At 38.8% G+C, this 254,380-nt stretch overlaps 8 protein-coding genes across 15 annotated transcripts; 2 read left to right on the forward strand and 6 right to left on the reverse strand.

Moving 5' to 3' along the window:
* Positions 1-4,559: 4,559 nt before the first annotated feature.
* Positions 4,560-50,166, reverse strand: pex14 (peroxisomal biogenesis factor 14). The gene is made up of 9 exons (XM_072366238.1): positions 50,077-50,166; positions 47,842-47,892; positions 30,762-30,846; positions 23,823-23,948; positions 21,718-21,803; positions 19,855-19,957; positions 15,590-15,687; positions 9,775-9,866; positions 4,560-6,738 (listed from the first exon to the last, which is right to left on the reverse strand). Exons 1-9 carry the CDS (start codon positions 50,110-50,112, stop codon positions 6,264-6,266), a joined length of 1,152 nt encoding a protein of 383 aa, XP_072222339.1. The 5' UTR covers positions 50,113-50,166; the 3' UTR covers positions 4,560-6,263.
* Positions 50,167-51,089: 923 nt separating this feature from the next.
* Positions 51,090-56,202, forward strand: dffa (DNA fragmentation factor, alpha polypeptide). The gene is made up of 6 exons (XM_072367351.1): positions 51,090-51,324; positions 52,253-52,411; positions 52,512-52,666; positions 53,103-53,298; positions 54,025-54,152; positions 55,043-56,202. The coding sequence occupies exons 1-6, from the start codon at positions 51,231-51,233 to the stop codon at positions 55,262-55,264; spliced, it is 954 nt and encodes a 317-aa protein (XP_072223452.1). The 5' UTR covers positions 51,090-51,230; the 3' UTR covers positions 55,265-56,202.
* Positions 56,203-57,832: 1,630 nt separating this feature from the next.
* On the reverse strand, positions 57,833-62,426 carry masp2 (MBL associated serine protease 2). The gene is made up of 6 exons (XM_072367695.1): positions 62,339-62,426; positions 62,048-62,270; positions 61,792-61,969; positions 60,542-60,673; positions 58,407-58,603; positions 57,833-58,189 (listed from the first exon to the last, which is right to left on the reverse strand). The coding sequence occupies exons 1-6, from the start codon at positions 62,368-62,370 to the stop codon at positions 58,016-58,018; spliced, it is 936 nt and encodes a 311-aa protein (XP_072223796.1). The 5' UTR covers positions 62,371-62,426; the 3' UTR covers positions 57,833-58,015.
* Positions 62,427-81,045: 18,619 nt separating this feature from the next.
* On the reverse strand, positions 81,046-82,612 carry LOC140271844 (somatostatin-1B-like). The gene is made up of 2 exons (XM_072367152.1): positions 82,086-82,612; positions 81,046-81,791 (listed from the first exon to the last, which is right to left on the reverse strand). Exons 1-2 carry the CDS (start codon positions 82,188-82,190, stop codon positions 81,564-81,566), a joined length of 333 nt encoding a protein of 110 aa, XP_072223253.1. The 5' UTR covers positions 82,191-82,612; the 3' UTR covers positions 81,046-81,563.
* Positions 82,613-85,083: 2,471 nt separating this feature from the next.
* On the reverse strand, positions 85,084-88,364 carry srm (spermidine synthase). Its single transcript, XM_072366239.1, has 8 exons — positions 88,098-88,364; positions 87,690-87,810; positions 87,489-87,581; positions 87,013-87,166; positions 86,838-86,921; positions 86,535-86,680; positions 86,231-86,353; positions 85,084-86,126 (listed from the first exon to the last, which is right to left on the reverse strand). The coding sequence occupies exons 1-8, from the start codon at positions 88,226-88,228 to the stop codon at positions 86,109-86,111; spliced, it is 870 nt and encodes a 289-aa protein (XP_072222340.1). The 5' UTR covers positions 88,229-88,364; the 3' UTR covers positions 85,084-86,108.
* A 1,265-nt stretch (positions 88,365-89,629) lies between these two features.
* Positions 89,630-148,502, reverse strand: exosc10 (exosome component 10). The gene is made up of 26 exons (XM_072367510.1): positions 148,490-148,502; positions 97,500-97,634; positions 96,821-96,957; positions 96,420-96,543; positions 96,230-96,334; positions 95,879-96,038; positions 95,664-95,772; positions 95,502-95,577; positions 95,311-95,421; positions 95,000-95,143; positions 94,303-94,493; positions 93,978-94,134; positions 93,504-93,652; positions 93,286-93,336; positions 93,081-93,192; positions 92,944-92,991; positions 92,785-92,860; positions 92,611-92,720; positions 92,430-92,522; positions 92,272-92,340; positions 92,068-92,173; positions 91,914-91,987; positions 90,305-90,485; positions 90,126-90,190; positions 89,956-90,032; positions 89,630-89,865 (listed from the first exon to the last, which is right to left on the reverse strand). Exons 2-26 carry the CDS (start codon positions 97,620-97,622, stop codon positions 89,835-89,837), a joined length of 2,679 nt encoding a protein of 892 aa, XP_072223611.1. The 5' UTR covers positions 97,623-97,634; positions 148,490-148,502; the 3' UTR covers positions 89,630-89,834.
* cntn3a.2 (contactin 3a, tandem duplicate 2) lies at positions 99,713-138,127 on the reverse strand. Its single transcript, XM_072367660.1, has 23 exons — positions 137,915-138,127; positions 135,228-135,364; positions 134,591-134,726; positions 129,856-130,031; positions 127,517-127,612; positions 127,127-127,330; positions 126,231-126,333; positions 125,750-125,934; positions 123,995-124,131; positions 120,550-120,679; positions 119,903-120,053; positions 119,563-119,690; positions 118,291-118,460; positions 117,007-117,124; positions 111,819-111,977; positions 109,506-109,655; positions 109,352-109,422; positions 108,486-108,720; positions 107,908-108,017; positions 106,464-106,650; positions 106,067-106,179; positions 105,773-105,941; positions 99,713-104,795 (listed from the first exon to the last, which is right to left on the reverse strand). Exons 2-23 carry the CDS (start codon positions 135,280-135,282, stop codon positions 104,698-104,700), a joined length of 3,081 nt encoding a protein of 1,026 aa, XP_072223761.1. The 5' UTR covers positions 135,283-135,364; positions 137,915-138,127; the 3' UTR covers positions 99,713-104,697.
* Positions 148,503-155,824: 7,322 nt separating the features above from the next.
* chl1a (cell adhesion molecule L1-like a) lies at positions 155,825-202,418 on the forward strand. 8 transcript variants are annotated; one of them, XM_072367504.1, is made up of 28 exons: positions 155,825-156,160; positions 173,362-173,469; positions 173,924-174,032; positions 174,160-174,347; positions 174,453-174,575; positions 177,008-177,178; positions 177,509-177,547; positions 177,720-177,831; positions 177,916-178,097; positions 178,196-178,330; positions 178,964-179,104; positions 179,571-179,682; positions 180,370-180,533; positions 181,089-181,254; positions 181,680-181,804; positions 181,914-182,018; positions 184,894-185,091; positions 185,441-185,511; positions 185,626-185,848; positions 186,696-186,811; positions 188,609-188,813; positions 189,920-190,042; positions 191,749-191,931; positions 194,549-194,587; positions 195,022-195,084; positions 196,393-196,569; positions 197,561-197,633; positions 201,345-202,418. In XM_072367504.1, the coding sequence occupies exons 1-28, from the start codon at positions 156,157-156,159 to the stop codon at positions 201,550-201,552; spliced, it is 3,663 nt and encodes a 1,220-aa protein (XP_072223605.1). In that variant the 5' UTR covers positions 155,825-156,156; the 3' UTR covers positions 201,553-202,418. The 8 variants fall into 8 exon arrangements, with proteins under 8 accessions (XP_072223605.1, XP_072223603.1, XP_072223607.1 ...); XM_072367502.1 differs by having other exon boundaries at positions 155,826-156,160; positions 173,300-173,469; XM_072367506.1 differs by having other exon boundaries at positions 155,827-156,160; positions 173,300-173,469; positions 196,393-196,524.
* Positions 202,419-254,380: the final 51,962 nt, after the last annotated feature.

Consider the following 254,380-nt stretch of genomic DNA (forward strand, 5'->3'; position numbering starts at 1 on the left):
AGCTGTATTCTTTTAACGAGTACAAAACAATGTCACGAAAGCAGTTCTAAACATGAATAGATTTATTAAAAAAAAAAAAAAGTCGTGGCTAAAGGTGCTAAAAAAATGAAATGTACATAAAAAAGAAGGTAACTGTCTCCAATAGTCTAGAGAACAATGAAAAAGTGGTCCAAATGCATTTAATAATTTGAGGGCACAGGATTATATTTGTACACAGGACAATTATGTTGAGAAAGTAAAATGGGGGGGTAAAAAAATCACTAGTGACGATGTTATATTAATATTTGAAATAAAATTTCAACCACTTTTATGCTGGAACAAACACAAACCCACAAATGGACAATGCCTTTGAGATTTACACAACGGCCCCAAAGATAAGGAAGGTGTGTTTCATCTTATTAACTAATGGTTGGAGAAAAACTGTCTAAAGCTAAAGCTAACTGTTCCAACACAAGGCTCATTGTGAATGTAAAAAAAAAAAAAAAACTATATTAAAAAAAAAAGAAAAAAGATGGAGCTGCAGCCTGCCCCTTTATTTTGTCCCCCTTTCCCATCTACCTCTCTCCTGCCTGCTTGACCACTACCATGCTTCAGATGCTCCAAAGACAGGCCTTGTTATTAGTCTAATTTGCACCAGAAAGCGCCACACCTGTTGCCCCTGCGCCGCCTGCAGCCGCGCTCCCTCAGCAGGCTGACAGCCCTTTCTTCAGATAATCCAATCTTTCCACCTGCGCAACACAACCTTTGCCTTCCCTTATGTTCGCATGGCCACCATGCACTTGATAACTCAGTCTTGAACCATTCATAAATACTGCCAACCAGTACCCAGCACCCTGTTCTTTTAGCAGCCAGCTGCTGTTTTGTCTCATCACGTCTTACCAGCACCTTCCTTTACCTGTCAGTAAGGTGAGTAAAGCATCGCCTAAGGTTCAAAAGGGGTCCCACAGTCATTCATATGACAGCCTTCCACCATCTACACCCTCCATTTGGATTTGAAACAGCGCCAAGAGAAAATCAAGTGACACAGGCCACACAGAGTGGGAGGGAGGGGAATGTGATCCCACTTGATTGTTGAGAGTTTATATAGCGAGTGATGACAAAGTGCTTTATGACTTTGCAGTGTTCTCTAGGCCCTGCGATTGAAGCCTTATACAGTCAAAGCCCCCTGGTGACCTTGGCTTGTCAAATGTTCTCATTTTCACCAGGAAGGAGCCGGTGTTCAGCAGCCGCTCAGAGCTGGTAAGCTGCTTTTAGAGAGACAGCCACGGAGAGCTTTTGGAGGTGACCCATGCTTCCTTATTTTTACTGCTGAAACACTAGTGATCAAATGCATCAGTCAAAGAGAGAGAGAGAGTGAGTGAGTAAGAGAGAGAAAACATAGCTCAAATAGAATACACAACCATGAATATTTTAATATAAGAGTCCACAGCCATGCAGGCAGCTCTTTGAACCTGAACTTAGGGCAGCACTTTGAACCAAATGCTAATGCAAAAACGCTTACAAAGATAATGTGAGGATGTTTACCAGCTGCAATGTTTCCAACTAAGTTTGCTCACCAATGTAAGATGTTGCAGACATTTACTGAATCAGCATCTTAAATTAATCATTCACCTCGCCAGCTCTGGATCAAGCTCTGCAGAAGCCTGATAAATATTCATAATTTTGGATCAGGTATGCAGGAACGAGGAAACATGAAAAAGGCTGAAGAAAATTACTGGGAAGCTTATTATTGGGAAATCATTAAACAAGTAAAACTATAACCATTCTAATGGAATCTTGAAAATGTCCAAACCTTACATTAAGCCATCAGAAAATGTAGTTTTTTGCCAATCCATCAAGTTCATATTTCACTGGATGAATGGAAACTTTTATATAATGACCAATAACACTGTGGGAGAAATAAATTTCATACCAATCTACACCCCCATGGAGCCACTCTGCTCTTCTTATTCAAAACTCCAAATAAAGCACTGTGATTAAAGAAAAGGATGGACATCTTTACTATGATAATGGTAATAAATAAATTAATTAATTAATTTAAAAAATGGGGATTCTCATAGGGGTCACACAACAAGTGGGGTTTCCACAGGCCTGATCAGACATACATATAAAAAAATTTAAAAAAAGAAATCCAACTGATTGCTTCCAGATACACACCTTATCTTATAAGGAAGTGGAAATATTTCAACCCCAGACCTTTGTTTCCTGCATTGTCTGTGACCTTTCCAATGCAAATTGCAGGACACTTCCCTTACAGCTATCTGGAAGTCTGGTAAACCATGATGCCTCAGGAAGCCCCTTGTAGCTACAATGTAAATCATTCCCATTCATTGTAGTGTGAAAACAATGAACCAGGATCAACACTCAAGGGCTCAAAGAGTTGTTTAAACTGAACAGAAATAATATCAGTGAGGTGCAGACAGAGCCACAGATGTCCTCTGACTGCTCCTGCCGCTGCTATGGGCTAACAACTCTTACATTGATCCAAGGAGACACTCAGCCCTCTAACCTGCTGAGTGCTCAGTTCCAGTGAACAATGGAGTTCAGAGCGTGTCGATACACCATCCTATTGAGTGCTCTCCGTTTAGCAGCAAGATTGATGAGGTTAAGGCTCCCAACCGGGGAGCCAAATGGTGTCAAAACCAAGGTGTTGCTTTGGTCAAACAATCCTTCCTCGCAATGCCACACTGAGAGGCGCTAGTTATTGGGTTATACGCCAGGAAACACGTTCAAATAACGAACAAGATTTAGGGAAAGGGTATGCAAACTGTGGTGGATGTTGCTGGGACACCAAATAAATGTATAAGATAGTACGAGTGTAGCATAGGTGACACTTTTTGGACATGAATACACTGCAAATCGCCCAAGACAGTAAATGATGTACAAGTGGATTTATTACTGTAGGTCCCTATAAATCTAAGGCTGGCCTGAACTCCAGGGAGAGGTTAATGGATTACAAAGGGATGCAGTATCGAACCTCAGAGAAGTTTATACACTTCATCAATATGTGAAACGCTATTGATCACTTAAACCTTGATAAATTAAATTCATACGCTTGACATGCATGGCAATATTCAGAATGCCCCACATGAGGGGCATTCTGAATGTGGCCCAGACATGGAGGACTAAATGCTTATGGAGTTCTGCATTGTGCGTGCATTAAAGTTACTATAAATGACTAAAACTGTGATTCTGGAAAGTGTTGCTACTTAAAGGTATAATCAAGAACACATAAACTTTACCTGGAGACAATCTGTCCACTGGTGAGATGTTTAAGCAGCTTCATTTAACATTCCCGGAGGGTGCCACTCAGGCCAGGTGCATTTTAACAAGGCAAACGAAACGTGAACTTTCAGATCAGTCTGATTCACAGGTTGTTATTTTGTGTCATTCAAACAATTAACAGTTGCTCAGCTACTTTCATTTGGTCCAGAGAAAATGATGGCTGTTGGACTGGCTTATAATGACAGGAATCTCCACCATAATCTCTTTACAAGGCTTAGTGAATTTCAAGTTTTGAGTTCTGTAACACCTGATGAGAGAGCGGTGGGTCACGAGTACATTAACCTCAACCAAGTCAAGTTTTGTCAACCTAAAGTCATACCTAATCTGTAGAGTATCCTTACATTAGCATCATTGTAAGAAAGTAGAATAAACACAATACCTCTTTTATTGTTTGTTACTATTTTCATATTAATATCTGTTGTTATTATTGTTATCTTCTCATTTTTCAATGATAAATTCCCTCTCTGGAGGGCTAATAAAGGATTCTTATGCCGAAACATAACTATTGTTCTGAGCATGCTTCCCACTTTAACAAAACATCTGTCTGTCCCTCCCAAATAAACTTGGGTTAAAGCAGGAATTATTCTAACTAACAAAGGTTCAGCATGCGAGATGTAATAACATGTGGTTTCTGCACAAACTAAAACTCCTCAACTCACCCTCATCTTCTACGGTGGCGACAAAAAAAATGCAAAAAGGCCCGCTTAAGAGGTTGAGTTTGGTTTGTTGTTACCACAATAGAATATTATCTTGCATTTCTCTTAATGGATCAAATATCACACAATTGAACTTTGACTCTATTTTCAAAGACGACAATCAAGCTACAGAAATAATTTTTTTTAAAAAAAAAAACAGCCAAGAACCGATGATCCACTTGCAGAAATAAATAAAAAGTTCACACGTTTAAGCAAGTCACTTAGTCATTTCCAGAGCGACAGCTAAAATAAAATGCCCTGTCATGCTTTCTGACTACTCAGCAGAGCGTGATTCTTTACACAAAGTGTACACAAATAGTGCTCGCTGGGAAACATCTTTTTCTTCAATTCAATCCTTTTTCCACATACAGAAAACAATCCTACAGACTGTTGATCTATAATGTGTCAGGAAACCTTCTTCTGTCTGAAAATACACAATCGCATTCACACAAGCATCTAAAGGGAATTTAAAGTGCAAAGCTCTCAACTCACTTTAAGTAAAGTGCTGCGTGTTTGGACAAACAGTCGACTGCACCGTGTGTTGCGTCTGGTTGGTTTGCAATGAGTAAGAGATTCCTCTTGAGATAAAACAGATTTATTACAGTTATGGCTGAAATTCAGACAGTGTTTAGCAAGTTACAGAGGACCAATCAGTCAAACTACAGTGGTTATGAAGCATATTGATTTTGAGCTTCTCATTGTTTTTCATCCACAAAAAAAACATTTTTATACAAAGAAAAAAAACTTTACAGCATACTGAAAGGATGACTCATAAAACAAAACTTAATCTCAATCAACATAACAAAAAGTAACCTGTAACTCAAAACCTGCGTCTCAGATATGTGCGGTGATCCTCAACCTTCTCTGTGCTTCGAAGAAGGCCACGAGATAGAGGTGGAAATGGCACAAGGGCAGATATCCCTTCTTCTCACTCATGGACTCTTCTTGTTAGTTCGAGGCACAGTGAGTAATTCAATAAGTCAAGTATTCATTTATTACTTTCCTTTTCAATCATGGGGTAATTTTTTTTTCTACTTCCCCCATCCACCTCCACACTGAGAAAAAAGAAAGTAATACAAGTTCTGCAACTTCCATCTGTGGCGGCGCTCGTGTCTTACTGCAGCTTAATTACAAAATATCGGTGCCGTTTTCTGTAAAGATTATTCACCGTAGGAGGCCCTACGTAATTTGGACCGGAGGGTTTGTCACAGAAAATAATACAATGCAACTGGGCTTTCTGTATTAGATTTCCGCTTTTAGCCTCCTTGACATTTCAAGCTGCATGAACTAATACATCTGTTATTTGTTGATCATTTGATTATTAACATACTTCACAAACCAAATCAGCTGCCCTGCTGGAGACACAGATACAGCTCTGCAGACTGTCTGGGTTTTTCTCGCCTGCCGCGCACAAACACACTCGCAAAGATGCACAATTCAGCCCTCAGTGAAAAAGGAAAGCAGGGAAAAAACATTTATCTTCCCCTCCTCTGAGCGTATGAGCGCTCTGACACCGGCATGGAACAAAGCCCGTCATCACATTCTAATCTCGAATTTCAGGGCTTTTATTTCACCCAAATGCCACCCTGCTGGCCTTGTGAATTATTGACAGACTGACACCAATGCGAAAGGACACATAAAAGAGGCTAAAAGCTCCAGCCCTGGAAGAGTTGTCCTCTCCTATTGCCATCAACAGGGAGAAAAACTCTGCTTCAGTGGAAGCTCACGGTAACTTTCAGACTGAAGTAACATATGATCGCTGACCCACAGCTGCACTATACAGCAGAGATATACTGTGCAGCACCACCTCTTTGGTCTATATAGCAGCCTTAGTATAATTACAAAGATACCAAGGCAAAGGTTTGAATTATCTGATCAAATCATGAAAATTAAAAGTAGTAACTCACACATGATTAGTACTGCATACAGGCTTTTAAAGTCATTCTCATTTGACTATTACTCACCATTTCTCCTTTTAAAGAGATGTCACTACGTGGCATTTGGATGGCATGCAGTTGTTTTGTTTGCATGATTAAAAGTAAATCCTGGTAAGCCATAGGTCACCGGACACTCAGATAATCAGTCAGTTGTGGACTTTTTTTTTCCACCCATGCCAACTTCTCATTTTGCTCAACATGAAAATGGTACAGAAACAAGTGGACACACAGAGAAGATGGAAGAAAAGAAATGAAACTAAACAGAGCATATGAGCAGAGAGAAACAAAGCATCAGCAGGGCTGAGAGGTGGTGTATTGCAGAGTGTGTTGTGATTTCTACTGCCGTCTAATCAACCTCGCTCTCGTTGCTGGCACCCTCGGGTCTCCTCAGTTTGTCCACCTGTTCGTTAATCTGTCCATCTCCACCTCGCCGATCCTCTGTCTGCATGCTTAGACCCTCCACCTCCTCCTCTTCCTCCTCCTCCTCCTCCTCCTCAACATGACTGGCATCCTCCTCCTTCTTCTCCTCTTCCCCCTGCACCTCCATGCGGACCTGGTCCAGGGGCAGTGTTGCACCCAGGCCCACAGTGCAGGTATCCCCATTGATATCAATGGCTCCATCTGGCCCTCCCAGAGGATCCTGGGGGCTGTGGTGTCCATCCTTGATTGGAGAGGAGCTGGCGGACTCGTTACTGACAGGGGAGATGTCGCTGCTGCTGTTGGTGTGGTTAATGGACGGCGAGCCGGGTACTGAAGGCGGCTTCAGGGGAATCTGCCATGAGGGGATCTTGGGAATCGCAGGAGTAGAAGGGAACTGTCTCCTGTGGGGTGTGGGGGGATGGGGTGGCACACAAGAATGTTGAATAAAATTAGGCCTGATCACAAATTTTTATCAGAAACCTTAGTGTGATCAAAATGTGTGAAATGAGCTTTCCCACGATGTTCTCATACAAAGGTAAGCACAGTGCAAACACAAAACCAAATATAGCTTTCTTAACCATGTGTTGACTAAGAACACAACCTCAGCACACCTTCACATTTTAGCATGCAACTACACATAGATGTAGTAATGTATTTCTCATAATCAAAGCAGAGAAAATGTTCTTTCTCCCCCAAACAGCCAGATGTTCAGCGCACCTGGTAAAGTTGCTCAAAGATTTTATTTTTTTTTTTTCTGTCTTTAATCACATCCACTTCAGCTTTTAAGATCAAAAAGACCACATTAGATGTGTTCAGCACTTTTAGATGCATGGAAATGGTTTGGAGATGATTTGGATCAGTTTAACAAAATGGAAACAAGTTTGGAGACAGATGGTAAGAAGACAGTCTTATTTGTGATTCAAGCCGTTCTCAGAAAACTCATTGCGAGTGTTATGATGAAGTCAAGAAAGCAAATGACAAAAGGATTATTACTGATTAGAATGTATGAGGGAAACAAAACACACTCAACTAGACAGTTCTGAGGTAATTCATGTCCTTGCCGGTTTTCTGATGTACACCCTTACTTCATTATAGACACTGATACATAATCATGCATGCTAATGGGCCTGACTGAGCTGGGCTGTGTCTGATTAGATAGAAACGAGAGGACGTCAAAGAGCACATAGTGAGGCCTCACGACAACAGCAACACAACAGCAAAGCCAAGTGACATAAAAGCATGTGCAATCAAATTTTACAAAAAAAAGCGTTTTTACTTGTTGTGAACCTAAAAAACTGTCCTTTCTTTTTTTTTTTTTTGTCATTTCTCATAAAGTTACAGTGTAGCTATTGTGCACATTTTGTATGTGGTTTCATTGCTTACCAAGAATCAAATCACACACGTGATCCCGTTAGTGGCGGTCGCACGCTCATTGGCTGAGCTGTAAGGTCGAAAAATAAACAAACGGTGCAGTTTGCAAAAGCAACATCCTGTGTTCTTTTGGTTTGTGTATCCACACTAAACCTTCTGCAGACCCACGGCAGCTCAGTACTGTAGAACAGTATGCAAGGGGAGTGTTTTGTGTTGGACATTATTCCTGCCATTTAAAGTCAAAACTCCAAGGACAAAAAGACAGATTTGCAGATAAGAGGGTGGGAGGGGTTTAATTTGCAATATTATCTACTTTTCAGAGGAATGTTTTTTTTTCTCATGCTGACAACTCGAAAGTTATCAAAATGCGAGTAAGAAATCAATCAGAGCTCTTTATAACTCTGAGATAGAGGATCCCACAAGTTGGTTTCATACAACAGCAAATCGCTCACAATTTTAATCATCATGGCAATATAATTTGTTTCTGTAAGAAAACTTATTTTTATACCTGGCGAGGTAACAATGCTAGTTCTGACACCCCGAATGGCACGTTTAACTAAACCTGAACATAAATTTGGTTGCAAATGAATAAGAAGGTTTTAATGCAAAATGTCTCCTGTCTGAAAAGGGCTTTCAACTGCACTCCATGGGCCTTGTTTAGTCATCTATGTCAATTTGTCAAAGCTGAAACATTATTGCAAGCGTTATTTAGCTTTATAGAAGAGAGCAAATGGAACTGTGTCTTCGTGTCTGACGGTGACATGTGGTGAAGTCTGTAGTTTGAACCAGTTTGAAACATCTCTTAAAACCCGAGGGCTTTCTGGAAAACTTAAAATTCTAAATAAAACTATAAATATGAAGTAAAAATGGACTGAAGGGTCATCAATTTCACCGTTGTGTTTGTGACAAAAAAATAAATAAATCAATGAAACAAACAGAAAGGAGGAAAATGTTGTTGAGGTGATCCTGACATTTGCAGCAAAGGAAAAAGCACTAAATAGAATATATGCAATGAATTAAAAAAAGTCACCACCTCGATTTTAATAAGCAAATGATCTGGGGTTGCTTTAGTTCGTCAGGTCTAGATTCAGCGACATTACGAGCACGGAATTTGATATCAGCTGAATACACTAGATGACCAGGTTTTTCCATCAATACATTATGTGTTCTCTGATGGCGTGGGCATATTCCAAGCTGACAATGCCAGAAGTCATCAAGTTCAAACTGTGACAGGGTGGTTCAAGGAGCACGAGGCATCATTTTCACATAAGGGAAATTATTCGATATCACATATGTGCGAGGGGCAAAAAGCACATGAAGCCCTAAGATTAGCAGTTAATGCGAAGGTGAAGTTTTCTATCAATGGGATGACAGTTACGCTCCAGCTAAAATAGGGCAGTTTGGAGGCATATGTAGAGCAAAGAATTCTGAATACTACCTGCGACTTTTAACAAAATAAAATAAAACCAGGATCTAGTAACCATAGATCTATTAACTGATTCTGAAGTATTTTGGGGTGTTAAAGTTAAAGCCGGAACCTCCTCTCTTTGGACCAGAGGTAAGCTGTCCACATGAGGAGACCCACAGACATCCCAAAGCTGAAGATTCTTGGCACATCTGACTGGGCTTATAATGGGCTTATATTCCTCTAAAATGATGTGCAGGACAGATAAACAGTTTACTTTCAGTCACAAGGTCACTAAATACTGACCGTAAATGTTTACATACATACACTCATGTCACAGTTTATCATTTCACTCAGTAACTAAACAAGTTTAATATTTTTCTCTAGTTTTTTTTATCTGGGCTGCCTTTGTCGAATTTTGGGACTGAATGAAAGTCTGATGGCATTGTATGATATTTACGAACAAATACGATAAATCACTACAGAACTTTCACGTACCAGAGTGTCAAGCTTTGCTCCTGTTTTATTACTGTCAGAGAGTTGAAATGGAATGGATTAAGGAAATCAAAAGTACCAAAAACAACATGTCCCAAGCCTCTCAGCACACACACACACACACCTGGACTGTTTCATGTGACGGGGGTCTGGAAAACTTTGTTACCTGCTGAGCAGTAAGCCCTTCAAAGAGACAATCTCAGCCTTCAGCTCTCCAACTGTTTGGTTGTCCAGCATGCGGTTGGTTGAGGACGATGCCTGTTGAAAAAACACAAGCGAGACAAACACACAACAATTAAAGACACACACAAGCACTATTCCGGTCACATGCAGGGTCACAGCACAAAGTCTGTACACCGTAGGTCTTTCAACAGTTCCTCTATACTGGTCTCAATTATACAGAATATCAAAACCTTATTTAAAGGAAGGACATGGAAAGTAAACCAATATGGTAAATGCAAATACCAAACGCCACACGTTTTTGTGTAGTCAAGTCATCTGTCACCATAACAACCTCACAACTGTGGGTGATGACTGAGGGGAGGGCAAACAATCTCACTGCAGCCACCTTTATGATGTCAGGAAGTCCGGTGAGTGTGAATCACGCTGTTTTTACATAATTTTCCATACTATCTAAAAAGATTAGGTCAGTGTGTAGTGTTTTGGATAATGATTATCTTAAACAATGGCCACATTCATAAAGGCAGACCAAAGCTTTGCAATTTGTTTTTTTCTTTTCGTCTTTTATCAAAGGCTTGCGTTATCATGCACACACACACACACACACGCACACACGCGCATGCGCACACACACACACACACACGCACACACACACACACACACACACGTGCACACACACACACACACACACACGCACACACACGCACACACTAGTTCAGCATGAAATGCTACAGGGTATAATGGGAAAGTATTTGAATGGCAAATTGCTGCCGAAAATCAGTCTCTGCTTCACTTTTTTTTAGGGATAGGCTTGAGTTACAACTATAAAAACAACAAGTTTAGACAAAGGTCTGGAGAGAAAAGCGTCACGGGTAAAATACAATACAGAAAGTTAACTGCAGATGCTATGAAATCTGTAAAATGAAAGACTATCATAATGGATAAGAAAGCCAAGCTTTGCACACTCTTAAATTGATGTTTTATGTCAGAAAAGTGGAGCACTTTAAATGAGGGAACACACAGCAAGTGCCAGACAGGTGGACAATACTACTACAAAGAAGAGAAGTGTTCTTTTTCCCCCCTGAATGAGTATTCAAGTATTCCCAGAAAACATTCCAATAAGACAATGAATCTGAAAATTTGACCTTCCTCTTTTCATGGCCTGCTCTTACACTTCTGCAGCCTGTGAGAAAGCACACTGAGAAGGCATTATGTGGTCATGACAGCAAAATATTTTGGTTCCAGAGATGTGCATGACTGCTTCCTGTTCTTAGTCTATTCCCAAATAAAAAGCTCAGACTTGTGTGAGAGCCAGAGTACAGACCAACAAGACCTGAGGGATTAGAAGGGGAAGACAAGGGAAAAAGTGGGATGAAAGAAAAGTAAAAGCTGTAATTAAGACTCTCCTGACTCACCAGAGGAAGCTTGTTAGGAAGTGTGGACCCCCAATTGAGGGGAGAGGGATAACTTGGACTCTTTCGCTTGTAATTAAATCTAAGAGAAATTAATTGAATCACATCTGAAAGGGATCAGACTCATTTACAGTGGATGGAGGGAGGCAGAGGAGGAGAAGTGAAGGGAGACAGAAAAAGAGACGAAGGGGAAGGAGAATTCTTCTTTTTTTGGCTCTTATCGGCTCTTAAACCTCCCTGATAAGGAGCCCTGTTTTAGAGGTGGTGCACTGGAGTCCCGCTGAAGACACTCTTATTACAGCCGTCACCTCATTAGAACCATCTTAATCCCTCGCCTCCCTAAGGCACCCATATAATAAGGCTCGATTCTGCTTCTCTCTCATTTTAGGTTGGAAAAAAAATTAATTGCTGTAAAGGTTGAGCTAAAAGACTTCCAAGGCACAGAATCACTTGAAGAAAAGGGTTGATTTCTTAAAATCACTGAAATGTGATAATCTATATTTACTTATGTCACCTAATGTAGGAAAAGAAGGCTTTCGAGAAGACATGTTAACCACCAGCTACATTCATAATATGCATTATCTACAGAGCAGCACCATATAATATCTCACATCAAGGCTTGTCACACAACACTAACTCTGACATATGTCTTATTAAGTCTGAAGAAACCTAATTAAATGTTGGGCCAAGACTGAGTTTCAGCTCTGAGATACATTATGTCAGTGTGTATACACACACATTGTGTGAGAGCTGTGTGTTAAGTGCACTGGGTTCTCGGGTAAGGGTTGAGTGGAGGGGGTATCAGTGACTGCAAAGAATTGAACAATGCCGACTTTAAAAGCCCCACCTGAAGTGTTGACACACATCCAACAGACCACACAAGCGTGTAGGCTGTTTTAAGAGCTGCTGACAAAAATATTCAACCCCCGCAATTATTTAGCTGATCACAAAAAAGCATCCTTGGCTAATAAAGTGCATTGTGTGTTTTTTATTCATTTAGCTAATTTCATTAACTTTAAATGTTAAATATATTTTCAAGATCTTTGAATATATTTTCAGTGTGTGGCTTTATGTATTCACATCCATTAGAGTTTGGATCGGGTGAAATATCCATTACTACAAATAACATTCTGCACGTGTTGCAATTACTTATTCTTTCATATTTAAACCAAATTCAGAATCTTTGCCAACTGCTGTTGCTCCAGTCCAATGGACAAAAAAAGGAAAATAGTTTAAGAAGTAAAAAACAATCAAAATTTACATCCTGACATGTAGGTACAGGGCTGTAAGGGTTCTGTGCTCCGTAAAGAGTGGAATGCATTACTTCCATTTCCAACTCGCACGTTGTAAAAGGGATTATGCATGAACAGGCAACCACCAGACAAATGAGCCAACAAGCCAAAACAAAATACCCCAAACAAAGTAGTGCCAGCTATTAAATCATCAACCACCAACATGTGGTCTGGCTGTTGATTTTTACCAAGTAAAGATTTCCCCTAGCTGGTTAAACTCATATAGTTTGGATCCCTAATTAGGGTTGGCATGTTTCTGCTGGTTAACTAGGTGCTTCAGAAAAAAGAAAAAAAAGAAGAAAAATATAAATTACAGACAAAAGGGGAAGAAAGAAAAAAAGAGCATCAACTCCAGCAGCACCCAAGGATGGCAGCGCATCTGGCTAAATGAAGATAAATGCCTTTGGACCATTAGCAACAAGATAAGATCTTTAACAAGCCTTGTTTAAGAGTGTCTGAACGCAAATTAATTCACAGTTATTCTGCCGGCAGACAGTGTGTTTTCGTGGAACACATGTATATTTATGATGGAATTAGTTTCAAAAGGAAGTCCCCAGAGGAGTCTTTTTTTGAGTAGAAACCCTGGTACAGTGGAATTGATTTCACTCTATTTATGCACTTTCCCACTGGCACTTTATCTTGTGCAAGCAAAGGGGGTGGTTTCTAATCTTCTATGTAGTATCCACTAATAAAGAGAGCGATCAGCGAGTTGAGACAGTGGGGCAAACACAGTTAACAGGCAGATTTGTAATGATAATGGCGCAGAAATAGACTCGGGTGTTCAACATCAGGGATGAATCTTCCTGAGGAAAATCTATCTAAAACACCAGTGATAGTACACAGCATGCATGTCCTTTCAGAATCATAAGTGAGAAAACAGTGAAGTCTGGAAATGTGCTGCATCAGCTCGTGTGTGTGTGTGTGTGTGTGTGTGTGTGTGTGTGTGGACATGAGTCAGTCTGCCTAAACTCACATCCATAATGAGGTCCCCACTTTAGGGACAGCAGACGCACTCCGCAATTGAGTGGTTTCAAACTATGAGAAATGTTTTCTTAGCAGCCGAGGAAACAGAAGTCTCCATGTGTTTTGGGTTAAAGGCACATTTCCGCGTTGAGAGGTATAATTGCTAAGCGTGGCGCGTTCGAGCAGCGTGGTGCAGCAAACCCTGAAAGCCGCAAACGGTGAATGATAAGTAGCTCCCCAGCTCCAACATGTGTTTCTCATCAAACATCCCGGACCTGAAAACAATTTCTCAATTTCCCTCATGGCCTGAGACAACAGAAGGCCTCGCACCGGCTCACAAGGAAAATTTAAGATCAACACTATAACTATAAAGCAGGGTTTATGATTTGTTTAATGGGTGTTTTGATGGGAAATATACTTTTTATACACTACCACTGTCCAACAAGGCACTCATGGCAAATGAAGTAGACTTTCTAATCCAATTTGTGATTTAGTGATGACAAATGAAAAGAAACACTGTCACTTCTTCCTTAATGCTGGAGGGAACTCATTGTTTAAATTGGACCTCATGTCTGACTGAAGGACAACCTTGAATAGTTTTGTTTCAGACCGGCGTTGGATCGTGTCGGAGCATCGCTCCCACGTACTAACACGTGGTAATTTGGGCCACCAGTTCTCTATATTATACAGAGAGAACACGGGGCTCAGAGCCTGAAACAGGACAAAAGGAGCTGTGCGTTGTCACTTTTTGATGAACCTCGTCCAAGGAAGAGATCCATATTTTTCTTCCTCGTTTGTGCCGAAGCAGATGTGTCCACATATGTTTTCCTGCGATATCCAGATGCTACAGTAACACAACCATGTGCTCAACAAGCTGTGGACATAAAACATTGTCTAAGATTGTCTCATCCAAGGCAATTTCTAGAGCCCAGAGATCATAAAGCGATTTATGGGCAGTGTTATAAAAATCAAGCAACATTTCATCCCTGCAAATAAGTTTTTAAAACAATCGCTCAGCAGGATTCATCTAAACACAATTCTGAGTAGATTATGAACACTGTCTATAAAAAAAATCAAGGCGAAGGCGGTGTGGTTAAAGATTATGGTCCCATGATATGATGCACCTTACTTTTTTGTAGCTGGTGTTCTGATGATATACAGTATCATAAGGCTGTCTGTCTCAGGTAGTTATGACTCAGGCAGAATAAAAGATTTTAGTACACGGAGGCTTCGAGAAGCCTCGCCTCTCTCCTCATCAATCTGGAGATTTTAACCTGCAACTCTATGTTTACTTGGCTCTGCTGCAAGTACAAAGTTAGTGCCTGTCCAGCTTTCCTCAGAAACACTGATCACAAAATAACAAACCTTAAAAGTGCAACCCACAGCTCCTGTGTCAAAACTACAGCAAAGCTCTGTGAGGACGTTTCATGTCACTGTACTTAGTTTAGTTTTTCGATCATTTAGCGAGATGATCATGTTTAGATTATTTTGTCCCACTACACCAATGGGCCAGAACATCAAAATTACAGTGAAAGGTACATTAAAACAACACGGCACTGCTTTTCTGGGAAAAACTACATCCTGCTATTTACATGTTGTTACTGTAGACATTTAAAGTCGACGTAAACATTTCAGCAGACCTGTCTCACGTGGCATAGGCTCATAGTAGCAGCTTCCCCAGCAGCACAGCTGTGGGCCATGAAAAAAAATTAAAATCTTAGGAGGAGCTCAAAGAACACGACGGAGTCTGAGGTGTTCACTCAACCTCCAAACTCCCCAGATACCAATCTGATGGCATCTGTGGGAAGCAAGCCCCATACCCCAAAACCCCGCCCCACAACCCACATGGCCCAACGGATCTATTGCTGACTTCCTGGGACCAAACAGCCTCTTTCATGGGTCAGAGTTCTTTTGGTGGCAAAAGAAAGACTTAATATTAGGTGGGTGGTCAAAATGCGATGGCTGACTGTTGTACATACTGAATTACAGAAGAGTCCTATTACAAGTTGATCAGTAATACCCGAAGAGGGAAAGTGATCTGAAGATTTTCAACTCAGCGACAATCTCCAAACCAGCTGCCGTTGGTGGTTAAACGATTGATGTCGAGCTACTGATGAGGTGATGGCTACTGTACCTCTGATGCAGCCAGTTCCTGCGAGAGCTCCTGGATTCTCTTTTGCTGCTGGATCAGGAGCTCCTGGACAGAAACCAGGGTTTGCTGGAGCTGGCTCACTGTGGAAAACAAGCAGAATAACCGATAGTAAATTCAGAAAAAAAAAGAAAAGCAAGTAAGAAGTAACAAGGTCATTTTACAAACTGATTATTTTCTTTTCCGAAAATGATGAGAGAACTGATGAGGATAAACTTGTGTCACTGATCAAAGCTGTCCTCTAGAATTGTAATCAAAGCTAATTCCCGGTAACTTAAGTCGCAGTGTTTTGGTCCGAGGCATTGGGGGTAGAGGGTGGGAGGAGGCGGGGGGTGCGCATAGGATGGAAGTATTAATCTCTAGTGTCTGAACTTAAATTAAATAACAGTCTCTAACCTTCCATTATCCACCCAGACACTGGCTTCTAATGCATCTTAAATCCTCAAACGATCAACAAAGGAAAAAACAGGGCTCTCATTTGGGAGGAGGCTGCCAGACAAAATGTCCCTCCTAATCCTAATAAATATTGTTCTTTTTCCATTGACTTTGAAGATTGAATTAGTTCAAGTGTTGGTGTTGGACGAAGGTGTATGATTTCAAATAACACTGAGCACAGTTTGTTGCCCCCTGCTTCCAGTCACGCGTGTATTACCAAACAATGCATTAAGTTTCCCCGAGCTGATTATATTACAGAAAACCAATAAACATTCATATAAATCATGGGCGTGTAAAGTGTTAAATCAAGCCTAATAGGATTAACATCAACAGATATTGTGGCGGTCCACTGCTGAGGTTGTCAGGCCAATGGTTAAAAGCCTGAGCTGCAGCCGGCTGGACTGGGCGTAAAGAACCCTCCTCTCGCACTAACCCCGACCAGAACAAAAGACGGAGCCTAGCTTGGGAGCTGAGTTTCTTTTGAAAAACCAATGCAGACAAAATATTTGATCTTTCAAAGACACTAATATCTTGTAGTGACACCTGTGTTTAAATGGGTGGGGCTGTATCAATATAGGTGGGGCGCTGAAATGTTTGATGTTTTCATGTTTGCAGAATCCAACGGAATACGGGTTTGAGCAGGATTATTGGTTGGAGCCAAATAGTTTGAGTTTGTTGTTGCACGGTTTGTGATCCAGAGTGTGACCATCATCACTGAGGAGGAGAATAAAACAAAATACTGGCTGTTCCTGCTTAAAAAGGTGTTACTGTGACAGGGTGCGCACTCTAAACTAAGAGCTGTCCAGTTAGTCTTTGAATCCACCATCACCACAAAGCAGCTTATCCAGATGTGTGGATCACTCTGCCAGCCTGTGGTGCTGTGCCTGCGAATTACCACTGGCACTGCTTTTTCAGCCACTTCAGCGAAACAGTTCACAGCTCAACTCTTTTCATCTCTCTCCACAAAGTTGACTCCTTTGTACTGCTCAGACACTTGACAAAAATGCATAACTTCTTCCTTCAAGTTATCACAGATATGAAGCCAAGAATATTAATAAAGTCAATGGATTTGGCCAGCCATGAATCAGAAGGAGGCAGTAGTTCCTATGTGTGTGTGAGTGCGCGCGCGTGTGAGAGACAATCAGAGACAAGATGATGTGTGAGGCCTGCAGCTGCTGCGAGGAGGGTGCACACATTGTGCATTCAGTAAATTATTCAGTAAATACCTCGCTATAATGTACACTACATATGTCCAGGCCTGTCTCTGTCTTTAATGGCCAGCTGGTCACCAATATGGCTCCCACCAACAAAGAGTGCCCAAACAGCCACGCAATTCCATTACAGCCTGGGTGCGCTGAAGTAGTTCCAAGATCCATTCATTAATTGTCTGTGTGAAGTTGTAGGCAAATCATAATGGGAGTCAAGGCCCTTACTCTTGAGCCGGAGCTGGTGAAAAAGACTAATGTAGTCCCCATTCAAAAGAATACATCACCTCATTGCGCCTGGCACTAGAGAAATACATGAACTTTAACAAAAGGGGGTTCAAGCAATTGGCAGCAGCGAGGCAGTCAGTCGCTATTACTCAGTGCAGAGAGGAGAGTGGAAGTGAGAGGGAGAGGAAGACAAAGGGAAAGCAAGGGGAGAAAACTCTCAGTGTAATTGCAACCCCTCTCCCCAACTGTTAACTACAACAGTCATTAACTACAATAGCAGCTTGGCTACTGCAGTCATAGCAAATTAGTTCTACACACTGGTTGAAGAAAAGACCAGTTTTTTTCCCCCTCATTGGAGTCTCACCTTCACACTGACAAAACACGAGAGGACTCTCCCTCTGAAATCCTGTCCATGCTGACAAACAGAACAGGGTTTGCAAGTTGGCGGATCTCCAAAAAGTGATAAGTGGAGCAAGTATTGCCAGTAAATAGCCTGGGGAAATGTGTTTGCATAGTTGGGAGAAAATGACCATAAAAGAGCATTTATTTGTTAATCAGATTCAGTGTGGCACACCTCGCACGCCATCTCACAGAACTGCCCTCCACCTGCCTCTGTAAGCCAGGAAACAACAGCATGGGTGTGACCTGATGAAATGATATGCCCTATTTTCATCTGTGGGCACTTGATTGAATTCACTCTTCTTTAGTTGAAGGGGATATGAAACAAAGGATGTTCGTCTCTAAAGGTTTGGCTGATCTTTGCCTCTGCAACGCTAAAAGAAAACACAGGTCTCCTGCAAGTTTGTACGTTTTTTCTCCAGAAACTGGAAAAAAGCACAACTGAGAAGGAGACAAGTTCCTTACTAACAAACTATTTAATATCTCACACACACAAGGACAAGGAGCTCATTTACAAATGACTGTGACCTTCTGAAATTACAAAAGGAATTAATTTGGTTATAAGACATTAGGATTTTAAAAATTCACATTTCCAACAACAACAACAACAACAAAAAAGATAGTCATTGACCTTGATTATCTGTGTATCAGCCAGGGAACTGAGCATTAGTCTGATTGCAGTTTATAATAATAATGATGATAATAAAGCTAAAAAGAAGCTAAATCTGCCACCAGACAACAGCTGGTGGTTTCAAAGTTCCATTTCAGCGAATGTGTCCTACGTCTTCTGCTCTCCACATGCAACTGTTGCCTGTTCGGAACATCTCACAACCACTGCAGAAACAACCAAAAAACAGAAATCTATCGGTACCAAAAGTCCTCCCTGTTGCCAGCAGACTCTACAAGCTCTATGCACGTATCTTCAAAAATCACTTCAGAAATTCTGTCATTCTGTTGATTTGAGTTGTTCGATAACGGTGTCTGCTGGACAGCTGCTTGTTCCAGATGGTATTTTCTTTCCCTTTCCTCTATCTCTGTGTTAAAGTTTTTAAACTCTCAACCTCTTGAATGACAATGTAGCAGGCCTGCTTGCTTTTTTTTTTTTTAATAATAAGGAGGTGCAATGCCAACACGACACTGACCTTAAAGAGCCTTTGAGTATCCAGAAAAACGCTGCATAAAAAAGACGTTTTATCAACATTATCATTAAAATACAAAAACACAACTGTTTGCCTGAGCCCGTTTTTTCCTACCACGCCACCCGTCTCAGACGGCGATTGGTACCTTTCATGTGAAAACACACTCCAGTTCAACACTACTGCTAACGAGATCTAAGTTTCTCGGAGAGCCTCTCTCATTTACGCCTCCCTGGATTTTTAATTATACTGACGAAGAGCTAGGAAAGCATCTCTCTCTCCCCGTCTGACAGCCAGGTTGAGATTCCTCACCTGTCCAACATGGGAGCCGCACCTGTCACCGTGCACTTAATCACACTCGGGCCAGTGCTGAGCCCAGACACCACACAGCGCCACGCTGCACACACAAACACCAAAACACACGTGCATGCACACAAAATTAAAATGAACTTTCTGCCCACCTACGGGGAAGAGGGCGGCTGACGATGATGGCGACAGAGGTTTGGATGGGGGTGAGGTTGGTGTGTGTGTGTGTGGGGGGGGGGGGGGGGGGGGGGGGGGGGGGGGTTGAGATGGATGGAAGGGGGGGAGTGAGAGGGAATGGGTGGGTGGGGGGTTGAGAAAAGTTGTCATTTCCCAACTCCTCATTAATATTCCGAGGTTAAGAGCTTTTCAGCGAAACGTAATTAATTGAGCCCGAGCCTGACAGTAAACAAGCAATTTCAAATTAAAGCGAAATGACAGCGGCGTCATTTGTTAAAAACGTGCGGGGCCCCCCGATTTTGGCGACAGATAAATGAGGGAAAATGTTAAGGAGGGAGAAAGTGATGAAGATATTAATCTTCACCTGTCTGTGTCAGCGTGCCACTCATTGCCGCAATGTTGCTTTCCATCCTCTGCAGATGCTTCTTGTCCTCTCGGCTTCCAATAATGAGGGGAAGGATGTATTTCTGCAATTAAAAACATGGCACAATATTACGCCTCTATCTGGTGGAAAGGGGCAGAAAGATGAGGAAAAGACAGGGCCACCTAGACTTGGCAGCGCAAGGTCAAAAGCACTGTTGATTGGACACTGGCCTCACTGTCATAACAGCATGGTTAAGCATGTGAAGAGTCAAAGCACTTGATGCTAAATGTGTGTAGACACATCAAGTTTTCAAACCATTAGTGGGTTCGAAAATTAATCAACCATTTTGTTAAATGAATAGTCATTTAAAAAAAGGTTGTCAAGCAGATATTTCCTGGTTTAAATTGCGTACCACTGCAACTTCATTTAGAATGAAAGACAAATCTAATGGAAATAAGTCTTGTTGCAGCCCTGAAAACATATTTCACACAATATAAATCAACAGAATCTGCATAAGGACAGTGAAAGCAGGAGACAGGAAAAAACATGGTGAACAGTAAAAATGAGTTTTTCAAAACCAAAAACACATCGCCATGTTTTATATCACTGAGAGTTTGTTATCCAGTGTGAGACAAACTCAGTTTGTGTGTATCTCATGAAGCCCTTTAAATGTGGAAAGCTGTGTTAACTGAATAAAGTCAACGTTCATGCTGACACACACACAGTCAAATCATTTCAAAATGCTTAATGTTTCCTGTTCTTTCCTTTTTTCCTTCTAAAGATGGACAACTTAATCCCTCGCTGCCAGTTGCCAGGTCTCTGCCAGGTTTTCTCTCCAGCTCAGGAGGCAAGCAGGCACACCGGTGCAAGTAATAAACACTTTTTAGAGAAAAAGATTAAATGGGTGTCAACACGTGGTAATTAATAAGTGGGTTGCTGGGAAGGTAGTGTTTACAAGGTGCACCATAACATAAATAAAGTATGGGCAGAAGCCTGGACATATGGTGCGACTGGCGCTACGCTCTGGTGACATGACAACAACCTGTGCCGTCCCACCAGGGAATCCCACCTCCCAGGTGACTGGTGGAACGCAAACACTGCTGCATGTAGGAAACAGTGGGCTGGTAAAGCGTGCTTTTGTCTGCTGCAGCAGAAGATCCTGTGTGTGTATGGGCGGCTTTATAAAAAGCTCTGCAAGACAAATGAATATCAGGATATAAAACAATTCAAAGAGAAGGGGTCAGGAAGGTATATGAACGTACATGTAATGCGCTGCCTTTCTCTCTCTAACACACACGAAGAAGAGAGGCCTGTCATCTGGGCCAAGAGCTACTGCTAGAGCTCCTGTCCTCCTCTAAAACGAGAGTAATGGCTTCCACATGCCATTCAGACTTCTTCTAACAACCACTATGGGATTAATGTCATTGGGGACAAGGGGCCTCATGAGCTCATGTTCAAGGGCTGCTAAGCCCGATAAAAACCAGGGTGATTATTTTTAGACTGTAGGACATCCAAAAAAATTGGTGTGTGCTGAGCTGGCAAATTTATTTTTTAAAGGGAAAAAAATATCTATTTGAGAGGAGGGCAAGTTAAAAAGAAGGGGTTCAAATGAGATCATGCTTTGACGTAAAGCAGGGTAGGTTTAATAACAAGACCAGAGTGATGTTATGTACTGCAGAGGCGCCTTCAATTCTAGCACCGCAATTCATCATAAACTAATACCTACCATTTTCTATGTAATACAAGGGAGAGGCAGTACAAACAGATCTTAGGACACAGTACGAAGAATAATGTCTTTATCAAACATTCACTGTGAATAGAAAATCTGCGAGGACACAGTCAAAATGCAGTTGTGAAACTTACCTTGTACAGTTGATGAAAGCCAAAAGCGATGCCCACCATGATGATGGTGAGAGCCCCATAGTCTCTCCATCTGTAGCCTGCTGGTCCTGGGGAAGGCAAAGGACTGTGGTAAACCATGGCCACAGACTAAAAACTACATCTTTTTTATTATATTACCATGAGAGACAACACAAGCAACTAGCAGAAAACTGAGTTTCATACAGTAAAACAAAAGGAAATAAATGGAGGCCAAAACATGCCAGACTTAACAGATCAACATATTCATCACACATTGAAAAAAGAAAGTGACACAACTTGCAGAATTATTACTTGTGGTATTACATGAATACAATCTGCAGCGCTTGATTGACATTCTCGATCCTCCTTTTACCTAAAGGACAATATTGCCTTCCGCTAACTTTTTTAAGTGGGGCAAACATGAAATTTGTATATAAAGCTCCTAAGTGGAACAGAAAGGTAAGACGGAGTGTATTTGTGTATTTAGAAGCCGACTGTCTGACTGAGCGACAGATAATGTGAAAGTGTGTCACTGTGCAAGCTGTCGTCTGGGTAGGCCAACTGTCTGTCAAAGTGGAAATTCCCCACTTAAGAGAGGCATTCAACTGAAAATGTCACTAAACAACAAACATGCCTGCAGGAAATGCGTATGTTTTTCTTTTATTTGCTCTGGTGGGGCCACAATGAATAGGAAATTATCAGAGGTTAAGCCCCTAAAGTACACCATTGATATTCTATTACAGGTCTGATTTCACCTAATGGGTTATGTGGTACATGTTTACTGGCTTGAAAGAAGTAAACCACATTGATCTTGAGCCTTAGCACTTGTGATTTTACATGCAAATAAAATGAGAGACCAATTCATACTGGACTACATGGTATGGTTCCAAGGTAAATGTCATTTTACTTTCTTTACTCAAGGACATGTTTCACTGAGCAGCAGCAGCATTCAGCGATAAACCTGCAACCTTTCCTATCAAAAATTTTGAATTGTTCTCCAACGTCGACATGATAACCACATAAATTTGGATCTTCATCAACATTACAGCTGGGGAAGGCAGTCCCTTATCCTAAAATACCACGCATCTGAAAGACCTGGGAGTCCTTGGGATAGGTGGTTGACCCCGAAAAAGCCTGACTGCATCAACGGGGGTCTTCACTTGCTCTTTTTTCTCCCTCCTTTAGGACCTTTCATTCTTCCTCTGCCTTTCCCTTTTTCTATACCACTTCCACACTGCCATCTTCCTTTTTTTATTTGGTCACTTAAGCTGTGGAACTCTGGTCTCCATTCCCCGTTTTTCCAATCTCGTCTCAAATTTATTGGGTTCAGTGGAGGCCTTGCTGTCCTTCTACCGTGTGGAAATAGAGATCAGAGTATCCATTACTGCGACAGAGATGGATGCGGGTCCCTTTGCAGCGTCCCCATAAGAAGGACATCAAGGGGAAGTAGCCCCCTCTTTTCGGCATGACCCCCGATACAAGACTCCCCGCTCTCACCTCATTATGCAGCTCCCTTATAGCCGTTTTGATATAAAACCCCCCACGATGGACAGAGAGCTGCGAGTCTCCCTAACTACATGGCCATCCCATCAACATCACTTTCATTACAAAACATGAGATGCCGGGGGAGTCAAGGACAGTGTGGTAATAAATGAGGGTGGAATACATCTGGAGTCATTGTCATATGGGTTAAGCATTACGCGGACTTCATTCTGCATTGGTAAATCAGTGGACAGCACTCACAACCTTCTGAGGTAATAAAGATACAGGTTGTGGTGTGGGGTCTTGTCAGAGTGGAACCTCTAGAAAACAGAATGGCAGGAGAGTTCACAAGCTTCTTCTGTGCCTGACTTCACAATCAAGGCAGGAGTATGGTAGACATGGCTGTTCTGCTGGAATTGGAGAGTTCAGGTATTTGTGGCTGTGTAATGTGTTTTCATTAAAATTAGTAAGGGAGGAGATCTGCAAGAGCAAATCTGCATTTGACAAGGAACTAAATTTCACTCTAAGTTCAAATATAATCTTTATTATTTTTTTTAGGCATACAAATTATCGGGATCAATACAGCACATGACAAAAGGAGGTAAAGGGCGGGCGTATGTACTCACTGAGTGGTGCAGGAGCGAGCTGAGCTGCATAAGGTGGATATGGGATCCCTACGGGGGTCAGAGGCAGGACTTCCTCTGTGCTTCCAGAGCGCTGGATGGCTAACTCGACCTCCTCATCCGTCAGTCCTGGAAACAACACACGCACCTTAAAGGCATTCCAATCATGAGCAGAGCCGGAGCATTAAGGTGAAAATCCAAATGGCTCCTTGGCTCTAATAATGTAATTTTAAATACTTCCCAAGCTTCCAACAAATCTTTTAAGTATAATTCAGAGAGTATGCCAAATCACATTCAATTTTACCAAGCCTCTTCTAAAAAATGTATTTTCATTTCATAATTTAGAAATACCATTGAGACTTTCAGGGACATCCATCAAAGGAAGTGCAGAAAGGTTCACACAATGAAATTTGAAACTCTGCGAGCCTATTAACTGCCACCAAAGGCAAGGAAAATAAGAGTCTGTCCACTTCTCCAGTTATATTTCCCATGTGGAGATTTCATACACCCCAGACAGCGAAAATGCATTATTTTAATTTCTTCATTGTAATGTAAATGTATTACATAATTTTGCAAATGCCAATATAATTTAATCTTCAGATCTTTTTAATGATTTTAGTGATGATTAAATTGCAAAGGGCTCCCTGATGGAGAATCAGAGGGGAGGAGAAAAAAAATCTCATATGAACATCTCCTTTTGTGGCAAGAAAGGATTTTATTTCAGGCGCCATATGCTGCCATTGCTGTGGGTCTCGTTGTTTAATGAGTATCTCGGTCTAAACAAAGAAAAATAATTACAACTTTTGATGAACTATATTAAAACACATAATTAACCCTCAATACCCAAACAGTTAAGAGAAAACTCTAGACAATGAGCATAAACTGGAATATTGTGTGTTTCTTAGATATTGATGTGGTTTACCTCGTAATAAAATCAAGAAAGTTTTCATCAAATGTTGTCGTCTTCTCGCTTAACAACATGCCATTAAGTCATCTCCCCGACTCAATAAAGGAAAATTACCTCTGCAAGTGAGTCTTTTACCTCAACTATTCCCTCGGGATTAAGAAAATTTACATATGCATAAGGATAAATCTTTCTCCCTCATGTGAGAAACACTAACAACTAATAAGGGTCAGAAGCAATGTTTCAAATGTCAGCTAAGTTTTCATAACTGCTCAGAGCCAGATCATAATATTCCGGTTCCGTCTTTCTTTCACAAGGTAGATTGTTGAACTAAGTGAACATGTAAGGCTGCAATTCCCATTTCTCAAGGGTAATAATAGAGTTGAATTCAACAATACCTTTGTAATCCCCGAAGGGAAATTATATTGCTGCAGCATTAATTATTATTATTATTATTTACAATATGCTATTGTTATAGGTAGATGACAAAATAAACACAATAAAAAACATCTTAGAAACATTTCTAAAGTGTGGCAAAGAGAGGCGTGGTAGAAATAATCAGACATCCCCATGAAGACATCGGAGTCCTCTTTTTTGTAGCTTGGCAACAGCTGAGGTGATGAGGACACACACAGTGTTGGCAGGTAACACAGGTAAGCTACAGCCATGTCCCGGCGAAAAAAGCAACAACCTTTCCTTCTCAACATTCCCACCGAGTCCTCATCCGTGCTTCAAGCTCATCCATTTCATCCGATCAAGGGAGGCAATGGTTTAAACTTCCCTCTCCTTTTTCTAAGTTTCGTTCCTGCTCCGCATCCCAGACATCTCCTCTTCAACTCTAAGATCTTTTATCAGGCATTACTTGGGCTTTTGGAAAGCCCTCCCCGTTGCCACGGTTATGCATCATAACAGGTGGGACACAGCACATAACTGGCACAGCATATAAAAACCAGCATCAAAGAATGTTTTAAAAAAATCTGCAAGTTTTCGAAAGACAAATAAAATAAGATCACACGAGCAAATATGCTTTTTTGTAAAATGATTTTGAACGTTTTTAGTTTCTGTATGAGATTTAATCCGGAGTCCAGTCTGAGTGGGAGGTTGAACCTTAATCAGAAATCCCATTTTAAACTGCTCAGGCAGTATCAGCGACCAAAGAGGACACAGACAGGTTCTCTTATAATTGAGCACACAGCATTTGTGAAGAGGAAGTAGCCCCCTATCTGAATGCAAAGAGGAACGAGTGTGAAAACAGTTGAATAATTGAATTAAAACATTGGCCAGTCTGTAGTATTCAGCACGTCCCGAATGCCAGGAAGTGGTGGGAGCCATGTGCTGAGTTTCTGTTGTCAGACTACACTGTCAAATAAGCAATAGTGTGTCCCAGGACTCCTGATTCATCTGACCACAGCAGACTTTATGGTGACAGACTATTGAGTGAGACTTGCTGTGATCTCAGTTTCGCCAAATAAAGGAAAGTAGTAACGGAAAAAAAAAAAAAAAAAAAATTCCCTTTCACCTTGAAATGTAAAGTCTTTTTGTAAGACTACACTTAAGCTGCTTTTGAGATTAATATATGTACATCCCAATAGCTGTTGACAACTTTGATGTTGTTTATGGAGTAAAGGAAATATTTATTTATTCATTTATTTTACCCAAGATGAAAATTCCTTATTTCTGGTCAAAGTACAGCTTGCTGAGCTGTGCTGTAGGCTCTGATCTGTTTATTGTTGTGGGGAAAGACAACGGCAAAAATAAAAGAAACCTTAGATCAACAAGAAAAAAAAAAGAACAAGGTGAAAGTGAGTTTTACATATAAAAGGAAAAGACAAAAAAGGGACAGCAAATTTATTATGGGTTCCAAAACCTGTGGAATGACCCTTGGACCCCCATTTCAGATCGACCTGTGGGGAGATGAATTTTTAAGACATAAATTACACCTAATGACGACACCATAAAAAAGAACAATAATGGAAAGCTATTCTGTATTTCATTATACTGTATTATTTGGTGCACCTGATACACGTACTGCCTGTTTATGAGTCACCGTATTAGCAGATGCTCTGCCAAAGCATTTGCTTTGACCTTGCCATTCTCATTGGGGCATGAAATTACGGTGCTGGCACCTCGATATTACAGCTATAAATACTGTAAACTGCATATCTGGGCTACGTTTTCTATTGTCTTTCAACATAAACCTGATCGGTATTTATTTAAAGGAAAACCCATTGCTCGTCGGGTTATTTACAGCTCTATTTTCAGAGGCTCATATTCTCTGGGCATTTTTTAAGGGCAAAGAGGCAGCAAGGCTCCTACGATAAATCTTTTTCTCCAATTCTGGCACTTCTAGACTTTATGGGTCAGGACCCAGCTCGGACAGCCAATTATAAAAATTGCTTCCGAAAATATTTTTGGTGGTAAGAGGTGGATGCCTTTTTTTGCTGTCCTCCACGGCTTGAATTATGAAGTTGCCCTTGAGTGAAAATAACTCACATTTTGAATATCATGTTTAGGAAAAAAATGCATTACAGGGGTCATAAATAAATGGAGGTCAATGGGTGTGTCAGAAGAAGTTCACCCTGTTTCTCATGCTGTCGTGGCGAGGGGGATTCTACATGTCATTTGGTTCCGTACAACTGCTTGAAAATGGCACGCCCTAAATAATGACTACTCTCATAGAGTATTCATTTATGTATTAAAAAGGGGACTCTGCTCTCATTTCCCTGCTTTATCGCCTTGTACTGATGACAAACTAGGCAAGGCCTCGGCTAGGTGGCGCCGTGGAGTAATTTATAACCACATCAATCCCTTTACCTTCCACACAGGCCTTGGTCATTGTCATTTTTGTCCGAGAGGTGAGTCACATAACCCCACTTACAAACAGCATCCTATCAATATCTGGGATGATGAACCTTACCCTTACCTTCAAACCAGGTATGTTAATAGACAAAAAGTCTACCTGTGTCCCCCTGACCCTTGATCACAGTCCTTTTAGTCAGGGTGAAATCTATTAGCATCACTTATTCAGCTCGGTAACAACCAGGACGGCATAAAAAACAAATAAGTAAAGCCATCATTTATGTCTCACTGACAGGGAAGGCGCTGTGACTCTTTCACATGCTTTATTCACCTGTACTGCAACAATGAATGAGCACTCTGCACTTTACTTTCCCCAAACAAAGTACATTCAGTTTGGTAATCAAGGAGCTGCTGAGTGATGTCAGTGTCGGAGTCCACGGTCAAAGTGACACGTTGAAAGCTGGAAAATGCTGTTGACTTTGTCCTCAGAATTTGATTTTTGTGGTGATTATGTGTGTGTAACTGCTTATTGTCTGGGCTGAATGGTGGAGCCAAAATGGGGCCCTCAGCTCTTTAGTTGTTACATCTGTTAATTGTAGAAGACACAGACAGCACAATTCTCTAGATTAGACTGTAGTGCAGTATATTTCACTGAAACCCAATAAAATTTACTTATGCTTGGTGAGGAACAAGTGAAGCAAAATTGCTTCAAGATTGCTGTATGACAGTTTAAAATGCAATTCATTTCCCCACTCCTCTGTTACAGAACAAAAAAACATCTCTGGGTTTAAATCTTGATTTATATTACATCAAAGTGACAAAGTTTCCATATTTCAGCCAGTTTATTCAACCTCAAGGACTCGAGAAGGGCAGCCAGAAATACTGGACTACATAATTGCCAATTCATATTCTGAAATTGACAGTTAAAGGAAAACAGAAAATCACATTTTTCAATGAATATTGAAATAAACCAAACTATTATGATCTCTTTGGGGAAAAAAAGGAGATGTAACCAGAGAAGCTTCCTCCAGTGCAGATTAGGGCACAAACGCGCAGGGAAATAATATGCACGACTGAGATTATTGTGTAAAGATTCTGCAACATGCAATCAAAGCGGGCCCTATTTTCCCCTTCATCAGCTGTCCAGCATAAGCACTGGCAGCAAGAGGAATCCAATTTAAATTCCACTCTACCGGGAGATGGTATTGTTTCATTTTATGTGTGCTTTGACATTTCTGGCTGTTAATATAGAGTAAAATCAAGAAGTATTTACATAAATATGACATTAAACTGTATTAGAAATTAAGACTGACACATTTTTTGTGGTGACTGTGGGATGAGGAGAATGATTGAGTTTCCATGTCAAAAGGTGGAGGGGATGATACATGCGGGGTGCAGAAACAGGAAGAGTATTGGCCTGCTGCTGCCTGTGCAAAGCTTTCTGTGCTTCAGTTCAGACAGAAGAGGAAGCAAGCAGTTAGCAATGGTCAAAATAAATATTCTACGGCTAATTTGATTCAATATCTGCATCTTATTTTTTTATGGATGAGAAGTGTTCAATTCCAAATGGTCAATATAAAAATGTCAACAAGGCATACTGCACCTTTGAGTACACGAACATGCACTAAAATGCATCTTGCACTGATGCTTTGTTCTGGATGCAACCAGTAAATATAAGCTATAATAAAGTACAACTCATAATGAGGGCATTCGTCTCATTATGAAAAGAGAAAAACCTCAAATCATTTAAAGCGATACTGCATAATGATCTATCTGAACCATCTAAATCTAATTTCACGCTTCCTTTTCAACTTTTAACGACAGATTTTGAGACAGATAAGTCAGTTTTAAGTGACATAGCTTAAAACGGTCTTACTATGAGACAACTTCCAGTAACGCTCACATTCAGAAATGTGGCTGTAATTTCGAAATGATCGTGCTGAAGTGAAAAAAAAGACAATTAAATGGCATATGAGGTTATGGTAAAGCTTAAAAGACTTCCAGGTGCACTGCTGAATGACTGTACAGCAAAAGTTTGAGCTACCCAAGAATGCTGCACAGAGCTAGTCAAACATACTTTGTGCTAAGTGTTTCATTGCGCATATCTATGCTCACTCACCCTATGATCAATGTCCTCATGCAAATCGAGGGTTCTTGCTTAGATCTACAGTGGAACTGCTTTTCCAAAATAAATCAGCATTAAAGAGTCATACATATTTCATGGAGTTAAAGTGCTGTAAGAGCAAACCATTTTGGATAGTGGAGCTCCACAAATGTTGCGACAAAGCTGAAAGTAAGAAGAAGAAAATGAGGTGCAGCATGACATCATTTGCTGGTGATGAGGAACTGGAAATACCCAACGGTAGATTAGGAACAAGTTGCCACTAATGAGGCTAAAAGATTAAGACATTTTTAAAGATATCAGGAATCATTACAGCCATGCGAGATGTGCATAGTAGCAGCCGGCAAACATGGATTTGGTTTCAGGTTACCTTCCCCAGTCACAGAGCTTTTAGGCTCACTTTTCACCGTTTGGCTACTCAAATGCTGGAGGCAAAGTCCCTCAGCAGTGTAGAGGTACAGTCCCTTAAGTAGTGAACTGTTTCACAACCAACAAAAATAAAAACTCTCACCACAAAGAGTTTATTTGAGGTGAAGACACACGCTAAGCCATAGATCTACAATCTCTGAGCGCTGAGTTCAGAGTAAATAAGCTTTCTGCAAGTTTAATGGTTGAAACAATATGCCACAATGAGTTCGAAATATCTGAATAAACTGCAGAAATAAAGTGAGGAGGCAGCAAACATTTCAACTATCCCTGCCTCCAAAACCTTCCTGTGTTGTGTCTCAAATTTACGATAACCGTTAAATTAAGTAAAAGGGTTAAAATGCTAGAAGGCAATATTGATAATTCCATTGAAAACTCAGAGGGAGTTTGTCAATATTAATTTTCCTGAACCCAAAGGAGCATCCCAACTGGTGTGTCATTTATTCACAGGGCCAGAATCACGTTCTCTGAAGCCAAATCGACCCCTTATCAGACCCCCACCCCAGGGCAAAGCGCTATAGCAACCACCTTTGACCCTTACAGAGCAGTTTTATCAGGGAGGGGACAGTGTATTAGTGGCCAGCAAAATGCTGCAAAGAAACACAAATGCATGATCATTTTTTGATAAGCACGCGTGGTTCAAGGCTTTACTCGCATTCGTACGCTGTGTAATGAAGCAGAAGTTTCTCACCTTTTTTCTTCAAGAAGGCTTTTCTGGTGGCCAGAGGGCTCTGACGTACTTTGGGGTTCTGAAGAAATTTTACAGCAGTGGTAATCTGGGAAGAGACAAATCTGATTTTATTCCTCTTAATGACATAATGTGAGTGGAAGAAGATAAGCTGTGCAGGAAACTGATGCTTTTAACAGTGCGCACAAAGACTCTACACCTTCCTTAAGAAAAAGGTTCATTATAAATCCAACCATGCCTTAAAAAAAGAAGAAAAAAAAAACTTAAATGGATTGCTTTCATGCCCCCCCACACCCAGCAGTGAGGAAAAAGACCACCTGACCACTTTCCAGCTAAATGTGGGGAATGACCAAATCAGCAGTTATAAAATTAGCCCATCAGGAGTGCCGGACAAATGGAGTATGGAGCTTAATTTGCTATTACCCTCTTAAAGACAAACTTCCATTCTTAAGTGTGCAGAGGAAGAAAATCTATACTTAATGCAGAGGTGATCATTTGTATCTAATAACTTGAGAATCCTAGGCTGAAAACTTCTGTAATTCTTCCAGTTAAAAACCTGCCATGATCAAATCACCCAGCCTGACTGTTGTAATGACTTGAAACGTTAATGCACCAGAACATTAAATAGCATCAGAACATCAGTAGTTTTAAGTGCACCGCGTTCATCGATTCTATTATGTTTTCCTTCGAGATGCACCTTAATTTTCCAGCCAGTATGTATTTCCAAGAATTGGATGAAGAAAAAGAAGAAAAAAAAAAACTTCCTCAAATGGCATTAAAACATAAATTTGAAGTGGGCGCCACTTCATGGCGCCGCCTAAAACAGATAAATATGTAAGAACACAGAGAAAGGAGAAACACACTGGAGGGGAGGTTTCGATGACTTATTATCGCACCTGTGGTCCCCGTGATTCAATTGTAAAAGTCATCCCTCTAATAGCTTGAAAGGTTTTGATTACTCTTCTTTTCTCTTAGTGTTGAAAGATACAAAGTGATTGAGCGCCCTGCCAGTGGTAATTCATTTTGGGTAATGCATTGCATATACTATGAACCCCTTTCAATCTGAAAGAATTGCAGTTTAAACTTGTCCAAGGGGCAGGAGTGGCAGGAAAGCTGTTTAAATAAAAAAAAAGCTTGGTTTCTGTGACGAACACAGAGCAGAGAAGGATAATGGCACAGGATTCCTTACAAATACCTGAAAAATTATTTAGCTCTCCTGTAGTAGACCAGAAATACACCAAAAAAAGTAACCAAGTAACACGTGCTGCATCAGAAACACATCCTGCTCACCTAGAAAACTGTACATTGTCAATCCCCTGTTCGGTTTATAAAGTAATTTTATCAAAAACTACCAGATTCATCCCATGAGACACTGCCACAATTTATTTAGACACTAATCTAACATTTCACAGAGACATTACCGTGACCTTGATGTACACAAGGGTTAAGCAAGAGGTATGGAATTTCCTGCATCTCTATATGCTGAGAGCTTATTAAAGTCAGCCGCCCGGAACCTTCATTGTGACAACCAGATTAAACCATTTGCATGGTGAACCCCCAACTGGTGTTCTGGGCCAAAAGATACAGTCAAAACACAGAGGAAAATATCCTTCTGATAACAAGGCTAAATCATTCTGCTCTTGACAAAACTCTCGCCGCATTCGAGCCAAAGACACAACTTGTGGTGAAGACAGAAACCAGAGATAATGAACACGCCAAAATCTAATATTCTAATTTTCATTCCAGTAAACAACAAAGTGATGTGGGCGCTGTGAGAGGTAATGACCTAATAGAGCAAGAATCTGCTGAATGAGCAGTCTTTGTTTACATTCCCTTAAAATTTCAGGAGCACAATATTGACAAGAAAATTGTATCAATGTTAACAGGCATAAGTATGATACCTTAGTGAGGACCGCAGCTTGCTCAGCGGCAAACTAATGAGGCAAATGTCCATTTGGTTAAAACTCTAGTGGTGGATCTTCGGGGAGAGGAAAAGTGCACTTCTTAGCAGATGACATAAATGCCTTGCACAAGTTCCATCCAGACATCTCAATCAATTATAACCACATTGCACGGATTTCACTCTTGTTATTGACTTATGGATCACCCCAGTTACAGTGTTGGGTAGCACACAACCGGGCTTTTAGGGGGGTAAGATGGATAACACTACAAGGTGCATTTGGGCCGGCAGCACGGATAACTTAATAAATAAGAAAATGAGATAAATATCCTTCTCTCGTAAAAAGAAACTGGTGACTTTTGGCTTTTAACAATAATTTGTCTCTTTTGTAAAGCTTCATGCAAAGCTTTGACGACTAATGCACCGTGGTGCTCCGGGTAAAGAGCAATAATCTTTGCAAACTAGATAACCAATAAAGTGTCAGGTAAAGCCGAAAAAGAGGCGAAAACTCAATCACAGGAAGAGATAACATTAACCAACACACTTAAAGAGAGTGAACTTGATGAACAGACAAGATTACAGAAATGTTATTGAGTTTGAATTGGACCAGACTTTGCGCTGCACTTGTCTGAAAATTACAACTGCGATACCTCGAATTGTGAGAAATGAGGGTGAAATCCAATTATGTTCGAACCGCATGGATGGACGCCTGAGGGAATCCGTGTAACCAGTTGTATATTTTAGCCCCAACTAGTAACAGTGCTTAACTATAACATTACCGCAAGACGTATGGATATTTTGCAGGTGTGCATTGTGGGTATTTAGGAGAAGGTGGTGTGAGCAGGCAGGAATTGAACATTTCTAACAGCAAGGCTGAAAATATATATAATACATGTGTCTTACTTTGACTGGTTCCTGTAGCCAGTTTCAGTTTTTGAAATGACAGCGAATGAAAAGCACGACGGAGCTTTTCAGTTTGAAGAGGTGCGATCCGGGCCGCTAGTCTTCAAATCTCTTTCAAATAAACTTCTGCATTAGACCACAACAGACACACAGTATATAGGACTTATCGAAGACTGCTCTGCAAAGTTTGCGTCAATCCTAGTACAAACAGACTTATCCGCGACACGCTCACCTCTTCATTGTCTAAACGAAGAAGGACATTACATGTACAAGGCAAATTTGTGGGATCAGTTTCACAGCAAACATGTACACATTTTGTGTTAAACAATACCCGAGATTTCGATGGCAGGATGGAACGAAAAGTTGGGTTGGGGATACAATGAAGGGGCTAAAAGGAAATCATTAGCAAGTATAGGATTCAGTCTCAGTGTGAATCAATTCATTCCAAATTGCCCTGGCCTGTACATTTGTGGAGAAGTGCCCCTGATATAATAACAGACTGATAGACATGAACAAAAATTGTGTTAGGCTAGTCTCAAATTTCCCCCCCAAACACACGTTTGGAGGACCAAAAGCGAGAGAATGTGAGAGACGGCAAAAAATGAAGCTCTATATTAATTTGGTGCTTTCATGGATGATCTGCTATCAGGGGCAGGCGTCTTAAATGACTTAACCCAATACCTCCCTGATATCAGAGCCCTGCCAGAAAGGAATTAAGTTTTAATGCAATTATTGTATTTCCTTTGGTCGCCTGACTGCTTGATGTGGCCAACAGTGCTTTTTAATCTTTTTAAAAGAGCAGCTTTAAATGCCCTTCTAATTGTGACATCTTTCCCGCCTTAATGTGACCTTTAGTAGAGGAAGCAAGGCCTCGTGGGAGCAGCTATAGGGAATTATTGACCCTGAGAGACATCAGGAAGTGAGGTGCCGACCCGAGCATTTAGCTAGCGTTCAGACACTGCAGGAGCTTCAAGGGCCCTGCAGGACATAACCCATCCTGACGACTGCAACAACCTTTTGTTTCTGGCCTGGTTGTCTCTCGTCTTTATTTTTCTGCAGTGCTTTTTCAGAAAAGCTAATGTGGGTAAATCAAATAAACAACCATTAACGAAACTCGACTTCAGCCTCAGTAAAATCTGATAAAGAAGAACTGGTGAAATGTGGGTTGTTTTTTTTCCTCCTCCCCCTGCAAGCTGCGAGCTTACTGAGCACAGCTTTTACATCTGTACACTACGCACACGAATAAACACAATAAGTTTATGTTCTATGTGTTATACTCTGCAGATGCGGTCAATCATTATCGAACAGCCCTAACTTTTGAGATTTAAAGGTCGAAGTCAACGTTTCAGTGGATGAAAACAGGGTCATGGAAAACTTCATTGACATTTGCTATGCAAAGGTTTAAAAATAACATACAACGCTGTATCAGTGTCAGAGCCATGGGCAAGGCTACAAACGTGACATCAAAAGCGCATTATGCAATTTTTGCAAAGGGGGGCTGGTGGACGGAAATTTAGCTTTTTTCAAGACCAATGCACATGCAGACCAAACTTTCCATTCAGCAGCGTTTCCCTGTCGCAGTTCTGTCATCGCAAACATGGAAAAGTTGAGTGGGCTCAGTGGTGAGAAACACACAGAGCCGAAGGCATTTGATCCAGTGAGGACACCGTTAAAGCGTACAAAATGTGCAGAGAACAGAATAAAACACAAAATACGGTATTAGGGCGACCAAGGAAGAGTGGATTTGTTCTTAGAAAAATGTAAGCGACCTTTACAACGGAGCTCGTTTTGTTTGATGTCATCTGATTTCTCCACTCCACTGATTTGTGAAAAGCAAAAGGGTATTCACTGCAAAAATTCTCCCCTTGGAGTTAATCAAAAAGCGATTCTGCGTAGCATGAAGAAATGATTTCATTCACACCAACAAGTGTTTCAAAAATGACGAGAAGCTGAAAAACAAAGTGAGGCACTTCTATGGGAGACGAACGTGCAACTAACCCGCTCAAAACTAGCTTGAGACACAGTATACATGTGGATCTGAACCCAAGTCTGACATTTCTTAATGTGCAGCTGTCAGTGGTGCTGCCTGGGGTTGCCCTTGCTAAACTAGCGAGACAGATGACTGTTTAGATAAGGACATCCCCAGTGGTGCCCTGAGAGCACAGAGAGTCCTCCTGACTGAAGAGGAGCAACTCTGCCAGCGACACCTCTCTTCCACCCGGTTGGGACAAAAAAACACTTTTAAAGCGCACATATTCTTTTTTTAATTCAGGTAAAAGGCCCAAACCCTGAGTCTGAAGCTGCTCTGAGAGATGAGGGTCATCAGAGATTAACCCATGGCACTTTAGCAGTGGGGGTGCAAGAAGGGAGTCGCAGTCAAGCACAACAAACTACTTAGCTACCACAAAACATTCCAGCCCCTTCTCAGCTGCAATCCAGTAATGGATACTTCCTCAGCTCCTCGATTGGTCAAAATGTTTTCATAGAATAATTTAATTCAGAAACACATTTACAAAGCAGGAGTGATCAATTTTAATTAGTTGATTTTTTTTCATTCGCAGAAAATTTAATGTACTACCATCGATCTCTTTTGTTCTTTAATGCAGTGCCTCTTTCCTGTAATTTGAAGCTTTTTTCTTTTTTTTTTCCTTTTCTTTTGCAGTCAGTGATGACAATCTGTGACAAGAAGTTCTTTTTTTTTTCTTCAGTAAGGATGGAGTAAGCATTTCAGCACATAAGAGCGCTCATCACGATACTTCATATCGTTGGAGTGTGGTTTTAGTCTGGTTTGAAAATGCGTCATGTGAGTTTTTGTTCAGAAAGGAGACGTCAAATCTACAACAAACTGTTCTAAGATGCAATAAGATACATAGCTCTGTGTACGTTTTAATTTTCCTTGACGAATAAACTCTTACTTCACAAAACAAAAGCTGTAGTGAGGTTATTTGGATTACAACATGGGCCTTTTAACTATCACCTTGATAGATTTAAATGCAATGCAATCTTGATGATTTGAACGTGACACGAATGGTTTGAAAGTTGTGAAAAGTTCAAATGAACAAACAGCAATTTTACAAAATGCACGCCACTGCGTAGTAGTTGCTCATTGGATGCTTTACAATTTAATTTCATCACAAGAATGTGACCAAGAACGTATATTCTGGAAAATAAGTTTTTAGGCCTCAATAATCGGATCTACATAAATGAGTCAAATGTTTTTGTTTAACCGTCTATTTATTTTTCTGAAACTATGAAAGGAAGCTACAGCTGGCTATGGAAATCTGAAGAGCACAAAGTCTTTTTTTAAAACTGCCGCTGCCCTGTGTGTTGTCCCTCTTATCATCAAGGCCCGCCGGCCTTTCACATCCAATTAGTTGATTGAGGCAAAATGCAAGCGGCACCAGCAGCAAACAACGTGAAGCTTGTGTCCGAGCGACACGCCACAGAAGTTGTGTTGTGGTGTCAGGAGAAGAGCTTCCTCCGTCACAAGCAACTTACAGTGACAAGCCTATCCTCCTCTGTTGATCCAAACTGCTCCTCTCAGTGAGGAAGCACCCACCCACAGAGACACACATATACACACCCTGAACACACACAAAAAAACCCAAGTTGAGTCCAACCACATCGATAGGCAAATAAAGCAGCGAGGTGGGGTGAAGATGCAGCAAGTTGGCATCGCTTTTGTGTGCAGCCTTGTCGGCCTGCCAAATTGACTAATAAAACTTAAATGGAAAGGCCAGGAACAATAGAGCGAAAGGTGTCCTTTTTATTGATCAAATTATTCCGTCTTGGGTACACAGTACCATCAGATGAGACTGTGCTCACAGAGACAACTCGACAGATTGTGACATTCTAGTGACATTGTAATCGTGTGTCAACTCTTCTCCAGTCAATAGGCTGAATGCACTAATCATGTGTCTTGGATCAGCAATTTCATGGTCTTCAAAGGAGGCCAGGAATTGGTGGCATGACCCTCCATACAGGGTGAAACCCTCTTTCCTCAGCGAGCGCCACAGAGAGAAGGAGAGGGGAAGGATGGTGTTCAGGGAGAAGGGAGCAGAGCCAGAGAAGATGAACATCGCCATCTACTGGCCGGGGGTGGGACAAGGTGGTGGCAAGTTGGGGGAGGAAAGCCTGGCAGTTTACCCTTGCGGCCCGTCTTTCACTGAGACCTGTCAGAAACACTTAGGCACACTTGCCAAGACAATGGGCCACACATCTACAGTGGCAGACAAGTCAGAAGGAAATCGCCATCAAATATGGGAGGAAACTTAAGGCAGCAGAGTCTTACTTTTTTATTTTTGGAGAAGAGAAGCAAGCAGGAGTCTGTAACAGATCACACTAAGTGACAAAGAAAAATGTTGGCTAAATCTCTTTTTCTGGAGGCGTCCAACGACCACAAAACGTCTAGCCTCGAGAGTGGGATAATCATACAAAGAGAGTGGTGCTGACAGCATTAAAAAAAAATAAAAAATAGGGTCGGAGATGAAGCACAAAGACAGCTCATCAGATGAAATAACAATAATTCATTTAAGCCTCAATAAACCTGTTGGGTTACACATGAAATAATTCATTGAGGACAAAGTCTATGAGAAAAAAAGCAACGTTAATATTTGGTTCATCTGCCCCACCTTAACATAAACCGCCTTTTCTGAGAAGTCAAGACAGATTTTTCAGGTTTTGCCACATGACTGCTTGATTCAGACGGCAGCCACATATGACTGTGTGAATACTTTCAAAAGGATCTTTCAAAGAAAGTAATGAGCATCAATTTAACGCTGGTGGCAAAACGTCAAAACCCATTGGATAGAAACAGCAGAACAAGAAAATAGAAAATATGAGTAATCGGAGAGGAATGCTGCGCGTCACGGCTGCACAGCGCCCGTACTTTTTGTGACTACGTGACAATCGGCGGCAGTGGTCGAAGATCACGCGTTAACACCCGTCTTCGCACAACACTAAATCATGTGGTGGTGGGGAAAAATACATGTTTGACCAGCTTCCTCCAAAAGACTGAGGAGAGGACACAGCCCACGGTGAACCACTATAATGTCACACGGGGTGGCGTGTTACAGCAAAGGAGCTGAGTTGGCAAGCAGCTCAGCAGCAGACGCACACCTGTTCTGACATTTTCTGTCAACCTTGACACAGAAAACACATGACAATGCCACTCCATGCGCTTCAAACGTAAAGGGTATTTTGTGAAGCCCCTTCACTTCTCCTTTTCTCATCCCCATGATAAAACCACTTTCCACACACTTCCAGAGCCATGACGTAGTACTACGGCAGTAAGGAGAGAGAGCGGCGAGAGATAGTTTCTAGTCTTTTAGGATAAGACATACAAATACCTAATAGACAGTCTTATTTTGGGTCAACCAAAGACTGCTGGCAACTGTCTGCGCTGGCAGATTCGCAAAAAAGGATTGCAAGCCACCGATACCTCACATTAAATCCCAGAGTCCGCAGTAAACACAATCTGGAGTTGACAGAGTGGCCTCATCCTCTCCTCTATATATATCATCTCCTTCTCACCCTTTCTTTTGAAGTTCGGGACAGAGCTACAATGCACCCATCTATCTACTGCTTTAATCAAAGAGAAAGCAAAGTACTGCTGCCAGGAGAGAGGCACGGGAAAACAAATGCAATCTTCCTGTTAATCACTGCATTAACAAGAACTCAGCAGTCTTGACACATATGTCAGTGAAGAGAGCCACCAGGTGTTGGATAATTGTCAGTTGTGCCAGTGGCTACAGTGGGTTCCACTGTCGGTCCACACTTGTGCTCCACCTTAACGATAGCTTTGAAAGTCTTTATTGAGCGAGCACAGAGACAAAAAGAAGTCTTAGCCATGATATTTTGCATGCCGCCCGGAGTGGACTATGGATGAGATGGAGCGTTGTGATCGGTGTGGAGTGAAAAACAGCTCAGGTTTTTAGATGCATGTGGAAAGTGTAATTTAACTGAACGAGGGGGGGGTGAGCTGAAAGCAATTTGGAGGCAACTATTCTGAGAAACATGTCCATGCATTGACTTTCTGGCAAACAAATTTATTCTAAAAAGACAGCAGAGTCTCCAGACAAATTACTTGCCAGAACAGAAACTTGTCAGAAATGATTCACATGTTCCTTCCATACAGTACAAAACTACTGCAGGTGAAGATGGCGTCACAGTGGAAGCTTCAGTTTACTGGCAACACACTTCAGGAGCGTAGGCCTTAAGCTGGGCTGAGCAGAGTCAAACAGTTTTCCTTAAGTACAGTTTTTTTCAAGCCTTTTTCAAAGATAATCTATTTCAGTTTGTGTACTCTGTCGCTTTCATTTTAGCCTGGAGAGTAACACGCTATCCCTCTTTTTTTTTCAGATTCCCCAGATAAAGCCACAATCTCAGGGTGCCACACACAGAGAAACGCTGGAATCCCATTAGCATTTTGCTTTCATTATTTTTAATCAAACCCAGAAAACTGACACATATTAATTAATATCCATTACCAGCTTTTTTTTTTTTTGCCCCTCTCCCAGAGAAGACGTTCGGGGGAAAAGAAGCAATTAACTTAACAAAATAATCAAAAAAATTGTTACAGAAATCTCTGATAAATGTCATGCGAGGTCCCGTCTAAATGTAAGAAGTGTAATACATTCTTGCTGTCATATTCCATTAAACTGCTATTACAGTCTTGATAGAACTATTAGTCACTACATTATTAATATCATTAATGTATTTACATTTTTGGTGTACAAGCCTGCTTTCATGCCATAATTTATGAAGGCAACTTCAGATATGTTATAACATTCTCCATCTAGGCTCTTTTGTGTTTATTATTGATTGTGAAAACAGCCAAAATCCCAAATCTAATACCCTCCTGCCCTCCCCCCTACGCCTTAATGTATTGGAGTGGGCTGTTTACATTAAAGGACTGGAATAAAGTGCATTTACATCTGAGGCATAAGTTCATAATTTACATTCCAACATTTATTAGAGGTGACAAATGTGCATTTGGTCCTCTCATTCTTTTCCACAATGCAGCACTCATTCAATCCATATAAATTACAGCTGGGCTATGGAGTGCAAGAGCAAATTATTTTATTATATGCATGCATGTATGACTCTTTAGGGGGTTACTAAGACAAACAGGGAATTACTTGATTAGGCCAACTGTGGTTAACAAAGAAAGAAATATGAGACTGAGTGTCAGGCCAATCAAACTTTAGCATAAATGTTTGGCTCTCAGTCAAAAAATCTAAAATACACAGATCTAAGTGTAGAAGATTCAGATTGCTGTATTACTTTGGTACACTGTGCTACTCTTTTATAAAGTATATATGGCTCGTTTAAGTAGTGCTGTTCCAAAAGCTTATCCTTTGTTGGCACTCACATTATTCAATTAAAAGAAACTTGCCTAAAAGGCAGTATTATATTACATAATTAGACAGGGCAGCATTTTCAGAAGTGTAGTTACAAATGCACTGAGGGGATCCCTGCATTTGAACAAATATCTGGCGCTGTAGGGGAGCTTGCCGACAAATTAACAGCTAATAACTTACTGGGAAGCCAGATAAAAAGAGAAAAAAAATGTTCCCCAAAGTGTCAATTACAAATAATTTTTCCTCTGATTTCCACACTTGTGAAAGCGGGATGTGCTGAAAGGCATTTTGGTTCGAGTCAAAATTGCGTGTTGTTCATTTATTCCCTTTTTTCTTTTTTCATTTCTTCGCGCCCGATTCATTCTGTGAGAAAATGATTCAGCCTCAGCAGCAGGACTGTTGAGGATGGCTCTGAAAGAATTAGTACACGGCTCCCTTATGACAACACAAGCTGGTCTGAGAGGAGACAGACAGACACACAGGTGCAGGGACAGGGGAAATGAAGGGGGATTCAATCAAATTCGTGTTCATTAAAATCAGAGGACATCACAAAAATTAGAAAGATGCTGACAAATCAAAGGGTCTCAGTACCTGAATTACCATAGTCATTTACTTATTAAAGCCAGGATGCTTCCTGTCAATCAAGAGCCATCACATTCCCCATTTGCAGCGGAAAGCCACCGTAATTGCTTCTCATACTAATCAACGCAACTTGTGTAATTATGCCTTGAAAGTGACATTGGAGGCTGAGAGCGATGTGAGTAGTCTTGACAGCGGAGACATCTCAGATTCATCGGGAGATTTCTAGCCTCGCTGCAAGGAGACAAGCCACTCTCAGACCAAGTTACTCACTCGAGCAGTTTACAACCATAAACACAAAGAAAAGACGATAAATCAAGCTGAAGTAATTACAAAGCAGAATGGAGAGTAAAAAGGAAGCTTAGCTCAATAAGACCACTTTCCCAAGTATATTGAGGCAAAATGACTACGCTGTAATTAAACTGGGTCGTATTTCTATCATTTCTTAAGTAAACATATTGTGACAGTTCACTAAATTGTGGGAGAATAGGAAATTACAGCTCTGTTACCAAGTCGTTTACATTAATCTACGTGCTGCAACAAAAACCCTACAAATAAAGTCCTAAGTATTCATTAAAGTTTATTGAATTCAGCTTAATCACAGACTTTACATATGTCTCCAGAATGAACTTTGCTTAAAACTAGCTTCAACATTCCTCCGAGCACTGCGAAGCTATCCAAACCATATTCCCAGGCTGCATCTGTCACTCGTCACACTGCGGCCCATCCCGGAAGGTCAGAGTGAGGTCAAAGTACTGCGACAAATCACAGGCCGCGGGTTACAACAAGAAACTATCTGGATTATTGACACAATGACAGCCGTTTTATCTTCCTTCGAGAAGAAATTTTCATGGACTTTAAGGCCTTTTCGATGCTTTGATCAAACAAAACAAATAACGCAACAAAATGCTATTGTATGGGCTGGTAGTGCAGATCAAGACCAGCTGAACACACGCGGCAGAAATCACAAAATGAAAATAATTCAGAAAATGGGTTGGACTCATCTGGGCTCATCCTTTTCAAAGAGGTGGGTGGAACCACTGCTGAAAAAGAAAAAAGTCGACAACATCAAAAAGAAGTCAACTGATAATTCTGGCACGCTATGAGTGGAATAAACTTAATGATTTCATCGGCAAACAGAAACAAAGATGAAAGATTTATGGCTCATAAAAAAGTTCAAAGGACAGAAAAACCAAAATCCCTGTCTGTGTCATTCCTCGCTCATGACCTCCAAACTTCAGCACATGTTGAAGACAAAGTGATAAAAATGCTCTTTTGTGGCCAAATATGAGCAAAACAAGTACAGTCACTGACACAGAAAACTGGGGCTTTTACAGGAAAAGCCTGTGTGATTCACCCCTGCATTCAACTCTAATGAGTCAAAAAGTGTGACCTGCACTTAAACAAGAAGTCACAGCCAGAAGCTGTAAACTCATTTTCCCCGTCCAAGCCAGCAACGTCGGCAGGACCTGGAAGATGTGCTCTGAGCATGCACGATAAATCTGACGTGAAATCATAATCATAAAAGCAATTAGCTGACCCTGCGCCACTCGTCCTTGGACATGACAGTGAGAATTCATACAGAGTCCTCTAAGGAGGCTGGCTGCGGGGTTGGGCGAGGAGGGGAAAAAGTGCAACACAGCAACAATAAAATGGAGGGCCCTTCCTGTGTCATTAACCACAGAAACAAACAGCGCATGATGCACAATAAGTGCTGTGAAACAGAGAATTGAGCTTTTATGCATTACAAAGAGAAAACGTTATCACGGCCGCCTGAAACAAACTGTGGTGAGCAGATGGGTTTTTTTTGTAAACTATATGCATCAGTAGCACAATGAAGCTAAGTCACTCTCATACATTACTCCCCTCATCATTAGCCCTGAACTTTAATGCACTGTTCAGATAGCACTCAATAACGATGCGACTTATTCAAAGTCAGACAACAAAAATATGAAAATTGATGCTTCCCACGCATGCATTTGATCAGTGCTGTTTACAGTTCAACGTGACGAGACACAGAATCAGTCCATCAGATCAATGCACCTCCGTCTTTTAAGGAACACGCTAGAATTCGAGAAATCACTCCTCTCACAACCTTGCTCGCAGACACATGCACACAGTTTCTCACCATCACTTCCCACTCCGTAATTGCAGCCAGGCCGAACTAGTGGCTGCCACCTAGTGACCGTCTTCCTCAATAATCATGAAATATCTCTATAGCACGCGCCCCCACTCGGACCATAACTCTCCTTTACTGCAGACAGCTCCAATAAAGGATTACAATTACAATTAAAGTAATGAGCAAAGAGGAAAAAAGGAAAATCTCAGTGAGGGTTCCCTTGACTAACTAAATGGTAGCCTAGTTTCTTGACAGAATGGAGTTACCATACCAGACTCATTACTGGCTCTCATCTCTTACTCTGCCCCAATAATTAATTTGGAGCACGTTGAAACCTGAAGTTCTCAAAAATTAAAATAATGGCTTCAAACGTGATAAATGTGAAATGAAATGGTGAATTTTCAGATGCAGCTCTTGGTTTTTTTTTTTTGCTTTACGGTGGCGTAAGTGTGTTGGGTTTGTTCTTTTTGAGTGAAAGAAAACTTCAGTGCGAACAGGACAAACCGCAGTTAAAATGTCTTTCATATACATATGTTCCACGAGGAAACTCATGGAGAAAAAAATAACTGAGTCGAGACCCGAGAGTAACCTTTGACTTCCTGGTTTCGCCACTGTTACATTTGTGAGACACCCACGTGGAAGTAAAGAAGAAGAAAAAAAAACTCTTTGAAAGCCAACATGTGAACAACATCTGTGTCCCTGCGACTCATGGGCCTCAAAAAACTAAAAAAAAAGTCATCAGGGCAAGAGAGGTGAAATGAGGAGGAAAAAGAGCCAGAGAATTACAGAAGGGAAACAGTAGCTGCAGCGGTGCCTTCGGGCCTTAGGCCACACCAGTGACTGTCGGCATGGCTGCTGCCAGCACGCCAGGTCCGCCAAAACTCCTGAACTCAACACGATCTTCTTCTATTCCCCCTCGATAGTAACATGACTATATTGTAGCAGAGGGGCTACGGAAATTTGAAGACTGCTGAGCCAAAACAGATCACTTCAAAGCGGCTTATTTAACGCTTGCTAAATTTTTCATCACAGTCGCTTAATATCCTGGGGAAGCAGGGCTTTTGAAGTTGCTGTGAGACCGGGGATGTTCTTCTTACAATTCTTTTTCTCCTCCCTCTGCTGTACTAAAATCCCCAAACCTAAACACCTAACACACACCCAGTTCACACCATCTATGCCTACATGCACACACTGACAGTGCAAGTGGTACAGATTCGCCTCCCGCACACACAAACCACACGCCTGCATACCCACAAATAAAAACACATTTATTCATTTGGGGCCTGAATCTTTATTTTTTTCAGGGTGCAGAGAGTCAATAACAGGCTTAATGCCACCAAGGATAGCCAAAAGTATAACGGTTCTATTTGGTGAGGTGTGAACTCTCTGCACACACACACGACCCTTCACATCCACACGGTGCAAGACAAAAGCTCTCAATTGGTGGCTTCGTTTTGCCTCGTTTACGCCGAATAGCAAACAGAGTAAACTTGTCCTGGAGACTAAACGATGTCGGCACAGGCGCAGTTGTGTGAACGTGAAAATAATCTGATACCACAGCCTTATTTCCAGTCAACACATCCTGATCAATATTCATGCAGAAAGCCAAACATGCTCCGAGGCTAGTCAAAGTTTTCTGAAATGTGATGGACCGATGACCAAATCAAAGAATATGCACACATCGCCTGGACTTCGGTACACTCGGGTGACTATTTTTCAAAATTTTGTGAAATCTAACTGGCAAAATAATTAACTGAATACTGAATAAGCAGTAATGACAAAAAAAACTATAACTGAAACCATATATGGTGCATTTTCATATACCCATCATAAAAAGTATTTTTACCCATTTATAACCCATTAAGACTGGATGTAACATCCTTACTCCTCCCCTAAAAGCCTGACCTTGTTTTATATTATATTATAACACCATTATCATGGCATTAAACTACTTCTGTTTTCCTTCCTTAATGTTGATGAATAATTCTTAAGAAAGATGTGAGAATTCTCCAGTGATTGTTATTTCGTGTTTCCATCTGTGTCACACAAACGTGAACAATTCTATGAAGCTCTCAGGAAAAGGTGCGCTTCAAACACCTCAGACCTTAAAGTTCCAGTGACCTACAGTGATCTCAGCAGCGGAAATCGTTTTTTTTTTTTTTTTTCGTCATCCCATAAAAGCAATATATGTTGCGTATTTAAATTCTTGTTCCAAGTTAGAACAAGGCCCCACTATAATCTAAAAATAAAAAAAGCTGAATTGCTTCAACTTGTCTAGTCTCATGCAACAACACTTCCTGGTTTTTTCCCTTTATTTTCACTGAATAAAATGTTGTATGAATCCTCCTAAATGTCTAATATTTTAAACTTAAAGAGTGATTGAGCGAGATGCGAACTGATCGAAGGGTGTCACTCGAGTAAGCGAGCACAAAGACTATGGACATACCAGCAATAGACTGGGAGGAGTAATGGCCGTGGCATGGGTGAGCAAAAGGTGTACGGGTGGGGGTGTGGGGGATTGTAGATGGAGAGAGCCGAGGTGAAAGCGAGCAAACAGCAGCGCCAGAGGCAACAGCAGCGGCTGGCAGCGACTGGTATACCAGTCAACCGTGGAACACACACTCTAAGTGCAGGTCCAGAGCTGCCCCTCTGGGTTGTGTGGTGGCAGAGGCTTTGGCTCTGGCCCCTGAGCTGGGCCCTTTTGCCATCGAGGAGAACCCAAGCTGCATACTGTGGCAGGGCCTGCTGATCTGGGCGAGGTGAGTCAGAACCTGTTAACATGACTGGTGTCCCCAGCCTGACACACTGGCTTGTTTGACATGGCCATGTGCACATGAATGTTATACAAATGTGTGTGTATAAATGTGTGCGTGTGTGTGTGTGTGTGCGTGTGTGTGCCTGTGTGTGCATGTGTGCTCTCTTGCTCCTGTCCCTCCCAACCCTGCCAGCACTCCCTTTCCTCTCATCCAGATAAAATCCTTTCAGACACAAATTTCAATTATTCACCTCATCCAAATAATGCCATGTGACAAGAATTATCCCTACTGTAATAATCCACTTAACTGGGAAAGAGCAGCTCATCAAAAAGAGAAAAGAGAAAAGGGGCTGGAAGTGAGGGTGGTGGGACTTGTCAGCCGGTCTCGAATCAGGACCCTTGTAACAAGAATTTCTTCCCTTTTTGAGGAGGCAGTCTTCAAGCTCACTGGGATGATGAAATTGAAGTAAATTGAAAGAAAGCCTGGGAGAATGCTCCCACAATCAATAAACCCAGGATTAAATTAGCCTTGGCATGAAGGGATGATGGGGGGAAGATGAAGAGTGAATGGTGGTGAATGACATTGAGACATGCAGCCTGAGCAATGCAGCACATCTCTAACCTGGATGCTGTGTCCATACAAGGACAGTGAATGTACCTGGGATGCATTCTACCCATTTAGCTATAAAACAACTCTATAAACACTTCCTTATACAGGCTATTGAAGACTCTTCTTTAACCAACAACAGATCAAAACAAAAACATTCTTTAGACCCATTATTGGCAGACCAAATCAAAATGTTCCCAAATAAAGGACAACAAAGACGTCAACGTTTTTTATGCTATACGTGATTAAAGCGACTGCTGCTGTTAAAGTAGACCTTTCTCAATCTATTTTGCTGTCCAAAGACAAGGAACATAAAGTACACTCTCATTACGGCTCAGGGAAATCAGTGTGCTGCTAAAGTGACTGTCCGCTAATTAGAAATATTTTACACTCGCAGTCCCTGGGGAATGTGTAATATCATCCGATTAGCCGAATAAAAGTTGCCAAAGCTAAAGGATAAAGCAATGTTAATGTTTCGGTGTGTTTTGCAAGAAATCATGGAACAAATACAACAGACATTGATTTCACAGGCAAGCAAACCACAATAGCAAACAAACTAGTCAGTAAATTCAGCTTTTTGGGTGAAAACTCGCAGAATTTGAAGAATAAGGATTGAGAATCACATCGTGTGCTGTTACGTGTCATTACCTGATGCATTTATAAAACTGAATTCTTATTCAGTGGGGGGGGGATTGGACAACTTAATATGTAATAATGTAACAGTGTCATTTGATCCAGCACACTATCTCAGTCTAATCTGCACCTACATTAAGAAAAAGCCAAACTTTAAGTCCTTGTTGCTTCTTCGTCCATTATGTCACATAAATAAAGTGATTTGTATGAAACTAGAAATCCTTACTAGTGCTTCTCTGGGCCGAGCTGCTCCATCATCTCCAGGTGGAAGGCCAGGCTGCAGAGATAAACAAACACTTGTATTAGAGGGCCATCTACTGGAGGACAGAGGTAGTGCTGGTGTTGAAATGACCAACTAAAAAGATTCAAACTTGCACATATTTAACATGATACATCTTAACTCTGCGCTGAGCACTGTAGCAAAAAATGAAAGACAACATCATCTTTGTCACTTGATCATCCCTGGGAGTTTCTTGATTGTGCTGAATGCATTTAATGTCTCGTTGTGGATTAAATAAAGATTACATATTTGAACTACATCAATCTAGGAGGAATGATTTAGGGAATGGGCTTTCAACAACTGAAACATCCAATAGCTGTTTCTTGGACAGGCACTGACTATTTCTCTATAATTTCTTATTAAGTTAAGCAGGTAAAGGGAGTTTATTCAAAGCCGGACATCTGCACAGTTGTTACTGTGAAAGCACAACATTTGGTCAAATTGTCTCCCGATGCCAGTGAAACTGGTACACAGTACATAAACTGTCCCTCAAAAAACATGTTAAAAAGCCGGACCAATTCTGCAACAGCATTCTTTATTTCTACCTGAATTATTAGAGGGAGAGGAGCACCAGAGAGCTTGGAAGCATCTCATGATCTGAACTAAACATCACCTTTAAAACACTTGGATGTGATGTGATGGGCGTGCACGGCACCGATGGCACTGAAAGTGTAGTTTGGTATTTCATGGTGATATGACGGAAGCAGCTGACTGCAGTAAAGTGGATATGGATATACAGGTTGCTAATTTGTTTCCCAATATTGAGTACCGGTAGTTCTCAAATTGTATGAAGTAAATTATGTCTTTTTTTTCCCCTTTTAAACGAGCCGTTTTCATGGGGAAAAAAAACAACTGTTTGTTTTAAGTGTTAACATTAACTGTCAATGCTACTGGTTTGGGATAAATGGGACAAGACATGAAAAGCAAAGCGACGAAAAAGCGCATTACATTTGTGCACTTCATCCCAACACTTCAGAGTCGCACAGCACATGAGAAGGTTACTGTCAACATGCAGAATATCAATATCACAAAGACACTTTGACTTCTAAAAGGACAATCACAGGTCTGTTAATGAGGGTTGCAATCCACTCAGAGGAAGTTTTTTCACACTAACTACTATGTACAGCCACAGAGGTGGAATGCAGCTCTCATTTAAAGAAAAGTAAAACCTGGGATTAGCGCCATATAACAAAGCATTTGTTTACAAATTGCAAACATATTACATACTGCATGTATTCCTAATGCTGTATATCCCACAAAAAAAAATCAGCATTTTCATCACATAAAGAACACAATAACTATTTGGCTGATGGATGAGTGCAAAATTCTGATCAAATTAAGAATTTGTGTTTTTTCTTTTTCTAATATTTTGTAAAGTAACAAAAATCTATTCAAATTCGTGCAAAAGCTACATATACTGGGGTTCTCTGAAGCTGTTCAGGTGCTATATCTGTTGTCCATATAGTACATGACACATTTCTGAATCACTGTTGGAAGTACAACAACTTTACCACTTAATTTCTTTCGTTTCAGGAGTCTATTGGTTTAGTCAGCATACACTATATCTAAACGCTTGACTTCTCTGCAGTTCATGTTGCATTTTCAGTATCTTTGGTAAATGTGCTTGCTGAAAGTAACATCCCTGTAATTGCAGAGGCAAAGTAATAAGCAGACACTAGTGAGAAGTATGAGCCCCTTACTATTAACATTTATTGTCTTGAATGTTTGTAAGCCACCTGAGGAACAACAGTGCTAGCATGAGACAGAGTCCAAACCAACTGCCTGTAGCTTTCAGTGACCTTTCCATTCCACAATCTCATCAATTGCCCATGACAAGACAGACAAGGCTAAGTGGTCAAATGGAAAACTTAGCAACACTTGGCCATGGTAAATAGCTAGCAAACTACATAAACAAGTTACGGTATTTGAAACGAGGCATGGTGAAGCTCGACATCGTTTTGTGTTCACTTCTCAGCAAAAGCCTGTGTGAGAGGCAACTTTTGAAACGTAACCTAGTTAGCATGCTAACTAGCGAACAAGCTACCCCTCGTGAGCTGAGCAGTTATAAGACAAATCGCTGAATATGTGGACCGTTAAAAACCACTGAATATCAATACACTAGAAGGATCCAAAGTTTTATCTGCACATCAAGATGTAAATGTCTTGGAGGCATAGAGAGACCTGTGTTGGTGGATCAGGTTGGTCGGTGGATGCCATCTTCCTATCCCTTGATTGCTCGAGTGAGCCACACTCGATTGCTTTTCCTGGAACACGCTTACTACAAACAGCTGGGTTGAAAAGATCAAAATAAATCAAAAACCGGGATCGTGCCTCGAACGAATAGTCAAACAAGACGTGTACATGCCCAACACTAATATTACCTAAAACTACAACTAGACAGAAAGTGACACGAAACAACAACAACAAAAAATGAAGATAGTCTCGCAGTTTTTTTGTGCACAGTAAAGGATCTTGCATAAGTTTAGCAAAAGTTGGTGTCACCTAATAATAACTTAACATTTCCTATGGATATATATCTCATATACAGAGAGAGATGTGATTGATCTCAGTGTCTGTGTGCATGTTGTTTTGGTGATTGATCTGTATTTATTATTTTGCATCTGTCCATATTTTGTATTTTTTATACTTATTTTGCATCTTGCCATTCTGTGTCTCTTGGTAGTCGCTTTACATCGTTTTAAGGTTTGTTTGTGTCCGAAATGCATCCTATTTTGATTTTGTTTTATTTTGGTGTACTTTCTGTGTTATATCTCAAGACCAGGAGCATCTGAGCCCTTGGCCCCGAGGCCCGTGCCTGGCATAAACTGGATTTATTGACGCTGACTTTAAATAAGTGCTGTAAATAAGACTCTTTACGAACTGGCATTGTATGAACGCAGTATTAATGAAATAGATCACAGCTAATTTAATTTATTTGAACGCTATCTAATTGGAGTTGTATTCAACTTGTGTACATTCTCTTTGAAATGCCATGAAATGTCTTTCATTGTGAATTGTCTTCATTAAAATAGAACTAAACTGAACTGATGGGAAAACAAACACAAACAACGCTTCACGGGAGACATAACTTCTTAAATTTGAACAGTTTATTGGCTGCTCCCCGTCATAATCTTAAGATTGTATTGTAAACAGCACAACGGGACCGACATGTCTGAAGTTGGTATTATTTGAAACTACATATCCCAGAATCCATAGCGCTACGGCGGCGGTTCCGTGTTCATAGAGAGGTAGTAGTAGATGATAGTGCATAGCAGTTGTTGAGCCATATTAAAGTAAAACGAAAAAGAGATAGGTGTCTAAGCTTTAAGCCTACGATGACAGATATTAAAGCGTGTAAAGTATGCAACTTCACACGACAAAAATCATACGGAGTAGTTGTTCCCTCTTTGAATGAGCTGAAGAAAAAGGGTGAGTTGACTTGGTTTCAATTCCTAAACGTGTCTGAAGAGCAGCATCCTTGTAAAGCTTCTTTTGGATTTTAAATCATGTTATTTAAGAAGAAGGTTGGATAAATTAGTATCCCATTGTTCTGGTTACCTAATTTAGACGTTTTACTGTGTCTTTGTTAAGTCAAAGAAATGCAATAATGTGCGGTCATAGTCAGGACTTGTGTCTGCCACTAACAGTAGAACCATGGTGATGATACCGCCTGGTTTAAGCATACTTATCTGTCTTGATCAAGAGCAAGCTGTGTGCAGCTATAATTCCCTTTTCACCGTGTTCAAACTTGCAGGAGCTAAACATGAAGTCAGTCCTCTGTTCCTGCTCATTCCTAAAATGCTAGTCAGCAGGCGTTGCCCAGATCGACTTAAAGGTGTTTGCAAGACATTTATTTTAGACTTTAACCAAGCAGACCTAAAATACTGTGTCATCTTGTAGGTACAAGATGTATTTTAGATCTTTACAAATTCTTGTAACTCTCAATGATACCGAAGAATATATATTTTTGTAATTTAGAACCTTCTACTATTTAAAAATGTCATTATTAATGGCGTCTTTATATTGTTGCTATTAGCCAATTATTCACATTCCAGCCCAACCAGGTTCAGTCAGCATGCAAACACCATGAAACTTGTGTGATTTTCAAAGGCATGCCAGCAGGCTGCTTTTGGCAACTGCTATTGTTGTTCTCTCTGGCAAATAAAAATAGTGATTATGAACATGGGAGTGACACATTCATGGAGTAACCTGTTTGAAGTTCTTTGTATTAAAACAGCTCAATATCCTGTTATGTAAGAGATGTGACCGCTTTTAACATGTGGCATATATTCTGTCCCTTGGTTTTATTGTTTGCTATGGCGTATGACTAAATCACAAAAGTCTGCTCTTTCTAAAGGGTGCGAGTTTCTTGGGCTCAGCCCCACTGACCCGGTCACAGTGGTCCTGGATAATGATGGGACGATAGTTGAGGATCAAGCCTACTTTTTGTGTTTACCCTCAAACACAAAGTTCATGCTGTTGCACGACAAAGAGACCTGGGCTCCAGGTCATAAGAGTAAGCAGGTTCATATGTCTAAAATTTGGACTATTTCCTATGAATGTATCTATGAAATGTTCATCTTTGTGTGTGGGTATCCACTTTATTCGCACTGTAGTTGATGGTGGCACGGCTTGGATGGCGAGAGATTCCATGTTACTGGATACTGATACTGTGGATACATCCAGTACTGCAGCACTCTGGTGGGATCTGGCTCAGCAGTTGAAGCAGGACCTGACAAGCATCATTCTCATGTCTGAGGCAGACCTACAGGTACCAACCTGATTGCTCTTTCACCATAACTTCCTGTCAGGCAGAGTGCACCAGTGGGTGGAGTGGTACTTGGAAAAACACTCTTTCCTCTGTTGTCTCACATGTTGAATTATAACATTATACGTCACTAAATTTAATTGATAGACTAAGCTACTTATTTTAAATGATATTCCTAATATAAATGGTTTGTGTTGCCAAAGCCTGATGTAGTCTTTTTTTTCTTTTTGCTGCTCTGCCTTCATGGCTTTTTGAAAATTATTAAAACATATTTGAGTCCCACTCAGAGCTCTCGACCCTTCGAAAAGACAAACCTTTCAACTTAGCATAAGTCAACCTCACATGCACGTTTTTAAGTGCTTTAACCCACAGCTACAAGTTGTTTTCCACAGTAGTATGTTACTGCTTTGGGAATAATCTGTGTCACCTACTGTTTCAGAGCTTAGTGGACGCCCCGCACTCTGAACTAGCCTCTGCTCTGGGCTTCCATGAGAAAAAGGCCCAGGACCTCCAGGAGACACTGCAGAGGGTTTTGGATCGAAAGGAAGAGGAAAGGCAGTCAAAGGAACTGCTCCAGCTGTACCTCAAAGCCGTGGAGAAAGAGGACAGACAGCAGGAGGAGCCCAGCCAAGCAGGTACGGCTGTGTCAATATGTTGGTTTTCATTTTTACTGCTTAGAAATAGTTATTTGAAATAACTGTCTGGGACTTTTTATTCCAGTCAGTTTTGTTCTCCAACAAAATAGAAACTGATATATTTATACTTCTTGGCTACAGAGTCAAGTTTATTTTTGTATTTCATTTGAAATAAAAGCAAAATGTACTGTGCTTTTTGAGACATATGTGCTTTAGAATGTATTGCCTCTGCAAATCTATGGCAGCATAATCTGGACACCCTTCAATCTACTCTTGAAGCTGATGAGTTATAAATGTTATCAAATATATGGGACTGTTTTTTTTTTCTATCGTTATCATTCTTAGGATCAGATTTGTTTATCGTAGTAAGTGTAAAATGCTTTTTCGTAAAATATTTGCTGTAAGTCAGAGTCTCTCTGGGTCTTTGCTGTAATATCACCAAAAAAAGCTGTGATCAATAAGCATGAGTACAGCACCGAACAAAACAATCACTGGGATTCTATGACTGTGCAGTTCAGTCGTCTTTGACATATCTGTGATCAACCCATTCTCTTTGCTGGCTCGCATTTGTTTGCTCACAGTGGGGGAACTGCACTTGTGCCTTTTCGTCACTAGATGGAATCATTGTTGTTGCTCAATAATCCCACCCCTTGCAGTGATTCACTATGATCAGTCCTTTTATATATAGCAAATGGTCCTCAGAGAAAACCTTTTTCAATATGTCAGGTACAGGGGATGAAGATTTGCCAGATGGAATGGAGGTGGACTCAGCATCTGGATTCCTGTCCAGGACACTGATGGTCCTGAAAGGCAAAACAAGCCCAGAAACCAGACTTTCCACTGAGGATCTGCAGGTACTTCTCTGACTCAGTCTGCCTCAAAACCTCTGGACATACAATTTCGGCTCAATTTGACTTTTTTATTTATACTTTCTACAACTGCAAGTGCTTCAAAGACTCCAATATGGCTTAGAACCAGCAAAACAGTTCATGCAGCAGATTAAACAGAGCTGCGTAACCAAGGTTCTTCTGCCCAATCTGCCTTAATATATTTCATCATCTTCTTACGTCACTCCTTCTGATGCAAGGCTTGTGTTTAGCAATCACCATGTTCACACCTGACATAAACATACATCTTTGTTAATACGGTCCCAAGTGGACAGCTGTAAGTATGTCAGTTCACACCTCTGGCATTAGAATGTGTCAAGAAATGCATCCCAAGCGACCGCTTGTGATCAGATCGCACTCCCCCGCTCTATGTTCGAATGAACTCGGCATCATTCCTGTTCGCAGAAACCAAATGTTGGAATCTTGCACGTATTTCTGCATATGCCTTTAGCAGAGCCTACCTATTACTGGCAATTAACTCCAAGTCAAATCTAGTCAAATCAATCCAATGTGTGATTAACGCATAGGCGACACAATCGCTCACTTTAAATAGATTTAGTGCAGCCACACATGTTGTTAGAGCTGTCCACTCATGATTGAGTTTAACATGTAATGATGACAAAGCAAGTACTGAAATTCATCTTTACTTTATCAGAGACATGATTCTGGCATGTAATCCAAAGGGAATTTATTCTAAAAGACCCTTTCAGTTCAGACACTAACGATAGCCTGCAATCAGCCCTCCTCTGACACCCTCCCCACAATTTTGCAGTGGTATACACATTTATGTTTCAAAGAAGCTGCACATGTTCAAAATACCAGAATGTGAAATCAAGCTTCCTTCTTTATTTTTATAGATGGTAGTGACCAGAGGGGTGGAAGCTATGCAGCAAGTGCTGGGCTGGAACACGGCGAAGACGACCGCGCTGCTGCAGGCCTGTGAGGCTGAACTGTCCACACGTCTCCAGCAGATTCAGGCCATGCGATCCATCAGCAGCACACAGCTGGACAGCAGCAGGCAGCCCAGTGCGACGAGCACAAAGGAGGCTGCAGAAACGCCAACCCAAGGCAGCACCTAGGACAAGACTTTACCTGAGCAGAGACTGATAAGAATTCACACTGCCTGCCTCGGGGGCTGTAGAATAGGATTCACTTTGTTACTGTTTATATGTACACTGCTGGAATATATGAATGTTAAGGGTGTTGACATTTGCATCACTTAGTAAAACTTGCGAAGCACTTGGATGCTTTACGCTTCAGGAAGAAGCTGGATGATCTGCACTAGTCATGTTTACCAAAGACATCATGACATTAACCACTTTGCATCTGCTTTCTATATTTTTGACGAGTGCCATGTTGTGAAAATAACTACACAGTAACAGATTAATGTGAAACTCTGTATACAGACAGGGGACATCTTAGTTTAGTTTAGCATTAAGGCTGAAAGTGGTCGAACAGCTTTGTCCAGAGAAAACAAAATCTGCCACCCAACTCTTCCCAAGCTCACAGACTAATGCTTTGAATCTTTCTATAGTCTCTTCTTGTTTTTTCACTAGATGGAAAGACAATTGATTGCACATGTCCAAGAAAGAGTTCAACAATGCTCTGCTCTGGTAGCTTTATGGTGAAGTCATGTACCTCATGACTTAGTACTTACTATCTCATGAGTCCTCTGTAACCTTTAGATGAACTCAGGCTAGCTGTTTCCTCCTAGTTCCCCAGTCTTTTCTCTAAGCTTGACTGCCTGCATTTACCTCCACATTTAGCTGTCAGATATGAAAATGATACATTTCTGATCTAAATTTAAACAAGAAAACAAGTGGCCATTTTCCTAAGATATGGAACAAGTTGTCCAATGATTCATTTAAGCTGTTACTTTAAAAATCTGCTTTCCAGTATATTTACCAATAGTGCGGGAAAATATGCACTGGATTATATTAGATAGAAAGTTTAAAAAATATAGGTTAAAATGTACTTTAAAGTTATAAGAAGTGTTACTTTGGTTATTTCACATGAGAATAAAATATTTCACATGAGCTGTCACTGAAATGACACAGAGTTCTTTTTGGAAGTTTAAATTAGAAATCTGGTAAGCAGGCTCATAATGTGGATCCTAACTCTGTCTTCTTTGGTATCCTTGTTTTTTCTCCCACAAACGTTTAACTCTACTCACAGTTTATTACTCTAAGCTGCTGAATAGATTTTCTTGGTAAACATCAGCAAGAAAAGCGCAGCATTTTTACATGGATTTAGAAATCCATATTGGAATGTAGAACGAGAATCAATGTAACCGGACAAGTTCTCTTTAAGACCGTCTATCGTATACCACTGTGGAAGTTATGTATCAGTCTGGAGGCTGTGTGATGTAAGCCGATGTGGACAATGTGTGCAGGTCCGTGTGACTCATGCTCAAGATGGCATTTCTCATGCCTGTCATCTCCTCCATCTCTTAACAATGAATACAAATTATGGATCTGAATTTGAGAAAAGATGTTTTTGTGTTGTGGCGTTATTAAAGGGTCAGCTGTCCGTTTCGCTGTTTTCAACAGTGTCACCACTTTGAAGAGGATCATTTTAAATGCATCACAGTGGGAACGTGTATATGACTGTAAAATGTGTGATTTGAAAAGTGCTTCTTCAAAGAATTGAGTTGCTGCAGAGTTTTTTAAAACAAATTGATATGAATAAATAAATAAAAATAATTAGACAGGGCTACATCTTTCTCATATTTCTTTCGACACCAACTTACTATGTTGGTGCATGAGTGAAACAGCAATCGGCATACGAGCTCCAAGCCTATTGGCAACGTGCTGCTGCTAGGTATTTTCCAACAGCTGGTTAATGGGTTTCATGGTGTGCGTAATTCCTGTGGAATTGGCTCCAACTAGGCTGAACAGTGTGGAGTGAGTATGATGCAGTGCAGAAGCAGTCGATTGTGCTATCGTGTGTCACACTGTCTATATGGTGTAGATGATGACTCAACAGTGCTCAGATAAGAAGTACAGGTTTGCTCTGTAAGCACCCAGGTGCCCTCAGGACTGTCAGGGCATTTTATGCTGGAAACAAACCGTATCCCATGTGATGGGATGATTTCCACCTAAGAGATTGTAAATGCCAAGGTGGGATATGGGTCAGTACATACCTTGCCTTGCTATGTTGTGGCTTTCAAACTTCAAGTCTTCAAGCCAAATTTAACATACTAAGGTTTAAAAAGTCATAGGTTCATAGACAAGTCCTGTTGGCTTCATTCTGCCCGAGTATAACAAATAAAGAGAAGTACTTTCTTTCACACATTCACACGGTCCGGTGGGCTTTTTAGGGCCTCTTCTGGAGCACACAGATAAAGAAAAGTGAATGCGAAAGTGCTGAATAAGAGGCAATTTCATGAGATTGAAAAAAAAACCCTACAAAGACTGTTTTGGTAGAGGAGATGAGCTGGGATTACTGAGAACAAGCTGCATAATGTATGAAGCTAAATGACTTCCATAATATGCTATTTGCAAATTGTGAATTAAAAACGTCTTCAGCCACGACAGAACAGAATAACTGTGTGATGCCAGGGGCTGTATTCTGCCGCATAACCTTAAACAAAAATGCATTTTAGATCATATATTTACTCACGTTTTATTTTTAAGGCACATGTGATGCTGGACTTAATAAAAAAAAAAAACTGTCCCCTAAATCTTGTTTTATTTGCAAAACGGGACCAACAATGAAACAAAATTGCAGATTTCAAAACAATTTGTGCTAATGAAGTGACAGAAACATCCCAAAACAAGAAATCAAGACTGCTGAAAAAAGTTTGGTGTTCCACCAAAAATCTGTCGGTTCTAATTTAAAGTGAGAGATTCAGCTTTGGTACTGGTGAACTTGATCTTCCATCCCTTGTTTTTCCCACTGGAGTCGGATCTGAATGCAATACGCACTTCATAACTCCCTGTGTCAATGCGGCCTGGTGGTGTTGAGCCACAGAAGGGTCCGTACTCTTGTCCTGCCGTTGAGATCTTACAAAAGGAGACATCGAACAAGAAAAGAAAGGGATGTTGATTCATTACCTGACTGACTGATGTCGAGCCACACTTAAATAAACAACAAATCACATGACCGTATATCACCCAAGGAGGACATGTCAGTGACAGGCTACCACGCAGGCATGTGGAGGAATACATTGCTTATTCATTATCTTGTGAGTTAGACTCTCGCAGAAGTCTCAGAACTGACCTTCAACATATCATACGGACAGGGGACATCTTGGTGTCCCTCTATGTCAAAGGGTTCCAGGAAGTCCAGGATAATTCTGGAGCCCTCTGGTAGCCGGATAGTGTGGTCACACTGGCTCATGGGTGGATAGGGGCTCGGATAGCTCGGACTGGTCAGAACCCCAGATGGAGACATCAACACCTGGCTTTGGCATGGTACTGCAGGGAAGACACACGTTAAGCATTCTGTGGCGTGATTTTGATATTTTGTCCTGATGCTCGTGTTCAAACCTTGATCTCCAAACCCAGTTCCAAAAAGTTTGGATGCTGCGTGAAATGTAAATTAAAACAAACTGCATTGTTTTGCAAACTTTGTAAACCAATTTTTTTTCACAAAAGAATGTAGAAAAAGTATTTGATGTTGAAAGAGGGTGGAAAAAAAAATATCGGCTCATTATGCATTTGAGTGCAGCAACGCATACCAAAAAAATTGGGATGGGGACAACAAAAAGCTGGAAAAGTAAGTGGTACCTAAATCAAAACAGGTGAAGGAACATGTAACTAAATAGGTCAGCTGGAAAAGGTTTGGGTATAATAAGTGAACCTTAAATAGGCAGAATCTCTGGAAAGTGCAAAGAAATTTCAGAGTAAAGTGGAAAACTGTTCTGTGGTCAGACTAATCAAAATTTGATATTCTTATTGGAAATCATGTATGTTGTGCCCCTCTGTCTGAAGAGAACAGGGATGTTATCAGCCCTCAGTTCAAAAGCTTGCATCTCTGATGATATGGGGGTGCATTAATGTCTGTGGAACTGGCAACTTGCATATCTGGAGAGGCATTGTGAAAGCTTAAAGGTACATACAGGTTTTAGAGCAGCACATGCTCCCATCTAGACAATGTTTCTCTCAGGGAAGGTCTTGCATATTTGAGCAAGATAATTATAGACTACATACTCCATCTATTAAAATGGTAACACTTTATGGTGGAAGAACTGGACCGCTGGCAGGTCCAACAACTGGTCTCCTCAGTTCCCAGATATTTACAGACTGTTGTCAAAAGAGGTTCTTTGTTATACATGTTGTTGCCATCCAATTCAAGATGAGTGCAATATTTTTATATTAATAATCAAATTTCTGACTGTTATAAGATAAAGACTGTAAATAAGATAAAATATTGGTTTATGGTATTATTGGAAAGTACCAGCTATAAAGCTGTTTTTTATAATCAAAGAAATACAAATTTTCACATGGTCTGAAAGAAAATTCTGGCGTCATAATTGATGGGGTTCATTTAGCTTTGTGATATTGCCCCATTAAGTATGCAGATGTTAGGCACAAAAACAAATGAGCATTGCAAAGTGGCAGAGTTGCTGTAATTTAGATAATCAGTAAAATCTGTGGGCAGATAATCATTTTTGTCTATTCATTGCATGGTTTGTTTTGCCATCCTTTTTCCTCTGGCAAAGTATAATAATTTAAGGCACATCAGCTGGTAATTGTGATTAATTACCTTGTGTCAGTGCACTATTAGTGCTGCGCACAGGTATCAATTTTTAACGCCATTATGAAGTTGCTTTTCCCTTAGGAATCGACAGTGATTAACCTCGCCACACACCCACTAGCAGAAATCAACAACTTAATGCGTCAGTATTCCTTTCAGTATGAAAGTAGTTAGCACAGGCCAGCTATGGTAGAAATAAATCCAGTATGTAACACCATAAACTCCAGGCTACAATGTGAAATTACAAAAGTATTTTTGAAGACTTGTTCTGCAGAGCTGTGAAACGATTAGAACAGATGTTCCTAAAATCATTGGATGTATGTCTACGTAATCTTCTCAGAACGTCTGTAAATATGTCAGCACCACATGAATCAACTGTGACAAAATTTGGGCATGTTTATGTTGGTATTAGAAGATGCAGTGGAATTTACAGAGATATCTCACAGTTCTGAAAATTGGCTTCTTTTGAAAATTGGCTCTCAGTAAGGAGCTGACAAGGAGTTTATTTAGCCAGAGAAACATACCCTATTTACAGAAATCAATGATCAACGCTGCATGCCAAGCTCTTAACGCTGCACCTCACCGCATAGCTTTTACTACCTCTGATTGCACCCAGATGAATGTGCCTCTTGAGCTCCAGTTTATATGGCTCTTACCTGTGCAGGATCTTTTGTTGTCATGGAGAAGGTATCCTTGCCTGCACGTGCAGTAATAGCCTCCGATGTAATTGTGGCAAAAATGATCACACACTCTCTCACCGTCAACCTTGAACAGACACTCATTGATGTCTGAGAGAGACAAACACGGTGGAGAGTGAATCACTACACAGTAAGTAAGCATTTTCCATCCATGAGCAGATTTATAAAACAAAACATGGGATTGTCTTCATTTGAATAGTTTTCAAAACGTTTGTGAATCTTATATAAATTATGGTTATTTACTTAAACTTAAGTTAAACACACTATTGCTACAATTATACTACAATTTGGTTTGTCTTAACTCTAGCTCATACAAAAAGTATCTGAAAGTGCTACAACAGGCTTCAGGTGTGATCCTCAAAGGCAATTAAAGTAAGACTTTAGATCAGTAAAATAAACTATGGCAACAGATATTGCAGAAAAAACTCCCCAAAAAAGATGCAAAGAGGACCCTTACATACTGAGTTTATAAATGTAGCAACAGTTGATTCTTCAAACTATATGTGACATCAGGTGCCTTCTTGAGTAATGTCTAGCTTTGCCTTTGGTGACTTATGAGTCACTAAATTCCTGCAGTAATTTATCTCTCTTACATTGTACATGTAGTTTGTTATCTTTCTTTATTTCCAAAGCTGTTTTCTCTCATGTGCTGGACTCCTGACACGTTCTAGAGATGCTTCGCTATGGTCAGTGTTGTTGTAATGGAAACATAAATATATTTTTTGCATCACGTCCCGCCACCTGTGTGGGCTACACAGAAGACCCCCCACAACAATTGGCTGTGTTCAATCCCTTGAGGCAGAAACAGCCCCATCCCCAACCTTTTCTAATGCACAACATCAAAATGCCCTTTCCATAGAGCCAGTGCTAGGTTGGTCTCTCCTGTGCAGCTTCTGTAACTTTACTGTGCAACATAACAGAGTAGAAGAAGGAGGACCTGCACTGTGTACCTATAAACAGCTCAATCTAATGCAGCGTAAACTAACAATACCTATTCAATTACTCAAACATAGTTATCAATTTTATCTTGCATTTCTGCCATCATACTGCTATAGTTCTTCATACTTTGACATTGATACATTGCTTTTCCTGTAATTATATAAATCTGCTATATTTTTACAGATGCTCTACCACTCTCTACTCAGTGTAATTATGAAAGCCAAAAATAGATATGCCTACTGGCAACAAATGTCCCTATTTTGCATCACCTTCTGAGGTGTAAAATGCTTGGAAGCCGGTGAATCGGCCCTCGTTAGAGTAGTCACTCCTAAAAACCACTGACATGAGGTTCCCAGCTGACAGGATGATGGTGTTCCTGGGGGTGCTTTCAAAGTTCTTTTCCTCCTCGCCGCAGAACCGCAAGGTTTCGTTTCCCTCTGCCAAAACCTGGTTTGACAAGGTCAAAGGCCTTCCAGTAAGCAAGCTCTCCAATGCAGATAATTTGAATTTCTTTCCTACATGTACCTGAATGTAGTCATATTCACACTGGTTGGAGGGCTCCAAGCTGAAATGGGTGAAGTAGAGTTTGATCCGGTGGCCTTGTGGGACGGTGATGTTCCACACTATGTGCTGGTTGTCAGGGTATGGCTGGGGGAAGTCGGGGGATGTGAAGCTGCCATATAACCCTGTCATTTCCACACTCAGTGAGACACGCAGGAGGCAAAATAGGACAAATACACAAAAACCACTGAGAGAATTGGTTGGATAGAAGCAGTTTTGAATATAATTTTCCAAAAATGAATAACTGACACCCACCTGGCCATGCTTTCTTCACAGTCCTCTGTCATTGCCTGTTTTGGAATGGTTCCCTCTCACTGATAGGAGGGTAAATGAACTCAGCTGTCCTGGCTGGCTCACATTAGGTAAACAAAGTGAAACAGGCACATGATCAGCGTGTCATCATCCCCCACCTTCTTCAGTCACAGAAATCTATTAAACTGACATATGTCAGAACAGTTAGTATTCTTTCTACTGCACTTCATCACTTTTTCTTGTGATATATTTCTTACACTTCAGTTTTTACAAACGGAGAGCTTAGTTGTGACTTATGACTGGAATAACTATATTCTTCTCATTCATTGCATCTAAAAATATGAATGACAAATCCAGAATGTCAGAATATCAATAAATAACACATTTTTAAAACTATTTATGTTTTTTTTTACGTTAATCATTACAATCTAAAAACAATTATGATATGGAAATCATCCATCACTTTTGTCATACTTCAGTACTTTGTGATTCTCTAATGTAGACAGTGATGGTGATGAGACAAGACTCATGCCGCTAACTAATTATGTCAGACCCTGCTCCTGTGATAGCCAAGCTGTGAGGCTGTGAAACAAAAGCCACAGAGAAATGAATACACTGTAACCACAACATCTACCAGCCTAGCTGTTTTGTTTGCATCTCATTACTGTATTAAAGCTGAAAACAATCAATGCTACATCAACAACAGTTTCCCAGTAAATGAAACCCAATCACATACTTGTTTTTTCAATTCTTTCTTACATGCCTGGCATTGCACTTTGTCAAATTATTACAATAAGGGAACTGCAGAGCATTTGTGCCGTCTGTTTTAATGGAATATGGATATTGATGTTAGTCAAATACGACTGAGGCCTTTCAACTAGCAACAGTTATGTGATAAGTAGCTTGTAATAACCAAACCTCTGTTTCCTCTAACACTACAGCACTAATGGCTAGCATTTGACGTGAATAACAATAATTATCCACATGCACATCAATGCTAATTTCCATTTTCAAAGGACCTTTTTGATGGTACTCTTTCTCAGCCATAACCTTTTAGTTCCCCTGATTGTGAGCTGGTGGGATGTTGAGACTCAGTGTGGTCTTTACTGACAGCAGATGTTCTCCGCTTGGACGTCATTCAGCTGCAACTCAAGCTTTTATGATCCGGTATGATGCACCAACAGAAATGGTGCCCTCTGACTCAAAACCGAGCAATTCTGGGGATCTAACTTCATAAATGAAAAGTAATAATAATGATGGTATTTATGCCCTTTGCAACATCTAGGTCCAGCATCTCTTGTTTGTTGCCTCTTCGTGTGGATTAATTCCTATTTTCTTATTGATTTCTTGAGAACTCATCTTTAAGGTAAAATTAGACAAAGATCCTCTCCTTTCCAATTAATATTATCCTACAAGGAGATTTATCACCTGTCGTGGCACCATAAACATCTTGTCTGTGGTGCATTTTGCATCTTTCCAACCAGTTTTCCTCTCTGATAAAGAGTGAACTTTTTGAAGGATGTAAGATGTTTTCAGAAGGGAATGATGGACTCCTGAAAACTCTCAGAATATTTTGCTTTACATCAGTGGTAAGATTATTGTGAGATAAACACTGCAGCCTCCAGGGGCTGCTAATGCTTTCTTTTTGATTGTCAAACTACTCTATGTTGTTTTACCCGCTTTAATATTTCTCTGCTCATATTTGCAAATTAGATTATATTCATTCTAGTTCATTTTTCCTTTTTACATGTATTTGCATATCACAGTTATTTGAGCTCATTTGGATCATATTGGCTTTGTCTGAAGATTTAATAATTCAAGTAATTAGTACTGATTAATAATTATCATCAGTCAAACTGATCTTAAAATGATACAAATGAACAAAACAAAATTTAAAAAATGGTGTCAAATTGCTTCTACCAATGAAAATGCTATTACCAATAAAAAAAAGCACAACATAGTATTTATTTTGAAATAGTACAATCTCGCTTTCATTTTTTATGAAATTTTACATGAGTAGCAAAAATAATAATTATGAAACGGCTGAAACGGTTATTTTGTAAGATAATACAAAGACTACAGTAATTTCAACCAATAACATTAACACAAAATATAGTTTGGACAAGGTGCAAATGAGCACAAGTTTTTAATTTGTATGTTGTTTTAAGGTTTGCTGTTGCTGAGTCTAAGTCCTCTGTTTAAATATCATTCAATGTTTGGCACTGAAATGCCACAGCTGTAGTAATTAGAAGTTGCAAGTTGGTCAATCCGTCATAATGTACTGCTTGTTCGTTTTATTGACTGATGTTTTGGAGAGTTCTGAGCAATAATCTGCAGCCTGCACCGATTTATAAAAAGTAACCTCATCCTTCAAAAATGCCTTCAGCGACTGACAGCATCAATTTTTTCATCGTTTCTTGCCTTTTATAACTTGGGAGCTTTAAGTGGCCATTCTGTTTTTATCCTTAGGCCATACTTTTAGGTGCAAACAACTTTTCCTTCTATTGTGGCTGACTGCAGACTGCAGGGAGTATTCGGTAGAGACCAAACATAGAGATGAAACGAAAGCACAATTAATTTGTAACTGGAAGCCTTTCATTTAATCACAACCTACTGGGTATGATGTAAGCAAAACATTTGACATGTTCAAACACCTGGTCAGTAATTTGCTGCTCAGTTAAATTCAGTGATGTTGCCAAATCATAGCATATATCATCCTACAGGAGTTTAAACAGTAGAGTCTGGGCAGGTATTCAGTTCCTCATGGGAGCACCCCGGTAACCTATGTCTACAGCAGAATAACCAAGGGATGGTTCAGGGTTAATCACCCAAGACAGTACTAACAATAAGCTTCATCAAAAAGGAATGTTTTAACATTAGACTTAGAAAGGGTTTCTGAGTAGTGATTTCTTGGGATAATAGTATGACAGAGTTAGGTAATTAAGGGTTTTGTATGTGGGGAGCAGGATATCAGAATTTGTTCTGAATTTAACAGGAAGCCAGTAATGAGATACTAAAACTGGACAAATGGGGTCTCCTTTACTAGTTCATGTAAAAAATCTCACTATAGCATTTTGGATTCAATAGCTGGGAATGATAGTAGTGCAGTCTATCAGTAACAAATACATACACTACATATTTCTTTTATCTATTTTTATCACTCTGAGAACCTCTCAGTTTGTGGTATCAGATGCAACACTGTGATCTGACGTGACAAGTATACCATGAGTCCATAGTCAAAGGACTGATTAACACAACTTCAGCTGGTGATAACATCAATTCACATTTAAATGTTTTAATTCCTGGAGAGTAAGGAAAGTATGGTACGTGTCAACGTCTGCTTTTCTCTCCAAAATGTACTTGATTAAAAGGACAAAAAAACAAATACATAATAAAACATGCATTACACTTGGGTTACCTTTGGGTTATTGGCTTACAATTCACCCTATCACAAAGTTAAACGTACTCATTGTAAAAGTGACACAAAATGCCACTCAGGGAGTTTCAACATGATGCCAAGGGGGCCAGACCGATCATTCATATGTCACAAAATGGCTTTGAAACCAATCTTATATTGTACGTGTGCGTCATGAAAAATGCTAATCTGAAAAACACTAACTGAATTCAGTGTCGTCTTTAAGCATGTACCGTGGATGATTTACTAACACACACACACAGCTGAGCACTCACTAGAAACGTGAAGAGACCCAAGGATCAGGCTGTTTTGATTTCAGCATGATCAAATCTCAAATGTCCATGTGCGCAACACAGACACTGCCCTCACAGCACTGCTCCGCCTGCTTGCTGTGCCATGCAGTAATGAAGTGCTTCCTCATAGGAAGCCAGTCAGCCAGTCATTAAACAAAAAATAGTCCATTTGAGATCAGTTGAAACTGACATAAGGACGGTCACTGTTTGTGTCTGAGAGTCAACAAAGGGGAGCGATGGTGATATAGGGAGAAATGCCATGTCTGATGACGGAAGGACAGAAATAGGGAGAGTTTCTTTGATTTCATTCCCTTTTCATATGATTTGCACCTCTCTGCTGGTCCCTCAGTGACCACTACAGGCTGCCATCACAGTTTTTTCTGACCGCCACTATGTTAGTGCATCTTTCTCTAATAAATACCACACTATGCTAGTGCAGTTTGTGAGTATATTTACCTACATTCTGCCATCTTTGTCCTTTCTCTCTTCCGTTGGCTGCAATCACAGCAGCCTCAACCACCCACAGACTGTAAACTGTAATTAAGGACTTGAATAAGTAGGGATGTGTCAGTTGAGCTGAACACCAATGAACAATGTAGACTTAATCCACTGTAATTTGCTCGTCCACTGCAGTTATGCAGAGTTTGGTCTACCTCAGCACATTACCTGCTGCATACTGCTGACAGTTTAAAGCAGAGAGCAGTGTCCAACAGACATTCAGTCATTTCTCAGTGTTTGATTTCAAGAAAAGTTGATGACTTTCGATGACGAGATGCTTGTGTGAGCATCCATTTTTCTTTCAGAGTGAAGAAAAAAAAAACTGTTTCCAGTGTTATTGCTTCCTGTAGCTCCACCATCTTGCTCTGTTTTCACATTCCAAACAACTGCCTTGATTTTAGGCTCAAGGCCACATGTTCAGGAGCCACAGAAACAGAATTGATTGACTGTTGTGAATATGTATTTTCATTTATCTTTGTTTCGAGAAGTGACGGGTTCATTTTAATGTTTCCCTTATCGGCACTATTGTTCCTGCTTATTGTTAGTGGGCATTGAGAATCAAAAGCCCACGCACGCATGCATTGAGGTAAAAAAGCAAAAGACTTAAATTGAAAACCCACCTGGAAATGTCTCACAGCCATTTGTCGCAAAAGACTTCAGTTTTCTGCAATTTATGACACATTTTATGACACAGACACAATATGACACAGTAAGGAAGAACTAAACTTAAGAATGTGTGTTGTCATGGGCAGAGAATAAAAATGTGGGGGGTATAATCAGTGTTCAGCAGAACAAATAAGTAATCCAACAATAACAAAAATGATGATTGTTATATAATAATAGTTTGAGAAATATTAAAATGGCCTTCTTTGAAACAGATCACCATATAGTCAGATTTGGCTGTATCAGAGGAGTATTGTGCACGACTGACTGATCAAAACCTCTTCTGCATGGAGAATTTTGTGGATGAGGAAAGTTTCCAGCTGAACAGCTCAGTATCGTCTTTATGAATCTGTACTAACAGTGACTGGCTTTTGCATTTCAATTATTCATTCTTGTGACTGTGTTTTATTTCACGTTTCAAATTACCGCAGTAATGGCGTACCAGTACATTTGTATTAATAAATCCAAGGCTAAAACAAGAGACAGAAACAAGAAGTGATTATCATGAAAAAAAAAGAAGAATCCATTAAGTCTTTTGAAAGCAGTTGTGAGGCAAATGCTAAACCTACATTTTCTGTGTGTAATTTATTTTTCACCAAGCTTCACAGCATCCCCAGATGCTAATCAACACCAACGTCTCCTGATGAATTGATGTTGAGCCTTTTGTGCTGGAATTCATTCCTGACGTCAGACCCATTACTCTTTCAATTTGGCCTAGCGTGGCTCTTTTTCACAAATAACAAATATGGTCATTTCCTTGCTAATTCAAACAGGCTCCAGCTTTAGCAATTCGGCAAACTGCCATAAGGCAGTAAAGCCGTCAGTTACGCTGGTGTGAGAAAGCAATGATGAGAAATGGCACACAGGTGCTGCTCTCGCTCCTGAATTCTTTCCTTCATTATGTGAGCTCACCGCCACAGTGTTTTTTCCCTTCATTAAATTTCAAGCAGGTTTTGTTTTTATTTTTTTAACAAACCTGCTGAATCACAATTTAACACCAACAAAAGATTAACTAAGAGAAAATAAAAAGAACACACACCATGATTTAGTTTTTGGTAAGCCAAACTCATCTACCAATATTATTAACATTATGCAAAGACTTACTGTGGACATTTTAATGTCACGGTGACTGTGTAAAACTATATAATGGTGCACACAGGCCATAACTCAAAAACTCCAGTATTGATATTAATAAGAGGTTATTTCTTGTATAATTGATTAAACATTTTCAGGTTAGTTAGGCTTGAGAAAAATTACAACAGACCTGAACATTATATATGGATTTCCAATAAGAATAATGTCATGACTCTCTCATAAGCTGCATCAAGGACTTCACATTCCATTAATAACCAAAAACCATAACTGTCACCCATAATGCTGTGGTGACATTTAGCTTCTCAATGGCTCAAATCACTTATTTCTCTCTGTATTGTAGCCTAACCATTTGATACAAGGGGACTTCATGTTGTTGGAGCAAATCCTTGCTCTTTTACACAGTTAGAGCATCTCCAATCAGGTGCATTGTCATCCCACAAGAGCCCAATTGTCCTAAAAATAGTCAAAAGCCACACTACATACTTGGAGAACATAACATTACTTGAGATCCTTAGCTGCTGCTGTGGCAACAAATCTATTACAGGTGCAAAGGCTGAGCCCAGCGAGAATAGTTCTGGTGGCTAATCACATGAATGTCACCCTCGTGATTGCAGACCTACAGTACATTACACATATTGCGCTGTTTAAACAAGACACTCAAAATATTGTGATAGTTTCTTTTCAGCAAGAGGTCCTAGTCTTATAATGATACTATCAACATGAATGACTCCTGGTCATAGCACCCAGCGAAAGTGTAATGTTAACTCCCAATGTTTACTTTTGACTCAAGTATACTACAATATAGCAATTACATAAAAACAATATGACACTGTATGACATGAGTGCTTTGATTGTTTTCTTTCTTGAAGCAAAATCAATATTTTCTAACTGCTGAATATAACTAATAGATTTTTCTAACTTCCCTGGTTTGCCCAATGACCCCAATGGAACTTGGTCTTGCAGCTCAGTTGATTGGTCTCTACAACCTCGGCACCAGTATTTAGCTTCAACACTACATTCTGTTATTACATGTCTTAATAGACACAACGGTGAGATTAGCTGCGAGCGTAGTGTACAATTCAGTTGTTCAATGAAGCACAAAACAATTAATCTTTACATGCTTTATGCTGTCACCCAATTATGCTGTCTCTGCTTTGCAGTGCCTCTCTTTCACAGCCTATAAGTCTTCTCCCTTGCTGGCAAACCAAACTAAAATGTGACAGTTTATGTAAAGATGACTTACATAACTTACTTACATATGACTTACATATTAGCAGCAAAGCTATTAAAAAAAATTTTAATATAAAAAAAATTGATTACGTGTCGTTGAATTCTTGCACTCAAATGGATAACATTGGCATTTTCTCCTATTGATCTGTTATCAATACCTTAATGATGAGTGAAAATGTGCTTTTACACATTCTTTTGGAAAATTAAAGGTGAAACTTTGAATGATCTTATTTACAGGCGTTTTAAATACTTAATACACACAGTACTTGGCAGAATCCCCTCTGGCAACGATTTGGGTAGTATAACCATTTTTTTCATGGCAGAGCCTCTTGAGCTTCATCGCACTGGATGAGAACTCTGAATGATTATATGGCCAGAGTCGAGCAAATTTAGAGGTTTGCATGGGCAAAAAATAACTTGTAAGAAAAAAATACTTTAAGAACTGCCTAAAAAGACTACAGGTATATCATACTGAATTGTGGTGTCATGCTGTTAAACTGTTTTACGGTCAGAAATCAGGGCTCCAAGACACAGTGAGTAGGTTCTAAAGGTGAGCTAAATACAACCTTTCCCCTAATACTTTAATGTTATCATTTACTCCACTACACTGCACTACACTGTGTATTTGACAACTAGCTAGTTTACTGGTGTGCCCTCATCGTGCAGAAGTGATAATGAAGAAAAGCTGGATTAAATTAGTGAAGAGTGAAGCTGAAATGCAGCCCTGCAGATGTTTGAATGTTACACACCAGCTTCCAGCTCAGAAAAGGCGATTTATGATGGTGGATTGAAAGGCAGAGTTAACATTTTCATGCCATGGTTGTTAGGGGAAGTGCGAACTATAGTTATACAAGGTGCAGGTTATGTGTTTGTGATTCCATAGTTAAGCACTTTAACTTGGTTTAAACTGAACCAGCTCTGGTTAGTGTGATGCATTTTAGCTGTTCTGAGATCTGTCTGTGTCCTCAACCACTGTGCCCACATGTAGTTTTATATACATAGCAACTGTTTTAATCATTCATATTAGAGCTAAGTGGTTACTAATTGTTTTCTCTGATGTGACAAAGTCTGTACATTTGCTTGTATTTGGATTTTAAGCTTGGGTTTTGTTTGGGCACAGAGGCCACTCCACTCAAGCCTTGGCTGTACACTTTCATTCACTATCAACAATCGTCTCTTACATGAAGCTGGCGTTATTCAAAGGACTCTCTTGAATAAATCCACTTTCCACTTTACTATCCACTTTCCACCCAACTAGTGTTGGTTTGGAGCTTGTGCAAAACTTATAACCAGTTTTGTCTGTTTTGACTGCCAAAAGCACAGGCTTCAGCCCTGAATAAAAGATGCTGCACAGGCACCTAATTTTTGCTGGGACTGCTTACATCAGGAGATGGGTGCACTGTTATGGAGACCAACCACACCAAGTGAAAGTTTGTGACCTCCAAGTTTAAAATCCAAGCCAGCGTATTGTCTACTCTGCCTGTTTAACAAAGAATAAAAAGAAACTGGAGCCCAACATAGATTTAGAATTGAAGCAGCAGTGGAAGAAGATGAGCTCAGTGTTATAATGTGAGTTCACAGCTTCATTGTTGAGTGTTTCAAAGTCAAAGTCAGCTGGTGTTTTATAGAGCCCACAAAAAAACAGCGGTTATAAATTATTGTTCATGAATAATGGTTTGCATTTGGAAATTCTAGTGGGCGTTACTGAGTGTGATAACAAACACATATGGTTGTTTAAAACTGTATAACTAGACAGGTGACGTCTGGTTGGTGGGAAAAGTAAGCAATACTGTAATTTGTTCTTTTTGTGAGGATGCACTGTCTCTCTGCACTGTAGTCTACGTAGATTTAATAAAAAAAAAACAGTGGAGGGAGGATCAAACTTGTATTGCAAGTGATGTCACAGTGTGGCTCTCTGGTTGTGAAAAAGCAAACCAAATTTTAGCTATAACTAACGTTGAACTCGCTGTAGCATAAGCCCTGAACCAGTACTGGGGTCACTTTGGATTAAAGGGGCTTTAGCTCAGTCTCTCCCCTACAGAAAAACAGCCCCACAACATGATGCTACCACTACCACGTTTCAGTGTGGCGTAATCTGGTATGAGCAAGATTATGTGCAGGGCCTGGTAATTGACAGACATAATCAGATTTAAATACAATCAAATTGAAAAAAATCCTTTCCTCAATCCCTCAGAGTCTTTTCAATGCAGCTTGGCAAACTCCAAGTGGGCTGTTAGGTGTCTTTTATGGATTTGGTCCTTGTAACGACCACCTTTTAAGGTGCATTTGGTCCATAAACTTTATGGCATTGCAGCTGGTATGATCCCTAAACAAAATTATCTCTGCAGAGGACTCCATAAGCTTAGTCAGAGCAATTTATCTTCATTACTTTGTCAGTGGCATCACGCAAATGAAACAGTGATCTAATCCAGTCCAAAATGATCCCTGTTGTTTGTGCAGTTCTGATACCCACAAGTTTGTCATAATGGGCATACCAGGAAATTCAGGGTGTGATGTCTTGATGTCTCCTATAACTTTTATTATAAGAATACCAAAATAAATGCAATTGTTATAACTTTATAGTTATTAGTACCCCTAATTAGTACCCTATGAGCCTACACACCAAGCCACCCATCTGCCATCAAGCACATCTGGAGAGTCGGGAAACATCTGTTTTAGTTGCATCTCTGGTGTACAACGCCCTACTGCCATTGTCGACCTCTTTTGATTTTTGTTTCTAACCGATTCAACATGTAAAATCGGCATTGTGTCTGTTGAAGAAAGAGCTGAGTCTCATTGGTTGTTCAGCTCAGCAAATGAATGCACAAGAGGTGAAGCGGCAGCTAGGACAGTGACGTTAATCTCCTCTCATCTGTCATCGTCAAAACAAACAACAATCCACAGTAACGTGCCCGTGTGGAGTGAGAAACTGAAGACAAACTCATAATCATGATTTAGAGAAACCAACTCTGTATGACATCAATGAAGAATACAACACATGCTGCTTTGTCTGCAAGTGCCATTTTGTTTGCCAAGGCGCTGGTGAAATGACGAGACACAGCAGGAAGCCTGTTGTCACGGTTTCCTCTTCACATTAGTTTGGAGTATAAGAGCTCTAACACTAAAAACTAACATGTTCAATCGTAGTAATTTTACACTTTACATATTAAATATATATCATTATCTAGGTTACTCATCAACATGCAGCTGGTTAGAAGAATAGTCGCCTTGTAGCATTAACATTTAGCTTAGCAAACAGCGCTGCCTCTGTGGCTGAAGGCTCTGGTGTTGTTTCAGTGTGGTTGCTAGAGATCATCAAGTCAAAATTTTAATTTAGATTTTTATATATACATATATATATATTTACTGGGAAGCCATCTCATGCTAAGCTGGTAAGATTTCTACTTTTGTCAAATATCAATAATAGTTTGTATTTACTGATTTGACTGTTGTAGTGCACTAAAAGCCTTGCAACCCAGTGTTTCACTTCCCCATAACACTCCTGCCAAGCTTTCTAAAGTGGTGGCATCCAGAATGAAACGGGTCACTACAGTGCCCAGCACGTTGCATCCCTTCCTCAAGCTGGTGACAGCTCATTTTCTGAGCCACGGCTTTAGCACAGAAAGAGCCCTGTAATGATCAGCTTTTAGCGCTGGCACTCAGTGGCTGAATAAGCCATCAGGCATCATTAGGCTCTGCTGGGGAAAACAATCTCCTCATTTCCATTGGTGCTCCCAAACAGGGAAACACTCTGAGCCAAATACATCACACACTTTGTCAAGTTTGTGTGTTTTATAATGCTTTGCTCAGTTGTTCTCAAAAAACACATTTTGCTGATCACGACTTCTCATGATGCCTTTGGGAAGTAAGATTTTTTTCCTATCTAATATATTTAGTTGTACCTTCATCTAGTTACACCTACACATGTTTACTGAAGTTTTGTTTCAAGAAATAGAAAGCAGTGAAGGATCAACATTAGAAAAGTGTGAAATTGAAGATGTTTTCACAGATAGGGCAAAGGTCTCCTCCAAAAAAGTCGTTAATGAGCAGGTTGATGCAAACCTGCTGCATATACACAAATACTGCACCGTTACTCCAACTGGGCATATCTTTTCCCTTGAATAACATTCTTTTGAAATGGGTATTTATATATTCATATCCCTCTCAAGCGACTCAGCTAGTCACCCATACTATATGTGTTCAGTGCTGGACATAACTTAAATCTAAAATGTCAAAACTAAACTAATTGAGCCTGGAAATAGGCTGCCCCAACCACTGTGTTCAGTTGCAGGGTTAATAAAGTACAAGTAAACAACAAGGGGCTGTGCAGAGTTTCCATCTCACTTTTTCTAAACCAAACATGTCTTCCTTTGTACAATGTGACACATAAGATTAATGTGATTATGTAGTTTTGGTTGTCCAATTTACTCTGGTACACACAGAATGCTTTGAATATACAAAACCCTCTATTTAATAAGAAAACTGCTATTAAGAATAAGACATCAAATTTCCAGAGATCATTCCCGTTCCTTTTATGCGAATATATTTGTAAAATAAGAAAACACTTGTGAATAGTGTTTATTGTATGCAGGCAGGCAAAGACCCAGCCTTTCTTTTCAACAAAGAATTTCCACACAACCTGCCTGTTCACACCTTTCCCTGAAGCATTCAGCTGAGCCATGGGTGTTAATTTGGCCTGTCGTGACTGATGGAGAACAGGTCAGGGGATAATTTGATGTTGACCGTCTTTAAATGTACACCAGTGCAGGATGAAAATTTGTTCAGACACACCTGGTAAATTCAAAGAGAAACAGTTATCTTGCAGCTGTCAGGAGGGATGGCACTGCTTTGTTTTTTAGGGTAAGGTCCCTCTAAAATAGGAGATTTCAGCAGGGCCAACATGGAAAAAGAGAAAAGTCATTTACATTTAGAGAAACTTCATGCTGATGGAATCAAAACCTGCATTTTTTTTTTTTTTTTTTAACTTGCCAAGCAGCACGACTTTCATCTGGTAAATGTGTACAGTATGTTTTATATGTTTAGCCAAGCGGGTGAGTTTCAGCAGCCCAAGAAAAGGATATTTTCTATTCCTAACCTCAACCGTGTTCTTTTTAATAACTAGCCTTAACCAAGTACTTTCTAGTAACCATGTTATTTGTAATAATCTTAACAATCTTGTTCTTAACCACTACAGTTGACCTCATACTTTCTAACATGTAAAATAGCAACAAAACAGGCAGTAAAAGTGCAAGGAAACAGCGAGTGAACGCATGAACAGGATTTTGAATAAACTTACAGGTAGGCACTAATGATCTGGACTGGACTCAATCTTGACTATCCCACTTGTGATTCAGGTGTGGAGAACCATTCTCCAACCTCTAAATGCAAACTTCTTCACCAGTCAGTTGTAGGATGTAACAGATAGTATGTGACTTGCAGAAGATAGTCTACTCTGACTCTGTGTTACTGCATTAAGTTATTTCCGTGTGCTGCGGCACTGAAAAACAGCAAAAATCATATCTGGACACAAATCAATAGATGCAGTTTGTATTACTTCCACATTTTTCTGATACCGGATAAGGATCTCAGGAGGCGAGGAGAATGAACCAGGGTCCGGGTGAGGTGGAAGGAGGTCTTGCGTCCGGGTGACTCCGTGCAAGACTCGGTGGACGAGTGATTCCCGTGTTCCGAAGTTCCCGTGTATGTGCTCGTGAAGACAGGCTCGGTTATGGGCTGCGGGCTGGCTCGGTGGCAGACTGGACTGGGTAGAGATCTCTGGCTTGACATCCAACTGGTATGCGCGTTCGGCCGCAGGGAGACAATATTCCGACACCGCAGGCCAGGAGGGAGCAGGCTTTAACAGGTGCCAGATTGGTAATGGGGCACAGGTGGGAATGGTGAGAGCGCTCCTCCCAGCCGTCCAGCCCAGCCTGAAAAAACAACCAGCCAGCACCCAGGTACAAACATAACTAAATGGCAACAAAACGTCATAATCACCACATTGTCACAAAATGTAATCTATTAATTTTATTCTGACTCATATACGTGGACATGAAAATAATTGCAAATAGGAATACATTCTCTTAGCATTTCAAGGAAACTTACATAAAATAAGTGATTATGTATTTTACCAAGTTGAAAGTGAATAAGTTGAATTATTTAATTTGCATTTTGCAAAATAACTTGCATGCACTTCAGGTGGTTTTTGCCTGTTTTGAAAGGGTATACTGATAGTAAAAAGTAAGCTTTTTGAATCATAATTTTGGGCTGACTAAGCTCCCAGATTTGTATCATATTGAACTGGCATGACTGTTGATGTTTCAGTAATAGTTAACTCCCTGTTCATGTAGACACTCAACTTGACTCATGTTGCCTACTTGAAATGAGGGCCTGGAGGTGTTTCCGATATGCCTGCTGAGTGGCAAGGCTTGCCTTAAATGACTTTAGCCTTTTTCTGTTTCCTACCCACTGTTCAGTTTCATGCATGTGTCCATCTGAGTTGAGAGATTCACCTTGAATGTTACACTTAAGGTACAGTAAACAGTAGTAAGTACCTGTAAATAATGAAGAGCATTTTCCATGTTGCGGGCCTAGGTTTGTTATACTGAGTCTGTCAGAATGAAGTTTAAGTTACCATCACGGTGTTGGGACCACTCCACAGGGGAAGTACTTGATATGTGTGAGTTATATTGAACTTAACGTTTCACATTTCACACATCTTGAAGCTTCTAGATCCCAAATTCACTTCTCCCCTTGAAAACTAGTCATGCATCCGAAGAAACCTCCATTTGAACCTTCTGGGGTTAGGGTCAGCTCCGCTGTGCCTGTTTTCTAAATACCATCTGCATCAGATATGCACATTTGGATCAACGAAAAAGGCCTGCCTAAGGTTCTTCAGTCACTGAGTACACACCGCTAACCAAGTGAAAACAAATTTGAGAGCCTGCAGCAAAACACAGAGGTTACCAACTGAGTTCACAAATGGCGGGATCAACATAGCAATTTCACATTGAGTGCTAACTGTGCAAGAGGAACAGAGAAGGAGAAAAAAGTACATCTGCAAATGAAACAACATTTCCCAGCCTGGTTCGCCAACCACTGTATGTATCACAAGATAAGCATGACTTACTTTTGAGGACGGTGGTTACTACATAAAGAAGTAGGTAGAGCATAGCAACGGCTTACATTGGTTATCATGTGACTGTGTGACTCTGATTATGTGTTGGTTTACTTCACAGACTATGCTGATGTGATCAAGTTTAGTGATTAAGTTATTGTATCGTAGACTCTATGTCTTTCATACAATCTGTCCATCCTGTTTTCTTCTAGCACTTCAAAATAACACATAATCAAATGCAGAAAACGACCTGCATGTTTGTACTGACAAAGCACATCTGTTGTCGTGTTTAAATGACTGAGTACGTCTGAATAAACCACTTGGAAAAAACATCATAACTAGAAAAAAAAAGAATATATTTAGGTTGGCTAATGATGAGAAGGAATGAAGAGCGAAGAAGATAACGTGTACAGAGTAGCAGACATCAGGAATATGGCAGACAGATGAGACACCAAAAGAGCTACTTGACAAGTGAAGAAGAGGAGGTTATCAGATGGACAGAAATGACACTGAGTTAACACAATTTGTCACAGATCAAATTCTCCCTTGTTCAGAAGAAGCACTTCTCACACAATAGAAGCACAAACTTTGAGACCAGAGTTTTAACGAGTCTCAGCAACACTCAGTCTAGAATATGGTGTTTCCATGAATGTCAAAGCCATTTTTTTTGTCTTTGTGCTTTACTCCTGCTCCTGACAACACAGCGATAACGAAGTTGAAGGACAAATCTCACTTTGTATATCTGGATTTCTTGTTTCTGAGAGCCAGTCATATGCACCTGACCAAATCTGCTTTAAATTTTACTCCGAATCTATTATGAATTACAAATAAAATCACTTTTGTTTAGCTGGGCCAAGCCCCTGATGTTTCAAGATTCTACCAACAGCTCATTTGCTGTAATATATAGTTATTACAAGAGTTGGGCTTTGCTTTGATAAATCACTTAAAGTGATGTTCATTTTATCTATTCATTTGCTTGTCTGATGAACAGTGACTGTTACCAGGGTTAGGGTTACCTGATTGTGTCCTCAATCAGGAACTCAAACTTCAAACAGTTATTCACCAAACCAAAGGGTGACATAGCTGCGGTTATGTCTACCTTTTAAAGGGGAACACAAGCAAATATTGGCTTTTAAAAAGCTGGTATTGCTAGTTGATACTTAAGACAGCTTTCATTTTGACAAATCGGTTGAGAACTGTGGCTTTTTGCCTCATGAAATGAGGGGAATGTCATAGGTCAGAGGGGTGCAGAAACAAATTTATTTCCCCAGGGCTCTGTAGAAGATTAAAGATTTTTAAAGATTTTAAAACTCCTGAAAAATCTCCCTCCACACGCTTTGCTTATAATGATATGATGGACTACTTAAAAACAGTTATCTTTAAAAAAAAAACATGTTAATGGGGATCGAGGCTGCAATTTTTACTTTATGTTATGAAAGCTGAAGGTCTTTCCTCAATTAAAAATCGTCATATCTCACAGAATTTTAGTCTGATTGAGTTATGATTTTAAAACTTTTTTGTTTGTTTGGTTTCTATTCATAATATCAGACTGAGGATTTCACTCTTGTACCTACTTTGGCAAATGTTGACAAAGTGGTCCTAAAGTGCTAGTAATGAGACCACTTTGTGGCGGGGAAAAAAAGCGAATGAATTAATTTCACTGTGTTTCTATCTAAATGTAACGCAAATCTGAAACAAACCCCCCTTCAGGATGGGTTGGAATGAATATTATGAATTAACCTCAGAATTACCCTCCGGTGGAGGATGGGGCTATGTTAGCTGTAAAAAAAAAGGAGAGGAAGAAGATAAACAAACCCAGTCATTGTGATATTTCAAAATGGAGCATTGCTCCAAATTTCCCTTTTCACATCACATAGGCTGTTGATTTGATCAATTAGCATTTTGGAAACAACATAAACATTCATGTGAAGTTCTTGATCTGTAGATACATGTCCTACATTATTACTATGATCAATTATAATTTATTTTCAAGCAATATTTACAGTTGTACTGTTATTTAGTCTTTCTTCCATCATAAATAAATTGTAATCCCCATGCTTTTGTACTAAGAGGAACAAGTAAAAAAAAAAAATCATCCAGCATGAAATGCTAATAATCATATTCCAAATGTCATTATTTAACACCAGCCAAAGTTATACAAAAAAACAGTCACATCCTATAAAGTTTATTCTCTGCATATGTAATCATGCTGAGCTCACTTTGAAGTTGTTTCCCCTCTATGAGGTGGTGCATCACTACCAAAGTCTTTGTTATTTTTAAACACCGGCACATGTGAAGTCACATTTAAATTTGAATTACACAGTTAGGGCTGAGCACTCCTTTCCATCCTCCTCCTTCAGATCAAAAGGAAAGCCAATAAAATGCTTTGCTTGCAGCCATCAGCTTTGATGTTGCTCCTCAGCGTGCTCATTTGAGCTCAGAGGCATAAAGTCAGGAGTGGACAGCACCTCTCTCGACATCGAATTGTTTTGTGTTTATAATGTCGATCCAGAGATGTAGATTTGTGCAAGGTGCTTCTTTAGAAATGGAAAATTTTTTCTATCTGGCGTTCTTCCACAAAAAAACAACAACGTTTTCTTAAAAACGTTCTTGCATAACACCGTGCAATTTGGTCTCTTATTTGTAAATCTGGACGTGTGTCATTTCTGTTTTGTTTCCTTTCCTTTGAATGTACATAAAGGTGATGTGTAATGAACTACAATTAGGTAGAGCCACAGGAGGCTTTGTCTCCACAGCATCATTAAAAGACCAGAGTTCCAAGTGGATGTAAGAACCATGTAATTATTCAGCTTTGACATTTGCTGAGCTATTACTTAACATCAAGTAAGATTTTTTAAAGATTTGAGTAACACATAGGTTTGGCCTGTGTTGAGTTTTTTTTTTTTTTTCTCTTCTCCAGACTTCTCAGATATGAACACGACAACAGTACGACGAAAATGTGTCTTAAACATGACCTTTATTGTACAACCTGTAATTGAGTTTGAACTGTGAGTGTTAAATCCTCATGATTATTAATCACTAGCTGCTGTTTTGCTGCACAGAGAGACGACTGTAACCAGAGCAGAGGAGTTTTGTCTCCACTGTTGTGGTGTAACGCTTCTGTGGTATCATTAGAATGAATAATGTTGGTTATTCAAGAATTTACTTGTTTTAAAGTGAGCATCTTATTCCATTATAGCCAAAATCCTAAAAAAGAACTTTAAGCAGGGGTTACTTTTATGTATTGTCACTCACTAATGTTAGCAATAACACCTCTCTTCACGTAGTTTAGGAGAAAACACTTTAGTTCTTTGCTAAATGCAGATGTCTCATTATGTCCTCTTACTTTGAGACAGCAAATGAGTTTATGTACAAGGCAAATGTGTCTAAAGGTTTTGTAAAAATCCTTTTAATGCAAATACTCAGTGCTCTGAAAATCGTTTTATTACATGTTAAGTATGTGGCATGATTTGTGATTTTAAGCAACAACATATATGGTATATTTGAACTGTTTCAAACAGCAGGACAGCACATCTGATGATATCCATCGGGTCGCTAATAGAGACTTTTGGCCCAGGCTCAAAATCAGTGTTTGATTGTGTCCAGAGTCCACTCAGTGTTCTGTCTCACAAAAAGACACGCATACCACAACAGTTGCACATACCAGAAGGGCTATGAGGGTGTGCAGTAATTGTAGTGTGACTGATTGAGTACAAAGCAGCCGGTAGCCAACTTGAATCTTGTTTACTTCAGGAATCACAAAGCAAGCTGATGGGGGGTCACATAGGGAACGCTTCATTATCTCAACATGCAACAGAAGCCTTGGCTGTGCTGTCTTTAAAAAAAAGTTTCACTGATATCACTTCAACGAACACCTCCCTCCTCTTTCATTTTAACCAGCAGAGACCTTTGTCTTATAGTCAAATGTTTTCATTGTTTAATTAACTGCAGAACACTTTTGAGGCTGCTTATGTGTTGTCACTGCTAATGCTGTGACTACACTGAGTTAAAATGAGGGAAACCTCCAATTAATTTACTTTTCTATCATCCTGACATGTCTAACGGCCTGTGATAGGTCACTGAGGCGTCTCCCTCAACCTGTGACTATGAATTAATAAGGACTATTTATTGGCAACTAATAAAACAGACGTGCAATTCTTTCACATTGCTCACTCTCATCAAGTTGAGTTGAGTCTATTTCTATATTAATTCTAAAAAGCATTGTGACAGGGCTCTTTTTCTCTTTAAATACACTAGAAATCAGCTATTGATTTAAGAATATGATTGTAGCACTTCTTTCTTAATATCTTAATTTTTCATGTTCATGGAGCAACATTTCCTATCTTTAAAGCAGTATGTTGTTTTTGTCAATTTGTAAATGAACTGGAAACAAAGAATCTGATTGATTGACCTTTAATAAAGAGGGTGAAAAATGGTGTGTCCTTCATGTGCCATTTACAACCCAAACTCAATTGTTCATAGATAGAAATATATCTGTGCACAGCAAAGTCCTAAAATGTGACCACAATTTAGGCGCAGCAGTCCAAGTCACAAAGAGAATAAACATACAGACATAGTTTTTGCATTAAGTTCGACTTTGTATTGATATTGTACAAGCAGGTGGAAAATTTGACCTTCCGTTATATATTTTTTTTAACAATTTGCGTGAGCGTTTAACCGTTACCATCCCAAATATTATATCCATGCTTTATTGTTGACCCTGAAGGTAACTGTTACATAAATACATACACTGTATACATAAATAGTTAATATTCAAACAGACACACTGTCTCAGTGAAGTCCATCGATGCTGCACAGGTGTAGATGATATGCACAGCTGAGGTCTACTACAGTTCATGTAGAGTCGGGAGAGAGGGAGTACAGGAGGCGGGAGGAGCCGGGTGGTTTTGGGCACTGTTAGCAGGAGGTGAAAGTTTTCCAGAAGAAGTTTTTACAAGGGGCTTTGCGGTCACGCTGAGGCAGTGATAGCCTGTTATAGACAGCCCTCTCCTCCAGGCGAGACTCCAGTGGTTCCTCGAGATCCACAAGCGCCGCTTCCCCTGGCAGCATGTTGGTGTCAAGAGCTCCATCCAACAAGCCAGACACCAGCTTAAGGATCAGCTCCTTGCGCTCTTTACTCAGCTCCTGAACAAAAAAAAGAAGAGGAGTAAACAATAAATCATGGAATCTGAAATTTCACACTGTAAATGTGTGGACAGTTTTTTTTTCTACGTATTTCAGAAAAAAAAAAGAAAAAAATTATTTATTTTAATCACAAGCAACATTTATGAGGTCAGTCATTTTTTTTTCCCCCTTAAATCTAAACGAATTACAGAACTTCTATCATGATACAATTTGGCAAATTTATCAATAACAACAGGTTAAATCAAGAAAAAAATGTTTCCATGGATTGAACAAGGAAAATAATAGAGTCCTCACCCTGTTCACGTGGATTGGGCTCCTGTCGTCTACAGGAAGCACGGCAGCTGCTCTAACGCTGAACAGAACCCCCATGAGAGCTGCTAACACCACCAGAGGCTGCATGCTGTGACAAGAGTGCAGTACCAGAGCTACAGAAGCAGGTGTGTGTGAGAGTCTGAGGAGTTCAGTCTAGTCAGAGGTCCAGTGGAGAGTGGTGAAGAAAGTGCAGTGCAGGTGGTGGCAGCTGCTTATCAGATCTGGAAACCACGAATGTTTCTTCTGCTCTACCTACAAAGTCCCTCACCCTTTTATATGCCTCTCCCCTCTGTCTGCCACTGACGTCGAGGGTGGTGGGTGTATGACGGAGGGTGTATGTGTGCATGCCGTTGGGGGTGTGAGTACGTGAGCATGAAAGGGGAGGGAAGATGAAGGGGTCAGGACGCAACAAATGGAACCAATGAAAGTTAACCTTTTTGACAATTTGTGAAGTGGTTGCGTTCATGTGATTCATCAGATTGGAACATCTGCAGAGAGCACCAACGTCACTGGTCCACAACCAGGTTTTTTCATATTTTTACATCTATCTCAACGATCTCAAACAGCATCATACAGCCAGGAGGATAGACAGTTCCATCCCTTATGTATGTTATATCAAAAGTTGTACTTTAAATATAAAAATGATCACATTTCCCCATTGCAGCAATTAAAGGAATCTAAACGAAATACAAACTGACCGCATGTTAATGATATTTTCATAGTGATTGGCACTAGACTTCAGGCAACATCTGATTCCTGTCACTCTGCTTCCATGTCTTCTTTGACACCTGCAGATTACAATTGAGCGGCCTAACACCCCATGAAGTGGTGAAGTGTCTTCAGGAAATGCACATCACAAGTCTAGTGGGGTAAACATAGTTGTTTTAAAGAAAGAAAGTGAGTGCTAGACATCCAGTGAAAACAATGATTACTAAGATTTTTTATTAGCATTTATCATATGGAAAATTATGCTTTCGGACTAAATTCTATTTATCAATTAATCAAGTTATTAATTTCTTCCAATATTTTTAATTAAAAACAAAAGAATGTCCTTTATTTCTGGAAACAAGCGATTCGCACCGGAATTTAAAACCAAATATCACTGGGCCCTTTCAGCATCCTTCGTTAAGTTGCAGTGCAGTTTCACTTCAGGATCTAAGAGAGAACGAACAACTCACCGGTTTATCTGTGACAAATGCTGCTATCTTGATCTCTGATGTTATCGGTTCCATGAAGAAAACAAAAAAAGCTGAAGAAAAACAGTGGCAATAAAACACGTTTTTTTCCTCTTTTTTCAACAACCTGACAAATTACAACCTTTTGAGTTCTTATAGCTGGGACATCCTGTGTGATCAGTGGTTAGCAACTTTGGTTTTCTGCAGCTAAGTCGTTCAGCTCTTATTTGGGACAGCTTCACTTATTTTTCTTTGCCCGCTCTTCTTCTTCTTCCCTTTTTTCTCAGTTGGACCAAGGTTCCATAAGTCCAAGTAGTTATAAAGCTTTGCAACTTTGCAAAACCTGACCTTCTCACTTGTGGGATAATAAAGGTTATTCTATTCTATTCTATTTTTTGGTTGAAGTTCTGTGACAGTTATGTGAAAGCACTTTCACGCAACTTTAAAACGTATTTGTATTTCCTGTTTTTGAACTTTTGAACTAAACTGACGGGAAAGCTGACTGGGGTATAAATGATCAGCTACATTCTCATATTAGGGGAAATGAAAGAGTTTGAGAAGCTGTTGTCGACCTCCAAGACTTATGTCTGAAAAAGCGCAATTAAAAGATTTTACTGCGTTTACTAGTGTGCCGCTGGTCTGTACTCCAGAATGCCTTGTTTGATATGTTCAAATGGGTTTATCATGCTTTCGCAACAGTTTTAATGATATTTTCTTCTGATCTGAGCAAGGCCTGGAGTCCAGTACAGGGATTAGCTGACTGTTGAATTGTTATCAGTGTTGGCAGTTCAGTTTGTTTGAAGAATCTGCAACTTCCTGCCTTAAAGGCGTGTGGGGTCAAGCCTGCAGTGAGAAACGTCAGTATGATGCTGGTACAGGTACTTAAAGATGGTATTAATGTGATTAACGTGCACGGAAGTCTCCATTTTCACCACATGTACTGTATGGTCAGTGATCATTTCAACAGCTTTCTGAGAGGGATCACTGAGGACTGCTGATGTGTTCATGCTCATGTTATGTAATTAAGTGAAACTGGACATGTGGACCTCTTTTTAGCTGTACTGGAAACATTTAAAATCTAAGCAACATAAGAATTTTAATGCACTCTATTTCAAGTTCTGCTTCTGCAATAGAGAATAAAATCAATCAATAGATCTAAAATCAGTATCAAAACGTGTACAGAACACAAGTTCTTCCTCCAGGGTCATATTAGAAGGGGAGACGTGTAAACAACACAAACACTTCAGTGGTGCAGTATGACAGCAATATCGCACATTGTTGCAGGTTGGTCACATTCAAATAGAAAAGCAGTAAGAGCGGATCACTGGAATTGATGCAACTGAGCAGCAACAGTGCAACAGTCATACTTCATATTGAAAAACACAGACTGAAAATGTTAATGCAGCCGAGGGGCTTTTCCATCAAATTCAAAGAATCTGAAGTGTATAATTTACACACAATTTATTTATTTTTTGCCACTCCATCTCAGACGGATTTAACCAAACAGGTTATAGGATGCCACCTCCTGGCTAAACATTGAAATTACATCTGAACCTCACAATCCATACAAGTACCTACATGGCTGGTAGTGGTTGGTGATGAGTGCTGAAATCCATCACACTCCATCTCATTTTGTCAGAAAGTGACTAAAACAGCTGCTTTAGTGAAACCTCAAACAGGTTTTTTTTTTTTTTTTTTTTTTTTTCACCTTTTCCATTGTCATCTGGGCAGTGACGGAAGCAAAGTAATTTTCACGCCATTAATGGTTCTAAATGACCAAAAATATGCAATAATAACTAAATTCATTTGTGTTACCAATTTATTACAGTTCAGATTTCTTATAAAAACAAAAATCCACCGTTCAACAAAGACAATGTTGACTTTAAACAATTAGGTCGTAAATCATCTTTTACGACAACCCAACAAATACACCAAAGCGAAAAATTAGATTTCCACTCGGAGAGAAACGATGAGCGTCCTGCAGTAAGAGTGTGAGCTTACTCAGGTGCAGGCTTACTATCAGTGGTCAATACTCAATTCTGCAAGCTTTAATTGCATAAAGAGTTACATCTCAAAAAGACATGTCCATATTAAATTTTTTTTAACTTAGTATTTTGATACTTTAATATTAGAAAATTTTATTTCAAACTGATTAAAGCTGATCAGTTAAATGCATTTCATCTTACGCTAGTGACATTCTAAAGAAAAAAAAAGGGAGGATTTTCTCATCTCTTGAGCTTTTGTGCACGACACCACCTGCCTGGTACGTTAGGATAGAAACAGAGCAAGTTTACTGCTTCCATAACACAGTACAAATATCAGGCACTATAGTTTTCATGTGCAGAAAGTAACCTGAATGCCCGATCCTGGCTGATGGACAACGCAAATTTTCCAATGAGCGCAAACGGATATTAAACACTTTGAATAAATGTGCGGCAACACATTACAAGTATATAGTTTATATACTCTATATGGTATGTAACATATTGCATAATGTGTAGATACAAACAATCAAATAACCAGTAAACTTTTGAAGAATGAGGTCGGGTTTGACGCCAATGCTCTTCCCACTCAGACCAGCTCTCCACATAACGCTTATTAGACAGTTACAGATAAAAATGAAAATCCAAATACATGACAAAAATAAATAAACACCAAGAGTGTGTAAGACTGAAGGAAGGAAACACTGACAAAAGATAGTAACTCAGCATGTTCCCACCAACTGATTGCTCTTGGCGATGCTGACTTATGCAGAAGAGGGTGGAGAAGTTGTAGATTGAGGTTGCTTTTATCTGTGGTGTCAGGGCCAGGCAGAGGAGGAACATGGCGGTCATGCTTCACTGAGTACCTGTTAATGATCGAGACAACACAGAGAAGAGTGACATGTATGGGTCAAGAGTCCTGAATGACATTTCAGTAAGTGCTCCACATGGAAACCAATCAAAAACTAACCTTTCTTGCAAATTCAGGAAGGACGAATGAGGCTTTGTGAATTTCAGGGTTGTAATATTTAAGGCTCATACTTTCCATTTCTTCTCTTGACAGTGCTTTTACTGGTTCCTTGAAGTTTGTTTCCTGACAAGAAAATGACGTAAAACTTCCTTAATTTGCTCACCACAAGTAACAAAAAAAGGAACAGTGGACAAACTCATGCGCTGAGAAGTGGGTTTTGAGGCAAACGAGTGTCGCTTCAAGGCAATCCAACAATTCTCAGGTGTGTGGCAGGCGACAACTGAACAATGACAAGCACACTCACAGGATTTTTACTGCAGAGCATGAATCCAATTTGACCACTGGGATAAGTTGGGATGGTGCTGTAAGCATAGTCCACCACTGGGAACAGGGTCTTACAGAAGGTTTGCATCTCTTTTATCAGCTCCAAATGGAGCCACTGACACTCTCCTGGAAAAAAAAAATATATAACAGTGTTTTCAGTAGACTGGGAAAAGAAAAGCCAATTTTCAGTTGGCAGATATGACTTTAGTTCTCATCCTACTAAAGTAATTCTTCTCCCTTTCTCCAACCTTTAATACAAAAGACTGGCTGAAAATAAACTTACCCTGGGAGCAAAGAATTCCACCACGTCTCAAAGCTGCCTTCATCAGCTGATAGTAAGACTCCTTGAACAAACTCTCGGCAGGTCCTGCAACACATAAAATACCCAGAAACCTGAATGAGGTCAAGCCTTAAAAAGACGAGCAGAAACAGAACCGTCTTCAAAGGGCGGCACCTACCGACTGGGTCTGAGGAATCGGTTATAATAATGTCAAAGGCATCCTGGTTTTGCTTCATAAATTCAAAGCCGTCACCGATATGGAGGGTGATCTTGGGACTGAAAAACCCTTTGGCCATTCCTGGGAGGAACTTCTTTGATACATTTATGACATCCTGCAGAGCAGACACCATTAGTACTCATGAGATGCCATTTCCAGGACTCTAGCATTCATCAAATAATGATCTGATCACAATGTTTTGTGATGGATTGTGTTTATCTTGAGGTGCTACATTCTAATTTCTTCCTTAAAGATCATCTGTTGATGCAGTCATTATGGTTGCAAGCTTAATGAAAATGGAGAGCCCGGTAGTTAAGAAATATTTAAGATGGTTTATGACAATTACTCACAAACTAAATGGCCATGATCTGGTGCATTATAGAGGTTATGGCTCTCTAGAGAGAAACTATGATCGCTGTCAGTGTTATAGCTCCCACCTCATCTATCTCACACATAACCACAGACTCCACCAGTGGATTCTTCACCACCTCCCTCAGCACACCGCCATCTCCACCGCCAATAATTAGTACCTGTAAGAAAGAAAAAAAAGAAAAGAGAGACGTGGTACTGACGTGACAACAAACGTGACTCATCCAGAATAGATTTACAGAGCAGCTCCGATAATTTCACTATCATACCTTCTTGGGGCAAGGGTGGCTGCACAGGGGGAGGTTGGCAATCATTTCCTGGTAGGCAAACTCGTCTCTCTCTGTGCACTGGATCACACCGTCCAGCACCAACACGTTTCCATAGGTTTTACTGAAAAGCGACGTTAAAGCAAAACATGAGACGCGTCTTTACAACCTGAGCCTTGACTGACTACCACGTTATATGTCTAACATTTATGATTCATTGTATCCTGACAGCATCGTTTAAAACTTCTGTCCAGGGTTACGTTACAATAATCTGTGCCTATTCGTCTAAAACTGGCAAACTCAAGCGCTTCTTACAGGCGAAACACACAAGCCCCAGGTTGCTCAATCAGTGCATGCAGAGTACCGCTAAATGCTAGCAACATTAGCCAAGTCAGGGGCTAGAGCACTCACCTCTTGAAAACCATAACATCTTGAAACTTAGATTTCTGGTGGTAGAGGACCTCTTCCACCTGGAGGCTCATCGCTTGCCCCGGCCATAACGCACACGACTCCGTAAACCACCCATCTTTAATGTGGTCCATGACAGCTGCCTACAGCCACAGGTACAGGCAATACTAACGTGTTTGTAAGTGTGGCAGTGTGAGCGAGTTACGACAAAAAGCCGTTTCCTGACAGCTAAACTTGCTGCTTCCCGTTATAGCGAATGGGATGCTTCTGACGTAGACCACTCCCGTAAGCACGGACCAATAGTGTGGCAGTATGCACCGCTTCATATGTAGTTTGTTTGACTTGACACCACCAGCTCGACTCTTGGCACCGCCCTGCTCGTAGCCCACGTGAAGTTAACACCAGTACCCCATCACCGCGCATGTGCGATTCCAGACTAGGAAACAATAGCATAACCACTGAGATATTTGGGCAATTTTACAACATTTTATTTTAAACTCTTTATGTAACCATTTTATGTCTCCTATAGTTCGCGTTTAGTATAAAATTGGCCACATTTTCTCTCTCTCTTTGTTGCCATTTTTCTCTTTCTGGAAATGTTGCTCTTTTTATATTGTCAAGATGTGTTGCTTCATTAATGTCAAACACATTTATATAACCATATTTTACCAATTACTTTTCAGATTAAGACAAACTGATTAAATAAGATGCAAATATTACAACATCAGTGACCAACTTGCCTTTCTGACAGTGATGTAAGCAGCTGCATCAGAGATACTTCCCCCAAGTCTTTAAATTGTTTAATTTTAGACACTCAAAAAGGGAAAACACTCAATTTCCAATTCAAAGTCAGCCATTTCTTTTTCTCCAGGTGGTTAAATTTCAACAGCGTTGATTGTGGCAAGATGTTTTCAGACGACTCCCCTAAATGAAAAGTTTTGCAGTTTCAGTAGCCATTTGTAGCACAGCTCAATGTGAGAAACTGACTCGTGTGTCTTGATGCCATAAAATTAATTTATTAAATTCCCCGCCCGTGCATCATTTCCACTTTAGTGTGAAGGTTTGCTTTTGTTCGTCTGTATTCACAAACAAAAACGGAAGTGTTGAAGAACAGTGATTGCTTTGTCTAAGAGATGAAGTAATGAAAAAGGAAAATTGAGGAGACCAGCCTAATCGACAGTGAATAAATACAGCAGCTGTTTTAATTTAACCACAGTCACAGATCATTAATCTGAGTCACTGTCAACTGCTGTACTAAAACCTATCTGGTTACATACCAAACAGCTACACCTAAATAACTGCCAGAGGCATTCCGTGATGAGCAGGTGAGGCATTAAAGTCCTACAGTAGCATAAACAAACTTCTTGGCACCAGCAAAAATATAGAAACCTGCATTCTGAATAAGCTGCAGGATAAGTGGCGCAGCAGCGCTCTGCTGGTGTTTAAGACATGGAGTCAAGTTACTCGAATGCTCTGATATATGAAGGCATGAATTTTCAGTCCACGTCTTAAAAGAAAAAGAAAAAAACCCAAAATGTTGTTCCTCTAAAAACACCTTTAATAAAGAGTTGTGTGCTTCCACATATTTACAGGACAAATGGGTTCACATATGGAGAAAACACACTTTGAAATTAATCACACTCTGAAATACTCAATACTTGCATGAAGGGAAAAAAGAAAAGAAAACACTGAGTCTGCAGGCTGTTTTGAAGCAACAAAGAAAATAGCATCAAAGAGAGTCTATCTCTTGGGCCAGTTATGCCGGAATCCTCTGTAAGGAATAAAGGAAATGGAATCGTTAACTCACAGGGATGTTTTAAATGGCAGAGGCAACAAAACCAGCTGTTCTGACTATATTTACCTGTCCGATTTTCCACCAAAGTACGACATACTTCTGTTTCCACTTGCAAAACTGTTCTTTTGTCCCTGAGGAGCTTTCTGTTGGGTGGAGGATTAGAAATCATCAGCAAATAATTACACTATATGTTGTTAGAAATATATGTGATCATTCAACAAAAAATCCAAAACCACCTTCTTCTTAAAACCGTGGGCTTGCCGGTTTGGATCAAACTGTGTGTTGTCCTTTGATTTAGAGCCTGTAAAAACAGACAGATTTAAATTAATCTATATTAAATTTATTAACTTGATCTGGATGAGGAATAAGATTTAGTTGGTTCAATATCAAGAAAGGAATGATCGCATATACTTACCAGCAAAGACTTTGAGGTCTGACTGACTGTAGTCGAAGGGCTTGAAGCCGTCCTGGGGAGGCGCTTCAGTCTTCTGGGGCTTCTCCTCAGATTTCAGCAGCTTCTTACTTGGTTTGGGAGTCGTCTCTCCAACCTCACTGTCAACCCTCTCCCTTTTCTTTTGGTTGCCTTTTGCAGATTCCTGATGGAGACGAGCCCGTTACGTTACGTTCAACACACAGAATCTTAAGTTTGTTGTTCTTATAGATGCGTGCGTTCTGGGAAACTAACAGGAAAACTGTGTTTGATGATGTGGACGGGACCTATAAATGAGTTCATCTACTACATAACCAATCAGCTCTTTTTAGATTTAATACTCTGCAGGTAAAGTGTCGCTGTGCGGTTACGCTTTTGGTAAAATTGTGGCTTCAGACCATCAACGCCTTATTACTAATTATTTTTTGATCATCTGTTGATAAGATTGCATTTTTCATAAATACTTTTCACCACATTTATAGTCAGATAAAATACTGCATTTCTTTGAATTGAATGATTATTAAAAAAAAATAAATTAAAAATCAGTGCGTATCCATATATTTACAAGCTGTGTCTGAACTGAACAGCCTAGATTTCTTTCTATGTCTGCTTTGCTGTACTATTAAGTTGCCTTAAGTTGATGCGTCTTTCATAATAAACAATAAAACACTTAAGAAAAAAAAAGCATTCCATGCATCTATAGGCTGAACTTTTCATTTCGCTCCACATGATGATAGTTAAACCAGATTTAATGGAAACCAGAATATCAACTGTTGTTCTTTTCAACATCTTTAGGGAAAAAAAAAAGTGCAATATCTGCCTGCAGTTGGCTCGCTGATAACTGTGACTTTCAAGCGCTGCTTCCAACATTTCTGACAATGACACACACCACTGGGGACAGTGCCAACTTGCCAAGATTCCCTGAAGCAGTTATCACACAAGGGATTACTATGACGCATGCCGGTACTTTGTGCCCAGGTGAAAGGCGATGAGAGGCAGTACAGCTGGTGGGGACAGAGGTAAACGTCACAGGGTGTTGGCCACCATTTATTCCGGTTCGCCTTGTTTAAAGGACCAGGAACTTTTGTCTGAATATTTAAAACAGAGATGAAACACAATGCTGTGCCAGGAGCATATGAGTAACCAAGCGAGCCGAGTAATATCCCCAGAGAAATGGATCTAACAGCAAGAGGGCTTTTGAGGAGAAAGTTGCTGTTGGTTCTCCCCAGGAGGACAGAAATGTGTCTGATGAGTAGAGGACACGTCTGTAACGCCTCAGCCCCATGCTGTGCTCCTTCCCCAGGCACGCTATGTGACAGACATGAATATTTAAAAAAGCTACTACGATGCCGGTGCTGCAGACCGGCAGCAGTGGTTCACTTGCTTTGAGTGACGAGCAACATCTTAGGAAAATGGGGGGCACTGCAGAGGGTTAAACTGGATATTAATGTATGGTCTTTAAAATGCTGTTTCAGGCTCTTGAGTCAATGGCGCTCGTGTTTTTCATCAATTTTTAACTTTCCCCAACAGGCACTTGCAATGTCTCTCTGAAGTGGGAAGAAGAAATGGAAGGACAGGAAAGCAAATGACTCACCGCAGCTTGCTGGCGCACAGTGGCAACGTTCTTGAGAGAGTCCTGATAGCTCTGTTTAGCCTTGGTTCTTTCTTCTGTGGAAATAAACAGCAAATAACATTGAGGAACATAACTTTTAAAAAGCACCAAAACTGTAAGAATTAAACCCTATTACCTGAGGCTTTCTTTGCCTGCTGCTTTGCTTCGTCCTTGACTTTCCTCTTTGCCTCCAACTCCTTCTGTTGCTGTTCGATACTCTGCAGTTTCCATCTTTTGCTAATCTGTCAAGGTGAGAAAGAAAAACGATGAACATTCACATAAAGAAGGAGTTTACAGATATTTTTCTGACACGGAGTGCTGAAAGGAGCTTTTCCATTACCTCAAATATCTTTGAAGACGGATCAAACTTGGCATTCTTGTTGACGTGCACATCGGTGGAAGGTAAATACTGAAATTCCAAAGGAATATGTGAATACAGCCTGTCAAGGTAATGAAAACACAAAGTAGACAAGGGGTTTTCCTGTGGTCATCTCTTACCATTCTAAAAGGGTTTTCAAAAGACTCAATGATACGTCTGGCTTTCATCTCAGCTACGGCGATTGACTTTTGGACATCCTGCCGTTCCACCTCCTGCAAAAGAAAGCAGAGTTTCAACATCCCGCATCGGTTACCAACAAACAGACGAGCTGAAAGCAGCAAACTGGAGCTTGATCTCTACCTGAAACAGGGTGATTTTAGGTGGTGCCAAGAGACCGCTTGTGTTCTGCACGTCAACGTCCATTTTGTGCTCATCCTCAGAGAAAAGTATTCCTTGTTTAACTGGTGCTTCTGAAAATAAACATACCATCAAAAGGGCCCAAAGTGCAAAAACACACGAGAGTGTCAAGCTTACCATTAGGTGAAAAGTGCGGAAGATCACTCTCAGAGGCCCTGGATGTATCATGTGGACCAAACAACGGGACTTCTGGCTGGAAAATACACCATCGCGTTAACCTTACCCAAGTCATGCCTGCATCATTTACTCACTCTGAAAACTGACGCTTCCTCCAACCTTTTTAATGGGCGTGAGTCCTTTTTTCTTTTGAGCTGCAATCTCGGCCTGTGTGAGGAGTCGAACACATTGCAACAGGTTACAGATTGAGGCACACTGGATCTTAGGTGACAGCACAAACCGTAATGTCTCCTCACCTTCAGGAGGGGCATTTCCCTGGCTTGTTGCACCAACAAATGCAGCTCGTTGACCTGCTGCCTCACCAGTGGGGGCACAGGGTTACAGCAGGCGATGATGCCCTGAGGCTCTCTGAGGAGGCAACGCAAATGATTGTGTTTGAGGTTAATAATACAAACACGAAAGCAACCAGTTATTTTAAAATGTGAAATCTAGGCGGCTTACTTGGGCAGCTCCTCAGATATTTTGTTCATCATATGTGTGGGCAGGACATATCTGAGCACACAAACATCCCCGCATGAAAACATGTTCAGAAAGAAAATGTGACTTTAATAAAACCATGCAGGGGGGGAAAAGCGTCTGCACAAGGACTCTATATATAAAAATGGTTGTAGCAGGTTTCAAGACTGTTCAGTTCATCCTCTTCCACACACACAGCCTACCCGGTGCTTTCATCTTCCTGCCTGGCCAGCTTGTCCCTCCAGGCAAACAGCAGTCTGAAGGCAGTGAGCTGCTGGGTGTTAAAAGACTTCTTCTGCTTCCTCAAAACTTCCAAATACGACTCCTCTGTGTATATAGGCTTCACATATTTCTGTTTGAGGGTGTGAGGGGACACAGTGAATTGTAACAATGTCAGAAAATGAAGGAATGAGGACCGGTTAATAATAACAGAAAAAAAAAAAAGCAAAATAGAAATAACTGTTGGAATTGCATGGGCATGTAAGGAGAAAGTTTAAAAGCAAGAAACTACAGAATAATAAGGTCAAATATCTTAACTAAAGGAACCCTAAACTATTTCCATTTAAAACGTCATACTTTTCGAGACTCAAATCAGAAGATTTCTTGCATAAATGTCCAAGAAGGCAAAATTCGTCTGTGTTGTTGCCTCAATCATGTGAAGTGAAATTTGTGCACACCTTCAAAGAAATGTCTTTGCTCTTGTTCCAGACGCACTGCAGCAGGCCAGGCTGCCCATGGTTGGAGTCCAGCAGCTGCATCCTCACACAGTCGTAGATGTAAAGCAGATAGTGGGTGTCTGTCTGAGCGTACTGCATCATCTCATTCGGTATAGGGCTACAGGGACATGTTAAGGGGTGACTTTATTTCAGGTTTTTAAGGTTTAAGTTCGAAACCAACTCAAAGCAACGATGCATTTTCCGTCAAGAAATTAAAATGAAACCGATCCAACGGTTTAAACTTCAAATGATTTCTGAATAAATTAAATGAAGTTTATCAACATACCGAATCCTCCAGTCTGCCAGCTGGTAACGTTTGTCTGAGTCCACGTTGCAGAAGTGTTTCAGCAAGTGGTCCAGGGAGTGTCTGGCCAGGTTGAGCGCTCGGCTTGCCTGATGCGTGTCAAAAAGGTTGACAATGTACAAACCAAAATCCCTCTGAAGCCACTCAATGTCAGAGTCTGCGCCGTGAAGCACCTGAGGAAAAAAGACATCAAGCACGCTTTAAGGAAAAAGAGAGTTGACTTGTTGGAACCAAAAAACATAAAAACTGGGATCACAGCAGGTGGTGTTTTTTCATTTGAATCATTTTCACAAATCCTTTAGCTGCTCAGGCCCACGCACCACTTTTCCACAGGTGTCCCACAGTGTATGAGTAATGTTGGATCCCACACACACCACAGGACTCCCATGAACTTCAAACACATCAGAGTGATAGGGCTCTGTGACACCTGGTGTAAAAGTCACACTCAGAGGCTTCATCTTTACAGTATACTGTAAATATTTAATTAAAGACATATTCCCTTAAGGCTACATGTTCATCGTGTTATTTTGGGTTGTATTCGGCTCTTTTTACCGCAACTTGCTGTTAAGAAGGGGCACAAAGACTGCTGTTGGCCAACCTAAAACTAACCTTATTCAATACATCACCATTTACTTTCCGACAGGACAAAGCAAGATCATTTGTGAGGAAGCTCCATTACCTTGACTATAGCCGGGTCCGAGAACACTTCGTTCAGGATGTACATCTCGCTGCGAAGCTCCAGGGTGTCGATGATGAAGTCCTCCTCTCTGGTGGAGATCTGCATCAGACAGGTGAGGCCGAGGAAACTCCTGTAGGAATGGTGCTGCGATAGAGAACAAAATGTCACCAAAACAACACCCTCAAAAAAAACATCCAAACAGTCATGTCTAAGAATTGCAATTGAAATGTTCAACATTAAGGGCCTAAAACGTGTCCAAACTCCTGCTTGACTCTCTGGATTAGATCATATGACACATATAATATTTGTACCTCAAGGTCCACTGCAAATTCAGAATATTTGCACAGCTTCTCATTCAGAGCCACTAGGTCCTCCAGTGAGTCAATAAATGTTAACTTTGTCTCAGCCATTGGCTTGTACATCTAAAAAGAATATGCACAAAACAGATTAGAAAGAAGCCTAACCAGGAATACATTACACCATCACTATATGAGTTTGTTACCTGAGGCTCTGGCTTGAACAAAAGGCTTTCTGGTACAGAAAGATGGTCCAGTTCATATTGGTATGGGTGTGCAAACCTACATCGATCAAAGTCCTACAATTAGATCAACAGCAAGAAACCGTAATAGGCAAAATGTTACAAAATGCTATGGTCAAGTCTCACATGTCGTCAACGTGTTCCAGAGTTCTCTGCTGGTGAATGAAGTCGGCCAGGGCGGCTGGAACATCAAGGTCCTCCGGCCTCTCTTTACGTATTTGTTTGTTGGTGAAATCTAAAGTTGGAAGAAGAAATCAAACAAGTTAGAGATGTTGAAATGTTAAAAATGACGAGTCAAAAGACGAGATGCAAAGCCCACTCAAGGGAAAGATATGTCTTACAAGAAGGAAGTGGCTTTACTGCGTTGGGCTTGATGAATATCTTTGGAATAAAAGGTGTGTTGCTGTTGTCAATTTTTTCCTTGAACTTCAGCTGAGGTCTCACGACATTCTTGGCATGGAGCAGTCTGAAAGTCTCAGAACGACTGCCAGAGCTGGAACCCTGATCAATAAAAGCATAGTTTACAAAACAGCTAGTAAACACCTGATTGTAATTTTTATGACAAGTCTCAAAAAAAAAACTTTTAGTGCTTTGAGTTAACTGAATGCTAGGACTGGAACATAATACAACAGTTTGAATGTGGCCAAAAAAAGACACTTGTAGTAAAAGAACTGAGGGGTTAATAAGCCAACCTTGCGATTCCAGCTGGAAACAACAATTTTTGGTGGCTGAAATCCAGCAGGCATGACTGGCTTCTGGCCCCTGTTTAGTCCATCGGCTTCATCAAGGAGAATCCCCTGGAAATCAGACGCAGAGCTCGTTTAATTTGCAACGACTTCTTGTATTAATTTGAGTGTTTACTGCCCACGGTGCGGGTCGTACCGCTCTTTCGAGAATAACTTCGTTTGAGTCCACAACCAAGTCAAATCTCTCCTCCAGCCCAGTGAGCTTGTTCCGGTCTCTGATGTGAGATCTGCAGCCGTGGTACTGCATAATTTGACTCATGCTAACACAGACACACAGAGACGACAAGACACACAGAATTAACTGCCCTCGTCTAAAGATTAGACAGAATTCTATCAACAATTTAAAAAAAAACATTTTTTTTTATATAATCGACTTTCAAGAAATACAATTGTCATTGTGTTGCACATTCACAGATTAAAGAAAAAGAGTCTAAGCATTCTTGAGTTTGTCATATGCATCGGGGTAAAAAAGGTAAAAGAAAGGGAAGCCTGACTGTGCTTTAGTGCAACAAAAGAAGCAACATATCATATACTCACCAGTGCAAAAGCTTATCTCCTTGACTTTCACAGAACTCCTGGAAGCCAGGGAAGCTCCGATAGAAATCATATTCATCTCCAGTTTGAGGCAAGCCAGCGGATGCTTTCGTAGCTGATAGTACAGCACCCAGTCCATACTGTAGAGACACGCAGAACTCTTACCAGTTTATTCTTACCACTATTTTTAATGCAATCCAGTGAAGAACAACTACAAATTTTGGTTTACTGTGTGCCATACTATCCCAACCTCAAGGGTTACGGTTAACCCCAACATGACTTTATGCTGAGAATTTAACATGTTTATCTGAAACCTTACTGATGAGTTTGTGTTGGTAACAATTTTGATGCGATGTTGGACCAAACAATCAGGCAATCAAATATTAAATCAACTGATTTAAAAGAGATTGGCAAGCATTTTTAATGATTTAAATATTACATTAAGAAACACTGTGCTACATACTGCAACCAACTGTAAGCTAACTAGCTGGGACGCTCGACTCGTCTCGGCGATCACTGCCTTACTGATAACTTGAAAAACCCTTTAAATGAATACCTTTATCCACAGTTAGTTGTGCTCGTCTTCTACCAATGCTGGTAACTAGCAAATGTTTCCACGTTGTCCACCTGAACTCCGAGCCTGAGCTAAAAACTCTGTGACCACCTGGTTGTGTACACTTACTTTAACGAAAGCGTCCGCGTCTTTGAAACCGGGACACAGCTCGTTTTTGTCCTCCTCGTTGACATCTGAATCACTCTCTTGAAGCCCCCTGTTCGTGGAGTCGTTAGTTTTAGTAGAATCCATAATCTACATTTGCTGTATGTACATGCGTGCCACAGGAAGCAGCCCCTTTCCTGTGCTTCTGTGTTGCTTAGAGGGAGGCTTGAGAAGCTACAGCGCCCCCTAAAGGTGTGGAGTGGAAGGACTATAATTTGAACAAAATATTTTCTCTACCTTACATTTTTTGTTAGACAACCCAGTGAATTGATGGAAATATTATGGAACTGAGCATTACAATGATTGCTGAAAAGTGTATATCATATTAAATTCAGTTCAGAGTCTAAAGCCTCTGGTCTCAAGCTTTTTTCTTTTAAGTAATCGACAATATTATATGTACTGTGGCCTGGAAATGCCTTAAGAGTGCCCAGGAGGAGCTGGAGAGTGTTACTGAGGAGAGGGATGTCTGGTTTTCTCTCCTGAACCTGTTGCCTGGATGGATGGATGGCTGTTAAAAGTAGCCTACTTAAGCATAAAGCTATACAATAGAAGGACCAAAATAAACAGAAACACTGATGTGAACGAACCTCAAAGAGACACAGAGGAATTAAAACCAACTGAGAGGAGGCAATGAATAATTATAAATAAACTCACAATGACCCAATAACCATAACATGACATCTATAAGGAGGGACAAAACAATTTCAGAGAATCAAAATGATTAGCAACAAAATTACTTAAAACAGCTGCATGTGACTTGAAACAAATACAGTACAGAACATTAAGATAATCCAAAGTAGCAACAGAAATTACTCAAAACAATGGTAAAGGAACTTAAAACAGCCACACACAGATTGTAAAATCAAAATAAACAATAAAAAAAACATGTAATCCAACAGTAAAGTTGTGAAATACACATAAGATATGCACAAAAGTAAAAAAGATAGGAAAGTAACATAAATGGATGAATGAAAACTCAATTTGGCCACAAATACACACAGTACAAAAACTTAGAACCCATCCATGATATTTTTTCTAACTTTACCTGATACAATGCAGCTGGTGCTGCTTCTCTTTAGATTTTCTATTTTTTATTTCTGTTCATGCTTTCTTTGTTAACATATTTAAAATATTTTCAGCTATCTGTTTGAATGTTGCCTACTCACCAGTCAGAATCTGAAGTAACACTGGCATCCAATTTATTGAATTCAAAGGCGGCACGATCAGGCTCTGGTAGGTAACGCACCCTTTCAATGCAGTGACACTGCAGACACAGCCTAATCCCCATTACTTCCTTATATCATACAGTTTAGCTAGAATGATGCACCATGATGCTGGTACCATGAGGGGGCAGTATTGATGTTTTCAATTTGCTGCAGCCAGGCTACAGCATCTGCTGCATTGGGAGAAGCAATACGCATCAATCACGTCTTCACCAACATCTTTATGAGAGCTAACTAGACCGTATCTGATTCTGAAGCATTTTTCGGGGTTGATGAAAAGGGTATACTGATCATACAATTATGCTTTCTCCTTAGTGTTGGGTGCAAAAACAAGCCACAGATGCCTAACACTGTGATCTAGTGGTCAATAGAACGTGAAGAGCCAAAGTATTGACACACCAGCTCATTATGGATGATCTGTGGTGTGTAGGGAGAAACCTCTCTTTTCTTCACTTCCCATACCTATTGATCTCCTCACAGGGTCCTCTCCCTCTTATTATCTTAAAAGCATCTCTGCAACACTGGCTCAATCAATATTTCACTGTAACTTTCCATGTCTTCTGTTTTTTCTGAGGAAGGTATCTCAACTTCAGCACATTTGTGCTCCAATAACCCCCCCCCCCCCCCAAAATGAAATGAATCAGTATTCTTTGAAATTGCTGCAGTACAATGCTAACTTCTTATTATGATGTGTAACAATACAATTAGTGTGTTCAGCAAAAACCTTTGTCGATTGTGTTCTTTATCAAGTGAATAGGACATTACTGCTGCAATTTACCCCCATTTATATGCTTTTTCATAATATTATGCATTTTATAGCTTCGATGGCACCCCAAGGCTCCACTGAAATTCCTCCTGCAGTAAAAGACACTAAAACTGCCGATGCTGAAAATGACACCATCCCACACATAATTCAAAAAAGATGAGAAAAAAAAATCTTCAGTGAACTGTTTTTATTAAGTCCCTCATTTAGAAAACACAAATGCACCAAACAATATAATACATGCACAGTTTCAGCATATCAAGATCAGCTGATGACTTTTCAATGTGAAAACGTTGCTGCCACGATCTCACAGAGATCACCTGCACACTGAAAAACTGAGGAGTTATAACAGAAAAGCCAAGCGTTGTCAACCAGAGCCCCAATGATCAAGCTTTATCGAATTACAAATTCAAGGAAAATTATGTAACAATCAATTTAGCCTATTGTGAAAACTGAAAAGGTGTATAAAAAGAGAAAAAATATAATAGAGAGTACATTTTTTATTATCCACTGTGCACGGACTGACCACCTTGTAACAGGTAGTGTTTGTGTCACTGCACCAAAAGGCTGTGAGTGACAGCAGCTGTTACTCTCTGCTCATGTATTTTTCAGATTGGAGGTTTGACTGAGGTTTACAATTGGAAGTAGGAAACTACAGTTTGGTCTCCTAATTCAGGGGGGCCCTGCTCCAAACAACAAAAATACACACCGTATGTACAGTACAATATACTGTAAGAAGGCAAGAGATTTAAGCACTGGCTTTTGTATAGCAAACAATGTCCCCAAATTGTTCATTTTAAACAACACTTGACCTTTGTGCAGATTATTTAGAAGAAATAAAAACAACCAGGAACCATATCAAACATTAAAAAATAGAAGATCAAAATCAAATAATCTCCACAGTACTAATACGTTACAAAACAAATAGTTGGTTGGCAATGATTCTACGTACCCCATACACAAATGCTGCCTTTTTTCAGTTCATGTAATCAATAAATCAGCCAGAAAGATGCATTTCCTGTGTAGACGACTGTTAGCTTAACAATGAACACTTTGTGATGAAAGGACATTGCAGATTGATCACACATAAAACCACAAAAAAAGAGAGAAATAACAGGACTCAAAAGACAGCTTTCAACAGCTATCAACACCCATCAGGGAAGAAAAGCTCGATCAGGTAAGAGGCACCTGATATAGACATGGATTGTGTTGATGTTTTTCTCCTCCACTTGTCCCTTTGCCCTGGCAGTCCATCTTTATATGAAAAAAAAAAAACTCAGACATTTCATCTCCTGACTGGGTCAAATTCCTTGTCTACGTCTGACACTGACCTTGTATTACTCTACTTGAGTGTCCGCAATGCTTCAGCTGCTCCGCACCTTTAACTGCAGGTAAGCGTGAGAAATCAGTTTAAACTATTTTCTGTTGATAACAGAATGTTCATCTTGAAAACACTTGTCCATGACCCTGTAGGCTACAGTAACAACAACTCACTATCCCAATCAGACTCACACTCTCTCTCACAAACACACATACTTCCTAGGTGTCATCTTGATAGAATTGTCCTGATTTACTCTTCCCTAAATCCCAATAAATTAGTCTTGCGTGGGTGTCATTAGTATCATTATTTCTATGCCCTTTTGCACAGAACCCCCTAAGGTCTGCTTTAATTTATTAAGATATTTTATGTATGCTAAATCATGGCACATATCAGACTTTCCATTCATCAGGTCACACCATTAAATAGCTCCTTGTGTTCTGTGCTATCACTTTTCTGATCTATTCACTCCTGTCGTTTTAGAGCAATGGAAAGACAGAGCGAACAGGCCAGAATACCTGAGCAGCGGGGTTTCACTGATATACATAAATAAACAATGACAACACATACCACATAAAAAAGGCCAGTACAACTCACAACAAAGGACAGATTCACAAAGCATTATAACACAGCTGACCGCATATTTAGCCAAATAATGTCTGAGCTGGTGACTAGATTTCAATTATCTGACTGGCACAATTGGCAGCGCTTTACACCTCTTGTCCCGACTATAATGGCTCATGATGCACATCAACTGGCACTGGCTGCGTGTCACCCAGATGGATGTAGACAAGGGCTGAAACGAATGATTTTTTTCACTATTGAAGAATCAGTCAGTTGTATTTCCTAATGATTACCCAGTCACTAAAATGCCATTAAAACATCAAGGAGTTCAAGATGATGTTTTCATATCACTTACTTTGTCAGATCAATATGACAACAGCCAAAGTATTTGCCATTTTGCACATATGGAGACTGAGAAATCTGAATTCTAATTAGCTGACAGGTGTCCCTTTGTGTCTGCTGATGACCAGGCAGAATAATCAGGCACTCTCTCTTTGTGATTATGAACGACTATGGCTCTAAACTGGTTTGACAAAATAAGTTTCACTCAAGGTTCACAGTTGTTACTGAGATAGAGAGAAAACATTACGAGACAGCAGCAGTAAAAACTGCTTTTAAAGGTTTCCAATTAGCTGAGCTGGCATCCATTTGAAATGATTTTGTTACTTTTGAACAAATTGAAGTAATCATTCAAAGAAACAATTGGGATATGAACTTATTAGCGTTTATAATGGTAAATCAGAGACACGTTATGCTTGAAAAGAAGCACTTGGTATGACAAATCTAACTGTATTGTTAACATTTTCAAGAGCATTCTGAACAGCCACCCATCAGTGAAGGGTGAAATACTATAATAGTTTAAAAATAAGGAAAATGGTAATGATATTTCAAGGTATTTGTAATGTTTCATGCAGTTGTAAATGCAAACCTATGTGGCAAAACAAAACAGAAAGAGGATCAAACCCATCTTACTTTCACACCTTCACATACCTGACATTATGGTGTGAAGTGAGGTGTGAAGTGGTTGTGAGGTGAATGTTGGATCATTAGTTTTGGTTTGAGGAATATCAAAATTGTAACAAAAATTATGTAGTCACTAGAAAGTACCTTGAGCTATAAAAAAAAGGTAACTTAGAAACTGAAATGCATCTTTAAATTCAGTCAGTATTAGTTCAACAGCTACAAGGGAAAAGCCTTTGATTCTATTGAAAAGAGTCAGGATTGGGAGGATTCTGAAATGGTCTCTTTGTTAAAAAACCTGAGTAAAACTCAAAAATGGACATTTTTAAATTGATTTTCTCAAAACTGAATTAAAGTGTAAAAAGCATCATAATTAATGAGTGCAGTACAACTGGTGGTAGGTAGGGACTGACACTAAGAAAAATCTATGCCCAGAGTTTGCACCTTGTTTTAATACACTACATTTGAATCGAATCACTTTATGGTTCACATTTTTGTAATTTAGTTAAGCAGCCAAAAAACCCTCAATAGATGATCTATTATTGAGTATTACTGACAAGTATATGCATGTTATATGTACTTTTATCATTGGTTACAATATGTATAAAGCACCCCGGGAGCTTGTGCTTTGACCAGAGAAGAGGAAGTATTCCAGTCAATATCAAAGTTGACATTATCAAAGCACATGCTAAACAGGGTAAAGAGCTAGTGCTAGCTAGAGCTAATAGCTCCGTACTCTTCCCTATGGCTAAATATTACCTCTTGGCTTTCAAGAATGTAGATGGCAACTGTGGTATTCCAAACTCAAAACTTCCAAATGGTGTCCATTGACTTGACATCACAGTGACATCCATCTTTCATAGTCTATCGGTGCCTTTAAATAGGGTTGTGTTACCTATGGGTAAAATCTGGGGGGTTTTGTAAGTGTTTTGACCGTCTGGCAAGTCCATTTGAAAATGTATGGATGTATGGATTGAGAATATATAGAATAAACTTTGTAGACGTTATTCTACTTATGTGTAGGTGTGAATTCTGGACAAAGTCAAACTGTCTTTGCTTCAAACATTTAAGGCAAATTATGTTATGCTAATTAACTCCCAACTCTGGCTTCATAATTGCCATGGTGATATGAGACCAGTGTCTATCTTAGTAATGTCATAAATTACTTTTCCTGGTTATACTAGTAACAGGAGTTAAATAATAAAAAAATTACTTACAAGCATCTCATGATATTTCTCTAAAAGTAAGAAAATGAGATAAAGAATGAAATTACACTTAATTACTTTCTGAATTATGCTATTATGTTGATTTCATGTACTAGATTATTGGCAAAGGTGTATAACATCCTCAGAGTTGGGTTTTCTGATATTCTTCAAATAATCAAAAACAGCAAAAACAAAAGTGAAAATGGACTATTTGGCATTATCTTAATCTATAAATACCCGACTGCTTTTGACAATTTTCAGTTGACTGATTGTTTCAGTATGATGTTGAAAAAGATAAAGGAAATACACTGCCACTTCAGAACTACTGCTCATATAGATGTTTACAGGCAAATATCATGTTTGTGAATGCAAAGTAAAGTTCAATCTGTGAAACAGCAGGCCATTACAATAACTATCCAGAGGTCTTAAAACCTTTAGAAGCCTTTACGGTACAATCAGCTCTCCAGAATCAATCATTTAGGCTGAATGACTATGACTACGATGTGTTTTATGAGTTTCATTGGGATGCAACCAACTTTTATTGGAGTGTAGAGATGAAAATGTCTGCAGTATGATCTGCAACATTGTCACTTGCCAGTGTCCATAAGTCAGGCCGTTTCAACAATCTCCAAAGGCACGGGCACGGGTGAATGAACATTTTCATACTCTCTAATTTAGGTGTGAAGAGGAAAACACAAAACTAAAAAAAATAGATAAATAAAACCATTCATTGGGGCCCTTCAGCGAGACCTTAATGATAATAAAGAAGACTCTGAGGAATTGAATGTTGAAGAAAGCATGTAGCTGTCTTTGCAATAACAAGAAGGCTGAAAGTACTTTGGCACATGAATGGAAGTAAGGCATCTGCATTATTCTACAGTCAAAAAAAAATTATTAAATGGAGCATTGTTACCAACTGGCAAAAATGTCAAAACAGACGTAGGTTTTAAAATTAACACAGAAAAGAACAGCAAGCAATGTTAGACAGCACGCCCTACTCCTGCGCTGCGTCATACTCTCAAGAAAGACAAGAAAAGGCAAAAAAAAAAAAAAAAACATGGCCACCTCCACAAATAACAAAATAAAATCTTTTGACTAATACTGAATGCTGAACCATAGTCGAGTTGTGTCACAACGTTGACCTGAATGTAGATATTGCAATGGCGAGGAACAAAGAGAGGGGGGAGACGTCCAAACTCCAGGCTCTGGAGCCACGGGCACTCATACCTAAAACACACACACACACACAAAAAGAAAAAACATGATGAGGTTGATAATAGACTAGCTGACATCTATCGGATATTCTCATTTCTGATGCAAATTAGACATCTGCCATGGACTGAAACAGACTGAAAGTTTAAAGTCATCCTAATAAGAATCATAAAATATGCATTGTGATATTCCGTAGGGTTGCCTAATATATAATAAAAACAAAACTCATTCATGCCTTTTAACTACAATTGTAAGTACAAATTCACAAGAGAACATGGGGAAAAGGAACCAGGACCTAGATGCAGTTTGCCCTCATTGTTGCTTTCTTATATCACAATATAAATGTCTCAGCTATGCTGCTAGTATCTTCCCTTTGATAAAATATTATCCACAGAAAAACCTGTCAAAGATTAAAAAAAAGCATATAATTGATGCCTAAGAAGTAATCTGAACCACTTTAAGAGATCCCACTTAATATGAACACAGCCTTGTGTTTTTTTTCTTCAAGTGAAATTTAAAAGAAAAGCCAGCATGGAGCTCTACGCCTCCCTACACTGCTGTTTTTAGAGATTCAACAAAGAACTTCAACAGTGTAAAGTACCATTTAAAGGCAAAAAAGACGCCCCCTGGAGTCTCACAGGACAGTAATGGCATATGATAAAAAGAGAGTCAGTGACAGAGATGGATTGGGCAGCAAATGTAAGCAAAATATGAGCCCAGAAGAGCACAATAAGGGTGACAATGGTTTGTAGGGTTAGTAATGAGTCAACAGAGTACAAAATTACTTTAAAAGTGTTAAGTGACTTCATGAATAAAATTAAGTAAATATTATTGTTATTATTAACAACAACAATAACAAATTGATGTTAAGTTTCCCAATGTTCTGTATTCTTTTGAACCAGGAATGCATTAGCATATTTCAAAAGCAAGCCAAACACAGATTACACCTTTTCAACAGCTGCAGCTTGATCAAACCTCGTCACTGGGCTCACCTAATTTGTGGATTCGTATCGGTTCTGAGGCTGGACCTAGTCCTCCTTCACTAAGAGTCTGAATGTGGACGATGTAGTCATCATCATCCTCTGGGAGGGTCAGCTCTGCTGTTGAGTTGGTTGCTGTGAGAGTGCTTATATCTTTGTGTCTCTGTCTTCTGTATGAAAGCTGAAATAGGAAGAGAAACAAGTGGGCTGGCCCATTGGTAATTTGTATTTATACAGCCTGACAACTTGCTCAGCCTATTACATAACATGAATAAATGTGTCACAGTGAAGCATATTGAAACTCACTTGATAGCCTGTAACTTCTGACTCTGATTCCATTGCCACTACAGGTTCCCAGTAAAGAGACAGTTGAGAGCCAATTAGGGTCCACTCAATATTCAGTGGTGGTTGGGCTGGTGCTGCATGACACAAAGAGGATTTTTTTCCACATGTCAGCCCAGTAACAAAATACTCATCAGTGTACTGGAATTACCATACATCTCTTATTAGATTAGACCGCTTCCAGGAATGAGATCAGAGGAGGATATTGTTTCTACAATTTGATTTCTCTCTTCTGAGCAAGGGAACGCTCATCATCCCTCTACTGTAAAACTAAAAAAAGCTAAGGATGGACTCCATAGCTTTCAGCTCTGCATATCAATCAGTGTGGTTACAAAAAGCCATTTTGTGTGTTGCTACTTACGTGGCTTTTTTGTGGTAACATTGATTGCAGGGAGGAAAGGCCCGGTACCCGCCGTGTTGAAGGCGCTAACTGTTAGAAAATATTGTGTTTTTCCTGCCAAGCCGCTCACTATGACTGAGGTTTGGTTCCAAGGGACCCTAACCTTCCCCATGGTCTCTGGTTTTGTGTCATCTTCCCAGTAAACAACCTTTTTGAGACAGAGAACATGTCACTTGGCATATAAACGAGATAGAAATTCTTTAGATGGGACAAAAAAAAAGTTGTCTTCATTAGAATCATACAACATCATATCCTTTGAAGAGAGGTCATAGTTTTAAAAGGCCTTTGTATTTTGTACCAATAATGAGGAATTTCAGTTGTGTTAAATCCCAGTGGAAACACAGTAAAGCACAGTAACTAATCCCAGAAAATGAAAGAATATCTTTATTAGCAAACAAGTGAAAGATCTCCAATTAATTAAGCATTTCATAAATTGTCAAATTTAATGAACAGCCCAAGATGATGACATAACAATTCTTATGCTGTATAAAATAAGACTTGAAAATAGAAATGCAACAAATGTTCATCGGAGAAGAGCAATAAATCATTTTTATCTCGGTGACTGAAACAATGAAGCAATTACATTATTAAGGTTTTTTTTTCTTTTTTTTGTCGCTCAATGAATGAATTTATTGTTCCATTGTTCAACATCTGTGTTGTGTAATATATGAATCATTTCACTAATGGAAATCAGTTTGATTAAAATATCCTTTTAAATAGATTCCCATGGATTAAATGTCAATTGAAGTTTTTTTATTTCAATATCATTTAAAAACATTTGCCCTTAAAATAAATGATCCCAAATGACATATGTCCTGCACTTATTTAGTTTTCTGTCCACATTGTCCAGTATTTGTTGACCTTGACATCACAGAAGTAGATCAGATGTGATCTCCACATGGAAATATTGTTTTTACAGAGCAAAAAGAATAACAAACAACATCTTACATTAAAGCCCTTTGATCACCCTGATTATTCAGTCAGACGCATGCAGGCAAGGCAATCAGGCTGCCCCAGTTTTTTATGGTAAGATAGCCTATTATCTGCTGTTTTGAGATTAAAATCAAACATTTTTAGAGACAGCACCGACAACACTACTGATCAATTACTGTGGTTCAGTTGTGAGTTTTTACAGTTGAAGCTCTATATCATGATATCTCTTAAATGACACCAGAATGAAAAGGCATGTGGACGGGCAATTTTCCTTTCTTCTCTCAAAAACACTGACACATTTTCCACTCTGACATGTTTTCCTGTCACATTGATACAAAGAAGTACATAATTCCAGCTACAACAGTCACCCACAGTTTGAAAATAATGGGTTGACGGTACAAAGGGGGTGATGACAAGCATTTGAATTGTGCTGTGTGTGATATCTGTTTCCATTTAAAAGAGTATAAAATACCTCATAGCCCAGAACCCTTTCAGGGGTGATGGAGAGAGCCTGCCAATTCACCTCAATCTCAGAGGCTGAGACACTTCTGGCCCAAACTCCTGCTGGCATTCCACTTGGCTCTGAAAACAGACAACAGGGAGACTGAGTGGCTCTGTTGTCTTGCAACAGCACAGAGATAAGCAGAGCAAATCTTTAGAATTTTTTTACATTCAAAACCATGTGGCATTCTAGTTGATCTCTGCTCAGATGAATCATTCCACAAAGGTGCTGCTGGTAAATAGACTAACACTACAGCACCCACTGCCCCCCTCTCAGCACGTTGAGAGGTGGCATAGATCTAAATGCCAACTGGTTTTTACTTTGACACAGCCATTCTAGAGAGTGGTGATATTTGGAGGCAAACTGCCTACTCTGACATAAATGTGTTGCAATTCTGTCCCGCATTTCCTACCTTTTTCTGCCAGAAAATTATTTCTACAGCCTAATGCAGCAGATGAAGTAAAACCATTTCAATGCTCTTTGTCCTTTTCAAAAAGAGAAATGGCTTCATAGCTTTGCAAAGATCCACCTTACAATCATCTCTTTACCTGTCTCTGCCGAATAAATGGTGACCACTGGGCTGAAGGGACCCTGTCCTTTGCTGTTGTAAGTGCCAACCTTCACATGAAATGGAGAGAAGGGTGCGATGCTGTCGTTGCGGTACACATAACGAGATGCACCAGGGGCAGAGGTGGCCACATGAGTCCAGCTAACTTCTCCAAAGGCACGGAAAGCAATGATGTAACCAAAGCTCTCACCATTCTGCAGTTCTTCGGGAACAGGCTGAGAGTGAAACACAAAACTGTAGTGATATTAAAACATATACAAACCACTCACATTCACTCCATCGCTGGGCTCACACAATTATCACAGACTCAGGAGTGCATGAGCCTCAAATTGCTTTTGTGACCCACCTGATAAAATGAAATGAGCAGTAAAATGCTATAAAGACGAACAAAAACCCACTGCAATCATTACAGAATATCCAGGCATCTTTTAAAATGAAAAAGTTATTCTACATTTAATGAAATGAGAAAACAATGAGATAACCAAACATCTAATGATTTCTACAATTCAACATTATTCTTTTTCAGCCATCAGACTGGTTCAGTTCTAGCTTTGTCTGACTGGCAGTAATTCAACACTGATGCAAGCCTCGTAAATTAAATTAACTGCCAGGCTCAGTGTTCTGCTTTTCTGTACATTGCTGCTGCTCTACATGCAGACTCTTTAAGAAAATTACAACAACTGCAGGGAGAGACTTCAATTGGCCCCAAATTTATGACACCCACAAGCCCAACAGGGCAGGGACTTTGATTCAGCGAGACATATTAAGAGCCTCACTCAGGGATAAAAAAAAGACTGACTGCAGGCACACTGAACAGCAGACTGGAACATAAGACAGATGACTTACCTCCCATGTGATGACCAATTCAGATCTGCTTCCACCTCCTCCACCCACATCCCCTGGTGCTGCATCAGGAACTACAAAATAAAGATCTTGTTAATTTTTACATGTATAACTACTGTATAAAAACCAAAATGGCTTCAAAGTAAATCTACTGCACCTGCATCTTCTGTCCTGGTCTTAACAGTCACAGGACTGGGTTCTCCAACCCCAACACTGTTTTTGGCCAATACACGGAACTCGTACTCCACCCAGGCATTGAGGTCTACCACAGTGGATGTCAAAGTGTTTCCGTCGATTATCTCTGGGACTAGGAAAATAACAACAACCAAGAAACAGATACAAACAGAGTATAAACACAAGAAAAGAAAGGGAATAGCTTGATATATGAAATAAAAACTAAAACAAGAAAACCACTAGTGTGCTGACTGTGAGGCGAGTTTTAAATTTTGAGTCCTGGCTGTCAAAGGATAAATGTAAGAGAATTGAAGGTAAAAAGGTGTTAGTTCTTGGCTTTGCTGTCTGCACATACACTGTTGGTACCTCCAGATTAATAATTTTGTTTTCAGCTTGAGGGCAGCAGGAACAGCTATGAAAGCAGCACTGCCTGTTTGACTTGTTAGCAAATAGGCTGCTGTGCGCATCCAGCTGGTAAAGAGAAACACTGCAAATCATTCAGTCCTGTTATTCTATAATTGATAAAATTATGAAAATGTTTTTGCGTTTTGCTCTTTCCTTATTCATGATGCAAACTGTTCCTCTATGTTCACCTGGTAGTTCTCATCTTGCTTAAAAACCTGACCCTTTCAGCAGTAACTGACACTAAAGAGAAGGGTGAGGGTGAAGCAACACATCTGCATACTCAAAACAATGTGCTAAAACATGCAGAGGGCTCTGTTACACTCAAAGAAACTGGAAAATCTAACTGATTTGTCATTGGGTTCATAATGTCAAACAAACTTTTTCCTAAAGTACCACACATAGTCCTGTATTGCAAAAACAAAACAAAACAGGACTTTAACAGGAATCATCTTTTTTCTTTAACTAGCATAGATTTCTTACCAGAACTTAATGAAATCACATAGTGTATATCATACAGCGCCTTACATTGCATTACATTGTGTAGAAAAAGGAAAAGGTACATTTTTTTAAAGAAATGTTTAAATTTTGGGGGTAATAGTTTATGGGAAACAGTTGTGAGAAGGCTAATGAGGAAATTATAAGGCCAGTTCCCCAGAAGTTGAGACATCTTGCATCTAACAGATTGGGGCCTTCTTTGACTTATTTGACATTTAATGATTAACCAGATGATTTCAATGGGTGACAGTACCAGAGCTATGCTGTTCTAATACATGCACAATGTGTTTTAGTATTGACTTGTTGAAGTAAGTAAGGGCTTCACTGAAAAAAGAGTCATATAAGTGGGTGCATATGTTGCTCCAAAAGCTGTAGACAGCTGTGTGCCAAGAAAAAGCCAAATGGCCACTCTCTCCTTTAGCTTGGGAGACACAGCATATGTGATTTCCAAACATTAATTCAGAATTTGATTGCTCAGACCACAGGACACCTCAGCTTTTTCCCTCAGCTCAACTCCTCTTCAGCAAGCTTGAAAACTGGGTTCACTAGCAATGGTTTTCAGAAGTTTTATTGAGTTAGTGCAGGGATTTCCACTACAGAATCTGCCTCAGGGCCCGTAGATCAAAGCCAATCAATATTGGCTTTCAGATTTTTTCTTTCAGGCGAGGTAGAGGTACTTGCGACTGCCACAGCCTTGTCTCTGATTGATGGCAAAAGCAACCGTCAGACAGACTCCGTGGCTGGGGTAGATGATAAAAATCTATTAAAATTTTGTATTACGAAAAATAATTTTCAAAATTGTTCCCTCTTTCTCCACAGTCTTTCTATAAGTCAACCCCTCTACACATGTAATTCTGAAGCTGCTAACAACAAACAACTTTTACAATTTTACTTTGGTAGGTACTTTCAAAACTTTAATTTAAGTGTGTAGTGGCTTTCATAATCTAGTAAATTTAACATAAATTGCGTAAACAAAGGAACATTTTAAAGTATTACAATTGAACTGTGTTTTGTTTTTAATTTACATTTTATCTGTGTCCACCATTTTAGAAAGAGGGTATAAAACAGAAATTGCTGATATATTTTTTTTAAACATTAGAGACAAATATGTGGAACTATGTGGAAGCAGATGCAGTGGACTGCTTTTATCTACATGTGCATACAAAAGGTCATTAAAATGGTTTAAATGAAATAGTATGAAATCAGCAATAACAACCTCTTGTATCTCAGGAGTTAAACCCTGAATCCCCACCATCTCCAGAGCTTTAACTCTGTAGCTGACCTCCCAACCAAACAGGGTGGAGAAAGACCTGAATTTCCTTGAGGAGATCTTTGAATTCTTTGAACAATTTTGCATGTGCTTAGAGACAAAAATTAATCTTAAAGTGCTCCATACCTGTGTTAACCCTCTGCCAACCCACGGTGAAGGGAGTTCTGGTCTGAATAAGGTAAGTGGTGATGGGACTACCGTTGTCACTGCCGGGGCTCCACGCCAGCTGGGCTGTGCTGTCTGTCACCTCCTCCACTGTCACCGAATCTGGTGGACTGGGGGGGCCTGGCTCAATCAAATGAACAGACACTGTGAGCTATTCGCAAAGGCAAAGACGACACTACAGACAGAGGATGAGCGTGCATAAGGAAAATAAGAGCATCACACACAATTCAAATCATGATGCTACGTAGTCTTTACACCATGAGGTGCACAGCAGCAAGAGAACATTTTTAAGAAGCTTCCATTTTAAGTAATGCCCCTCACAAGGAACTAAAAGGTAATTCAGGATTTATCCTCTAATGGTCACCCAACATGAAATCCCTCTCTTTCACGGTCCTCGTGGTAATTGATTGATTGGACAGCAGATGTGAGGAGGTGTAGAGAGTCAGTTTAAAAGATAAACGATGAAGACTGGTGTTACAGCCATGAAGAACCACAGTTTTATCCTTTTTTAAAAAATCTAAAAAAAAAACAATTAAGCAGTGCAGTTTTACTTTTTCAGCTTTGGCTTCATTTATGGATTTCTGTCTTCATAAACATGTTGGCTCTTCAGAAATAACAGACCACTGGGGAGCTATGAGACAGATCACAATAAGCTCTGCCCACAGAAGTGGTTTATAATCTGAAGGTAAATACTATCATTTTAATAAACAGCCAGTATACTGAGACAAATGATTTTGCATTTATAGTTCATGCAATATGTTTGATATATATAACTGCACTTAACATTGAAGCTTCATAAGTACCTACTGAACTAAATCTTCTTGTTTACATAAGCCTTGAGCGTACTGCCTTCATATCTTTGAGCTTACAGCTTTGGATTTAGAGATATTGATCTTTGTAAAACTCATTAGTGGCTGTTGATAGAAAAAAAAAGCTTTAATACACTGGCATCGTTAATACATATTAATGGGACAGACAATCAAGGATCAATTCCTTATCCACTTAATTATATTTCATTGGCTGAAGGCAACAGGATGCTGTCAGGGTTTTCCGAGAGTTCAAATAATCTGTGGTTAATAAGGCAATCAGGGCTTTTATTTTAAACTTAGCACAGAATACTGAGGCTCATGTGTCAGTTTTAAATATCGGTAATAAAATAATACGAATAAAAATCTTAAAAAATACATCCAGTATGCACACTGTTATATTGACTGTCATAACATGTATCTCCTTGGCGTATGATAACAATGGTGATGCAACTGTCAAATAAGTACAAGTGTTCACCAAGTGGATTTGAATCTTAATGACCATGATGATATCCTTACATGGTGACCTTCTCCATAACCACCATCACCACCCAGTGGAGTGTTTGTGAAGCATCACTGAGTGGCATCTAAAACATTAACCGGTGCCATTGTTAAAAACAAGAACGCAGATGATCACTCAAGAGTCCTTGTGTCAGAAGCGATTATCATTGACCTTCAGAGCTGCAAGAGGGGACGAGCCAAGCAGGATTGAAAATCACACAATAAAATATGAGCGAGTTGCTAAAAACACATGATTGCAAAAACGTGTCCATTGTCAATTACACTAATAATCACTTTTTAATGTGACTATAATCAGTAGTGCTGTAGTAGTCACACTGGAATAACCTCTGTAAAAAGAGACTCCTGATGTTGAGCACATATAGGCTACATGTAGCCACGAGAAGATAAGCTCATCTCTCATTGTATACAGCAATTTCTGTCTCCTTCTCTGAAGAATTGGAATTGCATGGATAATAATAAGTTATTTATAACTTATAAATTATAAATTTAAGTTATAATAAGATATTATTAAAATAAGATATTAAAATAAATAAGATTTTGAAAAATGTAACTGTAATACTTTATCACTGTCCACATTTGGATCCCCAATGCTTTAAATAATCCATACAACATGAAACAATTTCCTCAGAAAAAAGAGTTTAAGTGAAAACAATGGTTTTGATTTTCTATTTATCAGCAATTATTTATAGATCCTGCAAATATTACCATGCTGAATATCATGATACCTGGTGGAGAAATGAAGTACAGCTAAAGCAAGAATCTGTTATACTTTGGGGGTGAATTTATTGGAAAGGGCAAATAAAGAAATCCGGTTAGGTGATTTGGCATCAAACGATGCAATGTGATTGTATTAGTTGAACAAAAACTAGATAATATTGTCAGGTGCCCTTAAAATACTAAGTGGAGAATAACAAGTTGTAACCTTTACCCACAAGTATTAGTAAGCATGACATATGGCTGATATTTTATCTGAAGCCCCAAAGTTGCATCAGTTTATCATTTGAAAAGAGGGATTAAAAGAAAACTTCACTCGACTCCATCCTAAGCAAGGTAAGTAAGAAAGTAACAGATTATACGATATTACATCATCTATAGATGTCAGTCTTATCTTATGCAATCTATACAGAATACTGCTATATTCCGTTAGGTCAATATACAGGTAAACTCTCTTTTTCAGTGGATCAAAAGCTGTTTCACGTGTTTGCTATTCATTAATGTTTTTCTTTTTTGTATTATGCAGGTACAAAGGTCTGGATTTGTTTCCACATGTGACATCTGCATCAGGAAGTTCTTTCTCTGAAAACATACAGTGCACTCAAAGGAGTTGTCACTGCAACTGAAACTGGCCTGATCAGCTTTGGAACAGCATTCTATAGACAGATGACACCAACCTGTATCAGAATCTAACAACATCATCTGTAAACACGCGAGGGCACGATGATGGAACGTGCTTGCATGGCACTGGTATCCAGTGACACGGGGTCACTCCAGTTTATCGATGATGTGACAGAAAACAGAAGCAGCCAAATGCATTGTGATGTATAAAAGGATGCACTGTCTGTTCAGATTCATCCAAATGCAGCAAAATCGATCAACTAGGACTTTACAGAGGAGATGAAAAATGAAACAAAACATACTAAAGAGGTGGAATGTTCTAAAATGAGAGCTTCATTTCACTTTTCACCCTGACAATAACAACTGAAAACAGCTGTAGAAAAGGCCTGGCAAAGCAAAGCAAAGGAGGACTGCCTGCATTGCTTACAAATGATTCTCAGCAAAGTATTAAGAATAAACATTTTATCCTATGGTTTAGTGAATTTGTCATATGTGACATAGTATCTTAAATTTGGTTTGTACATTTGTGCTCATATACCTCCATCTATAAGGATCGAACTGTTGGATTATAACCATTACGGGATGATAACAATGGGGAAATTATTCACCACCACTGATGGATAAAACGACCACTGAAAGACAATTTGTGAACATCAGCATTTTACTGTGATAAGGTTGTTGGAATTATTCTCAGAACTTCTGGAAACTATGCCACACAGGACTGTAAGTTTGAGACGACTGTTGGGACATTAAGTTAAAGCCAGTCAGTATTTTTATCGTTGGAATAAGAAAAGTTGTAAAATTCAGATGTTTGTCATGCAGTGCTGCTGCCCTGATACATAACACGACTTATAAAGGAACCTGAAAAACAGAATAATGTATGCAAACTGCTGCAGTTCCTAAAAGTTTCATCTGATAATGTAGTTAAATTAATCAATGAAAGTTTAGAGTTCACATTTATTTCAAATGTATTATGAGTAGGGTATGTTACTACAGAGAATTTATATTTCACTAATACTTAAAACACATCAAGAAGAAAAGTCCCTGTAAATGCACCTCTTCTTAACATAATTGCATTTACACCTTGGCTTTACATTTAAATACAACATTCACAGCTGGTTGTTGTGCAGTGTATCAAGGCGGCAGCAATCATCTCAGAGAAAAGTATGTTGCATCCAGAACTGCCTTTGTGACGCTATTCCACTAAAGATAAATGTGAAACATGTTTTAGTTTAATAATGAGGATTGCTGTTTGTTTGGTGGGTTTGATTTATATGATATATTTTAGCCTATGTCCTTAGCATACTGCTGCACATTCACTGCAAGAATGAAAAGTGTGCATGACATATGAGGATATTGTAATTTTTCAAACAGGACATACAATACATATGTATGTAACCACTGCCAGTTTGTTAAAGGCAAGAAGTGATCACAAAATACTTTTTTTCCCCTTCCATCACTGGTTCTCTATCCAGCTTCATGGTTTTTGAAGTAATTTGATTCAAACTATGAGACATCCGTGACAGCTGCTGGGAGCAGGAACTGTAAATAATGCACAGACTGAGTCACAGTCAAGTTTGTCTCCAGTCACTTCTAGGCCAATCCATTTCCCCTGACATGGTATTGCTTTTACTTGAAAAACAGCATTATTTCCACTTTGTCTTCAACCATTTTGAAAGAAATTCTCATTAATGCAATTTGCCGAGAAGATCTTAAACATGCCAGGCTGAATCACTGACGGGGACTCTTACAAGATAAAGATATGGATCCAACCTTTTCAAATCTTGACACCAAAATCATCCATTACCTCATCTGACATTTAGCATACTTGCGTAGTGTCTATTTGCTGGGTTATTTGGCATATTGATCTTAGCAAGAAACAGCCCTTCTCTTCTTTGAAGAGCATTAAAACATTGCATTCCCTCTAACGTGCAACAAAAGTTATTTTGTTCTGTCAAGTATAACTATCGAAAAACTGTGAGCACAGACCAGCATCTAAACATTATGCTGTCAAGTACATTATAACAATATTTAAAGCTGGTGAGTAAACGGACACAAATAAAATAGAAACAAAAAGCTATAGCCGTGATTCTTAGTGTTTTGTCCAGTTTTTGACATTGACAAATATGAATAAAAAAACAAAAGAAGCCTCTTGTGTTTGATACAGTCAAACAACTGCTACATTCCACATGCATAACAACTGCATAAAGCAAACCCATTTCATTTGCAAAACCTACACACCCTGAAAGTCAGCATTGTGTATGTCATTAAAACATAAAAGCTCCAAAATATCTCTAACACGGTATTGTTTAGTAGCCCTTGCGGACTATAGATATCTTTTTTATAGTGGCTACATCCATCATCCGCTTTATGGTTAGCACTAGATTTTTATTTTCTCCTTTTTTAACAGAGAAACCAATTAAACAAGCCTGGCTGCAAGCCCTGTTTTAATTAGTGAGTATCAAGCAGAGAGGAGGTGTTCTTACCTTTCACAATCAATACAGCAACGGCTGATAGGCTCTCCACGTCCGTGTCCACCACACAGATATATTTACCAGCATGGTAAAGCTGAATGTTCCTGATCATCAGATCTCCTGCTGTTCTCTACCAAAGAGGAGATAAGGCTTTATGTAGCATGAAAGATAACAGACCCTGTGACAGCTTATTAAAGAATGTACTGAAGCATATGTATGGTGCGTTAAATAGAAGTCCCAAGAGCGTTTGCACATTCTAGAGGTATTTAGCGAGGGCTTTGCAGGGGAGAATGCAGTCGAACAACAAATCTGAATATAACAGGTCACAAACTGCTGTTCAACAAGAGCCGAAATATAAAAGGAACAAGGCCACAATTCACAAAAAAATGTCTGCAGTAATTGGAATCTCAGCTTTTTCATTTGCTTTTTGCAAAGGTCAATGGTATAACCTTCAAAACCTGTTGCAAACATGTACACAAATAAGCTATTCAGAAAGTGTCTCCACACTTGAAGAGGAGAAAAAAGGCTTCAACATTCACATCTGAGAGGACACCCGTAAGCAACAAATGGCAAATTAGTGGTGAAATCATTCTTCTGGCATTGGCAGGGAAACGCAGCAGTTCAGCCAATGTGGTTTAATTATGGAAATTAAATTCCCTGAAGCAGCAAAGTTAAGTTGATAATCTCTTTGGACTGGGGACATTTTGGCATTTCTAGGGAAGGAGTTTCTTTTCAGATAGAAACATTGTCAGTCAGACACACACAAGAAGAATGGTTAATCTCAAAGGGTGCGAGAATGTTCTGAGAGTGTTTTGTCATTTGGGTGTCTGCCATGCTTTGATTCCTTTTGCAGACACATCTAATAATATGTATCCACTTTCTCTTATGTGGGGCTGTGCGACAGACAATGTCAAAGCAGAATTCAAGACCAGCTGAAGTATTAAAAAGTAGATGAGCTAGCTGAGGCTGAGCTGGAATAGAAGACCTCATAAAGATGACAATGGCTAAGCAACTATAGCACATTACCTACATAATGATTTTCATTTTAAAAGTGCATTTTGACACGAGAACTTTCTTGTTTCCATTCACAAAGTTACAACTGGAAGCATAAAGGCCCTAACCGATCAATTTGCACTTTCTTCCTTGGATTTCCCACAGCTCAAAGAAGATTCTTCAAATTTTGAAAGAAATATCCCACCAGCTGCAGCAAAACTGGCCGCAGTAAATCTTTCCAAGAAAGAGGTGCCAACTGCCCATTCGCACATTCTGAAAGAAGTATGACTTCGGATCACTCACTCCGCCCACAAGCTCAAAGTGACCATCTCCCCTGGCGATCAGCTGTCCATTGAAGGCCCAGGAGAAAGAAACATCAAGGACGGGGTCACTGGTGACCTGGCAGGGAAACACAATGCTCTCGCCCACAATGATCTCCGTGTCCACTGGACCCTGGATGATTCTGGTTGGATCTGCCACAGAAAAAAAGTACCAATCCGTCACAAAAATGATACAATTCACTGCAAGCAGACCTTTGTTGATTTTGCTGACGGAAAAGCAGCGATACAACACTTCCTGGAACACAGAGCATACTCCGCAGTACACTGATTCACAGGCAGACCTGTGCTGTCTTTATAAGGAAAGGTTTCATAAAAGTCTAAGTCAAATAATCTCTGATAACATGCAGGCTGCCAACACTAAAAGGAGTAATATGACACAGCTCGCATTATCTTCTGAAATCCTGATAACAATTACAATGCACTGTGGATCAGATAAAACTTTTTTGTATTAGGCTCATCTGTGCATCCTGTTAAAACACGAGGAGCATAGCTTTAAAGTCTACCAAAGCATTCCTTTGGAGAAGCCCTTAGCGTTGTAAAACTCCAGATAATGAATCTGCAGAAATCAAATAAAGGTGCAACACAAAGTAAGAGGACTTGTACACTTATATCTTACCTTACGATGACTATCAAGAGTAAAAAAAAAATCAGGTCAGGGCTGCATTATGACTGACTGCATTATGACTGGAAAATATTAAAGTGATTTAGAAAATAACTGGCCTTGATGGTCACAGTGGTAGACAATATCATTCAGTGCATTAACAAAACCAATACGAAACTCAGAGAACACTCAACTGTCATTCCACTGGAAAAAAATAACAACAGCATCTGTGACACCACCTCACTAATGCGTTCATTGCTTCCACTCAGAGCACTTTTATTTGCTGCAGTAAATTGGTTGTTTCAGCTGCTTTGAGGAAAACAGTGTTCAAGTGCTTTGTCTAAGACCTTCTGAGGGTGTTAATGCAGCCGCTGAAAAAAAATGCATTTGGACACAACAACTGAAAGACAAGCACTTATGGAAATGCTCCAAACTGAGAAGGCTATAAATTCAGACTTTCCAAAGTTTAGCATTCATCTGAAGCACTACTCCTCCAAAACTCAAATTTTGCTTATGTTTTCCACCTTTCGGTTATTATCCCAAAGTGCTTGAGCTCGCTCTTATGTTTATCCTTTCGGAGCAGTTTATTAAGTGGAGTGCACAAAAAGTCTCCTATTTGGTAGGAGAACTTACCCGTGACAAGGAGTCTTCCAGTTGTACTTGACATGCCAAATCTATTCCTAGCGAAGCATGTGTAGCTGCCTGCATCAGACTTGCTCACGTTTGCAAGCCTCAGTGTTCCATCTGGGGAAAGTGTGATCCTACAGGAGACAGAAAGACCAAAAGACTAATTTCATCACCACATAAACACTGATTTCACTTTTTTTTCCTGTGTTCTATGTTGCCTTGTTGTTATTGAGTGTGTGTATGTGGAGTGAATATTGATTAGACCATGAGTGCAGATGGATTAAATAATGGCAATTCTATACTAATAAAATTTATATAGAAAATATTTACTTGTTTCCATGACTACCTGTCATTGGTGTGGATAGGATGGTTTCCTTTCTTCCATAAAATGCTGGCTATGGGATAGGCCTGAGGTTTACAGTCTAAAGTCACAGTAGTTCCTGCTTTGGCTTTGAGCAAAGCTCTGAGGACGTTCCCTGTGAAGTCTGGAGGAGAGGCTGATAGGAAACAGTAAACTGTCTTTAGTACAAGACTGCAGGAAATCTCACATGGCACTTGAAACATGCTGCAATCTGATCTGTGAAAATCATAAAATAGTAAAGTAATGGAAACAGACGTTTTAAACATCTGTAATGGGAATAAAAGAGACTTCTTTTTCTTATTCTGTTTCGATCACTTGTAAGCTGCTTTGGATAAAACTGTTGTATGTTAAAGATGTATGTAAAAGAAAAAAAGGAATTAATGAGGAAAGTCTACCTGTTATAAAACCTGTACTTTTAATATGATTTAATATAGAAAATCAATTTTGTTATTCCACTGAGAATTGGACACTGTCATGAAAAGAAAAATTCAAATGTGTTTGACCCCTCAAAATCATCCTCACTGACCCCGTTATCCACTAATCCAGACAACCTTTAAGAAAGACAGCAAAATGACCTTTTAGATTCTTTGGTAGCAATGATTTGAGGGTTTAAGAGATAAATGCCATCTTACCTAAAACCATTAGCTCAGCTGCAAAATATATGGCGCCGTGTTTATTCTCAGCCACACACTGGTACATGCCAGCATCAGATAGTGCCAACGCTGACACTGACAGGATTCCGTCCTCAACATGGATTCTGTCCTATGAAGGAAATGATGAAAAAAAGCAATCGTTGCTTTATACTTGAACGTAGCTTTGCATAGCACAGTCGGTTAACAGTAAATTAGTTAAAAGCAGTGGGTGTAGATTACATCAGGACTGAGTTGAGTACTGACCCTCATTTTCTTACCATCATATACAGTGCTGACTGAAAGTTGTCAAACGTTTAAGGCTCATTTCAGGCTCAGTTGGAATACATTCATTGCTGTTATGTGTGTGTTCACATAGTTCTCCAGAACGACAACAAAAAGGCTTTTTGATCTTTTTGTTAAATCATTGAAAAGGAAGAAAATATCCTGATTACATGAGTATTCAAATATTTTGCGATGACAAAACTAAAATCTTGTACATCCTACATCTATCACTGTTCTTGAGAAGCTACTCCAACATGACCAGAGTCCATCTGTGCTTAAGAGAAATCAGTGGATATAATTTAGAAGACCAACACCCATCTAGATAAGGTTTCACAGCTGATGAAGTATGTCAGAGTGAAAACTAAGCCAAAAGGGCAAGAGAATTAACCACAGACCTGTGAGACGGCATGGTTTCTACTAGGAACAGGCACTGGAAAAAGAAATAAGAGCATTTCTGAATTCTTACACTGAAGAAAACTATGATTTAGATCCAGAATTTCTTTGTGGAGATGAAAAATAAATGATCAGCACAGCACTTCACCAAACAAGCCTTTATGAAAGAGAAGCCAGACAGAAGCTATAAGTCATTAAAAGACAACCTGTAGACTCTAAAAAAAGGAGAGGCAAAATCTGATATGATGAAACAAAGATGGGATCATTTTTGCAACAGTTCCAGAGGCAGGTTTTTGATTTGTTGAACCAATGAGGCACTAAGCATCCCCAAATTAATTCCATAACTAAAAGTCAGAAATGGTGATGGCAGCATAATTTTGCATTCATTTTTTATGCAAGATGGACTGGGAGACTACTTAGGATAGAGGGTAAGCTAGAGGGTAAGAAAAATATGCAGCAATCCTGAGGGAAAAACAAAATCCAGTCTCTACGATCTCAAGTGACCAACTTGAAGCATGCCAACAATAAGACTCAGACATGGCTTTGGGTAAACTGCTACTGCTAGATCCAGCATAAGTCTGGACCTAAAACCAGTGAAGCACCTCTGGGGAAACCAGAAAACAGCTGTACACTGTTGTCCTTATCCATCCTGGATGAACAGGAATGGTTCTGCCAAAAGGAATGGGAGATGCTTCTAAAAGGTAAGTTGTTCCAAGCTTGAAGGGCAATTCCCAATAAACTTGAGACTGCAACCACTGACAAAGATGCTATAACAAAGTACTATGTGAGGAGTTTGAATATTTATGTTGACAGCAGATTTTTATAAATTAACTTTGGATAAATATAATGGTGGAGGGTTGTGTGTTGACTGAGGGAAAATAAATTAACTGAATACATATCATTATCAGTTTGAAACACAACAAAATTTAGAAAATTTAGTCCATCAGCAGAGAAAATTAATTTTTGCTTCTGGTTGGTCTTGGCAGCTCTGTCTAGAAAGAAGAAGCTTGAACAAATTGTGCCTGTGTGTCTAAGCTAAAGTGTCGGGCATCAGAGTTCAGAGTTCTTAAGGTATTCAATAGAGAAATGCACTTGTATTTATTTTTAATCAATACCATTTTAATTCAGTCATATATAGTAGGGGTGTAAGAATGAGCAGATATGAGTAATGACCTGATTTTAATGTTAACATGTAAGTACACGAGTATATGGACCCCCTGATTGGATAAAATGCACAAAAAAAGAGGTTGATGGCCTAAATACATGTTTAAAGATGGGCTGAGGGCTTTTGTTTCTCTACAAAGCAAGATTTTTAGATTAAAGAGAAGAATAAAACATTGCTGTGTCTGCACTGTAACTATGCCAGCACACTGACAATGTCTTAATTGAGCCCTACTCAGATCTAACAGTAAAATCAGCACACATGCAACTCGTTATTGCTTGAAAGGTAAAAACAGTTACAGTTTTTGACGAACAATGCTGACAGGGTTTAACATGCTCAATCAAATCTAACATGTGGAAATCATTTGGATTTTGTAGTAATAAAGAAATATTGGACAAAAGCTCGACAGATCCAAACACTCATTTGGTGAGGCATCAAGGTGAACCCCTGGATGCTAATAGAACAAGCAAGAACAACAACATACAAGGCAGACTCACAGACAATGATGGAGACTTTTTCCAACCAAAATTTGGATAAATTAAAAGTAGTCACAGCATCTATTATGGTATCTATTTATAGTGTGGTTAACATTAATGGCGTTTTTGCAGCATGATACTATACCTACATTAGAGCTGTGGTGAAAGACACCAACTAGGTAGCTAACTAATACCACATTTATAGAAATGGCAAATTTTCATTAACATTTGAAAATTAATATCTGTGTTAAGCAACTGCATTAAATTATATTGAATAGCAGCACACAGCATTGAACCATATTGTTCTATATAAAAAATGTATCATCCCTGAACTTGATATGCATCCAATTGCCATATAAAGGAGAGATGCACACTCCTAATATACAGAACAGCATTCACACCATGTATACACATGACAAACTGATGATACCATTGCAATTCTGATGATAAAACACAAATTGAAAAATGAGTAACATTAGGAAAATCCCTAAAACACTATAAAAAATTAAACTTAAAAATGCCAATTTGATAATAATATAACACAGTATGGTTATATTCGCTGTCTAATTCAAAAGAGGTATGGCTTGTGCTGAGCTTTATTAAGCATTGCCAAGAAAATACATTTAACTTTACTTACAGCAGGCGGTAAGTTAAAGTCAGCCAAGTTTAAAGCTACTGATCTCAGAGTATACTATGCACATTTCTCTTGTGGTTTGGAGTAAGGTGTTCAGCTCTGGATAGTATATTTCACAGTAGATTAAGCCCATTGTCCCTAAATCTGAAGAAGCTTAAACATGCACCATGAATAATGAAAAAGACCTCTCGTCTCCATTCACATGAAATGACTCCACATGAAATCTCTTGGGAACAACACTGATCCACTCTCTAAGACTATGTAATGTGTAATCTGCCAAGGTGAAGCAGAACCAGTGACAGTTACATCCGTGTCTCATCACTGGCTTACATCAGCAAGATGTTTACATCCTCCTCTCCTCTAACTCTGAATTACACTCAGGAAAAACAGAAACATGCTTTACACCAAGCTCTTTTATATAAAAGGATGAGCAGTAGCTGAAGATTAAGTCTTTCAAATGAAGGACTTGTAGGTGTCAGAAGACAGGCGGTAATTTACCTCAGAGAGGAGCTGCTGGCCATTCTTCAGCCAAGTGTAGGAAGGTTTGGGCTTGCCATTGGCTCGGCACTCCCAGAACTGTCTCTCCTCTATGGCCAAGGCGGTGTCCTTCATGGTCTGGATCCACTGAGGCTTGGCTGAGGACAAAGAAATATTCTCCAATGAAATATCTCACAAGAACCTCAAGCGCCGATTTGGAGCAAGAGACATCATATTCATTAATATGCTGCATACTAGAAAGTTCAAAGGAAAACGTACGTAGATTGGCATTTCAAACCAGAGAAAATCATTAAAGATTACTGGTTTGTCTTTAAGAGGTTGGGGGAGAGAAGATTGGAAATTTCAATACTTAAAAGTGTCACTAGCCTTTGGCAACAAAATAATTTACATAAAACACTGAATCACAAAGTACGGGGCTTCTTCTGACTGGTGATGAGTACACAACACAACCATGAACCTAGCCTGTCACCTCAGGTCTGAGAATAATAAACATCATCCCTGCACCCGACTTTTCAGGATATTTCATGGGTAGAATTCTTCTCACAACAGAAGCAAAATCTTCACAACCACTGTACATACTGTCAGTGTGTACAATCTTTTACAAATTCACAGGAAGACAGCAGCTGAAGTGAACCAAGGGCCCAAATGAAAAATGTGTAGAATTCAAGAAAAACCCTACGACTAGCAGTTGCAAAATAGGCCATTTTTTCAGTATTATAATAATAAGTTGCAGCAATCATTTAATAATCAATTGATACTTTTACACAATATTTCTTAAGGGGAGACACTATAATTTTACAATATGAAATAAAGAGTAGCATTTCATGTTATGAAATTGTTCTAGTTTGTTACTTACTATAGGACAACTATTTCTGTTGTAAGGTAGGTATTATCTGACTAATTAAATGCTGATCTAGACCAACTGTTTTTATTATTCCAAATATCCAAAAAGTCATCCTTTAAACATCCTTTAAAGAGGACACACAACGCTCACTGAATATTTTCCCAAACGTCTGTGTCAAAAAGCTTTTTTCTTTTCTGTCTGTAGAGAGATAAAGCCCATGTCAAAGAAGGTCACTCCCGATGTACCAGAAACACCTAATTTACCTTTACTTCCTTTATTAAATGACACATTGAGCAGTGTTTATATGAAGCCTGCCCAGTTGTTAGTTTGGCACAGTTTGTATTTTCAGTAATTTCGAGGCTGATCAATCAGGGAAAACCGTGTTTTAGGGAGAGCAGGATCTAAAACAGAGAGTTTCAGACCGAAGGTGACAAGATGTTCTGCAGAGATGTCCAGTGTGAGAAATATAATGTTTATTTAATCTTTAAGAAAAAATTACAGATATAACAGATACTACTATAAAGATTCCCTTTGAAATAAGATAATTGTTTTTGTATTGCAAGATTCCTCCAAAATGTCATTGATGCATAATCTATTGTATTATGTAGCACTGATATGCAGCAATGTCCAGCAGAGAAATACACGTCATAAATGACACCCAAGAGTATCTTGGATGTTCTCTCTCCAATCACCTGAAAAACTACAATCTCGAATTTACTGACGCAAAACAGCCCAAAATCACAAAGTCACCTCTTCTGTCTCGCCTTAGTAGAGGCTGTATCAAATAAACTGAAAAATTCAGCATCCTGGATGGAATTTATGTGTATGTGTAAAATATTTATTATATCTGCATTAGTTTACAGCTAGAAACAGTTGTGTTATCTCAAAAAAGCAAACTAAAGTCACAGTACCATAAAAAGCCAGGCGACCAGCAGCCGTGTTCTTCCCCATCTTGTTCTCAGCCACACACTCATATCCTCCTGTGTCATCCTGCTGGAAGCTGGGGATCTCCAGCACAGCATTTGAATACTTCATTTTGACTTTGCTGGGGAAGGGGACTCCGTTAGCCCTCCTCCAGGTGATTTCTGGGACAGGGCTGAAAGAGACAGAGGAAGAAAACATGTCGCTCAATTTGCATGAGTCTGTAGCGATCCAGCAGTAATGAAGTGTTTGATGGAGTGAAAAAGCCCACTCAGTGTGTTTTTTTCAGGATGAATGGGTAGACTAAATCCAATCCAACCACAAAAAAGCTTTATTGCATGACTTTCAAACCAATCATGGCTTTATGCCACACTCTGGGAAATATAATTGCCACAGCAACTTTACTACACAGAAATCCGGGGGTTCCTTGCCTGGAATGATAGAAAACATGCTTCGAGAAATCCAGCTTACTTCCCAAGGGCGAAACACTCCAGTGTTACTGTTGATCCTTTCGCGGCAGGTACATTGTCTGGGAAATTAACTTCTATTTTCGGCTCGTATTCACCCATCACTCCTATGAAGAGCAAGCACAAGAACCTGCTCAGTCTTCAATTATTTATGACTTACAAGAAACATGGCTGGCACTATGGACTAAACAATGACACTGTAGAACTAACAGAGTAGAAATAATAGACACATGCACCACCATTCTCTCATGGGCAAAGCCACAGCAGTGCATCACTTAAGTTTAAAGACGCTGGGATGTTGTGAAATACTGACAAGGAATAATTCAAATTCACTTCTTCTTTTTTCAACCATTGAGTTGAGTGGGGAGTTTTTTTGTTTATATCAGTATTCAGGGAAGACAGTCGAGATCAGGACCAGACAGTGATACAATGGAATTCAAATTTATGCAGCTTCGTGTACAGTACACTGAGTGGAAACTAACTGGTTGAGCCTCCAGAACACTCAGTGTAATGGTCCAGTGACGTATGACTCATGTTTAATTCATTCAAGGCAATCTTTATTCACTCTTTCTATGAAAGTATAACAGAGAATAGAGAAAAAGCCACTGAGAAAAAGCCTGAGAAGTCATGTGAAAGCAGAGGGAGAGCTTTTAAAGAAAATGCAAATCATCAGAGAGCCAAGTCAGCAAAGAGGAGATTTGTGTGCTTTGTTTGCCGGCCTACAATGAGAAGCAACTATTTACTTAGAGCCATTAGCACTCAGTGACTCAACTTCAGCAAGCACAACAGGACAAAGAGCATTAAAGCTAATTTGAGAATTACGGTCACCTAAAAATGAGAGTCCACAAAATAAAGCTAAAAGGCATACTTGTCACGTAAAGGACATCAGATGCGTCTTACCATCTGTCCTGAGGATCAGAGACGTCGGTGAGCTCTGAACTTTTCCCTTCGTGATGCTGTTCATCACCACACATGTGTAGTTACCCACATCAGAAACCTCCACCTTAGCGATGTAAAGGTTTCCCGTCTGTTGGGAGACGAATCGCCGATTGTCTTGCTGAACAAAGTATGGGTATTCATTGAAGACCCATGCATAAGTAAGGTCTAAAGGACAAAAAAGTATGTATATGAGCCAATGACAGATTCTCTATTGCATTAAATGTGATGAAGAGAATTAAATGAGATCATAAAAAAGGCAAATCAACAGCAGCAAGATTAAGTTTTCAATCATTTAAAAACACTGCCTAGAATTTTAGTGTCTGATGTTAAGATGAAGAACAGACTGTATACCTCCGGACGAAGTAGGCGTTCCACACAGTAACACCACTCCTTGTCCCTCTCGGACTGACACAGCGCTTCTGGTGTGAACCTTGAAATGATCTAAGTCTGAGGCAGGAAAAAAAAGGAAAAAAGAAAAGATAACCCATAGATCTTACTTGTCAGAAGAACTGAGTATGGAACATAGTGTAGGCAAGACGCTGACACAAACCCATGAGAAAACTATAAGAAGGATTGCAGTGCTTGAGAGAAAAGAAAAGCTGAAAGAAAGAAACAAAAAAAGGAAGAAAGCTGCCGGGACCTAAATGAGCTCTTGGACATAAATTCTACACAGCATGCACAATTTCTAAGTAATTGTATTCATCAGGATTAGATTATTGCTGAAAAACACAGAGCACTCAGTCAGTCTACAATGCTATGAAATGTCAAACCTGAAAATTTAGCATAAGAAAAGTGATTTTTTTTTTTTTTGTCTTTCTCAGGGGAATAAATGTGTGAGCTCAATTATAATCCAACTAAATTACAAAAGCAATCTTCCCCAACTAGCTAATATTCTAATTTTTTTAGATGACTGTCAAATAACACAAAATGATGAATAACAATTTTTGAATTAATTTCTTGTACTGATTATTATCAGCTCCCTTTAAAGCTCGAACTACAGCCTCCCCAAAGCAAAATGTTACGACACAACACAACACAAAGAGTTTTCTTCCCACATTGTAATTCTCAACTTTAAGAGAGAGTCACATACTTTCAAAAGGATTTCAGTCACATGCTGCAGGACAACAAGTAATTTTTTGGTCTTTGGATATTGCAATACATGTACAAATGTAATGGAACATTGTCTTATAAATATGTAAATATCTTGAAAACAATTACCCTATTTAATGGAACAGACTTCTTTCTGTACCACTGCTTGAACAAAATCATCTTCCAGAAACTGGTAGCAGATTTGGGAGAGAATTTTTAATCAATACTTATCCTGAAAAGGTCATGGTTGCTCATCCTTATCAACAGGAGGCCGTGCTGGTATCCCTAACCCACCCTGCTGGCAGCTCTTAGTGATCCAGCACACAGCCATTCATCTGCTCCATCAAAAGTCACTTCTCAGGTATTTCTTGGCCCAACTAAACCGAAATGTTTCAACTTATGAATCTTGTTCAGTGATGATCATGTTTCAGCCTTCTTTACCTTTGCCATGTCTCAGAGCACTTCTTGACATGGTATATGGTGGCTTTTACAGTTCACTTGTATTCAATCTTTGGGGTTTGTGTCATAAGATGATGATAAGTATATTCTCTTGCCTGATAATTATATACACAATAAATTACCTGGAAACTTAAAACAGACTTTAGCTCCAACCATGGAAAGGTTTTTGGAGGCTTTGAAATCACATTGGGCAGCAGGAGGTGGAAACATACACACACACAAATTAAAGTTTTTAAAGGCATACAGGAAGCTTAATAGGGTGAACAAGTAATCTATGCACATTTGTCACGTCAAATTTAAATTATTCTAAAAGATAAAAAAAAAAAACACCTGTGTACACCTTTTTCATTCAAGTATTCAGGGTTAGAATTTAAAAAAGTCAATATCTTTCCTACTTAGCAAGTATCCCAGTTAGTTTGTATAATTTACACACAAACAACTTTCATTGGGGACTAGTTTCATGTAGTGGTAAAACTAATACTATGCTACAAAATCATTGTTTAATATTCAAGCACCCCTAATCCCAGAAGATTGTTTAAAAAAGAAAAAAGAAACCTGGCTTACTGGTTTCACCACCAGAAAAGTGTGGATAAAAAGTATTGCCTGACTCTTCTAGCATGGTTACATGCAAAGTTGAGCCCAGCTATGGTTACAGCTAAACAGGCCTTTTTAATTGCCCCACCGTCCTTCTAACTGTTTACATCCACAGGAGTGGAATTGAGTTATTGATTGAAGCGTGTCAGATGCTGTGACAGTGTGGACTGTGTGAGAAAACGTTCAAGACATTCTGCTGTTTCTAACTTTCTCCATGGGAGATCATCCATACGTATAAAGGGTAACCAAATTCAGGATTTTATTAGAGGAGAGACGATCCACATGGCTGACACAGCCAGGGTCAGACTAAAACAATAATTGATTTTATTCTAGGCATGTAAACATGCTTACTGTTTCTGTGGCAATGCAGTTAAAAAATAGTGCTACGATCAGTCATTTTAGTCATTTGCACTGCTCATGGTTTTAGACAGCACTGGTATCACACGCTCCACATAAATACTGCAAAGAACATTCCACCAATTCAGTGTGCTGCACTTGGGAGCACTTGCAGCCTTTTTCTTTGTTAAAAGTAAAAAAAACTAACTTACAGGCAAACTGTAGGCTTGCTCTCCTGCTGAGGATGGCTCCTACAGTGTTGTAGGCCATGCACTGATACACCCCTACATCTTGGTAGCGGTCCAGACTGCTTATAATGAGGTTGCCCCCAGACAGACGCCGACGACGATCCAGGCCGAGATTTATGAGAGTCCCATTCAGTGACCATCTGTGAGGGCAAAGACACCATCAGTCGTTGGCAAAACGCATCGTCCATTTTTTCTACCAACCAAGGTGGTATGACAGGAGGTTAGCAGACAACACAACTCACTGTGGTAACTCACGTGGAGGAAGAACAACATGATAAATAGACTATGATTTGTGCTGGTGCCAGGCAACTAAATGTGTTACAGATTGGTATGAACAGCAAATAAAAAGTATCAGAGACTAGACAGCTGATAAATGTGCGCATGTCAGTCAAAAGTAAATTTACTGATAATCATCTGAATGGCCTCTGCACACTGGTATCATCGTGACTCTAGCTGTAAAACCTTACATCTGGCTCACAACTGCTGCCTAATTCTTTTTGCTTTCTCCATAATTTTTTCCAACTGTCTGTGTTGGTGTCATGTCTGGTTGTTATTTCTTTAAAAGTTGTCAGATCTTATAATATTTACAGTTTGTATTACAATAAGCCACATGCAGTGACATTAATAGATAGAAACACAAAGGGTGGGAAGGATCTTACTTTTAAAAAATGATCTGCATTTCAGAATTTCACAGATGCCTTACCTGATGTTCCAAGTGGTTTGGTAAACAAAACTGTTTGGAAACTATTTGGACAAACCCTTAGAAAAAATCTTGTAAAAAGTCTTTCAAGAGTGGCTTTCAACTAATCAGATCAATAGCAACAATAAATGGATAGCCACAACCTGGCAAGTCGATTCTCTGGCAATAGTGATATCTAAGTGTCAAGCTGCCAAACCAGGTTAAAAAATCGTGTAATCTAATGAATAAATAACAGCACTGCCCAACCATTCCTATTGCATGGTTTTCTGTCAATATTACAAACTGTGTCCAAATAACTTTCACATCTCCTGAGCTAAAAGAATGCAGAAAAAACCCAACTGAGTAATGAAGGTATTGGTTTAATTTAAGTTTGTGTGCCACACACAGTGCACAGCAAACATGCACAGATGAAAAGAAAGTGAAAGGCATAGAGAGTCATTTATCACACTAGCAGTTCAAAGAGCTTGAACATAAAGAAAACAATATTTTCAGCAGCTCCAATTCACTGCACTTTGATCAGGCTAATAGGAAGAATCATGGCAATGTGACAACTGTATCATGTTGACGTCTCCATCGCCTACACGGATATGTCTGAATGAAGCTTTGAGGAAGGCTGGTGGAAGCGTGACCTATGTTTGAGTGATATTATTGTATATTGTCCCTCATGCTGTCAATCTCAACTTGAAAATTGGGGGTGATATGGTCTGAATGAATAAATAAATTCCTCTTCAGCTTGATAAAATGCAATTGCAACATCTGCATGTCACAGAACACTTTTTTTTTAATGGTTTGACCTTTTGTTAACTTAAAGGTTAATTCTAATGCAGCTCTTAAGAGTTACAGCTTTGAGTACAACAAAATGAGAGACTGCCTTCTACCATTTCAATACCAACAATACAATCCTGAGGTGTGTTGCTATTTATTATGGATTTTTTTCATCTTTTATTCTATGTTTCTTTATTTAGCTCTCACACTAAGGGCTGCTGCAGTTATCCCATTCTCCCCACCGGGATCATTAAATTTTAATCTAACAGTATCATACACAAAGCCATCCTCTGCTATTTAAGGAGAGCAGAAGATAACGGTTTTAGAAGCTATCATCAGTCTAACCATAATCACCTCTTCTCTGTCACATTATATTTACATAATGTGATATTATTTCACCTTTGACTTCTCATTAGGACCAAACAGTCACACTTGGCAAGACTTAACAATGGGCTGATGTCATAAAAGGATGCATTTAAACACTTTTTCATCCTCTATTACATCTTTCCCACACTTTACAGGCATGAAAATTTGAAAAAAATTGTGTTTGCACTGCAGGTTCACAATGCGCTATCCAATAAATAAGGCACCTGAAAGAACCCTCAAAACCACAAGGTTAAGTCATTTATTTAAACAAGTCCCATTATCCAACAAGAAAATACTTCTTTTTCTTTCTCTGCCACTGCGACACTATCTCTTTTTAAATGCTATTCAACGTTGATGGGTTCAAGGACAGAGCACTTTTCAAGAATGTTCCATCAATTTTCTCTAAGCATAGAAAATACCAATTTCTATCAGTCACATTCTTCCATTCTGTTTTTCTGAAGTGGAAATGAAAGACGTAGAGGCCATAATGGTAGACTTTCAAAAAGATTTCACGTCTAACCTTCAAAACAATATCTGTATGTAGACCCACGCTGTTTAGTGATGATGAGCGTCTCCTGCAAAATTCAAAACACTTACACTGATATATGTATTGATACTAACTCTGCTGCTTGTTAAGATTGCACAATGAATACTTAAGGGGTTGAATGGACCAGTGATACATACCGGTGAGTGTAGATGTCTGTGTGCACTGACTTATATTCTTTTATATTTAACTCTTAGTCAGAATTTTCACTTCTTCTTGACCTACTCTTAAGTACCTCTGCTGATCTGTGATGCCATGAACATACAGCAGGTGATCGATCAGCAACTAGAAAACTAACTCACTCTGTTTGAAACTAATTTCTTAAAGACGTGTTGTCGGAACATCTGGGTGAGGAGAGACTTGACTTGACCCTCAGGATTTGAATCTCAAATGTTCCTCTCGGTTTAGACTTTAGACACCTCTAACAACTTCACATTTATGGCCTGCAGTAGAGAATTTCTTTAGAACTGGTTTCCTCCATTGAGTGAATATAGCAATACTATGTGCATAGAATGAGAGTCTCACATCTTTGTCAGTGATAGAAATTACAGAAGGAAGGAAAAGAGAGAAGAGAGAAGAAGGGCTGAGGGAGCAGTGCGAGCCTATTTACACTTCAAGAGAGAAGCCAGAGAGGTGCTGAGGGCATGCAGAGCCTTACAGAGCCAGTCTGACAAGAAACCACATTAAACATGCTCACCTCACCTCTAATCAGCACATGGAAATAGCTGGTCTTAGGAGGGGAATGGGGAAAAATCTAAATTAATGAGTATACATACTCCAAACTACAACCATACACCTCATGTTTCCCGACTGTGCTCCACCGTTAAACAGCAAAGACTTGTGTCATCAATGGCTTTTAGTGCCACCTTTTGTCTGGCAACCTGCATTGTTCTCATTATGTTTTAAAAGAGAAGACAATCATTAAGATGCTACATGTGTGTCTCTAAAATACTATCTGGTGAGACAAGAGGTAGACTGGTGGTGCATTAGTCAATATGAGTTAGTAAAGCCACACTGCTTCAATTGCCTATATGCATTTCAATTTAATCAGGAAAAAATTAACAGAGGAGAAAGCATCTTACTTTTCCACATGATACCATGATCTTGTAATCGACAATCTTTAGTTCTACCTACTAAACGACTGAAATTGCCACAGGAAGTGAGAATGTGTAAAGAAAATTGTGCTTTTTTAAAATTTAGTATGAATATATTTAGAAAATACATAATAAAAGTGTCAAAATGATAATAAAAAAACATTGTTTTTATAATGTTGATATTTTGGGCTGTTTTGCTTCAATGTTTTCTTTCAAACTAGTGTAAAGAAAACATCCAAAATATCAATCCATACACCCTGGACAGGATGCCAGTCCATCACAGGGCCAGACAGAGACAAACAAGACAAACTACTATGCATGCCACATCCAAATGGTATATTATATGTTTTAGTACAAATAATATATGTAATTTAATTTGATCCATTCAGAAACCCACTGGAAGCTGTCACAGCGAATAATTTTTTTGTTCCATATCTTTAAAAGGCATTTTGTTAATATGAGTTAACAACAAACATTATTCCTTAGAAAGTAGAGAACATAGTACTAATGGTTTTTATTGTTATTTGACAGGGCATCTTAGCTAATGCTTTATTTGCCCTTACAAACATAGAATTAAATTCAAATAAGAAAGAATGAAAAAAGAGATCAACTGGCAAAGTGTCACAACGATATCTATCATAAACTGTTAAAACAAATAATAATAAAACAACCTCCTTTCCCTACAGTGACACTTCTGACATTGATTTTTATTGTAAAGTAAGCAAGTAAACAAGTTCAATACAAGTCAAATTAGATGCTGCTTCATTCAATCAAATTGAAATCTAATTTAATCCAATAGTAATTAAATTAAATCCAATTCATTACAATCCAAATTAAATCCAGTTTGGTCCAAGTCGCTACAATTGTATTCATATATTCCCACTTCCTGAGAAGCAGCCTAGCTGAGGAAATGAACAACTCTGGCAAGAGTGGAGAGAAATAATTCCCTTTTAACAGAAAGAGAGAGAAAGCAGTGAACCGCCTCGACCAGTTGACCACGGGGGGTTGGGGTCGGGGGTGAGGGGATCATAACAAGCATTAGATTAGAATGAGTAATGCTGAGCGATAGCTCAAAACATATATCACTGATGAACATACAGAGTGGAAATTAAGGAAAGCGCAAGTGAACATTTGATTTTGAGGCAGAGTACCTCTACTTTCACACATATACACAAAAATAAAATAGGCTATAGTTACATACTTACTAAACTAGAGCACTTCTGCTCTTACCTGTACTGAGAAGGGGGCGTTCCCTTTGCATCACAGGTCAGGGTGGCCTCTTCTTCTATGGCATCAACGGGAATGAACAAGTCGGCTGGCTCCATTCTCCACCGTGGACCATGGTATGATCCACTGTCCAGGCAATCTGTCATAGAAATAGCAACCCCATCACCAACAGAGTATTCTTCCTAACAAATAACCTGAATAAAAACGTTATCTGAATGATTAAAAATATTTATATTTTCACATGGAAATTGGCCAAAGTTAATTTCTTTAACAACTGGTCTGATAACTTTTATACATGCTAAATATCAAAGATGCATTTAGATTAATAATTCTTATTGTTTGTAATATGTGAATAGAAACATTATGAATAGTATCAGCGAAAACAACTTGCTGATGGAGAGGAAAGCTTTTGCTTTGTGTTTTGCCAAGGAAAAGATTACAGTATAAAAGCATCATATCTCACTATCAGGTTATAATCACAGAGGAGTGAGGAAGAAGATTGAGAGTATTGTGTCTGTGGTGCGAATGGAAGTCAATACTCAGGAGTGCTCCTTTAAACCTAGGCCTCCTATCATCTCTGACATCTCGTCGAATGTCCAAATGTGAAAAAAATCATTACTCATATAAAAAGGTGCTTTACCTGTCAGACAATCGATGATTGATAACAGTAGAAGCTGTTTCCATGGCAGCGTCATCTTTGGCAGCCAGGGGTGAATGAGACTTTCATCCAAAAGCTTTGAAATGGCACTTGCGTTCTCAGAGGGAGAGGAGCGTGACCTGTTGAAACGAGAATTTTGCGATTAAATACTCAAAGTCCCAACAGTTTTATGTATCATGCCTTTTAATAACATATAAGGAGAAGATCAGGTAAGAGCTAGCATTTTTCATAGAGTGAATATGTTTCAGATAAAACTGAAAGTGCGGCTTGGTGTCGGATTAGATCAACTTCTATGGTCCATTCTCAAATTTCTAATCAGTCAATATCAATTTGTGCCCTGTGTTGTGGTCAACTTGCCCCGTGAGATGTCTGGGTGCTACTGGAGGCATATGAGAGGAAGTCCAGGCCAATCTATTAGGGGAGCAACCAACACCTAAGCTCATCCTTCACTTGGACGGATTCACTCTCTGGTTGCCTGAGGAAACTTGGACCTGGGAATTGGGTGCCATCCAATCAATTAGATTCACCCACAGCAGCATGTGTCTCCTCACATGCTGGGGTGAATCAAGACAGCCTGATGAGGAAACCATTCCACTCAGGTCCATAATCAAGGGCAGGAGTCTGTCTGCTTGTAGCATGTGTTGCAAATTGTGCTGCACTGAGCAAGTAATGATGCAATTATGAAATGTCAAACATACACACAATGGAGAACCGGTAATAGGACAGCAGTTAAGTGAGCAGTGCAGCATGTGCAGACTATATGTAGATTTGCATACATTAGTCTGCACCTGCGTGAAGGCGTGCACATGAATAAGCTGGGAGGAACACACAAAATTCACTCAAGAGCTGTTCAAGATAAGGCCAGTGACAGATAATATCATCCATCTGCTGAATGTCACACAACCCACACACACCCACACACCAAACTTTCTTTCTAACAGTGTATAACACATACAGTATTACAGCCAGCCTCCACACACAGACACGCACACACAGGCACTCACTCATTCACTTTCCATTTAGAAGACATAAGCCGTGATGTGCGGCTCATTTGTGGCCTAATCCTGAGGCGAGTCTGGTTCAGAGCACTACTTATAGCGGGCCTAATTGTTTGTCAGCTGCCTGGATGTCAAGTCAGACATGTGGGGTCTCAGCCAGGATTTTCTTCTCTACCTTTCATGTTTGCTCAGTCTTTTTTCTTCCCCCAAAGTCTGCAAAATTGGATTGGTACGCTTCCTCTCCAGAAGAGTCCTGCAACACCATACCTCAGCGATAGGCCTATAGTGTGCAAACTGCTGGCATCTCAGGAATAAGGATTGGTGTGTGGAGGGTGCACTTAGTATTAACACTCCTGTCGACTTTACATGTTATGGTTTGCATTAGTAATAGGGTTTGTCAGAAAATGGCACCATGTAGTAAATAATGCTATGTGTTCCCTTTTTCAAATACAGATCCAATCAATCATTTACAAAAGCAAATTAGTTACAAATTTATGTTTGCTATATCTGTACACACTCTCAACAAAGTTGTTGAAAAACTCGCACATGCACCAGTACACACTGATACAAGCTCATAACATCCCAACCACCCACATGTGCATACACACGTTCACATGCAAACTCTCAGCTTGCACTCCTGGATAATGGTGGTGGAAGGTGGAGAGGAGGCTTCACAGGGTGAGTCGCTTTCGCTCTCAATCAAAGATGTACCTTTGTGAACCAATACAGTGTTAACTGATATGACACAATAATGTATAAACACTGTAACTACCACCTCCATCACACTCCACCTGCATCCAAGTAACACACTGTTTGAACAAATAGCCCAGCTGGAAGAGTGGGAGTGCACTTTGTTTGAAGGCCTGTGCTGCATTCATCAGAGATATTCAAGCTGACATTATGGCACACAAGTATGTAATTAACTGGAGAATGTTGCAAGGTAGAAGTGCTGTGAGTATGCATGTGTGTGTCAGCACCTTTTCACTCCCCATACTCTATCTCAGACACTTCTCAAGGTTCACTGAATATATTTTTTGCTTTCAAATGTCTTTGGAAGAGCACCACTGACAACACTTAAACACATGATTAATTTATACCTCATCAGACAGTGCATACAAACACCATAAATACAAGTTCACCTGAAGGCTGAACCTATAGATTTTCATTTGAATGTATTGGCTATGCCTTGCTGGTTAAAATATTTCACACTGATGTGAAGCATAGCTGCAGTGTGGCTTCACACCCGGTACAGCAGGAACCACAGGGGCGGTCAGAGGCTAAAATATCAGCATGTGACTATAACTGCATCCCTTCATCACTTTGACAAAGGAAGGCATGGTCGACCAACAAACAACTCCTTATGAAGAAATACTAAGAGCTTCTTGTTTCTGAATGCTTCCCCTAGAAAATTAGACAACTCAGTGTGGAGAAATTGGCTTCAGTGAGAAGTGAACATCACGTTGTTCCAGTCTAAAATAAAAGCAATTATTTTTAAATACATGTCATTAGTAGGTCAGTTCCGAACAGCAAGACAGAACGACACGTGAGCCTCTTAGAAGTGGCCAATTATTTCATAATTGAAATGTTAAGAGTAAAATACTTGAGCTGTTATGATAAAGCTGCACAGCGCGCCCATGCTCTATTATCAAAATATGGGCTATGCTGTCTTACCTCCTATCCTGAAATATCTTGAGACCAGAGGGAGTCAAATTCAGCCTTCACAGAAAAAACGGCAGAGTGATCCTCCATGGAAACCTCGTTAGGAAAATTTCGGTCACAATTGCAAGGTCGTTCATACAGGTGAAATTGAGCCCGTGGCCAGTCACAGATAACGGGTAACGCAGGAGGCATAAACACACGCGTTTCATATCGCTGCCCACCACCTTCTCCTCCACTCCCAACGTAAAAAAAAATAAATAAATAAAAGGAAAATAGACACACAACACCCACGTTGTTTGCAGTGCCGAATCACATGTAAAACATTCCCTGTTATGAGGCTCGGATTAGCCTCTGTTTGCGCTCTCAAATCCAACACGCCTCGGTTTGAAACTGGGCTTGGACAGGGATCTTGCAGAGATGATTTATTATGCGCATCAAGTCAGCTCTCCCTGCAAATAAGGAGGAGTGGGCTATAGCAGCCAGAACCAGCTACAGCGCTGGGATGGGAAGGTGCGGGAGGGAGGAAAACGCACCTGTCGGGGAACTGCGCCGCTCTGCGTCAGACCATAACACTGCTACGGATCTGTGAGCCGCCACGGTTCAAGCAAACTGTATGGGGAACACATTATGAGACATATGAGACAAAATCTACTTTCTAAAGACAAAAGGAAATGGCTATGTTTTGTAAGGCAGTATTGACGTATGTGCAATTTGTATCGATCTTATCTTAGTCTGTTATATTGTGATTTATTTTCCTTATTCTAATCAGGAATGAACCATTGAGATAGTTATGATCCTCTGATTACAAAGGGGTGAGCCACAAGTAACCCAGACAGCAATGTCTGATTCTTTGATTAAAAAGTAAAGTGTACAGACTTGATTTTGCTGCATAAGATAAAAGAGATTCAAATATTCTCAGAAGTAAGGTTTCAATCACAGAGTTTGAAGGGCTCCTTGGAAGCTAATGAGATTTACAGGAATCACATGCATTTTCATTCACTGAAATGGCAGTTGAGGCCCATGTTTATGTTGCTTAAGAGTGACAGTGAAAACATCCTTTCTCTGCTTTAAACATAAATCTATCTGTAGTGGGTTTTTTTTCTTATGTAGGATATCACTTTTATGCCAGCTGACATTGGAGATAGTGTCACAGATTTTCTTCTGTGCAGCTCAACTTTGTGTCTTTTTAGATTTAAAATCACATGGTATTGTTAAGGTTTATTTAGTGGTTATCATTCAATATCATAATATACAAGTTTGGAAACCTTATAAGAATAATCGATACTAATAAGGAAACGTATGTTTTCTCTAACTTTATGTGGAAGAAGGTTCATTCTTGGCTAACTAACTACAAAAATGTAAAATGTTAGCTGGCTGTAACTCATCGTTTTGGCTCAGTGATGTAAGCTGCATTTAGCCAACAAGCATTAGATTCAGCATTGGGAAGTAATCACCTGATGGTTGTATCTAAGCTTTAAGAGAAAAAAAAAAGACAGTTAAACAAAGAGTTTTGCGTAATTTATTTCTAATTGACATGCAAATCTACCAAATATCTACCAATTAAATACTAATCTACATACAGGAAATCACTAGAGTCTTGTTGTCACTGTAAGCCATGCAGAAGCAGCTTTTACACTTTGCTTTTCGTTCAGATTTAACAAGGGAGATAAGGAAGTGTTAATTGGTAAGCTTTGAAGTTGTCGATTCAGTTTTTGTGCTAAACCAAGCAAAAAGCTCTATATTTACACAAAGGTGACATTTTGTGAAGACTTTAGAATGTTGCACCAAAAATAATGTGAACCATTTGTCAGTGTCTGCTCTAGTTGGATATGATGAGGCAATAACAACGAAACATTTCTAGTATTTGTTGATCAGTCTGTGTTACATCAACTGTGTTAGTTAATACCTCTGTCCAGATTCATATCTTGGATGTTGGTTCTCTTATGCTTGCTTCAGGTTCATCAACAACAGTTCTATTGGATCAAGATCAGAAAGTTGACTTGGCCGATGCAAAACATCTGACATGATCTTTCTTTGGCCATTATTTGGCAATGATTCACATGTTTTTGCTCATTGTGTTGTTGGTTGACCCACTTTCTCCTGAGGCCCAGTTAACAGGATGATCCTTTAGAAATTACTTTTGTATTTCAAAATTCATTGATCAACCAATGAGAACAAGCCGTCCTAACATCTGTTTTCTTCTATGTAGCCTTAATGTTAGCTGCATTGTTATATCCTCATTTGTAACTTGCTTTGGATAAAAGTATCTGTCAAATGCATAAACAAATGCAGCAAAACAGGCACAAACTAAAGGTTTTTATGCTGGGGTGCAGTGTTTTCCCTACTCCAAACAAAACTCCTCTGGCTTGTCTTATATGATCTTTAGCAAACATATATTCTTGGAGAGCTGCATCTTTCTTCTTCCAGTCCTTCCATGCATAGCATTGTTGTTGAATGTTTTCCTGATAGTGCACTCATAAACACTGAAATCATACAATATGAGAGAACCCTTGAGCAACATGGACGTTACTCTGGGTTCCTTTATAATCTGTTGTACCATTTGTTCATGGAGGGATCTTTATTGGTCTTGATTTATACCAAGTCTATCTGACTGAAGACTGTTGGAGTTCAGATTCTTTAGAGATGATTTTATAACATTTTTCACCTTGATGAACATTAGTCTCCAATTTTCTGAGGTCCTCAGAAATCTTCTTTGTTCATGACAAAAAGGTCACTTTGATGCACTGATTGAAAACACCTTCAGCTCCATTAACTACTACTCACAAAGATTCAGCTCAGTTAATTATAGACATGTGAAAATGGATCACTTTCCATGACAAATAATTAACCAAGTATGATGAATAGTCTCATTGGTTTAATTGATTTCTGTATCTTCTTTTAAGACTTTGGTGTTGAAATGAAATGATGCATGAGGTCATAATTATTTAGAACAATGCAACTCTCACTAACAAAGAAAAAAAAAGTTAAATAAGAAAGTCCTCCTTTTGCAGAGACCATGATGCTGATTTTTTTTCCCCCACTTACAATAGATACAGAACCATTTTATATTGTATAAATGCAATATGGCTAAATGTCTTTCTTACAAACATTTTGTGATGTTACATCAGGAAGAGCAGTTAATGAGAAATACCTGAATTGGTTATTTTGCATGATGGCTCACTGGAGTGATTTATTGCATGGACACCCACTAATGTTATTAGTTCCACCTGTGCATGTCCTGTCATTTGATTGAATGTGTTAATATAAAATACTGATTTATGCATCACAGTATAAGTACAGCATAACACATTGGAGACTCAGTGAAAAGAGACTATGTGCCTTTGTTTTACTATTCCAGTCTGTTTCACACAATTATTATCACACATTTATTTTTCATGGAAGCAGGATGACTACCCTTTCACCTTTCTTACAGTGTGTTCGACTTTTCCAACTAAGATAAGGTTTTTCATTTTCAAAGTGAAGGTCTAAGGATGGAAATAGTTGAATTAAAGCTATTTACGTCAAATTCGGGATATTGGACTGTGCTAATAAAACTGGTGTGACTTATTCTCAGCATACTTAGTATATTTACAGGCTGAAATAAGATCTGGTCTTTTCTATCATCTGCTTTGTTATCTATTTCTAATAAGTCTTCCAAAAACAAATAAAACTCCAGTTAAAACTGGGCTCCACTTTTCTGTTTCAACCTGTTTATTTAAACAAGCCTTGATTTAATACTTTTCAGCTGCATAAAACTGTGTGAACTCGTGTAAGCTTTTTAGGCCATTTATAACATGTGGGGTTGATGAGAGCCATTAAGATTTAAGTATATATGTTCCAAAAAACAATATAACGAGCTGCAAGTGACTGAAAATAAAAAGCTGCACAGTGGGGTGTTGAAATGTCTCAAAATTTGTGAATGTTGCCAATACTTTCTTGTGTGCAGTCAGTGCTTTATTGAAGGTAGTGTGGGTACAACTGAGGGTGTTCTCCTCTGTACCTTTTACAAAAAGCATCTAGTTGTCATAGAAATGTAATTGAAAAGGTAAGCTGCTGTGAAAAGTTGTTTACAAGAAAGGGAAGTTTCACCTGAGCTGATGTCAAGTCACACAGTATGTCTTATGAAAGTAGCCTGTCATGTAAGAACATGAAAAGTACTGATCTGGAAAGGATGAGAAAATTCCACGTATTGCCAGGCAAACTTTACTGTAGCACAACTCTTGCTTTGCCCACGAAGAGGAAGGAAGTCTGACAAAATTAATGTACAAAGAGCAACAAGCAATCCCATCATTCACTCATGCTTCCGACATTAAAAGAGAAAAGGTAAGACGAAAACACTTCTTTTTACCCCAGGGTCCATGTTTATTTGTTTAATTTTTAAAAAAATATTTTCGTAATTTTTCGTCATTCTGTTTCCTTACAAATTCAGTTAATTTAATACGTATCCCTGTCTAATGAAACATTGCACTGTAAAACCAGAAGGTAGACATTGTTCAACAGTGCAGACTGTAGCATTCTCACAAGACGGGCTCAGTTTACATCCTGGACTCCATTAACAGACTTTCTTATGTCTAAGTTTAATATACCAATGTTTTGCAGCACGTGAAATTAGCATAGTAGTGATATTGTCATGATCCGTGTTGTGTTGATGTTTTTTCATCGCTTTCCCCTCTGTTTCTTGTTTGGGTTCTGTCACTTCCGGACTTGTTTCCTCAGTCTCTCTTCAGCATAGTCATCAGCTCCACTCCCATCACCTGTGTTCACTTATCCTCAGCTGCACTCATTCACCCTCATCTGTATTTAAACTTTTGGTTTCCTTCACTCTTTGCTAAATCCTCACGTTACCCCCTCCCGTGCTCTTCCTAGTTCCTTGTATTTATTTTCGTCAGTCCGTTCATGTTTTCTTAGCCTTTTGATATTGTTTTCCCATGTTTTAGTGTATGTATTTCCAGCTTTGACATGCCTTTATTTGAAATACATAGTTTTGTTTAATTTTTGCCTCCTGGCTCTTGGTCAGTGTGTGCACCTGGGTCCTCCTTCCTCGCCTCCTCCATCGACATGGCAGATATTGCACATTCATAAGTTGTTTAAAAATAAGAAGTAGAAGGGGTTGAATAGTAGCATTACAGCAAAAACTGCCATGGCAACAAACCAAGTACGAGCCATATCAGTCCAAATGATATCCAAGGACTTTTCATTTTTCTACTTTGCTGTCAGTTATGGCTGGTATGGGTTTAACACACACAAAAAAAACAAAAACAACCATGTTTAGGGTAATATATGAATATGAATGAATACATTGTTACAGTTTCTTATCATATCATTTGAATGCTGCTATGCACAGCTACAGTTGAATTAAAATGGTACTATTTCAAAATATCTGTACCTTTGTTATAATACTACTAGACCTGTGTTTTGGGGGGGGGGGGGGAAACTTGTTTTCTAGTGAGAGCTGAATGAAAACCACACACACATATACTTTCACTAAATATTCTAAATTAAAATAAAACTCACAATTAGACTTGGTACAGATGACTATAGTTACAAAAGTACAGCTGCTTTGATTGAAATAGTTTCCATATTTTAACCTTTTCTATAATTGTGCTGAGGCAACAGTTAATTTCCATCTTCATGACTTTTCTAACCAAACCAGCTTGTGAGGTCTGACCTGAGGTGAGTCCAGTGTGCTTGACAGGGTAATGCAATGCAGCTGCCTCTTTCTTTAGGTTCTGTATGCATGAAAATATCAGCCATTTTCTTTGCAACACAGGCAGTGTAGTGATTATACATTTGGTCATATTGTAGATGTTTTTCCCCCGCTCTAAATCTGCTGTTTATCTCAAGGCAGAGGTCACTACAAATCATTTCCACCACGCTTACCAAGAGCAAGGTGCAAGGTAATTCAAATTAAATATATCAATAGCATCATACAGATATCAGACTACTTTGTTTGTTGTTTGGATTTTTTAAAATTATTCATGTCCTTTGGTTCAGCAGTAAAGCCATTTTTTTGCCCCTGAATGTCTGACCATCTTGAAAGAGGAATTTTCTCTTCCCTGCTGCTCCTTAAATGTTTCCCCATATTCATTCAAACTGAAAGTTTAAAGAGAGAAAGCAAGCATACGTGTTGTTGATGAGAGTGCTTGAATTGAAGGTAACTTGACTTCTGGATTCTTGAAATTGTTGAAGAATCAAGAAAAGGCATGTACAGTGTTCAGGTTATAAAACCTCAAGAGACATATGCCCCGTATAAACAAAATTCACCAAACTATAATTCATGACTGAGTTCAGCTGAAAGAAATTACTACTACTGTGGGTCTCTTGAGTTGCAGAAAGCTGACAATTCACTGTTTTTGATAAGCATCAGCTGACAGCTTTGGTTCATTGTAAAAAGACGTATTTCTCAACACTGTAGAGAAACTGCTCACTCTATTAGTTCCAATCCTCTTCTTCTCTTTCTAGTCACACTCACCCCCTCTTTCAGATAAACAACTCTTCATTACGGACTCTCTATTCCTGTCTGGATCTCTCGCTCAGAGTTTTCTCTCTGACACAAACACTGAATTCCTCTACTTTGAAACCCGTCACCCTTGCTCCCACAAGCACACACAAGTCAATCTGTGCTTAGCCTCAGTGAAGCTTAACTGTATTAGACGCGGTACTCCCTCTGTCTAATAGGAACTACTTTAAACCTACATTGATCATCCTCAATTCAGGCCCAGATTTCGGAATCACGGCCACAACATTGTTAATAATGCTCTATACAACAGCTGTTTGACATTACTTTTAATTATGCCTGTAATTTATTCATGGTCTTGATCCTAGGAGCTTGTTGTGAAAAGCTTCCTCGAGGAATATATTATCCTGCTCCTCTTGAGGCCTATGGATTACCCATCTTAACAGCAAACCCCTAAAGGTATTACTTCCTTCTCTGTGCACAAGTGTATGTTGTGCCCTTGTGGTACGTGTGATAACAATGAGCATTGCGTCTTGAATGCATGTGTTAAGCAGCAAAAGTCATTAGGTCTAATTCCTAAACCATTCAGAGGGCTTGCTGTAAAGTCTCCTGTATTACTCTTACATTGCCTAATTTTGACAGAGCATAAAGAAAAGAGCAAACGGTTGCAAGATATGTGCTTATCGCACAATGCAGCGACCCCCATGTTTAACCCAGTTTTGCAGAGGAAAACATCACAGCTTAATTTGCTCACTCTGCAGGTTGGTTAACAGACAGCGAAACGCAGCAATTTCCCACAAAGTAGAGGAGGAAATCTCAAATGCACAAGCTTCAAATGGGATTTAAGATGTTAATTATGATGTTTCTTCATCACAGACCATTGCTCAAAACCTGACTGCACACCTACATAAATTCCCCAGGCTGTGTGAGCGTTCACGTGAAGATTGTGAGGTGGAGGCTGAATGAAAGTATGAAACTATGACATACACACTCCCACACACAAAGGAGGAAATAGAAGGCAGTTTATCATTTGAAAATAAAAATGTAATTTTAAGAATTTGTCAGGAGTGGCGGAAACACTATAAAGCCTACTTTATCATATCATGAAATATTCAAACGTTTTGCTTCATATGTACATCCTTTTCATCTTTGCTATATTCGTGTTTAACAAAGCTATACGTACTCTCCCTCTTTGTTCAGTTTGGTTATAGATTTGAGCACAAAAAACAGTTCTCACCTGCATGGTTGTCAATCCAAAGGAACGTGGGTGTTTCTTTCACTTCTCTTAAATATATTACACAGGCACTCATGGGGGTTAGTTTTCTTTTTCTCTTTCATATCAACTTACACATTAAGTTTTCCTTGTCTCTTTTTGAACATTTCTCGGAGCTCTGGTTCATTAGCTGAACTCCTTTCAACAGCCTTACATAGAACACTAATGGGCCTGCATAACTTTTACTGCGTACTGCAGTTCCATGGCTGTGGAGCATCAAGAATTTCCTCTCTACTGTTGCTGATTAGGAGGCCTGGCTTTGGGCAACTGAAAGGAAAGATCCACTTTGCGATAAATCCTCTTTTATGTCAATAAGAATTCACTTGGCTACGAAAGAGGCCTGCAATTAAACCAGCTTGTGAGGGTGAGTCCATCATGTTCAGTTGGGACATGCTGAGCTCCACTCTGTCTGTGTATCTACAGTAATGCATATGGCAGAAATATGTTAATCATATTTTATCCAAGACCTTAATAGTACCAATGCTTTTTGCAATACGAAAAATACCATTTAACAGAGATGTGGCTGCAATTTCCAATCACAGTGCTCAACTATGAGTATAGCATTTTGAGTTTGAATGTTTCTCCTTTCTTTTTGAAAACAAAAAACATGTCAGCGTATTAAAACAAGTCTGTTTTAATCTAACCTAACCACAGAAGCAAAGACTAAAGGCTTCTCCCTTTGACTCCTTGAACAATTTGCAAAGCTCTTGTATGCCTGTCATGGTGATGTGAAGTGCTCCTGTGTCCATGGAAACAGGTATAGGGCAAAGTCTTCTGTTGTGTGTGACTTGAGATGCAGGCATCCGACATCCTCAGATTCATCAGGTTGGTCCTTGGTCCAGAACTGAACTGAAGAAATTTAGAAATAGAGTGATGGCTAGAAAATCAGAAAAAAACGTCAAAGACTGAGATTGACACCAATGAGATTTGGTCCAATATCCAAATTAACAACTGAAAAGGACTTCGGAGGAATTATTACAACCTTTTTACTGGGGTGACTGCTCAGTCCAGACTCACTCCAGAATGTGTAATTACACGGCAGTATGATGTGTTCTTATGTCACAGCGAAGGCATGAGAGAGGTTTCAATATTTTATCTTGATGATTGTTTTGTATGGTGGAGCATTCGGTGGACAGGATGGCAAACCCAAACCATTCTTTTATTTTTCCCCTAAAAGTTGGGAGGGATAGGGCTCATACTCAGATTAGTCCACAAATTAGTGACAATTAGCAATCGGTTCAACACTTTCCCATCTTAAAGAAGCAGGCATATCACAGTTGTAGTTATTTTACAAATTTTGAGCCTTTTTCATGATTTGCTATTTTGCACTGTGGGCCATCATGTAAGTACCTGTTGGGGAGTGAGACTCAACAGCTATTTGTGTATCAAATTACGTCTTTAAAAAAGGAATTTAAACAAAGAAAGTTTCCTCATGTACACAAAAGACAACATACAGTCACCGGAACGATTATTCAGCTACCACTGATTTCTTCATGCAATGGGGAGCAATGGGTGTTGAATAATTTTGCTGGTGACTTCAGAGAAGTAGAGACAAATTTGGTGAAGCTCATTACAGTCACTTGCGCTATAAAAAGTGTTTGTTTTTTTAGGAGATGAGTGTTGAGTGTTTTTCAGTTGGTGTTGGTGGGGGTCACTGATGTACTTGGCCAAAGTAGCTTTCCTGTGCGCTGAAAAATGTTTTTGTCAAAAAGCTTCATGTAGAGCATTATAGAATTTTCGGGATAATGTCAGAACTGACTGTTAAAAACACAATTAAGGCATTTCTAAGTTGTAAATGGACTGCTTTTTAATAACTTTTTAATGCAGTCTTCCTGACCAATAATAGTGCTTTAAACTTAAAGATGCATTTATACAGCATTCCTAGTGCATACATGCAGCATTATTCTTTCACACAAACATTTATATACATAGACTTGGGGCACTTTGGGGTATACAAGCTTGCCCCAGGATGCTTTGACATGCTGCTATATATCTTGAGGACTTTCTAAGATGAATACTTTTCAGTCTTATGCCATTGATACTGAGGTACAGATCTGAAAATCAGTCTTAATACTGAGTTTCCAAGTCAACATAAGGCAACTTAATGCAGCCAGGAAATCTCTAGAGCAAGATATTACCCCTGCAGTAATTTGGGGTTTAATGCATTACTCAAGGGCCCTTTAGCAGTGTTTGTGGTCTGTAACAACAGACACCTTGCCGTTGACAGTGTGCAAATTTAATAGCCTACATCTCTCAACCAGTGCCAAGAATCAATCCTGCAGAGTATCTTACAGTAGTTTGTTGATAGTCAGTTTCTCTAGCTCTGGGCCTTCCTTTGAGTTTTTTTCCCCGACATCATCATCTCTTGATGCTTTTATGGTCCTGGTAAAAGGTTCCTAAATCCTAAACTCGCAGTGCAGACAGAATTAGACTTACTGACAGTAACCCTGCACTGCTGAGCAGAAAACATTGGAAAAAGAGCAGGTGGCCGCAGATATTACTGCCCACATCCTCATGCCAATCTGAACAGACATTTCCAGTGCAGTTGATTTGGACATAAATTCTGCCAATGGCAACACATAAAGTGATAAATGACTCAAAATTGCCGTGATGCTTTTGTTTCAGTAGGAGAGGGGAGGTGCTAAATGCAGTCAAGGGTGGTACGAGGAGATTGTTAAATGGAGCTACTTGATATGTGTTATGTGTTTTCAGACGGGAAGTGTGTCCTGCTCTCATATTCAAAGATACTTTATCTGACATCGTGAACGGGATGTACAGTTTTAAATCATGCCTTTAGGCAAAGGAAAGTCTTCAAATCTGTTGGGTCTGACTATCGATATCTATGGCATGTTTGTACTCACATGTACAAGCCCATTGTTTAGGTTGTGTGGCATTTCCATTTGTTTAAGCAGCTATAAATATTTAAAACTGTAAAACTGTTACAGGGTAATGAGAGTACAAAAGTACTCTCAGCTGAATATTCATTACCTATAAATATTTTAGTTCTCATTTCGCCAGCTTTCCATTGACTCATCTTATGTGTTGCTTTAGTGCTTCCTCTTGGGGATGAAGGAGGAGGGGAATGTTCAGGCTCAGTGTTCTGTCGAGCATTTTGAGACAATTTTGGTTGTTATTGTGCTATATAGATCAAACTGAATGCAACTAAAATGAAAACAGTGTCTGTGTTACGCATACACACACATATATATATATATGTATACATATATTGCAAGTTTAGTAATATTGTAAGTTTTACGACCATATATTTAGTTGACTGGCATCTGTGATCAATAAATCTACTGAATGTGCGAGATCAACATTCCTTACATGAAACTGCAGATTTTCCTCTTACAGGAAATCAACACAATCACACAAATGTTCGGGCTGTCTACAGAATCACATTTGACTTTATTTAATGTTTTCTGGAAACCAGATGTGAATTGGAAAGTCAATGTTTGTCACTGCTTGATGTGGGTCGCAATCAAATGTGAGACGTGCATGCTCAGATATTACTTACAAACCATAGTTTACCATTACACCATAGTGAACTAATCCTCCTTGAATTGCTTACCCTTGATAGATAGAAAAAAACTAAATGCTCCTCAGATCCCGATGTCCATCATCACAATGCATCTGGTTGTCTGCCACCTGGTTGCCTGATCATATATCAACAGAATTTTTCTAGTAATCTCTTTTTTCAACTTAATTGTGTCTGTTAAGGTTACATTTTGGCATAGAGATGATTAGAAAACCTGTATGTGTGTATAACAGAATAAGTAACCAATTTTCTCTGGAGCTATATTTTCCCACACTGCTTGAGTGTGCAGGTTTCATACCAAGTCACTTTTGGTAGTGCCACCACTATATTTACTCAACTAAAAGAAAAATTAACTCCAAATGATTTTTTCTGCACTGCAGATCTTTGGAAAACCATGACAGGGGTCATCGCTCAACTAGATGAAGTAAAGGGTCTTAAAAACCACAGTCATAAAATTTTATTGGCAGAAAATAAATTTGGAAAATGATCCGGCTTCACCGAGCTTGTTCAAAGCAAGAAGTGCTGCCTCACTCGCCAGGATGACTCCTCAAATATGTTTGCCTCTTCCATGAGAAAACAAGGCAGCTGGGAGTTGTGTGTGCTTTCATTTTGAGAGCATTAGTGGCATATACGTATGTGAACCCTTTGGTTTAATGGAACAAACATTCGGGATGTGATAACCCAAGTGGATTACCTCCTATGCTTTTCCTCCTAAAAGAAGGCTCATGAATGTTCAGCTAACATATGTGCTAATGCTTCCAGCATTTGTTTTCACACACTGTGTTTTCAGTTGATCAATGACAAGACCTATCCCAGGTGATTGGGTTTCAGATATGTAGAGGTCCAAGTCTCAGACTACTTCATGGATTTTCAATAGCTTCTTCCTAATGATTGCTTTCATTCTGTGCTTGTCAATGAGAAAACGCTCCCCTGCACTTAGCATATATTAAAAGTTGCAAGCATATCAGCTTCAGTATAATAACAAAGTTGTCTCAGTTGAATTTTAAACATTTGCTCTTATTTGCATTTGCTTTACCCTTGTTGTACAGAAAATGCTCTCTTCAGCAAGCTAAAGAAAATGGAAGAACGCAATTAACCTCAAACAACTGTTAACAGGCGACTATTCTGCAGTTCTTCAGAGTTAACTTGATTTTTTTGTGCAATAAATCATGCAAAAATGGTATGAAAAGGTAAAAATTTTAACGTTGCAGCCACCACTGGTAGCAACAGATCTGCATGGGTCTCTTTATAGATGATCATTAGCTGTTTCAGGGTGGACACATCTGTCTCCAGATGCCTTTGTCTAACTTAGCCTCTGGATGTCAAACTAATGAATTATTCAAGTATCTTGATCAACATAAAGGATCAATTAATGGACAACATGCTGACTTGTAAGTCTAAATAAAACAGAATATCTATACTACAAATCCATGAAAATAGGTTCACTGCAACAGTACTGGCAGCTTGGATTGTGTCTTTTGCTATTTCTATGTGCTGCTTTTATTTGCAGCATCGCATGTGTTGTGTATCTTTTTCTCCAAACAAATTACATGATTTGCCATTGTCGCTGCACTTTTTTCATTATAGATTAGTGATTTAAAATCTGTTCAGTTTAGAAACCTAATAATCAATTCTACAACTCTCAGAGCTATAAATGTAAATGGATTTTGATGTATAACAAGCAGTAAACAGTCCAGTAGGGCTTTTCTTTACACTGTTCTGAACAAAGACATATCTATGGACAGTGGCTTTTAATATGGTTTGTTGGTTTGTTGGTTTCTTTCAGCTGACATTATACCCTTTCAAAATGTGATTCCAATATAAATTGCAGTAGAATGCAGTCATAGTATTAAATGGCCTCATGTATCAGTTCAGACACACTGAATTTCTGTATTCTGCGGTGTTGTATCAGCTTGCTCCTTTTCAAAGTGTGCAGGAGCACATTTGTGCTTGTGTTTGCTGGTATTGATCTTTCTGTTACACACTCACGCACACACTCGCAAACACATATAAAACCAACCAAATCACCCACCCACACATCCCCCCAAACAGACAATTACAGTCAAATTTCCTGCAGACTTAACCACCTGACCACTGTCTCCCTAACCTTTACGCTTACCATCAACCTTGCTTCCCACTACACACACTTCTCACACAGCTAAGTACTGGCTTGTTGCCAACAAATCGGCACAATTTCATTGAGTAACATGCACACAACAACATAAAAATCATAAAAGGAACTCCTTCATTGCATATTCCCACAGTGCACTTGTATTAAAGTCGTTTAACATTTCACTTTAGATTTTTCCCTCAGGCAGCAATAGTGTGGTACGGGGCCTGTAATACTGTTAAGTGCTGATGATGTAACTCCTTGTATTCCACTGCAACACTGATAATACACACATTCTCACATATGCACACCCCTGGGTCTTAAGTCAGTAACTGAAGGCAGCTGGCTTTGATTGCACTTATCTGTCAAAATTAATTCCCAGTCTATCTCCTTTTAGCACCTATTTTAAGGCTGTTATCATGTTGGGCTGCAAACACTGTACAAGATAATCTATTGGCGGTACAATACAAACTTTGCATGGAGATTGACATTCCTAGTATAGTCATACATAGTAGTAACAGTCTTGACAATATGCATGCAGTGTTAACATTCTTCCCTGACACATGCTGAAGCATTCTTCTTCTTGAATAACATGACTGATTTGTCTCCATACCTTTATCTACCACTGCAGGTGGATAGTGTCACACACCTGAAAAGTTGGTTGATTCAGATGTTGCACTTGAGCCCACCTGAGTCCGTCATGGCATGCACATACTGAAAACTGCATTTAAAGCCCTTACTCTAGTGAAAATATTTTTTTCATCTTGTTAACTTTTTCTCCATGTGTTACAAGACAGAGAATTAGCAAAATCAGCCATCAACATTGTGACTGGGAATATCTGCTTTGAATCTGTGTTTCACCGTCCTTAGTCTAAGAAAAGTGAGATCAAAGAGTGAAAATGTTCAATGTAGACATTTGGAGGAACCAGCGGTGGCAGGTCCTTACTACTTGTGGGGTGGGGCTGCACTATCTAGACCAGACTCAAGAAAAAAAATAAAAATCCTGACATCTTTGTAAAGAAATCCATAAGTGGATGATTTTATACCTTGCCCAATAGTTCATCTTATTCTACATTTCATCCTCTGTTATCTGTTAGATAATACCATCACTGCAATATTTACACGGTTATTAGATATTAGATTATTGAATCGATTAGGCATAGGCAACAAGAAAGTAATGTATTACCAAACACGTTTTAAAAAGTGATACTCTGAAATGTCTCTCTTATCACTGAATTGGTATCTTAAGTTTTTTCGCCCCTCTTAATTGAATATTGTTTTATCCAAACTCACATTCAGTGAACAACTGCCAGTCATAATGCAGGTACACACACTGAAACCTCGTAGAAATATAACATAAAAAAAACACACACACACAAAATGTTGCATTCACTTTCTCACCAGGTTGTGACACATCTAATAATTGTCCCAAGACCACTCATCCACCAGAAAACCTCAGTGGATCTCAATTAATGTTTCCCAATGGATTATTCAATTTAATTCAATTCAGTTAAACTTCTACAATTCTTCACAAATGTAATTTCAGAGTTCATTAAAGGGAAAGCACACAAGTCCAATATAAGTCCAATTAAATGCAGCTAAATTTAGCAAAATTCTATTTTTGTAACATGTTTTAAATGTATGGTTTACATTTGATTTATAAAAGCTCACAATATTTCACATAAAAAAGCAGTGATTACACTAAATAACCCAATGTTCTATGGATGTTTAAAACCACGTTACATCAGTATCTATTCAAAGTGTCATAGAAGCATAATGTTACCTTGAAGAAATTGGTAAAGAATCAACTGTATTTCACAGACTGAGACCATAGATATCTCATGCATCATGTTGAGATATTAGAGGTATTTCAAAAGGAGTATTTGTAGGTCTTCAACAACAGAACAAATATCTTAGTTTTTAGAAGAAAAAAAAGTTATTTAAATCAGATGATGAATGAGAAATAAGCCCACTGTAAAAAGCTTCCGAATACAGATGGGAATAATAGTTGGTGGGTTTGGGGTCTGAAAGTATTACTGAAGTGGAGATTTCTGGCTCAGAATGTGAGAAAAACAATAAACTGGCCTTTAAAGGATCAATATAAGACATTTAACCTTTAATACAGCAGCAAACAGCTATTTGTTATTTGAAGATATAGCTGTGTAATGATGTCCGTACCTTAGAGCAGTCACTCTCCCTCTGTGGATCTCCAAATCCACACCCATTTCTTCTACATTGTACTTTTGATGATATTAGATGAGACTAAACAAGATTTTATGACTGAAAGCTGAATGCCTGGACCCATCCATAGGCAGCAGAATTGTAAGGGTAAAAACATGAAGGGAGTCCCTCTATAATATTTAACACCAATAAATAAGATATGTCTGCCACATACCTGCAGAGAAAGTGGAGAATTATTTCTTGTGCAGATAAACTGGCACCAGAAAAACTCTTATTCCACTTTCAAAGCAAGAAGAAAACACTGGGAGAGACATTTGTGGTGCAATGTTTTTGCAGTTGTCCATTCTCTTCATGTAAACAGGTCTTGTTTAGTATTATGAAAAATCTAGTTTCCAATTCATAGTTTTGGCTTTGCAGTTGCAAACATGTCTAAGACCAAATGACATCAGTTACTGCAATAGAAATTAAAGCCTAGTCAAATCATTTTAAAGCTCTCTTGACTTCCTGAGGTGAGGCTGTGAAAAGACTATTTCTGTACTGAGTTGCTGCTTCCCTGGGGTGCACAGTAATCTTAGATATCACTAGGTGGCATTGTTACACCAGAGGAGGAAAGGCTGCCAATAAAATGTACATCTATTACCATAGCAACAACATTTTCAACACTCTTTCTGTGGTATAGTTTGCATGTTCCCTGCATAGCTCAAAAAACACAAGACAGGGGTCAGCGCAAGCTATAACTTGGTGCATTTATTGATGGGAATAAATTCAACACTTGAATAAAGAGATTTCAGTTTAGGTGAAATGCTGCTCTTCTACAGGCCACTGAATTACTCGTATTAATGCATACAGAGACTCAGATGGGCTGAACACAAGGCAGATCTCAATCATGGGCAGCAATGTGGTTCAAGAAAAACAGAACTCAAGGTCAAGATTACAGGTCAGTGCTGTACAATAGTTTCATAATGGGTGAAAATTTATGAACTCCTACAGCTCTCTGGAGTCTCTCCCAATGAAACGGTTATGTCAGCTTTCAAAGCTTGGTATTCACTGCTGGTTCAAGTGGTAATTGGAAAGTATGCTTGCTCTATAGTTTTGAAAATAGACTTGGACCTTGTGGAAACCTTTGTGGAGTATTGTATGGACAGCTTGGCACTAAAGAGCTTTTTATTGAATGGCTTAAACAAGAGTAAACCTATTTGATTGCCTGGTAATGCCTCAAAATCAACTCAAATTTATCGTTAACAGGCAATATTGATAAGAATGGGTGTCTTTATATGTGTTGACTCTCTGATGATACAGCTAGCATTCATTATTCCCAGTAATATTCCAACTACATTGAATTATAATTGTGTGTTTTCAGTATATGTGAAAATGATCTGTCTGTTTTACTTTTATATGTGTAAAATACTAAAGTTCAATCTATACAGGTGGCATGAAAGACAGATAAGTGGACCTGAACATCAAAGGTATGCATAATGTAAAGTGACATCCTGCATCAAGTCTCATTTTAGCAATCAGGCAATTAAAGCTGGCATACTGTATTCTCAAATGCTGAATCTGACATCTACGTTTAAGGTAAAAAACATCTGAGCACACTCTGACATGCGTATACAAGTTATGTATATGTTACGTTATGAAATAACGGAAGCTGAGGTCGAACCAGCATTAGTCTCATTATTTAACAACCACACCTCCGATACAGCTATGTAGGTCTCTTTGTGTGCCTCTTTAAGAATGTACTGCTGGCTCAATAGCTATCTGCACTTCACCTTGTTTGAAACTCGTGACAAAGAGCGTCAGCTGACATGATGCTTTAGCTATTGTGGAGTAAAACACGCAACACATTTTTCAGGTTTTCATTCACTGTAAGAGTTGACCCGGGTGTGATAATTGTATGTATGTATTGAGTGAATTTCGATGGGTGTGGGATAATACTGAGGCAGCTGTGCTTTACACTCTCTTATATCCCACAATATACTATTTAAAAAGCACATCTCCACTGAAATTACATTCAACTAATGCAGGCGGCAGATGCAGTGATAGAAGTCCACTCATCAGACGTTTGTCCTCATTGGATGAATAGAAAAATATATTATGGGCATGAATAAAAAAAGGGGCTTTACTTTAAAATGACTGAAAAACAAATGTAACCGCGGTTTTAAAAGGAGAGTGCCCTTTTGAGTATTACACTGTACACAAGTATAGTTTGCCTAAGGCGAAGGTGAAGTCGCTGTTATCGTGCACTGGAGCGCCCACGCGGACTAAAATATTTCCCCCCTAAGTTATGTTTACGCACATATTATTCTCAAAGCCTATGCTCGCATGTCATGGTATGCAACGGCAATTATTCCACAGACACTGAGCCACTTCTTGTCCTTTGACCTCAGTGGCTTCTAAAATAGAGGGACGACCTTCTGGAGACTTGAGTCGCAGCTGCAGTTGTTGACAGCCAACTCCTGGCCGTCACTCTAAACAATCTCACACGGTGGGCGGCTCGAGGTAAAAAGTGTGCACGCAACTAACTTGGGCTAAAGTTTCCTCGATACCTTCGCTTGTCATGCCGTCAGTTCTAAGTCGTCGTGCGGGACTAAAAGCTCTCATCATGTTTGAATCTTGAACAAGACGATCCTCTCCTGAGACAAGTTCCTCGGAAGGTAGAAGAGTGACTTCTGTCATCACTCCAGCTGCTCTGCTTATGGGTGAGTTGTACAAAGGCTTTAAGTTATTTTATCAGGGGTTTAGGCTGAGTGAGAATCTCAGCTTTTTCAAAAATGCATTACATGAAAAGTCTGATATTAAAACTTATTTTTAAAAGCACAAAGCCAAGACAAACCTATCAGCTATCAGGTCTGGCACAAAGAAACTTACCCGTACATGGAGAAAGAGTGCCAAATCCTAATAATACCAGAAAGTCAGTAAAGCCTGGATATTGTGCTGGAAATTTCACCCTTGCTTATCTCATATACTTAAGAAAATATACCAATTAACTTCCCGAAGTTTATTCTGTAGCGTTATCATCATTTGCAGTGTGCTTGGTTTGGTTTTTTCACAGCTGATATGAACCTGACATTCATGGCTGATCCAGTTGTGCAGTCACACTGAACACCCTATCTTTTGGCTGCAGTTCTGAATATGTGTGAATTGCTCACAGTGGAATAATTTGTCTCTCTCTGTTCATCTGGGTACTCTGAGAGAGAAGGGCAGTGGTGGCGGTTAAGATGACCAGAGCTTACTGGCCACGGTTAGTCCTGTCAAGCCGGCCCATTCAGGAGTCTGAAGCTTTGTCAGAGTGAAATGGGTCAAGTCCCTTTCTTTGTGTGACCCAGCCTGACTGACAGGTGATAATTGGGGAAATAATTTTGCGCTCCCTGTGGTGTGGTCTATAATAAATTCAGTTACAAAGCAGTAAGTTGTGACATGAGAACGGAATCACTGTTGAGTGACCAACTGTGAGTGTTTGTTGTGAGTTCCCTTTCAGCTTTTTCTCTGCATACATGGGGCCATGTATGTCATATTGTAACATGAAAATGTGTTAAAAACATGTGATGACTGGACATTTAGCATAAAACTGTAAAGCTGAGAAAGGTTAGTGAGTTTTTAGACATACACTGTGTAAGAAAATTTCTTTCTATTTTCTAATAAGCTCTTAAACTGTTAATATTGCACATTTAACTTCTCTTTGCTCTAATTACAAGTTATTTACAAACACAAACAGTGTGGATGAGGGGGTTATGGAATTCTATGTAATACTTTTTACAGTAGATCAAAATGTTTTTAGAAATAGATCTGAAATGATTGGGTGATTGAGAGTTAGGTAAGAACGTTTGATACAGTTTCACAGATTTTTTCACTTTGAATGTTTTGCATCTACTTTTTTGAATATGTGAATTTGCTGCTTTTTCTTCCAATAGTTTTGATAATGTAGACATTTTGGCTGTAGGATGTACAAAGCAAACAGTTTTGACAGGGTCACCTAAAGCTGAGAGACTCGTTTCTGAATTGTTACAAACCAAACAAGTAAGCAACAGTTTAGTAGAAGCAAACACTTCTATCAGTTACGGCATTGAAATACTTATTTCATATCATGACATGCGTAATGTAGTGATATAATTGGTGCTGTGTTAGAGTCACAGGAGCAGTTTTTCTGCAGTGAATTTCTTTAGTTCTTTTAGTACAGTTTCTTACAGTGAAGATACGGATATGTTTTACCTAAGTATCAATGTCACTACAGGACTTTTATTTGTAATGAAGTATTTTTATATGTTATACCAGTTATTTTAATTAACTAAAGCCTCTGAATTACTTCTTCCACTTCTAAAAGATCTAAGATTTAAAGCAATGATTGTCCTCAGAGTGATCGGAAACTATAGTATGTGAGACTTACTCTCATTTGCAACATAAACCATAATTGATTCATATCAGGAAGAGCTTCAAAACATTGAACAAAAAAGGTCAACTGATCATTCACAAAAAACAAACTGTTGTAGTGACCCACAATAAAGAACAATATTATTTACATCTCCACACTATATCCATTAAAAAGGTGCTGGACTATGAAGCTCAGATCTAAACAAGCCCTGTCTGGCAGACACCTAGTCTACATGTTTGTATAAACACGCAGGAAATGTAATGATATTATATTCACATAATTATAACAACCACACCTACAGGTCAGTACAGTCTCTCTCTTGAATGTGTAATAGCAACGTTTGTCTTCTGGGGAAAAAAATATAGTAGTGTCTCGGAAACACCTCAGAAAGGGTGAGATATCAACATTTTATTTTCTTTTTTCTTTTTTGCAGGACAGCATTCATGAGATGTGAGTCAAAGTGGCAAACTTTATTTTCCTGACAAAGTCAAATAGCTCTGTCAAAATTTTTAGAAACAAAATTTTTTACTAAAAATGACAAAATTAATATATTGTATATTTTACAACGTCTAAGTCTTTGATGTGAAACTGTTGCATTCTTCACTGTGGTTTCATGTAACTATTACATGTTCTGGAGGGAGACACGCTGTTAAAGGTGCACTTTGTGGGATGTAACAAACTGTAAACTGCACGCAACTAAATAAATTCCACCTACAGCCAAAGTACTGTGGTTGCAAAAAGCATGAAAAATAACGCTTAATTTGTCTGTTCGGGTCTATCGTAGTGACATGAGCATGCAAAAAGTGTGGATGGATGAGAGGAACATTCTGTAGCATCTTTTGATATAAATGGTTGTTCTGATGAAATGAAAATATATTTTGAGTTTCTACACTAATGAAAACTATATTGCATTTCTGCCAATAGAGCACCTTAACTGTTACAGGCTGGAACTTTAAACTATTAGCCCTATAGGCTAATAGCAATTAATAACAATTAGTCATAACAACAATCAATCAATTAAGTCTGAAAAAAGCCTGCAGTTTGTGAAATGTTATTGCTGTACTTGGCTCAGATAGCACACTGAATCACAGAGACATTTCTGGCGTTCAGAGTAAGATCCTAAATGTTTTATTTTTCTCGCAAATATCGCTCTGTTGTGCAGACTGCTTCAAAAAGGCAATCATAAACAAATTTGAACTAATATGAACGCTCCACATCCACAACTCGTCATCATTTGCTGGCTTATTAGAAGCAGAAAAAAATCCCCCCCAAAAATCTAAATGACAGATAGAAAGTGGTTTGCCTGAGTGAACTTTATACGAAGAAAGAGAATAAATGCAAACTGATAGGAGATTCACACAGGAAATGCATTAAAACCTTAACACGATGAAGTGGGAAAACCTTTAGATGTGAATTTTACGAGTTTTAAAACTTACTTGTCCGAGATCTTTTGTGTAGTTGTTTTTTTTCATGGTGAAAACTAATATTAGGCACAAAATCTAACATATTAAAACCATTAGGATTGTCTTTTTCTCTTTTTTTTAATCAAGTCACACAGCTTCTATAGATTATGGGTCTGGTTAGTAATTTGTACCAAAATTCCAGACCAAGAAAAGAGGTTTAAAGGTTGAGTCTTTTATTTAGTCTTAAATCAAATCAGACAATATTGCAACAGATCTGGCCGAAGCTTGTACACATATCACCTTATATTCATAAAATGATAAAGATAACATATTTCTCTGTTGCTTCACAAAACCCATAAACTGGCAGTGTAATTTAGATTTTGAACCTGTAAAAGCTGTTGTATTTCAAAGTATTGTGATATTAGAAATTTATGTGCCACAAACTGTAAGTAAGGACTTTAACAGCAAAGAATATCAAAATAAAGCATTTAACTTGAAGTGGAATGTCAGCAAAGCAAACAGCTCCCCAGCGGCAACAGTGCTAGAAGATAAATGTAACAGGGTCCCAGTAAATCAACTTCAACTACTTTTTCACAGGTTCTACACTCTGCTGCTCACACAGGGACAGGTATATCCAGCATGTGTTGTGACATGCAAGGCATTTTGTCTCCAATTTATTAAATTGCCTGTCAAAGACATAAGGGAGCTAATTGCCCCTAAACAACTCTCATAATTGTATAACCGGAGCCTGCAGCAGTTCAAGGATAAACCCTAAATTTACAGTGATGGAGAACTAACAAAGACACCTTAACTCCATCTCATAATCAACATTTCTCTATCATGCATTATTTTGTACGTTGTTGGAAGCACATTTATGCAGTCAGTTTGGTTTACTTCATTGAATGGATCTGCGATGCCACTAAATGTGTTGTGACAGAATAGAGTATATTTAGCTGCTGTCAGCATCTGAGCAGCTCTTTGTTATCCATTAGGAGCAGCTAGTGCTGTGTAAGAGCCTTACTGGGCAGGGGGTGAGTCTCTTAGCCACTTAATCAGTTATGTGCTGGGGAGAGTAAAACCCCATACCAGTCACTTATAGTCAACAAAATTATGGTATCAACATGAAGGCACTGCAGGGAAGAACATACCATAACCTAATATTCTAATTTAGTGGTCTAATAAACCTGATTGCAAATAACTTTGCTTCTCTGTTGCCTTCTGAGACATTTCAGAGGGTGTGATATTAGGGTGAAATATCGATTTCTGTGTTGAAACTTTGTTGATGAGACAGGCACAGTTGGAGATTCCGTTAATTAGAAAAGCTGGGAGCAAAGACCAACACACAAAATCAGATCAGCACTTCCCTGTCTTGCATAAAGGTTTTTCATTCATTTTCAAAATAGCTCTTAAAAATTCTCCCAAACTAAACAACTTAAGACAAAATAATTCTTAATTATATACTGCATTCTAACTGTCAAGTCATTCACCAATCACAGCAAATTATGTGATTGTTAAATTAAGTGCAGAGTGCTTTTAAGTGGCAAAGGCTGCAAAACACTCCTTCCTGCAGAGAAAAAGAAATGGTAAAAAGTGCTTTTCTCTAGAAGCAAAATAATCACCTTTTTTACATATCAGTAGTCTTAGAGAAAGCATTCATGTGGATTAGCTGTTTAAATGCCATTTAAGCTGATAAACTGACAATTCTGCACACATGAATAAATTAAAGAGCCTGCATGCTCCTGAATCTGCTCTTGAGAATGAAGAAACATTGTGTCATAACATCACTGCATGTTTAAATTTTGTGCAAACTTGGTTTAAGTTAATCCTTTTAGTCTTAGATCCACTATCCAGTGTTACAGTACGATCTGGTTTCAGTGCTTATAACACAATGAATGAATGAAAATAAAGAAGACATTTGATGAAGAATGGCACTTGGTTCTGATGTGTCGTTCCCATGGTCTTTCCTGTGTGAACTTTTAGTTTGTCTTTTGACTCCCTGTATTTGTACCATGAAAGGACATGCAGGATTTCCTTCCAAAGTCCTTGCTCATTAATCTAGTAGTGTTTAGTTAATCTGAAGATCACCACGAAAGACAAATTATAAACTCTGATGTTTCTATTTGGTAAGAGAAGTTATGACTGTGCTCCAAGGACAACCAGTCCACATTTGGAATGCTTGTGAAATATTTACAGGAGTCACTGACACAGGAACTCACAACGTCTCAGCAGCGAGGTTTAAAATAGAGTTGCCACTGTCAGAAACTGATTGCCTTTTTATCTAGTCGTGTTTGCCCTTTTAAACACTTGTTGACAGATTTGTTAGTATCAAACTTTTGCCCATCAAAGAATTAAGCATCTACTTTGTAGAAAAATTCCCAGTAAATCCTAGCAGCGAAGATACCAGTATCCTGGTTACCATAGAGTCTGGCTTCCTGCCTCTGAGCACTGGCAGTTCCTAACCACCGAGAGCAAAGGTCATGACCACGGCAGCCGACAAATGCTTGGTGAAATCAACGCCCCACGCAGGGGGCACAAATAACTTTGAACCCTGTCTGAAATGGATGATCCTGTTTGAGGGCGGTCACATATGCTGCCCTCTGCCTGCCTCCACCTTCTGTGCTACATTCTCAGGAGCCCTTAACAAGTTTGATAGACAATAGGCTGCATTCCTCCTTGCGAGTGAGGGACATGAGTTGTTGGCACTTGAAATGCTCTCCACAGCTTTCATCAAGACTCTTGCTTCTGAACAGTGCCCTTACTGTTAAAACTCCTCTTTCAGGACAAACACTCACTTTGAGACAGAAATTCGGAAAGAAGTTGTGACATTTGCATGGCATCGCCTTGTTGGCTGTGCCAGCATGTCCCAGTTGCTGAACTGTGAAGATAACATCCTCCCTATGTGTGGGCATTTCTTCCTCTTCTTATCAGTGGATCATTGTTGTTGATAATTTTTTACATGTCATGACAGGCCTGTTCTCTTTGTTTTGAATATTCAGCAGGCACTTGTTTAAGGAAAAATCCTGAAACGATGTATTGTTGGACAGCTGTTAAGAATTTTGCTTTGATGCATTTCTTCCATGCTCATACATGTTGCCCTGCTTTAAGGCTGGGATTATCACTGCATGCACCAAAACAGGTTCCCACAACTGATGAAAGGGTAAAAGCAGCCTATAAACTTGCCTCTTGTAGAGTTTGTGTTTTTCCTAATGTAATGTGATGTACTGTCACACCAGGAAGTCCTGAAAACTGAATGGTCTACCTTCAAGTTTATATTCAACTAAAAGATGATTAATTTAATAATCAAAATAAAGTGATATTTCTGGAGGATGTTTTATTATTAGAATCTTAGAATAAAATATCAGTCTTTTTTTACGCAGTTTGATTACAGTTGCTTTATTGTTGTGTCGTAAATGGCATTTGGCGGTGGTGCTGGTTGATGTGGAGTTAATTTTACTATAAGTTCTGGTGGGAAAATTTGGTTATAAAATGTCTTAATGTTAAATTTACAGAGTAACTAAATGTAACTATGAACAGAGTGACAGTAGACAAGTAAAGACAAAAGCTCAAATCAAATGCCTCAAAGTACTGTCCTGAATAAGATACAAGTAATTACATTTTGATACTAAATATATTCTACTAACATTTATAATACAAACTGACAAAATTGCAAGTGACAGTCCAATTACTGCTAATGATTGTTGTGACAATTGATTCTATATCAGTCCTGAAAATAGTTAATCGACTGAGCACTGTAATAAAATTACAGTTTGGCTTGCAAATTACAAATTTATTGAACAAACTTGTTTAATTCCTACAAGGTGTCATAATGATGAATGCTATTTTATAGTTACATTTTCCCAAGGCCTCTGAAATCCTTGGCACATCATGTGAGGACTAACTGTGACCCCAGCACTCATAATTTTGCTGATCTGCTGCTGGTATTCCTAACAACAGGCTTTGAACTCACTGTGGCTTTTCCTGTTGCTGGAATTTGATTCATATGCTAATGAGCTGAATTCCCATGGATTTTTCTCTCCTGCGCCATAGATATCACCTCCGAAACTCTTTGCTCTCCAGCCCCCCTCATGCTTTCTGTCTCTTTTTGTTTCCCACGCGTTCCCTCATTCTTTGTCAGGGTCACAGTCTTCCCGCAATCTTACAGGAGACTTTGTATGTGTTAGTGCCCAGCGGTACCCTTGCAACAGGTGGTGATATGTGCCTGTGTTGGCATCAGGGCATGTAGAGCTTCTGGCAAATCAGCTGGCATCTGTCTGAAATTCTTATTTCCAGTGAATAGATAATGATAAGGTAGCTAAAAAATTATTTTGGATAAAAATTATTTTCCTATGACTTGAATATTGCTCTATTGTTATCATCCAAAGATCCTCCAGATATAGAAGAATGCTAAATAGCGTATTTTTCTGTACCTTACACATGAGGAATCTTTAAAGATAGCTGCTTCAAAGCTACATTTAAGTATTACCTCTGATGGACTCATGGATTCTGTCAGCAGTTAAACAAATACAAACATATATCTATAGTATTTTGAATGTCTTTGTTTGGTTTTAAGGACATTTTCAGTTATTGGTATAATACTTCCCTCTTTATTCGTGGTTTCATACTTTTTTGTTACCGCCAAGTCTTATTTACCATTGATAACCTCCTCCACTAAAAATGAATGTTTTTTACTTTGTTAATATGCCCATCAAAATGTTATTTTTATTGCTAAGGCCAATGATTTCTGCCTTGAATCTGCAGAGCACCACTCACAGTCTTAGACGGGCAGGGACAGACACAGCTTGTTCCATAATACTGACAGTGAAGCACAGAGGTGGAAGTATAATGATATGGGCTGCATGAGAGCAAACAGTTGTGGAAAAATAGCAGCATGCTTCTATGGAGACATGAGAAAGTACTAGCCGAGAAGATGATTACCAGTTCCAGGAAGCTTGTCAGAAAAGCAAAATGATGATCCAAAGCACATCAAACAAGCAAAAAAAAAAAACAACTTTGTTAACAAAGTTAAAAGCAGCAGCTGAAAATTGTACATAAGTGGTCTCTTCAATGTTGCGGAGAACAAAATCTGTCAGCTAAAACATATGTTAGCTTGAAAAAAATTAAAGATTGCAATCTTAGAGATGAGTTCCTGTGCTTGGCCGGTATTTTTGATGAATTCTTAGTTCATGTCGAGTGTTAGTTTTCAGTTTACATAAAATGGCAAACTCCTTTCTCTTTAATTCAGTTGTAGCTCATTCATTGAGAGGTGAATTGATAAATGTAAATGATATTGGGCAGGGGTGAACTAATATCTATCATATGTTATAGGTGCTAAATGAAAGCAAGGTGAGTTGATTGAGTTTCTTAACAGAGGTTTCTTTTAAGAGTTGCTGCAGGGCATGTTGCAACCTTGGTTTACTGTAAAGAGGCTCTGCTCGATACTCGGATACTCTGGATGGGCGCCAAACACAATGTTTCACAGACTCTGCAAGCAGAATTAGTATCTGTGGTGAAGTATGTATTAACATAATCGCAGTTTTCATTTTTTCATGAGCTGCACTTTCTTGTCGAGCAGTGAGTCATCTGCATGGATTGATCTGAGCTGTTGTGTCCATCAGAACATTTTGTCTTTGGTCTGACACTTTCCTCTTAACACCAGCTCCCAAACTTCCGACCTAACACAGTAAAGACCATGAAAAAACTCTTTTAATGGACCCTTTCAATTGGGTGCACAAACCAGAACAAACACTTTCATTCATGACGATCCAAAAATGCAAATGAAGCAAGGCACTGACACTTTCACAGAGATACCCCTGTCATGGGCTTGTGTCAAACAGTAGCGAAGCTACTGCTCACACAGGGTGATGCAAGGTACAACTCTCATGGTAGTTGTCTCAAGAGTAATTTAGATCTACCAAGACGATTAATCTCTTCAAGTGATACTGGCTCTGAGCTATAGCATTGATATTACAGAAAAAGAGGAAACAAGGTAAAAACAAGAGGGAAATAAAAGTACCTTTCCAGAGACTGTTTATGGACACTGTTTTATTCCTCAGCTGCTTTCAGTGCTGTAAATGTATCTGTGCCATTTATTTGTGTTTGGCTTAACCTGAAGACATGGATTACCATGGTTGGTAATCTAATGTTGTACTCTGTTAGCATGCAGGTTGCAGTCCCCGGAAAACTAAACTGTTACAGAGAGTTTTTGGGTTTTTTTCTTGCATACTTTTAACTTATTAGCCTATTATATCAGTGCTGGTAATCTTAGATAAGAGCTGTTACAAGCCAATGTTAATTGTCCTTTTAAATTATATAGTAAATGCATCTTTAACAAGTAAAAATAGCTTTCAGTTGTGATTTGTGAATTCATTTCCATGACAATGGTCCAGGCTAGCCTCAATGCTAACATGATCTCAAGCATCATTGGTCTCCTCTATTTACTGAACAATGTTATAGGCACATTTTAAAAGCAAGAACTCTGTTTTGTTTTTCCCGCACTTTTAAAATGGTTCTACTTATCTGACACATGTTTTGAACCCCTTTCAAACCCCGCAGATGCAATTTTGCGTGGGAAATACCTTTGAGGATGAACTATGAGGTGATTCATACGTATTATTCTCTTGACAGGTTGCAGCAGATACATAGAAAATGCCAGCTCAACACGAATGGACAGATAAGAAATTTGATGTTTTTGTGTATATAGATTCCACCTTAATTACTTTACTGACTTTTCTACTGTGTGTTTGAGTGTGAGAGAGAGTGTGTTGTGTATTTATTGCACATAAACCTGCAGAATAAGCATGACTCCTCTAAATGGCAAATACGGATATGAGAATAAAGTTCTGTCTCTTACTCTTTTCATACAGACAATTTAAAGGACTGCAGATGCAAGCTGTTTCAAGAAAGACCTACATTTGTTTTTCCAAAGAAACAAAAAGATTGCTCTTTTGAAGTACACAAACTATGTTTTTTCTTTTTAAATGGCAGGATGGCACATTAGGAGAGTGAGAGTGTTTCTGATAATGTAAATAATGGAACTTTCTAGGTTTCTTTATAAGAGTATAGAGGGGTTAGAGGGGTGACTTTAGAGGGGTGGTGGTTATGGCCACCCATGGCCACCCCTCTGCTCCGCCCCTGCACAAAATATACGCTGAAACGAGCATCTCAATATAATTTTCAGAAATAACAGTAATACTTTTAAATACCTCTGTGATCAGATGAATGTTTTTCAAATATCATCCTCTAAAATGTTGATTATACAGCTAAGAACATTGTCAAATTTAGTCACAATAAGCCTGTGCAAATGGAAATAAAAACAATTTGCCATTTGTTATTGGCTTTATCAACCCAGCTAAATACCACTTTAGACCTTCAGGATTATCCCATAAACTAATTACCAGCTCAGTTCAGACCACAGAGCACCTCATCTGCCTCACTGCAACAGTGATGAATAATATGTCAGGGTGGAGGAAGGTGTCTTAGGGGAGGTGGCTAAGTGTAACTGCTGGTTCCTAAACTTTCTCTGTGTATTTAGCTTGGAGAATTCATGAAGCTGAATACCAATGTGCATCCCTCCACAACTCTACAACTGTAGAAATGTGTTTTTTGTTTTCTGCATAAAAGGCAGAAGGAGAGGTGCCTGTTTAAAACTGTGTACAGGAACTCTCAGACCTTCAAATCAGGAATCTGTGGTTGTCATAGCAGGCTGTTTATTTGCGTGCCAAGCTAGCTGCTGTTTAAGAGGCAGCTCTTCACGCGTCACTCCACTAATCACAGTGTTCCAGCACAGGGAGCATTTAAACCCCAACTGAGTGAGCTTTGATGAGCAATACAAAAACACCCACACACCTCATGCACCACTGCAAATAACATCAACTTAGATCAGGGAAGAATGAAACTACTTTTCAGGCTTTAAATTGAACAGATACGTTAGTTACCTGAAAACTTGAATGGCAGTTACAGTTTTACTACCCAACAGAGATCAATCAGGAGTTTGCTTTGGTCAAATTATGAATGTAAAGTCAAACATAAGTACAAGACAGGAATTTAAATGCTAACTTTTATTTTGCGACTTGTTACGTGCTTATATAGGCTTTTTGTTACCTTAGTTTGAGTGTGTTTAGTTTGTGAATATGAGCTACTGCACACTTTTCCTTAAAACCTGCTCTGCTTGTGTACAATATAAAAGTGTTTACGCGTCAGTCTCTTTACACAATACTGGAAGCACAGGTTTTCTGTGAATGTGTTTGATGTGTCATAGAGCTGTTTGGGCAAATTCCAGACACGCTTGATTAATAACTCTTTTTGAAGTATTCTAAGGACTGAAACACAAACACACAAACAAGAAGCAGTTTCAGTCGCCAACACCGAATAGTCATGGAAGAGAGTACTGTTAAAAGGGAAACATAGTTACAGACGGTTAAGCCCATATGACACATTACTAATCCTTGTGTTGTGTACAGCTGGGTTCAGATGGTTCAATCTGTTGCTTTTAGAATTTTTCAATTAAATGTTCACCAGAAACTACTCACAAATTCGTAATATACTGGTAAAAGGAAAACTATGCCTAGAAAAATATTCTTAATATGGAGTTTGCTGGCGTAATAAGCTGGCTGCTGAGACAAATGTATTTCATGCAATCAGTCATGAAGTTAAACAAAAAGTTATCAGTGTGCATCCAGAGATGCCAGAGAATATGTCACTGAAAATACTGTATAAATAAGTCAAACAATTAACAAAAGTGGGTTTAGAATTTATAATATATATTTATTCCAGCTGCCATTGGATGCAAGTCAGGGTACACCCTGACGAGGTCACTGGTCTATCACAGGGTACAAGGCACGTTTACGTGATATAATATGATAGAAAACATGACTGTGAGTATTTACATGCTCACAGCTTCTGAGGAAGCCAAAGAATGTGCATGAAGTACAACACTTGAGGTATAGCTTCGCTCATTGGCTTGTGTACATTATTGAAATAGTAAATGAAAGGGATTTGTTAATGGGTAGCAGCCACAGCACATGTTTAGCTTGGTTATTCTTTTGTGTGTGCACTCTCAGCTGCAGCTTAAAGGTTTTGTGGTTACAAGCACATACTGCAGTCGTGTCCTGATTATCTCTCCTCTTCTAAACACACATGTATTTTTGCAGTTCTTTTTGCTCATGTTACAGGTTGTTAAGCTTTTTCCATGTTTATTTTGGAGATATTTTCTAATATTTTTATATTAGTGAGCTTTGTTTATGGTTAGAAACAAGACATTTTGCCTTTGTTAATTGATAGGAGGTACTGGAGGCTGTGTACCATGACAAAGGTATATAGAGGCAGCGCAACGCCATTGTAAAGTTAGAAAGGAACCAGTGTTACTAAACAAATACTCCTGATTAAGTCATTTTCAGCATGCGTGAGCACGTCTATAAAAGCAGCTGTTTTGGCAGTTGTTTTCTGGGTGTGTTAACACAGTGCCAAGAAGTAAAGACATCCATTATTGTAGTTGCCAATCAATCATAGAAATTTTATAAGACCATTTCCAGTCAATCACACATTTACAATGAGAAAGATTATTCACAATAGACAGTTGCCAATCTTCCCATGAGTTTTCCTCTGGGAGTTCACACCAAGGTGAACCTCAAGGTCATCACAAACACTATAAGTCTCCTCAGGGAGCATGTTAATTGTTAAAGTTAATAAGAGAATAATTAGAAAATAGCGGAACAAGTATAGCATGTTTGGAAGGCTTGCAAAGGGAAAGATTCTTCTCTTTAAGGGCTTCTTTATACAACCCCAATTCCCAAAGTGTTGGGATGCTATAACCTTGAAAATAAAAACAGAATGCAATTTTCAAGTCTCCTAAACAATTTGGACAACTTATTGAAAAATAATAGCTAACCTTAAATTTTATGGCAGAAATACATCTCAAAAAAGTTGTGACAAGGGCAGTCAAAGGCCAGAAAAACATTGGGAGCATTTAAAAAGGGGATAAAATGAATAAAAAGAAATTTCCCACAAGTATGGCGTGACCTGGACCAGGAATAATAAAGCACAGAGGAGGAAATGTTATGATATGGGGCTGTTTGTGTCTTTAGGAGATGGCCCCACAAATGCATATGGATACAGCAAACAAGGTGACTGCCAGTCTTCAGATTCTTTGCAGAGGAAGAATATTCCAGCTTGATAGTGATTCAGATGTTGCTGCCATTATAACAAATGAATTTCTAAAGAAGCAGTAAGTCAGAAGTATGAACTGTACCTTGTCTGACTTGAATCTAATAGAAAACCTTTTGGGTTTTTTTCAAGAAAAAGGTAGAGCAACACAACACCTGCACCTGAAAACAGTTGCTGAGGACTGAGCTCTGATATTCTTCATGGTCAAGACTGACATCAACATTGATATGTAATGTTTACACACTTAGGTGATACAGTTGATACTATTTGAGACTGTTGGCATCACTTCAAATCAACCTAAGTCATGTTTAAAGGGCATGTCCCCTGGACACACAAGATAAAAAAATACAAGAATGTACCTATCCATTAAAGGTATAGTCACTGATCAGATCTGCATTGTAGAAAAGTCTGAATGCCACTGAGTTAATATGACTCCATGAAAGTAAGGCTCCCTAGTTGATGGCTCTTTTATGAACAAATGAGGAAGTGCAAAAGCAAAATGAAAGGCATGTTGAAGACTTAGTTTCAACTTTATTGCTTCTTATTTCTGTAGAATTGCACACTGATGTTTTCCTTGAGCCCCCCCCCCCCTTTTTTTTTTTGCTTTATTTAACATCATAACATTCAATAGGTGTGTCCTATAGGAATACCAAGAGCGTTTGCTAACTAATCTGTCTTAAATTTAGTTGTTAGTTCATCTCAACAATTTTCCTGCTTGGATGACTCTGCACAACAGTGTGAGCTTTCCTTACCCCTGTGGTGTGGTCTTCATGTCTCCATTAGGTTTTATGAATATGTTGTAGAGTTTCAAATATTCTTCAGATCCAGAAACACACGTTGAATAGTGTCTACTATTCAATCCTACTACCCATATTGCAAATCCTTACTTTGCTCTTGAGAATAAAATTGAAGAAGATTTATTGAGAGATAACATGAGAGATCTTCACAAAAAGTGGAATATTTAGGCTGTTTGAATAGCTGGAAGAGAAATACAGGCTGAATTGAGTAATTTTTTTTATTGAATAAGCTATACTGGCTTGATAAACAACTTGAAGAAAAAATGGAATGGAAAAACCACATCTTGTCTTTTATCAACACCTTTCTGTCTGTGTAAGACATGTTTTCTTAAGCTTCCATGTGTCAATGCCCTGGAGCGCTACATGAATATGAAGTTAAACAAAAGATCTGAATCTCTGAGGGAAGATGACTCCACTCTCTTTTCAGTGGAAATAAGACTCAGCGTTGAAACAGCTGAGATGAAACTGGGTGTAAAGGGGTGTACATAGTTTTGTGGAGGTCAAGATGGAAGGATCCAGGAAAAAGGTTGACAGAGAATAAGACAGAGGGAGAGACCTGTCTTTACTCCCTCTCAACCCATTCTTTAATGCTCACTGAGCAGCCCCGCAGTGCACCCTTTGTCCCACTCATTGTCACAGGCTTACAGAGCCTCTTTGCCAAGTGAGAGGCTTTGTTGACATATGTCACTTCAGTGAGTCTTCTTTCGCTTATTTAGAAGCTTGCGTGGAGGGGCGGGGAGTGAGGCGTGTCTGTGCAGCAGGAGGGAAGCAATGTGAAGAGGAAGGACATGTCAGAGATGTTTGCTCTAGAAAGACAGAGAGTTGTTGGCATGATTCCCTGATGGCTCTTCACTTTTATATGGACTTATAGTGCATCTGCGTTGTGCCTCTGCTAGTTGTAGAGGATGTAAAATGACTCAAAAAACTGTAAGTATTACTTCAGGAAAACTTTGATTTCACAACTCCTTGGGAAATACTTCCTCTCTATACTTGCTGTATATCTATTTGAATAGTATAACTAAAGATAATTTGTGCCTTACTGGGAAGCCTGTTCTTTGCCAGGCTGCTGCTGCTCTGTCCAAGAGAGGTTGGTCTTGATTTTAAAGAAGGGGGGTGGGGGAAGAGTGAAGGTATAAGAGTCACTGTGTACATGGTGTTGGAAAGGATTAGAGTGTAGTAGTCACACTCTTCATGCCTTGGTCGACTAATGGCTTAGGTAACACAATCCCTGTGGATTTGTGGCTTTGATCTGCCATGTGTTCAGGTAATAGATCCCTTTGCTCCTAAAACAAATGCTTTGTTATCTATTTACATAGGGACTCCACCCCATTTTATACACGTAGGATTTATACCTTTTAAAAGGACTGTGTCCGCTTTGTTTGAATTATCATTGAAGCGGCAGATTTGCACAGCTCCACGTGCTTACAAGGTGTGTTGATTTTCCTACCTCACCTTGTTCTTTGGGTGTGCAGCAGGCAATGTATTTGCAGTTCATAAATGAAAGCTACCTTCCTGTTTGTTGCTGTGTTGTCAGGATAAGCATAAATCTTGATAAAAGTCTTGACTTCTCATGTCACTGGAGTACTGTGAGCTTCCTGTCTTACAAGGACTAAACTTTTCATGTCTATGCAATAGTATTATGGATGCTCTCTAATGCAAAGATTTAACTGTGTGGGAGGTGCGCACATCTGTCTTGAATACATTGTACAGTAGTGCCAGACTGAGGGAGAGTGACTTATAGCATTATCACAACATGAAATACACTCTTTTGGAGTAAACATTGAACCAGCTTTGTTTGCCAATCAAACCCACAGAAGATAATCACAAAGCCCTTAATGCAAATAATACTCAGTCTTTAATTTGCTTAATTGATTCTAAATTCAAGCAGCTTAATCCTTAATCTGATCTATATCAATTACTTCAATGACCTTTCTTATGTCCTTAGAAGAACTCAGACTTGTACTCAGCCAATTATTAAGCAGCATACTGTATGACTGCACAAACTCCCTGCATTTATTCTCCTGATAGCAGGATTAGCTCAGGGGATGAACCCATTTGGCATAGCCAGTGCCTCCGCCGCAGTCTGAGCATTGTGAGAACTAAGCTGTGAAACACTGACGGGCTTAGTCCAATTTATGGACTGCCATCTTGGATCGTGTGATCATAACAGACAACAGCTTAGCCTTTGTATGATTCAAGTTTACTGTAAGCATGCCATCCAATGCCACCAGTCAGGTCCAAATGGTAATCTCCAGACTAGGCCTCCTCTGTGTTGCGCTACAACCTCAAAACAAGGTGAAACAACTGAAGTTAAAAGGTTTGTGCATTCAACGGGACACCTGGCATCATTGTTCTTTTCAGTTCTTCTTTATGTGCGATCTTATTCAACAGCTTTAGAGCAGAATAATGTCTGGATGTTCACGCAGCACTGCATTTCCTTTACAAAAGAACAGATCCATGTATGGCCCTGGTTTGATCAGTTTATTTATCCATTATTTGTGGGGCCGAGCAGCAAAGCAGTGAATGTTTTTATAGCTTTTTATAGGTGCATCTTCGTCTCTTCTCTGACGGTCTGTCTTAGCACCATGAAACTCTAAAGGTTTTTGTATTTGGAACACTGATTCAGGATAATGTGATTCTTTTATATCAACGCCTCAAGCATTCTCGCACAAACATTGCAGTTCCACAGCTGGAGGTGATTTGAACATGTAACTTTAAAAGTAAGGTTTTCCAGTTAAATAAAGATAAAGCACTGTTTGATTTATTGAATTTATTCAAATTGAAAGCACCATATGAAGTCAGTTTTTGATTTCATGATTTATTTTTTCATCATTGTTCACCAATAAAAAAAATTCAGTCTGCCAGTCAATTCTGAGCTAATGCTTTATTTGTTCAAACTAACTTGATTGAATAACTCAGTGAGCCCTCATGAGGTTGTTTCCAAAAGTTCTGCCATATACAAAAGAAACTTTTTACCCAACAGATATTACAGCCACTTAATGTGAGCCCTTAAGTGCTTGCTCCCCTCATCATTGATTTAATTTATCTTTTGATTTGAAGTTGAATTATTGAACATGAGATTTTACTTTCACATTATGACTCTTGCAGGTCTGCTGTGCCTTACAAATTCCAAGTAATGACAGCTGATCAACACATTTTACTGCTCTCAGTTGTTTCCATCAAGCTGTGGGGAATGATGAAGTTGGCACGGAGCCTGCCAGTAGTTCTGCTCTGGGCCTTCACCTGCAAGGCCGCAGGCCTAAATATTCCTTTGGAAGGTATGAGTGAAACTGACCACATAGTTACCATTATTTGAATGCTAGTTTCATTCCACATGGAAAACCTGTCTCATTTCTAACACGTTTTGTCAAGATGTATGCTAGTAGTTTTATGCTGTTATTCCTGCTAGAGCAAGAATGCTAACTGCTGTTTAAACTCTGACAAACAATGGCAATCTCAAAAGTAAATTGTTTAGGTGGCAAATGTTTCAAGTTTATTGGAGGATAAGCATGGTTTGCAAGTTTTAATGTGTTATTTTAGGTGAATGTCTATTTAAGTGCAGCGTTGCAGCATGCAGTGTCATGTTGAAATTCTCTTAACCTAGCCTGGAGCATTTGGAAACTACAGAATGCAAAGCAAAAATGCAAACAAAAATGGGATTTTCCATTTTATAAAAATCTTCTAATTTCAGTACTAAGATGTATAATTTCTGTATGTTTTCTCACAATACAGTGGAGCAGCCTCCTACCATAATAAGTCATACATCAAGCCCTATTATTGGACTTCCCTTTGACAACACTCTCACTGTTAGATGTGAAGCTAAGGGCAACCCACCACCAGAGTAAGTGACACCAAGTTAAATGAATATAAAATACAAGACGTGAATGTTAGTTGTGACAAAGCCAAGGTCCAAAGAGTTGCATTAAACATGGTTTTAAAAAATTAAACCCTGTATTTTACTCCAACAGATACAGATGGACAAAAGATGGACAAAACTTAGTCTTGCCGAACATCCCAACAATAAGGACCGACCACACAAATGGTACTATTATGTTTCACAACAAGCACTTCCTGCAGCTCCAGGGTAAATATCGATGCTTTGCTTCCAACAAGTTTGGAACTGCCATGTCTGAGGAGATTGAGATCATAGTTCCCAGTAAGTGACCTTTGTGTGAGAGCATGAAATCTCTGGCAGGGTCTTATCAAACTCATCATACAAATGTTTTGATTCAAATTCTTTCATTTATTTATTTTTGATAAGGTACACCCAAATTCCCAAAGGAAATGCTTGATCCTGTTGTGGTTAATGAGGGAGAATCAATCATCCTGCAGTGTAATCCCCCAGATGGTGTGGCCCCTCGTCAGATCTACTGGATGTCTATTGGTAAGTCATGAAACGATTCATGCTTGTATGTAATATGTTGAACAGGTCTGTCTGTCGGTTGGTCAAAAAATAACAAAACAAAAGTTAATTTTTTTATCAATGAATACAACTACAACAACTTCAGTAACCTTTAAGTTGGATAAGTTGTTAAACGCATTATCTGGTCCTGTAAAGGAGAGAAGGGGGATGAGAGAGGATTTAAGGGAAAGAGGGTTGTTTTGTTATAAGTCTTGTCTGATTTAATCAATGGTCCTTTACGGAACTGATTTAGTAGAAGTTAGAATCTTTGGCCCTGTACAATATTAGTAGCATTGTTATGTGTGTGTTGATAGATCCTGGCTCTGTTTGAGGTGCTGTGGTAGCAAGTGACAGTTTTAACTTTCTACACTAAATTGTAGCCTTTATCCCACAGAGTGGGGTCACATTTATGTTAAAAATGTTTATGAACAAGTCACAAAATGTTACAGTGATATAGCAGGAGGCAGGACTGTTGAGCCTTTGTTGTGTCTTGTCAGCCTGTTTGTAAGGTTGAGAGGCGGATCGCTTAACCCTCTTAGGCTAAACACAGCATTTGCATGTATATCCTTTTCAAACCAGATGCAAAGTTTGTGTGCTTCTACCTGCCAAGCCCGGCTCAAAGTGAACATGTCAACAACTTTAAGAAGATTAACACTTGAAGAATGAGGATGAACATTATGGGAAAAGGCTGTTATTTATATCAAAAGCAAATGGTACAGGCTGTAAAAGCTTTTTATCTAGTTTGTTCATTAGCAAACAATGCAAACACACAAGTGTGCTTTAAAGAGTCAATGTATTCAGTCTAACAGAAGTTAGATTTTTTGAAAAAATATAATCAGAATGACAATATTTAGAAATAGGCTGGATCTTTATCATATATAAGTCTTAATATGAAACGATATGTGTTTGGGTATCTTTAGTGTTAAGGAAAACAACGGAACAGAGCAATGCAGAGCAGCACTGCAGAAACCTGGACAGAAATGTACAAAGCCAGATACAAAACAGCCCTTTGGTGCTCATAAATGTGTACAGTTATAGAAGGAAGTTTGGAATTCACTTGAAAGCTTTTTCTGTACTCTGAGGCATGAGACAAACATGAAATCCCTGCCTTCTGTTTTCACACCGAGCTGACTGCTGCATTAGATTGGTGCGGTGGCTGTTTTAGAGACGTACAAAGCTTCCTGAACTCAGAACACAAGACATCTCACAGTTTTAGATGATACGATAAGTAACCTCCCTCTTTTACTGACCCTGATGACGTGCTCGCCGTTGTGAGTAAAATGTCAGAATTGGATTCATTTTATTTTACTTGTGCTGTGATGAGTTTTAAGATGGGATATTTTAGATTGTTAGAAGAACCATATTGTCCACAAGATCCTTACAGATTAAATGAAGTTTAGAAGTGGTCTGTCTATTGGCTATTATTCAAGTTTACACCACATTCATACCACTGCCAGAAGATGTTATTTACTATGGAAAAGGTTACCTCAGTTCTGTCTAAAGAGCTTCTTTAGTGGGGATTGCTTTTTCTGTCCAGCCTCTTGAAAGTCGTCAACTGCTTCCAATGAACCTGACTGATGTCAGAAAGAAAAACATATAGTGCAGGCCTTTTCAGTGTTAAGGAAGACACTGGCAGACTGAATGCCAGTGTCACTGAATGAAAAGAATTGTCTGCAATTCTTGCTATAAGTTTAGTTTAAGTCTTGTGATAGCTGAGTACAGTTATGTTTCAAGGGATTAACATAAGAATAATTTGAACATGGTGAAAGATTCCAAATAATCTTGAAAGAATTCCATTATTCTTTAAAAAAAAGCAAAAAAATGTTTGGGATGTGGACTGATGACCTGCATTTTCACCCTCATCACAACATTGTTCTCTGGTCACGAGCATTAAAAAATCTAGATATAGTTCTTTTTGTGTTAGTGACCCTCCTTTTTGTTCATGTGCCATGTGTCCTAAATCAGAATGAAATATGTTTTATCCACATTGACAAAACAACCGATGCCTTGCAGCTATATCTGAAACTAAGCTGTTAAATACTGGGTATGGGCTGACCAAGGAATGACAAAGAGCGTTACTGACCGTGAATCTCTATAAAATAAATCTGCTTTCATAGTGCACTTACAACTTTACCAGGTCTATTCAAGGAAACTCTTAAGGGCATCTGCATTATCATTTATCACAAATTATGCTACACTGTGTTGCACTTTATCTTGGCGTATAAAATCATTTTTGTTCTTGAAGAGATTTTGTCAGCTTGAAGACATTTTACTTCTGTCTATTTGGTGCTCCCTGTGGTGCATATTTAAAAGGGCTGTTTGATATGTCATTTTTTTCAACGGCCAGAATGCATTTTAGAAAAACACACATTTTTGTTATTGATTGTACATAATTGATATGTGTTATTTTCCAGGTCTCCAGCACATTGAGCAGGACGAAAGGGTTTCCATGGGAACTGATGGCAGCCTGTACTTCTCTCATGCCTTACAGAAAGACAGTCGCAAGGATTACTGTTGCTTTGCTGCCTTTCCCAAGATACGCACCATTGTCCAGAAAACTGCGATGGCTGTCATGGTCAAGAGCTGTAGGTTCATTCAAGAGTCTGTGTGGCTGTAACATACATGAAAAACTCACTTTTTTAGTATGTGATCAAAGCAATACTCCTAAAAGGATAAGGTGTTGCATATGATAGTAAAACAACACAGTCCATTTTGGTTTCATCACAGATTTTTCTTTCAGTCCAAGCAACAGGGCTTCTTACATCTTCTCTACGTCTAAACAAGGAAATGTTTATGTCATCTTTATACTCCAAGCATTTCTGTTAGGATAGTGGATTGAGCAATAAAATATGGTACAAATAAAGCCTCACTATTAAAACCAGTCTTAATGTTAAAGTATTTTGTTTTTGTTTCAGTAAAACCTGATAATGACTCCTCTGACAGCAGCAATGCCAGTGAGTATTAGTCACACATCAAAGCATTTACACTACAAATCAGAAGTTCATTTGCATTTTGCGAAATGCTGCTGATAACAGACTGACTCTAAGAATGTCTGAAGCTTAGATGATCATTGATCGAAATTATACACATGACTGAAAGAGACTGAGTTGTTTTTGTTGAATGCAGCTGAGCCCCCCCCAGTGAGCGCACCCAGCCTACTGCTGCCCTCTGGTGTTCAGACAGTGAAGGTGTTGTTGAAAGGAGAGAAGCTGGAGCTTGAGTGTATACCAGCGGGATTGTAAGTGTATTTCTCCATGTTTTCCAAGTTCTCACTATGTTAAGTTTTTTGTCATATTCTAACATGTTGTTGTTTTTTTTGTAGTCCCACTCCCAAAATAACATGGATGAAAATGGGAGACAGTCTGACAGGTCGGAACGAACTGAGTAACTTTAGAAAGCTGATGACCATATTTGCTGTTGACGAGCAGGATCAGGGGAAATACATGTGTACAGCCGAAAACTCTGCTGGAAGGGCTGTCCACTACTTTGATGTAATAGTTGAAGGTTAGTCAGCCTTCTGTTGACTCAGTAAGAAAGCTTTTGACATAGAGATGGCATTTGTTTTGGCTAAGACCAACATTGCTCTTCTTGACATCTCATAGAGCCTCCAGCATGGCTGACGGAGCCTCCTGAGGGCCAGCTGTCAGTGATTGGGTCTGATGTTCACATCAAGTGCTCTGTCAGTGGAAAACCGCCACCAGACATAACGTGGATGAAGGATGGAGAAATATTCAGAGGTCAGAAAGACTAATTGTGGCAACGGTTTTGCTCATCTCTTGCCATTTGTCAGGGAGACAAAGATTACCCGTAACAGCACTTCACACTCAGAACCTGGAATTCAGTTTGACAATCAACTGGTGTTACAGACGGCTCAGGAGACAGATTCAGGATTCAAAATACAATATTTAATTAACTGAAATATACACTGAAACCATTGAATTTAGGTTGTCTTCTCTTATGACTATAAAAGAACAACTTTTGAGTTTTCTTTAAATTTCTCTTAATATACAAGTAACATAGTCCAAAGGTTCAACTGACATATCAAAGGGCTGATATTCTTAGATGATGTTTACTAATGTTAAACGTGGTGAAGTTGAATCAATTAAGACTGTTTTGCTACTTTACTTTGTAAATGTTTGTGTGAAAAAGTCTATATTGGTCAATATATGTGGAATTTAATTTTCTTTTTTAAATGACTAATTAATCTACAATTTTTCAAACCCATGCATATTTGCTTTAGAGTGTTAATTTGGTGACTGCAGCAAGTGTTCAAATCAAAGAGGGGTGGCTTATTTTTGTCATTTCAAAATATAACTTTGATTTTAGTCAAAATCTTTGCCGTCCTGATCGCTTTGGCTTTGTGTTGTTAGATGAGCCTCTGACCAACAGGCGAGTGCTCGATGACACTATGGTGCTTCATAATGCCAGACCTGAGGACAGCGGCGTCTACCAGTGTGAGGCCTCCAATGATCATGGCAGTATTCTGGCCAACATAAACATCATGGTCATGAGTGAGTACGACTGCAAGACTTCAACCCTGCACAGTCAGCCAAGTCACTTTATACAGCAGAAAAACAGTTTGTCACTTTGTCACTTATGCCTGGGTCAGGGCAGTGTCTGAGTAGAATCATGGTTAATTTGTCATTCATCGCCATCATTCATCACATTTCTTGGGTTGTCTGGAGTTAGCTGATTGATTGATTACATTGATTTGCAGACAATTTAAAGATGTGACAAGCCAACATTTTTTTTAAATGTATGCTAGTTTTGATTTTACACATTTTAAAAAAACTGACAAAGTGGTGGTGAATTACAGTAGTTTTCCATCACTCAATTAGCTGATTCACTTACATCAATTCAGTTGTATAAACACAAGTTTCACCATCAGGCTGTGATGCATAAGTTTGTGTCTGACTAATCTGTTCTTTATCCCTTTTGAGCCACTGCAATTTTCCTCTGACTTTCTTTTTATTTTAGACGTGGCTCCTCGTATACTGACAAAGGACTTACAAGAGTACAGTGTGATACCAGGACGAGACATCATCATGAACTGCAGTGTTTTTAGCTCTCCGCCAACCAACATCTTGTGGTTAGAAGGGGGCAGTTTTGTTACTTCACACATGTTTGAACCTGCTTTCTTGTGTTTCACATAAGAAAAAATATTTTATCACATTGATTTGGAACATCTGAAACAGAATAAACCAAAGTACATGCAGTATCACAGCGTGAGTCATGCTATTAATCCCACGCTGCTTCCAGTGTCTGCATGTTACAGTCTGATGTTGACACTTATATCTATCTAATGAAACAATCCTCCTCCTGTCCTTGAAATTGATCTGATTAAATCTTGTTATCTGGCACTACAGCTCAACCACAGTTCCACAAAAATGCAATAGGATCTCAAAATGTTGTCAACGTTACACAAACACTCGGAGTATAAAGCCGGATTCTATTAAATCACGTTTCACTTCAATCTAATCAGCAGCCCTAACCACTTTTTGCTTCACTTTAACCTCCAACTGCTGCAGTGCTAACCCTGACTGTGCTTTCAAAAAGCACAACTGGAATCAATTAAACATTTTAAAGAAAAAAATTAATTATGACAAAAATAGCCACAAAAAAATGGAAATTGTATTGAAAATTAACTTAATTTGGGTGTCTGCATAAATCAGGTGGACTTTGTAGCAAAATGGCGACTTTTGATTTGTACAGTATTTATGATGATTGACATATTGTACAAACACTTGAAAAGAGGTATAAAATCTTTCTCCTTTAGGAGCAAAGTGGACACAGCCATAGAGGGGGAGCAATTTGTCCTTCTTGAGGATGGACAATATTTGAAAATCATCAGCACAGAAAAAGGCGACAGTGGGAATTATGTGTGTGTGGCCAGTAACACAGAAGGGATGTCAGCTGTCACCGCTGTGCTGGATGTGAAAGGTATTTCAGCAACATGACTACTGTTTCCTTTATGCGGGAGGACTGAAACAAACACAAATACATTCCTCCAACTGCATTGCTTTTGTTCATTCGTCTTTAAGAATAGAATCAATAAAAGTGTGGTGTAACTATTCAGCTATTCAATACTTTAAGATAAGAAGGCAATCTTGCAGATCATCATTTTAGATCTAGAAGGTACAATTTATTGATGTAATAGTGTAAACTAGAGCTTAAAGACTTTGGGTCCTTTTTAAACATGCTTTTCTTAATTAACTCAATGTCTTAACATTTTAAGTTCAACTTAATCTGTAATTGATATCATAGTATGAGGCACTTACATAAACGTTGATGTAATGAAACTGAATTTTGTTTCAGTCATATTTCACAAATGCACACTATCAAAATTTAATTACTCATATCACTCATCAAAGAATTGATCTTTAAAAAGGCTTATTCAGAACATGAAGGCATTAAAATGAATAATTTCTTCTGCCAAGACCAGTCCTTATCATGTATTATTAAAAACGTGTCCCTGTAATTGCGTTTTGTCTTTAGACCCGACAAAAATAGTAGGCCCACCTCAGGATGTGCAGATCGTCAGTGGCACCTCAGCTCAGTTGATGTGCCAGACAGAGTATGATAAAAGTCTAGAGGACTCCTTCGAGTTAGTATGGAGGAAGGATGGGGAGGAGCTCTCACTTTCCCCTGAGGAAAATTCCAGGTAACTGACTGCTTTGATACTGTTGTTTTTAATTTTTAATTTATGTGTGTTCACGGCTAACATACCTTTGCAGAAACATACCTTTAACATACAGTGCAGAAACAGAAAAGTGACTAAAGTTTTGATGTGTATCCTGTCAAAGGATTTTGCTAGTCTTTTGTTTGCTTGATCAAATGATTGACTACCTCTGGCAGGGACTGTATTCTTTCTTTGGTTATCGGTTATGAGTTATGAGAATACAAAGAAATAATACAAAGAAATAAAGAGCTGGTATAGATTAAAACTATTCTATGACTACTTGTGAAAATTCAGGGGATTGTGCAGCTTTTGAGTTAGCGTATCCACTTCCTGAATGTCTTCTTCTTGACATATAGGTTGAACTTAATGTTCCCTATATGTTGTAACAAATGTTTTGCCTTGTTCAGATATATTGTGGGGAGTGACATGCTGCAGATCATGAATGTTAACCTCAGCGACCAGGGAATGTATACGTGCGTTGCTAAAACAAGTTTGGATGAGGACAATGCCACGGCGCTGCTAACTGTACTGGGTGAGATTCTGTCATTTGTTCACTATCAAGATGAAATTCTTAAAAAAATTATCATTTGATTATTAAACTGACAGCTGCCTTTCATGTAAGAAATATTTCTTTGTTGCAGATGTTCCTGATGCTCCAAAAAACTTAAAGATAGATGAATATAAGAGTGAGAGGAATGTTGTGCTGTCCTGGATACCTGGGAGTGATCACAACAGCTCTGTTACAGGTAAACATTTGAACAGAATAGAATAGAAAAGGGTAAAATAGAAATGGGCTGGGGATTTAGTGGTGCTAAATGATTTATAAAAGAAAAGCTTCGACCCAGAGAGATCACCAGCAGTTGTTTGTGTTCTCCACTTGTTCATTCGGTTTGATGTCACATTTTAGTTCACAGCCTATAAAATAGTTACAGTAAAATGCACATTTATACACATTTATTTTTAATCAATTTGCCATAAAAAAAGACAAGACAAAAGAACCAAATTTGAATGAAAACCTGACTGATAGCATTCTTCTTTTACTTCTTCCTCCTGTTATTATCATTAATAATATCGTTATTATTAAATTGCTTTAGTATTTTATGATAGTATTATTGAATCATTTTCAACAATTAATATTTTATAATTTTCTATTATATCTGTGAAACTCTGATATATGATTCTTGGATCTTGGATAAAAAGTTAATTTAGTATCATTTAAAGTCTGCAGAACTCTGTAAAAAAAAAACTAGTTTAGAACAGTTTGTTGATGTAAGTTCTTATCAATTTGCTACAAATAACCAAACATCTTTGTTTGTACTCCATGAAAATAACATTTAACGGATTCCACTCCTGTGATCATTGATGAATGCTAAGTAATATTCTTCAACAAATAAATGCTGCAAATAACAGTTATGAGCTAAAAATGCTGCCTTGGAAACTGGTCTTTCATTTATGTTTCAATAGAAAAGGTAATTTACTTTTGAAACTTACTAGGATAATAAGACTATAATGACAAATTATAAAGTCATTATAATTATTATAAAGTCACCTTGTAGTCTTTTTATCATAATTAGTTTTGATACACACCAATTAGCTAAAGTGAGAAACCTTTTCCACCTTTTTACAATGTAATACAATGTTCTGTTTTTAAAGCCTGTGTTTTGGGATTCACATGGATGCAACTTTGACATTGCCCGCCTAAACATGTTTGCATACCATCCCCACACATCGGCAGCAAAAACTGCGTTGGAAGGGCTTAAAGAAGAGGCTTTCAGTCAGCCTCCAAACTTCCAAAACGCCGGTTTGATTGGACCTGATGGTCCAAAGGAGCTATTGCTAGCATCCAGGTGCCAGACACTGGTATCCTCAAATGTGCTTTATCAAGACAGTATTAGGCTGATGGTCATAATCTTATGGCTGATCAGTGTATGATACAGTTGATTAAAAGGCACATGAGTCTCATGTTAAAATGACATGTTTGTGTGCAAAAGCGAAATTAAGATAAATCTAACCTGATCATTTTTCTGTGTATTTACCTTTTCCACTTCATTTTTCTGCCTGGTGTTATTCTTCCATAAGGCGTTGGAGTTCCATAAGGAGTTTTACCTTGTGTTTTAACAAACACGGTGAATGGACAACATTTTTCGCAGCTTATTTCTTGAAAATGTTAATATTTCATTGTTTGCATCCTTTCACACAGGCTTGTTGATGCTTGAATGTATTGTGTTAAATGAATGAGACACTATAATAGAACTATAATAGAAAAAACACGTGTGTGTGTTTTTTCATCACATCTTCATGCCACCTGAAAGCACAGACTGGGACAACTGTATGCTTTTTGTTCTTCAGGATGAAAAAGTAAGACAAACAAAGAGAAAGCATACAGAAGGGTTCTTCTTACCAACATTATAGTGCAACCCCTGTGTTAAAGAGACTCCTATTTTACTTATGCCCTTTCTTGTGCACCTCTGTATTTCTTGGTTCATGCTATTATATTTAAAAAAAAAATCCACAAAATACCATTGATGTGAAATTAGTAAAATTCAAGCAAAAACAAACTAAAACAGAAAGGAAAAAATACAATAACATGATTGCATAATGAATTACCCCAGAATGGTTGGAATATAATCAGAAAGATCAGGCTGTGCCTAACCCAACACACCACACAGCTCCTGGTGCAGTCTATGGTCATCCCCTGCCTTGACTACTGCAACGCCCTCCTAACTGGTCTCCCAGCCTGTGCTGTGCAAACATCTGCGGATGGTTCATAAAGCAGCGGCACATGTGGTCTTCAATCAGCCTAAAAGAGCACATGTCACCCCTCTGTTCATTGAGCTCCACTGGCTACCCTTCTTCACCCACATCAAATTCAAGTCACTGATGTTAGCCTACGAAGTGCTTAATGGAACGGCTCCCATTTACTTACTCTTGCAAAGGGTTATGTCGGTCACTTCAGTCATCAAAGGATTGTCATCTGGCAGTGCCTACACCACGCTCAAGACAATCCAGACTCTTTTCATGTGTTGTTCCACAATTCTGGAATGACCTACCGAGCGCTACCAGAACAGGGGCGTCCCTGTCTATTTTCAAGAAACCCTTGAAGACCCAGCTGTTCAGAGAGCATCTCCTATCCTAGCCATTACCCTCCCCTACCCCTTTTACTGCACTTTCTCTTTCTGTACTTCCCTCTATGCCTGCAATCTATTTCCACACTGTCACCTCTTGTCTAGTGGTTTTCCTTCTGTGTAGCTTATTGTTAGCTTTGATGTTAGCTGCATTGGTATATCCTTATTTGTAAGTCGTCTGCCAAATGCATAAACATAGAATAATTTTAAGCAAACTGCATATAAAAAAAAATCTGCTGAAATACAATTCTGAGTGGTGAATTTTGTGACCTCTTGACTTTCTTGCCAACCAGAACTTATGGCCTTTGTGTTCAGGTTCATACTTACAGAGACGTAAGTGGTATTAAAGGTATAATCTAACACTCAGAAAGAAATCATACATTTTCAAAAAGTTGTTCACTTATTAAAGGCTAATGCTAGCGTTTTAACGGCTGTGATTATCAGTTTTATCATGATGACTAAATGTGTCGGTGTCTTCTCTTCTTCATGTGTACAGAATTTGTAGTGGAGTATGAGGAGAGTCAGTGGGAGCCCGGAAGGTGGAAAGAGCTACAGAAAGTCAACGGTAACCTGGCAACAGCTAAGCTGGCTCTACATGGACATCTTAACTATCAATTCAGAGTGTATGCTGTTAATACTGTTGGACCTGGACCCCCTAGTGAACCCACTGAGAGATACAAAACACTCCCTGCTGGTGAGACTTGGTCTGTTTTATTAGCACTTTGTGCTAAGGTTATCATTATGTTACTAAAGCATCCATCTTTGAACATTTATTGTGAAAGGTGCCTGTCTAGGAGACAGACTTTGGTCGTGAGACTTTGTAGCAGTCGGGGGTGTGAATGTTCACTGCAGCCATGTTGCTGTTTATTAGAATCTGTGCCTTATGAAATATTAACACTTGCACCACAATTACCAAAGTGATTTTGCTCAACAGCAAGACAGAGTATTTGCAGCATTGCAGTAAGTTACAGGAGGCAGCAAAAAAAGATGTTAACGCTTTCTTTCGTAATGATATGATTATGCAACCACATATCTTCCCAAAGCCCCTGACAGAAACCCAGAAAACATCAGAATTCAAGGTCATCTACCTCATCAAATGGACATCAGCTGGGATGTAAGAGATTTCTTCTTTTTTTCTAAAATGAATCTCCATCCAAGATTAACACTGCAAACTTATAAAAAAGCTTCTCACCAATCTCTAAGTCCTTTGTGCACTTCTATTTTCTAGCCACTGTTGCCTATTGAAAGCAACGGCCCTGGTCTTGAGTACAAGGTGAGCTACCGCAAACTGGGGGTGGAGGATGTCTGGATGGAGGAACTGGTCAGAAGACCCTCCTTTGTTGTGAGGAACACATCCACTTTCATCCCTTATGAGATCAAAGTTCAGAGCAGGAACAGTCACGGCTGGGGCCCAGAACCTAATGTCGTCACAGGTTACTCTGGAGAAGATGGTGAGCTGGGTGTAATCATGTTATTAATATATTTCATTAATAGTTTCAGTGTTTCACGACTCAGCTCTGTTCTGCTTAACAACTATTGTCTAACTTGCACATCTGGCTTTTCTTGTAACTCGCTTTGAACTTCTTGTGTTATCATTTCCAATTGTGTCCTCAGTTGTCTTTTGGCATTGTCTGCGGGAAAATGTGTCAGGTTAAGTTCTTTTCTTTTTTCCTCTTTCTCAAGGTTTTAACCCTGTGCAGGTGTGCAGTAGTGACTTTTCCTCTCCTACGACAAAGAATAAAAGGAAAATACCACTGCTATATCTAGCAGGTGGCAGATAACCTTTGTATAAGAGAGAGCTGTCAAATTCCCACCTCTGTGTCAGAAGCTGTTGGAGATTTGACAGATCACAAGACACCGTATGCTGTAGGCCTATTGAGGCACAATAGCTGCTCCTCTGTCTCTGACATCTGCTGTGCTTTTATCTTTCCCTGCTACCATTACAGTAACATGTAGAAGAAAGGATAATTACTGGATTTTAATTTCATGTTTGGTGTTGTATTTCCCTCGCTCTTATTTCTATTACTTCTTTGTGTTCTGAATAGTAAATCATTCCAAGCTGAGTATAGTTTTTTTGCAGTTTTATGCCATGTCCATGTTTTATTTTTAGACTTTATTCAGTAAAAGTTAATGACTATACAACTTAAACAAAATAACTTTATTGGAAAAACTTTGTTTCCTTTCACATGTTTCACATTTCAAATCTATGTCATGGGTGATAGATTTGAAACATGTTGACAAAGGTGTTCCGTTGATCACTGTATGTCTGTATTTCTGACCTTCCTCTTCCGTCTTAAGTTCCGGCTGCAGCACCGCAGGACATAGCAGTGGAAGTGATCAACACCACTGTTCTGAGAGTTAGCTGGACCCCAGTTCCACCTGCCACAGTCCGAGGTCATCTGGAGGGCTATCATGTAAGATTTCCCATTCTGGAAGCATAGCTTGAAAAGGAAGAAGCTGCGTAGAATTGCCTGTAATTGTATATTTAACCTTTTTTAAGCAGGGGAAATTTCTTTGAGATCAAAGATCTCTAGCAAGTGTCCATGTCTCTGTAAAATAATATGTAGTAGTTACATGTGGATTGGTTTTACAGAAGTTGATGATACAATGATACCTGCCAATCAAAAAAGCACAAACTGGACATAGTTAGAAATGGTGTTATCATTATGGTGTTATCAGTATCCTGGGAACACCATAATGATAACACCATTGGTTTAATTTGAAGGCCTTTTTAAACCACTATTTTATTTTGGTATGGCTTCATAGCAAGTCCAGTTGAATAGTTGAATTGAACAGTTATGTGAGTCTACATATTCAACATGTAGAAATCTCGCAATATGTGGTTAAAAATCACGAGATGGCAGCGTATCGCAATGCTTTTGTTTTGTATACAGCACCATCAATGTCACAAGACGAACCACAGCCCATGTATATTAAAATGGGTAACCCATAACATTGTATACTTTTGTAAGCCTAAGCAAATATTTTTTTATATTTAAATGTGCTACAATTTACATAAATACTAACTCTAATCTTATTTCCTACCTCGATAACCATTTGTGGGTGACAACAAAGTAAAACCTCATTTCCAAGAAAAGTTGTGATGATGTGTCAAATGTAAATAAAACTAATTACAATCAAATTTCATAAACCAATATCTCAATACCAATAGAACATAGAAAACATTTCAAATGTTGACTGTGAGACATTTTACTATTTCAATATGAGCTCTTCTTAAATTCGATGGTAGCAACACATTTAAAAAAGTTGGAACAGGGCCGTGTTTAGCATGTAAAAACCCTCTTCTTTTAACAACAGCTTTTGGGAGAGGAATGTTGTTCAATTCTGATATTGGATTCCAGGGTCTTCCAGGCCAGTACTCAGACTCTTACTATGAAATATGTTAGGCCCTTACTCAAAAACTTGTGGTTTGGATGAGACCGTATGTTCCTCTAAAACCTGTTTATGCCTTTTTGGCATAGATGATGTCTTTCCAGATGTGCCAGATGCCAGTTTCACAGGCACCAATGTATCCTATTACCATCAGAGATGAAGCTTTTGATCAGAGCGTTGTTAACAAGAGGGATGGTCCCTCTCCTCTTTAGTCTAGGGTTTGCAACATCATTGATTTCCAATCAGACAATAAATGGATAGATAAATAAATAGATTAAATTGAGATTAACTTTTTTTTTGACTGCAGCGTTTTTGAATCATGTTGATGCATGTCTTCTAATTTTCATAATAGACTTCTAACCTGCAAGACCACGCAGTGATTACCATGACAGAATCACGGCTATTTTTAATGCAATGCTGCCTGTTAGTCCGAAGAGCACAGGCATACGTCATAGTTTTTTGTTTTTTTTGCAGAGTCCCTTCCACAGAGGTGTCTCCAGATTCTCTGAATCTGAAATTTACATTGAACAACATTATTCTGACATTTCTTCACAATTTGTAGATGCAGTGTTTTGAAGATTGCTGAACCATCTTTACTTAATGCTAAACATTGCATCACCGTATAGTCGAAGGGAAATAGAGCAGAACAAAAATATGTTTGAAAATATGCTGGTATATGGTGCTACTGATAATATGTTTACATTTAAGCTCCATTATTCAGTGTTGAGGCAGGCAGTCTCCTCCTGCACATGAACTTTAGTACTTTAGTACTATTTCTTTGAATTTGTTTACCATTTTATGTTTCTACTTTCTTACAGGTTCACTGGATCAGGAGAAAAAGTCTCCTGAAACCAGAGAAGATTTTACGTGAGCACCAGTCTATGTCTTTTTCTGGAAAGAGAAGTCATGCCATTGTGCCAGGGCTCGAACCTTTCTCTGAGTACAAGCTTACCGTTAATGTTTTTAACAAGAAGGGAAATGGACCCAGGAGTGATCCAGTCACCTTCAGTACCCCAGAAGGAGGTAAGGTGACACAAATCATACATTAAACAACCCACGGATGCTCCTTGTACACAAATAGTGCACAACAAAACCAAAAAAAGGTCAAAATATACACACTTAACCACTGCCAAACACATACCTACCAGGAACATGTGTACTTAAATATGTGCTTACTTCCCTTCACTAAATGCCGGTTATTGATTTTTAAGTCTTACTGTTTGCCTATGAAGCCAGAGATGGTATTACTGCTAAATACAGCTCCGATTTCTGGCCTGCTATGTGCTCTCCTGGTGGATAAGATCTGCAGATGGATTTGGGTGGTTACTCACTGGTCATAGTTTATGTCAAAAGAGTTTTAGAGTTTACACACCTTAGACATACTAACACCTCCATTGCACAAAGCCATATGTATGTGTTTGCGTGTGTTAATCAACTTACAGTATATTAATTCCCACAGAGAACTCTCTAATACTTGTTATGCAATGAGATTAAAATAAAGTTACAGCAGAACAGCGATATAAACAGTGTGAGATGGGTACATTTTATGAATGTGTGCAAGTAATATACAGTTAATAATTACACAAGTACATAATAAGACAGAAATATACACATGGCATAGATGGTAGTGCAAAGAGTGACAGTCGATAATTTTCAGTATATTCATATTAAAAAAGAGCTCTATTACAGTGAGATGGTGATTGAGTGAGTCATAAAGGGCCCTTTTTCAGTGACCTTTGACACAGAAGACTCCAGATTCAGACCAACAATAGTATGAGCTTTGTGAATAAGTTTACTGAGTCTGCTGAAATTTTGTGTCTCATAAATCTCTGATTTTTTTTAAATGATTCCTTTGAAAGGATTTATTTGAGCTTATCAATTTTTCTTCTACTTTTGCACAGCCTTTTCCTTATTTAACATGCCTTTCCTGCTTTAGTTAGTTTAGTAGTTAGTTGTTTTTAAGTTAATTCTGATTTTACATTCAAATCTGGTTTTATTTGTTTCTGTAGAGCACTTTATGACATTATTGTTATTATTGTTGTTATCATCATCATCATTATTATTATTACTGTTGCATTTACAGTATATCTGTTTCAGGAAATGCATTAATATTACTGTCTGTTGCGTAGTTCCAGGGTTAGTGCCCATCCTGACTGCCTCCAACTCTCAGAAAGACTCCATTTTGCTGGTGTGGGGACCACCGCTGGAGGAAAATGGCATCCTCTCTGGTTATCTTCTGAATCTCCATCACTGTATGTACACATATCATATTGTAAGGCCAACTGTCTATTGATATGCACTCTGTAGACCTTTGAACCGGTGTAGTCTTTTACACTCATAGATTTCTTTTTGATTTAGTTCAGTACTTTCTCTTGAGTGCGATCCATTGTGGCCAAAGCGAAAGGTGGTGGGTAGTATAAGTAAAGGGGAAGTAGGTTAAGAGAAACTTAAGATCAAAATCTGGAAGAGGTGGATTTGTGACACTATACGTTATGTTTACACCTGTAGGAGATTTGATTCCTATTTTCTTCATCCCTTTTCTCTCCTTTTATGTCTTGTCATACCAGACAGAAGGTGGCACTGTTCAACACTGAACACTCCACTACAGCCTGCAACAGCCTCGTTGTGCTTGCTTCTTTAGATTGCAGTTCAGCATTTATCTCATTGTTTCTTATCACATTGCAGATGGACTGCAGGTCTGTCTCCCAAAAATGAAAATGAAAGCCAATACTAGCTCTGCTTATTGTGTAGGTTTCATTGGAATTTATCTCTCCAAAGTTTTTCCTCATGCAAGAAAGCACCTTTATGTTTAAGAACATTTAAGGTGAACAAGTGAGTTAGGGCTTTCATTACGATCTGTCTATTTTTTTTTAAAGCCTACACTCTTGCTGGCTGACATTTCTGAAGTCTTTTGTGCAAAATGGAAGGCAGAGACAGCCCTGTGCCGCCTCCACCTGCACCCACGGAGTCTGGCCAGCTCTTCAATACTCTCTGTCACCCCTCTCCTCTTTGCTTTTTTTCTCATATCAGATGTCAGACTTTACACAGCTATTCCCACACAGTGCAATCTGTGGGTGTTGGAATGTTTTTTGGTTGAACTGATTCACCATGCACCTCAAGAGTATTTCAGATTCTGTTTATTGTTAATTCCATGAATAAAATATATGTTGTGCAGTATGTGCAGTCTGCATGTCCAGTTGGTTCAGGAAACTGCGGTGTGATTACCAAATGAGTAAGCTGCTGTCACTAGGAATGTAAAATATGCAGTGTTTTGTGCTGCACACAAATATCAGTTTTATAAAGCTACACAAAAGACTTGGCACCTCAGTTCTCCCCTGCAGTTCCAAAATTTTCACAGTAGTGACATCACTGAGCAAGCTTTCAGGTTAAGTGTGCCGCTTTTAGCAGCCTGCACACATACTGTACTTTGATTTATAATGTATGGTTGGTGATATGCTCTACTACAGTACTTGTAATTGCCACTGTTTTTATTTCTATTCCTTCTTTGTGTTTTCTCTTACCTCTTTGTCTTCTTTCTTCTTACCTGTTTTTCTCTTATGTTTATATTGTTCTTTCAGAAAATTCATGATGCCTCATCATTTCCATTTTCTGAAGCTTTTCTTTTTTCTTATCTTCTCCTCCTTCTCTTTATATCCTTTGCTACTTGTTTACACCCCCACCCTCTTGAGCTCTCTATTCCCCCTTTCATCTTCTTGCCTTTCTTCATAATGTATTCCTCTTCAACTTACCTGTCACGACTTGCACCTCCTATATACAGTTTCCGCATGAGCTGACGTGACATCTCTACCCCTTCCTTCCCTCTCCATTATTGACCCCCATTATCGTTGTGTTCCATTAACATACAACATGACCCAACAGAGATGACCTTTTCAGCGCTGATTCGTTTTAAGCTCATTGTGAACTCAACTGACCTGACATCTTTCTCTCTCGTCTGTAGTAAATGAGACTTCACTGGAGGTGATTGATTCTCAAGAGATGAACATCACAGGGGCTGACATCACCCAGTGGCAAATCTGGGGATTGAAAGAGGACAGCCTCTATCGCTTCCACCTCAGTGCCTGCACTAAAGTAGGGTGTGGTCCCCCACTGGCCCAGGAGAGCAGGACTGTGGCTGCAGTAGGTGAGCAAATGTAATAAGTTCTGTTAGTTCTCATGCATTGGCCAGCAAATGCAGACTGGTGATATTAAAATGGCAAAATTTTTTAAAATAAGTTGTTTTTGCAAGGGAGTGGATTTCATTTTAAATATAAATAGACATTAACTTTCACATATTTGCAAAAGTTTTCCTAAAAAATAACAGATCAGTTCAGTTCACAGAACCACTGTGGAGTCAGCTGAGAGGCAGTTACGTTTAATCATTAATCGACATGTTTGATGTCGCTAAAATATTATTATGTATTTTACAGGTAATTTGAAAAAATTTTCATGTTTTTGCCCTTGAATTGTATTCTAATTTAATTTTAGCGATTATGAACAACATTTGTATGTTAGTGGGCTGTATGTATTTACTGCTTTCTCGTCATTCTTGTTTAGACACTCAAAATCACATTAACTTCGTCAAAGTGTCTTGTAAAATACACAAGAAACATAAACCATATGATTTACAACAACTTCAGATGAATGGACTTTCTACTTGGCGTCTCTGGGAATGGAGAGGAGAGAAAATACCATCATCGCCAAGTTTACTTTTTCTTGTTGTTGTATTTGAATGGATTTTCAACGAATTTAGCAGCAAAAATGGTCAAAGATAAATATGTCACTGCACAACCCTGCCATAATTTCACAAATATAGTAAAATCTATGAGGAAAATATCTGTGCAATACTTCAGTAGACCTTTAGAATGCTAAATCTAACTCAGCTTTTATGTACATCAACAAATGCAAAGCCTTGTCTGCATCTGTGAATGTCCAGTCTGAGAGCCATTAGATGCATTATTTGTAAATGTGGTTGAGTAGAGCCTCGATGGGGAGATAAAATAGTTCTGTTTCAAAGAGCTGTCCTCGGGGCATGTTAGTCACAATGCGAGCAGAGAGATTTATGGTTGTCAGTAGCACAGAGCAGGGCTTCCATGAATTCAAGGACATAAACGGGTAGGCATGCAGTGACACTGATACAAAATGAATGCATATGAATTAGTGAGCGCCAGCTCTTAGATTTCACCTTTGTGACGGAGCTTTTAATGGTAGGATGGCTTGGCTGAATATTTGCCTAGTTTAGAAAAAAATCTGGACAAATAAGAGACTAACGTGCCTGAACTAAAACAACTAAGTATATTCCAGAGGATGTTTATTTGTGTCCTGATGTCTTTATTTGAAAAGTGAGTGGCTCAAATTTGAGAATACAGAAGCACTGGTTGAAACATGAAAAACAAGAATAGGAAAAGCAGAGAGAATTGATGACAGCAATTGCAAAACAAAGAGCAAAATGTTTCTTTTTTACTATCAGATCTCATTAGAAATCAGAGCAACAGAGGTACAACAGGTTGCACACTAGACAAAAAGCACAAAGGAGCATATACCTTGAAAGGCAGAAAATAACCAGCTCCTCCAGAGATGAAATTGCTTTCTTCCTGGTACAACGTTTGAGCCGTTGTTTATCACCAACACATTTTTAATTCGGATTGAATTCAATGTTAAACTTGAACATTTAAAATAGAGCCACAATAATCAAGGACTCATCTTCTTTGTAATCAGCGAATAATTTAGGAATCACATCAGAACATGCTGTACACTGATGTGGCGCAGTTATCCAACATAATGACAAGCAGAAAAATACGTATTTACGCCTGAAAAAGTTTCCTCAATCTAATCCAAAACTACCATAAGTCATTAACCTATAACAAATCCTATTCTACTGTTTGACATTTTATACAAGAAAAATACTTGTAATTTGTGGACTTGGGGACTGAGAAAACTCAGATTATGCAATGCAATTACTGGTTTAGCGTCACAAATATTCGCTGATCTCCTCTTTGCTGCTGTAGCCAGAATAGTGATGGTGCTAAGCTTGCCAATGGGTCATTTTACATGTTTGTGCATAATTGTACAGTTAAAAGATTACTATAATAAGGAATAGAGGTGTCAGAATGTATTATGGAGTACACAGCCAAATAAGTCTATACTACACGTTGTGGTTTAGGACCAAACCTGGTCAGACCTTGAGTTGATGTGACAAATTTGAGAATAAGGTGGTTTTCATTGTCCAAAGATAGAGAATGTTCTTGTGTTCAGGCCATTGTTGTTGCCTTTGACTGAGCTACTTGGACATTGAAATGCAGAAAACTGTTATGAGACCACCTGTCTGGGATTCAATGTCTTTCCTAGATATAATGCTACAAAAAATGTATTGTTATTGTCCTTTAGATAAAAATCATTCCTTGTTTCAACACATCCTTAAATTCTGGTTAGAAATAGAATAAGAATGTAGTATTTGCTTTATGAGGGAAAGCTAAGGTGTTTTTGCAGGACAGTGTCCTCTAGTGGTGCTCTATTAGAGGTCACTCCACCAGCCTCCAAATCCACAGTGTACCTTACGGATTACCCGTGCATGAATCTAGAAGCATGCTTGGGTTTGAAAGGATGAGCTGCATCCCTTCAAATGTGTGTCAGTCAGTGTGTGCACGTGCACATGTGTGTGTGTGTGTGCGCGCATCTGCTTGGCCTATAAACCTTGAAGCTGGCTTTCCACATATCTGTAATCTTCTGCTGTATTTCATTTTCTTTTCTTCCCTCTGAAGATTTGTCCCAGTCTCCAGCTGTGGCCCCTGTTCAGAACAGTATGTATCATCGCCTGCAGCTGATGTAACTAGTCAGCATAGATGTGTCGGTAGAGATAGACAAAGTTGTAGGCGTGTTGGTGTAGTTGGTCGTAGCCTCAGCAAAAGTTTGTCCTTTATGGTTGAACAAATGCAATCTTGGTGAATCCTGAATAGCAGTTCAGGAAAAACAGAAAATGTTTTTGTGAGAGAAACAGTGATGGCTATGGTTTGAATTTGCAATCTAGATTTTTTTTGTTTGATATAAACTTCAGGGGTAGACTGTCTGCTGTTATATATTTTTACCTGAACACCTGTTGTCATTAACATGGGTTTCCCTCTTGCTTTAACACCTTTTTGTAGTCTACAGAGTTTGCTTGTTGCACTGTACTGAGTATTAGACCTGACAGCACTGTAGCAGAAATCTAACAACTGAGGCTTCTCTCTCATTCCAGACTTCTACTCCTCTCTATCTGTTCCCAGCTCTATCCCAGGCAATTCAACTCATCCTCCTTTAGGTATATAGCTCACATTCACACGTACACAGCAAGTGATACCTGTGTTATCTCATCTTTACATATGTGAACATTCATGTCACTATAGGATTTGAGACATGGAGTCTCAATCTGTTGTCGTATCTGCTCTTGGTAGAGCAGTTGTGAGGAAATGCCAGCTTAATACAGAGAGAAGTCTAGATGTCATTCCCTCCTAAAATCTATATGTCTATCCTTTATGAGCCGAAATCCAGCTCCACCCAATTAAGTTTGGGGCCCGGAATTGCCTTCTGAACTTTCGTCTTGAAGGGTTTCTGCAAGATGCACTGTTCTCAAACTGCGGGGGATCCTATTTGCCTCTACTAATCCTCTTTCCCTTCCATGTCTTTCCTTTTCTCTGTGACTGTCTGTGGTTTCCTTTCCTCCTTTTCCCCCTTCTCCTATTTCTTCTCTTTATCAGTTCCCATCCTGTTGAACATAAGCTCTTATGTGAGTGATACCTTTGCCAGAATCAGCTGGACTGCCACAGAGGAGCAGGGGGACTCGCAGCTTTTTGTGGCTTATATGAATAATCGTAAGCTACTTTTCCTGTCCCCGTCTTGCTAAATATTGATTTAGCTATAGTTTTAGGTGGCATCGTATTTAGGCACTTGAGAATGTTTTTTTTTTTATTAACAACTAAAATGTATATTTTAAATTCTATGATCATTTATATCATTATTCCAAGATCTATTTAAAGATCTATTTATAAATAGTGCAACAGATATAGATGATAACTGGCAAAAGCTCTTCTTCTTTGATATCATCCTCCTTGTGCACTCCTTGTGCTTGGTTGTGTAGGTGATGGTAAATGGCACTTCTCAGAGGATGTAAACACTTCTCAAAGTTTCCACGTTATTGATGGGCTCAAACCTGGGACTGTGTACACTGTACGCCTCATGGTCAAGAAGCTACTTGATAATGCTAGCATTTTTGAAGATGTTATCCACACACAAGTTGAAGGTGAGGGGAGAGGAAGGTGTCCCTGTCCATATAGTTTGGTGTTATAGATCCCACAGTATCAATACTTTGTCAATAAACTGTGAGTTCTTCACTGTGGTGCATATGTCAATTTGTCCAGTTTTCTGGAATATTTTTTTGAGTTTTCTAAGTAATGCAGCTGAAGGGAAAGTGAGTTGAACACATTGTGAAAACATCCTCTCAAGCCTCAGTGAGATCAGCAAAAACCTTTTTCAGCTTTCACTTACAGATTACTTGAGGTGACTGTCAGACTTAAACGGACCCGTGTGTAAAGCTGATTGTTAAACTCTGTGTTTCTCTTTTTGTTCTCAGGCATGGCGAGTAAGGTGAGCGACTTTTCAACTCAGCGCTGGTTCATTGGGACCATGTGTGCTGTGGCACTACTCACCCTTGTGGCGCTCATTGTCTGCCTTGTGCGGAAAAACACAGGTGGCAAGTATGCAGGTACGCTGCCACCACAGCAACAAGCCATGTTCTCCATGGAAAAAGGTCAGTTAGCTTTGAGAAGGGATGTGTGCGCTTTTTGGTGGTTTTTTTCAGCTCAGAAAATGCGCAGTGCATGGACAAGATATACTTCAGACTTGGGAATGTGATGAAGTTATCTTTGACCTATTGACACCAGATTATTTGCTCAAGTCTGAAGCATGTAGGACACTATGCATCTCAGCTGTTCCAAGCCAAGGATCATCCATGTCATGCTTGCAGCTACAGTAGTTTTACTGCATATCCTGTTAGTTCTGCTTGGCACAACTAATTGCATGCCTTGTCCAGCCAGACAAATATCAGATGGCTTTGTTCACTCCTCCCTACCTCTCACCAGTGGAAATCTTTCAGGCGCTTCCATTGTACCTTTGTGCATTAAGAGACAGCTTCAGTCTCATAATGGTCTGTACCTGCAAAGAGTCTCTTTACTCAGTTTTTTCTTTTTTTTTCCCTCTCATGTTGCTGTTCTATCTTCTCCCCACCATCTCTACTCGACTTCTTTGCCTGTAGTAGCTTTTGACATGAAGTACTGAATATTTCATCAGCTTCTTTGGATCCCCCTTTTTCCCATCCAGTGCTTTTCATGAAACCCCTCTTTTGTCTCTCTCAAAAGCAACTGGTATTTGAAAAGCATATTTACACAAGGACCTGACAGCACTTTGTGTAGACACACAGAGGAGAGGCTCTCCATGTAAAAACTTAATGCAATGTTTTCACAGTCAGGTTTAGCTGTTCTCAAAGGCTTTTTTTGTTATGATTTTTTTCATTTAAAGCCTTATAATTGGAAACGATTCAATATAATTTATGTACTTAGCTTGAATATTAAGTTGTGGCTTGGTTTGTTTTCAAAAGGAAATCAGTGTTATAGGAGAAACAGAAGGGCTAATTGTGTGCTTTGATGTAATTGTCAGAGTAATATCTAGTTACATTTACAATAAGTATGAAAGTGCTGCTGTTTAACACTGGCGCTGAACCACCTGTCCTGCCCTTCCTGCAGTGAAAGAGAAGGAGGATCTCCACCCTGAATCAGAGTCACGAGAAATGAATGATGACACCTACTATGAATACAGGTGAGCTATATGCCTGTACTGCAGCTGACAGCTGCAATGCACATGTCTGATAATGAAATGTAGTTTCTGTTTGTATACTTTTTATGTCCTTAACATACATAATGTTGGAGCAATATTAACTTAACAAACACAAATGAAATATTTTCTGGTTAGAACACATTTTTGTCAAATGTCACAGTAATGCTCTTCCTTCCCATCTTAAAAGCAAACCAGGCATTCATGAGTTTTACCAGGATCAACCTGAAAGCCAGTGTTCTCATCATTTAATGGGCTAGGTAATCACATGATAGAATTAAGAGTAGTGTCTAACTCTCATCTTTAGCTCTGTCCTCTTTTAGTTTGGAATTATGTGTTTTTACTCTGTGATGACATTCTGATAGTTTATGTGTATGTGTATGTTTCTGCACTGCAGAGCGTGTGAGCAACCTTGTTCCTGTAGGCAACAGTAGGCTTTTTGGTGTTAGTATGTGTGTGTGTAGTGTAAAGTGTGTGTCTGTCAGCCATAGTACAAATATCGTTTTAAATAAAATATGTGGGTTGAATAGCTGGGTAGCTTTAATCATAAAGTCAAGTCATCCCTATTTTTGTGTAAAGACGTCTCATTTTGCCCCCATGCTGGTGAAAACTGACCAAGCACCTCTTACTGTAGATTTCCTGGAGAGCGCAGGAGCCCCCAGCAACATAAGAAAAAACATTTGATTATTTGGCAGTTGTGCTTTCAATGAATAAGTGATGAAGTGAGTAAGTGACAGATGCAGGTGTAATTAGACTTTGTAAAAAAGATGACTGCTTTGAGTTTCAGTAAAACACTACAATTGTTAGCACATAATTTCCTACATATTTTTACTGAGTTCAGCATAACATACTACTGTATTACCAATGAACCTCTGAACATTTTTGTTCCCCTTTCAATCAAGCTTATATCGATTAAGATTTATTTCCCTTCACATAATTCTTTATATTGACAGAAAGAGCATACTATTATATTTCTAGTGCAAGTTAGAAAACATAAGTAATGTGATAATTCCATTACTGATTCCCATATGATCCTACATTTTGTTTATAATATTTCAACATCTCTTCAATAGTTAATTTATTTATAGGTGCCACTTGACAACAAAGGCTATTTGAAGGGAAGTAAACAAGTTAATTAAGTTCAGTTAAATTCAAACCATTTCAATCTGATTGAGTTCAAACCAATTCATTACAGTTCAATTTAACCCAGTATAGTTCAATCAAATTCAATACAGTCCAATTAGTACTTAATAAATACTATTATGTAAAAAGTTGCAGTTCAGTTGTATTGACTATATTAGGAGCTAAGCAGTCAGTCCAGCTAGTCTTGGGGGTTTCTTCCATTTAGAGAAGTTTAAACACCATGTTTAGCCCATGTTTGAGTTGAAGTTTCACAGCTGGGATTATTTTCATCCCTGGTGATGCTGAGATACCTGACAGCTGAAGATTTACCTTGAAATTTATTTGCATGATCTCATGGCAGTACATATAAATATTGCACCACTTCAGGCACTCTAAATGTTTCATCAAAATGCATTTCAAGCTTTTGGCTTGTAATTTTTTCCATTAAAATGGTTATGGTTAGGTAACAGTGCAGGGCTCGGTGTCATCTTTTCGCATAGTGAAATGACAAGCAAAAGTACAAATGAAATACTAATACTGCATTTTTTTATCTGAATATGCAGATAAAACTGCAGTAAAAAATTTACTGAATTCCTAAAGGAATTTGCATGTTTTAAGAAAGAACAAGATGCAGTGATGAGAAGAGGAAACCACTGATAATGTCATATTGCATTTAGCTCTATACAAAGGACAGAATCTCATCAGGCAGGAGAAGTCATGGAGTGTGTTTGTGAGCCAGTGCAGTTTTTTTTACTCCAGCTATCTGCTTAGAATGCTTCTCATAACTGGCTTCATGAGGATGTTCACAGTACTGTCCCCCCAGAGTGCCCTTAGCCTTACTATGATGTTGTTTTTCTGGCTTTAGAGCTGGATTCAGGGCTCTCTTGTGCCCTTTGAATCTCTGAAGGCTATAGACCACCCACTGGTATGCCATGTGTCTGGGGAGCTGACAAATGGTAATTACGCTTCAGATGATTTCTCTTCAGAGACAGCAATCTACAGTTTTCCCCTCTGTCCACTGCTAGAACAGCAGGTCTCATAGCTGGAGCAGGTTGTTAGCGATCAGTGTTTTCTTGGCTAGTGTATGTGGGTTTTTTTTATATCCTTGCCTCCTTTTTCCTCTTCTTAACACCTCATCTTCTCATATTTTATTTGCAATTTGGGATAAAGCAACGAATGTGGGAAAGTTTTCCTCTCGACTCCTCATAACAAGAATAAATACAACTTTAGATACAAGGTGGAGAAACAGCCAGCTTGCACCTGAGGTGTCTATCTTGACCCCAAGCCAAGTCAGCTTGGGTCTATGGCAAGACAAATGCAATCACTTTGTGTCTGGTGATGTGCCCCATCACCACCCCTTAAATCTTTGCGAAACTGAAGAAAAGTCTTTTCACAGAAACAGGTGAAACTGAGTTAAATACCGACCAAGGTCTCAAGTGGGCTGGGGCTCAGTCTCAGCCCCATTTTATCACTTTATTCAAAGTCACTGTGGGCGGGCGGCGGCTGTGGCATTCCACTGCTCTTAGATAACAGCCACTTATCTTCCGTGCTCTAGAGTCATCAGAAAAAAGAAGGTTTGATAAGAGCTGAAATGCAGACCTTATGTGGCTTGCATCTCAAACTGTCTCATGAAATGGGATAGATAAGATTAGTTATTAAAAATGCATGTGACGCAGACCCAATTTGTAATCTTACTTTGTGCAATGGCTCTCCGCTAATATCTTGCTCAAAAATGTTGTGCTTGTAGTTGACACAGACGTCAACTACAATATACCTCAAATGACACTATCATGTACTTATGAGCCACCTGGATGTTTGTGAGCGTTTGTGCTTTGTGTTGTGAATACAAAACAAAAGGGGGAAAGAGGTGTTGGCAAAATTCATAGTTAAGAGAATAAGAAAAAAAGGACAGGGATAAAAAAATTTCAGTGCTTCGAGGTGACCTCACGTCTTGTAGAGAGACACCTGCGAGTTGGCCAGTTGCCCAGCATGAAATTGGCATCTAATCTCCTCGGCCTGTGTGTGGGCCCCTGGGAATACCAGGAATGACAGGCTGTTTGTCTGGGATTGCATACATCCCACTTCTTCTCCAACCTTCCTTCTCCCAATTTCAGCCTTCAAACCGAATCCACCCCACCCCAACACACACGCACACACACGTCCCCTAGTTGTCTGTCTTACTCTCTGCACTCTGGCAATTTTCATCGCTGGCTCTAAAGAGATTTGAAATTGCCTTTGGTCCTGGAGCCTTGGCAATTAGCAATTAGTGAAGTGATTGTAGAAAGGCCTCCCCGCCTCCCTTGTGCTCCCTTTCCTGCTGTGCAGCCGCTGTATCCACCCCTGCCAACTGCCTGTAGTGATGCATTGAAAATATAAGAAGCTGCTTTGTGAGTGGGAGCCTGCGTGTCTATTAGTGTAGTCAAGCATTTGATATTCTATATGTACTGTACAGTCTGCATTAGCTGGTCTATCTGTGTAGCTTTTGATTATACTGAATAAAGTATATATGTTTGTATGCGATTTGTTTATGCACTGCATCACTGACCTCAGTTATCCTTCTGTCATTAATGGCAGTGACAGCGATGAAAAGCCACTGAAGGGCAGTAGCTTGTGTTCCAGAGATGACGCAGTCGAGGACAATGTCAGCAGAGACAGCCTGGTTGACTACGCAGACGGACCAAGAGAATTCAATGAGGATGGTTCATTTATTGGAGAATATTCTGAACTTAAGCACAGGGGCTCTGTTAGCGAACCCAGCCAAACCAACACTGTAACTGCATAAAGCCAGACTAAGACTGAAACAATCTTCTTATCCTCTTAAAATACATTTTAAATTCTGCTTTTCCAACATGAAACAGAGTTTGAAATTGAGGAAGATTTTGCAGCTAGCAGGAGTTTTGCCTTGGGCCCATTAGGGACATCTGTTGTAAACATACATGTGACGAACGTGTAAATTATTGTAAGTCCAGTAAAAGAAAAATCTATATCTTGTTAGAGTTTCAGGGTTTTATTAATGAAAGCAAAATGTTTTTTGAACCTATCAGACATAATCACCAACAATCTACATTCACTTCATACAGTAACAACTAATGATCAAAAATTATTTTTCATAAAGTAAAAAAATGCTAAAATGGTAATATATGCGTATTTTTTTTAACAGCATATGAAAATAACACATACCACATACATGTCGATGTATGCTAATTCACTGATGATCTACAGTGCAGAGTGTAGTATTTATTTATAACAGATACACCCTTCACAGATTACCAATATCAAGATGAATATATGTATCAAGTAGTTCATACTTCCCCTATCTCATACTGTACATTTTCAAATGTTTTTGTTTATATGGAAATGTGTGAGCATTGATGATTTGCCATTTTTTATTATGAATTAATCTTGTTGTTTTATATGGATGTATAAAACATGTTCTTTGTGTTTTTATAGCAATCAAACGACAACTACAACAATGTACGGGCAATGAGAAGACAAAACAAAATCTTGATGTAAATGTTGCAAGACTGTTATGAAATTTCAGCTGGGATATCAGTTTGTCAGCACGAGGGAGGAAGTCAAGTATATTCCTGTATTTATCTCTGGAGTGCAACCGTGAATATGTTGACTCAGAGAATTTTTCCAAACTAATAGGTGAATAAAGCTTTCACTTTTGGTTCTCACCTGTTCAGGAGGGACAGTACAGCAGTTTGTCACACTGATACTCCTACTTACAAAGTTTTAGGATTTATTTAGGTAACAATTGTGCAGGATAGGTCACTTCACATTTTTTCATATCAATTAAAAAAAACTAAGGAGCAGCTGACAGGCCTGGCTCATAGAACATCTTATGTGGTGTGCACATATAACACAGGATTCAGGAATGCGTTCACCAATTTATTTGTTACAAACTGGTAGGTCAGTGGTTTATTGGTTGGTGAATGATTTTAATCTAAACATGAAAAGGAATACCAGGATACATCTAGACAAATGGTTGCAATGGTTTGGAGGGAAACGCTTGTGCACGCCTCAAGGGTAGCTGGTTGGAGCTGTGATTTTAGGTTAGATGATGTAATACAACTTGTGATTTAACCATCAGGTAATTGAACTTTTAGTTATCTTGAACTGATAACTGATAATAGACCTACATAAATGTGATACATGATGCAAAGCTTGCATAATTCATAGTGCTAAAATATTAATCAAGAATATAACTTAAATGAAGCTGAGATTGGACCAATTCAACAGGATTATTTAACTGATATAAGTAAACAGGACATCAATGATTCCAACTACAAAGTGCTTGATATTTTACTGCTGAGATGCTGATTTCTTTTTAATATTTACGATTAAAGGATCCCCTTTAAGATGCAATGACCACCTTCAAAGAGAGGATGACTCTTGTGGAAACCACTGCATAATCTAGTCAGTATTTGAGGATGAGAGTACTTTGCCTTTAGAAATGCAAACCACACGTACCTTTGACAACCAAACTGCATTTCATACCATTTCCTCTGAGGATAATAAAGGCAATGTGAACAATGTAAAAAAGCAGTGGTCAGCAATAAAGATAGACAAACAGAGATGGTCATGTGGATGGAAGTTTAGCAATGAAAGCCAACTTGGTCATTCTTTTTCATATGACTGAACCAGTCCCATTGATCCAATTATTTGAATCAAAACTGTACTTGATCTTCCATTCATGTTCTGGCAGAGGGGGGATATTGCAGCCTGAGTGAGGCAAATATTCTAAATAACAAAGATGACAGATGTTGACAAATCCGGTAATTGACTATTTGAAATTAACCTGAGAACCTGACAAACTGCCTTAGGGGAAATATCTGCATCCACCCTTGTTCAAGCATGTTTCCAACCGGCCTTGCACAAGTTAGGCTCATCACAGCTATTTATCTAATCTCATGTTCCTAGTCTGCTACAACACTGTCTCTACAGTTCTGATGCTGTGCAAAAGTTTTGTTTCCATGATTTTAAACCCATTTGTTCAATTTGAAAATGAGTGGTCAACTGACAAGAAACAAATGAGCACAATGATCATAAGGTCAGGAATCAGGACAAAGACAGGAAGAAGGGCAATCAAACATTCAACGGAAGTAGAACTGGTGACACCTACAGCTTATATGTACCTTTCGTTTTTATAATATAAATAGGGTTTAAGCACCTCTCTTCAGATATTTTACCTCATATCCAAAGTTACGTGGTCCAAGAGTAGACCTTTGTGGAATGTGGTGGGAACTCGAGAGGAGCCATCTTCCAAGTTTCAAGTCTGCGTGCCATCTGAACAATTAATATTTAAAGGCAAAGTAGTTACAAAAGGTGGTATTAAGTCTCTTTATTATAGCAACCCCCTCTCTGGTTAACTTCACTATCACAATTAAACAGCTTGGAGCTTTTAAAAAATTGCTCCAAATTTCTAAAATAAACCAAAAAGAAACATGTAAACTAAACTCTAATTTTTTAATCATATAATACATTCAAATGCAGCACATGCCCACAGTTACAGCCTGATCTAGGTCACAGTCAAAGCATATTACAAGCCTGGTGGACCACTAGATTTGTTGCATATCTATAAAACCTATTTGAGCCAATTTTCTGTCATTTTAAAAGCACAGATTCCTTGCAGCTGTATCCTGGATATACCCTGGTGATCTAGTTATAATCAAACCAGACTTGGGATGGATTAGTTGAAAAGCACTCCATGCCTCATGGCAAGATAAAGGTCATTTAAAGAGATAATCCCTGTATTGTCAGGGATTACGCCCTCATCCGTTTTAAAATTGCATTCTCTGTGCAACGTCAAAACTTCTAAACACCAACAAATGATTACTTGAGTCAAAGCCGCTCTGAGTGTCAAACAAGCAGCTTTTATTCTGTAGTAAATCTATTTTTAGGACTTGCAGGTGACCCTTCAGAGGTTACAATAGTAATATTTTCAAATGATCAGAAGGATATCAATCGCACCTAAATCCTTGTCAAATGGAACAGCCCTGCTTGTTGCATTGTTTGGGCTCATGTTATCATGGTAGATGGTGCATCCTATTACACAGCTTAGATCTGAGCTCCAAGTAGATCAATCCCTTTCAGTTGATTTGATCGGTGTTGATTTTTAGGCCAAGTGCTCTGGAAATTGCCTGGTGGGTGGAAATCAATAGCATGCTCATACGCTGTGAGTTGTAGTCAGACTTATATCAATTTTTAAAACAACCAAAGCCACAAGGACAGGACACCATCAAAAAGAGCAAGAAGGTTTAGAGTTTTCTCAGGGTGCTACATGCTGTGTTTACGCTACAAGTACCCAGAGAGCAGGACAGTAACAGGACGACCATGAAGCTCCCATCAATATTGAACATTCTCGGGTTCATGGACAGGGTAATAGTGACAGGTGTGTCTTATGATGCTCTTAAGGAAGACTCCTTTTGCCATCTTTTGAAGTAAGCAAGGTAAACCATAACTTCAGAGAGAAATCAATAGAAGTAAAACCAACATCATAGCTTCTTCTTTTTAAAGATTTTTAGTGCAAAACACAAACGCTCATGGCCAGTCTGTGAGCACCCTATAAGAAAAAGATGTATAGGTTTGGTGAGAAAAAGAGGACTTAGATTTTGAGTATTGAAGATTATCAGACAGTCTACTGTGCAGTGAAACATGTTGTAGTTTATGACTCCAACACTATATGTTATTTTCTAGGCAATGTATGAAATGAAATACATTGTAATTCTAAGCACAATTGCAAGCAAAATTGAGTATTGCAAGTGGGTGGTGTAAAGCATTAATGTCTGTAGATTACTTTTAGAATATTGTCGTGGGAACAGTCTAAAATTAATTTTTTTCAATAAAACTTTCGAACCAGTTTCTTCAATAGACTCCATCTTTAAAAATAAAAATAAAAAAAGGTGTGATTCAATTTCCATCCATTTTCTACACCTGGAGTGTGTGGGTGTGTGTGTGTGTGTGTGTGTGGGGGGGGGGGGGGGGGGGGGGGGGGGACCCTGCCTCTCGCCCATTGCCATTGGGCGAGAGGCAGGGTCACCAGTTCATCACAGGGCCACACAGAGACAAACAAGGCAAACAACCACACCCATTCACTTCTAGGGTCAATTTAGAATCTGCTATTAACCAAACGTGCATATTTTTGGATGGTGGGAGTAAGCTGAAGTACCTGGAGAGAACCCACGCAAACACAGGAAGAACATGCAAGCTCCATAAAGAAAAACCCCAGCTGGGATCCGAACCAGAAACCTTCTTGCTGTGAGTGCTAACCACCACACCACTGTGCAGCCCCATTGAGTCAAATTGTCTTGGGTGAAATCAGTTTCAGCACAGTAGCAACTGGAAGAACTGTCATCTAATTTAAGTGTTCCCTCACTGTCTTTGCTAATTTTTTTGTCATCTCAACATGGTGCAATACTCACCTTCTGCTAAAATTCAATTTGTCTCACCAGAGATCAAATGGAAGCGAATGATTCTGCATACAGAGAATCCTTTTAGAAGGCTATTATTTCCCCAGTAAACTGCTTTAGATGCAAGCCCAGTTACACTGAAATGCCAGCCAGCAATTGAGTGGATGTTTGTGTGCGTGTGTGTCTTTTTCAGTGTGTGAGCAGGAAGAAGAAGGGACACTCAGCCGTGGCAGAAACTAATGAGACATGCATTGGTAATATGATTACAAAGTCAGCATGGCTATGTCACTGACCAGAGGGGCACTTTGGTAGAGACATGAGCACAGAACAAAGTGTGCACTCATATGTATAGTTCTAAATTAGATTGCGGTTCTTGTAAGTGAGTGGCAACCGGTGCAGATCATGGAAATTAAGCTTGCATGCTCTGGTTTACATACTGACACTTAGAGAAACACTATATAGCTTGATGAATGATGATTTCAAACTACTCAGGTGTGTGTTTCATGAAAGAACGTCATCTGGGCCCTTTTAAGGTCAACACTTTCTGAGTTTGATCCAGAAAATGATTTCATCTAGGCTACTGCTGGAAGTTTAGATGAGGCACTTGTAAGTGCTGTGTGGGTGGAAAATAATTCTCACCTTCCTTCTTAGCTAAGGGCTGTCAAAGCAACATCTTGGCACAAGCCACAATAAAAACACAAAAGTCTGCTCAAACTCTTGACTGAATCATGTCACTGTGGTCACTTAACTGTAGTCACATCTAAATCTGCAGTTTTTATTTGCTCATGATCATTCCACCTGCAGTGATATTTTAATGTTATTTTTAGTGTATTGACAAGCTTGTACAGAATGAGTCAATTGATCTACAGTTGCTTTTTCCTTTCCATGCCTTAATCAAACTCAAGTGTTGCACAAACAACAGCCTCCTAAAAAGACAAATCAAGCTTGAAACCCAATCTTTGTGTTTGTTTTTTGTATTTTTTTTTATCAAAGTTCAAAAGGCTGCCAGAAGCATAAGATTAGTTGATTGAACACAATGAGTGCACCTCCTGTTCCTTACAAGCTAATTAAAAGCGCTGTTTCGGTTTGCTGATGTCTTTTAATTAGTAAGTGATGAGCAGTTCTGGATATCAAAGAGAAAGGAGAGACACTTCAACATTGGTTCTTGTTTTTCAAAAGTAAATCTTTTTCTGTGAATCCACTCTGTGGTGTGTCTGCTGTGGAACATCACTCCTGAATTATTCATGAAACCTTCATTAAAACACCTCAATTTGCATAACACATACGGGTTGCATAGGATACATCAGGGCTTTTGATCCTAGTGTACATGTCAAATAATTTAACACGGAACTGGACCACCAAAGAGCCCAGGAAAGCTTGAAACATGTTCAGAAACTGATGAAAAACCATACTCCGCTTTAACTTTATAAATGAGGAATTATCATGCAGGGATGTAAGTGGGTCAGCATGGACTCTTGTGCAGTCAGTAGATAAAGTAAAATAAAGGAGTTATGATTTGTGAGGACATTAGTGTTCATCTGAATAAACCGCTGTGTTGATTTATCATAATAATCCTTTTGATGGAAGCAGTGACAGTTTGTCAAATGCAACTTTCCAGATGGAAATATAATGATAGAACAAATCTGGTTTCTTTTCCATTTCATTCACACCAGTTTGCAGTTCCACACCAATCCACCCCCACCCACACATGTTGGTGCATACTTCATATTATAAATACTTTGCAAGGTGCTTCACATTGGCTACGGAAATCAGGCTAATGGGCACAAACAGTGTAAACATGTGTGTCACAGCTGAGTGTTGTTCATTTTCCCTCCAACCAGGGAAACATGAATATAGTTGCTGTCTACTACACATAGATAATAGCTAATACACAGTAATACACAGTAGCATGACATACAGATTCTAAAAATTTCTTCACACAGGTTTGTGTGGCAAATTCTGTCTGTGGACAAATGCAGCTGTAGCCACAAGCAGACATAATGCGTTCAAAATGCCAATTTGTCGAAATGGTAATCTGGAACAATGTTTTTAAAATCCAAGTTTGGCATGATGAAGAGATAATGTGTTGATCTTTTACATATTATAGTGGTATGTTATGTTCATATCACACAGATTCAATTGTATTTGTGCAGCAACCAGCCATGAAGATTTTACCAAAATAAATTCAGATAATGCTGACAAAAGCTATCTCAAATCCTGGCTCATTGTTATTATTATTTGAAATACTGTGCATGCTCTAGTTCAGCTCATAAAAAAATATTTGCTGGCTGCATCTGTCAGCCATATGTATGCTAAATGCCTTCAGCTCACAATCAACAACAAAAAGGACATACATACAAGGTTTCATAAGGAAACACTTCTCAACCCTCCATTTTTCTGTTTTAAAGCATCTTCCCTCAGGCTAGCTCAAATTATATAAGATTTGCTTTTTTGAAGACTGGAAGCAAATTGACATGCTAATCTGTTACTGTGACAGTATATTGAATACCTCATTGTGCATGTTGTTGAAACAGCTTATTATTTTAGTTGATGGCCTCTTAAGATTTTGAAGACCTCACTGTAATGGCATTGAACAGTTAACACTAAGCCAGTTGATAGTGACTTGACGATAAACAAAACACTTTTTTTCACCTTATCCAAAGAAGAGGGGAAATTGTTTAGAATATTGATAAAAAAAACTTTGATCCATGATTTGTATATCATTAAACTATCTATTCAGCTGTAAACAAATCAAAGACAGGACATAAAACTGAGAGTAAGAAATGTTAAAAGTCATTATGAGTTTGAGCACAGCAAAACATTTGAAATACATTAGGACACAGCAAGAAAAGACATAATATAAAGTTTGCCATTCTGTGACAGGCTGCACGAATAGTTCAACAATTTTTTCTGTATCATCTACACTGCATAATGTAATGCCAAATATCTAAGAATCCATAGAAAACTGTGTAAATTAGGCACATGGCAGAAAACCAATATGGAGTCTTGATACTTTAGGCCCTTAGGTGCATTTAAGAGGCACAATTCTGTTGTGTAAATTATTATTTGAATGTCAAAGGAAAACTACTGAAAACTTCTGTCATCGACAGTTCATCACAGCATCCATAAATTGCAAGTTGAAAAGCAAATACAAACAAAGTCCAGAAACGATGCTGCACTCTTTTGTGGTGCTTTTGTAAGATGAGGTCAAGTGCACAATTGTGTTGAGGTTTGACTAACAAAAATGTGAAGTGAAAGGAAACTTGTCATAGCCTTTTTCATACAGCTCAAAAGGATTTGCTTTAATTCTTTTTTCATCGAAGGTCTTGCCTATTTCACCAAGTCGACGCTAAATCACTGTCTGTGGTTAAATGGTGAATCATCCTTTGTGGGGTTTTTTTTCTACAAAGCTTTTTACAAGGTGTTTCTCATTCACCTCCTAGACACTCAGAGCTTCTATCATATGCAGTGTCTACACTCCATACATGCTGTTCTTTTTCTCCTCTAGTCTCCTCAGTCTTAAACCAGCAACAATATGGAGGACAACGTTGTGTTTCAGTGTCTTGCTCAAGGACACCTCATTATGTGCAGGGCCAGGAATAGAACCATCAATTCTGACTGGTGGAAAAGAGCTCCATCGCCTGAATCTCAGACACCCTTAATATGATTACTCCAAATTAAGGCAGTCAGTCCACTAAACGCACCTGCCTGCAGTCCAAATCAGTCACACTTTGAAAGTATTTGAAGCATTATGAATAAAGATACTATTAGAGAAGTTCAGAACTTTAGAGCATCTCAAACCACTTGTGATACAAGTATTTTGAACATGTTGCTGGTTTCAAATTCAGGTAAGCATGGTCATAAAGCTAAGCTAATACATCAACTTATCTGATACCTGTCAATGAACTTTAGCAAAGCAGACAAGTCATAACTGCGTGCTTGTGGGATTTTTTTGTTTCCCCTGCCATTGAGTTATCGCTTGTCAATTTCATTGGAGGCAAGAGGATAATCAATAAAAATGCTAACTAAAACTCGTGCAAAAAGCATAATTTGGCCAAATAGTATCACACAATCGACTCTTACATTCTGGTGGAACGCCATCATGAAAGCCTGCACTTATTACTGTAATGGCTGTCTCCTGCTCCACACCATGAAAAGCTGATCCTTCTGCATGCTGTGTAACATCAGTGCTGAACGTTTAAACACATGCACATTTATTTTTTTGGCTTCTTTTTTTCAGTGATTTAATTTCCCTTTAAGACATGAACACATTTGTCTGATACAAGCTCAGGTTAATACTGGCAGCAGCAGACAGTGTTATGATGTCATGAATATTACTACCCAATCAAACTTCTATCTTTATCTGAGCTTTGGAATCAAATGACTAACAATGCTCAAATTTTCAGGCAACAATAGGCAACAGCTGACTTAGAGTTAAAGCAAAGACACCATCTGATGTCTCCACTGATTCAGAGAGCAAAAGTAGAGTAAAAGCAGTAAAAACTGTTCATACTTGACTGTAAATTTAATAGACCCTCAAATGAAATTCTAAATCTAAGCTTGGAAATATATAGAATGGTTGAGACAAGAAATTCTCAAAGCTTAAAAACACTATACTGATATATACACCATAGGGACCAGATAGGTCTTCTATACTGGCAGGATTCCCTCCTCCTTGTGAAGTCCTTTCAGACTGTTCTATTCATATAGCCCTAGTTAACAAAAACAAAATGTTATCTCAGAGCATTTTAAATAGAGAAAATCAACAATTCCTTTTTCCTGAGCAAGCACTTGTTCTACTACATCCATTGTTATACTGCACCTTTAGTGTGATGAGAATTACTGTTTAGTTGCAACTTAGCAAACTAGTAAAAAACATCAGTGAGTTGAGAGGATATAAGAAATACTGCATAGTAGTAATGCAACCTGATCAATTTGTGTGGTTTGATAATTGTTAGTCCAATATGGCTCTGGTTCTTTTTTATGTTTTGGGACTGTTACAAGCACCCAACACTGAAACATTGCTCCATTTCAGATAGTGGTTGAGTTTATAACGGATTTTTGAATGGACTGGAGTGAACAGAGATCTCTGAAGACATACCCAACTCCTAGCAAGGCGTATGTCATGGTTGAGAGGGTTTTCCTGCTCCTCCTAAGGACCGATGAACTAGTAATTAGTAGTAACTAGTAACTCTGGACTTGTGAATTTGCTTTTTTGGTGATTTATTCTGTTCCACCCATGGTGTCCTTTAATTTATTGTTATTGTTGTTATGCAAAGTAAAATATGTGCATGTGTTTGGACGGTGGGAGAAAGCAGGAAAACCCAGAGAGAACCCACATCTGCACAGGGAGAACATGCAAACTCTACACAGAAAGGCCACAGCCGGGATTTAAATCAGGAGCCCGATTGCTGTGAGGTGACAGTACTAACCACCACCACCATGCACCCATTACAACAGCATTATTCAATTTGGGGGGGAAAAAGGCTACAGCAGGGGCCAGACAATGGAGTTCCCTGCCTACATTTATACAACACTATACATTCAACAGAGAAAATGTTTCATAATTGCAAAAGCTCAGAATGGCCCAGACAAATTATGCCACATCTTACTGATTCATATAGAGAAAGTTCACATTGTCACATACTTCCTTAAGTTTTAATAAGTTTCCTTATTCACCATGCTGCCGCCACATCCAGACTTCCTGCCACCTGTTTTTGAACTCTTTTGCTCTTTACCCTAATTTTTCTCACCGTGTTTATGTTGAGTTTTGTCGTATGTGAATCAGGATCTTCTCGTTTTTAACCCACTGAGAAAATTTTTGGATACTATGGTAAACTCAGTTTGACTTTACCATTTTCTATACATAAACACACACACAGAGATTCAGCGACATCCTCAGGACTCACCCTCCAATGTTCACAGAGCATGAGCAGGGTGGAACAGGCCTCCATGTCAAACTTTACCTGCAGTGTTGGATTTGACATCTCTACTGTTGATGATAAGAAGTTAGGGACATAGAGTCTGACTTGTGTGGGCTCATAATGCCTAAGTTCTTATAACTTTTCACACTCCAGTGATTGTAAGCTCCCCTAAGGAGACGTGTCCTCTGCATCTTTCAGTCTAAATCACCTCATCTCATTTGCTCCCATTATACTCCATCACGCTTTATATCTCCTGTATGACTTCGAGAAACCAGAATTGCCCTCCATTTTCTCTGCGACAGGCAGAAAGACACAACAGGGGCAACTCTTCTTCAATTAGTGGTCAGTCATCCTCCTCTGGAATCCATCAAGCTCTGCCTACTTCGTTTATCCGCACTTCACTCCTCTTCTTAACTCCACATTTTCCGCCTGAGAGAAATCTCTCCTGACATGCACGATTACAAGAAAGCCTCTCACTGTCCTTTCCCATTATACTTACTCAGCTGTGATGGAGCCTAATTTAGCTCCACAGAAGGTATACTGTCAAATTTCTAACTTATATAATTTGTTGTGTATGAAGGAATATCTGCTCGTTCAGACAGTATCTTTGTCCAATCGTTCAGTCATTTTTTTTCTCTCCTCATTTGTTGAATTTAGGAAAAAGAAGGATGCCGATGTAAAATATGTCAAAACATTTAATGAATTTGTTGAGCAGACATAATAGAGAGACTCTGGCGTTAAAATGAGGGAATTATCATAATGGATCCATACAGTTACATTGACCCTTTTCCCCTTTAAGCTCTTCTTGTAAAGGGCTCCACTGTTACACAGAGGTGGTGTAATCATTCATTTCTGATGATTCCTGCAAGGATCTGGGATGTTCATGCATCCTTAAGATTTTCAGGAAACGGCACTAACTTGACATTTATGAAGCTACTAAGATGTCAGCAGGGTCATGTCCTCATTATATTCTAGGGCTTTATTTTTTTTTAGCTTATTGTACTTTAATGCAGCTTTTTTCACTAAGACCAATGGCCAATTTTCTCCTATAAGCTGCTGTGTATTCTATGAGAGAGGCAGGTCCACTGTGGTTTCGCAGTTCTCTGGCACCATGCAGAGATAGTAAAATAAGCTCTATTTTCCAGAAAGCCAGGAGGTGTGGTGGGCAGCATTTATGTTTGTTCAATTGGGCAAGCATGCACTATTTTAAGATTTATTTGTTATAGAAAACTATCTTTTAGGAGGGCTCTTCAGAGACAATACTTCTACATAAGGAGTTCATTTTATTACTCTTAAAAACTGAACAGCAGTAACCATGAGGCACGACTGCTGTGCAGCATCCAATGAAATGTTATGAATTACCAGCTGCCTTCCATAACATGAATTTGGAGTCTTGTGATTTGGCCTTCTCCCAGTATTTTGAAGATGGTAATGAAGAAGATTAATGAAGATAGTAAATCTTATTGTCATTTCTATTATCTTTTCTTGAAGAACCATGTGTTTTCCTCCTCCCAGACAGTAGGTAGCTCAGCAGTAGTTTTTGGAAAGCATCCATGCCATGGAGTGGAGTATAATCAGAAAACAACACAGCAGACCATAAAACTACATAAATTTGCTGTCTTTACTGTGGTGCTCACATCTGCTCCGCAGAGTGAAAGGAAGGTTTTTCATAGCCTTAGACACAAAAAACAAATTGTGATCCATAATTTTGGTGGAGGGCTGTCATGCTGTGTTGCTCAAAGCATGCTGACAGCTGAATTAGGAAATAATCTACCACAGTCATATTAACAAAGCAGAGAAAAATGTTTCAAAATTATTGACTTTAATGATCGGTAGCTGAAAATAAAAGTTTTACATTTGCTGTAAAACTTCTTTCCTATGTAAAATGACAGGCGCTAAATTAAGTTTCCTGAATTAGTATTTTGTATTGACTATGATCTTTGAGAACGATGATTATGATGCTGTTGTTTGTGTTTGAAATCTTATTCTTGAGATTTCGTCACACTAGTGATTTGACAACACAAGCTGTAACTGGTAGTTACGGCAATAACAATCAAAGCCATTACAGTGGCCTTATGACATATCTGGAGCAATTTAATACCACGGCATCCAGTATTCAGGGAGTGACTACTAACAGTCATTGCATCTGTTCATAATTTCACAATAAAGCGTCAAAAATTGTACAGTATCTACAATTTGCTTCCACAGTTCTCTACTGTGATACAGCTCTGATGATGTTTCCTCCACTTCTCATTTATAAAATGATGATTTCAACAGTTGCCCCTGTTGAGTAGGATAAAAATGCCTTATTAGATTGAAGCTCCTGAACTTCAAGTGACAGATTGTTTTATAAGCTAATATGCTAATAGGACTAAATGTCCTGTTTATTCCATCAATAGATTTTTTTGTTGTATCTTTTTCCGGTTATGGCATATTTCCCAAGGCCAGGATCCATCTGGATTAACTTATTGACACACAGAGTCAAGACCTTTAACACAATTGAAAATATTTGCAATGTGATGGAGAAGATTGTAGCCTCAGCAGTCGGCATCTATTATTCGCTCATTATGAAGCACATAGACTGAGGTTTAACAAAAGTTTCCCTGGAACATCAACTGGAACTGATAAGTGTCTCTCACCGTGTCCACAGCTTTCAGGTGCTAATTTATAAAGCAGTTTCTTGAATAGATCTTGAATTAAGGACAAAGTATGGGTTGCTCCTTGTGCAAGTAAATCTGGCCTCAAATCAATCTCCGGTTTATATAGAATATTTTTTTTTATTTTCATCGTGACTTTTTGTGAAACCAAGAGACTGCTGTGGAAATTCCTTGGGAAATTTTACAAAATGGTTTTAGTTTGTGGTCATTTTTTCTTTTTGTCCTCTTACAAAAATTGAGGTTCAACCAAAGCTGACTTTAAGCCCTTCGTTCGTTTTAACTGGTTATTATTTGTTCTCAAATATAAATGATAGTTTGTGTATGGATTACATTCATCAGGAAGTTGTGGAATCACCTTGAGTCTCTCGTTTTGTAAGATAAACAAGAAACAGGCCAGGCCAAATGGAGAAGAAATTTCTCACACCAGCAGTATCTATCTAAAACAAGTGGCTATTTACAGGATTTTCTAAAGGCATTATTACTAAAGATGGACTGTTTGATGGACTGAACAATTTTCGCTTGTAGTCCAACCACAGACAGAAGGACCATTTTCTAAGAATGAAAAAGCAGAATATTCTACCGAAGTCTTCAAGTGGTATCACATTTTGTAGACAGAATAACTTATTGAGCGTGATAAATATTAAAGAGAAAGGGTGAACTGAAAACATCAGAGGCGGCTATCTCAACAATTGTAATTTCAAGCATAAATTATTCAACAGAACTGTAAAATCTGTGTTTATTTACACTTTGAAAGCTGCATGGACAGCACAGAGGTAATATCAGAGCATTTGATAAAAAGTACAAATTAGCAAATTCAAGTCAGCTGAATTTTTACTCTATAACTTCTCCATTGTCATTAAAATTAAAATATATACCTGCATGGTAGAGATTTTGAGAAGGGATCTTCCAGTGTCATATATTTAGTTTCATTTTCTAAGGTTTATTTCAAGTGGTCCTTATTGTTGTATTGCACATGCGTGCAGGCTATTTTTTGCAGTTGTGTATGTATGCCTGGACTTTTACATTCATTATGATAATTATCCATGGCAGCCAGCCATGACTCCTGCATGCCATGTGTCCTCCGAGCTGGCGTAACAGGACATGGGCATGGACTTTGCACTGTGGTCTGCATTACTGCACGCTGTGCTCTTCTCATGTGAGTGTGTTTGAGTCTGAGTGCCCATGCTACAGGCACTCACTACAAATATAGCTCTGACTCCTTTTTTCAGTATGTTTTCCTCCTGCTCCCTTTATCCTTTCTTCCTCTGTCTGTTTTAGGGTGCTGAGTGCAAAGCTAAGACTGTGGAGCTGTAAGCATCAACACATCTCAATCACCACATCAAGACAAACAGAGGGGCATTAATACGTTAAGGGGATAGACTGTGCGTTCAATCTTCAACAATAAATAACTTCCTACCACAATGTCATTGACATAGCAGGATGGAAAATTACACATGCTCTGTTTGAGGATTTTTTCCATTTGTTTAATCAAACACCAATGCATCAAAATCAGAACATCCTTGCCATTCCTCTCGTTCAGTGGCATATGAGCTAGTACCGTATTTTTCTGGCTATAAAGCGCACCGGGTTATAAGCAACAATATCAATGATTGACTGCTAACGGGTCTATTTTCATACATAAAGCACATCAGGTTTTAAGGCGCATTAAATGAAACAAAACTCAGAAAAGTCAAACTTTATTCAACTCACTTGTTGTACTGCGTGACTGAAAGCGCTGAGTTTGTAATCCGCTTCGTAAGCATATCTCTTAACAGGAGCCATTTTTGGCGCAGCTGGTACAGATCGAATTACTCCGAGAGGCTCATGACTACGGTGGCTGTAATGCTCAATCTATCAAGCAGTGCAGCTTCGTAGCTTACCAAGGCCGTCCTAAAACATTCTGACAGATTTTTGAGCGCTGTAAAAGCACATAAAACACATAAAAACGGTTCTAGGTCAGAAAGCACAACCAGAATTAAGTTATACATTAGGCGCACCGCATTTTAAGGCACACTGTCGATTTTTGAGAAAATTAAAGGATTTTAAGTGCGCCTTATAGTCCGATACGGTATACATGGGACTATTCTTACAGCACACATATATATCTTCCCATTGTTTTCCAATCAGTTCAAAGATCACTTCCCCATAAAACTAGGGAAGTTTATGAACTGTAAAACTATGTGCTTCACTTTATTTATGCACATTCCGCCTGCCCCTCTCACAGTTCACAACTTTGGTTTCCAGTATTGCGCAACATTGCTACATAGTCACTTGGCATTTTTGTGGACATTTGCTGGTGTCTTTGTGGTCTCTTCAAAATGACACTAAAGTCACAAGTATGGTTGCACATTTGCAGGACTCACCAGATGTGTTGTTATGACAGTGGTGAGCCAAACCGCACAATATTTGACAAATTCTTTGGTGTCACTTTATTGCTCAAAAAGCATGACTTTTCCAAAATTTGCAGTAATGAGTCACCTGAGTGATTAAAGAATGTCTGTGAATGCAATGCTTATTCCTAGCTTGAGATGTGTCAAACTGACCACCAAGAGGGAAAACATTTTGATTTGTTACTACATATACTCTTATAGAAAAGTAATGGAAGAAAAGTCTGGAATATAAACCATTTCTATTGGTATTCTCTTGGTTTCCCCTAGCATGATTTTGAAAGTAATGTATTTCAGCAGACAGTAACCCAGGAAAAATATGTAATACAATACAGTTTTGACACAAGCTATGATGTGTCCTAAACTTGGCCATCTATTTCTATAACCAAGTAGATTCAAATATGTAAAAAAGTGACAAAACCGCAAGTGAAAGAACAAGGAAATGGCAGCTGAACATAAAAACGGCATTTCAAAGTAAAGTTATTTCAAAGCACTTGACTCAGTCTTAGCTCTCCTACTCAATGGTAAGGCATCTTGAGCAATTTTTCAACCAGTTTATGTGACTTATTAATGTTTTCACTGGGTGGGGGAGAGAAGAAGGCTCTTAGTTGTGCAGTTTTGTTTTTGCAACTTTTTAGGACTCATCATCTGGTAACAGTGCCAGTTTAAGACCATGTGGAGACTTTGGTGATCTCTATCACTGGTGTCCCATAAGAATAGAAAATAATATTATTGTACAACAACACAGACTGTAGTACAGCACATTGCTAACAAACCAATGCATCTAATGTTGAAGACATAACAGATTTTCTTAAAAACAAGGAAAATAATTAGCAACTAGTCACATAGCTATTGAATTTCAATTTCTATTGAACTCTCTTTTTCTTCCTTTTCAGTATGTAGGGAGCTCATTTCCATATTTTCATTGAGATGCTAAAATTAGTAACATGAGGTCAGGATTGGTATTAACACCTGCCAAGCTCATTTCTCTTGTTTAGACGGTGCCTCACAGGAGATACATTTGTAATTTTTCAAAGTTACATAAACTTCTGTGTACATTCCTATCCAGTCATGCGCTAATAATTCAAGGTCATTTAGAACAATCAACAAGTGGTACATGTGTTACTGTTATGAGAGCAGGGGAAAAGGGAAGAAATTCACATGTACAGTGCCTTGCAAAAGTATTCACTCCCCTTCGCTTTTGACCTATTTTGTTACATTCCGACCTGTAATTTAAATGTTTTTAAATCTTATGTTATGTGATGGATCTGCACAAGTTATATAGTTATACATGCTGAAGTTTTTTGTTACTTTGTTATATTGTTTGCTTCACAATAATAATGATAAAAAATACATCTTCAAACAAACTTGCAGGCATGTTCCGTAAATGAAATGGCACAAACTCTCAAACAATCCATTTTAATTGAGGTTGTGAGGCAACAAAAATGCCTTTTGCAAGGCGCTATAGAAAGCAAATGCTAGGACAATTTATACATACTACATGACTCTTTCGTAAACTCAAATTGCATTACGCAAATTTAAGTCACTCATTTGCACCTAAAACAAACAAACCCAACAACTCCACAGCCGCAGAGGAACAGGAGCACATTTTAGAAATTGATCTGAAGTTAGTTTGTTCCCGCTTCATTCCCTCTTCAACATTCACAGATTCAATAATGACAGTTCAGTAGTCCCTCGTGTTGACTGAAAGTTGACACTTCATTTTCACTGACAAGTTATATTTTCACCACAAAATAAATCGAAGATGTGTTGCTGTGGAAACTGTTAATATCAGTGTGTGTGACTGAAAGACCATTTTGGAGGCAAAATTTTTAATCATTATTCTGGAGTCACGGCTTCACATCAACACACTCTTTCCTTGATAAAAGTTTTTTCTACCTCTGTGTGATTTCCCTTCTGCTTCTTCCTCTCCTCACTTCCAATCTTTATAATTGACACATCTGTTTAGCTATAAGCGGTTCCTACACAGGTGCTTTTTCTTGCTTTATCTCCAGGTCATGGCGTTGCTTTTGCTATTGCTTTGCTTTTGCTTGTTTTTCAGTGGCTCATTATACACCTACATTTCAAACTGATATTCTATATGCTGAAGAGTTTTGTTTGTGCAGATACCACAAACAATTGCAAACTTGTGATACCATCTCATACAAATGTGGGATGTACAAAACTGAATATGTACAATGCTAAGAAGCATTCTGCTCTCTGAAAACCTCACCAAAGAGGTATTTGTTTTACAAGAATCACACCAGCTGCATTGAAATCATATATAGGTCTAACAATACGCCAGGTTGTTGTCATCCCAGTTTCATTTTTGGGCATTTCATAGTCCTCAGTCACAGAAGAAATGTTGGTTATATGCTACATAAATTGTTCAGCTTTTATCTTAGGATTCTGTTTAGCAGTTTAGTAGAGAGCACAAATTCTGACCCACTGAATTTCAGGGTTTGAGTTTTTTTCTGGACTTTGTTCTTGGGTTTCTAGGTTCATTGTTTCACTTCAGTTTGTGTTCGTGAGTTATTAATTTGTCATCAGGTTTTCTTCATTCTGTATTCTAGTCTTTAGTTTGCTGTTTAAACTACTCATGTTTTGTCTTTATTATTTTTTTCTTTGGGTCTTGTCTTGTTTTGTTTTCTAGTTCCATATTTTCACTGATTGTTTCCTCAGTTTGTTAACTCATCTGCCACACCTGTTAAATTCTCTCAGCTGCAGTTGTTCACTTATCAGTTCCCCTAGTATTTAGACTCTCTAGTTTCTCACAGTCATTGTCAGATATTTGTCACCATTACTACCCATGGTTTGTTCTTCGTTGCTTCATCATCATGTTCATGGTTATCGTCTGGTTTTGTTATTTCTTAGGGGTTTTGTTTTCTGACAGTTTAGTTCACGGTTTTCCAGATTTGCCCGACTCTTTGTTCTAACTTTAAATAAAGTAAGTTCAGTTCCTCCTCATCCTCCTGCTTATCTGAGTCTGCATTTGGATCCTCTCATTACCTCGCACCCACCCTGACACAGAATCATGAAAGCCCTGCTTGTTTATCATAATTAATCTCAGTTTACACCAAGGGAGATCTCATCTCTCCAGAGCTATTGTGTTTCAAGCTAACTCCTGCTGGAAACCCAATCTGTGCAATAATGAACTGTGAAATTTGCTACCTGTGAATTCTTGGGCATGAAAAATTAATAGGCGAGTTGAGTATTGACCTAGGTAGCAGCTAACTTGGGAACATAAACATTTCTTCATGTAAAGACATCTTCATAACTATTGTATCGTTAGTTTTTGCTATATTTGCATGGTTATGACTTTGTTGGGCACAAGCTTTAGTTTAGTTTTGCTGTTTTCTAATTAAAACTGAATTGTCTCATAACATGACAAATATTTACAATGCAATGTATTTATTAATCATGCCCCTTTTTCTCTGTGCACTTTTTAAATAGCTAAGCAAAACAAATATTATTGATTTCTGAAAACAGACAAAGCCCTTACATGTCTGCATTTAAATTCAAGTCATCCAAGCCTTTGTTTATTTTGTTTTCTGAGAGACAAGGTCAGAATTGCTGATTTCAGTTTCCTCTGTTCATGCATTTGTACTTTTGTCAGGTCTTTGCAAGAGGATGACTAACGACTAAGAGGGATCGACAAGCTGCAGCCTCAAGCTCTGAGAACGATATGATTTATTCCTGTTATTAACCTGTACCATTTCCCTCAACACTTATTCACATTCATGGCAAAATCTATCTCTTTCTCCATGCCGTTTCTTTCATCTGTGTGCTTTTACATCCTTACTGTTTTGATCTATATTCCTGGATAAAGATTTTCTGTTTATACAAAAGAGCAATTTAGATAGTAGTCAGGAGTGTGGAGAGGGAATGGATATGAATCTTACATGACAATGTATTTGATTAAAAGCAGCATGAGGCTTGCGCTCGAGAAATGGCTGCGGACAAAAAAAGAACAAAAAAATACAATGTGTGCATATAGAACATTTTAGTCTAGACTGTTAACTAACTGCAGAGAACCCACAAGCCACAAACATGCACAATGAAATTGCGCAAGCAAAAGCCTACAATTGTGTTCAAATTAAGATTAATTTTCATTCCATGCAAAAGTAGTAAGTGGATGTAAAAGCGGTGCTGTTTTGTCAGGCAGCAGGTCAAGATTTATTGTACCTTTCACAGGGAGGAATATCAGTCGCTAACTGTCTGTCATTCCTGACGCTGTTTTCCACACAGTATTTTTCCTTATTCTGTGTGATAAACTATCAGCAAAGGCAAGGCAAGTGGATTTGTTGAGAGCCTTTCAAACACAGAGGCAATTTAAAATATATTACACAAGGAGAAGCATATAGCCAAGCAAACGTTTAAATGCTACATAAAACAGCTATATCTTGCTTTGTATTTCTGAAAAATGTGAGTATAATAATAATAATAATAATAATAATTGAATGACTGAATACATCCATTTGAAAAAAAAGTTTTGCTTTTCTGATTTGCTTACAGCAGCACTGCATATTAGCATGTTGGCGATAGGCCTTCATTTCGTTATCCTAATAGTATAATTGCCTATGTCTAGACATTAAAATATGACTTAGGCAATTATGCTATTAGGCTAACAATTTCTAGCTATTAAAGCCTTTAAGTCGTTGTATAATACTTACTATTACTCTTTGTTAGTCAGACCTAATAATAGCATTATACACATTTACATATACAATTTAACTAAGTTACCTTTCTTATCATGACACTTTAAATATTTAAATATGTATTTATTAACAGTTCATTTATGGTAATGTTGTGGGAACTACTATTGCATCACAGCAAGAAGGTTCATATCTCGGCTGAGTTCTTCCTGAGTGTGTAAATAGTTGCTTACACTATGTCCATCACAGAACAACCATACAGTGAAAATGTATGCGATGCTTTCCGAAACATTCTGGGTTGCAAGACCATGTGGCAACGTGGACTGTGTTGCGTGGGCCTCTATGTAACCATCTGATGCAGTAGTAATATAGAACAAATACCCAAAATACAGCTTTGCTTGAACCGCTTTAAATTTTATTTTAGGTCAGTGTGTCTTTTAGATTTGCTTTGCTGGTGGCACCATTCTGGTTGGTGTTTAACTCAAGCACACCCATTTGGAAAGCGTCTGACTGTCCAAACACAGAGCCCTCTGACTACCGTCTACTGGAGTCAAGACAATGATGTGTTTCACACAACCCCACTTTTTAAAATAAATTATAATAATAAAAATGTAATGATATTAAAGATAAAGAAAACAAAATATCCCTTTATCTCTTTAACCTTAGAGGTTTTAATAACACTTTGCAATGTGTTTCTCATTCACAGAAAGACTCATACAGCACTCAAAGTGGTGTTTTTAAGCAATAGATAAAAAGAAAAAACCAGCAAGAAAGCTGAACAGACCCTCAGACATGCATAGAGGTATTATGAAGGCATTATGAAGCAATGAATCCTCCACAAAGTCACTATTGGAGCAGAGTGGGATCATCTTGATAGATGATGCAATGGAACAAAAGATAGGCAACATACAAAAGGCCTTGAGAGGCTACTTAACGCTACTGAAAATAGTTTGAAATGAATATCACATGCCACTTTTTGCTATTTATCTTATTTATATCCTTATAATTTTTTCAGTATGTATAAGCATTACTTACTTTGAAGGTACATCGGAGTAATAGTGTGTACAATTTCGAAACATTCGTTGTTTCGTATACACTTTGCTAAAAACTGAATACTCTCCTACCCCTCTCTTTTCTTTAAAGCATAAAGGAGAAAGTTTGGTGGCAGCTAAACACACAGAAAGAGTGTTTTTCTTCATATTGTCAGTTCTGCACTATTTTAGAATCACAAGGTTGCAAAAAACAAAGAAAGGACCCACATAATTAGTAGATTATCACACTTAGAAACTCAAGGTGTTAATTCATTGATTTATAATTCACTTCTTATTGAAACTTTACTATGTATACATGATTTTTATTGAAGCTACACTGTTAACAGGTGCAGTAATGCACTGATACAGTTGTAATCTGAGGAAGACTCATATATTTTGTGAATCCTGTGGCCTGTAATGTGATTTTTAGCACTGCCTTTTGGAAGGACAGGTGAAAAGAATCATAAATCCAGCCGTAAAAAATAGTGGTGATATAAATAGTTGTTTTAGGCTTTTGTATGTCCAACACCTCCATTACTCATCCACCTCTTGGCAGTTGTGGCATGTTCTTAGTGACTGTAACAGCCAGAAAAATCCAGGACAAGCATGAACTGAAACCTAAAACGAGCATTCATTGCCTCTTAAAGATCTGAGAGGAACTTAATTCACTTTTATGGTAAATTATAAGATGTTTACCTCTCTGGCTGGGTTTACTTTTCACACTATTTGACCGTGGTGATTGTTTCCATCTCCACAGGCTTCAGTTCAGTGGCTAAAAATGCACTGCATAGAAGTCAAGTCATGATTTCAACTCTCACAGATGACCCAGTTGGAGCCTGTTAATCTACCAACAGAAAGCAAAAACTGCTCAAAAACAAAAATATACTACAAAGAAAACATGTCCTTGACATAGTTATTTTTATAAATGAGGCATTCTCTCTCTGGAAACCTTTTCTTTGTTTCTGAAGTCACTGCATATAGGCAGCATAAATCACAGTCAAGTGAAAAACAAAGCAAAACAGGAAAAAAACTACACATTTTTATCAACAGCAGAGAGACTAGGTAATTGCCATCCACCCTTCAATATAAGTGCCTTAAGACACAGTTGGACATCTGAGATACAGTCTCCAGAGATTAAGTTTGCTGTTGGAAAGGCTGCACAATGAGATGCTGTTCACAGTAGGAGTTATTTCCAAATTCCTTGCACACATCATATTATAAAGTTATGTCTGATATGCTTCACCAAGCATACAAAAAACACAAATGTGAGTAATAAAGTTCAAGCTCTGTGTTCTCAAGCTCTGTTTGGGAAGTGTGTTATATTTTAAGACCATCGGGCACCAATACATATCCTGCAAATAAGCTGTGAATGATTATAGCTCAATTGAAATAAAATTCCCAGTTTCCAAGATATGTGCTGATCCATCGTGTTAATTCATTCATTTAATGAAGGAGACTCTTACTCTTTATTGGTTAAGAGATGGTGGTGCTTGATGGGTTTGTTAAAAAATAAATAATTAATTGTATCATATTACTGCATCATATATATCAAATATCATCATAACATAATCATTATTAATATGTCGTCATAAATATAATAAATTATTACTGAGAAAAAAGCATCTAAGATGACATATCTGCAAGAAGTAGAAATGTGTGAACCTGTTGGATTCATTTTATGGTGAAATTGTCAGACACAATCTGATTTTCATAATATAGCTTATCAAGCAGGAAGGAAAGAAAAAGGAAAAAAAAACTAATCAACCACTCTTAAGAGTTTTAAGTTTATCAGTCCACAGTCTCTGAACAAATGTAGGAAATTCAGAACCACTGTTAGATAAGATTGACCGACAAAGATCAGTCTGAGGATGTGCATAGTAGTTCACCAGGTCACAAAAAAGCCAACTTCCAAGCAACTAAAAGCCTCTCACATTAGCTCATGTTGATATTTACGAGATAGAGACAACATTTAACGACAATGTTATGCATGTCGAGGTGGGAAGAAGAAGGCCATTGCTCTCCAAAAAGAACATTGCGGCTGGCAGATTGATAAAGATCACATGGACAAGGCATGTGATTGTGGTGTGTTCCTGTCTGCACCATTTAGAAGATGGCTTTTTGAATGATCCCAGTAAATTCTGAGGATAAATGTTTGGACATCTGTTAAATCAATTTCAATTGAATTGAATTGAAAATGGGTTATGTAACAGGCCAGTGAGCATAAGCACACATCTATTACAAAATGTTGAAAGAAGTGAATGTTTTGAAATTACCAAGTGAAAGTATTGACTTCAGTCCAACAGCAATGTTGTGGAGGAACCTGGAAGACAAACAAAAACACAGTGAAATTTCAGGGAACAAACCATAAAAGAGAAGATGCAACAAAATGTCCATTTATGACTCCATTTTCTACACCATTTTTTATCCAATTCAGGATTGCAAGGGAGCTGGAGCCTATCCCATCTTCCAGTAGGCAGGACAAAACACGGACAGGTTGCCAATTCATTAGAGCCAACACAGATACAAATAACTATGCACGCTCACACTCACTCTTAGGTTCAATTTCGAATCACCAACTAACCCTACCAAGCATGTTTTTAGAACCTACTTCTGCACTGGGAGAACATACGATCTCCACACAGAAAGGCTCCAGCTGTGATTTGAACCAGAAACCACAACATTTTATAAGAGACAATGAACACATGTTTTAATAAACTTTATTTTTTTATTATTTTTGATCTGAAATTTAGTGTTTTAGGTTTTTTTTGTCCATGTTCTACATCTCAGGACTGCTGTACACAACAAATACAAACAGCAAAGATTGTTGTTGCCACCCACAGACATTTCATGTTGGATTTTTCTAACCAGTTCTAATATTCAGTCAGTTTTGTATAACTGGGTTCTATTTATCTGTGAAAAGCTGAGGTTCTGTCCTTATCATCCAGGAATGCAGACTTTTCTAAAGGGTTCACAAACTTTCATGCACCACATTATACTATACTATAAAGTTATCTCTATAAAGTTATCTACATTTTAAAATCAACCTAAGTGCCTGTTCTGAACTCCTTTTAGTTTGGAAGATTGAAAGGTGTTTTGGCAGGTATCTGCTGAGAACCCTAACAGACATGCAGCAAATTAAATCAGAGGTTGTGAGGTTGTGATAACAGTGTAATGAGAGAAGGGAGTGTTAACACCACTTGATATTAGTCCTGCTAAATATAGATAAGATAATGTTCTACATTTTCTGTGAGGAACTAAGGTCCCAAAGGTAAAAGCAGATGGCGTTGATGCAATGCGGAGACAACATAAACCTGCGAGCTGTAGGTGCACGACATGTTGCAGTAGAGCCCTGAAATTCAAACTCATGGGACACAATAGTGATAATGAGCGGGGGTGGGGGGAATTACCTTGCGACATGTTGAAAGTGTGTTTGTTAATTTATCATTGATAAATTAAAATTAATCAATACATGAATCAAAAATACAGTGGTCACTTTGCTTTTTGCCTTTTCAGAAAATAACAATGGACCATCATTTGAGCACATCTGCAAAATATTTTTCTGCAAAAGAAAAGAAAAAGAGTTTATACTGTTTCAGCGGAGCTAATGTTTTCCCATCTCTCTGAAGTGACAGTACACTCTGACTTGAAATGCAGATGGTTGATGTAGCTCTAAACTGTACATAAACTGTCAAAAGTACTGCTGACTGACTCTTATTGTTTATAGAGGCACATCTACCTGGGAGGCAGCAAACCTTTTAATAACCCTTTTCAATTCAACCTGGCTGTTAAATATTCTATTTGTATAAAAGAGTTAAGTCCAAAGAAATTCACAAAGTCAGACACTACAGAAAAAAGAAATATAATTGGATTGAATTGGACTTTATCTGACTGATGTATTGAACTTGCTTAATTTATTTTAAAATTATCTCTGAAATTAGAGATAACTTTAGTGGTGCTGCGTTAATAAACCGAATTAAAATAAATTGAATTGCAAATTGGAAAACGTGTGACACTTTATTGAAGCTGGGCATTTTTCAGGCTGTATGAGGTGTCAAGACATCACTTTTGCTACATATTTGAACCAGACAAATATTGTGGATACAAATGAATAGCTGTTTTTCATATTATGGTCAGTATCTTCCTGATAAAGATTGGTGGCTAAATAAATGCAGTTTGACTATAAAGAATATATTAATCTATGCCAAATTTAAGATACTGAGGAGGTGATACCAGTGGTTAATGTCCAACATGGACCACAGTATTCGGAGCCTGTAAACAATGTACTGTTCAAGTCAATTGGTTTTTGTGCTCAACCGAACAAGATTCAATCTATTTTAATAGGGACAGTTGGGGTCCATTGGGTATGTCAATGCTCATTTTCACAAAAAACACAATTTGTCTCACTTTAAGCTCAGGCAAAGCCCTAAGGTTATAAAACGGTGCCATGTTTGTTTCTTTTTTAAATAAATTAGGTTTACAGAAAAAACGAAGGGGATACACTACCAGCTCAAACTTAGCAAGAGAAAAAAGAAAAACAATTTTCCTTGCATGTGACTTGGAAAATAAGTGATGCTGAAGACTTCAAGAGGCATTTTAGTTCAATCGTGTTTTCTTTGGCTCGAACATATTTTCTAATTATGCCCTGTCCCCTTTGGCTGACGGAAATGTTCTGAGAGCAATAAAGTTGTGACATTTTAAAATGAGGGATGCCAGACAATTAAGGCTTACAGTGGGATTACCTCCTCATGTGCGACCCTAAGTGGGATGGAAAGCTGTGTTCAGAGCAAGAATATGCTCTTTATTCTTGTTTCACATCCCTCTTTTTCTTTGCTCGTCTAAATGTCACATGAGATGGGGGATTATTATTAATATGTTTTTGTTGAGGAACGGCTTGGTTGAAAGCAGCATGTCACATGAGTGCACACTGAGGCCACTGACATCAGTTTAACCCAAGGGTCTGCCTGCAAAATGTCAAGTTTCTTAGCAATATGAAGAAAAAACATGTATAAGAAACCGTGATAAAAATGACATCAGCTGAAAATTTCATTAGTAGCATCTATAATCTTATTGATCAGCACTTCTCCCAAACCAGTTTCTCTGAACATATTTTAAGAGTGTAGAAAATATGAAGACAAAAAACAAAGACAATCTTGAGTCAGCATCAGAAAGTGACACCTATCCACTGCCACCTACACAGTGGTTGCATAAATAGCTGGAGAGATTGCTGATTGATAATTATCCTTATCTCCAAATGTCTCCTGTTACGAGGAAACAAATAAGGGAAGAGGGAAGTGGGAGCTGTCAGGCAGAGGTCAATGGGAGGACTTCTACATTTCATCCTGCAGACTTTGAGAGATGGAAGTGCCACAGCGTGACAGTCTCCGACCCCTAGGTGAGATCTGAATGGGATGATAAAGGCAACTGACGGGTTGAAAATTGGCAGATAATTACCAAGTCTAGAGGGGCACATTTTGTCTACCCTTGTCTCTTTCTCTCTGTAATACAACACATGCATACACCAACACAGACAATCCAACTGTGACATGTCACAGTGCTCACTGTGCAACATACACAGATAGGCACCGAAATTACATGTAAGCCCAATTCCCTCATTATCCCTGTCTGTTGTTTTCTGCTTGGACTGTTCTTGGAATTACTGGTAAAATATGTCATTTCATGGTGTCTGAGGTACAACATCTTACGTCAAAAGCTTACACAAATCTCTTTACATAGTGATACTGGTTGAAATTGTGTAAGTGAAGTTTCAGCTTATTTTTGTCTCAAAAAGTCTACATTTTAGTTTTAGCGAGGTAAATTGGAGTTAGCAGAGTACATCAGTAATCCTCTCCTGTATCTCAGTCAGTTGAAGAACGGAGCATTAAATCAGAGAAACAAACTGATTTGCTAGTTACATTCTACAGCATTGATTCTTGTCCTTTTGTTTTTCAAGGAAGCCCCACCTCTTACATTTGTCTACAGAACAAAACTCCACCACTCCAGTTTAGGTGCAACAGCATGTCGTTTGCAATCCGGGACTTTTGTATGTTCTCCTGACAATTTTTTTTGACAGTTAATCAACTTCTTTACTGAGGAATTCCACATCCTAGCATCTGGAATTGCTTCTTTTGATAAAAGTGCTTTAACATCAAAGAGAGTTTAATTTCTCCTTGTTTCTGTGCTGAGTAAAATCAGTGTATGAAGACACATGCACAGTGTCATCAGGTTGTTTTATCTGCAATGGAAATTGTTGTAGCTCCACTTTTTTACATTTTTCCAGTTCTGTACATTTCTCTCACAAAGCTTAGAGAACCTCCTTCGTTGTGAATGACGTTTTAATCCAAAATACATTAATCAGCTCTTTGCACAGTTGTTGATAGCATCATTTTTTTATTTCTTTTTTTAATATCCTACATTTCTATGAAACACACAAGCTCTTCTCCATATGGTAACCAAACTCACATCCTCTTCTCTGGGAGTCGGGACCATAGGCTAGAGAAGAACTGTTTTCCAGTACGAATTGTCAATGTGTGTTAAAATTATGATAAATCAACATGAAAACAAAAAGTCATCAGTTTTGTTTAGGGTCAAGAAATTATTTTTCTGATTATGATGGACATGCTGCTACAGTTGTTGTAGTGGACACACAGAGTCTCTCAGCTGAGCAGGTGCAAAGTTGCACAAAAAGTCACCTGTGAGTAAGGAGGAGATGATGGCAGAGCAGCGCCATTAGACCCTAGTTTGATTCCTGAATAGAATCACCAGTCGAAAGCTTTTTTTCTTAGTGGTTATGCCACTAAAAATGCTTGTTTTTTTTTTGCAGTTAGCCTGTGATGAGTAGCAGCATCAAATAAGCACTGGAGTCTTAGGTGAAGATGATCTATAGAATTAGGATCTGAGGGGTGTCTACTCTGATGGCAGGAGGTGGCTTAGATGACTGAGACTCCCTAGAGACCCCAGATGAGGTAATAGTGAGAAAGAGGGTTGCATTGCAAGATAGGCAGAAAGGAAGAGTGATGGAATTACAAGGTTATTTAAAGCCTGTGGAATGATTGGCCCTGAGAAATTAAGCAAATGGAAGATGGATTTATGGAATTCTTTCAGTATGGCAGTATTTTCAGTAGCATAGGAAAGTGGAAGAGATAAAGAGAATAAACGTACAAGAAATGTTCAACTTCACCAAAAACTTCATGTTAAGAAATTATCAAAATCATTTCAGCAAAAAGAGGGATATCATTTTCAACACTTATTCACACGTGCTGTACTTTGATAGTTCAGTTGGACATTTAAACATGTAAATGTAGCTTCAAGCTGTCAGTGTTTTCTACAGGTAATCACCCCTGATGCATTCCACTTTTACCAATTTTCTACCTGTTCATTTACATCAAGCCCTTAATTACAAATGTTGCCAAATTATCCTGCTCCATCATTTTTCACCTATTTGCCATCTCTGTGGCCAATAATCATGTCATGTGTCTCACTGGACTAACTGCAAGGAGTGCCAAGGGGATCAGACGACTGAACTGCTCTTGAACTGGAAAAACAAAAATGCACTAACCCAGCTAGAGTTACTGAACCAAATCATGTCTCAAGAAAATTGTGTGTGGGTGTGTGCTGGTGAGAGAAAAGATTAAAGTGCTGTGCTCCAATGTTAATGCTGTCCAAGAGGGAGAAGTGTTCAGTGTTTTCTTTATCCCATTTTTGTTGTTCTTTTCTACAGCCACCTTCCCTCATTTAATAATACAGAGGCATGGTTGATGCAGATACATCACACTTTATTATCTAGTCTTTCACAAAGAAGTGAGAAAAATCACAGAAGGCAGTGTTCTTTTTTTAAAATGAAGTTGTATTACAGATTATGAATTGAGGCATGTGCTCAGTGGGGGCCTGAGCTGTAAATGACTCAAAACCTGAGTCCTTACACCTGCCTGCTTTATTAGTTCCTAGATTGCATGTTTACGAACTTGTCTCTCAATGCTCAATGTTTTATGGATGGAAAGAAAAAATGTATTCTGCTCCTGGCAGTCGATTGGCTTATTAAAGAAAAAAAAAAAGAAGAAAAACAACCACAACTTAACTGATAAATTTGCTGTTCCCAAAAAATACATCTGTATGCAAAACAGACAGCTACAGCCAGCAATTATCACATACATTAAAGAGGAAGAGCTTGTTTTTTACACTAACAGGCTCAGTTAGGGTTATTTTAAGAGTTTGACAACATTATGAATAAAATTCCTGCAACGGTCGATGTGTGTGGAACAGAAGTTTTACTCTGTTATCTCTTGGGAGAAGATTCGATGGTGGAAGACGACTGTATAAACAAGAAGGAGAGCAGAGTAGCTGTGTTGAAGGGTAGTTTACTGATTTTTTCTAAATTATTTAATCAGCACAGTGGAACCAGGATTTTTGTTTTTTTTAATGTGTTTTTGCAACTTTCCCCATATGTAGCTTCTTCCTGCTGCTCAAAGATGCATAGCTTAGATAATTTGTTGAGTTTAATGGGTGCCTTTCTCTTTATCATTTAATGTTGGTGACCAGTCTACAGCGTACGTACCTTATGCCCTATGGCCTCTGTGACTCCCCACAGCATAATATGTGTGCAGTGAATAGATGGATGGGTGAATTCATTTCAATGATGTGGCATCAACACACACATTCTGCTGCTATTAAACATGCAGAATCTTTAAGATGAGAGAAATAAATCTCAGGCTTAGAAAGGCTCGTACTTTCTTTCATTCAATTTAAACATCTGTGTCATGTGGTTCACTTTTATCTCTGGTACCAATTCTAGTGCAACAGCCACTCTGTGTCCAGAAGAGTTGGCTGGTTAAACCATGAGTTAATGCTTAGCCTCTCAAGGAGAGGCTCAACCCCTTAAAGCCACTGAGTGGCTTTGATTCAGTTAATTCAGCTCATTCTAAAGAAACATTTTCAAATCTGATTTTTAAACCTCTGAAACCATTTATTATTCTTCTACTGATTTTACTTGGATTTGTGTGACATGATGGAAACCACCTGAATGATATTTAAGTACAATAAGATGATGAATGGAAACTGACCCATTGCTAGATCCATAATTTCCCTGACAGAATTCGGAGTCGCTCTATGAAGGGTGCGCTCTGCAATGAGAAGCCAATGACCAGGAAGGGCAGTCCTAATTGTCTAAACAACACGCACCACATTCCTCAGTTGATTCAGCATAGACATCTAACATATTGGATTCCAGGCTGGAGCAATCAGGCCAGCACTGCCGTTGTGGAGCACTCTGAGATACGACCAGGAGCCAGGATAATTAACGTTTATTGATACATGACTGCTGTAAGCCTGTTTGCCCAGTGAATTAAACCAGCTCATTACAAATGTAATGGTAGGCAGGGGAGATAAATAATAGATGCTAGTCCACTCACTGCCACTTAAGAATGCATCGGGAGACCCCTTCCACCTTTCTCCCCTCCCCACCAATCTTGACATCAATTTGCCCTCCACAAAGTCAAAACATCCTCCCATGAAAGCAAAACTGCCATTACTGCTTCACTCTAATCCAAGTGGTCTCATGTGAGCTTGGATTGAGGTTTTAATGGTGGTAGTTGAGGATAACGGTTAAGTTGAACTGGATACTAAATCAGATTCATGCAAAGACATTTTACATGCAGTGAGGGAGCCGTGATTTTCAACATTGCTATATAATGTTTATATCCCCTAGGGGTATTTAATGATAAAAATGCAGATGAAGAAAGTTCTTTGTATGGTTTCAATATCACAGAGAGGTGTTTGTGTGGTGTACTCTATCATATCTCTGCTTTAAAAAACAAGAGTAATGTCACAGCAAGGCATCCTGACAAATGGGTGATGCTTTTTGTTGTTCTTTTGATCTTCTATGCCCCACCTATCCTTTGCAGTTGTTCTCCTTGACAACATAACTTTTACACTGCTCCTCCACTGCTTCCTGCATGTAACCCCACATAAAATACTGCCTTATCAAGCTTTATTTTGTATAATCCACTCAGTTCTTACAGGCTTTTTTCAGGTTTACACTTTTGGTGACCAATAGATTGGATTCATTGGCTCAAGCATGAAAGACATGTTAAGTTTTGGAAGAATTTTTATGCAAATTTTTTGTGTGAAGCAAGAAAAAAATATTTTATTCTAAAATCATCTTGATCATAAAACACTGAAATATGTGATGGAAACCATTTAGATTATATCAAGAACAGCTACTTTCTTTAGAGGAATTGTGTATGATAATACCTGAGATTATGTGTCTTAATCTGATTAACAAAACATTTTAGATAGTTTATTATCTGGGGATATACTAGGATGTTTTTGCTTTTAGTTTCAAGCATAATTACATTAATCTTTCTATTTCAGTGTAGATTCTGATCATGGAATTTATGGTCAACTTTCCTTTCTTTAAGTGTATCATCTTGAATGAATAATAATTGAACCACCGTTTTAGTCTTACCTTGAAAAAAAAAAAACTCAGAAGCTTTGTTTCATTGCCTTTCATGTCAGTTTTCAAAATAAAACTTGCTGTAATGTTGTACCCATGCAGTTATTGTTTTGTCATTTTATTCAATAGAGAAAATTCTGAAATTCTCTAACTTACCTCAACTCCTTTGAAAGAATGGAATGGTTGAAGAATGAATGGTGGAAGCCGTATCCACCTTGTGTGCAACTTAGAAAACCACCGTATGATTCAGCTTTGAGCTGCTGTTTAATGATGTCCTTTTCTTGGCGTGATTGGTCACTACTTTCCTCCCAGTGAAAGTAGTTTAGATGGTATGGAAAAAAAACAGCTGTTGTGACCACATTGGTTTTTAAATAAACTCCTCCACCACACCTGATTCAAATGAATGGCTCCTTATCAGGTTACTGCAGAGCTTGATGACGAGCTGATCATTTGAATCAGGTGTGGTGGAGGAGGGAAACATCGAAAACATGCAGGGCAGTGGGTCATGCTTTAGTGAAACAAGCTTCCAACACAGTGGCTGAACATGTCTGTCGCTGGAATATGACATTTCAGCATTGGTAATGACCTCTAAATGCAGTCGACAGCTTGTGGAATGAGTCTAACTTGTCAGAAATGTTGATTGGAAAGCATTTAGCAGCACATTAACAGCTGTGCATTAATCTCAAGTAAAAGGCTCTGTGTGCCTCCACTTCATTTCAGCTCAATGTGACTTTATAGGACTCTGTTGATGATCTCTGTTTCGTGTCTCTTTAAAAAATAAGACGACCCCATCATGTTCTACCTGTGCTGCTTTACTTTGCTCATGTGGTGTGGAGAAGAGAAAGGGAGGGGGTGTGAATATTTAAATGGATATAAATGTACATCCATTTAAACAGAGCTCTGTCTTTGTTGTGGCACCTTCTGGTTTAAAAGTGGCACCATCTGCTTAAAAAAGCATTTTCAATTGCACTAAAATTCATGTATCAAACAACTCAGTATGCACTGAAGTACAAAGTATTTGCGCCTCCAGCTATCACTGCAGAAGCACCAAATCCCAAACGGTCATGAAAGGAAATGTATTCAAATATGTCTTTGTTACCTATCAACAATCCCAAAAACTAACAAAAAAATTAATAACTAAATGATTAAAATCTAAATGTCAACTTCATGTATGACATGATGTATAGTTTGAGTTACTGTGCCTTAACTCTAATCAGACACTTGGCATTTAAGGATGTTTCTGTATGGTTTGGTTGTTGCTTCTAAGAGTCTAGAAGTGTTAGAGCCAATCTTTACTGCTATCTGAAGAATCATCACTCAGTCACTGGGTACAGTGCAGAACAGGTGGCTTTTGAGTTGCTTTGACTTTGAGGATTCTTAACTCAGATAGGCTGAGATGACTTTTGGCAAAGTGATACCACCACTGCATTTTGAACAATTTAGCCATTCCAAGCTCTGTTGGAGCCGTCACTGCTGAGTTTGTATAATAGCGCCCATGGGTGCATCCCTGACTAATGCTTTGTTCCTTTTTTTCTTTCTGTCAGTGCTTTTTTGTGCCCTGAAATGAATTTGGTCCCTATCATTTTTTCCTACCATCTGTCCTAGTAATCTGGGGGCAAAATGAGCTGTGCCATGACAGCATTTTTTAAGTTATATGGGGAGTGTTTTTCACATCCCTGACTTTCATCCACATGCAAATTGCTCTACCTCTTCCAAACTGTTTTGGAATGGTCATCAGCAACATTTTTTAATGTTGCATAAATATCACTAACTTCAGATGATAAGTGCTTGGATTACAGGCTGTAATTATGCTCCAGCACCGGAACTTGCTCGCTGCTTTGTTTTGTTGAGCGGAAAACAAAGGAGCAAACATTGTGCACTACATGAAGGCACTACTACACACCACTAATGCAGTTTAAATTTTTCCTTTTTCCTTTTCTTTTCTTCTCTTTTTTATGTCTTTTTACTTGATGTTCACTTTTGGCTGTAAAATACAAAGTATAAGACAGTATCACAATGGCACTGCAATAGAAGTGAAGGCCTATCCCAGCTGTCATTGGGCGAGAGGCAGGGTCCATCACAGGGCAGCAATAAACATGTTCTCTCCAAATAGATATTTTTTACAAATTGAAAAATGCTGATTGTAACACTTTTTCCAGTTTCATTGAGAAAAATAATTATTTTCAAACTCTTGTTTGTCTGTGGTTGCTTAACAGACACCCGTAATGTCTGTTAAGCAACCACTTTCAGAAATGCTCACCCTCTTACATCCTAGGTAAATATTGTTTGGCACAATTCTTGCCATTCCCACGCAACAAGTACCTGTATCTTTAAACAACCTAACACAGTTTAATTATGTGACAAGCTACTGGGCTGGATGTTTGAGATTGTATATCTTCAGAGGCAGTCACACTGTCTTGAGGAGCATTAGTTGTCTGTAAGGCTGCACCAAGCATATAAATTATAATAAATATTAAAGTCTTTTCTAAAGTTGTGGAAAGTAGGCCTTCAGGCAAGATAAAGTATTAGTACTTTATTGAACCTTTTGCTTTGGACTGAATAAAAAATTGTGATGCCTTTTTTCAATTAGATCATTAAAATATAGTGCTCAGTTCATTTTGATGGCATTTTTCCTCGAGATTAAGAAGCAGTGTTCATTTTTATATTCACACACATCCATATACATACTTATAAATACACTGTATATATAAGACTAGAATATAAAGTCAGTTTCTTTTAGTTGCTGCCTTCTCCTACTTGATCCCCATAAAATATCTAGATTAAACTGATGACTGAGACGGACAGAATAAAATCCTGGAATAACTCATTGTAACTCAACAAATCTTCACCTCATTTAGTCACTCACAAATTGCTGCAGGCATTTGAACAACTGTGAATATCTGTATTTTCCATGCCTCATTGGTTTTACTTGCACAAAATAACAGATGGAAACTAGTGGCTGAGTTGAAAAGCAGCACTGCAACTGCTGCAAAGTAATTTTCAAGAGAAATGCCAGTCAATCTATGTTGAACAGCAAAACAACATGTGTCCAATAGCCTCCCATTTGGAGTCTAATAGAGCTGTTGAGTCGAGATGTTTCAGACAAGTGAACCTAAATGACACCAAAACACCTGCTAAAGTGTGATGATGATGATGAACTTCGACAATATGACCGATTCCACTCGTGTACAGGTGCATACACAAAGACTCGCACACACGTGTGCACATACATACATGCAATCTTCTGTTCTTTCAAAATGAACACCTCTGTAACCTTCTCTGATGTTTTTTAATCATTCAGTGTTTGATCCCACTTTCCTTTAGTGTGTGTCTTCCCTTGAGCTGACCATTTCAAGTGGCCAGGTGCAGCCACTTCATTGTAGCTAACACAGCGGCCCTCCAACCGTGTTCACAACAATACCACAATCACAAGCAATGAACCTGCTTTTTCACACTAAAACATACAATCAACTATCCAGTTCTTCTTATATAACATTTTCTGACTGGCTACAGAAACTATGTTCAAGAGAGCTTTACTTTGCCTTCTCTCATAATGTTTTTGACAAGCTATCATTTATAACGTCAGTTTATGAGTTGGACAAGTAAATGGTTTAAAGAATATTTGCATTCCTTTCACCACATGGACATCACAACTACAGCGTGGTAAAATGTATCTATAACTTCTAGATATGTGAAAGGACAATTGTTTGCTGACACGGTTGCCATGTTAACCTAAAATGTCACTCTACTTTCCTCAAATGGACAAAAGAAAAAAAAATCAGTGGTCCAGAAAAAATCTTTTTCATTTGAAGGTCAGACCATTTGTCTCACAGCAGAGCCTTGGGGCAACCCCTCACGATGAAACTAGGTTAGCTAATAGATTATTAGACAGAAGAGGGTCTAATAGTCAGGCTAAAGGGCAAAGCACCAAATTTTGGACTTTTATTCTCCCAAGTAGTTTGATGGCTTTGATTTGTTACAACTGTAAACTACATATCAAGGTGCATTTGTTACAGCAAACAGCCATCATTTCTATCAATATCAGTAACAACCAGCTACCAACACAATCTAATCTGTGTTCTGGCCAATGCATTACACAATCCCAAACAACATCTGCTTAATTACTTCCCATTAAACCATTAGCTATGATGTTTCCATAATGAAATTATCAGCAGGAATGATGTCAAGTGCTTTTTTCCAACAACATACTGACTCCACAGTCTGTGGCCAGACCAACCTATCTGGGCTCTCTCTCATCCCCACCACCACCATCACCATCTCCCATCAGCCATTCTTCTGCTCTACTGAGTACTAAGCTACTCATTCCTCTCTTGCTGTCAACCCAAGCAGAAACACTGACAGTGAGAAACATCAGTACAATGCCCCTCCATAAAATTAACCTTTTTTCACACAATTATATGAGTCTAAATGAATCAATAACAAAAGTCCCACCTGTGCTTTTATGTGTTATAAAGGGTGTTTTACAGCATGAAAATGCTAATTGTTTCCAGTTTAGATTATCATAATTTTGACTAAAAAAAGACCCGACAGGGAACATGGAAAATGCTTTAATCAAATAACACGACAATTCAAAAGGCCAAAGGGAAATCTGCAAAAAGATATTGATTTACTTTTCTATTTTTAAAAACATTTTAGACATAAGACTGGTAATGTGCTTCCAAGACAAATCAAAGAAGAAACTCAATAAGAGACATCTATAAAAGTTGGTGCAGATTATGGAAATCAATCTACACAAGACTTTTAAATCAGTAAATAAATGGATAAAAAATAATTACATACAAATCTGGTTGCTGTATTTTTTTCTTGACATGGGAAATGTGTGGATGGACAATCTGGTTTCCATTATTCAAATAAAAAAATAAAAGAAAGCTTAAATGTATTTGTGATAGAAAATTAGCAATTAGCAATGTGGGATGGTAGTGAGCACCTCACCTCCACACCTTAGATTTCCACTTTGAGTGTCAACTTGTCATAGACTATGGCGGAACGGACCCACATGCAAGACTAATGGAGAGACGGTTGCAGCTGGCAGATGATGAAGAGGGTAATTTATTAATCCAAAACACAGAGAAAACTGAAATCCACTGGAAGAAAATGCAGGAGACTCGAGAAAAAGTCACAAACACAACAGCATGAAATGATCCGTCAAGAAACAACTGAAAACCAGGGGTAAATATACAGGGAGTAAATTACAAAAGAACAGCAGGTGAGACAACAAATAATGGAAACCAGGTATGAAACAGGAAGTAAATACAACAAAATACACATGGGGGAAAATACTGCAAAAACAAAAAACAGGAAGCGAATTAACAAAGGAGCAAGAAGTAAACTGATGACCAAAAAGGAAAGATAGAACAGGAGAAAACATAGAAACATATGTAATACATGACACAACTGGGGCCTTTCTGTGTGGAGTTTGCATGTTCTCACCTACAGGTTTTCTGCTGTTTCTTGGGGTTCTTGGGTACTCAGGCTTTCTTCTAAAGTTTAAAAACATGCAAGTCAAGTTATTTAGGGGATTCCAAATTCATTGTATGTGTGAATGCAAGCTTGCATAGTTTGCATAGCTTATTTGTCTCAGAGTTGGCCCAGTGATGAACTGGAAACCTGTCCAGGGTTTACCCTGCCATTGGTCTTATAACAGATGGGATTGGCTCCAGCACCTCCTCTGCTTTTCATATAGAAAAGGAATGAACATTTGAATTGACTTTATGTAAAGAGACAAAAAACATCTCCAACATTTCACATGTACTGGTCCTCTACTTTTTGTAAATTACCTACTTCCAGGGCCCTAATATGCATGAAATATTAATCCAAGGACTACTGAAACTGTTGAGACTTTAAGTGTTCATTAGAAAAGAGCTGTGCTTGGAGAAAATCTTCAGCAGACATCAAGTACAGTTTTAATTCTTTTGGATCCTCTGGGAAATTGTCATAAAACTGAACCTCCAGCGTGTCCCTGGACAGGATTGTTTATGTCTACTGTTATGTCATTCACGAATTACAACTTTAATTCAGATGCACTTCTCATTTAGCTATTTGTACAGTATGGATAATGTGTGCTAAACTCACAACAACACAGCAACAAACAATGTATAGCGTCTTTTTATTTGAGAACAATGTAGGATTTTGAAGGCACATTCGTGATATGGCTCTGGTTAGGAAGCATGTGGTGACTTTGACCTTTTGTAATTCTGCCAAGATGATACCATGACCAACTGTGAGGCCGGCTGTCTGTCTCTCACTGTGTCCATTTGTTTAAGTGGCAAAACTGTAAATGTTGCAAATATATTCTTCTATTTTGATTAAGTATGCCTGCATCTAAAATGCAAAGAAATGATCATGGCAGCATTTTTAATTACCAAATGAAACCAGGAAAAAGTAAAATCACCTTTTTGGCCATTGAATGTGACTCTGTTGGTCCTCTGAGTGGAATAAATCATGAGGAACAGATGTACCTGTTGTTGGAAGTGCAGGACCCCACAGGGTGTATAATTCTGTGCTCTCAGATCATGTGCTCACTATGTTTTCAAGTCCAAGAGGTGCATGACATATTTGGGACAGGTGGATTGCCAGGTGTCTTAGTTGGAGGCCAGACTTTAAAGTGCCGAGGCCGAGATCTTACATACAAATTTGCCCGTGTCTGCACAGGTCTGAATGGGCCGGACCAGAAAGCGGTACATATGTATATTTTTTATCATTGAAATTTGCTCCTTAATAATAACTTGAAAATTAATTATTTGGAATTTCACCAATGGCAAAACGTATGTATAAAAATAGAATGTAAGTGTTTGTAGTTCCTGGTAAATATCAGCACTTGAAAACAGAGTCAACTCTGTTATGTTAAAAACAATTTACCCTTTGAGGCAGGGAAGGATTAAATGGAATGCAATGTAGAAAGGTGAGATCACTCCTCAAACATAATGTGACTGTGTGAGTGCGTGCGTGCTTGTGTGCTTGGAGTGTGTATAAAGGAGGAGTACACCTGTAAGCCCTGCACTCACTGGAGCAAAGCCTATTAGAACAAGCACAAGACATATCCTTCAGACTGTGAACTGTGAACACACACACACACAAACGCACTCAACTTCTTTTCAGGCAGACAAGACATAGTACAGTGCAAGCATGAATTACCATCTTGATCATTCCCACAGTAACCGCAATGTCATGCAAACGTATTGCTCTGTCTGATGCCGAGGTCACCTTTGTCAAGACAAGTGTAGGCGTGGTGTTGGGCTGTCTGCACCAGTGATGCTTTGTTCTGGCTGTGAAATGTATTCCTTATAACCTATGAATGATTCTTCATAAAGTGACAGCAAAAAATCTGGTGACTTTCCATGGTGATACTTATTGTGCTCACTGCAGAGGTTGCAGAGCTCTAGAGATTTTAGTTTCAATAAACGCAAATGGTGCAATTTGAAAATCCACTTACTGCATCAGTGAGGCTTTTACAGGCTTAGCATTCATTTCTAATAATTTCTGAAAGCTGAGTCGTTCATTGACAGCAAACCAAGGTAACTGCCTGGCTTTTAAGTATCCCTGGTTCTTTTGTGCATTGTCCAATATTTGGTGCAGATTAAATATTGATTTCTATACATTTTGGAACACAGTGAAAAATGTTCCCTTGAGTTGGACTGTATAGGATGTTACTGGAGGCCACTTATCATCTTTCAGATTTCTACCATTTGACTTAAGAGGTGAGGATATACCATTTACTTTTTGAGTTGTTAGCAGTGATCAAACTCCACTAAACTTACTTTCAAGAGAGCTAAGCCCTTAAAACTAATCACGCATGGGGAGAAAATAGACAATTTCCACTAGAGTATCTCATGCTGATTTGCTCGCCAAGCTTATCCAAATAGTCTGGCTGCTTATCAAATTGAATTGGTTTATTTAAATGGGAGTGAAGTCCCTTTTGGTTAGCAGAAGATTAATATTGATTTAATCTGAAAGTGTTAAATATGGGACAGATGGTAACAGAAGAAAAGGCCTTGAATTTTTGAAAGGGTTGTCTACAATATACTGATCTCTGTCTTCCTTTCTGCAAAGGAACAAGGAGTCTGGAGACTATTAAAGTGGCTTCTTCAAATGAATACACAATGGTGGGAGCTGCGGCAATGGGAAAATGTATAATCGTACAAGACTATTTCTTTTCCCATTCACCAATGAAACTCATCAAACTCAACTCATGAAAACATTGTCAATGTTACCTCTGGAATGTGCTGTAGCAAAATTAATTCACATTCAAGCACATTGCAAATTACAGTAAAATGCACTCAAAATCTTTCATGATTGTCTCATTACACATACGTTTTGATGGTTTGAATATTTTACAAATGAAAAAATAATGTTTGTCTCTTTCTCCATTAATACAGTGCCATGATTACAACATCATTCCAGAGTGAATGATGTTGCTGTTTGTGAAAAATGAGAATCAGTCACTACTGAGCCCATTTCAGCATCATTGTCCAAAGCTCATCAAACACTCTGCCTTTGAGCTAGCAGATAATTACAAAGGATTTACAGCATGCCCTCACCTTGAAATATGGTGTGCTTCATCAGGGCGAAATGTCAGCTACCTCCTCTGAAGATGATCACTGCAAAGTTACACAAAGTCACCACAAGTCTGTACAACTGAATTTCCTATCACCTATATCATACACACTGTGATTATGTGGTGCTTTCAGGAGATCAGCAAGTAATGAACTCCAGAGTTTCCCAGAGTGTACTACAAGCTTGGTGTTGTTCTTTTATTTTCCTATCCCACACACTGCTACAGTCATTGAGACTCTGCTGATGCTGGTGAGAGCCAAGAAATCAATGCACTCAAACAGGGATAAGAGGGACTTGGTTTTGGATAACTCCAGATTTCTTTGTGTGCATTATTCATTCGGAAGGTGAGACACAGTCACAGTTGCAGACTCTGCAGAGGTGTACTGGATATGAAGAGTATGAAAGCTTCATCAGAATACTGTGATTCCTGGTGTTTAGGTTTCTCCTGCTCGATCAGTTTCAGCTGACAACAGTGCAGTCTCTGATGATAAAGTCAACTTATTTGAAATGGAATCACAGTCTGCTCTGAAGCAATCCTGCAAAATCCTCTGGCTTATTTGGGAAAAATAGTGAAGAAAAAAAAACTCAATGCAAAAAATGTAAACTGGATTTACACTGTTAGAGGACATCATTTATCAGGTAATCAAAACATAATTAATTTGCATTGGTCATAATCTAATTCCTTCCCAAAACCCTTTTCTTATTCATAACAGATAACAGGAGGACTGGAGCCAATAACAGCCACCATCAGGCAAGAGGTAGGATACACACAGGTCAGGTCGCCAATCCTGTCGCAGAGCCAACAAGAAGACAAACATGATAAACAACCCTGCTGTGGGATGAAGCCAAAGTACCCAAAGAAAGCCTGTGCTTGCATGGAGAAACTATGCAAAATGCCCCAGCTGAGAGTCGAGGCACTAACCTTTTTGCTATATGGCAACAGTGCTGCCCAAATAATTTCACATACGAAAATATTTCTCTTTGAGCTCCCAGTTGAGTGTATATCTAGTGTAAGCCACACATACTAGACAAATCTATTCTAATTCATTTTAAAATTACCTAAGCTCATTAAGCTCAAGCTAAATATGTGAATGTATTAATGGTGTTGCTCCTGCACAAAATATTCCTTCAAGTGGGTTGCTTTTGCTCAAGAGGTTGGTATGTGCTAACAAAAATAGAGAGAACAGCACATTACACATGCAGATTAGTGGAAACACCTCAAGGGCATGTACTTACACACAACCACTCTGCACCCCCCTCATCCCCAAGACACACTAACAAAGCAACTTTTTTATGTTTCTAAGGCTGAAGTTGATATTTTGTCACTGTCAGTTTGTTTTTGAGACGGTATCTTTCACTTCAAATGTGGAGTCTTTCAAAGTGACTGGAAACCAGTGCATATGGGTAGTATATAAAGCCTTTGGTGAAAGGAGCGCTATATGTTAAAGGAAATATTTGTTACCTGTCTTTTTTGTTCACATAACACACACAGAATACAGAGGAGAATGTTTTTCTTTGATTTCATTATATTCAGTGAATTGAAACATTCCTCCTCACATTATTCTCTGGTTGTACTGAGACAAATAGTTATGTTGTATGAATGTGGATTCCATGAAAGTATTGATCTAAGAAAACCTTTGATTCTCTTTGAAACATATATATATGACATAACTAAACCTAGACACATTATTCCCAGCCCATTCTCATCACAAACGGCAATTCTGTCAGGACCCATTTGCTTCACAAATAAAGCATAGGGAAGCTGTTTGCATCTATTTTCAGTATTCTTAGTAAACTTTGCCCTTATGCTTATGGAACCCATAATTACATTTCAGATTCACTTTTCTCTGTCAAAGATAAAGATAAAGATTCCTTTACTGTTTCTATTCGCAGGCATCGTACAGTGAAGTTGAGGCAGAGCTTTCGTTAAAGCAGACTAGCTTATATGAACATTCTTACGTGCTTTCACTCATGCATTCATTCCAAAGAATAGAATGGTGAATATAAAAAATATAAAAACACACAAAACACTATGTTACCTCCACTAAGAATAGAACTACTGGGAAGACAAAAAATAGTAATATATTTTTGTAAAAAAAATGGTAGATATAAAAGGAGAAAAACTCCCCAATACTATTTAGTCAGCAGCAGCAAAGGATGTTGCACTTGTTATAAAGGATGGTGCACTTGTTATAAAGGATGGTGCACTTGTTATAAAGGATGGTGCACTTGTTTAAAAGGATGTTGCACTTGTTATAAAGGATGGTGCACTTGTTATAAAGGATGGTGCACTCTCAGACGGTCTTTTGTTTGCTCATAAATAAACTGTTTAGAATGACATGCTGATGCATTTTCTGAGTGTTTTCTGAGTGTTTTCTTTATATTTTCACAGGCGGTGCATCTGGACACCAAAACCTACCTAATGTGTTTCTCAGAAAAGCGAAAAGTTCCAACAAAATAATTCAATGCCCTGGGCTGGCATCACATTTCTAATCCATGCAAAATGATTTAAAATGGAGGCTGTTTGACAGTTTTTTTCTACAGCTTGCTACAAATCTCCATCACTCCCAACGAAAGCACACACACACACATACAGTATATTAATGAGACTTAAATCTAGGTTTGCACGTGACCTTTCCATGACGATTTATTTGTTAATTGTTGAGCAATTCCTCAGTGTATTTCTCAATGTGCTGCGGATCATTACCCCCTTGAAATTTCAGTTTACAGTTCATTCAACTTCATCCGTCACAGATTCCCTTCCATTATCTTCAAGTTCTCTTTGATATGATGTAGTATTTAGTTGATTTTACGACTGCAAGCTGTCCAGTTTTGGAGGCAGCCAATTAAACCAAAACTATAAACAGTTGGTATGAGGTTCCTCTGAAAATATGTTTGTTGTCTGCACCAAACATGTCTACCATTACTGCAGCAGAACATCTGTATGTTTGATTCCCCTGTCCAGAACACATTACTCCAAAAGGCCGGTCTTTGTCCATATGTTCACTGGCAAAGTGTACTTTTGTTGAGATGGCTTTTCCCTGACTCCCCTCCCATCCAAACCCAGTTTGGTTATTTCTTCCTGATTGTTAATGTCCACCTTGATTCCAAATGCTGAAAGAGTTACAAACAACAACTGAAGGAGCTAAGTCTAGTTCTTGAGCTACTGAGGATGTTTGACCCAGGTGTAGGTTGACGTGCCAGTGCCTATTCGCTGTCGCACTACCTTATGTTGAGTGAGAGTCCACACAGTGCTCTTCAATTCCAGTGACTTTCACTCATCTGTGCGCTTGCATATAAAGTCCATCTCTTTGAATTAATTCCAGCCGAGCAAAACAATAAACAAACAAATTGCAGCTTCCTCATCATCCAGGCGCCATAGCGATCAAAAACCTTTTTGCTCTCCCGGGCCAAACACCTGATGACCCCAATGACGTATTTTCCTTTTATACCTTAATCTCCCCCGGGTGACAATTTAGGTCCCCCAATACACACACAGTGAACTACATGGTAAAAGATAATACACACAAATACATTCAGTTCCTATACAACGGCCCCTAATTGTGAATGGCAGTCTGACATAACAATTCAAAAACACAACAAAAAAGGAAGATAACATGTTATGTTATGTGAAACAGCAAAGTACATCATAGACAAATCTATATTCCATGAACCAAACAGAGTTTTGTCACTGGCCTTTCAATAATGTTGTCCTTTGTGTGCAAGCCCACAGAACACCAGTTTCCAAGGTTTCCAGGACCTTTCCAAGTGGCCAGAAAACCACCACGTGGAGCTGAAGAATGATCACCCTGACATCTCCAGATGTTTCCGTTTCTTCTCATAGCATTAATGCATGCGTGTGTATACAGTGAAACAGCCACCTCCAAATGGACAGTCCTGCTTGCCATACAAGTGAATATAACTCTGTATCACTTACAGGTTGACCATCCTGTCCTCACTTCAACTGGCCCAAAGTAATCCACTCTTTTCTTGGTAAAAACGTTGTGGGTCAGGTGGGATTCTCAGCTTTGGCAGGTCTGCCATTTTTTGTTCTACTGCTCTTCTATTGTAGCGCCTACAAAAGCTGCATTCACTAATGATCTTGCTGACAGCTGAATTGATCCAAAGTGTCCTCACCTTGAACAGTGTGTGAATCTGCCCACTATGGCCCAGATTCTGATGTACATGTCTGGGAATGAGCATAGAAATGTATTTGGAGAGAATGAGTGGATGCTTGGCTTTCTCAGACATTATTCACTGACTCAGTCCTCCTCCGACTCTCAGAAGTCAATCCTCTAGAACTGGATCCAGCCTGTATATGGGACTCTGTCGGCTCACTGTCCCTCTCTCAGATCACAAGGTAAAATTCTTATTGCCAAATTTCTGATGCTGCAGTGGCAGATCTTAAGGAGTAAGGGGCCATCAAGGGGCCACAGTATTCATAGAGGGGCCAAGTATTTGTCTAACATCGATTCGAGATTGTTCAATTCTTCTTCGTATGTAAGCTTTATTCACGCTGGACATTCCTATTTGGCTCATTAGCGCCACTAGTGTTTCGGAATGGAATTGCATCCGCTCTCGGACAAAGGCTAGATGAGTGACAGGACAGGGGCACTTCAGGGGGCCAGTCAGATTTCAGCTGGAGCCAATGCCCCTGTGGCCCCGCCCCTAGAACCGCCCCTCTGGTGCTGACAGTAATGGATAGTGGCATCCTCTGCTGCCAATAACTCATCAGAGTGCCACTCCTGGATGATGTGACTCTTTGTCCTGACTGCTTTTCTCCACAGAGGCCTCCAACTGCCTTGAGTCTCCTCCAGTCTGAAAAGTAGGTAATGAGGCGGTGAGTAGGGCTAGAGATGTCACACACTGATGCTATTCACTGTTGCCTCCCTTCTGATCTCTTGGTTATCAGGGTCCACTGAGACGTCCAACACAGTTTTAGGCCAGTCCTCCTTATGCCTCCAAAGCATTGCGGGAACTTCCAGCCACATGCTGTTGTTCAGAAAGTCAGAGAACTTCGTTCTCCTTGATGCATGATCCGCTTGATGATCTTTGGAGCTGACATGCCTTCATTGTGAAGGTTCAGATGTTTTTCTGATGGTCAGGATTCTTCTGGCTACAAACGTATTGAAACCGTCTGTCCTCATCGTTAAGGTGTTTCAACACTAAAGGGCTGTCCATCCAAAACACTGATTCCTCCATCAACTCTGTCTTCAGCATGAATCCACTCTTGCAGCAAGGGCAGCTGCTGTTAACTCCAGTCTGGGAACAGTTGCAGCCTTCAGTCATTCTGTCAATACCAAGCAGAAAAGCGACCTGGATCTCACTGTTCTGATTTAACATCCGCCTGTATGTTACAGTTCCATATCCACTTTCACTGGCCTCTGCAAAGTGATGTAGTTTGACCTCTCCAAACTCCACTGGCTTCATGCACCTCCCCACGCTGAGTGCAGTCAGCTGATCCAAGTCCTCCAACCACCTTTTCCATTGAGGTAAGATGTCCTTTGGTAGATCATCATCCTAACCATAGCCTCACCTACAGAGCTCTTGTTGGATCATCTTCGCAAACAAATACATTTGGCTCCTATAACAACAGTTACCATTGCTATGTTTTACACCTGATTTTGGTGGCTGTTTGAAATCTTAACCACTTATAGATGATTTTATTTGTAGTGGAAATAACTATTTCAAATAATTTGGGCATCTAATCAAAACCTTCACCACACTATTCTTTCAAAACATTTTTTCTTTAGATTTTGGCATGAGGAGACTACACACTTGTAAGCCAGACATGTTAGAGGTTTAAGTAAAACATCTGTCGCTATATAAGTGGGTTCTAATCACTGACATTTAACACGAAAAAACCTTATTCAAATTTGGGGAATATTAAGGTGCAGAAAATGTAGGAATAACTATTTGCCTTGTCTACAGCTGTATAAAGCCTTTAATTTGATGCTCAGATTCAGTGAGAAAAAAGTCAACCATTTCAGTGGGTTGTAAGTACTTTTCACATGGCTGTAACCACTGTTTTGTGTGCACATCTTTCTAAATCTGTTTGCCAACGATAGCAACACAATCTTCGGATTCTCTGGGTTTTTTTCTGCATGCAGGTGCTTTCATCAAATCAACTGTGTTTGGACAGGTACTGTTCTGTAGTAGTCCGAAAGCTAGACCCTCTCGGTGCTGTGGTGGAGCAACGGATGAGGATGGAAATTATGTTCTGTTTTGGAGAACAACAAACATCCTCTCCACAGCATCCTGGCAGGAGGTAGGAGCAGCTGCAGTGAGAGGCTCATCTCACTGCAGCTGCAGGACTGAAAGGTTCAGGAGGTCCTTTGTCCCCACAGCCATAAGGCCTTTTAATAGTGACTGCTGACATGTTGTTCTCAAATAAATAAATTTATTCAGTTGTTATTATTATTATTATTATTATTATTATTATTATTATTATTATTGCTATTATTATTATTATTATTATTATCAATACTGTATACAATCATTGTAAATATTTAAATTGTTTTGAGCAACTATTTTAAATTTCTCCCACAGGGGGATGAATAAATTCTTTTTCTATTCTATTTCTATTCTATTCTATACAGCACAAAGTATTTCATGTAAACTTTAATCAAAAGGGATGTTTTTCATGAGAAAACCATTGTGAAAGTTAATATATAAACAGATTGAAAAAGCAAACTTTTTATCATGATTTCAGTTAAACTGACCTCACGACATTTGCAATGGCAATAATTGATTAATCTTGAGGTACCCTGGGTTGTAAAATCAATTCAAACACACAACTATCTCCATTTCATGGTTCAAGAACTCAGCTTTTCTTAGTGAAAAGACAGATTGGCTCAAGGTTAAATGCTCTGGCAAGACAGTCATTAGTGTGCAGCAAGCAAAGGATGGAGATAAAAGAAAAAGGCTCTACCTCTTGATTTTCTATGAGATATCTCCACACACAGACAATGTGGCCCTTGGAGCCAGGAGTCAGGGGTTAATATCACAGCTCCAAAACTATTTCAACTAACATGACTAATTAGAAATTAATAGTAGTCTTCTCAGTAAAGTGTGTGTGAGTACTTGCACAGTATCAGTTGGGTTGTATGATAGTAGGTTTCCTACGTTGCTAAATTAAGCTAATTTAAGTGACTGAATGTTACAAATGAGCCCAGATGTGTTTTTCTGACTCAGAAACTGGCAACCACCATTATGTGTCGACACGTAAACACATTCTTTTAAAAACAATATCAAATATGTCTAGCTCTTCAACAATCACTATGTAGAGACATATTAGGCAGTTACCGTCTGCAGTATAAAGATGAGCATCCAGCACGTGTCTGTCTTTCTTAATAATTCAATGATGCAGACTCATCCTGCTCAAGGTACATTAAGCTTCTTTCCAGCCAAAAAAATTTAGAGTTAAGATCGCCATGTAGTCTGTCTCCTGTAAATTATATTAAGATAAAACACTCAATAACAAACTTTTATCAACAAAAATGTTTTTTTCTTTGCATGCCTGGTGAGCTCACACTCCTTTGGCAGAAAGTTCAGAACTAAAACATCAGTTTGTGCAAAGGTGAAACTAAAAAACAAATACAATCCATTTGCATAGACAGTCAAAGCAGTAAAGTTTTTGCTCCATGTAACATTACCGTATAAGGCAATAAAAGCCCTAGGAAATATCAGAAAAAAAAGTACATTGGCACCATTGTTGTTATGGTTTCAAGTGCATGCTCTTTACTCAAAGCAACAGGGGGCGTGCGCAAATTGTCTGATGCCTAAAACCTTTGTTTATCACGTACACAAAGATACACTGAGGATAGAGCTTTTAAAACTCTTGATAAACCACACACCTCCCATGCTTATATTGCCTGGTGGAATATACACAGAGTTAAAACACAAGTTTATAGTTTTTGCTAGAATCCTATCCGTGGACTTTACCTGTGCATTCTATATTATCACCCTGGCTGTGCTCCACAACAATGTCTATATTTCTCCCTTAATGAGTGGGCGATTATTTGACTTCCCGACAGGTTGAAGGCAGCTACCTGTCAAACCTTAGCCTACAGATACATGCATGTTTGTGTATATTGTTGGTACCTCTCCAACAGTCACTCACATCACAACTTATATGTCCTAACTTGCCCATCCAACTCCCTCATTTAATGAAAAGCACTTTTCAAAAATAAGTTTGAAAAGTCAGAGATGAGATTCTACCACAACAGCCAGTGCTAACTATGTTTTTCATTGTTAATTTCCACAAGTTTTAATTATGTTGGTGTACACAAATATAGAAGACTGTCCATCACAATAATGCTTCGAAATCAGTTGTGCTGTTCAGTCAAAGGCAGCTTACAACCAACTAAACACAGGGAATTTCTTGGTTTAAAAAAATGACTTCATAGATTCAATAACAGAGTGCTTTAATTTTCTGTAGCCTTAACTGTTAATTAACTTGCTGATTGTTTAAGTACTAACGGAAAACATGTATCTTTAGGCACATTTTAATGGAAAGCATCTTGACTCTAAAAGGCTGTAGGCTTTTTTCCACAAGCTAAAAAAAACTTATTCTGCTCTGAGTCTTTTGCATTTTTTACTGACAACTATGGTAAAGATTAGACACATTATGTAAATTGAAGTGTGTCACTCTACTCACTCACTACTCAAAGATTTTGTTCACCAATCTTTGAGTGGCGAGAGTGGGAATCGAGCCGCCAACCTTCCGGTTATTGGACGACCACCGAGCCATATTTCAACATTTACTGAGCAAATTTTTTCAACTATGATATTAACTATGTTAACTAACTATTGTAGGTTATTTTAGATATTATTCCTGAGATGATGACAGAAAGGTAACACAGTTAACTATAATATAAGTATTACCTTTCTTTCCCAGAACTCTTTTTAGCCTTTGGATTCTGCTTTGGAGGGGACCGAGAAAAGAACTTTTAAAAAGAGATGAGTTGAGTTGCAGCTTCTTTTTTGTGTCATATAGTCCTTCTATCACATATTGCAGATGTACCTGCCTCATAACAGATATATATGGTGGAATATGAACATTTTACTCTCAAACTTCTTCACTGAGACATGTTTTATGCTCGACATAAGGCATGACTGGAAATGGTGCTTTTATTGCCAGTACTTTGGGAATTATAATTTCTTTTTCTTCTCTATTTTCCTCTTGGGTGGAAAACATTTGCCAAAGTTTGGTTTACAAGCTGACACCAGAGAATCATAATCACAGGTTATGCAATAGCTTAAATCAAATAAGGCCTAACACACAAAATTAACAATCAATGCGTGACAATGTCAAGTTCTAAGGCTGTGCTGTTATCTGCAGCATGAAAATGTTTACCCATCAAATAGGATGCTCTGCTCATGGAGACTGAGAAGTCCAATATCAAGAAATCATTCTCTGAGTCTCTACCATCAAATTCAGCTCCATTGTCCTCAATTCAAAGAATTAACTCCAGTGTGTTGTCTGAATTGAGATACTGACTGTCCTTAATTTGATGCAGACTGAATGACATCATGCAGAGACAAGGGCAGGGAGGATTGCCCTAAGTGAGTCAATGCACACTCAGGCTGTCATTTGTACCAGAACTAATGTGGTAAGAGACAGAATTTGCTGAAAAAAATGTCTGTTTTCCCTTCAAACACTGAAAACTTCCCTCTCTCTCTCTCTCTCTTTTCCTTTTTTATGCAGTCACAGAGAAGCAACAAGCAGTATGTCATAAAGCACACATTCGTAGAATTGTTTGGTGTGCTATTTAACCTTATTCAATACTTTCCATCATATTTCTATAAACTTCACAGTGTAGTTCATACAGCATAACCTCAAACAGTCATTTTTTTATGCCTAACCTTAAGCAAGTACTTCATAATTTGAAAAACAGTAATGAACATATGGGGTAGGGAACAGAGTCAAACTCTGCTGGTGCATTGTACCAAATTTAGCCACTGGCAAATTTCCATCTATGGTCCCAGATGCAGGTAATTACATTGTAACCTTTTATGCTATGAGCTGTAATAACAGGAAAAGAGACTAACTGTACCATGTGCATTACACCCCCCCCCCCCCCCCCCCCCAACTGTTGCATAAAAGAATAGACCTAAAAGAAACTTTCCATATTCTAGTATAGCCTGTCAGTAAAAATTATTTTGATTAAAGATGGCATTTTATTGAAGATCATTCATTTGCATCTGCCAAGAGAGGTGTGATGATGTGACAAAGAGAATGGTAAATAATCTGCAGAGGCGTCCCGGGTGCTTGCCTTTCTGACTCTTCTCAGTGTTGACAAGTTGCTCATTTCAGCATCTTATTTACTGCCTCAGGATAAAAATAAATTCATGTATTCAAATAGTTTATTTAGAATCCTGAAAAGTTTATTGTACAAAGGAATAGTTCCATGCCATATCTCTTCAAATGGAGAGAACAGAGTGAGGGAATATTTTGTTAGTGTTCATTTGAAAGAGATTATTTGCAGGAATACAAATGCGAAAAATTTCCCTCCAGTCTCTAGCATTAAGAAATTCATGAAATATTCAAACCTAGTTGCAGATATTTGTGTTTAGGAAAGCTATACTATTAAACATTCCTTGAAGGTTTGATGTGCCATTATTAGCTGTGTGTCTGAATGGTTTAGGAACACTAAATGTTCATTCAGTGGGATAATCCCAATATTATTTTTGCCTTTCCAATGCTTAGTAAGGCATTCATTAATTGCATCTGTCATTATCGCTCCACTGTTGGCTCTAACGGAAGTAGATTCTTTTAAATCCCACTCCATATTAAGAGTGGATTAGGAGCCAGAGGCATATAACAAGTTCTGACTTGTTAAACTTAATGAGCTTGCAGTTTGTCTTGTGTACAGCAAGTAATCATGAGAAACATGTGCATTACCCCATACAATTCTATTTTTATGTTTATTTATTTTGTTGTAAATAAAAGGAAAGAAGTTATGTAACGAACATACAGCAAGCATTTAGCTTTACGGGCTGATGTTATACTTTCAAAATAACTGTTTAACGTGTAAATTGCTTAAACTGTGTTTCCTTTAAGCTGGAGTGCGTAACTTTTATGTGTCTATACATATTCGTTTCACTGAAGCCACTACGAGAGGAGATTATACACCGCTGATTAAGCCGTTCGGCTCCTCTAACACTTTGCTGTATTTGGTGTATTTGGTGTTGACGGGCGACATTCCCGCGCTGGCGCACAGGAAATGACGCATTCTACTCGGTTTTACCTGACGTCGAGAGGGGGGGGGGGAGCGCTGCAAGAAGCAACATGGCGGAGAACCCAAATAAGCGACTAAGCGGTTCAGAAGTGGATCGCATTGCAAAGAAAAGGCCTTCCCGTTCGACAGAAGGTCTACTGTCAAAGAGAGAGAGTGACTAAAGGACAAGACTAAGCATAGTTTGCATCAGCGTCGCTTTTCCTCGATGGAGAGCCCTGAAGGATGAGATTGGACTGAGGTTCAACACCGATTTTGCCGTGATACTGCTGGATAAGTAAGTGATTCTGTTAATTAGGAGCAGGATGTGTTGCTGTTACATGTACTGACCGAGTACTTTATTGTTTTCTTGTAAATGGTGCTATGAATGTAATTTATTGTTAGCAGCTTGGTGTTCGCCACATTGTGTAATGTTAGCCCAAGGAGCAGTAAGTTACAAGGTGTTTAGCCCGTGTTGCTGTGTGTAACTTACTGCGAGGAGTCTGTATGTAGTGACAAGTAAATTTAGTAGCTTACACGTTGTGTAGACAGTTCTTCTTCTTCTAAAAAAGCATAAAAATATTGTTGAATCAGGTATGGTGGTGGGGAGAGGAGGGGCGTGTTACACCGGGCCATACGTCATATTGAGGTGCCGGCCGCATCATTGTAATAGCGCTGAAATCCTCTAGGGGGCGAAGTTACGCACTGTAGTTAGGCATTGCAGTCAATTTTTCATTATTTAATCTAATATATGTACATTAACATATGTGACTCATGGCTGTAAGCCAATAAAAATTCACTCTTTGATTAAAAATTAATAGCGTGTCACTTTAAATTCCGGCTGTGTATTGTGCTTTTAATCCATTATACTCAGTTGATAAAGTTAGTTTCCACTTACTATTTACAATCCAGACTCCAAAACTATGTGTGTTTCCATTTATTCTGCTGACCAAACACCTGTTAAATCAGGACAAGAATAAGTGTCACTGATAACATTTACGATGTAACTTCATCAAATTTAGCAGATTTCAGGGTACAGCTAATGTGAATGCAAGGTGTGCCATTTAATGGTAATCTGGAATACTTTTAACAGACCCTCCGCACTGCCGACATGTTGGCTTGTGTTGGGTAATCACTGGTGTGATCAGCATTTAGAGTTTTGATATGTGAAAACTTGGAAAAAAATTTTTTATCTATACTTTTAATGTAATGAAAGTGTAGATAAATCTGTTTTTGATACTAATTATTGGGTTGTGATTAATTACTACAAATATTTATAATTATGTCTTATTAGTATTTAT

This window comes from Leuresthes tenuis, unplaced genomic scaffold (genome assembly GCF_036924035.1).
Source record: "Leuresthes tenuis unplaced genomic scaffold, fLeuTen1.0.hap1 SCAF_16, whole genome shotgun sequence".
Lineage (NCBI taxonomy): Eukaryota > Metazoa > Chordata > Actinopteri > Atheriniformes > Atherinopsidae > Leuresthes > Leuresthes tenuis.

Bases quoted from the DNA above. Each gene is read 5' to 3' on its own strand.
- srm (XM_072366239.1), bottom strand. From the start codon at position 88,228: ATGGACCACATTAAAGATGGGTGGTTTACGGAGTCGTGTGCGTTATGG. The intron at 87,582-87,689 runs GTATGATAGTGA...TCTTTCTTACAG, and splicing joins GCCACCCTTGCCCCAAGAAG to GTACTAATTATTGGCGGTGG. The intron at 86,354-86,534 runs GTGAGTGTGCTT...TTTTCTTGTCAG, and splicing joins TGCTCTGCAGTAAAAATCCT to GAAACAAACTTCAAGGAACC.
- exosc10 (XM_072367510.1), bottom strand. From the start codon at position 97,622: ATGGATTCTACTAAAACTAACGACTCCACGAACAGGGGGCTTCAAGAG. The intron at 96,335-96,419 runs GTACGACCCGCA...TCTGATTTCCAG, and splicing joins AAGTTATTCTCGAAAGAGCG to GGGATTCTCCTTGATGAAGC. The intron at 89,866-89,955 runs GTAAATATAGTC...TATTCCTTACAG, and splicing joins TTTGGTGGAAAATCGGACAG to AGGATTCCGGCATAACTGGC.
- masp2 (XM_072367695.1), bottom strand. From the start codon at position 62,370: ATGACAGAGGACTGTGAAGAAAGCATGGCCAG. The intron at 62,271-62,338 runs GTGGGTGTCAGT...CAATTCTCTCAG, and splicing joins TGTGAAGAAAGCATGGCCAG to TGGTTTTTGTGTATTTGTCC. The intron at 60,674-61,791 runs GTGATGCAAAAT...TGTCTCTCTCAG, and splicing joins AGCATTTTACACCTCAGAAG to ACATCAATGAGTGTCTGTTC.
- pex14 (XM_072366238.1), bottom strand. From the start codon at position 50,112: ATGGCATCCACCGACCAACCTGATCCACCAACACAG. The intron at 23,949-30,761 runs GTGAGAAACTTC...TGTTGTTTCCAG, and splicing joins AGCCTTCTTGAAGAAAAAAG to GACTGACGGATGAGGAGGTC. The intron at 19,958-21,717 runs GTAAGTTTCACA...TTTTAATTGCAG, and splicing joins GCTTTCATCAACTGTACAAG to AAATACATCCTTCCCCTCAT.
- LOC140271844 (XM_072367152.1), bottom strand. From the start codon at position 82,190: ATGCAGCCTCTGGTGGTGTTAGCAGCTCTCATGGGGGTTCTGTTCAGC. The intron at 81,792-82,085 runs GTGAGGACTCTA...TTTTTTGTTCAG, and splicing joins GCCCAATCCACGTGAACAGG to GAGCTGAGTAAAGAGCGCAA.
- dffa (XM_072367351.1), top strand. From the start codon at position 51,231: ATGACAGATATTAAAGCGTGTAAAGTATGCAACTTCACACGACAAAAA. The intron at 52,412-52,511 runs GTAAGCAGGTTC...TTCGCACTGTAG, and splicing joins CTGGGCTCCAGGTCATAAGA to TTGATGGTGGCACGGCTTGG. The intron at 54,153-55,042 runs GTACTTCTCTGA...TTATTTTTATAG, and splicing joins TTTCCACTGAGGATCTGCAG to ATGGTAGTGACCAGAGGGGT.
- cntn3a.2 (XM_072367660.1), bottom strand. From the start codon at position 135,282: ATGACGCTGCCATGGAAACAGCTTCTACTGTTATCAATCATCGATTGT. The intron at 119,691-119,902 runs GTAGTCATGGAA...TGTCTCCTGTAG, and splicing joins CCTATCCACACCAATGACAG to GATCACACTTTCCCCAGATG. The intron at 106,180-106,463 runs GTAAGTAGCAAC...TGTGTCATGCAG, and splicing joins TGTTACCACAAAAAAGCCAC to CACCAGCCCAACCACCACTG.
- chl1a (XM_072367502.1), top strand. From the start codon at position 173,328: ATGACAGCTGATCAACACATTTTACTGCTCTCAGTTGTTTCCATCAAG. The intron at 181,805-181,913 runs GTGAGATTCTGT...TCTTTGTTGCAG, and splicing joins GGCGCTGCTAACTGTACTGG to ATGTTCCTGATGCTCCAAAA. The intron at 186,812-188,608 runs GTAAGATTTCCC...ACTTTCTTACAG, and splicing joins GTCATCTGGAGGGCTATCAT to GTTCACTGGATCAGGAGAAA.